Raw genomic sequence first — 208,965 nt, 5'->3', positions numbered from 1 at the left:
GGCTGTGTAGTATTTTGTTGCCACTTGGAGATAAACTATAACACTCTTCTTTGGATTTTCTAGTGCCAAGTAAGCTCCAAGTTCATGCTGCAGTGTTTTCTTTAATGAGAGTCCTACTGACATTCTCAAGAGTCAGAAATAGTTAACAATTTGCCAAGAGAACTACAGAGAATGGGAAGCAGTTATGAAACAGAGTCTTGCCTTATCAGTGAAACAAGACTCATAGTTTCAAAGGGGGGAACCTGAACAAAGGACTACCTGGGTCTTTCTCTTGAGTCATTGGCTCCTGCTGTGTCTCCCTACTCGCTGATGAGCTTCCTAAATGTTTACTGTTAAATAACAAAAGGGGATGTTGGTTACAGTTAAAAGGGATTGGAAACCAAAACAATATTTCTTTGTGTCAGGGCCCTGAAAGCTCCAAGACACTCTGAACCTCTTGCCCCACCTTCACCTGAGGGTTTTGTCTGCACCCAAGTCTAGCTCTTAGACATCCCAGGTGAGTACCTGGGATTCAACTGCTGGGAGTGCTGGAACAAGCCTCTAAACGAGGGTCTTTTATCTCCACTAGTCTGTAGGAATATCTCTGCCTTGCTGACTTGCTCCTCAGACATGCCTCATCTCTATGGACCTGTCTGGTGACTGTCTGGAACACAACTGCCTATGGTTACCATCATGAGCCCTGCTCTGGTCATCTTGCTCAAGTGCTGTGAGACCATATCTTGTTGGGGAGCCCTGCTTGCCTGCCTTGCTGTCTCCCTTGGTTTCTGGCTCCCCTTGCTCTGTGGAGCTACTGTGCTCTGGCTGTGCTCTGACCCTCAGTTCGGACAGCTTGATTGTGACAGGCTTATCCTTGTCAGGATCTGTAATGGGGGAAATATGTGAACCAAGCTCAAGACAGAAAAAAATGTAGGATCTGAGGACAGGAGTCTCATTTTCCACTGCTGCCATCATTTGTAGCAGAGCTTCTGAACAAGGAGGGACATCTACCAGAGGTTAGGTGCCTTCTCTAACTTCAAGTATCTCCAACAATTGAGGAAAACAGATACGTTCTGCAGATATCTGTTGGGCCTATCATAAAATCCCCAGAAAGTGTTGTGTCAGGTGGTGTTCCTCTACCCCTTAACACGACAGCTTTCCTAACTCCTGGTCACCCAGGTGGTCAGTTTTAAACCTCTTTTTGTCACTTGGATCTCTGAAGCATCTGCTCCCAGACTGACTCATCCAGCTCAGGCAGAGACCCACATGTCAGTCGTTCAGACATGGTGCTCTGTATCATGGTCCAGATTCCCAGTGAATAGGCTTGTCATCTCCTGAAGGGACAGGGTTTTCAAGGTACCAATTTCAAATCACCTTTACCTTAAGACAGTTAAAACAAATAGAGGATTTATTTGCAAGATCTAAGAAAAGCAACACAATCACGTCTGAAAATAGCTGTAGCTAAAGAAAGCCATGTTTTATCTGCCTCCACTCAGAAGAAATGTGAAAGGTATCTCTTTTCTTACTTCTAGCCAGCTGATAACACCACTCTCTTACCTAATCTATATGGTCTGTGGTTGAATCCTCTTGTATTTCCCCTCCTCCATTGGCACAACAGGCTATTTTTAGACCCACTGGGTTCAGGGACATTCTTTTCCTCCTCCCAGAGATTACTAAAATACAGTAATGCTTGGGAGGTAATGGTAATGCTTGTAATACTTCTCCCTGACATAATTGACAGCTTTCACCTCTTTGGAAATGCTTGCTTCCCTTTAGAATGGTTAAAAGTGGTTAATAGTGATCTGGGCAGTATATGTAGTCAGTCATCAGTTTTCCTAGAGCTTAGTTAAGCTACAGGCAATCACTAACCCATTGAGAAAATAATGTCCTTTTGTTCTGCATGGGATCCAGTGAAGTTCACAGGAGGAAGCTTATTTATCCCCAGAAACACATACATAACATAAAATCTATAATTTGATAAACACACTTCACATAACCACAAGCAAGGGAGGACAGCCCTATAGCTCTTTTCCCTGAGTGAGACTGTGGCAAGACAATACAGGTAGAGAAGGGTATGATCTGGACCAGTGCCTCCAAGTCTTTCCTACTCACCTCAGTTTTCCTGCTTACTACATCTTGTGTTGGACCACTGCTGTTATTCTGTTATATGCAGAAGCACTCCCACACTTTTAATCCTCTCTGACCCAATAGTCTGCCCTGCATCACTTTCCCCCATACCTGACTCTAGCAGCATGGACTCTGTCCTGTTCCTTACTTCAGGTGTTGATCTGCCTGTGTGTTGGGTAAGAAGAGACCAGAGTTTCTGATCAAAGGTTAATTTCTCATTCTGCCTTTTGCATTCATTCACCAGATGGTATTTCAATCAGCAGTTTCCGTCCATGTCCTCCTGAATATGACACACTTCCGTCTAGAGTGGATTTTCAAACACTGGGCTGACTAGGGTCCCAAAAACCAGGAAAAGAAAAACATAGAAAGAACCAGACTCCTCAAAAGCAGATCCATATGTGATCAGTGTTCATGAGCAGAGGACAGAAGGCTGTTTGCTTGGTAGACAGAATCAGTGCACTTAGTGTGGCTTTGCTTGCACACTCCAAATGTCACAGTATTTCTCAGCCATCTGCACTCTTATCACCACCTTTGTGTCTGATCTTCAACACAAGCCCAGAAATGTGATGTGTGCATTAAACCTACATATGGTTGTAAAAGACATGGTTGCATACAATACAGGGGTCATATAAAACAGCTTTGACCAGGAGTTGAATAATACTCAAGAAATTCTGTCCCATGGTGGGCTAACAAGCTGCTTGGGAGACAGCCAGGTGTTATCTAGTCAGTTATGAGGAAACTCAGGTTTGTGGTATGTTAGGTGCTTCCACAGTGGGACCAGACAATCCTTCAACATTTAGGACAAAGCTCAAAAATCCTTTTCATTCAATGGAAGGATTAAAGAATTCTTCAGAGGATTGCAGAAGATAACAATCTAAATAGCCATAACCATTCCTAGAGAAAAAAATGGAGTGGCAATCCCTAATTCCAGATCATTTCCCATGAAGGGTAATGTAAGAGCACAGAATTGCTGACTGGCTTGTCACTCAGGGAGCCGTGAGCAGCAAGCAGCCCATCACCTTCAAAATGAGAGGAAGCTTAGGTGCCAAAGGAAGAAACAGGAATGGCAAAGCTCTGCTTTCATTTGTTTCAATTGTTTGCATAGATTCTGCATCTCCTATGTTTGTATGAACATTTTTTAAGGATTCTGCTCTTTTCACATATACCTTAACCTTAAATGCGAAAGGTAATTTCTGGGAATGGGTGGGAGATAGAGAGCTCAGTTCTCTTGTGATGCCAATCCTTGTAGCTGTGATACATGACCACTGATATGCTTCCCCCAGGCATTCAGCCAGTGAAAGGGTGTTCTTCCACTTAGTTTCGTGGGGAACTGGAAGGGAAGTGTGCTCTGTGGCAGAACTATCATGGGTACCAGATGTTTCCTGGCTGCAGCGGATCACTGGGGAAAATAAGCAAATTTTGAGGGCCCCTTGTTATTTGTGACAGAGTTACATCATTTGACTAAGTATCAGAAGTCCTTAAAAATGAAGAATGCCAAATCTATGAACAGAAACTCATGTTTTCAGGTGACTTGGGCTTTCCCCACAATTAGTTCAGTATGCAAAATGTCATTATTGATCTAAAATCCTTCTTGTCGACTGGGTCATGAAGCCAGCAGGCTGTCTAGAGCTGGAAACTGTGTTGGTGTTTCATATTTGTCCCCGCTAGCACGAACCAGTTCAGAGTCCAGTGCAAACGTGTGCAATCAGGCACACATTTGGATGGTCTAATCGGCTTTAAGCCTGTACAGAAATAATCACCTCTGCTAGCACCTTTCAGCAATAATAACCAGTTAGGCAACCAGACTGCGTCTTCACTGAGGTCTACTCTTGCCCATAAAAAAAATAAAAGCATACAAGTACTGTGCACCAAGACCGAGAAACTAATTTTTAGATACTTTAATTACTTAGAAGCTGTACTTAAAAATGCCCAGATCTTTCACAGAGAAATAAAGAATGGTTTTATTTTCCATCTTTTTAAGCACTCTTGTAATTTGCCTGTCTCCCTTTCCAATGTCTTTTTCTAAACAAAAATCCCAATGAATCCTGACAGATAATGTTTGCCCACAATTTTCCATGCTGGAATAACTATTCACTGCCTTGTGGAATAGTATTGTTATAGCAGTCAGATAGCTACATAGGAAAGGATGCAGAAAAATAAATTGTTTTCTAGGTAACATAAATGTGTCTATTAATAATGACTTATGAGTACTGATAATCATCTGCTAAACCAAGAGAAGCTTTTATATTTGCCCTGCTAGTCAGATATTTTGTGACTTAGTGTAAATAAATGGTTGAACATTTTTTATCCTGTCTTGAAGTAGATTTTCAGAGTGGTGCTAGTAATCAGTTCTAAAGTGCATACACTCAACATGTACATATATACAACCTTAAAGATCATCTAGTTCCAACCCCCCTACCACTGGCAGGGATACCTTCCACTAGACCAGATTGCTCAAAGCCCCATCCAGCCTGGCCTTGAACACTGCCAGGGATGGGGCATCGACAGCTTCTCTGGACAACTTGTTCCAGTGCCTCACCACCCTCACAGTTAAGAATTTCTTCCTAATGTCTAATTTAAATTTACCATCTAGGATTCTCTCTATCCATTAGACCATCAATGCCCCATCACAAAGGTCACAAAATCTCAACCATCTAAGCTTATTCCCTTAAACCCTCAGTTTAATTCCCTGATTATTATGCAGTTTATTATCCATGGTTTTTTACTACTAATTAGTTTTTCTTGTATTTTGCATATTCTTCAAGCCTTAAGCAACACTTTTTTTCCATGTAAAACCACCATTTGCAGGAAGGGGGCATCCACAACTTCCCTGGGAAACCTGTTCTAGTGCCTCAACACCCTCAGAATAAAGAATTTCTTCCTAATATCTAATCTAAACTTGATCTCTTTCAGTTTGAAGCCATTCCCCCTTGTCCTGTCACTAAATGACCTTGTAAAAAGTCCCTCTCCAGCTCTCTTTGTAGGCCTCCTTCAGGTACTGGAAGGTGCTATAAGGTCTGCCCAGAGCCTTCTTTTCTCCGCGCTGAACAGCCTAAATCCTCTCAGCCTTTCCTCACAGAAGAGGTGCTCCATCCCTCTGATCGTCTTCGTGGTTCACTCCAACAGGTCCATGACTTTCTTGTGCTGAGGACCCCAGAGCTGGATGCAATACTCCAGGTGGAGTCTCATAAGGGCAGAGCAGAGGGGACACACTGTTTTTGATGCAGCCCAGAATACAGTTGGCTTTCATGTATCCACTCCTTTTATTTTATTCCCTTTCAAACAGCAAGGAGTCAGTCTTCTTTTGTTGATGTTATTTTTGTGATTAGTTCCTACTTCAACCACTTTGTATACAGTTAGGCTAAAAGGGGTAGCATGCAAGCAGTAGTAGAATAGGAGAAAGAAAAGCAAGGGATGGATCAGTTTTCTAAACCTGTTGCTATGAAATTCCAGATACATCCACAGAGCACAGCACTGCAGGATTTTCTCGCAGTTAGCAACCACTCATAGATGTACTGAAAAGCTGCAAAGCACTTTTCTAAGGTTTTTGTGTTGTCAGCCGCTAACCTATAGTCACAATGGCAGATCTCAGGGATATGCTAGGGGTAAGGGGAGCAAATTCATGTAGATAATGTGTTCATTTTCTGTGTAGTGCTGCCACTCTTTCCACCCCATACCTTGCATAGATGGAAAAACAGCATAAATGAGATAATCACAAAACAGTGCAAGGCCCTATGGTATTTAAAGTTATTTGTGTTTTTATGAAAGATTTAAGGAGGGCTGTAGGGATGGTCATTTGAGAACAGAAATAATTCGTGCAAAGTTGTGTAGAACCTTTCTAAACACATGACTGGCACAAACCTAGCTGTCACTAGTGTTCCTGAGAAGAAACAACTGGTGGAATATCTTTACTGGATTATCACCTATCTAAAAAAAAACAAACAAAATAAAATAAAAGTAGTTAGGAGAGGACAATCCATAGGTTCTCCTGAATTTATGTTACTTGTATTCACAATCCTCCAAGTCATCCCAGAATGTTAGCTCAGCACACCTCAACTACGTATTTATTGCTCTGCTTTACAACTACTAAACTGAGTTCAGTGGAGAGCACTAACAGTATTATATGTAGCTCATCAGACAGAACTGACACTTCCAGTAAAAAAAGATATCAAGAGGCAGATGTAGCAATAAAAGTAATTAATTTTAAGAGTAGGACACTTAACATTGATTCTGCAGATTACTGCAATTCTCACTTCTAGCTGGCCAGCCACCATATTCAGAGTATAACTATCAGGAGCAGGCTAATGGTCACCGTGTCGAATTTTTTTCTAAATGGAAGCTTATCCCCATAGACAGCAGTGCCACAAACTGCATCACATTGACCCACCAGTGTTTCATCTCCTGGAGCTTTCTCAGTGACTGACATTTTCTCTAAGGAAACTTCTAAAATGGAAATTCAGTTAATTCCAGCTGTAGTTATTTCCTTTTCTAGGAGGGGACATCCAATTCCTTCATGTTGGAAGCCCACTCACACCGTTGCTCACCCAGCTGGCAGAGGGCTGGATCTGCTGGTTGTGACAGCATGGAACTGGACTCCAGTGGGCTACCGATGGGTGGAAGCCTCATTAACACATCTCTTGGACTTCACCTTTCAGGCTTTGTTGCCATCAAATATATGAATGAATGAAGTTCATGGTCAGGACATTCGAATTTAGATTGCAGAAAACCATTGTTCAAGAAAAGCAGGTTTCCTTGTCCACATCATATTCTGGATTTCATGGCACCCATGAAACAAAAAGAACTGTATCTCATGATCTATTTCTACAGCCCAAATATTCCATACCAGCTGAAGCTCTGACAGAAGAGTTAGACCGTATGATAAGAACTGGTTTGAAGAACTGCACTGTAGAAATAGGTAGAACAACATCAGGTGAAGCGCCATGGGTTTCTGCTCCAGCCTGGAAATATAGGAGTAGGCAAATGTCCCTAGAGGCATGAACAGGTCACAGGGTGTGGAGTTATTACTAGAATTACTGGGGAAAAATTATTGAGACTAAAGTTATATCCACATCCTAGGAGAAGTTGTAATCCTAAGGAAACTTCCAGGGTGGAATGTGGTTAGCATGTAAGGAATCTGTTACCCGAGCAAGATGGCCTGCAACCTTAGTTGTTGGCAGCACTAGGGAAGCTTGATGCGCTGACCTTAGGAGAAATAGAACGGAGGGTGGAGTAGAGTGGAGACACTACAGCCAGGCTCTGTTGTAAATCACTGCAAGTATGCGAAGTTAATGGTACCCTGTAGCTGATAAACTGCATAGCATCTGCCACATAAGAGACATATTGGTTGCTGAACGAGCAATTGCTTAATTTTATGGTAGAGTCGTGTCCTGTGGATGAACTTTGCTCATTATAATACCAAAAAACACCTCCACCCCAAAAGCTACCCATATCCAAGGTACGACCACCCCTCACTGAGCATGCGCTCTATATTTTTCTACTCACCCGTACCACTGTGGACAGTTCTTATTCCCCATGTTCAAGAAGGAGAAATTCTACCTGGGGTGAAGGCAAACAAAGACTAAGCAGTTGAGTAAGGGCATGGAGGGCCTATAGAATAAGAAGATGACTAGCAGGAGCAAGACAAAGGCTGAGAGGGCTGACATCAGTTTCAAGAAAGGTAGCAAAGATGAAGTCCAAAGAAGAAAAAGAGCTACTGAAGTACAAGGAAAATGATGGTCAAGAACACAAAGCAATTCAGTACTTCTTTCCAAAAGGAAGACCTCACCATCAACAGTGTAATAGCAAATGTCTCTTGGTGCATTGGGAAGGAATGGTGAGGAAATCATGCATGCTCTCTACATCTCTGCAGAGTTCATGCAGAAGGAACCAAAACCCTGTCTTTCAGCTCTGGCATCACCACAATCAGATGAACATCTGTGGTAGAAATGCCCTTATTTACATAGTCTGAATGTACGTACTAATTTTGTACCCAACATAGAAAATTGCAAGAATAGTACATTCCTTCATCTTTCAAGACTCAAAATACTAAATTCTAAAGGAATAAGAGATTTGCCAAGCTTTTGGTTAAACTTTGAACATGTCCACATGAACGGAGGTAGACAGCTCTCAGAAAGATTAAAGTCACCAATGATCTCTGAAAGTTTTACCATATGACTGGAGCACATTTTGTATGCCATATCTGAATCTTGTGTTTTAACGTGTTTCCAAGGGAAACAGCTCAGGCATTTCTACTGCTGGGCACAAGGAGAAAAAAAAATCCACAGGAAAATGAACATGTATTGCTCACATCAAATGGTTTGTAACCATTTAGTTCTGGAGCACTTCCTGCTCCAGACTGAGGGCTTGATCTTAAAGCCCAGATCTTTGGTTCCCTAGTGTCAGAGACATGGGGTTTGACATCCTGTGGAGATCCAGCTAAACTGGATAAACACAGAAGACTTTCAGAATACAAAGTTTCCGTGTGCTTTTTGGAAATGTGTTTAAGTGGACAAATCATCTCAAGATGATGCACAGCTCTCACCCCCATCAGAAGGTACATACCTTCTTCCCACAAAGTGACAGAGCCAGTGCCCAGGCTGGGACATGGCAGCCCATTCCATCTCTTCTCCAGTGCAGGGCTGGGAAGAAATGTCATCAAAGATTTCCTTAGCATGTACTGGTAGGGAAAGGAGGAGAGAGCAACAGAGTCAAATCAAATCAAATTGAATCACAGAGCTGAGCTGGAAGGGATGAACACTGAGTCCAACTGCCTGACCACTTCAGGGCTGACCAAATTAAAAAGCATAGTTGCTAAAAGGCAAGGGCATTTTCCAAATGCCTCTTTAACATTGATAGGCTTGGGGTATGGACCACCTCTCTTGGAAGCCTGTTGCAGCAGGGTTTGATCACCTTCTGGGTAAAGAAATGTTTCCTTATGTCAAGTCTGAACTTCCTCTGAGGGACATAGCTCTGAGCTGTTCCCCCATGACCTGGCACTGGGTCCCATGGAAAAGAGGGACCTTGTTCCCCTTCCCCTCCTCAGAAAGCTGTAGAGAGCAGTGAGGTTGCTCCTCATCCTCCTTCTCTCCTAACATGAAAAACTCAGTGTCCTGAGCTGCTCCTCACAGGAGCCCTTTCACCAGCTTTGGTGTCTTCCTCTGGATGCATTCAAGAACCTTCACAACCTTTTGAAATCGGGGGGCCCAGAACCACACACAATACTCAAGGTGAGGCCACACCAACACCAAATACAGCAGGATAATCACCTCTTTTGAGTGGCTGGTGATGCTGTATTTGATATATCCCAGGACATGGTTTGCCCTCTGGGCTGCTCAGGCACACACTGCTGACTGATATTGAGCCTGTTGCCAACCAGCAACCCCAGACGCCTTTCTGCTGGACTGCTCTCCAGCCAATCCTCTCCCAGTTTAGACTTGTGCCTGGTATTACTCCTTCTTCGGTGCTCCAATCTATCTAGATCAGTTTGGTATCATCAGCAAACTCACTAATGGCGCATTCAACTGTTGCATCCAAATCACTGATAAATATACTGAACAGAATTTGACCTAGAACTGACCCCTTATCCCCCACAAGGGACTGGTCACCAGCCAGATATAGCCCCATTCACTGAAACCCTTGAGCTCTGCCCTTCACCCAGTTCTTCACCCAGTACACCATGAACCTGCTCATCCCACAGCTGGACAACTTGTCCCACAATACCAAAAGCCTTGCAAAAACCCAGAAAAACTACATCCACCACTTTCCCTTCATGCCTTAGGTAGGTGACCTTATTATAAAAGGATACTAAATTACTTAAACAGGACTTTTTCTATATGAAACCCACATTGACTGTGACTGATGATTGCAGTGTTCTTTAAAGGTAGTGATAGGACAAGGCATAACAGTTTTAAATGGAAAGATTTAGATCAGATATGAGGAAGGAACTGTGCACTGTCAGGGTGGTGAGACACTGGAAGAGATTGCCCAGAGAAGCTGTGGATGCCCCATGCCTGGAAGTGTTCAAGGCCAGGTTGGATGGGACTCTGGTCTAGTGGAAGGTGTCCTTGCCTGTGGCATGTGGGGTTGGGACTAGAAGATCTTTAAGATCACTTCCAACTCAAACTATTCTGTGATTCTACTAGAGTGTAATCTCCCCTGTGTTGTCTTTCTTTACTAAAGGAATTAAATTTTCTGTATTTCTCATAGAATTCCATTTTACTGCCTTGTTCATTATAATTTCTTTGAAACTTGTGCCCTTCTGAATTCACACAGTCATGCTGTTATTTTTATGTGCTTGAGTCAGAAAGCTTTATTCTCACTTTTTATATAATCTCCTATTCATTTTCAGATCTCAGTTACTGGGGCATTCTTCCCTGCTGTTTTTTCTCAACTTTTTGAGTTGTTAATACATTTTTTAAGTCACAGTCAATGCTTTGCCTGATTTTACCCAAGGGATGAGCAGTTTTCCATTCTCTTCTGGCTGCAGTTTCCCTTGCACAACAGTAATTTTCTAAATTTATTTTCTTTCAGATTTGTAACTTTACTGGCCATAATTCCAATGAGTTTCACCTTGTAGAAAGAGTTCCCTCCATTAGACTGGGTCCTCTAGATAATACCCTGTCTTGGTATTTGTGGGCTGAAGCCTGAACAGCACTGTCATTATTTTGCTTCCTTCTTCCTTCCTGACCTCAGAATGACACTATCACTTTGTGATAATTTTTATCCAAGTCACTCAAAAGAAAAAGGCATTTTCTTGCAATATAGAAACTATAATTTTATTGGAAATAATCAGCACAACTGCAAGAAGTTTTACCTCAGTGCTGCAATTGGTGTATTTTATTATAAAACCGCTCGCTTGTTCAAAGTTCCACAACTGTAGCAGCTTGAAAGGTGCTTAACAGAATGTCACAAATGGCATTTTTGTTTTTCTTACATATGGAAGTGGTAAGCAGGTAAACAACCTTTCAGTATCTATGGCAGTCTTTTTCTTTTGCTTTTGGTATCCTCCATTTTGAAGGGAGTGGCTTTTTCACTTCATTTTAGTTTATCAGCAGGATGACTTAAATGTTTGCCATCATCCATCTCCAATTCCTTTACCTCTTCCTCCAACTCATAGTCTGAGACCGATTCAGTGTTATCATCCCAGTAATCAGCATCATATTTGTCCAGTAAGTATTTCTGTGGTGTAATGTCGTCATCATCAGGATTCTTTGGTTTCCTCTTTTTCATCTTCTTCCGAATCTTAGAAAGCTGCTGCTCCTGCTCTTCTGTCCAGGGAATACTTTCTATATGTCTTGACCCTTTCAGTCTTTTATAGTCCATTATCTGTTTATTCAGCAGTTCATGATCAATACCAAACAGATTAGACCGCATGGGTGGCCCTGAAGATTGAGTTGCTGAAGAGAACAGTTTACTGTGAAAAAGAAAACAAATATTGGGGGGTTTCTCTCTGTGCATATTTCAAGGGGTAATTTTGACAACTTGAGTAATATGGAAATAAACTGGAGTTTTCAGTTTGACTTTATAAATTCCCTGTGTTCAGCACTGTGCTACCCATGTTAAGAAGGAAGAGATACCATTGTATCGTATGTCCAAGGACAGTCTGTGTATAAGCCTGTCAACAGACTTAATGGGGGAAAGCCAATAAAAAAATGACATTCCAGATGAAACTGCTTGTCTCTTGAAAGAGGTGTACACAGGTAACAGAGTGAACACTGGACCTGGGAGCCCCAAGGAATTTAAGACTTCTCCCGAGCTCTTCCAAGAAGTGAGAAGCAGCAGCCTGTGCCCAAAAGACATCAGACCCACGTATATATGGCACCTTATGCTGGACTTCAGTATTTCCACAAGACACAGAGGAAGATGTTAGGTGCCATGTGGGAAATCTGTCAGCAATGACTTCCCACAGGAAGCTATTTCTGATTTGCCTCTCATGAACCATCCTGTGAGATGCCGGGGCACAGAAGGCATTTCTACCAACAGACTGCAGCACCCAAGTACAAAGGCTGTTGGCTTTGAGAGCATCCAGTCCACAAAATCACTATTCCAATAGACTGCTTAGCCCTATCTCTCAATAGCCAAAAATCCCTCACAGAAGAATGCTGAATTAACTTTGGGAGATTTGTCAGTAAACTTGTAACTCACGTATAACACACCAAACTTATATCAGAAAAAAATGGCCAAGTAGAGGAGCACTGGTATTCTTATGAGAAAATTACCAGCAAGCAACAAATATTATTGCTGCAAAGCATTTTTTTAAAATATGATTATCATAAACAACATCAAGTCTTGGAATCTTAGAAATTCTACATTTATTTCCCTCACAAAAATCAAGATATTAATACCAGAACAAGTATTGGGTCTGCAAGTAACAAATCTGATGACTATGTCACTCAAGGTATAGACATGAAACACAGCTGATTTCTAAGACTGTGTTCTGATACCACGTTATGGGTGCCTCTGAAAGAATACACACTGTGCTGTTACAAGTGACAATTCAGTCATTCTCCACAGTTTTACAGAGGTTCACTTATATGTAACAAAATAGACCTTCCTTTTCCTTATTTTGCAAAGCTGTGGTCAGATCTGTGTACAAGAATCAATGACAAAATAGCCTATGAAAATGTGTCTACACTAAAATATGGAAGTAAATCAGAGCACACATAATACAAAATATTTTCCCTTAATTTTAATAAATGGGTGTAACTTTGGTAAAGAAACTTAAGTCACAAAATAAAATGTCGTCCTCTACATTTAAGTTCTGGGATGATTACATACTAGTTTTGTCCTTGGTTATTCTGTAGTCTCTTACATAAAAAAAAAAAATCAATTAAAAAAATCTTATCTCTTCAAAAGATGAGATACTTTTCTGGTAAGGTCTTCCAAACAGACTCTCTCTTCTACTTTTTATTTCTTCATAACATCATTTGCTGAAGTCTGAGATAATAAAAATGTACAAATCTAATTAAAATATACTTTCTGTCATGTCAAATGATACCCAATTTAAGTCAGCCAACAAAGATGAAAATGGGCACTTGTACAATTCTGATTCAAAAAGACCCACCTTGAATCATTTTCAAATATTTCTTCTTCTTCTTCAGGAGGTCCAAAATCAGCAATTGCCAATAAGTCCTCGACCTGTAAACAAATGAAGGCAACACATTTTAAAGATCCTATATTAAATCTACTTTATGCACACTTGAAAGAAACAGACAAGCACGTAGCAGCAAATATTTGATTTTCTACATGTTTGAAATATTTAGCAAAACCATTTTAAAATAGCCTCTTCCATCATTCCAATAAGCATGGAACAGCTTCCACTCTTTCCCTGGGAAGTTTGTGTCAAATAGTGTAATGTATCCAGGGATTCCTATGAAGTTTTTTGCCTTGTACATTATAAACAATTGGCTAGGGATTGTGTGACATGTAATTTTTGGTTTATTTGTTCTCTTACTTCAGTCTTGTGAATCCTTTTTCATAACATCCTTACACTGAGATTTTTTTTCATCTCTTCCCACTTTCTGCAAGTTTGCATTTCTATTACACATAATTATGGAGTTTCCAACTCCCTTTTAACATGGCACCTATCCAGTAAATGCCACAAATCTAGTATATTCAGTGCTTACAGACTGTACATAATTGTGAAAATTTGGTCTCATCTGAAATTTTTATTGCAACTTTTCTTTACATTAATTCCCTTCTAATTCAGTGTATTATTCTAGGAGTTTAATTGGTCTTTCCTTGACTTCCAAAACTTAAAAATCAGGTTCAATTACATTATTTCAAGCCCTGTTATTTGAATCTGTGGTTGATATAAATCTGATGAATTGCAAAGTAGGAGAAGATGATCCATCTAAGTGCTTTCCAGTGTCATTCCCTGACAGAAGCAATATAAGGAGAGTTTATACTTGTCTTGTGTGAAACCCAGAATTTTTCTGACCACAGAAAGTTCAAGCAGTTCACTACATTTCTAGAGAGTCTAAAGCTCTTGCTATTCTTTCCAGCCCTGCTCACACACACTGCAGGAGCCCATAAGTCACTAACAGTAATTAATTGGTTGTAATAGTAACACATGTAAGAATAGGGCACCTCAGGGCACAGAAATGTGAACACATTCTTTTCAACTTCTGTTCACATCAACAGCTTGAAGAGACTTTTTCATTAAATTCTACTCATTGATGTCATTCTTCTCTTCTGGAAATCTCACTATTTAAGAGATCTCGCTTCACAGTTCTAAGGACAGCAAATTTCTAGGAAACATCATTGTTCTAGTAATATTTCAAGTAGTTAAAACTATTAACACCTTGATAGAAAATGTGAAATAGTAAAGATAATTTTAAAAGCGAAGGAAAAAATGTAGTATGAGTAAGCTTACATCCCCCATGTAAAGATCTGCACTTCCCTAAAAACATTTTAACAATTCATAGACAGAAAAAGATTGGGGAAAAAAAATAAAAATAAACAAGTCACTGGTTAGATTCACTGGAATTTTAAATCACGTAACATTTAAAATGTGGAAGAAAGTTCTTCCAACCTCATTTCTATTATCATGTACATCAGGCAACTATTCCTTAAAATGGTAATTAATTTTTTTAGAATTTCTTTATTGACCTAATGATAGAACCTACAATTCTTTTACATTGTATAGAAGCCTCAGCCTTACTAAAGATTGTTTGTTAAAGTGCTTTGGAACTTGAAGAAGAAAGGGTACAGATAAAGAGTGATTTTGAATATAGATTGGTAGAGGAACTGAATGATCAGCTCTCTCATAAGTCATCATATTTGTACACTGAGTCAAAGAATAGAATTACCTCTTTCACAGCTGCAGCTTCTTTGTCCTTTATAAATATTATTGGGGGTACATTTCCTAGAATTTGCTGACTCTTCAGAAGATACCTGGCAAAAATACAGCATTCACCAGTATGAGTATCAGTAGAGCATCTCCAAGACAAGTAAAATGCGTTAAATTAATTCTAGCAGTACTGCACATTAAAGATATGGTTTGCAAAACTTACAGTCTGATGGGTAGCTATTCAAGTTACTGCTAAGCAATACATCACTGCAGAATCCCAACTTTGAATGCATAACATACAAAAACTACCAGCTGCAGATCCCACTGAGTATTGATGACATTAGTATTGATGATAGTAGATTGTCTCTATCTATATGCACAAGTCTTTTCCCCACTTCATTTGGCATCCTTATCCCCACTGTATGGGTGAGAGCAGTGGGGGATAAAGTCCTCAGAGCAGAGCAAGACAACTAGTTCTACATGCTAGCTGCAGAAAGGACTGACAGGGCTCCTCTTGTCTTCTTCCCGGCCACTTCAAAAAGTGGAAGCTGTTGGGAGTAGAAGAGAGCATTGTGCTGGAGCAGGAATTACATAGCCTAGGGAAACAGGTGGAAAGTAAAAGACTTTACAAGTATGCTCCTATATCACCTTCCACATGGAGTTAAATCCTGAATTTCCAACCCACTGGCTTGATAGCAGAGGGGAAGCAAGAAAGAAGGAGAGAAAAAAATCTCAATAATACCCTGAAAACTTCCTGGATGCTGGACTCTGTACTGAAAAAAATGGGTAAAAGTATCACAATACATGGTAGCATCCTGAAATTTTTTTTAATTGGTGCTGTGAAGAATTTCTGTAACATTAGTCACCCCTTCTGGAGGTCTAAATTGTCCCTAGCAATCAGAATTGCTCAATGAATCTGTAAGGAGATACTTGGAATTGCCAGTCTGTTGTGCAGCATGCCATTCTGGCCTTCTGTCACTCAGAGCATGTCCAGCCCACCACCTCTAGTACAACGGAGTGAAACCTCATCCACACTCCTCTTGTTTTCTGCTCAGCCCACTCCAGTCCTGGAAAAGCACAGAAGCCAAATAAGCCAGCTGTGCTCTAGCAAGAGAATACGCGGCTGGTCTGTCGCAGCCACCCTTCCCTGTGAGGCTCATCACAGGAGATGCTCTGACTCTAAGTATCTAGAAACCTAAAGCATCCCAATAGGTCAGATATAGACTGTTAGAAGTCCTTAAGAAATGGCACTAGTCCATGGCTATGAATTTATGCAGCGGCCTGTTTATCCCACAGCAGTACCGTATACGTGGAGCGCTCTTCCGCAGCACACTTTCCACATAGCTTTCTTTCTCCGTAGTAGCAGCAGGATTCCAGTACACACGACATGCTGAAAAGTTTGATGACAGGGACACCTGTAAAAAGGCAAACATATCTTTAAAATTATATATATACACACACACACACTTCATGTACAATGAAGTCTCTGATGGATTGCAGAAAGCCTACTAGAAAATTTCTTCTGATAACAGAAGTAATGATATTGTACCAGAATCAGCTCAGGAGTAAATCAGGACTGACCCACTCCCTGCCATGTCCCAGTGCAGCACAACTAAGCAGTTATAAAATCTGAATTATATTCGGAAGGAGGTTGTTTCTTTCTCCCTCTCATGTTATAAATTGTTTCAGTTCCAGCAGTGCTTCCTGAGAATGCTGTGGCTTGCCCACACCAGCCATTATTTTTATGTGCAGACATGCAATCCAAGTTAGACAAGCAACCCTCAAAGCCCTAAGAGACAGAAATATTATATGAAGGGTACTGCACAAATAGAGCCAAAAGACTCATCTTGCCCATGTAATTTTAATCACTTGCCTGAAGATGGAACAAATTCAGCTGGCAACAACATCTATTTCAGTCACAAATAACAAACCTTTTCTTACAGATGCAGCTATGATGTGCAATTTTTTTCCCATCCTTCTAATAAGTCCATCATGCTTTTAAGCCAAAAGCTAGTATAATTTAGTCTTTACAGAACAGCATATGTGGAAGACAAAAACTACAGACAACAAACAAGAATGCAGAAACTGACTTAGTTCCTGAATCAGAGGTTTAACATCCCTGTCGAACCCACAAATTACAGCATTAGCTACAATTAGGTACAAATCCCAAATCTTTCTCGAATCTTGCTTTACAATGACATTTTCTTATGCTTGCCTTTTTTTTGAACTAAGCTCATCCCTCACTTAGGTCTTCCGCCTGTAATATTGCTGGTGAGTGACACAAGGAGGTAACAACTCTCACACAGCTACGAGAAGAAAAGACTCTTGGAAAGATACTCTGGTAAAACCAGACTTCTTATGAAAAGTCAAGGCAAAGAGTTTATGTCTGAGTAACGGGGAAAAAAAGTCGTACCAGGAGAATAACCATTTAGTTTGCCTAAGTTGTATTTGCACTAGAGTGGCAAAGGTCTACTAAGCCAGGTACAACAGTGACGAAGCTCTCCCAGTGTGTACGCCAGAGCCTGATCTGGCTGCATTCTGCCACATTAGAAGCGATGCAGTAAAACTCCCCCTGCACACATCACAACACCCAGGGGAGCTCCTTTGGCACACCATGCTGACCTCATGGCACAGCCAGAGTGGCTCAACACAAGATGTAGCTTTGGCACTTGCCTTGCAGATTTCCAGCTTGAGATCATAAAATTCTTGACTGACTTCACAGGTAGTCACCATCTGTGACATAGCTTTATGAATAAGACCATTCAAGACTCTGCAGCGTATGTTATCTTCTCTTCTAGTTTTTGTCTGCTCATTTTTCATTAGGGCGTCCAACTTGGTTGGTTTATACATCTTAAAAAAACAAACAACACATTAATCAGTAGTTACACACTTGTACTAGGTAACTATATACAGTTCTATGCACTCTACTAAGTATGCTCTTAGAATGTCATTATTGCAGCTGTGATGGTTTTATACAGGTCTTATGTATCAAGTGTTTCAAAAAAGAATATTTCTGTTCATAAAATCTCTGACCTTCGTGTCTTACAGTCTAAGTTTCTTAAGTTTCCTTACTATTTTGTAGCAAGTTATACAGGTTAATAAATCTGTTTTCTAAAATACAGCATGTATTGACTGAAAAGCATTGCTTGTTTGAAAAACAAACATTAAAAATCTTTTTCACTAAACTAAGCTTGTAGAAGTTTTAACATAGATCAGTTCTCTGCAATGTACTCAAGAGCATGCAAGAGAGCATTGATGCTGGCACAGATGAAAAATCAATACAGAGGAAGAAACAGCCATGGGGAGCCAAACTGCTTCTCTGGATGGCAATCCTGGCATGTCGCAGTGATACTGGAGCACCAGTGTACATGCACTAAATTCTGCCATTTCTCCCTCAGAAAATGCTTTTCCCAAGGTTGGAATCAATGGCAGAACAAGAAGTTTTTTCCTACTGGAACATAGCATCTTAAGAGCTTGCACTTACCATTTTAGATCCCAGGGTAGGGCTGTCATACCAAAATTTCTTTCTTTTGGAAAAAGGAAAGGAAATCAGCTTTATCTTTCAGCAGTTCAGAGAAACAATGTATTCTCTGTGTAATTAAAATGCCACCTCTCTGAAGGCACACACCACCACCACCTAGGTTTTCATGCCCACAAGTAGTTTTCCCCCCAGCTGGGGTGCAGTAGCAAGGCTTCCCATGCACATAAACAGCAGGGGGAGGAAGGGGAAAGAATAAAGTTTCTTCAGAGTCATAGAACCATTAAGGTTGGAGAGTCATAGAACCATTAAGGTTGGAAAATATCACTAAGATCATTGAGTCCCACCATTGACCCAGCACTGCCAAGTCCACTACCAAATCATGCCTCCAAGTACCACATGTACACGTTCTGAACGCTTCCAGGGACGGTGATTCCACCATTCTCCTGAGGAGCCTATTCCATTGCTTGACCTTTCTTCCCTTTCAGTGAAGAAATTTTTCCTAATATCTAATCTAAACCTCCCTCAGTGCAACTTGAGGCCATTTCCTCTTGTCCTGTTGCTCCTAACCTGGGAGACCAATCCCCACCTGCCTAAAACGTCCTTTCACGTAGTTGTAGAAAGCTATAATGTCCCCCCAGCCTCCTTTTCTCCAGGCTAGACGCCCCCAGCTCCCTCAGCTCATCCTCATCAGGCTTGTGCTCCAGACCGCTCAACAACTTCGTTGCCCTTCTCTGGACACGCTCCAGCACCTCTATGTCTTTCATGTACTGAGGGGCCGAAAAATGAACACAGGATTTGAGGTGCGGCCTCACCCGTGCCACCGGGTACAGGGGGCTGTCACTGCCCGGGTCCTGCTGACCACATACTGCTGACACAGGCCAGGATGCCACTGCCCTTCTCGGCCACCCGGGCACACTGCTGGCTCATGTTCAGCCTCTGCCGACCAAATGAGATCGGGGGTGACTTAGCACAACACCGAAGCACCGATATCAGAAGAGCCCCGCGGCACCGGAGGCGGTGCTCGTAGCACGGCTCGGGGTGGGAGGTTCTCCTTCGTGCTACCGGGGACCCCACAGCCCCTCTTACACCCCTTGTCCCGGCGCCCACAAACCACGCCGCCAAGGCACAGCCCTGCCCGGCCCGGCAGGAGGGCCCCGCCGCCCGCCGGCCCCGCACCTACTTGTTCTTGCGGAGCATTTTGCGCAGCAGCAGGTTCCTGGAGGCGCCCAGGGCGGCGGAGCCGTGTAGGGCCCGGCACCACCGCGGCATCGCCGCCGCCGCCGCCCGGGCACCCCACATTCCGCCGCGGCGCCCGGCCCGGCCCGGCCCGGCCCTACTGAGCTCCCGGCTCCGGCGGCGGCTCCCCCTGTCGGCGCGGCGGCCTGGGCCGGCCCCGGAGGGAGAGAGGGAAGGAGGGGGAGAGGCCGAGCCGCCCTCCCCTGAGGCCCGGGCAGGGGAAGGCTCGCACACATGCAGAGCCGAGCCCCGCGCTGGCGCAGCTGTGCAGAGGCTCGGTGTCTGGAGAGCGAAAATGCACCCAAAGGTCAGGATTGCTGCTGGAGCGGCGGGAGCAGCCGCTCGAACAGGCGGTTCCTCTAACTCGCGGTTTACACGTTCCTTTAATTCGGTGTTGCATCCATGGGCAATTGTAGGGGGATGCGAGCAAAATAAATTACACTGGTGCAAGACTCTGGGGTTTTTCATTGAAGGTCACGACAAAATACTGCAGGTTTTCCAGACAGAATTGCTGTCTGTTATTTAAACAAATTAAACATTATAGATTTTATCTGTATAATATTCATGGAATAATTACATGAAAAGTGATCGAATTACTATTTTGTCACGCCGGGATAACCACTAATGGCATTAATGCTAAGTGCAAGCCACGTTATGGCAACACTTCATGAGGGATAGGAAGACCTGCAAGGCCCGCCTGTATGCTTTCTGTCATTTCCTCCATCATAATGCGGCGTGTCTTCTTGGTGGCACTTCCGATGTGTGGAGTTATTATGACATTCTTCAGCTTTAACAAAGGGTGATCCCTGGGAAAGGAAAAGAAATGCCAAGCTAGGCACTCACAGCATATTCATTATCTATTTCATCACCTCCAGGTAAGTCAGGGAAATATTTAAAATAATTATTAAAAAAAAAGCCAAACAAAAACAATTGCATGACCCAAGCATACTCAGCGCAGTTCAAAGTGCTGCCTAGGTTGGTGGGATTTTATGCAACATATCCTCCAAATGAGTCAATGTGATTTTTGTTTGGCTGGGACAGAAGGACTGGGGACCTGGTTTCAGCAGTCCTAGTGCACATACATCATATACTCATACTAACAAAATTATGCAACTTCTCATGTGCTCACAAAATTTTACTCAGTTTGAAACTCACACATACACTCATTTTATTTAAGTACATGTCCTACCTTGGCAAAGGTTCAGGATATGTCACATCCAGAGCAGCTGCCTTAATAACTTTGTTTTGAAGGGCTTCCACCAAAGCATCCTGATCCACTACCAGACCTGGGTTACAGTAAGAAGGTTATGTTTATTTTCATATTCTGTACTGTTCTCTTACCATCCTTTTAGTGGTCAGGCAAACAGCAGGGCTAGCCATGATCACAATGCAGAAGCAGCAGCAGAGTGTGATGGAGTAGGAGGAGGAAGCTTGAGTATGTGCATCAGTGTTGAACAGTCGGGAATTAGCAGCATGAAATAAAGTATAGTGCCAGGCTTTATATCAGGCTGTGCCACCATATTATTATTCCATATTATTATTATTATTATTCCATATTATTATTATTATTTATTAATGTGCAACAACACTGCATTTAATAAATAAAAAGCTTAAGTAGGAGGTTATGTAAGTATATGTGAGCTTCTAACACTCCAAGCTCACTAACATTTCAGAGACTTGCTTGCTTGTCTTTATAGGAACACTCAAATGTTTTACTGCAATACAACCACAGGCATCTAAATAATCTAGTAATCAGAGAATTTGTGGAAAATTTTAGAGTGATGGACTCCATATTAGAGTTGGGTTTTCCCAGGACTTGTCATGTCAGCAAACCTCAATGCAGTTTTGTTTATGTTGCACCTCACCTCTGCTAATATTAATGAGAGTAGCAGTGGGTTTCATCAGCTCCAGTTCCCTCTTCCCAATCAGTTTGTGTGTCTGTGGAGTTAGGTTCACAGCCAGCAACACAAAATCTGACTGCTGGAGCAAATCATCTATCTTTTTACAGTAAGCAGCTCCAACGGCACTTTCTTCTTCTTTTTTTCTGTGGGGAAAAAGCCAAAATTTAACTTCAGTACGCAAGAAACAAGAAAAAGATCAAATCACCCTTAGAGAAAAAGTTTCTTAATTGTTTTCTTCGCTCCACAGTGCAAAGCAGTTAGCTGGTTATCTGACTGAAATTCAGTAAAGACAAATGTTAAGCTGTTTCCCATAATACCAAGTGAACTGTACACAAACGTGCAGTTCTATATCTGTGGGGATGGAAAGTAAGAAATGAGTATCATGTAAATGCACTGAATAAATGATAAAGTAAATTAATTTGTAGCACAGCTTCTGGTTGTAACAGGGATTTTTTTCCAATCCAAAAGCAAGACTGATGTATTACAAGAATTGCCTTCTCTGGGAAAAGTAACTCATGTAAAAATTGCTGAGGAAACCCACAAGACAGAGCAGAGGTCAAATCTTCAGAAATTTGTGTCAGCAGCAGCCTAATTGCTCTGTGCATCAGTGCTGATCCACTGAAACCACAAGCACAGCAGGACCTGCTAGTGCATTTGATCTCTATCAGAACAAGTCTGGGGCATATAACTGCTTGGCTCTCCTCATATTCCCACAAAAGAATAGGATGGGATGGGCCTGATGGGAGCAGAGGGGCAGAGAGCACAGCTAGAAGACAGTAAACAGACTGGCAAGTCTGGCTTTTTATTATCAGCTGGCTCTGGAAGGGTGTCTCTGCCTGAATCCCTGCTTCACCTAAGTTGCAGGACTTATGTCCTCCCAGACAGTTTTCTCCTTTCCTTAGTCTACTGTAGTGTCACCACCATGATAGGAAGGATCAGGGAGCCCCAACTCACAGGGAGACCAGTGAGATATATCTCTCCCATTCCTTGCTGACTTTCTTTCTGTATAAATTGGGAAATTAATGACCATCCTGAAACAAGTGTATGTATTTTGGCACTTAAAATAAAGAGCTCAGTGAAAAGTGAAAGCACAGTGAAAGGTACAAATAACGTTAAAAAGCAGTGACAAAATAGAGTTGCCATGGAGCTGCAACTAGCTTTACCTCTGACTCCTGTTGTGATACAAAATCTTCATTTCAAAGGCTTTGGCTCTTTCAGCCACTTTGTAACCAATGGTGCCCATTCCCACAATCCCCAGGGTTGCTCCAGAAACCTCAGCCCCCAGCCAGTCAGCAGGGAAATATTCTGTGTCAGGGGAGACTGCCATCTCATAGCCTGGGAAGAGGAAAAGAAGGAATTATGTCATTTAAAGGATGTTCTGGCATCTGGTTATTTTTTTTTTCCACTTTTTGTTGTAGGACAAGCAGAAGCACAGAAGCAGCAACAAAATGTCATCATGTTTCTGGACAAAAAGCAAATAATGCTGCACTGTACATGACTGCTGACACTGATTTCTTGCTTAGGATAGAAACAGATCCAGCCTCTCTTTGGCAGACAAGGGAGGTAAGGCCAAAGCAGCAACCTCCCTTGGATGTACATCACACACCTTGCCCATCATCTCTCTCTGCCTGCAGTACAGATTATTGCACAACTGAAATGCACCTCAGCTTCTTATTCATCAGCAGGGGTAATGAAAGTGGCAGTGCCATAGATGTCACTGACATTGTAAATACTGAATGGTGGAACTGATGGATCAGTTGTGGGATCATCAAGACTTTTAGGAAGGCCATCCGATGCCCAGCAACCTTGAAGATACACCAAGGTTGGCAAGGAAAAGAAACACAGAGCATGGTGGACAGATTGCTGAATAGCTTGTTTGTGATAACTCACATACACACACGGCAGCAAACCTGGCAAAGACAGGTTTCAAGCCTCCTTGAAAATATCTCCTTTTAATCCCCTTTTATTCTAACTTGAAAAGCAAAGTTGAAGTGAACAAATTCAATGAATACGTGGCTGTGGGCTGAGAGAGAAGAGGCCTGAATTTAGGGCTGTCTGAAGAAAGAACATATCTACCTTGCTGATATACCTTTTTGGAAATGCAAGTTATTGTTAACAAGACAGATAAATTTTTCCCTGTCCTGCATTTTCCACATTTCTACTTTTAAGCTTACCTTTGCATCAGCACACACTTTCTGCAGGTTTCAAAGTCACTTTTTCTATAAAAACACTAAAAACATTTCAGTTATTACCTTCCACAAGTCTCCTGGAAGATGCCAGCATCAGAGCCATTCCCAGGTCTGCAGTGTCAGTGGAAACAATAAATGGAGTGTTGGACACTTTCACACCAAAGCTAGAGAGGAGGTTCAGGTCCAAGTGATCTATTCCCACTCCAGAACTTGCAACTATCCTCAAGTTCGACAAGCTCTGGAGCAGCTCTTTGTTAACAACTGGTTTGTGATACCACATATAAATAGCTCTGATCTTTTTGCTGAGAAGTGTCTTATTTTCAAGATATTCTTTCATGGTGATGAGATGAAAATGTTTCTGCAGAAATCCAACATGGTCTTCATATACTCCATGCTTCCCTCCTATACAGTCAATTAGCACATAAGGCAGTTCCTGACCCTCCATGCCCTACAAAAGCAACGAGAACCAAAAGGACATGGTCTTAAGCAATCCATTATAGCTTTTTTTAATTAAAGAACAGGAATTGATTGGCTTCATTACATGCTGTTTTCCCACTATGGAAGAGTTGGCTAAAGATAATCACTCCCACGTGCAGGAATTTTTCAGTTCTTACTGTGTTATTCAGAAGGATGTTCAATTTCTACATAATCTTGTTAATAATACAAGAAAACATTGCTTCTGGCATGCCCACTATGCTGACACTTAGACAAATGAGTTATCAGGTGTTACTCCTGTTTAGTATTCAATATTTAAAGGCCAAAGTCTTGATAACTTGAGAATGTGGCCATGTGAGTGGAAGGATATCCTTTAACCCCCAAATTCTGCCTTTGATTGCCACTTCTGCAACTATATCCAGTAATTAGCACTGATAAGATTATCTCAGGAAAAAAATCTCAATTAATGTTAACAGAGCTATAATTTGTCAACTATGAACTCTGGAATTATCGACTTACTTCCTGAACATAAATTTACCTTTTCTTTTTTCAGTCTCCTTCAGTGTCCTGACAACTCTTCACTCTGCCGACTCCGGAAAGAACCAAGTCTGTGATCACAGGTTAAAGACGAGAGACCCGCAGCTGCCCTTCAGCCCAAGGCAAGGCGCTCCCGCACCGCTCCCACATCGCCGGGCCAGCGCCTCCCGCTCCTCCCCCGACCTCACGGAGAGTATTCCCCGTCCAGAGCCGGTCGAGCCCTGGCTCGAGGTGTTTGCAGCTGTCCCGGCCGGCCTGCCCGTGAGACTAAAGATACGAAGGAGCTGGAGCGGGAAGGGAAGGGCTCCGTCCGGCCCTTAACGACGGGGGGTCGCAGAGGACCGCGGGAGCCCCCCGTGCCCCACGCGCTCGGTGCTACCGACGGTGCCACCGACCCCCCCCCCGTGGGGCCGCGGCCACCAGAGCCGAGGGACCTCGGCGGCCACCTGGCAGAGGCGCTCCCAGTACCCCGTTCGGGGTCCCGCAGTCCCGCCGCAGCTCTCACTCACCCTGCTGGCCCCGCTGGCCGCCGCCGCGTCCAAGCCGCACCCCCAAAGGGCAAGGGCGGAGAGGGACTCGCCGCGCCCAGCCGGGCCTGCCTGGCTGCCTGCACCCCCGCCCGGGCCCAGCGGGGAGGAGAGGCGGTGCACTCCAATCCCTCGGGAAGCCGAGAGACAGCAACGGGAGTTTGCAAATGGTTGTGTGGTTTTTAAAAAGCGTGTCGTGTTTCTGCGCTATTTGTGATTTCAAAATAAAAGGGATTTTGCATTAATGCCCAGCACACTTTTTTCCCCCCACAGTGTCTTCAAAGGCCAGCTGTGGTCTGGTGTCTCCGTTGGTCATTACACATAGTCATTGCACAGGAGTTAATGTGGGACAAAGAGTTGTCTCTGACCGACAAACACCAGTGACAGCTCTCATTGCACACACGAATGTTTTTTCCAACCGAAATGATTCCCAGAATATCCTCAAAACCTCTCTTTGAGAGTAAAGCAACTGGGCCAGGCTTAGGTCCTTAAGCACTACAGCTCTTACCCCAGCCACAGGCAGTCCTGTGTGTATCCCAGCTAACAAATGCATGAAAATTTTCCGGACAAGGTTACTTGCACTGTAGATCATAGAATGGTTTGGGTTGGAAGAGACCTTAAAGATCATCTAATTCCAACCCTCCAGCTGTGGACAGGAATGCCTTTCACTAGACCAGGTTGCTTGAAGTCTCATCCAACCTGGCCTTGAACACTTTGAGGGATGTCCCTCAACCTCTCTGGGCAACCTGTTCCAATGCTTCGCTACCCTCTGAGTAAAGAATTTCTTCCTAATATTGAAACTAAACTTAACATCCTTCAGCTTAAAGCCATTCCCCCTTGTTCTATCAGTACATGCCCTTGTAAAAAGTCCCTCCCCAGCTCTCTTGTGGGCCCCTTTTAGATACTGGAAGGCTGCTATAACGTTATCCTGGAGCCTTCTCTTCTCCAGGCTGAACAACCCCAACTCTCTCTGCCTTTCCTCATAGGAGAGGTGCTCCATCCCTCTGATCATCTTCATGGCCCTTCTCTGGACTCACTCCAATAGGTCCATGTCTTTCCTGTGCTAGGGACCCCAGATCTGCACACAGCACTCCAGGCGGGTCTTACAAGAGCAGAGTAGAAGGGCAGAATCACCTTCCTCAACTTCCATCCCTGGAGATGGAGGCTGGGAAGTACAGCTTCGGTACTGGGTTCACTAAGGTTGCGTTGAAGTGATCCCCCTTGCTGGTCAGCAGCCACTGGAGAGGAGGCCTAGCTTCTGTGATGACAGCAGCTCAGGAGCCGGGACACATCACTGCTATGGGCACCAGGAATCCCTGTCCTTCCTTCCACACTAAGAAATAACCAGCCATGGGGTGCTGCTGTGTCTCTCCTGACTGCTGTAGTGCTTTTAAAAGAATGGATTACAAAATCCTATCATCTTGAATTCTACATTTTAATATGCTGAACATTAAGGCAGTCAAGATTAATACTAAATCCTCTATAAAATTACAAATAAAAAGATAAACCCTAATAACATTTCATAGTAATGATATAAAACCATATATTGTTCTTGTTATCCTGGTAATGACTTCTTAGTATGATTTGCTTACATGAATTTCAAGTTCAGACATTTAAAGCAAAAATTCATTAACTAGCAAGATGGAGTTACAGCATATTAACTAGATTCTTAGTTAAGTCTACTTGAATTTTCTTCCTTAAAAAAACCCAAACAAACTATAAAATGCTTACACATTACCTGTTTCATATCCAAAACTTCCAAACTGCTTTGCTGATAAGATGTAATGGGTGATCTTTTAACTTACTGCTCACTGTTACCTGAGATCAAAGGACCACTGTAAAGTCTCTCTCAAAGTTATTCTCCCTATGAATTGAGAATGGAGGCCTATCTACACATTTTAGTTTTGAAGGAAAAAAAAACCACTGAAAGCACGACATGGGAGTTTTTTTCCTTTGTATATCAAATCAACAAATTTGAATGAACAAAATGAAGGAACAATTTGTTAGAGGAGCCAAAAAATAATAATTAAAGGAATGTTACTCTTTTTTAAGCAAAAATCCAGGACATACCTATCAAATGTGAAGAAAATGGGTGTGTTATGTGGTTAGATGTGGAGAGAATCAGATGGCTTCAAAGTTTTTTTTGTGCAACTTGAATATCTAATTTTAAAGCTATAGTTCAGGAGCTGATACATCTCTATTGGAGATATATCTGTATAGCAACATATGTGACAGAAGAAGACAATTGTACCAGAGCAGTACCATGTTCTAAGTAGATTTAATTTATAGAGTACCTTATAGACCTCCACATAGTCTGTTAAGCTAAATCACATTATGTTGCTGTGCGCTATTAGTTTTCTAAAATAGAAAGGGATCTGTTATACCAGCATTGTACAGAGCACTCCGAAATGGGTTTGTGGTTATGTGGAGAGAAGTATTGCGTAGTCTGTGAACTTCATCCCATCATTAAATATTACCACTGGTGTCCATGTAATCCTGCAGAGTGAGCTGATGCTGCACTGTTAATAAGGTGCTTGCACAATAACTGTTTCTTAAGTTTAGGCTTTCGAAGTATTGCGTTACCCTAAAAGACTTTCATGCAACACAATGTATGCATTTCCCAGCTGGGTTGTATAGACTAGCTTAAGCATGAAACTGGACAAGGACATACATTTCATCTGTCTACACTATGTGTAGGCAAAAAAAGCTGAGGCAGGAAATCTGTATTCATAAGCTTGAAATAGGTTTGTCTTAAGGGAAAAAACATAAGAATAAAATCCTTTAGAGCTGATAGGGGGAAAGAAAATAATAAAAAGAGACGTGTTATCCTTTTGCACATCAACTAGGGAGCACTTCACTGGGCATGGGGAGACCATTTAGAGCTGCCAGTATGTTTTCAACTGCTTCCTCTGTTATCATGTAAGTGGTCTTGTCTGTTTTAATGCCGAGGTGAGGCGTTATAATGAAATTCTTTAATTTTAACAAAGGATGATCTCTGGAAAAAAAGAAAAAAGAGTTGTTATCTACTGTTGTTCATCCAAATAGAGGACTCCTACTTTAGCTTTTGCACTTTATTTGAAGTTAATTTGATATAACAAGTCCCACTTAGAACCACAGAACCTGATCACCTGTGCTGAAGTAATTTTGGACTGTAAGAGGACACGTTAAGAGTTTATATTGTGCTCTTTTCTCCAGAAACAGATTTTTGCCATTAGGCAGCAATTCAAACTATGTCAGAAGAGAGGATTAAGTCCTCCTCACATATTCACACTACACAATGGTCTGAGCTTTAGTTATTCATTCCCACACAGGCATAACAGGACCAAACTCCTCCCAAACCCAAAATGCAGCCAGCACAATTAACTCTGAGAGGCACCATCCTGGTAGAGGCATCTTTTTACAGAAGCCAAGCAGCCTCTGGGCCCAAGAGGGCTACAAGTACTTCAGCCTCAAATTGTGGAAGGAAGCCTGTGGGGAAGGACATCTGGGGGCAATGCAGCAGGTCTCAGACGACATGGCTGAAGCAGCTTTCACCCATTCATGGCAAGTTGCACCTTCTAATAAAGCAATTTGCAAGTGAAGCACTGCTGCAGCTTCACAGGGTGATTCTATAGAGGTGGTCTAATGCTCTCCCTGCCTCCTGCTGTTTTCTGGCACCCAGGCTTCCCCTTGGCCTGTTATCAGCCCCAACATCTGGTCAGCATTCCATTCATATTCATGGCACTGTTATCCAAACCCCCATCCCAGGGAGCTCGGTGGCTGCCTCAACCACATCCCTGCCTGCTGCAGGGATATTTTCAGCCTCGGCAAGGTTCACCCATCCTTTCCAAGAAATAAGCAGAGATGACAACCTGGGCAGTGGTTCTGGGTAGGTTACATCCACAGCCGCGGCCCAAATAACACCAGTCTGCAGAGCCATCACCAGCGCCTCTTGGTCAACTACTGCACCTGGTTTGGAATAAGAGTGTCTCTGAGTGCAACTTGTGTTGCAGGTAATGAGCTCAGAGTGAAAGGAGAACGAAAGAGAAGAGAGAGGAATTTTTGCCATGCCCAATCTGTCCTCACTATGTGCACCACCTGCGCAGTGGCTGCAGCACAGCGCTGTGTGTAACACAACGGGAGCTGGCCCATGCTTTCTGGCCAGTCAACTGTTCTGGACGGTACCTCGGCTGATGTTAACCAGAGTAGCTGTGGGTTTCATTAGCTCCAGCTCTCTTTTCCCAATCAGGTTGCGTGTCTGAGGTGTCAGGCTCACCGCCACCATCACAAAATCTGCCTGCTGGAGTAAGCTGTCTATCTTTTCGCAGTAAGTGGCACCAACAGCTTGCTCCTCTTGCGCTTTCCTAGTGGGAGGAAAAGTATTTCAGGGCATCAGTCACGAAAATATTCTCTTCGTTGATGTCACCACTATAAAAACTAAAGGATCTGATTATCACATCCATGTAGCAAATAGGTGGCAAATTTAGGCTCAGCTGGATGTTTAGACCCTTCTGGAAGGCTTCAAGCCCTACAACAGGGGATGGATTGCATGCCTGCCTCTCAGCCACTGCAGTGCAGAGTCCAGGGGCTTCTATAAAGTCTGCAAATGGACTAAGGCTAAGCACTGGAGCAGATGGCAGCACATGGTCCATTCTCCAGGATTCCCAGTGGGGAAGGTGCTCAAACCAGAGCAGTGTTATTCACCAGAACTCATCCATGTAAGCTCTGAGCATGCTGGTGGTCCTCAGCCTGTTGGCACCCTCAGTAAGCCTGTCATTTTTTCATAAGTGAAATCAGCGAGGCAGCTCTTAGCCAGGCTTCTGGCTGCCCCAGGACTTCTACAGAGTTAAGTGTTCAGCAGAAAAGTTATCAAAGTAGAGAGAGATTTTTAGTTTTAATTTTTCACAATAAAAAGGAATACTTGCTATTTCTCCCATTCTTTGTAAATTTAGCTTCCTGAACTTTGGGACCTAAAGAAGCAATGACAGGAGATCCTGTGTACAATTTTCTGCTCCTGATTGCAAGAGAAGGGCTTTGAGTTATTTCCTCCTAATCTAGAAATAAAGAGGTCACACTAAGAAAATAACTTCAGAACTTTGGATCATGTGTCTCCTAACACATGCACTTCATTAGTTTCTTTCAGTGTACAGGTCAATAACCAGAGAATATGTAGGAACAGAACAGACTGGAACTACAGCCAATTTTGCAGCATGCAGAATGCATCTTGATTCAACACATAAGCTTGAAGTGTAAATGTACTTTAAAATAAAAAGGTTTTTAATTTCTGTTGCACTGTGCATTGATCATTCATCACAGCACTCTTAGATAAATATTACTTTAAAGACTGAAAAATATTAAACAGAGGGAGTTAGTGATGATCCACAGGGAAAAAAAAAGAGTTGTGCCTTTTGTTATATTTGTTTTGAGTGGTTTATGAAGAAATTCTGAAAGATCTTAAGGAGGGTGTTCACTAGTACTTTTTTTAATGTGAGTTTGCTCAGCTGTTTTTCTGAGTAACAGAAATGCCAAGCAAGGCTAAAAATTTCTGGCCTCATTCACCCTTCTGATTTGACTAGGGTTAGCTAGAGCAGTGACCCTCCTTCTGCAGTCTGCATATGGAGAGAATCACTGAAAGCCACATGGCCTAGCATTGCAGCTTCTCCCTTCAGTCAGAGGGAGTAAAGTTCTCTCAGGGTAGGTCATGGTTTGTTCTGCTTGTTGTCTGCACCTTGTCTGATTGGAAGGGCCTCAAGTTATATATGGGGATCTTGCTTGCTTTTACAGTGAAGAGTCCTTGTGCTGAATGTCTAACAAGGATCAGATTCCCAGACTCACAAGTTAGGAGGGGCTAAAAATAAAAGGTGAAATAAGGTTAAATAGTTGCTAAAATGGCTTGAGGAGAAAGAGGGTTTACTCAAGAATAGCTCTCAAGTTAATCATATTGTGCCAAGTATATGTTTCTTAGTTTTCCAGACACTGAGTTTCAACAAGATCCCTCAAAATATGCAGTAAAAATAAACAAAAGGTAGAGTTATGTGTCACTATAGTATGATATGAAAAGAATTAAAAAAAAAAAGTATAAGCTTGATTTCCATTTTTCTGCTCATATCTGCAGGAAACCTTGAAATTTCTAATATAAAATCTCAATTAAGTTTCCAAGTGTTTAATCACCAAGTAACTCTTTACAGGACTGATTTAAGACAACCATTCTTTTTTTTTTTCCCTTTTGTTTCAATCTTGGCCCTATTCCCTCAGTTTTTGCTACACTTCTGACATAATTTCTTGAAAAGAAAATACTGGCTACCTAGAAGAGAGTTTCTGCTGCACTTAAGGTCAGGACATACATTTACCTCTGTGTCCTGTTGTGGTACAAAATCTTCATATCAAATGCTTTGGCTCTCAGAGCAATCTTATATCCAATGCGGCCCATGCCAATGATCCCCAGAGTAGCTCCAGAAACTTTAACTCCCAGAATATCAGCTTCACAGTAATCCATACTTGAAGAAATTGCAATGTGATGGACTGCAAGAAAAATACTCAAATATGAGAAGTGAATGGAGTCCAATACAGAGGTACAAGGCAAAAGAATCTGAACTTGTTGTGATACTACAGCACACTTCTAATGATTACAAACACATGATTTTGTAATGTCCTAGGTAACTCCCTAATATATCATCTTTCCCTCCTACCTGTATATGTGACATTATCATTTATTCTTACTATACTACAAAAAGCCTTTTGATGTAATTTCTCCCAAAAATCCTTTTACTGTTTTAGACTCATGAAAATATTGCCCTGTTCTTCATCAACAATCAAAATGATTATTGACAATAAGAATGCAGAGTTTGGAAATGTCACGTGGAGAATACCACCAGATATTTGGTTTGCTTATTTAGAATAAGAAGAGGTTTCCTGTTCATATCTGTCACTCTGCTTTGAAAGAAAAGTGCAACTGCTTCAAAAATCACTGTGGTAATTTCCATAATTACCTGTTAAGCCTGTACAATTTTGGATAGTTCTACAACACATAAAATACAGTTATATACACAAAGTCAGCACTTATTAATCTGCTAGGAAGATGACAAGCTTCTGATACTTCAGTCTTCTGATATTGCCAGCTTATCTAGAACATAAGCAGAATGTTGTTAAAGTATGAAAAAAAAAGACTCAGGGGAAAAAAACTCAATCATGTGAGGGCAGAGCTGTCAGAAATGCCACCAGGGATAGTTTACGTAGATAGGAACAAGAAATTAATCTCCCCTTTAATCTGTCTCCTCCTTGCGATGTAGAAACAGATTTAGAGTGAGATAACCCTCCTTTGAGTTTCTATGAATGCTGTGGTGCAGGATTTGGCAAGTCAAAGTCAGGTAAATTCAATAGGATAAACCTGGGGGATCTTTTCCTGAAGCAGGAGGCATTCTAACAAAGGCAAGAGTAGGTCTATTTGGGGAAATAGCAAGAAAAAATTGTTGAACAAACTAGAAAGGATGTTATAAGCAGAAAAGGGAGCAGGCTGCTTTATTACTCTCTACTGCCCCTTAAATGCCCCAATTCTGCACCAATCCATTTCAGTCCCCAAGAATATGCCCATGCCTCTATCAGCATTGTGGATCCCTTCCAACTTCTTCTATGATTCTATATACCCTTGTTCTGCTTCACTGTTGTCTCAAACACTAATTTATTCTGCCAGCCTGTGGCTCCAGTGATTGTCTGATCTTTGGCATCTCCCTCTTTTGGTTATAGCATTGTAACACTGTCACATTGAAAAGCACATCTTATGTCGGTCAAATGTCATAGTCACTGAAAATGCACTGCTGCAGGAGGTAATGGAATTTAAAGTTTATGTATGTAGAAAGCACACATCAGTGTGTTGTTCACCTGAAACTGTTAAATTAATTCTACAGCCATACTTATTTTAAAAACTAAATTCCAGTTTCTAGGAACACTTGGTCCATAAAGCAAGAAGTTGTATTTAAATTAATGTTATTAGATTCTGGTCAAGTATTTACAATCCTGTGAAAACTAAATTCATACGATTTTATTTATATGTGGTTGAAATATAGGTTATGTATGTCTATGTATAATGTAACAATTTAAGTACATTTATCATACTTAATTCACATTTTATGTGAAACTATGTGCACCACACATAACTCTGTAAGAAAATTCAAGTTAATGGTAGGTAAATCTTGTATGACTTTTAGAAGTCACAAAAGAATTGAGATGTTACCTTCCACTAGTCTTCTAGCAGATGCTAGCAGCAAAGCCATCCCAGCATCTGCTGTGCTGCTGCAAACAGCACGTGGAGCATTAGCCATCTTCACACCAAAGCTAGCTATAAGTTTCAGATCCAGGTGATCCATCCCCACTCCTGAATTCGCAATGACTTTCAAGTTTGGCAGGCTCTGGAGGAGCTCTTGGTCAATGACTGGTTTGTGCCACCACAGATAGATTGCTTGGACCTTTCTGCTTAAATGCTTCCTGTTTTCAAGCAATTCCTTCATGGTGATGAGGTAGAAATGTTTCCTCAGGAATGCCACATGGCTGTGCAGTATCCCACATATGCCACCGATTTCATTTACCAAAAGCCCAGGTAGTTCTCCTCCTTCCATGATCTGCACAAAACAGAAAGACACAAATCATCAGAAGACAGACGTAATTATTTCCAGACATTTTAAAGAATAATCACTGTCATGTCCTGTTTCATGACATCTATAGCAAGAGATCCTATAAACCATGTATTTAGGTAGGAAAGTAAGCAAAGCAAGACAAGAAAGCAGCTCTTTTCAATATACTACCTGTTATATACACATACATGTGTACACACACACACACACACGATATTCACACGATCAGGCCTGAACAAGTTCTGCCCTCCGTGATTTCCAAGATTTCATATTACTGCTACCATGCTCAAAACACAACAATTACTTCTCACCAATTACTTAGCTTCAGACCATCAACAGTCTGGTGCAATAAATCTCCTTTTGCAATTAACTTGTCTAGGCAGTTTAGAAAAATGTCAGACCAAATCTAGTTCATGAAAATAAACTGCACAGTTTCATCATGAACTTTGAATTACCAGGTTAATTTTTAAATGCATCATTGCAGAGATTTTTGCAGTCTCCTGTCCTGGAGAGATCCCAGTGACTGCAGTGCCTTCTCCTGAGCCTATCATAAATTAATAAAATAATAGATGCTTAGGCAAGTGTTTTCTGAGAAGGACTTATGCACTCAAAACTAGTTGATATTTTTGGTTTTTTAGGAATCACTGACCATCTGGTCTTGGTTCCCAGAGGGTCTGTGAATTGACAGTTGCTTTTTTCGTTTTTTGGGGTTTTTTGGTTTGGTTTTGTTTTTGTTTGGTTGGTTGGGGGTTTTTTTGTTGTTGTTGTTGTTTTAAATAGACTATTTATAGCTGCTTTGATTTTCTACATCAATCTTGGGAAGAGTGAGGGGTAGAGTGTTCAAGGGCTGAAGACCTTGGAAACCCCTATAGCAATACTTTCTGTTGCCTTGTTAGTAGTATTTCAGTATTTGCATTTGAATGTCTAATTCTTGGGTCTGTCTACACTTCCTGTGCTAAAACTTCATTTTACCATTCCTTCAAGAAGCCTGACCATATTGCAAAACAACAGAAAGGCTTCCTGACTTTAGGGGGGTGACAAACACTTTACTGAATTTTCTGGCTTTGTTGCTTGCTCCTAGGAAAGAGAATGTAATAAAAAGCTTGGCCCTGGGCTGCAAATTAGGACTGACCACTTATTTTGCTTTAGGCTGTGCTCTCACCCATGTGATTTCAATGCTAGTTCACCATTGCTTCATGGCCAGTCAAGATAAAAGCATCAATTTTTGTCTTCATGGAGGAACAAAATCTCCTGGAATTTACTTTGTTTTTCAAACGATCACCTCAGGAAAATCAAAGACACTTTTTGAACGATTGTCATTGCTGTAACATGTAGATGAAGCAGAATTCTTCTTACATTAGGAAAAATGTAGGCCTACAATTACTTCAAAGGACATTTCTTCAGTGTTTTGGTATGAAAATAGAATATTGCAATATTGGCTGAAGAATGTGTCAGGATACAGTCAAATTTCCGCAGAGAACTAAAGTTCATTCATCTTTAATAGATTTCAGTGTTATACAAACTGCTTGGTGTACTTGCTCATCATTCTGTAGCAGCAGCAGAACAAGGGTATGCAACACCCCAATTTTGAAGCCTCAGGTTCAACTGGGAATATTACTTCTATTTAAGGCTTCAAAAGAACCAAACTTTTAAAAAGGCTTTAGTTCGTTATTACCTCGAATTCATGTCCAGAGGAAACAGTGCCATGCTTTCTCTAAGGGAATTTCTTTCAACTTAGTGAGAAAACAAACATTTTGGTGAAAGGTTTTACAGGGATAGTGTATAAACAAGGCAGAAGTATTTCACCAAAACACCCAGCACAAAGGTCCAGTCCACAAAAGCACCCCTACAAAGTAACCAGTACACCAGCTTAGTAAACACGAGTCATTGGTTCTAAGTTACTCAAGGAAAATCAGAGTAAAGGAAAAAGTTAAAGAAGAGTAAAGGAAAGAGTAAAGGAAGAATAGAGATTAATAAGAATAGAGAAAGAGAAGAGAAGAAAGAATAAGAGAAAAATAGTTACAGCCGAGGATCCGATGGCTCACACAATGCCAGCCAGAAGAGAAACACCCGCACAGAGTGAGCCCCGTGGTCCCCCATTTATAAGGTTCGGCCAGCATGGTCAAGCCTTGCAGGCGGGACATGCAGGTCACTGACCACTCAGTACCCCCCTGGCCAGAGTGAGGTGTGCTGGAGGCAATCACAGGCTCCAGGGGGCGTGGTGCGGGCTACCCCTGTGTCCTTTTCGGTGGACAGCTGCCCCACGCAGGCGTCTGGTGCTGCCAAGTGCTTTCCAAGGGCGGGCCTGTGTCGCGACGAGGAAAGTGAGGGACCCTCAATGTAAGAATCAGCAAACTTCGTTTATTGACAAGTGTTAGCAACTTAATATAGGCCTTGCAATTAGCTCATGCATATTGCAAAAGCCGAGCTCACCATTGGTTCTGGCTCAGATGTTGCTCCCACCCCTTACTCCCCTCTCATATTTACACAGGTGGCTCTTAGTTGCTGTTGCTCCGTTCCTGTTTGCCATCCAACTAGCAGGCACAAAAACACCGTGGCCTTGGCATGGCCTTGCTGTCTCAGATCTTCCCTCGGGCCTAGACAGGCCGTGTTCTATACTCTGACAGCTCGTCCATAGCCTTAGCCATGTCCATATGCCCTCGCCCTGCTAGCCAGTCCTCTACAATACCCCTGTTTTTATTTGAGGCCAACAATACTTTCTCTGTCATAGCACTTAGACGTTTAACAATACAAGAAAAGGCAACACAAACTATTACTAAGATTATAACAATTGTCAATAACCATCGTAGGCTTTCTTTAACAAAACTTAGAACCCATTAAGACATAGAACCAAAAATAGATTGAAGCCACGAGTCTATAGGACTGGTTGCCACCATTACTTTCTTTGTGTGTTCTGTTAACCATTGTAGTTGTCTATGTATGGAGTTTGCATGGTCTGAAAGATTAAAACAACACATACCATCAAAGTCCTTACAGCCATGGCCTTCTGCTAATAACAGAAAGTCAGTAGCAGCTCGATTTTGTAATACAGCATGACGTAAACTATTAACGTCTTGTGCAAGCTCTGCTATTATTCGGGTGGTTATATTTTATTGTTTCACAGCCCAGCATGCAAGTTTGCGAACAGATGTTAGTGCTTGTGCCGTGCCTATCCCTGGATAATAGATCTAAAAATAGCAGCTGTTTTACCCCATAGTTCGACCTTGTCATCACAGTCCGAGGAAAGTTGGTGTAAGCTCCTCTTTTGCCTGTGTGATGAAGTCAGATTAACAAGTTGTAAAAAAGACAGGGACAACAGTGTAAGTGACCCTATATAGCAGGGCCCCCCGAAGGCACGCACAGGTATGCCAGGCCAAGCTCTATCACTACAAAGAAGAAACACACCTGGTGGAAAAGCGCGTGCAGTGTTGTTAACCCAAATGCCCGGAAAGGAAGGCCTTACTTCAGCTCCATATGCTCCAAGGCCGTGGTTGTTACTACTATTAGTACCACAATAGTCTCCTGCATTTTTATAATTAAACCCTGGAGTACGTGAAGTGACATTAGTCCAGCTGGACAAGTCGTGGCTTTGATAAACACTTAACCCAGATTGAAATAATCTCAACATAAAACAGGTTTGAGTCCTATTATCACTTGTGTTACGTACAGACAGTGATCTCATTAAATCTAACTCTTGGGGATCCCAAGGCAAAGAGGTGTTGAGGGCCTTTATAAGGCAGGCAGATGCATTAGAAATAACTGTTTCGGTCTTAAACCACGATGAAACCCAACCAGTAAACACTAAGTTCAACCTATACACTGAACTAAAAGGCATGACAAATAAACAAGTGTGAAAACGATCTGAGGCAGATGCTAAAGACAAATAAAAGGACGATTGACTTGTTATAGTTATTGGAGGGGATCTTCTTGCCAGAGTAAGACCACCCACTCTTGCAACTGTTGCTCCTGAAAATTGTCAGAATGTTTGAGCAGGTCAAATAGAGGTGCCAGCTGGGTGTTGGCAATTGCAAGTACGATGCAATCTAATTCAAAGACTTTAATAGCTACTGTATGTCAGTAAGAGTTTTAGCATTAATACCCAATTGAACTGGTTGAGGAAAGACTGCTTTCTGTGTACGTGAACCCTAAATATTTCCAGGGTATTTTTCACTGCACTGTGTCAGGAGCAACTACTAGGCCAAAGAATTGTAGACTCTTTTTGGTTTCAGCATCTAACACACCCAGCTGATCCTCAGTGGCTACAGCCAGCAGAAATATCATCTATATAATGACAACAAAAGACAGTCAGAAAATTGCATTAGTACAGGGAATAATGTTGGAAACATAAACCACTGACAAATTATAGAAAAGCCTTTCATTCTATGGGAGAGGGTTTTCTATAGATAACACTCATAAGGTTCTGCACGAATAATAGATGGAATTGAAAATGCAAATTTTTTCTCTATCACTGGGATCTAACTGGATTGTGAAAAGATAACCTGTCAAATCAATAATAACAATGGGTTATTCAGCAGAAGGCACAGAAGGGGTCAGTAAGCCAATGCTTACTAACCATGACTGCACCAACCCGTCTGAGATCATGCAACAGTTTTCATCTCACATATTTTTTCTTTATCACAAACACATGGGTAATTAAAGGATTCTGAGATGGTTCAATGTAATCAGCATCAAGCTGCTTTTTGACAAGCTGTTGCAGGGCCAACAGCTGCTCTGTAGGTAGGAGCCATTGCTTAAGTCATACAGGATCTGTATGTTCTAAAAGAAAACTCTGAGCAGTACCTCCTAGTATCACAACTCTAACCTTTAGAATGACTACAGAAGTTTGTTTGTTTGTTTGTTTGGACAATTAACAGCAAGCTTTGAGCATCACAAAGAGTACAGGTTGCCTTCTACAACCCTAAACATTCACTAGTCAAATTATGCAAGCAATACGTCTGGTATGAAACAAGTAGTAGTCACAAGTAGTGAGGCTATTTTGCTGAGAACACAGCTGTAATGGGTAGGGTATGTTTTAAGGAGAAGAGACTAGCCGTTTTACAATGAATATTGCTACCAGCTGTTGCACGGGAGGGGTTTTGAAGACAATATATAAGGACTCTTTAAAACAACACTTCAGCTCTGGTCACACTGATCAACGTAACTGGTCTGCTCTGGCCTCCAGCCAGGAGGCCTGAAGACACACTATGCACAACGCTGCAGATGTTTTGAGAAGGCACACAGCCTTGACAGTCTGCAAGGGCCCCTCTGCAACGAGCTGAACAAGCAAGGCAGCAACATCGACAGCACCTGATTTAAATCCTGGAAAACACAGAAAAGCTCAAAACGACCCTCACTACTGCCATAGCAGATGCAACTGCAATTATTTGATGGTCTAAGGACCCCACCCCGGCACAAGCCTGCATTATCTCTAGCTAGTTATGTAACTAGCAGCTTCTATAACTGTCACAAAACTTGTTTCTCTACAGCGACTTGCAGCTTCTGCACGAATTATAAGAATGGTTCCCGGGCACCTGGATGCATAGTGGTGCACCTTGCTCCAGGCTCTGCTAACCTTGCAGTCTGCACTAATGTTTGCTGGCTTATGGTTTTTACTCGCTCTAAGACTAGTGGTCTCCTGCACAGCTTGCACAGCTAAGGAACAACAGCAGTGAAAAAACTCTACCTGAGACTTAACTTGCATAAATTTCATACAAGGCTGTAATAGAATACCAAATTTTTGTAAGAATCTCTTATTTAACTTCAGTCTTAACACCTTGTTAAAATCTCGACACTGACAGAAAGTATTTTTAAGTTTACACAGTTACACATTCATGTAGCTTTTCTCTTTCGCACAATCTTTTTCCATACACTCTTAGGTGGCCACCTCAGACATCCATCATTCACACACACATTTTCAAGTAGTCATTGGCTGTGCGCTTCTTATCAGTTTCATAATTCAAAGGAAATTTATGGCATAGTTGCCAACAGCAATCTGCAAATCCTGCATAACTCTCCATGTAAAAGACAAATGCAGCAAGAAAGAACAGAATATTATCTTGGAAATTTTCAACCCTTCTTATAGAGCAATGATATTCTGTCATAAAGGCAATAAAACTACTTCTGCAGGGGGTAGAACTATATCCCCTTTTGTCTCATCGTTCCGTCTGCAAACCTTCTACCTGCTCCCGGGGGAAACAGCCAAATTTCATGTAAGAGAAGCAAAATGGCAAACTATAGGAAATTCCTAACAGCTTTCTGCAATATATAAAAAGCTAAGCACGGATGTTGCGTTATTTCTAATCTTACTTCAAGGGATTTTTCGTCAGTCTCCCTTTCTGTCTTTGGAGAAAGCGTTTGAGAATGCTATGAACACGCTGCATGCGTAACACCTATTGCTGTAAAAACAGTGCAATCTTATTTGATTTATAAGTTGGGGTATTGTTAATCTTAAATTGTTTTTTCCCTTTTCCCTTTTTTCCGTGTTTTACCGTCTTTGCCCCCCCACGCCCCTCATTGCTGAAGGACGAAGGAGGAGGAGGAGGGGCCGGGCTCACTCAGAGAAAATCAGCAGAAGGAACTTAACTTAATCACAGGGTCTGCTTAAGAAAAGACAAAAACATAGGAGAGAGAGAAAACAGCTGCAAACAGGCACGTTTCAGAGAGGGGGTGATTGGTGTAACGAGGAAAAAAGAGAAACAGCTTCCCCCCTCCCCCGACTGCACTTCCAAAGCCGTTGCTACCGTTATCAACTCGCCGCTCTAGGAAGAGGAGCGGCACTAGGGAAAAAACATTCGCTGTAAAGAAGGGGAGGGGAACCTACACCTCTTGGGACCATGGCTGTCAGCAGTGCGGGGGAAACAGAGCCCCCCCGCCGCCCGCCGCGCCCGGGGCCGCCGGCGTGCACGCGCGCGGGCGCACCGCTCCGAGCCGGGGCCGCGCACGGCGCCGCGACCACCGCCAATGCCGCCCGGCACCGCCCCGGGTTCGCTCAGCACGGCGGCGCAGGCACCCAGCGCCGTGAACACAGCCACAAATGCGCGGCGCAGTCCCGCAGCACAGTTCAGATGAAAAGCTGGAAATGTCTTAAGGTGGAACTCAGTCATAGTGCTCGTAAAGTTCATCCCCGGTCCATCAGCAGTACTTTCACGCCGCAGCCGTCGTCTCCGATCGTCCTGGATATGCACTGCCGAGACGCCAGCACCGCGTTCATTTTGCCGGGGCCGCTCGGTCGTCCCCGGCCCCGCTCCGTGATCTCTGGTCCCGCTCCGGCTCCCTTTAACTCCGCTCGACTCCCTTTTTGCACGATTTCTCCGTATGATGGTATCTAGTAGCATTCTAATGTCCTCAAACTGTGCTTTAATGTCTTCTACTGTTCCAGATAACAATCGCCAAGTTGTAAGGAGGGAAGCAGCAACTTTTTCTCCCTTAGAGTCAGCAGTAAAGAGCTTATCACTAAGTTCTTTCCAAGTAGAGATAGTAAAGGCAGTTACAGCGTTCGCTTCAAATCCCTGGCCCCTACACGAAAGCAGCATCTGTCGCAAAGCCAGTTCGTCTAATTTTTGTCTTTTTTAAGCATCAAAAACTACATTAGGGTCCACAAAACAACCTTTAGCAACCCCCGTCGCAAGCAATCTTGGTAATTCTTTTTTCAAATCTAAACCCTTAACTCCCCGCTTTTCTAAAAAGCACTGGAGTAATGAACGCGCCGCTTGTCTTTCCATACCTATTCAGCGCGCTGTTGCAGCCCTTTGAAGACTTCGGCGGCGTTGTCGGCCAGGACCCTCCTGTAAGGTCGCCTGGGGCACAGAGTCCAGCTCTTTTGCCTCTTGTGTTGCTTCAAGACCGACCGGTTACTACGTCAGACCACGGCTTCTACTACGTCGGACCAGGGCTTCGGGGAGCGCAGATTTAACTTAGCTCCTGTTCAGGTTTCGGGGAGCGCAGATTTAACTTAGCTCCTGTTCAGGTTTCGGGGAGCGCAGATTTAACTTAGCTCCTGTTCAGGTTTCGGGGAGCGCAGATTTAACTTAGCTCCTGTTCAGGTTTCGGGGAGCGCAGATTTAACTTAGCCCCTGTTCAGACGCCATCTGTCGTGACGAGGGAAGAATGAGACGCTCAATATGAGAATCAGCAAACTTCGTTTATTGATCACTACTAACAGCTTAATATACACTCTATAATTAGCTCATACATATTGCAAAAGCTAAGCTTATCATTGGTTCCGCTTAAATGTTGACCTCATTCCTTACTCCCTAACATTGTTGACACTTAGATGTTAATTCTGTCTCTTACTCCTTTCCTTTGTTGACACAGGTGGCTTTCAGTTGCTTTTTGTTTTGCTAATCACAGTGTCCTGTTTACCAGCCAACTAACACGTACAAGGGCACTGTAACCTCGTTGTCTCAGATCTTCTCACGGGCCTAGACAGGCCCTGTTCTATACTCTAACAGCTCATCCATAGCTTTAGCTATATCCATATGTCCCTGTCTTGCTAGCCAGCCCTCTACAGGATAGTGTATAAACAAGGCAGAAGTATTTCACCAAAACACCCAGCACAAAGGTCCAGTCCACAAAAGCACCCCTACAAAGTAACCAGTACACCAGCTTAGTAAACACGAGTCATTGGTTCTAAGTTACTCAAGGAAAATCAGAGTAAAGGAAAAAGTTAAAGAAGAGTAAAGGAAAGAGTAAAGGAAGAATAGAGATTAATAAGAATAGAGAAAGAGAAGAGAAGAAAGAATAAGAGAAAAACAGTTACAGCCGAGGATCCGATGGCTCACACAATGCCAGCCAGAAGAGAAACACCCGCACAGAGTGAGCCCCGTGGTCCCGCATTTATAAGGTTTGGCCAGCATGGTCAAGCCTCGCAGGCGGGACATGCAGGTCACTGACCACTCAGTACCCCCCTGGCCAGAGTGAGGTGTGCTGGAGGCAATCACAGGCTCCAGGGGGCGTGGTGCGGGCTACCCCTGTGTCCTTTTCGGTGGACAGCTGCCCCACGCAGGCGTCTGGTGCTGCCAAGTGCTTTCCGAGGGCGGGCCTGACCTTGTCCCCCAAGGCCCGCCCACTCCCTCACAGGGAGTTGCCTCCGACCCACATAAAAATGTTACATATTCCAGTGAGATTTGAATCCAGTACGTCACAGAGTATTCACTAACAGACTGAAGATATCAAAGTGCATCTGCTCAGTTAAAATCTTCAAACAAATCTCTTTTATTGGTTCTATTTTATTTTTCAGAATTGGAAATAACAGTACAGATCAAGTCTAGTGAGATGACAGTTTTGCAGTATCATGACAAGCAGTGCAGGAACAGGTTGCTTTTTTTTTTTAGTTTAAAAGTGGTACTGTAAGAAATAGTGCCTTCCTATACACAGGAGATTTAGTGATATCATCTGGTACACATCATTTGGGAAACACTTCACTTGGAATGGGTTGGCCATTGAGAACAGCCAGTATATTTGCTATTGCTTCTTCTGCCATCATATGGATAGCTTGGACTGTTGCAGTTCCAATGTGAGGGGTTATGATGATGTTATTTAATTTTAATAGAGGGTGATCTCTGTAAGAAACAGAAAAAACAGAATGTGTTACACAGAGAACTTACTCTGCTGCTATCCTATGCTAGCTGTGAGAAAGGGAACCTTGGGAAACAGCAGCGGCATGTTGAGATAAAAGGGCCACAAGCACAGAACTAGCAGAAAGCTGTGAGAAGCTTGCTTACCCATTTCTTTTTTCTCTGTTGGTCTTGTTGCCTTGCCTGTCAGTTAGGCTGGCAAAGAACTGACAGATGTGGGAAAGGTGAATACTTTGTCATTTATTTATGATTGTGTGAGATAGGCTGAGGTTTTGCCCTTATGCAGTGAGAGAGGCTCCCTATGGAGATCAAGATTATGACAGCACTTTGCACGCAGTTTGAAACATTTCACATTAAAAGAATGGGAAACAGGTTTCTTTACCTTGGCAGAGGCTCAGGGTATGTCACATCCAGAGCTGCAGCCCTAATAACCTTACTCTGGAGAGCTTCTACCAACGCATCTTGATCAATAACTGCACCTGTATTGAAATGAAATCTTGGTATCACAATGAGTTAATGAACATATTTTTATGGGGAGTAAGGAAATGTCTCAAGGGTCTAGTGAGAAAAATTAGAGGATCTGCATCTTGTTCAAAAGCAGAATGCCTTTCTAACAACCATTAACCAAACAAACCAGTGATTTGATTTATTAATCTTTAATTACAGAATGATTATGGTCCACTGCATGAGGTGCTTCTTGAGATGAGACTAGTTTCAGTCTTTTCCTCATTTTGACACTTCCTGTATTACTACAGACAAATCACGTAATCTCTTCATGCTTTCCACTCTTTTATCTCTGCTTTGTTTACTGAAACTATAATCTTTCTCATATGCTTGTTCAGTGCCAACAGATCTGTCATCCCTTTTGAGGCTTCCTTTCTACAAGCTATTCCAAATGTTACATAATGTTTTCCCTTGTACCCCGTTCATCCTCGCTTAAGATAAACCTTTCAGTTACTTCCACTAAAAACCCTGTCTTTAGGATAAGGCTAAAGAGAACTGAACATCTGCTGAGCATCCCTAATTTCCACAGGACCTTTGAACACATAGCATATGGTCCACGATAAGTCACTCATTTGTAGACTGTCAGCTACTTCATGACTCACATGGGTATCACAGACTGAGGTTGGAGAGGGGAATGTCAACATAATCAAACAAAACACAACTTTAAGTGTGGAGCCACAAACAGTTACTTCAGATCATCCTACCTCGGCTGATGTTTATAAGAGTAGCTGTGGGTTTCATCAGACCCAGCTCCTTTTTCCCAATCAGTCTGTGAGTCTCAGGAGTCAGGTTCACAATCAACATAACAAAGTCAGATTGTTGCAGCAAGTCTTCCATTTTCTCACAGTAGTGGGCACCAACAGCCTCTTCCTCTTCCTTTCTTCTGAAATAAAAATGCACACATCCCCAAACTGAGCAACTATTTCTAACTGGCTTCAACAATCAATTACCCCAGGAGAGATCCAGAACAGCACAGAGACTGAGAGGTTTAAGGACAAGTTTAAAGAAAAAGACATTGATAGGTGCAGATAGTGGAAGGGAGGCAGGAAGGATATGGGCTAGAGGAAGCAAGAGGCTAGACAAGTGGTGGGACACTGAAGGAGTGATGCATGCAAAGCACATGGGTGATATTAGGTATAGGAGGTTGGGGATGTAGTCAGATCCCACTCTTCTCTTCTGTGTCCATGCCAATCCCTGTGGAGTGTTTCCTTACCTGACATGTGAGTTAGGACTTGTGGTTGAAAAGAAATGAAGAGAAAGTGAAGGGTGAAAGAAAGGAAACTACAAATCTGTGAGAAATTAAGACCTTTGTCATTGGTGCTGGTGTGATGAGTGATCAGGCTAGGCTGAGGAGACTGGCTGGCTGGGTGGAACACGGATGCTGCCAGAAGCCTGAAGAGGAGTCTGAAAGGACAAGGGACACCACAAGGGCACAAGGCCTGGTTTGCTTGGACAACATCTTCAGAAAGGGTACACGGCCCTTGTTCCAAACTGCTAGTGTCTTAACCAGGGCAGAGTGAGTGCAGGAGGCATGGCGGGAACCAAAGTGAGGAAGTGGCAGCATGCTGGTGCTTCTCATGCTGCTTACAGCTGTCACAAGTGCATAGGAAGACCAGGGACACAAGTAGAGCTGTGGCTTCCATCATTGCCCCTGAATTACATGCAGAAACCAGATGTTTTTACCTCCGGTTTCTGTTATGGTAGAGGATCCTCATGTTGAAGGCTCTGGCTCTCTGAGCCACTTTGTACCCAATGCTGCCCATCCCGATGATCCCAAGCGTCGCTCTGGTTACTTCCACTCCCAGCCAGTCAACAGCAAAATGCTTCGTGTCTGGAGAAACCGCAATCTGGCAGCCTGAATGTAAGTACATGCTGAATGGGTACAAATCAGCAATAAAAGCAGGTCTGGGGGACAGAAAAAGTTTATCACCATCACAGCAGTGAGGCTCTGGAGCACCCCTACAAAACAGCCTTGCTAATTTTGACCAGTTCATAGAAGGGCCTGGATGGTGCCAATCTTTGCAGCCAGGGCTGGAGTCAGTAATACAGCAGGGTCCTGACTGGGTATTGTGCTAGGAGGAATGGCTCCTCAGGGAAGTACCTCTTCCATGGCTGGTGCATTTTCTTGGAAATCCAAAAATAGCTTCTTTAACACTTACCACCCTGCAAGCATTGATTTCACTTTTTTTTATTTGGGGTAAATCTCAGCATTTCTCTCCTGGATCACAACCCAAAGCAGACTCACTGCTTGAGTGAGGGTGAAGGTTGCAAATTCCAGCTCAGCCAAGGATCTCTGTGAGCTTTTGTACACAGAACTTGAAGTTCAACAAGATACAATAGTGAGAAAACATCACCAGGAAAGATGCTATTTCATGCTCAGGGGTGGAGCAGCAGTGACAATAAGACTGAGTCCCTGAAGACAGAGGCAGCTTCTTGTGATAGTCTCTACTGACACCTTCCTTCCTCAAAAAGGCATTGTGTAGCAAGGACATGTGGAGAAAAAACCCTTGTGGGGAAAGGAGACTAATGGTGCTGGTACAGTGTAAAATAACTTTGTCAAAAGGATTATCAGCTATTTTAATCATAATGCTGACGCTCTTCAGCAAATACAACCCACTGGTTTAGATAAACTCATCACAGAAGCAGGAAAAAAAAGGAGTTATACTAATTACCAGTCTAGAGATGGGGATATGGCCATTTATGTTTTGTATCTTACTATAGCTCCTAACACTTCTTTCAAGGGGAAATGGAAAGTGGTGACACTCCATTTGGATGCACTCTGTATTCATTTTTTACAGCTATAAACAACCCACCCAGTGAACAGCCAGAGGAGAATTAATCTCCAGGCATTATTCCAAACAGGATATCACAAGTGACTTCAAAGTGCATAATTTAGACAAAGGCCTTTCTCTAGTCACAGTTGCCTTAAAAAGAAGATGGACACATGAAAAGCAGATGCCTCTGAAAACTGAGGCCTCCAAAAATTTATCCCTGTAAAAGCATCCCAAATTGATTTAGACAGATCATCTGAATCATAGCAAAAGTGAGATATGCCAAAGAAGTAGCTAGATCTAGGAAAATTGAAAACATTACCTTCTACTAGTCTTCTGGCAGAGGCCAGCATCAAGGCCATTCCTATGTCTGCTGTTGGGTCCGCCACGGCGTGGGGGGTGTTGGTCACTTTTACTCCAAAGCTAGAGATCATTTTCAAGTCTAAGTGATCAACTCCAACTCCAGAATTTCCAATTACCTTTAAATTAGGCAGGCTTTCTAGAAGCTCCCGGTCAATAGTTGGCCTGCACTCAAACACGAAAACAGATTGGATTTTTTTGCTCATTTCTTCTTTGTTTTCAAGAAATTCCTTCATGGTGATAAGGTGAAAGTGTTTCTTCAAAAGTGCTGCAAGGTTTTCTAGCACACCTTGAGTTCCTCCTATATCCAGAATCAAAACGCCTGGCAACTCTTCTTTTGCCATGACCTGCAACAGTGGAATAGAAGAGATACTCCCTTGTTCAGGAAAACACCCTTAAAGGAGCAATAAGATAGTGATCATTTAAATTCACATCTGTAAAACAGGAACTGATGGAACTCAATACTGCTTTTAATCCACAGTCACTTGGTAATAATGTGGTGCATTAGACAATTTCCCAGCACTCTTCCCGAATGCTGATTTAGACTGCAACACCAAGGAACACCCACACTCTTAGATCAAAATCCAGTCCTACAAAATGTTATTTGCAAATAGTTTCATTTTAGTCCTGAATCAATACTGATTTCATACAAATCTGGCAGCTTTTCAACCTTACTTACCAATGCACTTCTACAAACAGTGGTATGAAACAGAGGCTGCTCACAGTTTCTTGCCTATTGGTTAATGGTTGGTGAAGCTGCAGGTATCGTAGGGTGGCACTGAGCCCCAGATGGGTCTGACAAACATCTGTCAGGAATGGTTTAGCTCTAACAAATCTGCATGATGAAGGGCCATCCTTAGACAGCTGCTAGACTGCTTGCCTTCAGTGTTTTAAACATCCAGATCTGTACCTGAACTTGTGCAAAATTTAGGACACCCACACCTATATGCTGAACCAGTGGGGAAGAGCACTAGAGGTGATAATGTAATTCCCACCAACAACACAGTCCTTCATACTAGAACTTTCTCCTGCCTGGACATTTCTGAGCCCAGTTCTCTCTACCACACTCCTGCAAATGTACTGTATTCTGCAATAAGATGATACCAGCTCTACAGATAACCGTCTAATTAGAGGCAGCCCTTATTGATAAAAATGGTAGTTGAAGATTTGCTGCATATCTTAACAATAGTTGTGCCTAATTTCCTACAATTCTGCTTGCTGTGGTCCACTGATGTTCAGTCTCCATCTCATACTATGTCCTATGCTTGGGTGCAGAAAACCTGATGTTGTGCTAACTGAATCAGAACAATTTTCCCCGGCAGTATGCTGATTTATTCTGGGCACACAGTACTGGGCAGAGATGTCCTGCTGCTTCAATCTTCTCACAAAAACCTTCTGCAAGTAACCAGAATGCAAACCTGTGACAAAAAAGTGTCAGCATAGATTGGAAGTTTTTGTCAACCATATTTACCCTTGTCCTGAGCAAACTCAGACTTATCCCAACCACAACTATTAAATGCTTACAATCTCAACACCAATAATGCTGCTTTATCCTGGCCTTGACTTGCATTTCTTCCTCAGTTCCAGTCTGCTGCTGTACATGGGCTTGAAGGCGTCTCCGTGTTAGGACAGGTCTGTAATTCATCATAAACAATGTCTCTGATAATACTACCTGGTTCTGAACAGCAGCAAACAAGGCAATGAGATGAACAGTGCAACCAAATTGCAAAGGAAAACCATGTTCTGAAATATATCTCATCTATTTTTTGCAAACTTAGGTTGTTAGCCCCATGTGGTTGTGAAAATTCAAATTTTCCCAGAGGTAGTCTATATTTCTGAGAGTATCACACAACATGACCTTAGAAGGATAAACTGGATTCATCCTCCAGAATGAATGACACATAGAATAAAATACAATAAAATCACAATATGATGTCATATTGTGACAGCATTGTCCGGCTTTTTGATCAAAACCTGATGCTCCTGCAGTCATTTACTCAGACCAGATGGCAATTAGCCTCTATGCTGTTAACAGTGGTGGAAAACTGGGCACCAGATATCATCAACTGACTGGCAGATGCCAGTAAGACAGTGCTGTTTTACACCATTTGCTTTCATCACCACTTCCTCCTCCATGAAGGGTAGAGTCAGAACTGCATTCATTTTAGAAGCACTTCCTACACTGCACAAGCAGAAGGGTGATCCACGAGGAAACCACTAGCTTTAAACAGCTGGTGCACTAGAAACAGTGCTGAACTAGAAACAGGCTGGCTGCATGTAATGAATCTTTTCATTACTGTGGGCATGCTCAGTTCGCCACCATTTCAGCTGTGTTTGATGTGCACGTGAACCATTAATAGGCTGCAGCACTGTTTCAAGAACTGATGTTCTGCTAATACTGGGTACAATCTTAAAAAATTATACTGATAGCAGTAAACTAAAAACACTTCTTGCAGAAGAAAGGGAGCTCTCCAGATACCAACCTTAGTCTCAGCACTTATTGTTCGTCTTCCAGCACTATATGGGCATGTCCTGTACCTCTGTTTGTAAATCACACTTCTGTGACAGCGACGTCCATGAAAAGCAACAAGTTGATGAATAAATTTGTAAGCCAAATTTGACTGGCCAGACATCAGTGGAATCGGTTTCAACAGACTGAATGCCTTGCTCATGAACATAGTTATTCAGTTATCAGATGTCTTGTCCAGTGTGCTAACTATAACACCTGTCAAGGATATGACAATTTTGGTTTTGCACTAGTATCATTTGCAGTACCACTAACACCCTTTTTTTTTTTTTTTTAAACTGTCTCTCCTCATATTTTGTATTTACGCAAGATTATATGCTTCTATATGTGTAAGCAATCCTAATCATATGTACCACTGTGATATAATGTAAATGAACTAAGTTCTGGTCCTGGCATTGCAGAGAAAATTTTGAAAATATTACTGAGTTTGAGACAACTGGGCAAACAAAAAGTACAGCATTAAAGTATTCATTTTATTGCTAATTGAAGCAGGCCTTACTTCATCTGTGGACCTTGAGTCACTCTTTACTTGCAGATTTCTTGGCTAGCACTGCTCTATGACTTTGGACTTCGCCAAATCACAGCAAAACAAACCTACATGATTTTTCCTAACTCTGTTTTCAGTTAAAGTTAACAGCATGCGTTATCCAGGATAAATTCCTCCCGCTAACTTCTCTAAAGAAGGTGCCTAATTACCTGAACAACAACCAAAGCACTAACCAGGGATGGTTTCTTTTTTACGACGTGCCTTTTCACAGCTCGATCCTGCGGTAGCTAGAAGAGCGGAGAGCTCACAGCTCCTGCTCCCGGCCGGGCACACCCGCTCCTGCCCACCCTCGCTCGCTTAACCCTGCCCTGCCCGGCCCGACCACCGCCGATCCGGGAGCTGGCGGCTTCCAAGGAAGTTCCGGCACGCGGAGCACCGCCCGCCGGTGCCTCTGCTTGCCTGCAATCAGACCAGGCTGCCTTTCATCTCCTCTCCCGCCCCCGGCGCTGGCCTTCCTAGAAATGAGATAAAGCCGAAGAAGGACCTTGATAGTTTTTTGAGAGCTCTGCAATTATGGGGCAAAGTTATTTGGTACAAATTCACATTGTTCCCCACAGCCCAAGCTCAAGCTCGTACTGGTTTTTTTTATAGTGGAAACTGTGGTTTTCACCCTGTCTGCTGCAAGCTAAGCTTTTAAAGAAGTGTGAAGTGTAGAATAAGATCAAACGCCTCTCAGGAAGCAAACAGAGTGGCCTGGGATGCCCTATCTCAATGGCCAGCTCGATTCTGAAAGCTAATGCTGAAACATGCTGGTTTCACAGCTGATCACTTCCACTGGAACACTTATCCAGTGTGCTCATGTACTGGCATTTTGATTGCAAGACAGATGAGAGAGCAGTAAAGGCATGCAAGGGTGAATCTGCCAGGGGCTGGGCAGTGTAGCTGCCACTGCTGGGGGCGGTTCTGTGTGTAGTGTGTGTGCATCAAAGGTGAGTGCATGAAAATTTTCATTCCTGTGGGTTAACACACTGAGAGAAGTCTTCCATAACCAGGAGATGCATGCAGCTGCTCTCTCTGTTGCAGTATAATAGAATCATAGAATGGTTTCGGTTGGAAGGGACCTTAAAGATCATCTAGTCCCAAAGCCCCTGCTTTGGACACCTGCCACTAGACCAGATTGCTCAGAGCCCCGTCTAACTTGACCTTGAACAGTTCCAGGGCTGGGGCATCCACAGCTTCTCTGGGCATATCTCCTTGATCGAATCCCATGGAGACACAGGGAGTTTATTAACATCGTAGAGTGGCCAGCAGCAGAGAGACGGAGGTTTGGGCTCTGATGATCCCCATTCCATCCTCCCCGTGCCACCCAGCAGCACTGCTCGGGCCGGCCGCACCGATCCCCATGGCCCGGCTCCACATCGCACCTGCGAGGGGCGATACCCTGGCCAGCAGACAGGCAGCACCACGTCCCCAGCCGGTTGGATGCCGGGCTCCTCGGGCAGGCGGGCCCTCTGCCAGTTCGGGAAGGGGGGAGTCCCGCCCTGCGGCGGGGCGGAAGCGCGTATGTGCCTGCGCCCTGCCCATCCCTCATTTCCGCTTCCCGTCCCGACCGCCCCGGCCCTTCCCGCCACCCGTATCTCCGAGGAAAGGTCGCCCGTGGGGTGCGCTGGGGACGGGGCGCGGCGGGATGGATGGAGAGATGGATGGGGCGGGGCGGGGGGACTCCTTGCTGCCGCGGGGCCCGGCGAGGTGGCGCCATGGGGCGTGTGGGGGTGGTCGGTCCGGGGGCTGTGGGTGCCGCGGGAACCAGGACGGGCTGTCAGCAGCCGGGGCATTCCTGTCGTTCCGCAGGCTCGCCATCCGCCCGCCAGGATGTCGTACATGCTGCCGCACTTGCACAACGGGTGGCAGGTGGACCAGGCCATCCTGTCGGAGGAGGACCGGGTCGTGGTCATCCGCTTCGGGCACGACTGGGACCCGACGTGCATGAAGATGGACGAGGTCCTGTACAGCATCGCCGAGAAGGTAAATCGGAGCTTTCTGCGCCTTCTGCGTTCAAGTGTTCCCCATGGCTTGCTCGAAGCCCGGGGCAGATTGTATATAACTCGGGTTTTGGAAAGGTATACCAGCTTTAGGAGGCAGTGGGAAAGCTGTTTGTTTTGCTTTCGTGAGTGTCTCCTAGAGTCCCTGACTGACCTGATGTTTGCAGTATTTAATGGGGTGACAAGATTTCTGAAATCAAGATTGCTGCCTTTTAATAACCCATCATTGAATGAACGACAGCATTCAAGCAAGAACAGGTGCTCGATGGTAGGGCTGTGGCTCTAGGTAAGGCAGCGCTCTCACTTGCAATGAAAATATATAGCAGCTTCAAGTTTCCATCTGAATAACTTGGAAAGTTACTTTCAGTTTGGCTCTTAAAAATGGTGAGGTGCTAAACTGTACAGGGTAGTGTTGATTAATTTGTCAGTGTTATTATTCTGATTAATCTGTCAGTGATATTTGTGGAGACAGATAGCATTCCTCTTGAGTTGCATGGAGTGAATTAAATTTTAGGAGCCCAACTCTAAAGCTGTTTTCAGATGGAAACTGAATGCTTGCTGACAGCTGGTTGCTTACTTAAGAAAGATACTGAAGAAAAATTAGACTGTTAAAATACACAATCAGCTAGAAGTTACCTTTTCATATATTTGGTAAAGGTTTTGCATAGCGATAGATGTAGCAAATTAATAACTCTATAACTGAACCACATGAAAAAAAAGCAGCAAAAAAATCTGAGCCATAAATGGTAACTTGGGTAGGAAAAGATGTCAGCTATCATAGGAATCATGGAATGGTTTGAGTTGGAAGGGACCTTAAAGATCTTGTTCCAACCTCCCTGCCCTGGGCAGGGACACCTTCCACTAGACCAGGTTGCTCAGGCCTCCATCCAGCCTGGCCTTGAACACTTGTCGGCATGGGGCATCCACAGCTTTGCTGCCTTCATGTAAAATTCTAGGCATGCTGTATAGCTTGATATGGTATTCTTTTTGTGGTGTACTCCACTGTCTTCTGATGTTATTTTTAAATAAACTAACTTGTGTCTTGAAAATCCCCACAATGAAAGATCTATACCTCCAGCCATGTGTTAAGACATAATAGAATACACTAAGGAGTTGTGACATGTTTTGCTTTAGTTGTTTTGTGTTCAGTGTGGTGGGAGTGTCTTACGGTCAGATACTGTTAGTATGGACTTGTGGCAGGATGCTTGGCAATTTGGCAGACATGCTGGCAGTAAGGGGTGACTGGGGGAAGAAAGAACAATGTAACTTCTTATTTAAAAATCTCCCTCTGCAGAAATGGCAAATTAAAGGGGGAGATCCTTCCTCATCCTCTTGCTTACAAGCCATGTTTGGATCTCTGCTGTTTTAAAGAGTGAGTAAAAGTTCCAATTGTACAGGTGTTTATACTGGAGAATAATTCAGAATGTTAACGTGCTGTAATTGCAGTAGACGTTCAAAGACAATGTAGTCATATTTTACATTTGTTACCATGGTGCAATATTTTTTTAGAGTGCAGCATATTTTTGGGTAGCAGTAATATTTATCTGTACTTTATGATAGGAAAACGGGAGTCCTTTTGGGGAGGAGGAAACTAGAATGCTGTATGAAAATACAAAGTAGATTATATTCACTGAAATGTACTCTACTTGCAGTTGACTGTTTTTTCCCCCCAGTGTTACATGAAAAAGAAGCAAGATTTCACTGAATGTCAAAACAAACAGTAATTGTAAGATGTTAGATTTTTTGCCTTGTCAGGGTTTTAACCAGACATGTATGAATTGAGTTCCACAAGTTTCCTCTTGAACACCTTTTTTCAAAATATACTTTTTTTTTCTTTAAAGGAAACTCACAATTATAAAAACCCATCCCCTGAAATACAGGGGTTTGTTCGCTAAATTAATACCCCTTGTTTAAGTGATAAGCCATGATTTATCTATGACTGAATACTGTAAATCAGATAACTGTTTTATTGGGTCAGTGTGGGTTTAGGGAGGATTGTTCAAATGTTGAGCATTTATTTAACCATAATCAGAAGTGTGAGAAGCTGTGGCTTTTCCTCAGACATTAATTGTGCCTCTGCATTTCTGCTAAGGTTACATGGAAAGTGAGAGAGGAAAACAATGTGGGGCAGGGAAAGAGGGAGCTATAAAAAAAGTGTATTGGTATTGTAGTTACTGGTGATTTTGTAATTAAAGTTGAGCAAGGCTAATAATTTACTGATGTCTGTAGTTTTCAAAATTATTAGCTGTAAGTGTTGCTCTTGGTATAACGTCTTTCTCTTTTCCCGTAGCAATTTATCACCTAAACTTACAGCATAATTAGCAAGAAAAAAAAATTCAATACAGACTTTTAAGTTTGTACTTACTCTGTTGAGTTCAGCAATGCTAGTCTGCTTGTTGCCTTCAACTTGAATGATACGTTGCAAAAACTAGTCTCAGTTCCTGTATTTTTTTCCTGTAAGTTCCTTGTCCATAAAATATGTAAACAGAAAAACACATTGTCTGGAAACTGGTTAGGAAGATGAAAAGATGGAATGTTGTCTCAGTTTTTCTGAGATATTTGCTGTATGTGGTTTGGGATGTAAGGTTTGCTTCACAAGGGCAGCTTAAATCTGAACAAAAAAAAAAAGAAGAGTATTACTTACCTCTGACAGAAATTTCAGAAAACTTCACGATTTTTGCCATTCATCCCAGTCATTAATCCATTAATCCCATGTCAATCTCATCTTGTAGGAATGCATAAATTTTTTTTTAGAATGATATAATTATTGAAGAAAGTCAGGAGGGAGAACTTCAGAGGACAGATAATACTGGCATATGATTTTTCCTACATCAGTGTTTCCTGTGTACCAGCAAAGTGTGTGGTCTTCAACAAGATAGGATACAGAATCTGTACCTGATGTTAAAGGTCCTATAGATTCCTCTGCCGTATAGTCTTGAGCCATTCAGTTTAAATATTTAATAGTAGTCCCCAAGCAGATACAGTTCTGTGAAGTATTAAAATAGCCTGTAGCTGTGGCTAGGCAGTAATGTACTTTTGGTTTTTCTATATGTGTGTTGAGCAATGTCCCCAAGTTCCTCAAAATGATCATTGTGCTTCATGAGGATCAGCACGGCCAAGTCAGATATGGCAATGCACTTTCTGAGCCCTTTCTAATAACCAATGATGTGAAACAAGGTTACGTTCTTGCACCAGCTCTATTCACAATCTTCTTCAGTATGATGCTGCAAATGGCCACAGCAGACCTCGATGAAGAAAACGGTATCTACATTCGATACCGTACTGATGGAAGCCTATTCAACCTAAGGCGACTGAAGGCCCACACCAAGACCTTAAACCATCTTGTCCGGGAGCTGCTTTATGCTGATGACGCCGCCCTTGTTGCCCACACAGAAGGAGCTCTGCAGCGTTTAACATCCTGCTTTGCAGATGCTGCTGAGCTCTTTGGGCTGGAAGTCAGCTTGAAGAAGACTGAAGTTTTCTCCCAACCTGCACCTCAGGAAGTTTTCTCCCAACCTGCACCTCAGGAAGTTTTCCATCATCCCCATATCATCACTGGCAAATCAGAGCTCAAGTCAGTCCAGCAGTTTAATTATCTGGGAAGCATCATCTCCTCGGATGGTAAGACTGACAAAGAGATAGACAACAGTTTAGCAAAGGCATATAGAGCTTTCGGAAAACTCCATAAAAGAGTTTGGTGTAATAAACATCTGAAGAAAAGTACAAAGATCAGTGTTTACAGAGCCATAGTGCTGTCTACTCTTTTATATGGGTCCGAATCATGGGTCATTTACTGCCACCACCTGCATCTCCTAGAACGCTTCCATCAACGCTGTCCCTGTGCAATCCTAAACATCCACTAGTCAGATTACGTGACTAATGCGTCTGTTCTTGAACAGGCAGCAGTTACGAGTGTTGAGGCCATGTTACTGAGAACACAGCTGCACTGGGCAGGGCACATCTCAAGGATGAAGGACCACTGCCTCCCTAACATTGTGCTCTATGGTGAACTTGCCACTGGCTGCTGCAAGAGAGGAGCCCTGAAGAGGAGACACAAGGACTCCCTGAAACAACATCTCAGCCTTGGCCATATTGATCAACATAACTGGTCTACTCTGGCCTCCAATTGGGAGACATGGAGACATTATACGTAACGCTGCTGCTTCTTTTGAGAACACATGCAGAATCATTCTTGAGGAGAAAGGACAATGCAGAAAGAATCGTGTCTTGCCAATACCGCCTAAGGAGACTTTCTGCTGTGCCTTTTGCAGCCAGACTTGCCTATCTCGTATTGGCCTTTTTAGCCACCAGCGCATTTGCAGCAAGCGTGGCTAGAGTCCTTCTTAAGTCTTCATTCGCGAAGCCCAGCCATGATGATGAGTAATGTAGACTGATCTATGAAGCTACTGTAACTAGGGGAAGAAAAAACCCCAACCAGCAAAATTGAACCCCAGCCCTTGAAAGGAAGTAATAAAATTTTGAATCTGTATTGCTCTTTGATTTAGTTTCCCACTCTGACTTAATTTCCTACTCTATCCTGTCCCCATGAACAGCAGCTACAATGGCCTGGAAAGACAAAGTTTTGAATTGAAAAACAGGTAAAGGAGGTCAGAGTATCAGACATAGTTAGTACCTGTCTCTTTTTTACTCTTCAGGTGGTGGTTGTGGTGTCCAAAAGGAGGTCTCTCACTAGAGTTCTGGTTTTGTTTGTTTCAGAATGTAGCAGACTTAACTGTAAAAAATTTACTATATTTTGTGTATGTTATGAGGTTAAGTACTTTCAGAATAAAATTGTGTTATTACATGTTCAACTTCTAAAATACCGTAAGGTTTTTTGCATATTGTCTGTACAGTAAAATTTTGGTTTACATTAACAACCTTAGTGTAGTCTTCATTCTTACAACTACAACTGCTTTTATTTATTGTGGTTTGCTTGCTCAGAGTTGTATTTAATTCTTGTTCTAAGGTCTCCATACCATATCCTCAGTCACAATATAAGTCAGAAAGAAAACTTGTTAGCAACCACTGCCTTGACAGGACAGCAAAGCTTGTTCTGTATAGGAATGTAGTTTTTGAACTGACAACTCTGTCTGAGCAATGGATTCAAGTCCCAACAGGGAGTGGTTAACCTTGTTTGTCTCCACATGCTTAGTAGCTCAAGTATGGATCAACTCCTGCATCCATACCAACCTGAATCCATAAATACTTCAATATCTTTTGCTTAAATTGAAGCCTAAACTAAAGCTTTGTGAATTAGAGCTGGCTGTGTGTGAAGCCAGCTCAGATGTTGCTGTGTACTGCTCCTATCTTGTCTCCAGTATTGTGTCTGAGACAGTAAGTGCTGCTTCAGGCTGTAAAACTTGTCAAAACTGTGCAGAGAGACATTTGAGTAATTCTGCAGGGCTTGTCTCATGTTGAAATAAATGCCTCTTGGTGACAAGCTTGCCTAGCCTGGCATGGCCTCCAAATGGTAGATGCGGCCACTGCAGCGCTTCTGCATCACCTTCTCCGTATTTAGCTTCTTGCCTGTGTTTTTATCTACTTCCTTCTTAGGCCTGAATCCCAACCTCCTGCTGCTACATGCACGGGAGTACAAGGCCCATGTCATGAGCAACCCTGGCAGCCAGTGTCCAAACTCAACAAAACACACCCTTACTCAATGGGCTTGCAAGTTAAGTCATTTTGGAGTGGTAATCTTGTCAGATTTGAAATTAAGAAAGCGAGGGGTAAAGAATGGAGCCACTTCTAAAGTTCAGAGTCCAGCTTTAAGGTCTGCTTTGGACTTCATACGAGCTTTCCAGCAGGCGACTGTCATCAGTTTCACTTCTGTAAAAGTAGGTAGGAGAGAAGGAAGATTCAATTAATGTCTTGGATATTTGGATTATGGTGATAACTTGGACATAGTCTGTGCAAAGGTGATTTGAGTGATCCAGTCCTTTTCAGTAAGGTTTATATAATAACTTATTTAAGACTTGGACAGTCTGTTTCTCTTTTATGAAATCTTAGGCTGTTGATGTTCACTGCTATAGACAAGCATTTCTGGTTCTCCAACAGCTCAACTAAATTAAATGTATATAATATAAAACTAACTTTAAAGGTTCTTTGTTGCAGTACTATCTGGTGTACACAGTTCTTTGAAGTAAAGTTTTGGTTTAACAGTGCTTTTGTAGTGGTAGTCTGGTGCAACATGTAAATCTCCTTGGACTAATCTTTCAGTGAACAAAACAGGTCTTAAGAATGTTTTGTTAATGCTAGATTTACCTAAAAAATATTTTCTAATTGCCAAATTAAATAATTTTTCAAAGATTGTTTGCTTTGTCAAAATTGCTGAATATGTTGTAGAAATGTCCAGAAGTGTGGAAGAAGAAATGATAGGATAAAATGAAAACAGCTCTTCAAGTGTTTTATTTTTTAAAAAAGTACCAAAAACCCCACAACTGTCTTTTGCCTGCTAAGGTGAACCAGGGAGTAACTTCAGTCACTTCTCTGAACATCCCATTAAGCTTCTTAGAAGCCTTTAATATAAAATTGAAACGGGCTTGAAGGATCCCTTCAGAAGGTTTGATATTATGACTAACTTGAGGTTATAAGGCTTTACCTCTTGCCTTAGATTTAGAATGTGGCTTAAATGGATGTTTTCATTAGATTACTGACTGAACCTAGGACTACAACTGGCTCCATAAAAGCACAGTAAAAACTATTTAAACGCTGTTTCACTTCAGGAGAGATTTTACTTTCTTTGCTGGCAATACTTACTTACATCTTTGAAGTGTGATTATTGTTTATAATTTTGAAACTGTCTTGAAGCGGAAGCCCATAAAAATTTATTTACTATGTGCTTCTGCGTTTTTTTGCAAACAAACATCCCCATACTTCCTCAGGTAAAGTGCCTGCTAAGATGTCTAAGTACAGTATGATACAATATATCATATTTTTCTCATGCAATCTAATCCTGTTTTGTGAACTAAAACACTGTTATATCAAGGAGATATTGTACTCATCAGTGCATTTCCAGATTGCATTTTCCTTTTGATAGGAAAATGAACTAGTGGGAAGTACTGTCACAAACAGTAAGTTTGTCATAGATCTTAGACCATGTGTGTTTAACCCCAGCTTGGTAATTCTGTGTAGTCAAATGGGAAGGACCAAAATTGTGTTAGCATGTAATTAAGGATGGGGAGGCACAGTTGTGCAGTCAGGGTATAATGCACAAGCTTTTGATAATATACCTTACAGTTAAAGGTTTGTGTAATTTAGCAGACTGCTGACTTAATGAGTACGAGTGTATTAATTTCTGCTGTACACATATGAGCTAAGCTTAGAAACCAAAACTTCCCCTAATTCCACTTAAGGTTAAATATGCTACACCTAGGAAACAAAAATGTGATGTGGTTTTCTTGCAGGAGTGAAGGCATTAACTATGGCATTAAAGGGGAGGGATTCTTGTGCATTTCACTGAGTAACTGCAAAATGAAAGCTGGTTTTGCCAGAATTGCCCAGAGAATAGCTTCTCATCAAGGTCTTTTTTTCATTAGCAATTACACTTTTAAGCTCCTGTTTTAGCTTTGCACCTCTCAAAAAAAGCTACCAGGTTTTTTATTAAATTATCAGTTTTATTTTAATTTAATGAGTGTTGTTATATTTAACGAGTCTTGATGTTATAGAGGGGGAAAAATGCTTGGAGGCAGGCACTAGGGCTTTGTACATCATTAATTTTCTGAAGTCTATAAGCAGCTGATGACAGAGGCAAAATGTGTCAGCTTGGCTTGCACAAAGCAGTTATTCTATGTGTTTACAGCTGTGCATGTCACTGTGAGGTCTCAGCTCTATATAAAGGGCATTTGTTTCTCTGGATGTTGATTTAGCATAGTATCTTTCCACTTGATACTGGATATGAAATGAGCATCCTGTCTATATTTAAAAATATTTCCCATGTTAATGGGTTGTAGTGGTTAAAAATAAAAGCAAGGCTGTTTATTGTCATTTTATGACTTAATAATTTAGAAAATTAATGTTACAATAACAAAAGCTTATGTGTTTAAATCGGTACTACCAATAATGAAAGGTTTGGTAATATATATTGCTTTTGTATTTCCTTTTTCTTCTGTTTAGGTTAAAAACTTTGCTGTTATTTACCTTGTGGATATCACTGAAGTACCAGACTTCAACAAGATGTACGAGTTGTACGATCCCTGTACTGTCATGTTTTTCTTCAGGTACATGATGGTTCTAGAATGTAACTCATTTTTGTTTGTCAAATACAGTATCTCAGTAAATAATTTCTAAATGTATATTAGCATACTGATGCTTATATTTTCATTGCTTTACAAAAGAGTCAACTGATTAAATAGGAAAATGGCTTGTTTTTCAATTAACCTAGTAACAGTGGTTGATAAGAGTACAAATTAGTGATAAGTGATTAGTGAAAGCTGGTTTTATTATCCATTGTTTTTAGTTTTAAATCTCAGAACATGTACAGAATGTTGTAGTAGTACGGCAGTCAAGCTTGTCAAATTTGCTTTAAAGATAAATCCAAAGTATGAAGGTTTTTTTGAGCTAAGACTTCTACGGTGATGAGATAAAACGTCCTACTGACAAGCGTGGAAGTCTCTCTGGAGATAGACAGTAGTGGGAAAGAAATGTACAAACAATGAGGAATATGCTGAAGGATAATTGCACTGAGTAGCCATTTTTGCTGGCATGATTGCCATCCTTATTCTTGCTTTAGAAATTGGCAGTAAAATGTGAGCTTGACTGACAGGAGTGGATACTCTCTCTTAGATCCTTATTTTGAAAGCCTGTTTATGTTATAAAGGCTTCTTTTGAATCCTACAAAGCATTTTAGAGGCATATAAAGTTTATTTCTGAAATATAATGCCATATTAACTTTGAGGTTTTTTTCTTTCTCTTTAAAGGAACAAACACATCATGATTGATTTAGGTACAGGTAATAACAACAAGATCAACTGGGCAATGGAAGATAAGCAAGAGATGATTGACATTATAGAAACTGTTTACAGAGGAGCCCGCAAAGGTCGAGGTTTGGTGGTATCGCCAAAAGATTATTCCACTAAATACAGATACTGACGTTTCTTTGGGCTGCCTTTTCTCTCAGCTCTACGTCCACTTGAATTTATTATTGCGTGTGTACATATATGTATATTAAAAGAAAAAACCCTACAAATCCTTGAACTTTGAGCATAATTTGAATTATTTAAAAGGTTTAAAATCTGTTTGAAAAGTAGAAGACTCAAAGCCTGTGACTGTCTTGACTGCAGTACTATTGTAGCTGAATTTTGGGGTTTTATTTTTTAAAGACTTTACTCTTTGTTGTCCTTTTGGTATTATGTATTTTTGTACACGGAAAGCCTGTTTGGAGAAAAACATTTTGACTGGTTTTGTCTGCTTTTGTTACAAAAATATCTGGGAAAACGATAGCTTTTTTTAAAAGAATAAAGTGAGAGTTCCACATATTCACTTTAATTTTTTTCAGCTAATTAAATTTGTGAATGAACACAGGTGTAATTGGATGTAAATCCATTATGTTGGAAGATGAAGGCTTATCACTTTTCTCAGGATTTACTTGTGTAGAATATGTTTCCACTAAAAATGGGAATAAAACTCTAAGGTGCGTTGATTAATATTTAGCAAAGATCAGATAATTAATATTTGACAAAACTCAGAGAAAACATCTTCCATGACTTTGCACACAACCCTCTCCCCATCAGCTTAACTGACTTGTGGTGACGGACTCCTTTTACATGGTGGTTGTGCACAGAGGAGGCAGTTTAAAGTACTCAGTAGATTCTACAGAGCCAAAGCATAATTGCTGTTCTGGAGCTGGCTGCACAGCCACCAGCTGAAGAAACCACGAGCCATGCTTTCTGTCACTTGATCTCCAGTTTGTCTAATGGTATACTAAAATGCATATATACTCGGGAGACTTGGACTGGATTCCACTGTGGCATGACTCTTGAAATTTCTATCTGCATTTCTGCCAACTTCTGGAGTTGGCGTTCTGTGGGAGTTTGTTTTTTAACATGATACATGCACATATACAGGATTAATTAAAAAACAAACCAGCCTACGCAGAAATGAGATACCTGTACTTTTTGGTCCAGTTTGTCACAAGATAAAGCAGAATATGCTTTTTTGCCGTCAAGCGTTATTTTAGAGGATTTAGAATGAGTCACAGAAGTAAAACACAAGGGTCCCAATTCCTGCTGGAGTTTACAGTTTACTGGTTTACAGTTGTGGAGGGTTGCCCTTGGCTGGATGCCAGGTGTCCACTGAGCCACTCTATTGCTCCCCTTCTCCGCTGGACCGGGGAGAAAAAACAAGATGGAAAACAATTCGTAAGTTGAGATAAGGCAGTTTAGTAAAGCAAAGGTGAAAGTTTGTGAGCCAAGAGGGAAAAAAAAAAAAAAAAGTATTCTCTACTTCCCATTAGCAAGTATTCAGCCACTTTCTGGGAAGCAGGGCTTCAGCATGCGGAGCGGTTGCTCTGGAAGGCATTATTTGTAAAATAATGGATGCCCTCCCTTCTTTTCCTTAGCCTTTATAACTGAGCTGATGTCATATGGTATAGAATATCCCTTTGGTTAGTGTGGGTCAGCTGGCCTACTTATGTCCCCTGCCAGGCTCTTGTTCTCAACTGGGGAAGGAATGTTACAGTGCTGAGGCTGTAACACCCACTGGTGTGTTACCAACACCTTTCTGGCTACCATTGCAAAGCACAGCACTGCGAGGGCTGCTATGGGGAAATGAACTCTATCTCAGCTAGACCCAGTACAACAATGGTAATTCTGCAATCATTTATGTTGGCAGGGACCACCAAACACGAGTCATAGTAGGTCCCACTTGCTTAGGTTGCCCAGGACTGTGTCCAGTGTTAAGTATCTTGTTTGAACTAAATGGTCTTGAAGGTCTCTTCCAACCCTGATGATTCTGTGATCTTTTAAGGATGGAGATTCCTCAGCCTTTCCGGAAGGCCTGTTCTGCTGCCTTCCTAGTAGAAAAACATTCCTTGTATCTAGCTGGAATTTTCTGTGTTTCAGCTTGTCTCAAATTACTCTCTGGTGTAAAACACCTCCACGAATCCTCTTAAGTTTTCCCCATGCTTTATCAGGGGGTAGTTGTTAGCAGCAGGAAACTGTAGTTTTTTCTAAAGGCTGAACTAACAGAATTCCAGAATTCTCTCAAACCCTTGTATGCTTTGTACTCCACCATATCTTGGTGGCTTTCTTTTGTAACTCCCTCACAATAGATTTCTTGACCTGGTGAGCCCCCAAATAGACACAATGCTCTAGGTGTGGTCTCATGGCAACTGAATGAGGGAAGGACCTGCTGGTTCAGCTTATGCTAATGCTGACCAGCAAGTGGCTGCAGCCTTTGCTGCCAGGGCACCCTGCTGACTCACAGTCACCCCCCAGACCCCACTCCTTTCCTGCAAAGCAGTGTGCCAGCCAGCCCCTCACAACTGCTGTGTCCCAGAGCCCAGCTTAGCACGTCCCTTTGAACTTCATGAGGTTCCTGATGGCTTCTTTCTCCAGCCTGTCCTCCAGCACATCAGCCCCAGTGTGACAGTACTTGAAAGTCTACACTGACTAAAGCATTGATTGGAATGATTTCTTGATATTAATGAAGACTCTAATAGATGCATTTATTTCTCATTAGATATTCACCTGGCAATGCTTCAGTTTCTGCATTTATGGTAAAAGGTTCCCACTACCTTTCAAGCTAAATCTTTCCTGCAGAGTGCCAATGTTTTGGTGTACAACAACCTTAAAATTAATGCAGATGTCCTATTTTCTCTGATTCTACCACGTTTTGTTCAGGAATTATCTGACAACTAGAATTCCTCATTACCTCAAAGTTTATAAAACAAACTCTTTCATTAAAACAGCTGACATTAAAACACTGAAACTGGCACAATCTGCATACCTGGGTGATGTTATCTGCATTGGTGTGTGGCTTTGGGTGGGCTTGTGAAAGAGTAACAACTGAGCATCTGTACTCTGTGCAAATACTGCCATTTCTTTTAGTGCAGAATGGTTTATATTCATTTCACCTCTGAGGGACCTTTGTAGTAACATCAAATAAGGTGCATTTTGTGATGTAAAACATTTAAAGAAGCAAGAAGATGGCACATGCAAATAAAAATTTTTGTCCTAGAAGGATCTTGTTATTCTGGAACATTAAAGGTAAAAAGGCAACAAAGAAATCTTATTATTTTAATATTATTAAAATAAATGAAATACATTTTCATAGATTACAAAAATTTGTGATTGGATAAGTTCACTATATAGGATTTAGTTCTCTATCCAAAATAGTGGGTTTGCCTTCTCTGAAACTAACAGTTCTTTTTCAGCTTCAGGAAATACAGTGCCACATTTAGATAAGTAAATCCATCATTCTACTTTTTTTTTTCTGGGGCAATAGTTTAAAAAAAAAATTGAGATTCTGTCATGACATGATGCAAACGTTTGTTTTCTCTTTACATTTTTTGTCAATGTGACACTGTAAACTCCTGGAGTCAATGCAGTGCTGTTCTGCCTTTGTGTTTCTTGAACACATCCTCCTTTCAATGCTGCAAAGAAACAGTGAGTAAGTAGGTTATTTAATTATTCATGAATGTGATTCAGCATGAAAATATGGAGATCTCTGTACAGTTAAATACAACTTCGTAGATTGTCTTTCTGTGTTTCTGAAAATTATTTCATAGCTTATCACAAAAAAGGCATCACAATGAATAGAGGCCGAAATTACTTCAGCATATTTACAGACGTTTCTGTCTTTCACTGGGTAAGCAGTCTCAATCACAAGAATAATTGATGTATCTCAGTTTGAATCAGGAAAGTGTGCAACAACAGGAAGACAACATCACCTGCATCCACAGAACAGGGAAGCAAGGCTGTCTCATAAATACTAAGAGTGCATGTAAGAGGTGTGCTCTGAGCCATGCTGGGAAGCTGAAGCAGGTTTAAAAGCACATGTACGTAAATTTATACCAGTGGGAATCCTCAGTCAGCTAGGTTAGCATACCTGAGGGACAGGAATGGTGGGCAGGAGCACTTTAAGCCACATACATTTCATTACAAATGTACAGCCTCAATTTACATACTTGGGATTAGTTTGCACTACCCCCCCTCATACATGGCACTCAGCTGAAAGAGACGCAGCAAGATGCAGTTTTTCTTTTGTAAAACTAGTAGCATTCTTGAGCTCTTGGCAAACAGAAATCCAAGATAATTTTAAATATGTTTTTAAAAAGTACACTTTTGAATATGTAAATATGTAAACGTTATTTTCATGCTAATTCTTGCCCATCATTCAAAATTAAATGGAAATATATAAAATACAGAAACATTTAATTAAGTTCCTTTACTCTCAAGTCTTCATCAGTGTTCTCTTCTATCCCAGCCTCTGTCATCAGGTCAGCAACACGCTTCTCGAGGTCATTGATGCGCTCACCCATTTCTTCCAGTAAAAAGTTAAAGATAACTTATTTATAAATAAGAATTCTATAATTTTACAGGTTTTTTTTCTGTAAGAAAAACAAGCACCTTTTTTTCAGATGTCTCAGCATCTTACTTATCCACGTTTAATGCCCGATGAAGTATGCTCAAGATTAGATTGTTACAAGACAATCCCACTTTCTTGCAACAGACAAGCACTCAAGTTCTTAATACGAAAAGCCTTTGTGTATATCCAGGAGTGGAGTATTTTCTGTCTAAAAGATTGGGTTTTTTTCTGAGGAACTATTTTAGGTGATACCATACCGTCAACCTACACACAGAGTGCTGCTAAAACATTATTCTTCTCTTACACTAAAGCAGCTGCTTCCTGAAATGCCGAGTTTCAGAAAAAAATGTAATAAATGTGCAGTTTCAGAAAGCAGAGGTAGTTTCTGTAAGTATATCAAATGAAAAAGCGCAGAGCCCCTTCACATCTTAATTTCTCTTTTTGAGGGCTCACCTTGCCACACTCAGGAGACCAACAGCTGTTTCCAAACCAACAACACATGGCTAATTGGAGTTGCATTTTTGAAGATGGTTGTGGTTTTTTTTCATGTACCTTCAGAATCTTTACATATAATTTGATGCTTATTTGAAACAACTGCCGCACAGAGACTACTTCGCTACTTGTAGTAAAACCTTTTTTTGGGATTTCTTTCTTTAGAAAAGAGGTAAATAAATGGCCTTGGGGGGGCAATTCAGCTGTTTTTATATCATAGGTGTTTAGCAACGTCAATCATTACACGTTAATTTGATGTTTAGGAAAGAAGCCCATCCCGATGTTAAAAGCAAAGCTCGCCCCATACGGGACCCCAGCCGCAGGAGCCGCAGTCTTTCCGGCGGTGCAACTACCCCGCGTTCCAAAGAGGATATTTCTCAGCGTTAACTTTTCCGTCAGAGTCTGAAAATTCTCCTGCAGCCGACACAGCAGATTTTCCGCCTGCAGGGGGGTGGGTGTGTGGAAATAAAGACAGCGAAGGGAGAAGGGGGGGGCCTGCCCGGCTTCCCGCCCCTCCCTCCTGGCCGTACGAGCAGACCCATGGCCAGGCCCCGACCCCCAGCCAGGGCAGCCCCAGCTCGGCCCCGCTCCCCACCAGAGCCAGAGCCGGCCCCGCTCACCAGCTGCGGCAGCTCTCCGGCTCTCCGCGGGTCGGCGGCCTCCGCCGCCATCGCCTCCCCCCCGGCTCCGGGCCGCGACCCTCGGCCCGCCTCCCCGGAGCGGTGGGACAGGACGGGGCGGGCAGCGAGCGCTCGGTCCCGCCCGACGCCGCCTCACGGGAGAGGCGGGCGGGGAAAGCCCCGCGGCGCTCCGGGGAGAGCTGGGGAATCCTTAAATAACCGTTCCTGTATTTGCCGAGGAGATCGGAATTCCGCACGGCAATAATCAAGTAAGGATGCCGAGGTTTAATCTGCAGAGGCCTTATGGTTTCATAGGTCTAGTGGGGGGTTTTTTGTTTGTTTGTTTGTTTTTTTCTAATAAGGTTTGTTTCCTTTTCCCCGTGTAACTAGTCTTGTAATACGGAGTAAATACGGTAAAAATACCGTGGTGGTTGAAGTTTTTTGAAGTTCCTCCAATGTTGAAGGAGTCAACACCGAAGGCATCGGCCAGAATCACCTCTTACAGCGTGTAGGTCATGCCTGCACTTTTGGGCTGCACAGCATAAAAATCTCCTGGTGCATCTATTGCAGAGGTGTATTGTTGTTTATGCAGATGACCTGAGTGCTGGAACTGTTTGCCTGATATAAATTAAGAGGTTTTCAATTTACTGTGCCTATATGGTTAGGAGCATATCACTGTTGGGCAATAGATTTCCTTAGTCGATTACTTTATAGGTATGCCAAACATGCGCCTTCATCCACAAAAATCTTCTGAGTTAGGAGTGACCTCAGTTGCTGGAAAGATTATCTCTTGTAAGCCTACCACTTACAATCTTTCTTCATAAACTTAATTATTTTCCTTCTTGAACTTCCCCACCTCATCTGGGAGAGTGTGTTAAATTCTGGCATCAAAGCCAACCTCCGCGTTGCTGTGTGCTTCCCATAATTGTGGCTTCTCCTCTCTACACCTTTACCTTTCCACTCATGCAGGTTCTCCTCTTTGCCTTGTTGTAGAAAGAAAAATCACGCAAGTTTTGCAGAGCTTGAGTGCTCTAGCAGCATTACTGCTCTAGCAAACTTCTAGATAAAACAATTTGAACAATATTATGCATATAGATATGCTTTGCTTTTGTATGTAGCCACTAGCTGAAACCAGATAGCTTTTTTGTTCTGTTGCATAAGTAATGAGAAACAGTTGTTTCTTACCTGTTTATTCGTTGCTAATCTTCTTTCCCTTAGGGTTAGGTAGTAGCTGTACTATTTTTGCATTTCTGTTTCTGATAACAGCCATAGTCTTCCTGGTTTTCCCTACTTCCAGAACAGCTACAAAAAATTCCCTCTTAGGTAGCAGTATATTCCCCCACAGGCAGTCGAGGAGGCTCTATCTGCTTGTGTCCAGTTATCTTGAACAAAGCCATAGAGTCCCATTTGCAGTGAAGAGCTTGCCGGGATAAAGAGCCAGCTGGAAATGCAAAGGAGCAAGCGTTATACATCCAACCAATTTGCAGGAATTCCACTAAATCTTTGTAGGGCCACATTTTAGCAATGGCCAGGTTATAGTTCAACTGAAAACAAACATGATTTTATAAAGGCTTTCAGTAACTAGCTTTTTGTTTTTGTGAGGCAGGTCAGTGGGGTCAGAACAAAAAAAAATATAGTATCCAGGTGGCACAGCAATGGAGGATAGGTAATTAAAAGTGTTAAAAGACACTGAAGGAAATATTTCACCATGCATTTCCTTTTCCAAAGGTCTGGTTCGTTTACTTTGTGGGCTCGGTGGCTGATTTGAATATCCCTCCTACTTCAGATCTTGAGCTGCATTAGGCCAGTAGTGCACAGCTGGGTTTATGAAATAAAAATGAAAGTGTCTGTAAAGCTAAAAATGGTTGTGGAAATGTTCTAAAGTTCAGAAAGCCTAAGAACAGAGGAGACAAATTTCAGGGCCAAACAGACTGCTTAACAATGAATTTACTTAGAACTAGCCTGCTTGGTTTTGATCTGCTGTACTCTTGTCTCTCCCTCCTCAGAGGGCTTGGTAGTTCAGAGTTGGGCTGTTGCATACATTTCCAGGGTTTGAAATCTGGAAAAAAACTTTTTGTTTCAAAAGCAAAGGGTTAGCTGAGAACCAGTCAGCTACTAGTGCTCACAAGAGTATGTACTGCAATTAGTAAAGAATACCTAATTTACTAAAAGGATAACAAGTTCATTTTGTCAATGAATACAAAAACAGATATTGAGGGGGTTTGAGAAAGGAGCAAAAGAGATTTGACAACAGAAATTCTTTTTCCATGCCTAAATATGCTCTGTGCTACTTTCTTTCAGTAAAAACCTTAGACTTTAGTCGCTTTCAGTTTAAATATGTCTTCTTGGTATGAAGCACATGAAGTAAAATAAAAAATAAGGTGACCTAGAGGCTGTGGTGCCATCTGCTTCCATCCTATTTCAGAATTGCACGCCTGTGTTGTGAACTCTTTACAGTGTGCACTGAAATGGTATCCAAAGTATGTTTCTCGTGCTCTTTCCTAGGGAAATTCCAGTCCCTCCACTGCTGGAACCAGAAGTCAGGGTAGCAGGATAGGAAATAAAAGCATGTGTAAACATTTATAGTCCTAAGCTCCAAGTTCAATGCCACTACTATATGATGCCAGCTGTAAAAGCCTGTGGTGTGGAGCGATAAAGGAATTGTTTCGTATAAATGCATTACTCTTGTTCTTTGGATGTTACATAAAATCCCTCCCCCTCCTCTTTGCTTACAAATTAGTTTTTATACACCGGGGTCGGGAATCCTCTGGTCATATACTCCAAGCGTGTCTGGCTAAGGATTGCTTTGAAATGGAGGTGAGGACAGAGAGAGGATGTCTTAAAGAGAAGCCTAATTTTACATGTGTGTTAAGAAAGAAAACAGGAAATTTAGTCCTGCAAGGAGACAAGAAGGGAAGTGTTCATGGATCATGATGGTAGCTTGTTTAGCTATAGATCAGAAGGCACTGCAAATTTTGGGAGTTTACTTTTTTTGATTCCTGGCAGAGGCGTGGTCAGCTGTAAAAGTTTCCTCTGCAGAGAAAAGGGCTAGGTACAAGCTAGTTCTTGCACCACAGTCACGGTGTTTCTGCTAGCAAATTGTAGGGCTGGGTCTTTGAGTCATCACTCTCGGCTAGCTTCTCTTGTGTCACTTCACAGTTGTGATTCAGAGGGACACAACGTGCAACAAAAACCGTCTGGCTTTGCTAGGTCATCAGCTTTTATATTCTGAAATCCTAAATGGTGCTGATAGTTCTTGCAGCAAACTACTAACATTTACCTGATCTCTTGAGTCAGTATGATGAACTTCACTGGAAGCTTGTTCCACTGGAATACTTCCTGGTGAAGACACCACTTTTCTTTCATATGGTAACATCAGTAGAAGCAACAAGTTGTTGTTATTTAAAAGCGTGTAAAGATGTGATGAGTGAAGTGCAAATGCCTCAGGCAGAGGAAAAGGCATTCGGGTCACTGGTGTCAGACAGCTCTGGTGCTCCTTTGAAAGACAAGACATTTGGGATGAATATTAAAAGCTTGGATGTTTGCTCAGGGTTCAAATTTCAGGTTCTGTATCTTTGAAGAGAAAAGGGCAATTCCAGCAGTTGAGAAACCTGATCCCTTATGGAGGTGTTCTGCTCTTAACAAAAATGTTCAGTTTTTGGACTGCCCCCACAAATCCCCTTACTGTGAAATTTTTCAGTCAGCCCTTTTCTACAAGTTTCTCCCGAAAACTGGCAAGGTTAAGGATAATCTTTATCAGAAGTCCAGTGTGTAGTATGGGCATCATGTAGCTGTAATAGAAAACAGGGTAGAGTTTTCCCTATTAAGTGAGGAGAGGAGCAGCAGAAAGGTGACTACAGAGACTGGTTTTGTGTAATTCTTGGCTGTGTGAAACCACTCGCCTACGTGCTGTTGTTGTTGACTGAATTATTAGGTGGTTGTGATAAATAAATAATTGTGATTCGTGAAACAAATGGGTGACTACATCAAAATAAAACAAACGGATTGTAAAACTTAATTACACCCCATAAAGAAATAAAACAGACCCTTACAAGGTCAAGGGGCCCTAAAACCTCCCTACTATCCTAAGAATAAAATATGGTAGAACTTTAAATCTTTTAGGTACCTATTGGTCCAAGAATGCATGAATTATGACTGGTTGTAGAGATAACCATTTAGCTTTAGCTGTAAGAAAACCCATATATTAAATGCTTAGCAAAAAACTGTAAAATGTATATGTACATGATATAATTAATATGCATGAAGTAGCTAAGATAAATGCCAAATGTACACTGTAGTGTGTATGCAGATTTGGGAAACTTGTCCCCGTTTCTGTCACCCAGCCGGCTGCTTGCTTTTACCATATAACAAACTCCTATTTAAAAACTTATAGAAACAAGACTTTGTTTATCACAGTGGTGATACAGAAATCTCCAGCTATGTTTCCCAGATGTGGCTGGTAAGAGATGACGCTTCTCATGCTGCTTTCTGCTCCAGCCTTGTTCCGTTGTCTTTGGACAGTGAGGGAGGAGGAGCATTCACCAAGCAGTTCATCTCCTGAAAGGCTGCAGGGGGGAGCTGGGGGTGTTTGTCCCTGGTGGAAAAGAGAGCAGGGGTCTGTTTCTCTGGCCTAGTGGCCCACTGCTGGCATTGTGCATGCTGCATCTGGAGCCTGTGTTCAAATCAGCCTGCGGCCTTGCTCCTTACATGTGCACAAGGGAGCCTTTTTGAAGAAAATGCAGTGTGTTACAGGCAGGGCTCCGCCGTGAGGGCAAAACGAGGCAGTCTCAGCAACACAAGGACAGTGAGCTGACCTCAGGTGTTCAGATCCCACAGCCTGGTGTGGCTCTCTTCAGGTACAGAATGTGTGTTTTGTACACAGAGATTAAACATGGCACGTGGTGGAGTATGTGATGGAAAGAGTGTTTTTCAAAAATATTTTGTAAAAAGAGCCTCTGTTGAAGAGACTGGAAGGTGGGCAAAGGAGGGAGTGTCGATCAGGTGGAAGGCAGGAGGGCTCTGCAGAGGGACCTGGATGGGTTGGAGAGTTGGGCTGATTCCAACAGGATGAGGTTCAACAAGGCCAAGTGCCGGGTCCTGCACTTTGGCCACAACAACCCCAAGCAGCACTACAGGCTGGGCACAGAGTGGCTGGAGAGCAGCCAGGCAGAAAGGGACCTGGGAGTTTGGATTGACAGGAAGCTGAACATGAGCCAGCAGTGTGCCCAGGTGGCCAAGAAGGCCAATGGCATCCTGGCCTGGATCAGGAACAGTGTGGCCAGCAGGACCAGGGCAGTGATTCTTTCCCTGTACTCAGCGCTGGTGAGGCCACACCTGGAGTACTGTGTCCAGTTCTGGGCCCCTCAGTTCAGGAAGGACATTGAGGTGCTGGAACAGGTCCAGAGGAGGGCAACTAGGCTGGGGAAGGGACTCAAGCACAAGTCCTATGAGGAGAGGCTGAGGGAGCTGGGGCTGTTCAGCCTGGAGAAGAGGAGGCTCAGGGGAGACCTCATCACTCTCTACAGCTCCCTGAAAGGAGACTGTAGCCAGGTGGGGGTTGGTCTCTTTTCCCAGGCAACTATCAGCAAGACAAGAGGGCACGGTCTCAAGTTGTGCCAGGGGAGATTTAGGTTAGATATTAGAAAAAATTTCTTTACAGAGAGAGTGATCAGACATTGGAGTGGGCTGCCCAGGGAAGTGGTGGATTCTCCGTCCCTGGAGATTTTTAAAAAGAGACTGGATGTAGTACTTAGTGCCATGGTCTAGTAACCACAGCGGTAGTGGATCAAGGGTTGGACTTGATGATCTCAGAGGTCTTTTCCAACCCAGCTGATTCTATGATTTGAAGATGCACATTTTGCTTTTCCAGAAGCTGTGAAGTACCATGGGTAAAATTCCCTGTGAGCAAACTGCAGCTATGGTCATGTTTCCTTGCAGCTTCAGAGAGAACTTTTCCCAGAGAAGATAACTGGTACAGGCAGTTTAAATTAGCCTCAAATTGCTGGAAAGCACTTCATATGGTTGCATAAAACATGGGTGGATTTGGAAAAATATGGAGAAAAAAACTGGGGAACATCAGGTGTAGGACATGTGCTCTAACAGCAAGGTTTGGGTCATAAAAAACCAAAAGGTGTAGAAATCTGATTATTTGGCTTTTTCTTTTTTTTGGGGGGGGAGAAAGGTTTGCCCCTCCTCATCTGAAACAAAGAACTGTTGCAAATGTGCTCTTAGGATTGAAACCTTGACTGACAGTGGCCTGGCTGCTTCTTCTGCGAGACATTTGTGGCAGAGGGGAGGCTGCTAGGAGTATGACAGGTATTTTATGGAGCTTTGGTGCTATAGGAGCCCTCCCACCCCTGCTCCATTTAGTGCTCCACAGGGCTGTTTGCCAGCAGGAGACTTGTGGGTGCGTATTTCAAGCGTGCCTGGCAAAAGGCGTCTGAAATTACAAGGACACAGAGGGACTGGAGGGTGCCAAGGGACACTGTCAGCACAGGCTAGCACAAGTGTCAGCTGAGCAGAAGAGTGTTGGAGACTTGGCCCTGCAGAGCTAGGGGAAGGGGTGCAGTGGCATGGGCCCCCAAGCCTGTCCCCACTTTTGAGGCTAGCCAGAGGGGCTCAGAGGACATGTGAGGATGTTAATTTTCTTTCTGGGATAAATGCTACATTAGTCAAAAAGGACCTGTAGCTGCATCTCCTTGGTGTTTCAGAAACTGCATTGTTTGTGTCTGTCTCATCTAGATTATTGTCTTGGACTCAAGTGTTATTCATGCAATAATGTTGGTCTTTAGGTTTTTTTTCCTCCCTTCTGCACTCTTTGCTCCTGATAAGGGCAGCATAAGTTTCGTTTTGTTCTGTTCTTATGTGTACCAGAGATGCTGAGCTTATCTCAGCAGAAACAAACTATGACTGTGTTAAAAGTGTGTAAATGCCACCAGAAACACTTTTGTCCTTGTCCTAGAACAGAGAAAGAAAGAATAGCTTGGGTGCTGTAATGCTACTGACTCCAGGTCATATGGTGGTATTTTGAATCCTGATGAAGCTATAGTTTCTCTGTCATTTTTCTATATCTCTCTGTATCCAAGCTACTCCACAGCTTCATCAAAAGGGAGAGAAAATGAGTCAGAGCGGGCTAGGGATAGTTCTTGTGAAACTTTAGACACTGTATTTGCACCCTCACTTGTTCTTCAGAGATATAGCCAGATTAAGGATTTCCCAAATTGCGTTTCACGCCCTGTGCTGGCTCTGGCTGGGATGAAGTTAACTTTCTCCACACTGTTTTTGTGACCAAAACAGTGTTGGCAGCATGCCAGTGGTTTAGCTGTCACTGAACAGTGCTTGCACAGCATCAGGGCCTTCTCTGTTTCTCACTTTGCCCCCACTCCAGCAAATAGGCTGGGGGTGGGTGAGAGGGGAAACAGCCAGGACAGCTGACCCCAACTGACCAAAGGACATGTTGGACCACATAGCATCACACTCAGCAATAAAACCAGGGTGGGGGCGGAAAGTTTCTTCCAAAGTAGCTGTTGCTGGGAGACTCGCTGGGCATCGGTCTGTTAGTGGGAGTTGATGATTGGTTTTCTTTGCATTTTTATTCTTTTTATTCCCTGTTAGACTTTTATGTCAATCCGTGAGTGTTTTTCCCATGGTTTCACCCTCCTGATTGTCTCCTTCATCCTGCCGGGAAGAGCAAGTGAGCAAGGTGGTGGAGGGCCTTCAATGGTGCCTGGGGTCATCCCACCACACTCCCTCTTTCCCATCTCACTCTCCAGTATCAGCCACTTCTTGCTAAACACACTGATCCTGTAATTAGTAAGTATTTTGCCCCAGGGAGGGGTGAAGTGCAAGAGAGAGGGAGATGCTGCAGGGCTCTTTCTGCATTGCGTCAAGAAAGGTCCAACAAGAAATGGCTTAATAAAGTAGGCATTGTAATAAGATAGAGGAATCTAGATCATGAATAGACCTTATGTCCCTTCTGATTCTGAGCACCATGCATTGGTTCAGCAATGAATGGAGCCTGCATGGTATTTTACCCAGGCATACTGTGCAGATCCCATCTGTGGAGATGTTCCTCGCTTCTGGTCCTTTGAGCTATTACATATTTTCTTACGAGAAAACAACTCCACAAAACCTTTAGGAGGTTGTTGAGGTGAGAACTTTTGGCTTCACTTCTGGGAAAGGATGCGCAGGTTGGTTCTGTGGCTGGTGCTGAGCAGGAGCTGCCTGTGGGCTCCTCTGCTGCAACCAGCTGCTGAGGTGACCCTGAGGCCATGGGACATGCCAAAGGCATATGAAGAGCAGGTGAGGAAGAAATGGTTGTCATCAGCTGGACCTGTTTGACAGAAGAGCAGGCTGTGGGTTAAGCAGTAATATGTATTACACAGGTAAGAAGTTGAACTGGGACTGCTGTTTGTTTATTTCTCCACTCACCTGAACTTTGCCCATTGTTTCAAAGCTGTAATGGTTTGAAGAGGGGTTCATGTATTTCTGCCAGCTTTCAGGTTGATTTCTGCTCTGGCATGTTTGCTTTAGGGCTTTTTCTCCATTTGTCTGTGGAGATGGTAGCAGTCCAAGTACAGAGAGGAGTCTAATTATCTCAGCCTGTACAGCCCTGGTTCCTGCTCCCCAGTGCAAAGCGTGTCACTACTGTCCAGAGATGAGCTTGTAGGCTGGACATGTTTGTCAGAGGTCCTCCTTGGAGGTGAAGAGGTTGTTCCTTTGCATACTAGTGGGTGTTCCACATCATGCTTATATTCACTGCTCTGTTTACAAAGACTAGCACAGAAGGGGAAATAAAAAGTGGTGAAGATGTGCAATAAAACAGTATCTCTTATTAATGCTAGCTTGATTCTGTCCATCAGTTACCAAAACAGAGGCTTACCAGTGTTAAAAGGGGTCAGGAGGTAGCTTCTGCCAGCAGTTGCAGTAGGGTTGCTGTAGAAAATAAAAAAATGGAGAGACGAGGGCAGCTGATTTAGTGATAATGCATCATGGTAGGAATGGCCAGTTTCAAGGCACTTAAGATCCATTTACTTGTTTTATGAACAGTACAGTGAATATTTTATGGCTGTAGTTGTAGAATGATATAATGTGATAATTGAAGGAAATTTGGCTACTGCAGGAATTCACATAATCCTTATGAAAACATTTATTGTGCAACGTGGTCAAGTAGTGACTTAGAGCTTATCTGCACTTGAGCTGACATCTTGCAGGGACTTGCTGTGCTTGCTTCAGTGCAACAGCATTCCTGTAATGCAGACTACAAAATAATTTTAATAGTCATCTTTCAGAATTAATTGACAGAACAGACTGGTTAGGAGACTTGCAGCAGTTTGCTATTTTTGCTATTGCAGTAACTACAAGTGAAGCACCAACAGCCGTCCTCCTCCTCCTTCTGTAAAAAACTGCAGAGGTAGCTAAATCTTGTGAAACTGGTCCAACTTGGGTGGTTGATTCCTGAATCCTGTTTGCCTCAGTGTTGTCCTGCTAGGAATATGGCCACCTGGAGCCAACTGTAGAAATGGTGCTTTGCTTAGTCTTTTAAGTCAGTGGACCTATTTGCAAAACTAAACCTTATATAATAATTTTTACCACCTCTACCAATGTTAAAATCCCTTTGTAAACATGCCATGTCTGTTCACCACTTTCGGCTTGCTTAAATTGTATCCAAAGATACATTTTTTTATCAGATTTCTTAATCTGGAATAAATATAAGTTCTTGTTACGTTTGGAGGTTTGGCAATTACGTTGTCACCAAAATGTTAACTGCTACAAGCTATTTCATAGCTAGGTGGCTAGAGCTGCCCACATACTCAATTTCAATTCTCCTACAGCAGTTGTCCTAAAAAGATTAATATTAGTCTTCAAAGACCTAATATGAAACTTTCTGTCTGTTTCTGTTGTCTGAATGGGTAATGTAGTTTTAGCAAATAGAGATTATTTTTTTTTAACGGTGGAATTTTGCCAGTCAGTGTGGAAAAATAAACGCACCTGTTCTTTTTCTCCTCACTTGGAAAGAGAAGATTGCTGTCTGGCAGTGAAGCAGTACTGTTTCTACGATAGGCTCTGCTTTTATACCAAGAAAGTGGTCCTTCTCAGCTCCCTCTCAGTCACTATCTACCAGATAAAGAAATCTAGTTTGATATGAAGCCTCACAAGGCTGAGCATTCTCATGTGACTGCACTCAGACCTGCAGGTTGCTGAACTTTTCCTTGATGAAGCAAGACTCTCTTCAAACACCTGTTATCACGCAAGCTTTAGATAAAGCTCCTCTAAGGCACTCTCCTTCCGGAGGCTTGCTGGGTCTGCTGTGATTGGATGTTCCATGTGCTGGGTAGGAAGGTATACCGGAATCAGCAAGCACCTTGGGATGGCACCATTGCCAAAGAAAATTGCCCCTGGCTGCTTAGAATATCCTGAGACCTGAAGGGTCCCCCCCTGATTCTGGCACAAGCTTTTGTCCAGCTGCTCATCTTGAGGAGTTTGAGCCAACCTGTCATTCCTCCCCTTACCTAGCGTCTGGTGTCACTGATCAGTTTGCCTTACATCCATGGATTAACTACTAAACAACCAGAACATTTTCCAGTGACCAAAACTGAATTAGGTTTACACAGCAACATGCTGTAATTCAGAGTTTTTATCCTTAGAGTTTCAAGTAAGGGTGAACAACTTAAGTTAAAGTGGTTGTCTGTTTCCAGTTGATATTTAGAATCTTAATATTGTATGTGATTTGTTATTACCTAGGCTTAACAGCATCCTGGAATTATTCTGGAAGCTAGCCTGGAGATCTAATGTCAGCCTGGGCAGTTTCTTCTATGTAGGTAACCATTACTTCAGAATACCTATTTTCTCAAGATAATTTCTCAAAATACATGTTGACATGAACAAAAGTTGGCTTCCTAGTCTGGGCTACTCTTATTTACAGGCTTGAGGCTTGTTCAGACCTTTGTGCTTAAGGAAAAATAATGTGGCAAGGGCTTCCAAGAAAAGTGTGGAAAGAAATTGGCATAACTGTCTGATGATAACAGTGCACAAGTGATATGTGGAATGTGAGCCATTAAATAATAAAATATGTTTTAAATAATGCAGTTTACATAATTTTGATTGTTATAGTCTGAGTGAGTCAGATGCTCTGAAGTGAGGAACATCAGGCTTCTCATCCAAAAATTAGAATTCAAAACCTCCACTGTGTATTTTTAACCTTGGCAATCAAACTTTCAGGTCTGTAGAACGGAATACAGCTTTGTTTGAGTAGCAGAGCTACTGCTTCCCTGTAGGAAAGGTGAGTCCTAATGTTATCACTGGTCACTTCATCTGTGTAGGAGGGTGTTTTGGATGGTTTTGTGATGGTACCCCAAGAATGGTCTTTGAAAAATACACTCTGCAGTAATGTGTAGGTTCATGTGCTGCATGTATGCTGCAAGAATGTGCCTGGTGGCAGAAATGGTTGCAGTTGAGCAAGGTGCTGCCTGCAGGAAGTAAACAAAAGGCTTCCAAAAGCCTTGAAACAGACATTCCTATTTTTAATTCGGCTACTTTTTCCCTTCAAGACTCACAACAAACATTTGCAGTTGCTGCTACAGGACACAAAATAATACATCACACATTTGCAGGAAACCCCATCTCATTTCCCACCTATTGGATGAGAAGCAGGGGTACTTAAAAAGTAGGAGGCAGCATGTCTATGAAAGTATTATGGGGAACCCAGGGAACAAGCTTTGAGGACAGCTGTGCAGCCACTTGGATGCACAGTGGATGATACATCCTTTCTAGTGTGGCTGAAGTTTGCCATCACCTCAGTGATGCATCATCCATGCAGTCAATCTCCTTGCAACATCTGTGTGCAGCTGGCCCGCTGCAACCAGCAGTACAGACTCACTGGTCACTTCAGGTAGAAGATGCAACGTTTTCCCTCCACCACCACCTTTTATCCATACCACTGAGGGAAAACCCCCTCTCTGGTACAGAAGATGTGCTGGTTAGTTGAATTGTGTGTAGTTAAGTAGTGACTACGGTTCTGAGAGCCATGGAAATCACAGAATTGTAACAGAATCACAGAATGGTTTGAGTTGGAAGAGACCTTAAAGATCATCTAGTTCCACACCCCCCCACCATCGAGAAGAACACCCTACAGTAGAGCAGGTAGCACAGAGCCCTATCCAACCTGGCCTTGAATACTTCAGGGATGGGTCATCCACAGCTTTTCTGAGCAACCTCTTCCAGTGCCTTACCATCCTCACAGTAAAGAACTTCTTGCTAATATCTAATCTAAATCAATCCTCTTTAATTTTAAAGCCATTGCCCCTTTGTCTATGAGGCGTGACGGAGTTTTCCGTAACTCCTGGGTAGAAGGAAAAAGCCCGAGGCAGGGAGCAGGATCCGGGGCGGCGGCTCAGGGGGGCCCGCGGCGGGGAGGGCGCCCAGGTGTGGCCGGGGGAGCCCGGCACCGCAGCCCTGCCCCGGTCCGTGTCCAGGGCCCCCCCCGGTGCGGAGGCCAGGCAGCGGTGCCCCAGGCAGCGGCGGGGGGCGGCACGGTGCCGGCAGGAGAGGAGGAAAGGCAGCGCGGCAGGGCCGAGCTCGCCGCCGCTCCCCGCCGGAGGAAGGGGCGGCCCCGGCGCTCATTGGCGGCGGCGCGGCCGGTCGCGGTGGCGTCACGGGCCGCCCGGGGACGGCAGTGCCCGCCCGCGGAGCGCTGTGGGGATGGAGGCAGCGGACGGGGCAGGGGGAGCAGGTGCGGGGCGGGCGGACGGGCGGGATGGATGGACGGACGGAGAGCCGGATGGACAGACGGACGCGCATGTTCGCGCGGCTCGGGATGCACGGGGCGGGGAGCGCGCGGGTGGGCTGTGGAGGCGGGGAAGCCCCCTCGGAGAACCGACCGGGCGGCTGGGCGGGGGTGGCGGCGGCGCCGTGTGTCCGTGCCCTCCCCGGCCGCTGGCAGGTCTCCTCGGCGCTGGCTGCCGTGCCAGAGTCGGGTTTCCCCTGTGCAGCGCCGGGCTGGGGCGGTGGGCGGCGGCGGCCCCCACCCGCCCGCGGCAGGGCGGTGGTGCCGGCTCGGCAGCGGCCGGAGCAGCCCCTGGCAGAGCCAGACTGACGCCCCGTTCCTTTCCCCAGGTCCAGGCGCCGCGGGAGAGGGCGCAGCCATGGTGCCGCATCCCGGCCAGGAGCCCGCCCGCGGCTAGAGCCGGCCCCGGCCGGAGAGCTGCGGCGGGGCATCCCTCAGTCTGAGCGCCTCCCCGCGCCCCCCCGGCATGGAGCCGGGCGGCCTGGAGTGGCTGCTGGTGCCCATGCAGCAGCTGGTGTCGTGGGGCGCCGCGGGGGCCATGGTGTTCGGCGGCGTGGTACCCTACATCCCCCAGTACCGGGACATCCGCCGGACACAGAACGCCGAGGGCTTCTCCACCTACGTCTGCCTGGTGCTGCTGGTCGCCAACATTCTGCGGATACTTTTTTGGTAAGCTGATGGTGTGTCTGCTCAGTTCTAAAGATTCTTGCTTTGTTGCTAGCTGTAAAGCTTTGATTAGAAGATTTGAGGAAATAATGTGTTTTACATACTTCTCCTCCTCTGTTGAAGTTCAAAATGCTGTCTTTCCATCAGTTTGTCAGTCTGTTTTAAGTAGAATGAATTGGGCTCGGGAGCATGTTCTGTTCCCCTTGCCAAATCTGATTATCAGTGCACTGATTTCCAAGATGTAACTTTTTAACTTGTTGGTAAAGAGGTTTATGCTAAGTCAGGTCTTTTTTCTTGCTGACTGTGTTGTACATTTCCCCTGCCCCTCTAGCTCCATTCTCAGAGTGAAAGCCTCGGTCCCCGCATGCTTATTCTAGTGTCTAGTTGGCATTAACGTCACTGGAACACTTGCCGTATGTTCTTGCGTTTTCCCGGGATGCCAGGTGGCTTCAGAGGGGGTTCACTTTTAGAGCTCCGATGCAAAACTACAGATGAAAATATTAATTCTTGGATAAGCAGGCAAAGGGCGGGCTGCCTTTCAAAGCAAGTTTCTTTTGTTTTCAACACCAGTTTCAGTATTTAAAAAAGCAGGTTTGTTTCCATATTTAGCTGCTGGACAAAGAAAATGTTATTAGGGTATGATTTCTATGAATTAGTTCTATTAACATTTTCCTTATTACCTCTAATAATAGAGATGATACAACACTGGGAATGTACGTGGAAAACCAAAGATGAAATGGTCTGGGAAGTTACTGCAATTAAGAACAGTTATTCTGTGATTCTGTTTTGACTACAAAATACTGCTTTGTAATCCACGAAGAACTGATAGGTGACAGGCTATCAGTTCGGTTTCCAGTTTCTTTCTAAAGCTCCCTTCCTTCTGTGTAATGGCTTCTTGGGTTCTTCTACAGCCAAATGTGACACGTAAGTGCTGTACTGGAGTGGGAAAACAAGGGACCTTTCTTGGCACCACAAGCTGGCAATCAGACGGAGAAGTCAGGAGAAGTCATCGCTAGATCAGAGCTACTTGTTGCATTGGACCTGTGTTTTCCTGGGGAGAAAAGCAGCTCTTGGAGAAAGCAGAGAGCGGAAGGGAAGTAGAGGAACTGTCAGGGGGAGGAGAAGTGAAAAGTCTGAGTTAACAGTTTGAGAAATAGAAATTGTCTAATTTTTTGTTCCACCAGAGGTAGGCAAAATACGCAAAGTACTTACATCTGAATGGAGATGCTGGTAGTTTCTAGGTAACCCAGGTGAATGCATCTCTTAAGGGAGGCAGACTGTGGAAGACTATGAAAAATCTTCAGTATGAATTGATTTTAAGTACACCTGGTTAGGAGATGTGCGGAAGAATAAATACTGCGAGTAATGAAAAGTTGTAATTTATGTCAATGTTAAAAGATTTGTCAACACTTCAAAAGAGAGAGAGAATGCAGTTATATTGATAGGAGTTTGTGATTTTTTTACTGTGAGTATTTAAGCCACATAATAGTATCACTTCCTGGCATGTATAAGCACTGTGTAGGCTCTGGCCATCTTGGAGCTTGGCAGGGAGTGGTTTCACCCAGCACATGCCCGCTCTGTGGGGAAACGTAGGCATGAGCCTGCAGAAGCCTTGCTGTCTGTACTTGCAGAAACGAAAAGACAAAAGATTATTCACATAATGATAATTAAATGTTCACTGCGAGAGAATATTTTGCTTGTCTACTTAAAAAAATTGGGCATCCCTGGTAGTTAATTATAAACACCACTAAGTCATGAAAGCAGCACTGAGGTTGGATGTTATCCTTGGGCATGTGGATGATTAAAGAAAGATAATAGAGCAAGAGCATCTGATTTCTGTGAACATGGTTAAAATGCATCCATAGAACAGCTTGGCAGTTCAATTTTTGCATTAATTGGTTAATGTCAGCTATGGCCGATGCATTATTTGGTACACAATCTCTCGATCATATGACAAAACAGCAGAATTATATTAGTTATGTATGTAATATTTATTGGAGGGAATGAAAAGGTTTTTGTTTATTTAGTCATTTAAATGTTTATAAAGTCATTTAAATCCATTCTGGTGCCGGAACAGAACCGCTCCTACAAGCAACTCTGTTCTCTGTATAATTTTTTTACCAGTTGGCATTTCCTTCCCTTCAGCAAACCAAGTCTTAACATATATCTCACTTCTGAAAACTTTACTGCCATATAGCTGCTGTTTTCAATTGGTTTTAGTTTCTCTTCATTACCCCTGGTTATTAAGCACATGATTTGAGCCAGTCATGCTTCCTGACTTCCCCTCCACCCTGATCCAAAAATAAATACTTAAAGTGGTAGACCTTAAAAACTTTTTAAGTTTTAATAGAGTTGCTTTTCAGGGCTTAATTATTTCTTCGGATGGCTGATGTTTGAGGTGGGTTTTTTATTTGTTTTATTTTTCACTTCAAAGACACTTCTATAATTCATTTCTGTTGTTACTTTGAGATTTTCCCTGAATTTTGTATATTGAATTTGAGGCTTACAGAACAGACAGTTCCTGCCTTTTATGCCAGGTTGCCTCTGTATTTTCACTCTTGAGTAGTGCTGGTCTCTCTGTGTTTTTGTCACTCAAAAGAGACCCAGTCCCATCCTTGCCCTACGTCCCTACTTGTTCATCTCAGCTATGAGGGCAATTCCCTCACTTTCAAGTTGTGAAATGACATATTCCACATGTTCCTATAACTGCACTTGTTTATCTCAGAGGTTTTTTTTTTCGTTTTTACATCTGGTTTTGCAGTGGGTGAAGTTTGACCTTTTGTGTCCGCTCCAAATAGAGTATTTACTTCCTAATCTTCTGGCGTATTTTACGTGTCAATAGACTTGCATCTGGTGTGTTGCACTGTTACAATAGTCAATGAACAAAGTACTACTAAGATCAAGGATAACAATCCTGCTTTGACTTACCTGTTTTCACAAATTCGGTTCCTCCAATTAGACTGTCTCCAATGGTAAGGCATCTTTTAAAGTCAAGAAGTCTCAGTGAAATGCCTCTCCTCCTTACCTTCCTTCCATCTAATCCCTTAGTTTCAGGGTGTGCTCAAAGAACATTAGTTTGCCAGTGATGACAGTAACACATTACCCATTAAGGAATTTTTCATGCGTCTCTTTTACATGATGTCTCAAAATGTCATCTTTAAAGAGACATTTTTGCCTTCACTTATGTTTGTTTGGCCTTACTGTGTTCCAACAACGAGTTACATGCCAGAACTGTGTGTAACAACATTGGGAAAAGACTGGTCTGCAAGAATAAAATCTGTGTATGTATAGCAATGGGCATGGTTCTACTTCATTTTGTTTATGCATACGTGGCTTTTGTTTAGGAAAAAGAAACTAGAAGTTTGACCTTGGTGAAGTCTTGGGCCCTTTTAAAGAGGATTCCTAAAAAACCAAAATTTAAAAAAAAAATAAAAATTGAAGAGTAGACAGTTTGTTCTCACAGCATCACACAGTGGGGTCTGTTTACCAGTGTGAAAAGTAGATTTTGTGCTGTACTAAACTTGATGCCAAGTTAACTTTATTTTTAGTGGTAATCTTTTGTTACAATTTTATATAACACATCAAAGCAATGTTTATTTTGGGGTGCCAGTATAGCTGCTGGACATGATTTATTATTGCATCAGCTGTTCCTTTGTTCTAGTCCTTCTGCCACTGTCAGTACTGCTCCTTCTGTCTGTCTTCTCTGGCCCCACAGTCAGTGTTTCTCTGGACTGGTCAGCCTGGAGAAGGTCTACGCTCTGGATAGAGAGTGAGAGGCAGTGCAAAACTCAATGCCCTTGTAGTTCTGGTACATGTGAAGGTATATGGCCTGCTCCAAAAAAATCTAATAGCAATTTTTTTCCCTCTGCATTTTTAATTAAACTCTTCATTAACATTTCTGTTAGCATATGTCTTACTGTACTTCCTGAATTAGCTCTGTTTTCTTGCTCAAGGGATAACCTGATGCTTTAGCTTTGAGGTGATTAATTATCTGTTTAAGCTGTCCTAGGCTGTTTTTGAAGTTGTGGGATGGCTTCAGAGTTCCTTTGTGGCACATGAGCTCAGTTGTGACCAAGATGGACATACTTTCTGGGTTCCTGTGGCCTGCAGTCTACCAGCTGAGTAGCTTTGCATTGTCATGATCGAGAACAGGAACAAGAAGGCGGGTGAGAGTTGTATAATCAGTTGGGGGTGGAGGATGCAGGAAAACTTACTTGTGAGCTCTCTGTCTCTTCCCCCTCTCTTCACCCTTTCTTTTTTAAAACGGAGCTTATGATAAGATAAATTATGATTTCTTTTAATATTAAAATCAGAGTAAATAGCTAGAGGAAAAGGAACTGCAGATTTCTTAAAAATCAGCAGTAGGCATTTTTTATTTGTCTCTTGAGTGAGTGCAGCCATAAGTACTTATGCTCCCTGCTATTCTCAGAAGTTTTTGGACTTTTTTTTCAGTTTTGCATTTCATAAAATGGATGTCATAGTATAATACGGTTTGTATATTTTCCAAGAAGACAATATTCTTTCCAAAGGTTTTGAGATGCAATTCTGCAGGCCACTGTCCTAACCCTCATACGGCAATGCCACAGAAATCCAAACAACAGAAAATAAAACCGTCCAACTTTGCAGTTTTTCTCACAAACAGTTGCCTTAAGACAAACTGTGGGAAGAAGTTCTGACAGTCAGGGAAAAGATGAGAACTGTGGAATTGCTGTAACACCTACAGTGCCACGTGTGGATCAGGTCTCTGCTGTCTGGTGTTGCTTTGGCTTCAGAAGGTATAGCAGTGATGTCTGTTTGTAGGACTTTCTGTGAAAAAGAGAAACTTTTGCTTTTAAGGCTTCTGTTGCTAAAATGGATCTTGCCAGCTTTTACCATGTGGGGAATGTGGGATGATGGTATAAATCAAGCTTACAGTGTGACTAGAACTTTGAAAGATTGCCTTATATATGGCCTGCTGGTGGAATCTTGCTCAGATATTGAGGGCAAAAGTGTTATTCAATTACTCTTCCTTTTTTATAAGTGCTGGAGAGCAGGGATAAAATGCATTGCTCGTCCGTGCAGAAAGTAAAATGGAATTTTGTATGTCCAAGTGAAGAGCTTGGGATGTTTACCATAAAGTCTTGGAAGTTTACATATCAAGAAGAAACTCATAGGAAAAGATCCTGTTGCAAAACTAGTTTGTTTCTTGTTTTTCCTGCTGATTGAATTCTGTAATTCCATTGGACGTCTTTCAGGACAGCTGCCATGCTGCTACCGTGGGCTGTCTGTCATGGTCCTGGTGGTGTGTGGAATATCCTGTGTGCTTTCCATGTTGCCTAGAATCTGTAACTTCCCAAAGACCAATGGGTGGAAGTTGAAACAGCATCCAGGAGTGTAGGAGGAATGTGTGATCTGTTTGCACCAACAACAGTCAGTTTCTTTTCAGAGATGTCTTAGGAAAAGAGATAAGCAAATCTTTTGTGTTTGGTCTAGTTTAGGCTTCTTTTACACAATTGGCATTTGCTGTTTTGAGTAGGCCCAGGACTGGAATAGCAGGATTATTGCAACAGGATTGAATTGTACCAATGGAATTAAGTAGTTTTCTAAATGACTAGTTAGTCTCTGCTCTGGCTTGAATGTTCACTTCTCTTGTCTTCATCACCCTGAATATGCATTAGTCATTTTAAGGCTGTGGAAATACTGATAAAATGTAAGCCCCTCCCTCCCTTTATTTGTGCATTTGACTAGTGTGGGAAATAAAGAGTTCTTTTGTTTTTACAAACAAAGTAAACAGTGTAGTCTGACATATGAAGTCTTGAGTTCCCTGTATACTCCAAGTGTCACTGTTCACTTTATGACACAACATTGTAGTTATGGGGTGAAAATGCAGAATAATAGTGGTGACCCCCTCACCCCAGGACTTCAAAGCTTCAAAATTCTGCAAGCCTGTTATAGTATCCTAAGGCTCATCATCTCTCTCTGGTAACATACTTTAATTACTTTGATGTTCCTCCTGTCCCAGCTCTTGCTTAGGCAAAGACAGGAATAATGTCTGCAAGGCAGAAAGTAAGCAGAACACGGAATAGCACGCTCTCCCTGCAGGGCTTACATCTCACAGTGCTCCTGGCTCAGGCTGGCCTGAGGAGTCTTAAACTGGATTAGTATTGCTTCGGCAGGCCCTAATATCAATGCAAAGTAGGGTAAGCAGCTTGGAGTGGTGTTTGTCTCCATGACCCAGAGCAAAATGAGTGTTCTGGCTTTGCTTTTACAGCTTCAAGAACCCAACAGTGGTCCTTGACGCTGGTATTCCCTCTAGTCTTGTTATCCAGGTGGTGTGGTGAAGGCCATGTCGTGTTTGCTCTGCAGCTGGCAGCTGTTTGTTTTCCTGTATATGTGACCTAGTTTAAAGGGTTGTGTTGCCTGCAAGACTTGTTTTGGGGCTTGGTGTTTGGGAAGATGTATTTCATATGTTTTGTTGATATGTAAAGAAGAGGGCAATAGTTGCCATGCCTGTGAGGCTTAGGACTCAGTTAGCATGATGTGGTCAGAAAGTGACCATAGTAACTGTGCTGTTAGGAAATTTAGAAAGCCTGCATGCCTCACGGTGCCGGCTGAAGGAGCCTAGCAATGTGTTTTCACTGAATCACTTCTTCAGCACCTCTGTCTTCAAGGCATAATACCTGGCAGAAATAAGCACAGAGAAGCAGCTCACTGTGATGTGTGTGCAGCTTTCCTGTTGTAATGCACTGTACTTTGAGGGCTGCATATGAAAAGCTTCCACCCTTTACCTGTAGTGCACTTACTGAGTGTGTGGTGGGAATTGCTGAGCTTTCATCAGGTAATGTAGAAAGAGGAGCTTGGAGCATCACTGATCTTCAGTGAAGGGTTCTCATTTTCCTGTTGCAGGATCTTGTGCAATCACATAAGAGTAAGCTCCTCAGTCAAGACTGACCACAATACAAGTTTACCTCTCAGTTTTGTACAGGAAGTGCTCAGAAGCCCCCCTCAAACATCATTTGTACTTCCTTACTTCCGCCAGTCTTGGTCCAAATAAGACAAAAATTGATGAAATAATTCGTGTGTTCTACAGACCTGGTCTTTCCACTCAGATGACTAGAGGCAGACAGGGCTGTAGGTATTTATTTCTTTATAAGGAGAGTGCTATTGTCTTTATACCTTCACATTAAAAACTGAAAAATTGAGGAAGGTAAGTTTTGCACAGAAGTCCATGTGGAATCTACCAAGTGTGTACGTGGAGAGCACACATAATTGGTTTTAATGTGGCATAACCCTCTGGTCTCTCTGTACTGACTTGACTCCTTCATGAATGTGGTTCTCCTTTCAAAATAATAGACTTGCTGCTGGCTTTGGAAACAAAGTCTTAAGCTTCTGGCTTCAGAATCTCTAGGGTCAGTTGAAATAAGATTCTCAGATACTCCTGCTCTGAGCTACTATATGTTCATCTAGGTTTGGCTGGTGACTTCAGCTTCCTCAGCCTTTCATACCTGTTGCTGTTAGCATTTCCCTTTCCACATGCTTAAATGTTTTATGTATTTTCTTTTCTTTTTTTCTTAGGTTTGGAAGGCGTTTTGAATCCCCTCTTTTGTGGCAAAGCATTATCATGATCATTACAATGTTACTGATGCTGAAGCTGTGCACTGAAGTACGAGTGTCCAATGAGCTAAACATAAAACGCCGCTCTTTTGCAGGTCAGTGACGGGAGCTGGCTTTTGCGGGATAAATGTTTTCGAAAGTATAGCGCGCTTTATTTTGTACAAAAAGTTCTGTCTGAATTGCAATCCAGTCTCTTTTCTTGATAATTCAGTGTAGTGCTTTCTAAACTTCCTTTTTGAAACAGCTTTTTTTCCAAGTAAATATGTACAGATGGGTCCCAGTTCAGTCTAGAAATTGGAGTTTTCCTTAATATTTCACATCATGCTCTGAATATAGAGCTGGTTGTTATGCCATTGTGCTAACCTGGGTTATTTTTTAGCTATAGTTTGTACTAAGTTCGTAGTTATGATTATACTTTATCATCTGAAATTTTATTTTATTGCAATTTATTGCAAACATTTGCTTTTGAAACTAATTTTCTACTTACTTGAGTTATTGACTGTCAAAAGAGGAGGTGCTGTCATATAGTTGCAAAACTATGTCTTTTTGTGTACCCTGAGGCTTTAGTGTGAGATTAGTTGGGATTTATGGGAATTTTCACATATTTTTTATTTCGGTTATTTGTTAATTTTTAGGCATTGATAATTTCAGTCAGGCCACAGTATTATTCTTTATTTAATAAAATGTTCAGGCTTTGTAGAAAGTACCTGTTTTTTAACCCCCAGATAAGAAACGTGAGAGGGGTAGGTTTTTGTTTCTCTGTGTTGACTTTGACTTACAACATTTTATGTAACAGCTTATTACCAACAAGAACAGAATCAACACTGTCAGCTTTTTGTCAGTTGTTTTGCCATTATGGATGTATAATTTATGCTCTCCATCTGTTCTCTTCCACACTCCCTAATAATTGAGGGTCTAATCCAATTCCAGATATCCATAGCCATCATTAGAAGGCAGCAGCTACTTGCTGTGCAGTAGGGTAATTTATCTGATAGTTAAGGAAGCTACTTCCATTCCTGCTCATTGTGGAGTGTAGCGTGAAACTATTCAGGTAAGTGAATTCATATAGGAGAGGAGCTGTACTCCAGCTTCCAAACACAAGCTGCTGTGTTCACAGGGGTTGTCAGTCTGGCAGGATGAATGACTTAAAATCTGCTTTCAGCCAGATTTAGCAGCAGTTAAAATCTGGGAAACATTTAGGAGGGGCATGTATGCTTTCTTCCTCCTTTGCTGTCTGTGCTAGTGGAGTGACAGAGAGGTTTCTCCATTTGCCTTTTCTAAGAGGAAATTATCCTTGTGCACATTTACACACGCACACTGTAGCAGGCTGCTTCGGTAACCTTTGGACAAAAAGGGAGGCTTTTCAGTTTAGTTTATAGCACTGTTTAAACAACTCTCCCTGAAAGACATACAGTCTTCTAAAGGATAATCAGTCTTTCCCTTGCCAGATGATAGAAACTCCTTAAGGTTGCATTGTGTCATTTGGTCCTTTTTCCAGAAACTCAGATTGTCACGTGGAATTTGCTAGAGAGACGGATTTTACCTATTTGTGGACCTTCATTATTTGTTTTCATCGAAAGGCTTGCATCCTCCCACAAACTTTGAGAACAGTTAAATTATTTTTCTTACCTGGGATTGATTTTTAGTAAGGACAACTATATGATGGCTCACAATAAAAATATAGATGTGTACAAAGCTCCTTTCAAGCTAGACAGAATGATATGTTTCAAGCACAGTATGAGTAGGAGTGAGATCTGTGTTTCTAGTCCTACACCTATCTTATCTCTTAAATTTTATGGTGTTTCAGGCAAGCTGATAAATCTGTATACTTACTTTCTTTCCTCATAGCTTACTGGGGCAGTGAAAAGCTGTGTTTGAAGTCAGCGTTTTTGTTTAACCTTGCAGAATCCTGAGGGGAAGGTACACCATTTCTGTATGATAATGTAATGTATTATTTCTCACATGGCTGGCCTTAATTTTAAACATTTATCTTCTTTAACTTCTATCTTCCCTTTGAATGTTTCTGCAAAATAATCTAAAATATTTAGAAAGAATATTTCAGTGGAAGGGAGTTTGTTGTTTTCTTAAATTACTGTTAAATGTGATACTTCCTCCAAGTCACAGAAGTATATGTTTACGAGTGTGTTTTGAATGATCTGGGAGTTGCCTTTTTTTTTCTTTTGTTTTATTATTCTCACAAATAAGGTCCCTTAAGTAATAACTAGTTCAGAGGGAATCTACTTCCTATCTTGAAGCATTCTGAAGCAGTCTCTTCAAATCCTGGCAAGCTTGTTCTGTATTCTCTAACCTGTTTTGTGGTGTAACTGGGTTAAAATACATACCAATAGCAATTCAAATATAGGCATAAAGACATTCAGTCAAAATGCTTGTGCTTTCATTTGTAGGGTAACTATCATAGCATGAACAATGCAGTCTTCTTAGATGCTTTCTAGTAATGTTTGATTATTTTTGTAGACTCTATATAGAGAACTTAAAAAGATTATCCAAGTTTTCTTAATTTTTTTCCTTTTCTCAGTTATTTCTCAGTTATGGGATTTCTCCTCTGCACTTTTAGTATTACAAAGTAAAAGTAAGTTGAAAATGGTGGAGCCCATCTTGTGCTGCTGCTGCCTTCTCTGATTTTTTGTTTTGGATACATAAACTTTATCCTTCTAGTACAAGTACTGATCGAAAATAGAATAAGTCCTGTTTATATATCTAGCTATTTTATTATTTTTTTAAAACTTGGACTGCGTAACCTGTTTTTAACAGTTCGGATTGGGGAAAAAAACAACACCCTAAACAAGCAAAATATGAAAACAACAAATACCCCCAACTTGATTTTAAACCCTGGAGTGATAGGATTGTTCTCTCTCCTGCATATGAATGCTTTGAAAGCTACAAGAAGGAGTCTTCAGATAAAATCAGCAGGCATGAACAATACCTCTCATCTTTTGTCCTGTATTTAACATTACTTTAATTGCATTTTAACTGCTTTAATGGAGATCTTCTGGTACCATTGTTGTGGTAACAATAGCTTTCCTTATTTGTTCTCAACTTTTAAATTGGTGTCTGTGCATCTGTATGTATGCTGCGTTGTTCAGTGCAGAAAAATTCAGGGTTCAGTGGTAGGTTTTTTTGTTGTTTTTATTCAAAGTGTTTTATTTCTGGGGCATGCAGAGCCCCAAAATATTGAAAATTGAACTGAATATTGAAAAGCAAAATGTGTATGTGCTATGTTTTGACTTGAGAATCAAGAGGTGGCTGAAGCAAGATGGTCATAGATACAGACAGCTGCAAACATCTGGTCAGTTTTGAGAATGTTGGCAGGCCAGAACAGTCTCTCTGTATTGATGAAGACAGACACTCTATGAAGAACCTTTTCTCTCTTTCCATGAATGGTCCTTCCATGTCTCTTCAACAAAGATTTCAGTCATACCCAAGACATTGTGTCAGATTTTGAATCCCCTGAGTGTATGAACTATACTGAAAACTAGTGGACAGCATTTGTTAAAAACAGACTCTCCTTACTGTACTGCAGCCCAGGCTCTGTAAGCAGAACATGGGCTCTTGTGTTTTTACATGAAGATGATTTCCTCTGATTGTTCTTCCAGTTTTGTCTTCCTTCCAACTGCTAGTTGTCCTAATCTGCTTTATAACTTGTATCTTATTATAGCACTCTGATCCCTTGAAGAGCTCTGTTTTTGGCACTGGAAAACACTCTTGTGTAATACACGGTTTTCAACTGGCAGAGGAGGGTTAGAGTGAAAGTTTAGCATGCAGCACGGGAGCAGATGAGGTCTGTTCTATTCTTAATGATGGGCTTGTGAAAGTATTTTAGAATAGCATTTTCCACTGGAGACAGGGCAACTGTATTGTCTCAGCTGTTTATACATGCATACCTACACACTCAGTGTTGCTGAGATAACAGCTTGTTTTCTCTGATCATGAAAAGTAAGAGTTTATATGGTCTAAAGTAAGAATTAAGCTATCTGTTCCATTGTTTTTTAAGCCTTTATTTGCCCCTCCTAGGTACATTGTTGTAGGTTTGTGCATTGAGACTCTTCTGGGACTTCCTACTGCTTGACCCTATCTTAACATCATGGGGTGGGAACCTTCTAGAAAGCATGGGGACTAAAATTTCTAACATGGTTTGGTTTGGCTATTATTTTAATAAGTAAAGTGTACTAACTGACTAAACTAAAATAACCTCTGTTGCATTTAATTATAAAAGTCTGTTTGTCTTTCCTTTCTTTTTTCCCCCTCAATTATTTTTTATGTAGCTGCAGATAGTAAGGATGAAGAAATCAAAGCACCTCCCAAGAGATCCTATCTGGGTATGTACTGTACAAACCCATTCTGCATGAAGTTGTCCTCTTAACTACATAGTTCATGATTTGCTACTTTTTGTGACCAGTTTTGGAAATGGTTGCATGATCATTTCTTTAGAGAATGTTTGCATTACCTTTTCTTGACATACTAAAACCTGGTGTCTGATTTTTTTTTTTAATTTTCCCTTGCCCACTTTTAATATTCATAGAGGAAAAGATGCTTTCAGCTCTATTTCAGAAACCAAGTCTTTGAAGACAGTTGAATTGACCACATTGTGTGTCTCAGTGGTATCTTCCTTATTCCTTCCCAAGCTGGACAAACAAAATATTACATGATGCAGAGATCCACCTCTTCAGACTCAGTTGTCTTCCTTCAGTTCTAACTCTGGAGGAAATTATGAAAAATACAGAAATATCTTTCACCATTGTTCAGAATGCGAGACAAGAAATTTCACACAACACTTATGTTCAAGCAAAATGCCTGAATCCTTGTGAAATTTGCCTGTTCCTCTCTTTCATTAGAGCAGACTCAAAATTGTTATTTGGGAACTAGTAACACTTAAGATGAGAGCTTTGATTTCAGAGTTGGAATCTATGCTGTTTGATTTCCCTAAGGAAGAGGAAATATTAGGTGCAAACCAGCTTTGCAGTATTTTTCAACTCTTAGTCAAGTCATGGTAATTTTGTTCTAAATAAGTTGGGGTGTTGCATCGAAGAAGTTATACTGACTAGAGACACAGAAGTTCCCCAAAGTTGATTTTAATTCAATTGATTCAGAATCTCACATTGGTACCAGTTGTGCTCTGTTGGAATTCTTGAATTAGTAAGTAGTGAACTGAAAATGTACAGGGCAAAGAAGAACATTACTGCTGCAAAAGGAGAAGCTCTACTTCCATATTTCTCAACATACAGTTAATTAAACTGGAGTTAGCTCTGAGAAACACTACTGAGGAGCGATATTAACCTGAAAGCTTTCTCGAAGCCGTAAGACCATACCTGTTAAGGTTCCATAGACTCTCTTTTAATGATTCATCTTTTGGATCCTCCCTTTGAGATTTAGGGGCAAAATGCATGCTTTGGAAAATTTATCTTTTTTTTTGGTCTGATACCAGTATTTTGCAAAGCACCTTTTCCTTTTGTTTTTTCAAAACATTTTTTTCTGGGTTTGGTATCAAGCTATTTGGTTTTTCTGTTTGTCTTTAATTGTAGTTTGTAGTCATTCTTGCAGGCTTGCAACACTAACCAATGGAATGTAACGTTTAAGCAGTCCTGTTTAAGCAGTCTTGTCTTCCTTGTGCCTGCATTCCTTTTGTCTTTTACTAGTATTCAGCAGTGCTTTATTTACAGTGTCAGCTAGAAACAGCTGTCTGCTTCAAGTAGTTAAAATTAAACAGAAATAAGTAACTTAATATGACCTTCTGTTTGTTTCAGATTATTTTTTCTTGTCTTTTGGGTTAAAAATTTGGTGGTTTGATAGCTTAAAAAGATGAGGGTTGTAGAGTAAAGCAGCATACCTCTTAATCCATCTGATTTAAGTCTGAAACATTTGGTTAGTAGGTGTTACTTGAAGTTCATTTTGAAATTGCTTAGCAAAATGGGATGAATGGAATTATCGCTAAGGAACAAAACAGTCTTATGCTACTGCTCTCAGAAGTTTAAAGAGTGGGGTGGGCAAGTCTGAAATGTGATAATTCTTACTGGTGTAAATAAACTAGAAATGTTTTGAGGTGTTTGTGTATAATGTACATATAAAAGTATGCGCTGGTGGTTTAAAAAGTGGGATGCATGATGCTTTATGTCAGACTTCAGTTTACAGAGGGCTTAACTGAGCTATGTCCTGCAGTGCTGTGTTTTGCTACAGCTCTAGGGAAGCTCACTTAGAGATTAGGTAAGGGGAATATTTGCCATACTTTCATATGCTAGTGCATTCTCACTGTGTCCTTTAGTCAGTTTTAATTAAAACTTTTGTTCTAGAAAAACAGATTTTTTTTTTTAATTTCCCTTGTTTATTTCAGTGGTGTAAAAAATGTTATTCAGTATATTTTTAGTCTTCAGAAATTATTATATTACTTTCTTTTTCTGGTTATGTAGTAAACGCTCTGCATATTGTGTTTCTAGTTGAAGATTATCTATGAACACTTTTCGTTACAGAGCTGTTGAATGATTAATCTGAAAATGTACTGGTCTACCAGAGAATTTCAGGTGAACTTGTTAGATAAGTGCCAAGGTGTTTGTTTGATGCCTCCCTTTGAATAGCAACTGAACTCCTGCTGTGCTCTCCGGGACTGCTTTTAGGTTAGTTTTATTGTCAGTAATCCAACAAACCACTTAATGCCACTGTTTTTCCACACGCTATCTGAAAAAGCCTTTATCTCTGGCACATGACTCTGAAAAGTGACTTTCTAGCAGTCTGTACTGAGGAGAGTTAAGGATGTAGGAGAGGGTTGATGCAGTTTGAATGACCTAAGGAAAATAAATAAAGCTTACAGGATGGCCCCAGAGTGTAGGGTTTCCTGGTTTCATACAGAAATAAAATTCTTCCCCCTTTTTTCCTGGACAAAGGACGGATTAAGAAGAAACTTGTAGCTCTAGTTCTGAAGGAATAATGCTTTATTCCCTATGTTTTCTGATGCAGGTATCTAGTTCTACCTAACGCCTGTTAGCGAAGCAACTGCTGAGGCTGAGCAAAGCTGCAGTTGAGTGGTTTGATTTTTTTGTTTTATTTACTTGATGAGTTGTCTTAAAACAAATGTGAATAATTGAGCCCTGTGAGTATTGGAGATAGTTGGGGTAACAGAAACACTAAATAAGTAACAAAACATTAAACATTGCTCTAAACAGGCTGTGCCTTAGAAGTTGATGTGAGTGGTCTCATTGGTGTGGCAGGGGAGACACAAAGTGGATGTGACTTGTTTGACTTTTTTTTTTTTCCAGAGGTAGATGATTAAACATTTTGGAAGACACTTCTAAAGGGTTCTCCTTCTTTCTCTGAAGGTGGTTTTAAAACTTTACATTTACTGAACCCTGAACCTGGCTTTTAACCCAAACAAAAACTCATCAAGTAACATTAAATTTTAAAACAGTAGTAATAAAATGACAAAAACTTAGATTCACCAAATATCTGTTGCAAAATATTTTCAACTATTTTTTTTTAGAACTGGAAAAATGTAAAGTGCCTGTGTAGTTGACTTCACAGACTTAGTATCTACATAATAATGAGGAGGAAACTGTAATGTGAATTTAGCAGATGCAGGCATCTGCTACTTAGTTTCCACTGGCAGTGTGACAGCCTGGTGAATAACTCATGCTTTCACCTCTCCTTTTGTCCACACTCTTTAGTTAACACAGGGCATCAGTTAGCATGTGATAAAATAAGTGTTGACATATTCTAGAACAGCACTAATATAGTACATGTGCCATGAAAGATGTAAACTTTATTTAATCAGCTCTCTGGGTTCTTCTGTTCAGAGTGTTTGTTCTGCTTGGATTCAGCAGGGGCACTGGGCTTGGAGGTGATATTCCATGGGTGCTCTGTAAGTAACATGCACGATGTGCTTCTCTGTCCAGGCCCCAACAACCTGAGCAGAGCTGAGGATAGAGCAGAGACACAGTTTTCCTCCAGTGGTTGTGGGCAGCACTTTGGTTTCATTAAAAGTATATGACTTTGATACCATGCTGCCCGGTAGTTGAATTCCCTGTACAGTGGACATTTAAATACGTAACAAAAAGCATAGTTGTTGCTGGGCTGCAGCTGTCACACCTCTGTCACAATTGAACATGGAAGTGATCATGGAAGGGTTTAGATCCCTTCTACCCAGGATTATATGTTTATCTAATTAAATCCTGTATTCCAGTGAGACACTTTCCTTTCAGAAAAGACAGCTGTAAAGGGAGAAATCCAAAGAATATTTGATGATTGCTGAGGCCTCTGAGCAGCTATGACTCTGGCATTTTGCAGTTTCCTTAAGGTGAGACCCAGAAATACACACCCCTCAGCGAGGTGGTGGCATAAGGCCAGTCTGTTTCCTGCATGCTTGTTACCCGGTGGAACATAGAGCTCTGTGTAAAAGCACATTCCTGCCCATGGTGGTCAAGGAATGGATTTGCTTTTATTCTCCCATTTCCATGTGATGGAGGCAACTGGGCCGCATGGCTATGGAGGGAGGAGCTGGAGGGGAGAGGGAGACTTGCAGTAAATATGTCCACAGGCTTAGAGATACTGTGGTAAGGGATCCAGGTGGGCAGGTCACTCTGGGAATGCATGGCATCTAGGAGATTTATACCTGAGAGGTAAGTGGTGACTTGCATGAGAATAAAGGTGGCCACTTTAAGAAAGGCTAAAGGTGTTTTCTGTTCGCGGGAGACATGGATGACCTTGGCAATAGAAGTGGAAGACATTACCTGCCTGAGTGATACATAAAGTATGAGGTAATAGCTTCCAAGTCTTAAGCTGATTTCAGATATAGTGTTCCATTTATGAACTACAGACATAACATCAGTAGTTGTGGTAAAGCCACCAAGAATCATGCTTCTGTCCCTGTGTTATGGGCTTGCCCCAGTAGGCAGCTCAGCACAACACAGCTGCTCACTCACTCCCTTGCAGTGGGTTGGAGGGGAGAATCAGAAGGGTAAAAGTCAGAAAACTCCTGGGTTGAGATAAAGACACTTTCATAGGTAAAGCAGAAGCTGTGCATGTAGGCAAATCAAAATAAGGATTTAATTCACTACTTCCCATCGGCAGGCAAATATTCAGACATTTGCAGGAAAGTAGGGCTTCATCATGGCTAGATGAACTCTGTAATTCCAGGCATCCCCGCTTCCTCCTCTTGAGCCTGCTGCTTACACTTTCTGTGATCACTTGATGAATGTGTGAGCCAGCACAGACAGGATCTACTGTGTTTTGATCTACTCCAGAGCAGGGCAGGCATGTTTGATAGGGTGCCTCATACCACAGGCCTATGCTATCTAAACACAGATGTTTGAGTTTCCTCTTGGAGAAAGGTAAGGTGATGAAATGTGGTTTATATCCAAAAATAAGGTAGTATTTTTTCAGAGTCCAAGAAACACCAAGGGCTTATGTCTTAATTCTGCTTGCTGGTTTATTAGTATGTGAGATCTGTGGAGTGCCTGTTATGTCTTGTTAGTGTATGGGTCCTTTTTTTCAAGTTGCAGTCTTATATTCTTAGTATACTTCCTGCTGAATTCTTACTGGGTCTGACTCATCTGAAAGTGGAGTGACCTGTATCTGCCAGGTAAATAGCTTTTTTGACTGTTGACCTGCCGTTTTCTTTGTGTAGGTAGTGTAACTCAGAGAGGACAGGGGTCTTGTTTGGATGGTAACACTTAATCGTTTTTCCAGGATTTTAGTTAGCACAGTGATGGTTGAACAGGCTCCTGCTGATTTCAGGCTTTGGATTGGAACTTAATACCTTCATTTAGGTTGAAACTTGAATTGGTAGGCAGAGAGGTGATGGCCTTTGACAGACAACTTGGGGACAAAGTGTGCATTGTGCAGGTCTGAAATAGAAGCAGTGAGCTTCAAGCTCTGTTCAGTTGGGAAGCTATGTTTTCCCCAAGTTTAGCCTGTTTACTAGACCAGTTAAGTGAGAAGAATCGTCAGGTCGTTGTTCCCTGTGGGGCTGAGAATGGAATAAACACCTACCGTGAATGTGGATGGGTGAGTTGCATTTCAGGTTATATTTTTAGCATGCAGTGAAGCCATCAGTTCTAGAGTGTCTATAATTTTTAATAACCATTGAATGAATTTTAGTTTCCAGACTTCTTGTTTGGCAACTTGACAAAAAAAGTTCTTTGAGACTTTACTCAGAGATGGCATCTTTGACAACAAAAACCTTATCTGGCCAGTAATGTTTCTTTCTTTGAGTTTGCATGTGGGAATTGGTGACTGCTGGTTGTTTCATACACACACGTTTTTCACCAGCCCAGTTGATACACTAAATGAAATATTTTACATTCAGTGAGAAGTACAGATAGCATCTTTGTGCTTTGAGGGCTGTATTGTAGAAAGTATTCTTTCAAAAGACTTGAGAAATTGGAGCTACTACCCACAACTTCTTTTGGTTCTTAAACTGAAAACTCCAGAGCCTTAAGGTGTTATTCTGATCTTATGTGTAATGTGGACAATAACATTTTGCTTATATTTTATTGTAGTGCACACAGTAACTTGTAGTCAAACTGGTTCTTCATGATAGTTTAAAAATTTACTGATTCTTAATCTGAAAGGTTCAAAGTACCACTTTGTAAAGTGAAATGTCCTCTGTTTTTAAATTTTTAACAGGTTACTTTTGAACTGACAGGACTAGATATCCTGCAGAAGGCTCTTCCAATCCAAAGTACTGTGGGATTTTAAATAAAATATTTGTAGTTTCCTTTGTCAGCCATATGAGCATTATAATGTTTTGTATCACATGTTAATTCATTTGGCTCTGGTCATTGGTGGTAAAAAATGTGCATCTTCTCTATCCCTAAAACAGGGAGTTGAGAAGATGATGTTACATGTGTTTACTTGTGATCAGAGTAGAGAACCTGGAGGATGGTGTTCTGTTTTTGCTGCTACCACATTTTGAAAGTGTTATTTAACTCCCTTTAAGTTTTGAGCTGACAGGCAGTAGGGAAAACAGCCAACCACAGACTCGTAAAATCTCTTCAGAGTCAGAATGGTTTCAGTAAGATGTTTTTTTGTGGTAGAGCAGTATGTTCAGACTTGAGCTTTTTGACCCCTTCTCTTACACCAACCTTGCTACTGCTCTTGAATGGCTTCAGTGTGAAATTGGAAGCAGGCTGTTCTTTTAGTTACTTCTAATGCAGTTTACAGTGCTTGTGTTTATAGTATAAGAAGGTCTGCCAGGTTCAATGTAACATGTGAAGGGCTTGTGTCTATTCCAAAAGCCTACCTGCTACAAAGAGAAAGGGAATGGACAGGCAGGGCACAGATTAGATGGAGTGAGGGAGGCTCGTGCAGTGGCAGCACCTTTCCTTTGCTGTGCAGTATAAAGGAAAGTGGCTGGGAGAGCTGGAAAGGAGGAGTACAGCTGTTGTTCTCCCAGCCTGTGTTTATTAAAAAAAAAAAAGGTGAGCGGGGGAAAGAAAAAAATCATTATCTGCTACAATTTCAGTGTTGCCTTAAATTGAAGGAAATCTGTCCTTTAACATGGGGAGAAAAGGGAGAGGTGGTGAAGGTTGCTCTCCATCTGGGAGTGAGCAGTAATACATAGAGGTATCACAGGAGGTTCAACGCTGTGTTTCTGGAGTGTGGTGCCCGGGACTTTCACTCTGGCTGCTGGTACCCCTGCCTGGCCCTCCAGCAGTCCCTGTGAGGCCTGTCATGCAGCTGTAGTGTGGTGGGAAGGAGACTGAAACAAGGTCTGTTGCAAGAGCTGTGCGGCGGCAGAAATACTACTTCTGGCACAAGCAGCACTTCCAGTTGGTGGTGTGGTGGGGAGAGTTTATGTGTTTATTTATTCTATTTACTGCGAATAAAATGTGAGTTTTGCTTGTGTTGCTTCTAGCTTCTAGCAACATCTAGCCACATGAGGGTGCTCTGGGGTTTCCAAAACTTGCATGCTGCGCCACTCAACTGGAGAGAGGAGTCTGATATTGCTTTCAGGGCTGTGTTAGTAACTGTAGAAATAGTTTATAAACAGAGATTTTGCAAAAATCTGTTCCTTCATGGTGGGACCCAGAATAATTATGTACCTTAATGACAACAGCAATGATACATCTAAATGTTCAAATTTATTTGCTTTGTCTGCTTGTCCTGCAGATCAGGGAACATGTATACAATACAGCAAAGATGCTGCTTCAGTTTGACAGATGTGAGAAGTTTTTGCAGTTACCTACTTGTTGAGCTTGTCACATGCCATTGTCACGTCTAGATCCGAATGGTGAGATTTATTCTTTAAGCAAGATCATGGAGTAATGCTTCTTGAGCTCTGTCAGGCTTAGTGCTGTGATCACTTCCCTGGGGAGCCTGTTCCAGTACCCAGCCACGCTCTGGGTGAAAAACCTTTTCCTAATATCCAACCTAAACTTCCCCTTTGGTCCTGTCACTGGTCAGCAGAGAGAAGAGATCAGTGCCTACCCCTTCACTTCCCCTTGTGAGGAAGTTGTTTATTGCACACTCTCCCTGATTTGGTATTCATGAACTCATCATCATCCAGGTTGTTAATAAAATATATTGAAGAGTGTAGGCCTTAGTATTGATCACTGTGGGCTGCTTTGTAACTGGTCATAAATTATATGTTTTTCCTTTGAGAGGGAAAATTCTTTGAGCCTGATGATCCAGCCAATTTTCTACCTTTCTTATTGTCCACTTACCAATCAATATTTTGTTAATAAAGATACTGTAGAGGACTGTCAGCAGCCTTGTTAAAGGCACTGTAAACAACACCCACTACTCTCCTCTTGCCCTTAAAGCCAGTCATCTCAGAAGTCAGTCCGGTTGGTCAGATGCAGTTTGCCCTTGGTAAAGCACCACAGGCTGCCCTAGTCACCTTCTTGTGCTTCATGTGCTTTGAAATTACTTCCATGAGGACTTCTTCCATAACTGTGCCAGGGATGAGGTTATCCTGACTGGCCTGTGATTCCTTGGACCTCCTCCTTGAAGATAGATGTGATTTTTTTAAAACTTTTTTCCCAGTCATAGAAAAATCTCTCCCAGTACCATGACCTATCAGAGACGGTAGACTAGCCTTGCAAAGACACTGACCTGCACCCTAAACACCCTCACATGCATCCCATCTGTGTCAGATGGCTTGCATAAATTTAGGTACTCCCAAATTTGTGCTTTCCTGTTCTGTGGGTACTGCTTCACTCCCTCAGCTTTGCTAGCAGGGCTGAGGAGCTGTAGGGGGCAGACCTCCCTCACCAGTGAAAGCACATTAAAGCATTATTAATGCAAGAAGACAAGAGGCAAGTTTAGAGCCATGGTGACAGTTATCTAGCTTTCACTGTGATAGCCTGCTTTGCTGCTTGTCTGATCTCTTCTGTAAGCAAAAAAGTGAGAGGAGAAACAATGATTTTCTAGATGATTGCCAAGTTGCCAGTTCAGTGCAAAAGATATAAGTCAAGAAATATTTAAAGGGTAACTCAACTTCCCACAGAGTTCAGAATAAATGTTCAAGTTGAGGGGGTTTTAGTTGTTAGTACAGATGCATGGATAGCTCACTTTTTTATTTTCCTAAGTGGTTTGTAGGTGTGTGATTAAAGAAGCACTGTTGCCCAGTGCTGGCTGCCCAGACATAATGGATTGTCTAGACAGCTTGCTAGGGAAAAAAAATTCTGGTTGCAGCACGTTTTTAAGATCTTGTTGTGGATTCTGGTACATCTACATTTTGTAGATTTCATGTATTTTTAAAGAACCTTATCTTTGCATTTATGTAAGTGGTATAAAATCAACAGTTCAACACATGAACTCATCATCAGAGTCAACATCTGTTAACATCAAACTTATGTCCTGTACAGGAGATGGTGGCATAGCTTGCATTCAGTTTCTGCTGCTGACCCTCGAACATGGACTCCATATGAAAGGCAGACATGTCACTCTGAAAAGCTGCTCAGTTGATACATGTGGCCTTGAGGGCATCATTTGCTCAGGACTTTTGCTTCTGTTTCCAGTTTGTCTTAATCTATTGGAAATGAGCCTACTGAGATAACCATACCCACTGCAGTGTATGGAGTGGGAGGAATGGACTGTGAGGTGACCCAAAGTGCTGAGCTGGGTGGCAGCACTCACTTGGTCCCAATTAAAATGGTGCTACAAGGAGCTGGTGTGACAGTAGGATGTCTAAGCTAACATAATATGCTCCATGAACTGTATGTGGAGGTAATGCTCAAGGTACAACCTGATTATTGTACGCAGCCTGATTTATTTTTTCCCTACCTTTTATGTCTTGTGTGTTTTACTAGCTTTCTTTAATTATTTAAAGTACACTGGGAGTATGAAGTTACTAGTTTCTACTAAAAAATAGGAAATATATTTAATAAATAAATGTTTCTGCTGGATATTGAAAGGCACTTAACACTGAAACATCAGTGCCTTGCCACCTTCATTGCTGTATCAAGGGAAAACAAAATAAACCTTTTCTATTTAGACACAAATGTCATGCTTTAATCTGTAATGTAGTATACTGACCATCCTGGAACAAAAACAATTGGGAATAGCTTTATTTTACTGAAAGATTTCCATTCCCCCCCCCTTCCATGTTCCCACTTTGTAAGCAGTGATGCACCAAAGATTATTTATTGGAAATGGGTTTTCAAACCCGAGGAGGATATTTCAAGTGAGAAAGAAGAGAGATCTTAGCCAGTCTCCCTTGGCTCTTTGTTTTTGAGAGATGACATAGGAAATTCCAGTTTGTGTCCCAACTCTGAAGCAGTAAAATTAAGCAGTGGAAACTAGGTGCTCTATATCTATATCTCATGGGAATGCTAAGCAAGGATGAGTTAAGGCAGAGGGTTTAGATGCTCCTGCTGTCCTATATGTTCTTGATCCCCTGTTACCACCACAAAATGATGCCTGCAGTCAGCTGTGTTTAACCCTCACTGCCCACTTAGTTTGTGTCTGCCTCTGCCCCTGAATGACTTTAGCCCTGTAAAGGCTGGAGCTGAACAGTCGAGTCATACAGGCTGTAAGCCAGTTTCATGGCACTCACCTGGGATGTGACAGACTGAAGTGGAGGCTCCTGCTTGCACAAATTACCAGAGTGTATCAGTGTGAGCAAAGTGGCTCTGACAGTTCCCCGGTAAGCCAGGCTGCAGGCAGGAAAGAGAGCCCTCAGTGGGAGCGTGAAGCCAGCATCCTGGCCCTTAGGCTGTTCAGGTACCGCTGGTCTGCTATCTTTTAATGTGTGTATCTGACAGTGTGATTTGCTCCTGACTTGGGATGGAGAAACATCTGGAATCTCAGTGTTTCCTGTAAAAGAAGGTGGCATCCTGTCTGGTTCTACCCTTGACTCTCCCAGTGGCCTGCAGAAGCTGAAGGCAAGTCAGTCTTTCTCCATGAATTGCAAAGGGCCTGAATCCCTAGCTCAGGGTGGTGGGGTGGACTCCAATATGTCAAGTCTGGTGAGATAAATACTGCGTTCTGTGGTGCTGAGATCAGCACCGCGTCAGGGAAAACTGCCTGCTGCCATATTAAGTTTTTCTTATTGATTTTCTTTGGCAATAGTAAGTTCACAGTCACATTTATCGATGTTTTATTTTTTTGTATCATTTTTTATGAACCTGCAGGCCCAAGGCATGCTGAAGAACAGAAAGCAAACCAAATGCCCTTCTGGTATGGATACCAAGTTGTCACTTCTGATGTTTGGCCGGTTAACAGGTGCCCAAAGAGGTGACTTATAAATGCTAAAAAGAAGAAATTTGTGTATGAATTATCTGTTGGTTCTGTTCCTGTGTGTTGGGGAGATGGGCATTGTTGTGGAAAATGGCACAGACCTTGGCATTAAGTGTGAAGGTTATTTGAGGGGAATGCTGCAGTAGCGCAGACTTGGCCTACTTATAGAAGTTAATAACACCACTATTGACTCTGCCCTAACTCATCTTCACTGAGACGTGGCAGTCAACTTTCAAAGCCAGGCAGTACATCATCTTCTCCCCTGCCCTCCCGCTTGGTACTCCTTACTCTTGCGTGCGCTCAGAAGGGGTTATTGTGTTAGATTTTGGGACAAATTATGTAGCCATTTACTGGTGTGACAGCGCAGAGTGTCTGTAAGCAGTGCTGGTTTACAGCTACAATCCAGATTGCAACCTGGACTGCTGGAGGGTCATACAGGACAGTGTCAAGGAAGAGAGAAAATTCAGGTGGAAGAATTTTTTTCTAAGTCGTATCAGTTTCTCAGTTCACTTCAGAGACTTGTCCCACAAACACTTCTTCCTGCTTTAAGGCCCAAATCCTCTCCCTTTGACTTCCACAGACTCTACTTCATTGAAGCTGTGACGAGGAAATCTTATATTTGGTGTTGGAGCTGTCTATGCAAATAATGATTTAAATTACCAAGCAAGAAATATGAGAATAAAATAAATTATTTTGAGTCTTGACTAAAGAAAGCTTGGTTCATATGGTTCATGTTGGTGGTGAATATGTATAAATGTAATATCTCTGTATTTTAGTAATGATCCATTCAAATTACATTTTTTATCATGTTAAAAATGCATTAAATGGTCACATATTGCATTACTTTTACTTGTAACTTATAACAAGCCATTTGGGTTGAAAATTGATTGAAAATAAATATGAAATAATTTAAATTTAAAAAATGTTAATGAACCCCAGTGTTTGTTCTGAAGGTTTATTTTGTGGAAATGCTTTAAAAAAAAACCCCAAACAAATGAAATGGATATTATTTTTAGATAGGTTTTTAGTAAAATTAATTTACTCTTTTTTCCTCATCCTTTTTTTCCTCTCATTTACTATTCAAAAACATGGAACAAAGCAGGTGTTATTCAGCTCCTATCAGTTTCTTGTTGTTAGAATAAATGAGATATTTTTTTAGGCTAAACTGAAAAAGTAAAAAATTGTTCTTGCAGAAGCAGACAAAGCTTGCTAAGCTCTGGTTCCAGTGCACCAGCCATTAATTCTTTAGGTGTAGCATTTGACTTGTTAAAACTGTGCAGTAATGAGTTAAATGATAATAATAGGTTGGCAAGCATAGGCTTCATTAGAAGTGTGCATAATCACATTTCAAAATTTTATTTTGTTTTATGCTTCAGAGCAAATGTTTTTATCTTCAGAATGTTACTTTGTCTTGTAACTGAGAGCATGGTGTGCAGTCTCTGTAGGAGGAGGTAGCATAATACTGAGTGAGGCTGAGGAAGAAAGGATGTAACTTAGCTCCTCATGAGAAGCTGCTTCCTGTATCCTCTTGAATCAACAGCAGAAAAGGTGCTATTTTTTTTGTGAAATTTATGGTGAGAGTCAGGGTGTACACAGTCTCCCTCCAAACACTTAGGCTACTAGTAATCAGGATGTTTCCCTCCTTGTGGGGGGAACAGCTATACCACCATTATTCCTGAAGTTATGAAGGTCTCCTTTCAGATGCATTTAATATGTGCCCTACTTTCTGTTTGCTCTGCTCCATGATCAGTATGCATTACATCTACTGCATCAGAATCCTATGTCCCCTCCCATGGGTAGGGGGAAAAAAATCCAAATCCCAGAATTCCTTTCTGACAGATTTATTTTTACTTGCATTGTACATTTAAAAAAAATGGTCTCGTTCGTCATGTCTGATTCCAGTGAGACATAGAAACCAGTGAAAGGAAGACAGATCCTGAGTTTTCAGAGAAATGTTTTTTTATTTGTAATAGCTGCTTAAAGCTGTCTTTTTTACTATAACCCATTGCAACTAAAAAGTCTGAAGAGAATTTGGGAGATGCAACATTTTAAATATTCAGAACATCTCGATTTCTTTGCTTAAGGTATATGAGTGTCAGAATTTTTTCCCATCAAAATAAGGACCAGTGCTGCTGTTTCTAAAATACATAGACTGCTTTGGTTTTACACACACTTCAGTAGCCTTTGCAAGCTTGCTGCGTTTTTTGTGTGTGCCTCTGTGTGTAATTAATCTTTAAAACTTGACGTTTATATTCATGATAATAAAAATTATGCCATCCCCTCCTTACTTAAAGTGACTTTTTAGCAGGTTGCTTTTTCAATGTCACAAACTGCAGTTGTTGCTAGGTAAAAATTTTTTCCCCTCTTTGTCTCCGGTTTGTATAGTCTTGGAAAAAAACAGCTGCTGGTCTTGAAATTCTCTGCTTCCCATCACCCTCATTTTTTTGGCCATGTATACAAACCACAAAAAACTTGCAGTGACTCCTTGCTTATGTTGAGGTTTTCCACTGCTGCCCTTTCTTGTCTTTGCATGTGAAAATCGGGAGCAGTTATTTTAAGAAAATGTCTTTTGCCTTAGAATTTTTACCGTCTTCAGAGACACTCTTTACTCCCTAATGCCTTTCTTCACCCCCTGTTGAGAGTAGGTTGTAGTAGAACAAGTAACTGCACTTAGGGAATAGAGCAAACTTAATATTGAAATGGCTTAAAATAGTCTTATCCACAAGTTCCTCATTAAATTTCTGTGTACAGTAGATGTCAAAGAACTGCTCACTCTTTGAAGAGATTCACTATTTCTTCACAGCAGAACTCAGAAATTTAATGAGGGATTTGTGGATAGGGCTGTTGTTTGACAACTCATTGTTTATGGTTCACTACATTGTCATCATTCTCTGCATCCCCTGCACTCCTGAGTACACAGTGTGTAAGGGACACAGCATGGAGAGCAAATCCCTGTACCTGATGCCCTGTGATGGCAAAGTCATCTCACTGATCAACACTGCCAGTTCACTGTCTTCTGCCTGTTTTGGTGTGAAGATTTTTTATTGTCCTTTTTAAAAGTAAAAATATTTATAAAAGGGCATAACAGCCAAAGTCTTTTGCCTCCAGCAATGGCTGGGTGCCAGGATGCTTAGCAGCAATGCCGAAGATATTCTTGATCCTCTTTTTTCTTTCCCCCCCCCACTCATTCTTGCCCCCTCAGTTGTACTGACAGAACAGTTTGTGGAATTATGTTTTGAACTAAATAAGTGAACAGATCTGGTTTAAAATACAGGCTTGTTCTTTTTTTGGTGTGTAAAATCTTAAAAGAGAAAAGCCCACTTTTTGTGACTTCAGTGAGAAATGCTTCAAGGAGCTAAACATTTGTCCTGTTACAGCTTGAGGGGGATGAAAAGAGCTTAAAATTCTACTGCGAAATGTGAACAATTTGTGAATGCACACCTGTGTCATCACCAAACTCTTCATGACAGAGCCACTTACTTAAATCTACTACTATTGCCTTTCTAATAAGATCTTGAAGATTTGTTAACTATGGAGTATTAAACCACAGGCACAAGGTGTTCAGAAACTGTGGTATTCAGAAGTGTCATCTTGCGTAACAACCACTGCTCTGTGGTCAGACTGAATAGCTGGGAAGTTGAAAGGGAAATTCTGTTTCAGGGTAGCTGTCTCAGCTCTTCAGTTACAAGTGCTGTAATCAATAAGGCAGTTTGCAAGCACTGAAGTGAAACTCTACTGGTCTCCCTTCCTATAAATTCTTTCTGCTAACGCAATGAAGTAATTTGGGTAGAAATTCCTACTGTTTGGGGTCAGTATACAGTAACTTAGATATGTGCAGACTTGCTACTGTAAAATAGAGTGAGTTTTGGTTTAAAGGTCGTGAGGGAAGACTGCAGGTATGTAGGTTCTGGAAAACGTGCTACAAGAAGTCCTTTTTTATTCCCCTTTCCCTAGAAAGTCACATGGAGTTCAAAATTATTGCCAGCTTTATCTACCTACATTTTTTAAAAAAACACAGTAGGTGAATTTCCGTAGTCAACCTTACAAATTTCAGTATACTTAAATTATGTTTATGGTAGCAAATGAGAAGTTATAAGTTGAGATTTTTCTGCTACTGCTGGCCTGAAATTTGTGAATTGATTGTTGGTTGTCACTGGTGAATTGTCATGTCTTCACAAACACATGCACATAAATTATTTCAATGAATTTGTTTGGTCAAAATTGGTCAGAATTTTTGCTGACAGGAGGTGCTTCCAGACCTGAATGGGCATTAGGCTCATGACCAGGTGCTCCCTCAGGACATGGAAAAACCCTAGGTGGAAGGTCTTTAATTCAAATCAGAGATGTTAAAAATTTCAACTTATTTCCTAAATCCCATCTGTATGTTTGCCTCTCTCTTCATCCTCCCCCAGATTTCCCAAAGTCTTTCTTTTTATTCCAGCATAGAACAAAAATCCAGAAATACAAAATTTTTTTGTGAAACGGGATTCTTTTTCACCAGCCTACCCTACTATTATTAACTACAATAGATATTTGAAAGAAAGCCCTATGAAATGGAGTAGATTGTGCTGCCTTTTTGGGATATAAGCATCTTTGTAATGCAGTTCAGGTAATTGAAGAAAACATGTCTGACATTTTTGTGTATGTAGCAGGGACTGGGCAGAGGAGAGAGGCGAGGGAAAAAAAGAGCCAAAAGCTTCCTACAATTTCCTACATGCCTGTAGTAATTTTGAAGCGTTAAACTATTGATACTAAAATGAGTTATTCTGAGGTTAACTGAGGCAGTTGCCAAGAGATGTTTAGCAGGTCATGTCACATTATTTTAGCAAAGGAGTCAGCTGCACAAGGCATTATTCTGTTTGGATGCTAAATTAGTAGGGCCAGTTTTGGGGCTAGAATTTGTCTTGGCTGGTAGTGGGTTACCTAGGAAACTAGATTTAAACTTTCCCCCAAAAGTCCTAAATGAGGAGACAATTTTATATTTTTAGGAAGAGTGTTTAGCGTTGTGTTGTAGACATACTTACACATGGACAAAAGAGTACCCGACTTCAGTATCTGAAAAAAACCCCACATAAATATCTTCTTTTTGTGGTGTCTTTACAATAGAGGAGATAGGGTCTCAGGCAAGTCAAGGTCAGACAAGGCTGAAAAAGAGAGGGTTCATTTATCTTTAGGCACGTTACTGGCTACTCGGCGTTCTCCCCAGAGTTCTGCAGTTCAAAAGGTGGAGAAGTATTACTTGACAGTTACTTCCAGAGTTGCTGTGTTGTACATGCAACCTGGCATTGTAATCCCTGGCATGGTGGTATCTGAGGCAACCTACATCTGGCCTCACGCACAGCTTGGCTTTGTAATTCTTAAATCTCTCTAAATACTCATCTCTTTAATTACAGTCTTTGAATGAGAGGGGGTATGATAAGTGCATATTGTTTCTAATATTATAGTAGTCTTGATATCTTCTGAGACTTTAACTGCAAAGAATCAGTTTCAGTACTATTCAAAAGAAATTAAACTGTTTTCATAGAGAGTTTATAACTCCCGACTACTAGAATTTTAGAGCAAAGGGTGCCTGCTCTGCAGTGCTTAACTTACTCCATTTTAGTCTTTTTTAGAGACCTTTGTGTACTGCCTGGTAGCGCTGTGGGTGATAGCTGAGATAAACCATGCTGAGGATAGTGTAAAATATTGTTAAAATTATTGTAAAAATAGTAACCTGGTACTACACGTTCTTCTTGCTGTGACGTTCGCATTATCCCTGCTTATCTTGCTGTCAGAAAAAGAAGTCTCTTTCTATAGTTAGCATAGGAAGGCGTATCTGACCAAAAGAAGAGTGAGCTTAGCTCTTATCTGCCGCCTCCACCATCAGCACAGTTGGGAGCAAAGGCCTTACTTCACAGCTGTACTTGCAGATGAAGGATTGGGGAACTTACTGCTTTAGTTTATCTGGCAGTGGGATTTTTGATGCTCTTGGTATAGGAGGTGAGCAGAATCAGGAGTGTTGAAAACATTTGCTGCGCAGAATCATCAAAACTGTGCTTCCGATTTTGTGGCTTCCCATTTCACTGCCATGCTGCACCTTTAGAGGAGGATTTCCTCCTGAGGTTCATCATCTCTCTGAGTTGCATGGTTTCTGAAGCTGTTTTTGCTGCTTTTACTCCACCTTTCAAATACATGGCTTATTTTCCATAGCACTAATTCCTTTGGGCCACAGTTATCTCATGCCGGTGGCTTTCCAAGCCCCATAATCTGCCTAGTTATTAGGCTGCTTTCCTTTGTCAGTCAGCTTGTACGTCAGCTAATTGCTGCTTTTGCCAGCTGTTGACACAATCTCCTGGACACAGTGACTAAGAATGTCAATACGTTAGAACAGAAAGAGGAGAGAGTTCTCTACTGAACAGGCAAAAGTAGCAGTAATACAGTAGGTAATTTCAGTAGTGATGCTACTGGGGAAGCCAGTCTCCACAGAGGAAGTACAGTCCTATAACTACCTTGATTTAGATATATCTAGGCTGAAGTGCCTTGCCCTAGTAGCAATATTGGCATGTATCTGTGCTGATGGTTCTCTGTGATTTTTCTTCTCCTAATCTTACTGGCATGGTCTACTAATACTCCAGGAGTACAGACCTGGTGCTTTCTCTCTCTGAACTTGGGAATCAGACAGAGTTTGGTTAGCATATGTTGCACGAGGTGGATTGGTAGGGGATTGCAAGTGTACCTGCTACAAGATTGCCTCGAAAGGATCTTCCATTTGGAGAACTCCAAGAAATGTCCTTGCTTTGGAAGAGACTAGACCAGTACTTTTCTGCAGGCTTTTTGTTGGAGGAACTGGGGTAGGAGTTTGCTTCTGGCTTCCCCAAAATTGGTTACAGACAGTGATGTGCAGAGATGGCTGTGCTGTGCTGTGCTGTGCCGCTCCATGTGGATTTCCCAGCTTAGCTGTCATTCACCACCAGTTTCTGAGCCCAACAGCTGCAGCCTTGTTCACAGATACCATACTTGCTAAACCTTCCTCTGTATTAGAACAAAAACTCTTTTGTTCTTCCCTGGTTGCTTTTATAATTTTGCTTTATTTTCAGTGCTTGTAAGATTAGCAGTTGTAATGTGAGGAAGAGGTATGTATTTGTATGCAGGCATATTTAGGTATATATATAGACAAACAAATTAAAATTTTGACAGGGCTGATAACAGTGCAGCACAAGTGATGTAAACAATTTCACATCCTCTTGTAAGACAGTGGAAAATCTCAAAGATGAGTTAAAGGTGAACCTAATTTTGTGGCTTTATATAACTGCATTTTTCTCTAAATTCTTATTTTTTGTCTTCACCGTGAGACTTCTATAAACTGAAGCTGTGTACGAAGTAAATTACGCTGCAGATAGCACAGCAAAAGCTGCACAGGATGTGCCCAGGGTATGAATATTTTCATTTAGCTTTTAATTCTTACTTCTCCTGTGTGTTGTTAGCAGCAGGGTTAAAACTTTCAGACTAAAGTGTAACTTTTAAATTGCTGTTCTTTAAGGGTCACAAAATGGTCAATATAGATGTCACTGCTAATTATCTCTGGTGAAGACCACTGTACTAAGTGGTATTCAGAGGCTTCCCTTAAACCAAAGGCTGTAAAATCAGTAATGGGAAAGGCGCGGTGTTATGAAATAGAATGTGGATTGTTTGACTTTTTCATATGTACCAGTGCATTAGTGTGGTATTTATAATTCCCTTTGGTGAGGAGGTAGAGTGGATCTCATAGCTTCCGAAGGGGAAAGGCAGAGCAGTTGCTAGTGCTTGTAGGTATGTTGTGCTGGGAGACAGTATGAAAAACGAATGTAAAGCCCTGAATGGGGGAGACAGTGCTGAAAAAAATGTCAGGCCACTTATGTGTAATTTTTTTTTGAGAAGGAGGAAGAAGAGCGGGTAATAAACCTGATGGGAGGGAAAAAGCATGAACCTGATGTGACAAAACAGAGACCCAGCATAAAAGATTTTAGGAGATGATGACAACACATAAAATGAAGCAAAGAAAATCAAGTCAAGTGTTTGCCTTCAGACTAGAGGAGATGACTGAGGGGAGATAGAGGTAATGTTGATATAGAGGAGGTTTCATCAGACTTGAACTTCTACTATCAGGTGTTCTGTCCTCCCATCAAGTACTGAAACCTCCAGTGAGCTTTTAAAAACAAAAGGTTTTTTTTGGGATCTTCAAGTTTTATGTGGGTGAGGCTTTCAGACTTTTTCTCTGTAATTAAGATGTGACATTGTCCCCCTCTCACATGAAAACCTGCTGGTTACTTTTTGTTAACTAAAGGACTTGTGTGGGGCCTTTAAGGAGAGTGAAATCCTAAGAGGACTGGCTTTAAGGAAATTGACATTAGTCTATGTGTGGCCAAGGCAAGGCACTCTAGGGGCCAAGGGATGTCAAAAATGAGTTCCATTGAGTGGGAGTAATTTGTTTAGTATAGGTTGGGGTGATATTTTCAGAAAGGGTTCAAGACCCTCTGGAATATTTTACTCCCATCTTAGATGTGCTAGAAGGGAAAAAGGGGCAGTGTTTGCCTACAAGCCAGTGTGAAGGCCAGATGACAGCAGCCTGTGGAAGAGAAGGTTTGAGAGATGCTGAAGTACTGTGGTGACAGGGCTGAGCAGACACTTAGAAGTACACAGAGATACAGAAATTCCTAGCTCATGGGCCTGAAGGAATGGAGATGGAGAACACTGTCTCCTGATAGAGATGATGCAAGATGGTGGATTCCTGAACTTTTTTTCAAAGGGCGATGGTTTGAATCAGAGCTAGAAGTTTTTGGTGCTAAGCTCTCACTTCTTCTCTTTTGTACCATGAGTGAAAGATAACAAGTCCCTTTTCAGTCCCAGTGAGTGTAAAAGAAATGCTGGCTTCAGACAGCATTTGCAGGTTTCTATCACTTCTTAAAAAAGGAAGAAAGAAAATCTAAATCTATCAATTCTCACCGTCTAATGCTGCTTCCTTCCTTCTTTCTGGAAGAAAAGAGGAAAGTGCCTAGCTGGATATGTAGATAATGAGAGAGAGAGAAGTTACGGATCACCTGGTAACAGTCCTGCAGAGCCTTGCTGCTCTTGTCACCCCAGTTATTTCCTGGGTGCTCTGTCAGGTATGCAGGAATTTCAGAACAGAGGATCAGAGAAACCCACCTTCTGACTGGGAGCTGTTCAGAATGAGCAAGATGAGAAGTGCTAGCCAGTGTCCTTCTCTGTAATCCTGCTGCTGTTTTAAGATGAGACAGCTGAAATCGGGATTGCCAGGGAGACAGCTAATGCCTGAGGCAAATGTCTGAGGATTTGCTGCAGCTGGAGGACTCAAAGTGTAAAAGTCTCCTTTTCAGAATCCACTGCCTGGGCCCTACCTTCTGTGGCAGGTGCCTCCCAGGTCCTCTTCAGAGAACACGGCAAAATTTATTTATTTTAAGATGCCACTGCTGAGTGCAGGAACTGTGACTAGCTTAGAGCACTCATTTGAGGTGTGAGAGGTCTGAGTTATTTTGTCAGCCTGGGGATACAAGTCTGCATCTTCCAACTGTCCGAAGAGTTGTCCTTGTTGCCAGGCTGGGATGAGGAGTGGCATTCATATCTGCTGCTCAGAACTGAACCTCTTTTACAGCAGAGATCACAAGTTCTTGACACAAGCAAAAAAGCAAGTGAGGAGGAGGCTCTTGCACCATAGCCCAGTAGCTAAGACCCACAGGGAGAGCGGAGAGTCACAGGTTCCAGCTCCTGCATATTTAAAGCGTGTACATTTTACAGTAAACAGACCATGGATAATAACCTGAAATAATTCTCATCCATGACTGCATTTTGTAACTGTTCCAGGTTGGCTAAATTACCATTTTCAGGCTCCTTCACAGCATCTAAGCCCTGAGGTTTTGGATTCTAGTGTTTTTAAGGGAGGAGCTGGACATCTGACTGCTTAGGCTAGACTCCTTTGATCATGTGATGAGAACAGACAGGTCAGGTGGGCAGGCACTGCGGTCCACAGTTAGATGATAGAAATTAGACATTCTTTGGACAGCACTACAGTCTCCCAAAACATAAGAATTATTAGTTGTATACTGGGGGGAGGAGGTAAACAGTCATCTGTTTAGAAAGGCACTCGGGGGTAGTGAGTGTCCAGTGTGCTCCAGAATGAGTTAGTGAGCAGTGTTTTTCATACGGGAGGTCAAGAGTTTAATTATGGGAGGCAGTTTGGGTGAATGACTGTAAATTAATGCTATAATAAGGAGCGGGAGAAAGCAAAGTAAAACCAGTAGCCTTCATAACAAAGAAAGAGTTTATTTCCTAGGTGAAGCTATACAAAGGGCTCAAATGCAAGCTCTCCCACCTTGCGAAGACAGGCAATGTAAAATTGTGAGCTTTTCATTGACCTCAAACCCAGGAAGGAAACAACCAAAAAGTGAGAGCTGGGTCAAATATCTAAGGATGAGTGTAAGTGTAGCACAAGGATGTAGGTACAGAATTAGAAAGGTCAAGGCACAAAATAAGATGCAACTAGGAAGAGAAATTGAGAGCTACAGTAAATAATTTTTAGGATGTCAAAGTCTTTGCTTCACTTTCCCAAAGGGAACTAGCATGGTAGCTGGCTTGGTATAAAATGTGTCTTGACTAAAAATAATGTAACTGTTTGGACCCCTGTGTCATCCTCAAGTGAAAGTTGATACTGTGAGAACTCTTCTTTGTGTTGCTTGGCATTTATCCCACACCAGAATCTTGAATTTACTACTTGCATTTTGCCCCAACTAGTCCTAACCATGATTATTTACAATGCTGTCTCTGCCTGCTTTAAGTTTTTCATATCTGACATGCAATGTGCCTCCCAGAGGAGGTCTTTTAATCTCATCCCTCTTCACCCTCAAGCTGTGTAGTTTTCCCCAGTCAGTGCACAAAGAACCTACTGAGCTGCTACTTCCCCCAGCATCCGTAGGATTTTCCAACATAAATCTCTCATCTATCAATGGATTAACATACTTAAAATGCAGCTCACTGAGTGGATTAAAGAGCTCAGGCATGGGTAATAAGATACAGTACCTTTCACAGCAGTAATGCCAATTCCGATCCATGCAGGATGGTAGTGACTGGGAGTTACTGCTTGGACTGCATCGGCTGAGTATGGTCACAAACTCACATCATGGATTTCTCTGTGGGCAGGATGGGGAGCTAGTGAATGCAGTGAGCTATGCAAGCAGTGCCTTCCTGTTTCAGGGAGTAGAAAGATGTGCATCCAGATTTAACTTGGGCAGTTTTTAAGATGTTTGCCAGAAAAAAAATGTGGTGCAGTGGGACTTCTTGTTTTGTCTTTTTAAAGAAAAGGGATGATGGGGGGGGGGGGGCAAAAATCCCAATATCATATTTATTATTAATAATTTTTTTCAGATATGAGTAATGTTTGTAGTAGTATTTATAACTTCATTCAGTTCTGGAGCCCTGATTGGTGTCTTCTGATTATCTTCTTGGGACAGGACTAGTCTGCACACACATATAGATTTTGTTCTGTTCTTAAAACTAACTCCTTCTCTTTTTTTTAGCATTTAAAAGCCTTTTTTGTATGTACCTGTCACAGTACTCAGCACTACCAACATTTTTTTTCTTTGAAAGTGTATCGCTCCCATTAGTCCCATGATGTGTTTGGACCCCCTTGAGAAGGGAGCAACTTGGAAAAATGAGTCATAGTTTATTTCCAGAGCTTGAAGTGATGGGTATGTGATTATTTTCCCTTTGAATTTTTGAAACCATTTGTCAAAGAAAATAAGTTTTAACCTCGATTAAAAAAGAAGCAGTCATGTGGCAAAACACTTTAACAGTTCAAGTAAGGGCCAGAGAAACCCATATGAAAGGTCAGGCTTTTTGGTAATGCAGAGTGTGGTGATGTGTAGCGTCCTAAAATAGACTTCTGCATCTGGAATATACGTCTGTTAAGTAGAGCAATTAGTGATTATATATTGGGTTGTTTTTAAAATAACTCAGATGTTTTTCTGCAAGGCTGTTACCAAGGTTATTGGTTGTGATGGTTCTTACGTCTTTTTGTCTTCCCTTCTTCCCTGTAAACATAACCAAGGGAAATTTATAGCAGAAATTAGAACTTACTCAATAAACTAGTGCAGTGCAACAGAGACTGTCTAGCATCATGACAGTTTTGAGCAAAAGAGAATCTCTTTCCTGTGCTAGTTATTAGCTCTCCTGCTTCAGCTGAAGTCCTGTTTCACACGATAGTTTTCTCATCTGTTCAAGTGTTTGCATGGATCCATGGATTTTGTAGCTGGCCTCATGGTAGCTATGTGAATGTTGACGTTTTTTGTTTCATGAGCTTCCTAAACTTCTGGTCCCCCCCATGTAGTTTTAGTTCTTTGATTTTTGTTATGAAAATGAACTTGGGGAAAAAAGGATTTGTTGTCTAGGGATTGGTATTTTAAAAAGGAGCCTTGAGCATGTAGAGAATGCAGGAGGAAAAACACAGTGTATGCAGGGCAGACCTGACAGCTGGTAGGAAGGTTTAGTGAGTGAGGGACCAAGGGTCCTGCATGCCTATGGCAGCACAGCAACCAGATCCAAACTAATTCTGTTGAACCCAGGATTTAAGGTGTAGTGACTGCATAGCCATCTCGAGAGTCAACGTGGTCTCTTCTAGGGCTGGAACTGTCTGAAAGGATGTGCCCTCAGCACAGTAAGGACATTGACCTGGTGGAGCAAGTCCAGAAGAGGGCCAACAAGATGGTTAGAGGGATGGAGCACATCCGCTATGAGGAAAGGCTGAGAGAATTGGGATTGTTCAGCCTGGAAAAGAGGAGGCTTTGGGGTGACCTAATTGTGGCCTTCCAGTACCTGAAGGGAGCCTACAGGAAAGATGGAGAGGGACTTTTTACAAGGGCATGTAGTGATAGGACAGATGGGGAGTGGATTCAAATTGAAAGAGAGTAGGTTTAGATTGGATATTAGGAAAAAATCTTTACTGTGAGAGTGGTGAAGCACTGGAACAGGTTGCCCAGAGAAGTTGTGGATGCCCCATCCCTAGAAGTGTTCAAGGCCAGGTTGGGTGGGCCTCTGAGTAACCTGGTCTAGTGGAAGGTGTTGCTACCCATAGCAGGGGGCTGGAACTAGAAGGTCTTTGAGGACCCTTCCAACCCAAACCACTCTGTGATTCTGTGATTCTATGCGTTCTTGCCTATGGCTGCCACTGGTTGCTGGTTGCTGGTTTTAAGATGTTGGTCTGAGACAGGACCTGTTGAACATTGTGTCAATGTTGAATGACTCTTGCTGGAAAGTAAAAGCAGAGTTTCCACTCAGCATGTTTGACATTCAGCATGTTTGAATGCGAGAGCTCTGAAGTAAAATGAAACACATGTCTTCTTGAGGATTGAAAGCCAGTGCTTTAGCTGTCTGTGAAGAAACTAAAGGCTATGTGAGCACATCTCAAAAGGTTTGAAGAAATAATCTGGTAAAAGCAGTTATGTCTTAAAAGACATCAGTAGCTCTCCTTTTCTACATTGGATGTTACTTTTTTAAATGGCCTGAGACCTCCCCAACTTTTCTTTCTCTTAATCCTGTTTTCTTCTGCTGTTCACTGTTCTGACCCCATTGTATGCCCAAAGGCCTCTGTCCCCGACAGCATCTCTTGCAAATGTAATGGTTGCATAGTGTCAGATTTGTTGTGTAGTGTCAGGCCCTTTGCTTGCTATTGCTGGTGAAGCTGGCAAAAGTAGTGTAAATTTACTCTGTTATGCCCCTTGCTACTTTATGTTGTGCAGGTATAGCTCAGGCACAGTGAAAGCAATGGGAGTTTTGAATGTTTCTTATTCCTTCTGCTTTGTCAGAGGTTCTCCTTGACTTTCCTTGTCTCCAGAAAGTGCAATAGAGATAAATTGAGTAATGATTTTCCCACCTTTATGGTTGTGGTTCCTTTTTCTGTTTCATTCTGTTTTGTTCTTCCTTCATCTCCAAAAAGGAAAACCTTCACAAAGCTCCAGAAACGCATGATGCTCATGTGCTATGTGTCTTGTGTCCCTGAATTCTTGAGGCCGAGGAACCACTACCATAAAATACTGGAAGTCAACATTTACATTTACAGTGGGTTTGCCACAGTTTTTTTCATTCAGTCTGGGTGGTGGCTGACAATTCTACAAGTTGGGTATGGCTCCTGGCCAGTTTTGCCTTCCTCTTTGTGTGGCAAAGTAAAATGATTCAGCTGGGTGCAGACAGTAGGTGTCCTCAGGAGTGAGTTTGCCAGGTATTAAAAAGAGTTAATAAGGAGTGTCTGAGGGCTAGACTGATAATGATATGAAGGTGTGAAAAGATGCAGAGAATGAAACTATTATTTGGCATGTATATGTATCCTTAGGCAGCTAAGTGCCTGTATTCCCATTTGCACTGAATTTGCTGTTAGTCCGTGGAGGTCAGTGTCTTCATTGCCTGAATTAGAAATAGGACTTTTTTTTGTAGCTTTCTTACTACTTCTGAGGTGGCAGCTACAAAAATCTTCTAGTGATGTGTGTTGCACATATTTGGGCTGGTTGTACTAACCCTGGTAGGACGGTGGTTCATCATCTTGGTAGTTAACAGTAGGTTGAAGTAGGTATTTTTAACTTAAAGTACTTTTAAGAAAGGAAGGCAGGAATAGCACCTACAGTTATTGTTGCATTCTTATTATTAAAAATGATGTTATTATTTTGTGATACAGTCAATGGTTATGGGGGTTTATATTTTATTAGTCATCAGTAAGATAGCTGCATATCTTCCAGTGGTATGCTGTTAATGTGCCAAGCAAATGCCATGGTTGGTTCATTCTTTCTCTCCTGCTCTCAAGAGAGGAAGTCGTGTGGTACAGCATTTTGTTCTGATGAATGTAGAAATGAGTGTGCACCCTGCAGTCGTTGGTAATGGCAAAGGTGAGAGCAAAGCACATTTTGCCTTTGGAGTGGAAACCGGTGATGTCTGTGGGAGGCCTTTTCCAGAGGGGAATCTTGCCTCAGTCTTGTACCTGTCTCATTAAAACTGTACCAGCTGCACATGGCAGCTTGCCCTTCACCACAGGCAGCTGCACAGCACTGGGGAACAGAACTGTGAACTTCTCAGGTCACTTCTAAGTGACCTTCTAAGGAGCTTGGATTGAGGCAGTTTAAAGGTAATGACCTAAGAGAGAGAACACTTACATTGCTGTGCTTGGGGCCTGTTCTTGGTATTGTGAAGTTTCTTGTGAAACATTTCTTATGCCAAAGTCCAGTATCCAGTTATGGATGCCCCATCCCTTAATATCCAGATCTGGATCTTAGTATCCAGAGTCCTTCATGTTTTATACATGAAGGTATTTTCAAAATGCTTCCTTTTAAAAAGTCTTTTTTATAAATATTTTGTTGGTTTGCAAGACTTTGTTTTATTGTTTCCTTATTGACACTCCCCCAAAAATGTTTTTGAAATCAAGACTCTTTATTTTTCATGTTGGTTTTGTGTTTGATTTTTTTTTTGGTGAGCGTGTTTGGTTGGTTTGGTTTTATTTTTTTAATTATTTCTCTCATTTTCTACCATGCTCTATGGCCAAAGACTGACTATGGCTCCCTCATGCTTCCCTGTTTTTAATTACACCTGATTAACTTTGAGTTGGTTGAGAAAACATGTTTGATTCTTCTTCCATTCCTATTCTGTTGCAGATTTTGACTTGAACTATTTTTGGCATTGGAGCAAGTTTACAGACTATCTGCAGTGTGTCCTCACCTTCACTGCTGTGACTGGTTACATCACTTACCTCTGGCTGGACTCATTTCTCTTTGTGGAGACGCTGGGCTTCCTTGCAGTGTTCACCGAGGCCATGCTGGGTGTTCCCCAGCTCTACCGCAACTACCAGAACAGATCTACAGAAGGAATGAGGTATGGTGTTTGTCTTACATAAAACAAGTAAGTGTGTGTGTGTGTGTGTGTGTGTGTGTTCATGTAGGTTACCTGTGTAGTGTTGGAATACTTCTCCAGGAAGGCCAATGTCACGTCTCTTATTTTTACTTGAAAGTATGGCAACTATCAGAGTAGACACTCTGTCATTAGGAGCTGGTGCAGCACTGCTGAAGGCAATGGGAGCTCCCTTTCAGCTCTGAGGTCTGACCCATTATCCAAGTCCAGCTGGACAGTTCCAAGGTGAAACAGGTTTTAGTGAAATAAACATGTGAAACTACCACTGTTGCCATTAGCAACATATTGCAGTTCAAGCTGTGCTACACTGGCAATTAGAAATGGACTAAAGAGATCATGCATATCAAAAGTAATAAAGAAGGTGAGAATATTTTGAGCCTGCAGCGAATAACCGTCAGTGTAACTCATATATTAGCTCGTCACTTTTTGTCACGTATCTACTCATCACGTTTTCATAATCCATTATTACATTTGTAGCAAATAACATGAGTATTTATTTTTGTGTCAGAGCCTTAAACTGACATTTAAGAAAGCTCTAATAAGACGTTTACAGTCATTACTAGGAAACCCTCTATAAAAAATTGTGGGACAGAAAACTTCAAACTTGTGCCCACTCTTGGAGTGTTAAATTAGATTATCTTTTCATACTGTTTACTGGATAACTCAGTGATAACACTAAGATTTCCAAATTGCAAAGGCAACTTGTAAAGCTTTTTGAGAGAGAAAACCTTCGCTGTGGTATGTACATAAGTGCACTGGTCTGTAGAAAAAGTACAACAGCAAGTTCACACCCAAACCAAAGCAATTTTGTCCTCTGTTCACATCGTTCCCTTTACTTGTTTGGCTTGAGCATGTTTTACTAACTGTTCAAAGTTTTTTTCTAGCTTGAAATGTTGTTGAGGGAATGTTTAGAAATTTACTTTGATGCTTAAAGCATTTTCTGAGTGGGAGCCCCTTTGGTACAGAATGAGTCAGGATTTACTTCCAGAATATTGGAATATATTTCATACATATACTGCCTTGGTAAATTTTGTTCCTGTGATATCCAGAAGGCAACTTACCTACTAGACCTTCTTTATGCTCTCGTTTGGCTTTTCCTTTTCTGTTTTTTATCAGTGAATCATAATACCATATTATGATAACCACTGCCAGGTAGTGTTTTGCTTTTCCTTAACTGCTTTCTGGGGACCTGAGTTTCAGTTTTCCAATTTCCTGTATATGCTACTTAGCAAAAGGAGAAAAAAAAGCCCTTGTTCTTCAGGACAACAGTTTCTTTGTAAAGCATTAAGCATAGAATTGCAAAATTCTCATCTAAAACTGCTTGGCAGGAGTGCTTTGTTTACTCAAGATAAAATAGCATAAAACCTTATGTTCCCTTGCTGTTGAATGGAACCAGGTCAAGGATAGCCACCCTCCTTATCGGTTGTGCCCAGAGGTTTTCCTGAGTGCATTCCCCTCTCCGATTCTACTCTTGACCCAGTACTTCCTGTGGCATTGGACACCAATGAGTCTGGGGACTGATGGGACAATACACAGGTCTATGCTGATGTACTGCAGTAGGAGTATGTTCATGCAAATGCAGATGCAAATGTTAGTGCTATTCCTTTTTTTCAGGCTAAATTGCAGTTTTATATATGTTGCAGGTACCACATACAGTTTCTAGTCCCGTGCAAATGTAAATTGACTAGATTGTCTTTAAGCATTACTGGGCTATTCCTGCTGTGAGAGTGAGTGATTTCCGCTGGTGTATCGCCTTCTGTTGAAGGAGCTGTTGGAAAAACTTCCTCTGAACTTCCCTTCCTGTGTCTGCTTCTCTGTGTAAAAGCACATCAGAGAAGACACCCCAGTCACGGAAGCACTGAGGGAGCATGTAACAGTCCAGCCAGGCTACTCTTAGGACTAAGTTTGTGAACTTGCATGGCTGTTTACCAGATGGGGACTAGCTGATGACCACTGCTCTGTGCAGTTATTTACTGCTCAGTGCACAAATAAGATGTATGTGGATGGTTACACTGTCAGAAGCAATCACACTGGGGATCCTCTGCCCATCAGCTGGGCCAAAATGGCTGGCTGCCAGCCATGCTCTTAGCAAGCCTCAGTGGCAACGTAAAAGAGATGAGTTTCAAGTGTCTGTGTGACTTTAAACTTAATGGGGAGAGCAATGAGAATTAAGCTGCTGTATTTAATGACCTTTTGGACAAACATCACATCCTGGTTGGAGGTGGTAACTTCTTAAACCACAGTGATTATGTCACTTGTGGTGCGTGAGTGGGGTCCGTGTCCCTGATAAAGATCACAGCCTTTATTACTGCCAGAGAAGGGGCTGTTTGAAGGTCCTCATGGCTTGGCTGAGGAAAGCAGTAACGTGCACCTGTCTCTGAACTGGGACAGAATGGGACAAAGCAGCTGATATGTTAAGTCTATTTAGCAAATAATTCCTTTAATAAATTTAAACTTACAGAAATGGAGAATAAGGTTACAGTAGATGGCCACATATGATCAGAGCTCCTCATATCTTATTTTTATTTATTTCTTCATTTCTCCCTTCTCTCATTTTCCCTCTTTTTGTAGCAATATGGGTACTAGGTCCTGTAGCATCTTCCCCTGTTCTGAGAGAGTGGAGGCCAAAGGAGAAGTTGGAAAGAGATGGAAACAATAAAATCAGAAAGGGGATGCACGCTGAGTAACAGCTTTTGTAGAGGGAAGATCGTGTACTGGCGGGCTGATGATAGATAGGCGGAAATTTTCCTATGATTAAGTAAACAACTAAGCTAGTCAAAGGAACAGAAATTTTCATTATGTTCTCTTTGACAATTCACCTGATTACCTTTGGAATTAGTACTTTATGGAAACTTAGAGCTCTGTTCAAGTGTTTAAGTACTTTTTAAAAGTTGCAACCTAAATAGTATAGTCACAGTTCTATAAATTATGGTACTAACCTTGACAGAAGGGCTTTTGTAATGAATTGTGTTAATATTTATCAAAGAAACAATCACTTAATCTTCATTCTGTTCAAGAAGTAAACTAGTTCTGTCAAGTCACCTAGTAAAAGAGTAATTTAATGACTTTAATTATTGGGGTGGATTAGAATTATGATTATGTTGGAAAAAAGACAAAAGCAGCCTCAGAGTTTAAGAGCTTTAGAATATAGGAGGCATCCTGTTATATGAGAAAAAAAGGCATTATGAGGTTAAACAATTGCTCGTTACTTGTAAATTTTCGTGATATTATGTACTAAAATATTTCAAAATTTGACGCATCCCCTCTCCCATCTTTCAGGAGTCACAGATGCTGACTTTGCTACAGCTGGGATCTGATGCTCCTCGTATTACAAACTGCTTTTGCTTTGTGACAAAAAACTTACAAGAATTTATTCTGTCATTTTAGCTTTGTGTCCTCACTCCTTCTAAGATACTTGACTCCCAGTCACTTTCTAATAAACTGCAGTCATGAGAAAAGGTAGTGTTTAACATGAGGCAGTGGAGAGGGTAAGAAGGTTGGCTCTGAATCTGGCAGCAGCATTGCTGCACACAGAGGTCAGTGCACACCTGCCGGTCAGTGCATTGGGAAAGTCATATCCTTGTGGGGACAACAGCTTTTGTGGAGCTCCTGTAGTGGGGGAGTGTGTGCTTTTTATGCAGGGGTGGGAGAGCCTCTGAGGGAGGCTTGGACTCATGCAGACCATGTTATGATGTACTCATCATAAGCCCAACAGGCCTCCTTCCACCACAGGAGGAGGATGTAAGTTGTTCTTCTGTAAGTCTGTGACCAAGCTGTAGGTGTGTGGTCCTACACAAAGATGAGTTAACCCTGGGACTGCACAAGGGTTCATTTGCTCCAGGACAGTTTGTTGTATTGCATTCCTGTCTGCTGCCCTGCCCTGCTCCAGAAAAAAATAACTTCATTGGAAATTTTTTGCAAAAGCTTGTCAGAGTCACCTGGCAGTAACCTTTTGGACTACTAGCTGCTGCTCCAACCCAATAGAGAAGTGGTTTCTTTTCAGTCAGTGCCTGGAGTTCAGAGCTGCTGCATGGCAGAATCTCCTCAGGTCTAAGAAGGAGGTCTGGCAGTAGACCTGAGCTGGGCTGCATATCTTGAAGTTTCAGAAGCCACAGTCCATTGGATGTGCTCATCAATTGATAGTTTGGAAACGTGGGTTCAATAAAGTGAGGTCCTTTTACAACAGTTGTTGAGGTCCTGATGTCTACTATTGTCTCTTCTCTGACTGCACTCTGGGCACGAGATGGGCACTTGCAGTGCTTGACTCAGGGCTGCATGTGCAGCTGCAGGGTCGTAAGGATGCAACCAGGGAAGGGCTGTGTCGTTCCTCTGCAAGCTGTTTTCTGGGTCTCTCTTCTAGCTCATGGACAGTTTTCAGTCTGCTTGAAAGGAACCTCCTGTCTGCACAACTTTCACTGTCATGTTTGTTTGATGTTGGGTCAGAGGCTCAAAATTTCACTGCCTGGAGACAGTCAGCACAATCAGTGACTCTGCTTGTGTGTTGATAGGAGCCTGTCTTGAGAAATCCAGCCTGAAAAGGCTGAATGAGGATAATCAGTATTTAATTCAATCAGGTTATTGTGCTATGAAATAAAGAAAATATTAATTTAGTTCCTCCTATGGCAGTACTGGGTCAGTCACACTGATTATTCTGTTTTAAAAAGCACAAATCACTAAAGGAGAAACAATCAGCATTTTTTGCCTCAGAAGCTGCTGGAGTCCAGAGTTGCAAATTTTAAGAATGCTTTTCCATTCAGAAATGTTTTACAAAGTACACTGCTGCTGTGAGCTAGTTCCAAGAAAGTGTTAATCTGAAATGCCTCCAGTGAAATGAGTGTGGCGTAAAGAAGTTTGAAATAAATAAATCATATTAAATGTATTATATTATACATCTATATTTAATATAGTATTTCCTCTTTCCCTCTATAGATAATATTAAAAATACTAGAAGACAGTATTTCTTAGGGAGACAAAATTTTGTTGTGGGGGTCTTTTATTTAAGTACTGCTCTGCAGCTTTTTCCTTTATGACACATGCAGCTCTTTATATCATTTTTTAAGAGAAACTTTTGACTTCTGAGAACAGTGTTTGTTCCAGAGAAAAATCCTGGCTTTATTCAGACACTGTGAAGATTAATGAAAGCTGCTAGGTTTTTCTGCCTCTATTGAATTAGCCAGGTGCTGTGGTGAACAGATGTAAAAGGCTTTAGTCAGGACTGGCTAACCAATGTCTGGCCACCTCCTTTAGTGAGATTTGAGGTTTAAGGAGATTGGGCAAGTGCTCTAAAAATGCCACTGCTGTGGTTTCTTGGGATTTTTTAGCCTCAGGGAATTTTTTATTTGTGAATAAGTAAAACAGCTCCAGTGAGTTACTTCTTTGGAGTAATGCTATTTAAAAGAAAACAAACCCCTTAGCTAGAGAGAAGTAGCTAGAGTTGTGGATGTTTCTGCTCAGGCACCAACTATGCATTAGCTTCTTAAGAATAAATTTAGTTCCACTGAAAAGAGATGTTAAGAAACAATCCACATCAGTTGTGACAACTTTGTTACCTATACGTGCTGCTTTGGGGAGGCTCAGTAAAGGACTGAGAGAAAATAACTGGAAGAGGACTTTAAAAATGTTAAAAAGAAGGAAAGTTAAAAGAGGATGATGCAGATAATGGCAGTATTGAATGGTATGGGGTTTTTCTCAGAAATTGCATGGATCAGACCAAAAGAAATAGGAGTAGGGATAATGGACGCTTATATGATAGATTTCTTTTTCTGAGTATGCCACATACACAAAACAGACACAGTAGAGTGGTGATCTGAGTTAGTGGTACATTGTGTCCAGTCTGGACATCAAGGAAGATGCTGAATCGAGAGAGTCTGTTTCTCTCAGACTTTGGAGTTGTAGCCTCCAGGTGCTGATTAAACAGTGTCTACTGTTAAAATAGCAGCTGTTTTATATATTAAACACACAAAACAAAGAAGGTGGAAGAGGGGTATTGGACTTGAGAGCCATTTTAGTTAAAAACAAAAAACCAAACAAAAACCTGCCAGAATAGCTTTGTGAATTCAAATCATCTGACCCAATAAGAAGCAGATTTTCACTGCAGAAAGCATTGTGTAGACAGTCATAAGGGACTAATTTATAAAAGCGAAAGTAGTTCTCAAGGGACTAATTAGGAACTAAAAGGTAGACCTGGAACCCTGGCAAATAGAAAAATCAAGGTCTTAAGCTGAGCCAGAATGTAATGGGTAAATGTAAAGTTATTAGCACTACTTAAAAGGGTTTTGTACTTTACATTGTATGGCCCATTACTTCCTTTCACTGCTATTCCTATTGCACTAAGTTAATGAAAACTATCTGTCACTGTGCTTACAAATTGCCTGTTTTAAAATATACTTATCATTTACATTCCTGTCTGCTGTGATAGTCTTCTTTTGTCTTCCTAAATAATCTTTCTTTCTGCTCAGATCCTCAGTTTTATCTGTGGGTCTACAAAAATTGTTGTCATTGCTTCTAAGGCTCCAGGCAGCATTCATACAATTTTTTGTGGAAGTTATACTTATTTCATTGTTTTGCTTTGATGACATTTCCTTTTTCCACTACTGTGGCACTAATTAGCTGCTTGATATTGTCCTGTATTGTAACCTTTATATAAGATATTCTGAGGTTTCTCATTTCTGGACTTTGCATACACATGCAAGTTTGCAAGAGTTTGGGGAGTAGTTAGTAAGCAATTTTCATGACTGGATGGACCAGGTTTTTGTACAACTGTAAGGCTTACTGCTAACAGTTTCTCTTCTCTCTTGACCTTTTAATTAGTGGTTCTAATAGACACCAGGAAGATCAGATTCCATTCCTGAATCTGCCTGTTTCAAAGTTAAGAGACTGAAGAAAGTAGTCTGTAGTCCTCAGAAGATTTCTAGTTTCTTCTCCCTTGGAGGTGTTACTACATCAGGAAAGTAAACAAACGGTGTCAGTGCACTCGGGATGAGGACAGTCTGTTAGTATGTGAACAGATAGACTGAAACAATCTTGTTCTGATCCCAAGAAGCAAATGGATTGTCCCCTCTTTTCACTTACAGCAGCCCTGTGACTGATGCCCCAGGTTCAAGGACCTGTGCTTTCTGCTTTACTTTCTGCTGATATGTGGCCTCTGGGTTACTCTGCTGGGGTCAGCACTTCATTCACCTCTCTGCTCACCTCCTGTGTCTCCCCAGAGCTGTTCTCTCAAGACCTGGAGCAGCACAGCATGAAGCTCCAAAGACAGTTCTTTGTGCCCTGTGCACTCAACACATCTGAGAATTTCAGGAACTGAAGGAAGAGGCAAGTGGAAAAATCCAGGAGGGAGACCTTCCTTCCCTCACCCTCACAGCACTTCTGACAATGTGAGCAGCAGTATCCACTTCCCTTAAGCATCCCTAAGATTGTAGCACAGTGTGGACTGCTAAAGCTCTTGCACATCTTTGAAACTCTTTCTCATTTCTCTTCCCCCGGCACCTCATCTCATCAGTTCAAAAAATAAATTCAAAGCCAATGACTTCAAACTAAAAGCATTCATCTTTTACAAATAGTTCAAGGGTTCTGTACAGTAATGGGAATAAAGCTCTGCTGGCATGTTTAATGAGTGCTCTCTTCAGCCGGTGCTTTTCTCTGTGCCCTAAAAATCTGAATTAGAAGAGAAAATTTGTTGTACTTTTGTTGCAAAACCATTCCATTAAGTTTGGGCACTCTGTTTTCTGCTGGCAATTAAGTGTCATGCCAGGTATTTTGCATGGTTAAGGTCAGATCAAGGCACAAAAGGTCAGAGATGAGCTTGTCTTGAAGGCACCTGAGAGATGAAAGTTTTCTAAAAATGTCTTTTTCCTCTTTTACCTAATAAATTTGGGAATAAAAGTGCCTCAGTTCTTGAAATTCCAGTACCTGTTTTGTTTCGCCAGAATTCATGACAACCAGTTGTGTAAGTGGGATAAGGTACCTGCTTATGTGGTTGCAGAGTTGTCTCCCTCAGTGCAGTAGGACTGAGTGGGATTAGAAATTTGCAATGGAAGTAAACTGAGGTTTGAGTTTGAAGAAATGTAGGTTGAGATGCAAGGATGCAAATATCCATAATGGTAATACTGACTGTGATGAAGATCTGAAAATTAGCAGAGTCGTGAGTAATTTAAGTAATTAATAGATGAACCAGAACAGCAGGAGAAAGAGATTGAAGGACCTTAGGCCAGAAAGTGACTTTGCAGTTTGGTCCAGAAAGACTAGTAGGAAGAATCGGATAGAAAATGGGAGTGTTGGGCAGATACGGGTGGGTCAACTACAGAGATTGCCTGTTTCAGGTGTGACCTGTAATGGTGCATGTGGTCCCCTGCTCCTCAGACATAGAGGAACAAGGAAAAAGAAGAATAGGAAGTGCAGAGACTTGACATACTGAGTATCTGCCCAGAAACTGAGACAGGGAGGAAGTGAAGTGCTTGTAGCATTCTTGAGTGGAATGTAGAAAGAAATAAAACTTGATGTCAGAAAAAGCTGTTTCAACAAGGCTCAAAGGTAGGGTTTTAATTTGTTCTGGGGAAGACAGCTGGGAATGATATATGTCCACATCACATAAGGGAATGGAATTATATGCCAAGCCAGATGTCCTGGCATTGTCAGGCAAGCTTTCAGGGTAGTTGCAGAAGCCTTTTCCCTTCAGATACCAAGTCTTGTATTAGAGAATTTCCTAGAACAGGTTTCATAGTGTGCAAAGGGGTAGATTGCAAGAGTTTGGCAATGAAGATAGGCTAGGGGATGTCTATCCTTGTCGAACTGCAAAGACCCTGGTTGGGCTGAAGTTTTAAGATTTGTTTCATGCCACTGTGTGTGGGATGTGATTGTGATGCTTTTATTTCCTCCCTACAGTGTTCAGTTCTGTCTACAGCATGGCTTTAAAGCACTTTAAAGTTCTGCAACCACTGTGGGTCAGCGGTAATACTGCTTGTGGGAAGTGGCTCAGAAGGGGTTGGTTTATGGTGGCACCTGCTGATAAAGCACAGCCTTCCAGCTGGGCCTTACTTTGAGAAACAGCACACAGGTATGTGCTGTGTCACTGTCACCATTAACTTAACTCTGTACCTCTGTGTGCACATGTGCATGTGGAAGGAAAAGAGGAAACCTGGAATTTCATATGAAGAATTAGCTGCTAACATTCTGTCGTATAGGACTTGCAAGGGGTTATTTCATAGAATCGGTAAGGGTGGAAAAGACCTCTAAGTTAGACCAAGTCTAACTGTTAACCTGACACTGCCATGCCCACCATTATTTCCTTATAGTGCTAAGGTGTTTTGTAGAAAAATACAAGCTTTGTTTCTTGCAAAAATCTTAACCTTATTTCCAGGCAGTAAACTGACTGGGAGGCAGGACCTTGTTCCTGAGTGATCGCTCTTATTTTACGCACTAGTGTGTTTGGGGTTTTCATTTCTCCAGAATGTAAGAAGCATTTTACTAACTGATGGATGTGATTTTTCATGAAAAGTGATGACTGCAATATCATTAGGTTTTGTCCTTGGGGGTACTGTCTTTGAAGACAACTGAACACTAGTCCTCTAGAACAAGGTAAATGCTAGAGCTGGGGCTGCTATCTTGTGTGTGTTGACCAAAGTGATAATTGCAGTTATTGAATTGGAATACTAGAAGTGTGCTCAGGCTATGTACTGGTTACCATATGAAGGGAAAATGCACTCAAATTACCTCACGTTAAGTTGGATGAAGAGCCTGATGATTTCCTTGTTGTTTAGGGCAGAAAGGAAGATTTAAAAGAGTTTGATTTGAGCCTTGGCATACAGAGCTGTGCTGAAGCAAAGCTCTATTCTATCACATCTTTTTATTACCTTTCAAATTGAATGTGTCCCAAGTTATTTAGAACTAGAGAAGGAAATACACTGAATAGTGTTACATGAGGGCATTATGTTGCCATCTCTTGGCATTGGCCCTGCAGGACATAGCAGTGATGTCCCTCCTGGCAGCAGGCAGGCTGCAACAGCTGGGATGTGGAGGGCCAATTCACCCAGCAGGGAAGCAAGCCATGGTAAGGAGTGCTGCTTCCTGGGATTTGCTACCAGCCAGCTGCATGGTAGCAAGGGCATGGGGATGGTCCTTTTACCACCCACTTTTCAGTGCATGGGTTGTGCCAAGTGGCTGGAGAGAAGATGGGCAGCATGAGAGCATCTAGAGCAGCATGAGCCAACAGCTGTGCCTACAGCTCCGCTGATGGTAGTGCTTTGAGTGGGAGGTGAGAGACAGGGAAGGGGGGACAGATCCTCAAGAACAACTTCACGAGTGAGATTGAAGGGTGGTGTAGTGTAGGTGTGGTCTGCACATTTTCATTAAATTGACACTACCAAGTGCATTGGCAGCTGACTGTATTACTGTGAGCAGTGCAGGGCATGATTTGCTGCCCTGGCACTTGAGGAAAGCCCCTCCCTGCCATGGCAGCAGGTCTCTAAGCTTCCCAGTCCACCAGCAGCAGAAGCAGAGCCTGACTTGATCCATGTTTGTACCACATGTCTGAGCAGACCTGAGCTTAACAGTCTGGCCAGCATCCATGTCTCCTGGTAGGAAGGGCACTGGTGTGATTTGTGGTTCAAGTCTTTCCGCTGATCTGCAAAAGAGATTTATTTTCACACCTGCTTCATGGAACTTGGGGTGTTTAAGAACTTTGTGTGTTTTGAGCTGCTGCCCTTCTTTCAGCAGCACAAGTTGTCGAGTACTAGAAATACTTTGTAGCTGTTAAGGTGTACCAGTTTTTGGACCTGTACAAACTAAATTTTAGGTATAGGTGCTTGAAATAGCCAGAGGCCATACCAGTGATCCTGGACTATCCACCAGCCCCTGTGTGGCATGTTTTGTAGTTTCCCCTTGACTATCCTTTCACAGACATGTTTTCACAAATACTGGGGTTTGGATGGGTATGCTACATGGGGTCAAAATGTGTGACATGCTGCCACTCTTGGGAGTTAAGAAGACAGATATTCATGAGAAGAAATAATTGACAAATACCTGCATACCCTATTTTTCCATGACACTTTGTTGTTTAAGTGCATCTTTTTGGGTTTGTTTGCCTCATGATGTTGCAGAGTGAAATCCTCCATTTCATCTTTCCTCAGTGATGTGTACAGTCCCTGAAAATGATAGAACCTTTCAGATAGTTTGCTCTTGGATTGCAGCCCACTGTGGTATCCATTCTTCATGGATAACAACTGTTTTAGCTTGGTTACAGAGGTCCAAAATAAATGCTGGATCTCTCTTCCTGCATACTCTTCTTAACTCCTGCTAGTATCATGGGGCCGGACAAATGTCTTTCTCTTGAGGTGGTTGGTGCTGCTCCAGCCTCAGAGGAATTGTTGAGAAGTGAGGTAAGGCACCCACACTGAGCAGAGCACGTAGGACTTGTGAACAGTTTCATGCTTGGATTCCCAGCTGGCTGTGCAGTATTTAAAACAAGATCTATGCTTGTGCACACAGAAGGACTTGCCTTCGGGTATGAACACTTAGTTTCCAGATTTTTAAGCTTCAGACAATTTGGATATCTGATCCCAATGTTTTCTTATTAATCTTTTTTTTTCTTTTTTTGGCAGATTAAAACAATTTGGTTAGCATCAGGAGAACCCCTTTTTTTGTTAAGCCATATGGCATTTTGTTAGGAACAAATGCTCTATTTATTAATTTTTGTTTGGTTTGTGCGGTGTTAAAAATAACACGGCGTTTCTGTTTTGTGTTTTCTGGTCTGTGTTTCACTGCTGTAGGCAGGCTAGCCTCTGATTGAAGTGCAGTGTTACGGATTCTTGTTTTCTTTTCTAAGCAGACTATTTTGGAGCTGCAAATGGGAGCTGAAAGTTTTCCAAAGTCAGGATGTTATAACCAAATCTGCTTTTTCTTCCAGACGTTCCCATGCAAATGGCTTGTGGGAGGTAATGGCTTAAAAGGTTGCAGGAGAGATACCTTCTGTACCCTCTTCCCCTCTTCCCAAGCCCAAATACTCATTGACAGGCTGTTTCAATGTGGACTTTATTCCTGAGGGAAATACTATCTTGTGAGCTCTTAAATGATTTTATTCTGCTTTTATATCCCCAATCATTTAAAGAACTGTCGTTATTTTTAACATATATGAAAGTCAAGTGCTAATATATGAAGAAATGTCTCTGAAACTGTGTCAATCTAATCAGATTTTTTGATTCAGAAAACCTGTGTTATGGTCTATTACTCAGCCATGATGAGGGGAAGTTGTGGTGAATTTCCACTGATTCTTGAACAAAAAGAGACCAGGTTAATTCTCCTCTTTTTAGTTCCCTTCTCTTTTTAGTTCCTGTTGACTGACATAAAAAAAAAAAAAGAAGAAAAAAGAAGCAACTTTCAAAGTAGATAACAGTCAATAAGTTTTACTAGTTTTTCTGTTGTTAAAAATAACTTAGGAGTTTTGAGTTCATTGACTATCTGAGCACAATTAGCCCTATGTTTGTGAGTGTAGCAGGATGTAATTACATCAGGGCACCACGTACCTCCTGTTGCTATTTGTGCTGAAATGTCTGGTTCAACCACTACAGAATTTCTCAACGGAAGTCACCGTCTAATGTCTGATTCTCTCTGTGTCTTCTAGTTTGCAGGGTATTTTTGGGTTTGTGTGTTATGCTGCAAACATGCAGAGTCATAACACTGATGTGAGAAAATCTACAGTGCAAACGGGAAGTGAATACTGCTGTGTCTTTCTTCTTGCATAGGTTTTGTGCTGAGTACCAGCCCATGTTCTTCAGACTGCTGCTCTGCAGCCCTGCCAGTGTGCTACTCTTTGTAAGCTGTTCTGATGGATGGTTGCAACTAGTCTTAAAACAGACTGGTTTACCTGGGAGGAGGAAGAGGGGCTTCACATATCATACTTTTTTTACAAGATCCTTCTTTTTGGTCAGTTTTGTTCTTTCAGGTGAAGGAAGAAGAAAGGCGTAATGACCAAGAAGTGGCTAATGTTGTGTGCAAAGACTCTGATAGAAAATCAGAGACTTGAGGCTGTTGCAGCCAGGTTTTGAGCAGAGGGAATGAAGATGCTGAAAAGCTTTGATTAGAGTAGCGTTAGTCCTGGATGAGATGGATCGAGCCTAAATATCTGGCTGATATCACTGTTCCACAAAGAGAAGCAATGGAAAATGTTTTAGATTTTTTTTCTCTTTCGAGTGCACTTTACAAGCTCTTTCTACATCTAAATAATTCCAGAGGTATTTTGTAAAAATTATGGTTTGTTGGCTGACTGCAGGCACGATGTACTGATAGGTGGTTTTACCTGTAGTTGCTGTCAACTTCCAAGTCAATACAAAACATACAAGGAAGGGGAATGAATCAGATCGTTTCATGAGAGAAGTGAATGCTTTTTTCCAGCATGTAATTTATTTATTTAGCAAATGAAGATGGGTATACAGCATGTTTATGAAATCTGCTACCGGTAGTAGACAACAGCAGTGCCGTAGGGCATTTAGCAATCTGCCCTTAGTCTAGTGTCTGATCAGCAGTGCTGGTGTCTCTGAGAATTTAGTTCCAACAGCAGAATAAATAACTGCTCTTTCAGGTTTTAAGGGCAGTTGAAAAATACCAGCTTTTCCTCTTTGTGGTCAGTTGCAATTTGTGAAGACTTGACACTGCGACTACATGAGCAGCTACTTATATTGAGCTCAGCTGTAAGGAAAGTGGTTGCTTTTTAGGAGGTTTGTTGTCATTGGATACTGCAGTACTGATTTACATTACTGGGAAGTGCTATTTTTACTGCAAATCTGCCTCTGCCTCTGGCAATACCAGCTATTTGAGCACAGTTCCTGCCTCATGCTTCTCAAGTTGGCATATCTGTTGTCACCCAGCCAAATGCTGCCATTTGTTTATTTCTGCATCCCCAGGTTGCTCTATGGTGCTGCTCACCTCTAACCTGCTCGCTTACTTGCAGTAAGAGCAGTTGTGCTGTCCTAATAGACCATATCCTCCATATGAACAAGGTGAGCATATCCTGCCTTCCACACCTCCCCAGCTTAGCTTTGGGCTATTTCAGGAAAGATCCTGTGTATTTACTCCTAAATTCCGCTTTGCTGTGTAGCCAGTGCTGCACAGAACAGCTTCACTTGCGTGACTTTGCAGATGTCAGGAAGAGAGAGCGTGAAGTTGGTCTTTGTGAGTTAGGTTGGGACATTTTTGCTGCATGCAGCCTCTTTGTGCTGGACTATCCAGTCTCAGGTGGTCTTGGTGGTGGGCCCTGACTGCCTCATCTGTGTTGACAACACAGCATTTTCTCTCGCATTGTGAGGCCAAGGGCCAGACGTGCACCAGTGGCCTGTGACCTGCCAGCTCCCAGCACCTGGCACACAGCACTGCAAAGGTCGATGGGCTGAGGCCAGTTGTACAAGGCTCAACAAGACCAAATGCCAAGTCCTGCACTTAGGTCACAACAACCCCATGCAGCGCTATAGGCTGGGGGAAGAGTGGCTGGAAAGCTGTCTAGTGGAAAATGAGAATAAGACAAGAACTGCCTCTCTTCCCCAAGTGACTGGGTGAAGTTGAGAAGCTGTGGACAAAAACTGGCTTCTCTGTGCCATGTGGCATCCTGAAGTACCGTGATGGCTGTAAGTATAGAACAGTGATGGTGTATCCATGCGATCCATCATGCGTAGTCATGCATGCACCATTGCGTTATTGTGAGTGACATTGCGTATGCAGCAAGGACAAAGCAATTGCAAAGCCCAGATTAGGGGAGGGGACCATTACTGTACTGAGCATCTGGAAATGAGGACCTGACAGAAGCCGTGTTGATGGTGTAAACTTTGTTCACCCTGTCTCCCAACCTCCTGAAGCATGGACCTGTGATGTGGTAGTGGGGCAGGGGCAGCTCTATTCCCCATGAGATGCCACGTGGACACTTGATGGGTTTCTCAGTGAGCTGAAACTTTCAGGCTGTGTGTGCCAATGGGTTCTGGTTGAGAAGGGAGAGAGCCAACAACAGTAGCTTTTCCCCTCCCTGGGGTGGGCAGTGGAGGAGTGAGACACATACTTAATTAGAGAGGGTGCTTTGTAGCCCCTCCTCCCCCACCCACTACCAAAACCTCACCACACAAACCCAATACAACCCTGAACACCCTTGTCTCTGGTTATATTCCTCTGTCTGTCCATCCCAAAGTCAGATTGCTTCCAAGGACTTGTGTACCATTTCTCTTTCCGTTCCTGTCATTCCCTGTCCTGCTCTAGTCTCTTTTTTCTATCTGTTCTCATCTGACCAACCTTTTGGCTTCTCTGATGTCTCCTTGGCTTTTCCCTGTGGATCTTCATTGCCTTGTCTCACATCTTGCGTGTCTGTCCCCATTTCCTTACCAAGTGGTTTGTGGTTACCCCACACCCCTTTCGATCTGTGCTGGACATGTTCCTTTTGTTCAGTCCCACTCTCTCTGGAGAGCAGCTGGCACTCCCACGGTCACTGATTTGCATCAGCTCTGTGCTCTGAGAACCTCAGTGCAGCTGCAGTACGAAGTTTTGTGGGACATCAAGTGTTTTCAGTTTGTTTTTTGTCTTTTTTTTTTTAATTTTATAGTACCTTGGTGATTGGCAGGTTTTCTCTGCTGTTTTATCTAAGCTGCTGGACAGAGGAGGATGTATATTTTTTGGCTCAGTGGCAGGCCAGTGATGTTAGCTCTTTAAACTATCTGTTGCATATTTTAAAATCAGCTTTGCCAAGGTCAAGTTGAGTTTTTCCTGTGTGTAGAGCATTGTCATGTCCTATAGAGAACTCCAGGCATGATGATTCCTTGAGTGTCAGGTGTACGACCTGAAGAGTGGGGCTCTGAAACATCAAAGGCTGTTGGAGCATGCACCAAGTTACCCAGCCAGTACTGCAGAATGTTGAGTTCACAGGTGGCTTCCTAGCGAAACCCAGAATTGCTTTGGCAAACTTGGCACAGCATGTGACACGGCTAGAGGTGTGCTTGGCTCCTGTGATGCTGCTGAACTGCAGGTGTCCGTAAGGTTTCCCTCAGTGATTGATTATTCTTTCTTTGTGGGGGTTAACTCTTTTGTGGGCTGTACATTTTCTGACAGTGTGTATCTTGTTCTCCACATCTGCACTGCGCTGTAGGATGACTTAAAAAACCCAGCTAGCTTTCTCCATTGGGAATATGTGACAAATATCCTTTGCATGTTAAATTCCCATTCAGCTGTTCCATGGCATCCCTGAATTGCCTGTCTGTCAACAGTGAGCAGTTGGTTTGATTGGCCAGGTTGGGCATGTGCTTTTAGTGAGGGTCCCCAGCCATGCCAGGACAGATTCACGATTAAATTGTGACCAGTTGCCCAGGAAACACTGAGGAGCTTAAAATTAGAGGAGGAAGAAAGTTTGCTGCCAGCAAGCAAGGTGCCAGTTTTATTACTCTCAGAGCTTATTGCCCTTCCTGATTAAAATCTCAGTCCCAACCACTGCCTGCATCTATAAAACTCCCCTAAGTGTGAAGTAAGGTGACTTGGAGTGACTGGGAATGTGCACAGGGCAGGTGGTGCATGCTGTTTGCACCAAGCACAAATGATATTGTGGGTTCAGCAGTTGTTTTCCTTTTCTGATTATTTATTTACATTTTTAGAATGACCTTGGGTGGGGAATGGCTGCTCACTTAACCCTATGTCCTTGCTTGCACTTCCAGACAGACAGAGACTCTTTGGAAAGTCCCAGTTGTGGACTTGTTTTATGCTCTCAGCTGCATGACCTGAGTTACAAAAAAGCTCTTGTTTCCGTAGTGCAATGGGGCTGTATAAACTGATGCTCTTGGCCACCCTTCCCATATGGGGATAGAGTGGACTGCAGCATTTGGCTTGCAATAGCATTGTGCGCTTCTGTCCAAAATACGAATTGTGCTAGCTCCTGCCTGAATGCTTGAAAAATGAACATGAAGTCCTACCTGCTGCATGGACCTGACGGTGTTTGATGAATTGGAGTCTGTGCTGGCAAAATGTAATTGCTTGTAATTATGACGAATCATGCGCAGTGCTCGTACTGTGAACTACAAAGCTTTTGTCCACTGCCGCTTATTCAGCTGCTTAAAAAGCTCTCCTGATAAAGTGCATGAAGCTCAGAAACAGCCTTCAAGGTTTGGTTATTCGCATTTCGTTGAGGACACTGAAAAAAATTCGGTCTATTTGAACTCACTTCTATTCCCCAGAGTTTCTCCTGATGTGGGGGAGCAGAAGCTGGACTGCAGGACAGGGGATGGCTCAGCAGTATAGCAAAATGAAAGCAAGGAAGGCTATTAAGAGCATTGCTCTTGATCTGTGTCCTTGATAAAAATCCCTAGTGATGTTCATCCTTCCAGTAACAGCTGCAGGCGTGTTGTTTCTCCTCTTTCTGTATTACTGGACAATCTGTCTTTCTGCTTGTTTTGGGATTGCATTTTCTGCAATAGGGAGTGGTTTCTTCTATCTACCAGAAGTGTTTGTTTCAGCAGATTGTAAAAAGGTGTGCATGCATGAGGGAGCGGGTCTGTGTGTTACCTCACCTTGCTTGAGCACAAAATGGCACGCACAAGAAATAACTGCTGGGATGAATTGCTGTTGTTTTCCATGTGCTGTATTACTTTGGTTTATGGTCCATGCTGTCAGCATGTGGCAGTCATGTTTACAGAGCACCACTGAGTCAAATGTCCTAGCTGGCTATTTTAAAATGTTGGGTACCTTCACAGCTACAAGTCTTTGGAGCTGTAATTGCTGAGATAAGAGTGCTGCAGTTTGTGGAGTAGAGAATTGGATGCTCCCTTCTGGGTACAGTGCTGCACATCTTGACTGGGCATGCTGTCTGCCCATGTTGAGGGGAGTCCCAACCCACTGTTGAGTATAAAGCCTTGCTGAAAAAGGGGGATCCTCTGGCACAGCAGGTCTAATTTGAAGCAAAATTCTTCTCAGTAAATACTCTTCCCTTCTTTTCTGTCTTTTAGCATCAAGATGGTGCTGATGTGGACCAGTGGGGACACATTCAAGACTGTTTACTTCATCCTGAATCAGGCCCCTTTCCAGTTCTCCATCTGTGGACTCCTGCAGGTTTTTGTGGACATCGCTATCCTGTTGCAGGTTTACTTGTACAGCTACTACCCTCAGAAGCCTGTGTCCCACACTACACACCCAGCCAGCACCAAGGCCCTGTGAGGAACTTAGCTGGACAGGTTGCAGGTCAACAGCGCTGTGGAGTCAGCCATGGCAGCTCCTCTTCCACTTGTAAATACTCTGGGGTTGCTGAGTTGAAAGCAGAAAAGAGAACAAGGGTTGAAAACCTGGCTGCACTTCCAGCTCAGGAAGTTTTATTTTAAATAACTTGCTCGCTCTGTTTTCAGACTTAGCTGTACAGAACTGTTCTTGGTGGGGGGAGGGGCACTTTATTTTTGCATACCTACCTATGAGCCTTATTAACTCACAAATGTTTGTGTATTTAATCACAAGGGCTGGATGGTTTGTGTTTTTAATGCTATTTAAAAATGTTACACCACAGAAATGATAGGATATTTTGTCTGAAACTTTTACCTATTTATATAATATAAAGTCTGTATATTGGCAGGAAGTTTGTGGCATATACTAGCATCCACGATGGAGGAAGAAGAGCAAATCTAGGAGCTTTCTCTTTTCTCTGTAAGGGTGGCAGAGAAGGTGAGGGCAGGAGGCCCTGCAAAGAGGTGAGCAACCAGAAATGAGCTGGTCATCAACATGTTAAAAAGTGAGCAGGTGTTTAACCCCACTGCAGGATCAGTGTGGCAGGAGGACACATTAAGGAGGTGATGAAGGGGGCCTGAGTATGGATGATGCTGTAGCCATGATGGTGCTGGCACAGCTAGTCAAGTGGTCAGCCAAAAGGAGGAGCCAGCAGGAGACTGCAGGTAACTTAGGTAGTCATGCTTTGAAATGATGGGGTTTGGGAATAGCCCATCCTGCACTCGGGGGGCAGCACTGCCCCTGTGGCTGTACACGGGACAGAGCTGGGCTATATAGGATGACTTTCACAGACCAAGGGGCCAGCAGATGTGTGTTGCCAGTATTGCCAAGCCAGTATTTCTAGATGGCAATTGAGCCACAAAGGTAGAAGCAGGTCCACTTCCATTGGCTCAGATATTGAAAAGTTTGAGACAGAGAAAAAGCTGTATCCTGTGGAGTAGGACTAGCACCTGACAGCTTGATTTGTTGAGGCTGAGATTCATGTTCATGTTGTTTAATGCTAAACAAGAACCAGTTTATATTTTGGGGTGTTTCCTGCATTGACCCAGCAAGGAAGGAGTCCACATTTTCATTTTACTCTTGCGAACTTTTAGGCTCTTGGAAGAATCAGCAGGCTGTACTTAGACAGAGGGACTGAAAAAGCTGAAAGAGCAGAGTTTATGTAGATGATGTCTCTAATGACTGTTTGCCATTAGGTCACTGTGCTCTTTCTGAGAGCTGCATGTCACCAGCAGCTGCAGGTGGTGTGGGCCCACAGGAGACTGTGACTGAGCTCTGGGCTTCTGCCAGCTGAAGTCATGAAACCGCCCCAGGTGGTATGAGGTGGCACAGTGAGACCCTTAGTCCCAGGAACAGCTATGCCTCTGCTGCTTCCTTCTTCATGAGGCTTCCTCCCTCTGCCCAGTGAGTCCTGTCTGACCACAGGAGAGGTGTTAGAGCTGGCATAGATTTTTCAGAATCACATTTTTTTCCGAGAATAGCCCAAAAGTTTATGTTTTCTTACTGATGACAGCAAGTCTGAGGTTTGATAACTTCAGTGTATAAATCAGATACTTCCCCTACTGTGCTTTATTTGGGAACCTCACAATTTGAGTCTGGACTGTCTTCATCTCTGGCAAACTGTCCAGTGGAGGGGAATCACCCTCTGCCCAGGCACTGACTCCACGCTCTTTGTTCAATACCATACTCTTAGGCCTGAAGTGACCTTACAATGTACTCGGCATGGCAGACTATGAATGTTTTGTTCCTCTTTCTTCTCCAATGTTCTGGTTGTGTTACAGGAACATCTGGGCTTTTGTCTTTTTTAATTGAAAACTTACTTAACAACTGGCTTCTTCAGTATGCTGCTTTAATGAGGATTGTATTTCTACTGTTTGCAAACAAACATTTTCTTGTGTGTTTTAATGGTCTGAAGGGTTTTTTTAATAACTTGTAATGGTAAGATTTTTGTACATGGTGGTCCTTTTCTAATATTCTGTGAAACAGGGATGTAAGAAATTAATGGTTTGTAAGAAACATACTTCTGTATGTTATAGCTTCACCTGGGAATGCACACTTTTGGCCACCCCTTTGGCTTTGAACTACAGATATTACTGAGGATATAACAACTTCTGTTTTTTCCTTCTGGGACTCTTCCTTGGGCAGATTCTTGAGTCTGTCATCAATACCCAAGCCAGCAAGCTCTGCAGACCAGACTCATTCACACCAGAGCTGCAAATGCTGGAAGAGAAGCCAGTGAAACCATGTCTGAGTCATCTTCTGTATGTGGCATTTAGCAAGGTAGGACTCTTGGCCAGGAACTCTTTAACTTCATCTTGCAAGGTACTTTAGGGACAAAGTGTTGCAGAACTTTGGTTTTGTTCTCTAATTGTCAGGAAGTATCTGTATCCATGATCACCTCAGAGAATAAGAAATCAATTACTTTAAATACATCTCTTTGAATGTATGGCACATTTCATGGAGTTTATTTTTTCTGTCAGTTGCAATGTTTTTTTAAAATAAAAATTACCTATTATATATAAATTGCAGTGTTGCTTTGTTTTGTTCAGGTACAAAATGTGTGCTGCTTACCTCTTACTATAATTCATCTTGTCTACAGCACTGTCAGTAGGAATAATTTGTTTGCTTTTCCCCTCTGATGAGTGGGTGAGCACAAGGCATAAATTGTCCTGAGGCCATGATGCACAACAGGGATTCTGGATTTCTGTCCCCTGCTCTTCCATAGGTAAACTTAACCCTTGTGACCACATAACTCATTTGTTCTTGTGATGCTCATAGTAAAAACAGATTTACTAAGAGATTATTAGGTAGCTTTAAAAAACCCCCATTTCATGAAAATATGCGAGATTGAAGATGGGACACAGATGGGGGACATGCTCTTTGCAGCCTCTGCACAGAAGATGAGGAGGAAGATGAGTGTTCATCTCATGGCCAACTACTGTCCCAAGAGGAGTCTTGGCCACCCTCCCTGTTGATTCAGAATGGAAAAATGAGCCAAAACTGTCAGGACCAGCCTGTACCAGTGGCCACTGTGTACCTTCTGGATCTTGCCAGGCTGCTGTTGCAGGCTGTTCAGCTGCTCTGGCCTGGGGAGGTGGTTTTGCTGTTGCTATGTGCAATGGCTGTGGAAGCTGGAGAAGAAGACTTGAGGAGGAAAGATGGCTGGAGGCACAGGAGAGAGGGTCAGGAAGGGCAGAAGGAGAGAGGTGGGAGAGAGACTGCAGCAGCCCGGCCCATGTCCTGCTGGCTGGTGCAGTGCTGGGCCTGGCCACCCTCAGGCAAATCTCTCCCTTGGCTGTGCACAGCAGATAGTGCTCTGCACTGCAGTTCCATACAGGAAGAGATTTCATGGTTAGATGTTTGGGATGCATGGAGTTAGGTGCAATTTAAAAACATTTTAAGACAAAAAATAAAGCTCACATTTGGCACTGGGTAATAAAAGTTGGCCCACATGTTCTGTTTGTTAAATATAGTTGTGATCAGACTCACTCTTGAGAGCCAAGCAGGGTTCAAGGACCTGACTGACAACTGTAGCTTTGTGGGAGGCTTTCTGTGACAAAGCAGGCATTAATGTGTAAGTCAACAATATGCCAATAAATAAACAGACTGCCCGGATGCCTGTGCCAACAGCAGTAAATAAGAGACAGGGACTAGAACAAAATGTGTCCTGGAGCAGGGGCAGGTTTCCCTGTAAACAGCCTTGTACAGCAGCCAGTCCCCCAGTGGATGTCAGCATTTGGAAATGCCCTGATAGCAAACACAGATTTAGGACTTCAGATCTCTGTCCCTGCCCCTTCTGTGTCCCAGCTTATGTGGATTTGGCTCTTGTAGGTACTGGCTTAGCTGTGCTATGAAACTGAGGGGCTTTACTCAGCCTCAGATGGGCTAGCAGAATCATGCTGGATTTCTCTACCCATCAGCCCTTCCATGAGCCTCTGTCATTTTCCAGCCCAAGGCTTCATAGTCTTCTAAGGTTGTGGCTCGTAGGTGCCAGGGAGAGCCAAGGATGCTTTGCCTCCCTGAAGCATCTGCTGTGAGGCTGCCTGTGCCCATTCTGGCCTCATCACTGTCACACAGCAACTTCTGTCTGGTTTGCAGCGGAGGGGATGATACCGGTGTCAATGGCTTTTTATGATTAGTGTTTAATTGAGGTTGCTGTGAGGTAGGAGATGGCTGTGCACATGTGCTGTATGAGCAAAGTTGTGTTTGACTTTGTGCCCTTCCCTTTAACTCTGTCCCTTTTCCGGTTAATGCATCCTTAACTCTCACAGTCATGGTTTTCAGGTGATTATTGTTGCCAGCTGCCAGAATTTGTAGGTCCAGGTCCATGCATGTTGTCACCAAGGTGGACATGTAGAAGAGGCAGCTTTGCTCACATGTGTTGTGAATCTCTGTCCCATATGAGAGGCAGGAATATTTTTTTTCCTTTTTTTCTTTTTCCTTGGGGCAAAACTAGTGTTCTACAATCATGAAGCACTAGGTTGTTCAGTGAAACAAGTATAACTACCCGCTGGCATTGGTATATATGCAGACATGTGTGGCATTTATTATAGTTATTATAGCTAGATAAATGGCCATAATCATCTGCGTGCTGTGTGAAAGAAAAACAACCACCATACACAACAAAACCAACACTCTCCAGCAACTGATCAAAAGTAATAAGCATCACCCATAACAACAGCTGCCCTGGGTGAAACTCACTCTCCTCTGAGTATCTTTTACATCTGGCAATGTGTGCATCACAACTTTATACAGCTTCCAAAAATAATTTGTTTAAAAGGTTCCTGGTTTATATTGTTTCCTCATCTGTCATCTCAATAGATGAAATGAAACTTTATTAAAAGCCAGGCTTTGACTAATGGACATAATGAGTGGGTTTTGTCACTTTAGTAAAACTCTGTGCATGCTGGAATTAATTATGTGCCTTTTGAAAAATACAAAGAACTTGCTATTGTAGGACAATAGCAACTTGATGGAGCACAGCAATAATATGATGTGTGTCATCCGTCTGTTTTTCTATACAGCTGCTGAGCTGCAGTTTGCTGTCCCAGTGCTGGTTTTTTCATGCTGCAGGGCCAAAAGTAGCATTCATTCGTGGTTATTTGCTAGCACTGCAGGCATGAAACTCTTCATTCTGCAAGGATGTCTACTCCAACATGGCTTTTCTAAGATTAAGCTAATGCTGCTGAGAATTCGTGGGCTTCACCACCTTGAAGAGATGTATTCTGCACTGTCCATGCACACTAGCCATGGCCCCTTCTTTCACACCAGAGCATGAACTAGCACCTTAGTGTGCATGAACCAAAGTACCAGAAAAGGTGAACTTGTGGGTGTGAATCTGCTGGGTCCCATGTGAAGACTGAGCACCCAAATGCCACCAGAAAATGCAGTGCTGCCCCTTATCACCATGCCACACTTTACCCCCTCACACTGCTCACTTTGCTGGTTTGCAAGCAGCCGGCTGCAAAGCTGTATCTCTGATGCCAAATCTTAATAAGCCTTAATCCAAGAAGTGCCTGCATCAAGATTAAAAAACCAATAAAATCTTTCATGAGTCACAGCAACCCAGTGCTGGTATTGCTTTGCCAGTACTCTGAGTCAGCCCAAGCACCATCCACCAGCCCTTGACCCTCCGCGGTGGCACAAGGAGTGGATGTGTTCCCGGTGGTGGTGGGCTGTGAAGGATGGGCAGAGCCCTGGTGCATGAGGCTGTGTTTGGTTTGCTTGTAGTTCAACACATCTGGGGGCTTGGAGACCCAATGCAGCCTGTAGGGTCTTGCTGTCTCCATCTCTTCCAGCGCTCAGCAGTGTGCTGTGTAACACACCTGCTGCTCCGAGCTCTGTAACCTGGCCCAGTGACCCTGCCATGCTGCCCAGGGCTCTCTGGCCTGACCATGACTGCAAAGGAGCAGTGTCAGCACTGCTGTGGGCCAGACAGAGTCAGCAGCATGGGACCCTGGCTGGAGGACTGGTGGGCATGGCTTCACATCAGCATGGCAAAACACCACCTCCCCCCACACCCAAATCATCAAACACATGCATTCAGCAACAAAGCTTTTTATTTTTATTAAAATAAAGTGTAACCTTTTAATTTCCCTTGCTTCGTTCCTATAAGGAATGGCTTAATATGAGAGTTTGCTAATGTAGGATTGGTGTGTTACAATGTACACTGAGGCAAAAAGAAACCCCAAACCAGATAAATCCCATCTTCAATGCATCAGCTTTTGTTCCTTTCCTGGCAGGAGGAGAATATGGAAGCTGACACTGCATGGCTTTAGTATGAATGGGGTCATAGGTACCAGAGGCTGTTATGTTCCATCTCCCTCTGTTCCCTGATCATATCCTGCCTGTAGGAGCACTGAAAGACCCACACAGTATCCTGACTTGGACCACCTACACAGCTCCTCCAGGTTGGGGGCTGGAGAGCTCATAGCATCAGTAAGCAAACATGCAGATGCCATCATATGATTAATTTTCCCTTTAAATTGACTTAAATCTTTCAAGAATAATGAAAAAGCCAAAATGCTAATTCTAGTGACAGGATTGTCTTTTTCTTAGTAGGAGGGGAAAAAAAAGGCTACTGCTAACTAGAGCACAGCTGCTACATTGCAGCTCGGGCCAGAGCCCACTGAAGGTGTCTCATTGACTTCACTGGGTTTGGACTACTCCTGTTTGCACATGACTGCAGTCAGTGCAGTCACCACTGCTGAGGAAGACTGCAGAGCTGGGAGTCACTGCTGGCTTAACATCACCCTCCCTTTCTTGGGTTGCATATAGTTCAGCTTGGTTCAGTCATCTGCTAAACATATTGTTTTATACACGAGAGACTGAAATACTTAACAGAAAGTGGGGAAATGGCATGATTTGTAATGATATTTGTTATGTTCAACTGTTAGCAAAGGAAAAAAAAAAACAACATTCAGTACCACAGTCAGAAAGATTGTTTGTATGTATATTTCAGTCATGGGGCTAAGATACAACGCTTAGGATGGTAAATACACGTCTCTACTAAATAATGCAAACTGTTCTAGCACACGAGTCAGTGCTGGCAGCCCTGGCTGCGCTGCCTCATCTGTAGAAGACAAAACCAAGCCCCTGGCAAAGCTGAAGGGATGCTTCTGCCCTTCTCTTGCCCTCATCGCCCCTTGGCTTGTCTGAGGTTTGTGTTCCTTGGTGAAGCTGCCAAAACAAACATGCTGTGGGGCATCGCAGCGTGGGGAGCCCCCTCACTCAGCCCCTCATACGTGAGTGCCACCGAGCAGGGCAGGGAGGAGGTGGCACGCTGGTTACTCTGCCAAATGGCACCCTGGTACAGGCTGTGCTTCATGTTACATTCTCCTAGCTGGCTACGTTCAACAGCTGCTCCTTGGGGATACCCAAAAATACCTGTTCAATAGAAAAAAAAAGCCCTAAGAAAAGCAATGGAGCAGAGCTGTACTTGGCAGAGTTTCTAGGGGTACTTTTCAGAGGGCTCTTAAGATCAAAAGTTGGTCTTTAGAGACAACTTTGTGTGTGTCTGCCCCTCGTTTATGCAGTTCAGGAGGTTCTTCTTTCAGAACTGACCTCCCTTCTCCACTGCTTCTTGTGCTGCCAGCGTATGTTCGCATCTGTTCAGGGTCAAGAGCTTCTCGTCTTACTGGTCCACCATGGGTGGACTGTCCTGTCCAGTAACACTTGGTGGGAATGTGGCACTGAGTCCCCTTGTACTGTCATCACCTGGGAGTTCAGCGTTCTCTGGTAGCTTGCGCACTTGCCTGCTGGCTGCTCGTTGCTGCTGCTCCTTCAGCTCACTGTAGGAACGGGAAAAGGTATGAAAGATGGATGTGACTGGGAAAGCCATCAGCAAAATCCCACTTAAGATACTGCTCAGGGCTACCACCTGTCCAGGGATGCTACGAGGCACCATGTCCCCGTAGCCAACAGTTGTCATGGAGATCACAGCCCACCAGTAACTGGTGGGGACGCTGGTGAATTCCTGCTTGGCTCCCAGTTCACTTTCAGCCAAGTACACCAGCGGTGAGAAGAGGGCCATGGCGACACAAAGGAAGAGCAGGAGGAGGCCGAACTCCCTGGTGCAGCGGCGCACGGTGAGCCCCAGCGTCTGCAGCCCCAGCGAGTGCCGCGCCAGCCTCATCACGTACAGGATGCGCAGAGCCCGCAGGAAGCGCAGCACCAGGCCCACTCTCTCCAGGTACTTGTTCCCAGATCCCCCGCCAGGCTTGCTGCTGTTTTTTGTGGAGACCGTATCCACAATGAGAGAAATATAGAAAGGCAGAATGGCCAGGATGTCGATGATGTTGAGCGGAGTTTTCAGGAAAGCACACTTGTTCTCTGCCTGAATGGATCGCAGCAGGAACTCAAATGAAAACCATGCCACACACACCGTCTCCAGCACAAAGATGTCATAGCACTTCTGTGAGCATTCACCCTGGGGAGAAGAGGAGCGGGGAACACATAAAAGGGGGGAGAAAGAGATTTAGCCAGGGAATGAACCAAAGAAACAGAGTGGCAGTTCTTAAAGAAAAGTACCATGTGAAATTGATAGGAATTGTGACGTAAAATCATGGCTACTGAGAGCAGTTGGAAGCAATAACTAAAACCAGAGGTACTAGCTACATGTTTGGCTGCAGGACAGGTCAACAATGTTCTGGAGTATCCCAAGGCTGCCAAGAATCTGGTGTGATGTTATCAGCTGTGAGCCAGACAGCCCACTGCTAAAAGGCCAGTGGCTCATGCTTCATTTCTAACCGAACGTTTAACACCCTTTAGAAAGGATTAGTACAGGATTCATGGATTGTAATAAATGTGCAATTCTTCCTTCCCTTCCTGATCAATAATGCTTATAAATGGCTCATAAGCACCTACAGCATTTTAAGTTATATGCTTGGAGTTATCTATATTATTCACTGAATATAGAACATATTTTATATTCCAGTGAGCATTTGTTAACAGACTAGCCCTAAAGTCAAAAGCTTATATAAAGTACTGATAATGTAGGTATTTCTAGAAGAAAAAAATACCACAAAATAGAGGGGGGGTCCAGAGAGATAAGTATTTTTAGTTACCTAACCTGTAACAACTAGTGACCACAATGCCTTCCTCAAGCTTTCTGAGGCACTGGAAGTGGTGCTCTTCCCTGCAGGCTTGCTTAGTGGCAAATAAAGAGAACTCTAGCTCTTTAGTTATGATGCCTGTAAACAAGCCAGCCTTGGTGCATTGGAACAGCAATAAACAACAATGCTGGTGATGGCTGCTCTTCAGTTATTAATTCAACAACACAAATACTATGACAATTCTCTGCTACATCGCTGTTGGTAACTCCAGCTAAATAATAATCAGCTTCTCTCAATAAACAGATTTTGATGTGGACAGTTATAGGTCTAGTGCTGTTTCCTCTGTTAAATGCTCATATAAACATGTGAATGCTCTGGGTGCTTTGTGTGGAAGGCAAGTGTATATTTATTTAAGGGAAGTGTATATTTATTCAGTGTGCTAGTCTGACTCTGAACAGTTAGTGAAAACTCCTGTAAGCATGTAGGAGTCCATCCATGCTAGTGGGGTGTGTGACTCCCGCTGGATGCACAGGTATTAGGTCCCAATGTCCAACCTCGTTTTACTTGCCTATGCTAAATTATAGCAATAAAACATCATTCAAGAGTGGTGAGGCTGTGTCAAGCTGGTCCCCGTTTCACCACTGGAGAAGCTGGGAACCTGGCACATCTATTAACAGTTCTGCCCACATGCTCACCACAGGTGTCTTTTGCTACACAAAGCCAAGAAAATTTTTACTGCACAGCCCCACATCCTAACTTCATCCCTCTCTCAGTGTGTATGCACAGGTTTTTCCCTTTTGGGAAAGAAAACATCAAAAGAGTGCTAAGACATTTGCCCTCTTTGCTAACTGCAGCATTCCCCAAAATGTTGTGGAGTGACTGGATACGTTTCAAGGGCTGCTGCACTGCCAGCAGCAAGACCAGTGTCATCACACTGAATATAAAGCTGTGTGTTACCTCAATATGATAACCCAAATGCCAGGGCTCCCTGCACATTCTACACTTGAGACTGAGACAGCAACTAAAGAGATGTCAAAAGGAAAAACAGATGTGGAAAGGAATCCTCAGAGCCAGCATTTATGGTTCTTGTATTAACCATGATAAAAGGTTGTTGTGCCTTGTGTTTATAGATTTTTTTTTTATTTCACTTTCAATTGGCATATGATGTACCTCCCACTGTTACCCAGGAGGTCATGCAGATATGAAGAGAAAAATTGCTTGTCCTATTGAAATTGCTGTCAAGATTATTTCAGGGAGGAAGGATAATCTTGGTTTACTAGTGTAGTAGCTCAGATAGCCTGTCTTTAACTTCCTAAATTTGATATGTGTGAAGACTAGAAGGAGCTTAATTTATGTCTGCCTCACCAAACTAATTTGGTTGTAAGTAAGTATTTTTGTCACAAACATAACACATAGGACATCAGATTTTGTTTCTAGGAGCTTTGTTCCTCTCACAGCATAATTAAGCTGTCAGGCTCTCCCATCAGATGAAGAACCAAGATGCTTTCACACCATTGCACAAATCTGGCTCTATGGGCCAGAGCCAAAGCTCACAAAGTCAGTGGAAGGACTCTGCCTGTGCCACTGTAACTTCACAGAATCACAGAATATGCTGTATGCAAAGATCATCAAATCCAACTCCTGGCCCTGCACAGGACTATCCCCGAGAGTCACCCCATGTGCCTGAGAGCATTGTCCAGGCTTGGTGCTGTGACCACTTCTCTGGGAAGCCTGTTCCAGTGCCCAACTGCCCTCTGGGTAAAGAACCTTTTTCTAATATCCAACCTAAACCTCACCTGACACAGCTTCAGGTCATTTCTAGTCACCACAAAGAGATCAGTCCCTGACCCTCCTCTTCCTCACACAAGGAAGTTGTAGACTGCAGTGAGGTCTCCCCTTAGTCTCATCTTCTCCAGACTGAGGAGGCCAAGTGACCTCAGCCAATCCTTATACGGCTTCCCCTCAAGGCCCTTCACCATCTTCATTGCCCTCCTTTGGTCACTCTCTAATGGCTTAATATCTTTCTTATATTGTGGTGCTCAAAACTGCACACAATATTCAAGGTGAGACCACACCAGTGCAGAGCAGAGCGGGACAATCCCATCCCTTGACAGGCTGGTGATGCTTTGCCTGATGCCCCCAGGACAGGGCTGGCCCTCCTGGCTGCCAGGGCACTGCTGACTCATATTCAACTGGCTGTCAACCAGGACCCCCAGCTCCCTTCCCATGGCACTGCTTTCCAGCATCTCATTCCCCAATCTGTACAAACATCCAGGTTGCTCATCCCAAGTTCAGCATCCATCAATTTCTCTTGTTGAACTTCACATGGTTGGTGATTGCCCAGTACTCTAATTTGTCATGGTCTCTCTACAGGGCCTCCATGCCTTCAGGGATGTCAACTTCTCTCCTTATGACTCAGAAACCAGCCATCAGGCCAGTATTGTCCCAGAGCCCTGCTTCCTAGGAATCTCTCATTGGGATATGCTTGCTCTCACACCTAAAGGCAATGGTTGCAGGTGAATTGCAGCACTTGATACTACCCTTGCAGGTGCATAGAAGGATCAGGCTGAGATGTTAGGATAACAACCCAGAGAAGAATAACTCTGGCTTGAGCAAAGCAGCTAGCAATGACAAGAAGATAAATAACCCAATGTGCAAATTTGCTTTCTCTGACAGGTATGCCACTACTTGGACCACCATGTATGGACACTAATATAGAGTTTGCTTTAAGATACCTATCTGACAGGAAGCATTCTGGATGCTGATGTGCAAATGTAGAATTTTTGTGCCACTAACAGTTTTAGGAAAGTCACTGAAGCCTATGGAGGATTTAGCCTTGGAAGAGACCTACAAAGTCACTAAGGTGTCTCATAGCTAATTTGGCACCTAATTCCCCCAGCACTTTTTATTAGCTGCATGTGGAAAAGAGACTGTCCAAAGTGTTTCTTTCTGTATATGAGTTTTGATGTGGGAACAAACAGGAATGAAAATTGTTCCTCATTAAAAGACTACTAGTGGAGATGACCTTTGGAAGACTCTGTCTGCCTTCCCACGCTCTGACACGTTTATCCTGTGTAGGTTCACAAACCTACACCTTTGCTATTTATGTCTCCAATCTTCCCGCAGAAATTACATCCCAAATGCAAGTGCAGGAGCAGCCTGGCAACCTTTGTTCAGCTGAGCTCAAGAGGCTTGGTGGTATCTGAAGCTCAGGTCACCCAATGCAGCAGAACCAAGCTGGTATATTTGCCCATCAAGGTAATGAAGAGCTGAAATGTGCTCTACCTAGAGCCGATGTTGGGCCCTGGCTTTTTTCCGCTCTTCCCACTATCCACAGCTGACAGCTAACGTGAATGCCAAAATGTTTATATCCAGCAGAGTGGAGTGATAATGCTCTGCTACACAGAGTTCATTTCAACAGGATGCAACAATCCCCACTTTCAGCTAAGGCATAATTATCTCCAGCAAAGTGTTGATCTTTCTCAGTATCGTTATTAACCTACTGTAATCTGAACAAGCCAGGATGTGTCCAGAGGCTGTCCTGAGAATACGAGGGTCTGAATAGGCTTTTAGAAAACAGATCTCTGCATCAATCAACCTGCTAGAGGTCTTTTTTTCCACTAATTAAATGTCTTCCTGTCCCTTGGACCATGTTTCAATATTATCTGGTTATGACCTATTATAATCCTCACATGAAATCAAAAACAGCAACAGCAAAAATGCTCTTTGCGCTTCATTTCTTTCAGCTGCAGCTGCTTTTCTTTGCAGTTTTTCCCCCCCTTGACTACAGCATTGGTTAGAAAACCCACGATTTTTCTTTCTAAAACCTTTAACTCTGTATTCGAGTCCACCGGATGCTGTAACTCTGTGTAGGGTTTTGAGGTTTTTTTCTGTTTATGAAATAAAACAAAAATTATCAGAAAGACACATGCACAGACAGAAAAAAAAAAACCCACCCAAGACTTAATCAGCCATTGGAACACAAGAAAAACAAGTCCTAACAAAATAGAATAGCATCCTGCCCGAAATAGGTCTGCATCAAATCTGTATGTTCTCAAAAAAGATCGAGCTATACTAGCTTGTGGCCATAAACATGTACATTAACAACTACATACTGCTTTTTACTTTTTATAAGCCAAATAGCTGGCTCTCATACCAATGAACCAGACTTCTTCACCTTGTAATCTGATGGATACATTTTTATCATTACATTTCCATATCTGGATTTCTGAAAATGGACCACAGGGAAAACAGTTGTTCTTTACAAAATGTAAGTTTATTTATGTGTGTACATTTATTTCTTTCAAACAGCAAGCAGGTTTTTTTTCCCTGTGCAGAAATTACTTGAGTATGGGGAAATATCGGCAGTTGCAGAGGATTTGGGGAGGCCATATACTAATGTCAACTCAGGGCACAAGAAAACAAATGAAGGAAGCTTTCAGTGAGTAATTCTGTGCAGTCAAATTAAAGTAAATCACCTTCATTAGGATCTATAGAAATTTGCTGTCAAAAAGCCAAATGCAGTATCTTTCTTCCGGAGAAACATTTCATTTGCCAAAGGCTCCTTTGGCAAAAGAAAAATTACAAAAAGAAAAACTGCTCTCACTGGAGTTCAAATCCAGCTGTACTCTGTATGGTCTGTCTAAAAGTTGCAGACATCTTTCAGAAACATTTTGGTTTGGCTTGCAGGGTTCCTTTCACTGGTACTTCCCCTTACTGAGCCTCCGAAAAATTCTCCGCTGTCTGTTGTGTGACTTTTAGATCCTGCCTTTGTCCTCTTGTCTCCTGAGAAGAAATTCTGACTCTCCTCTAGATTCTTGCAGGCTTTGACACCATCTTCTAATCCCTCCAGCATTAGAAGATGTCAAAAGCCAGTTCACCTCTAACCGCCCCAGATCTTGTGTTGCTTTGCATGCACATTTTTCTATGGTCAGCAGTTCCACAGTATTTTCAAGGAAGAAGTTTAATGCTGCCCACTTGGACCTCGTAGTGAAGATTCCCTCCCTGTCAAACGTATATGTTAAAAAAAAAAGAAAGCTAAACATGAGAGGCATTGCATACAAAAGTACTTACATAAGCTTTAAAATCATGACATTTGTAAAATACTTCTTTTGTTCTCTTCCACTTGCCCCTTGCTACTTTAGTCTTTTGGATCATGCATTTTAAGTGTTTCTCTGTGCACATGAGATCAAACTCTTTTTTAATAACAATGTAGAACTTGAAATTCTGATGTAACTGAGATCTTGGCATCAGAGATCTGCGTTAAGGGACCTGCAGACAAAGTCCCTGAGGCTGCTGCACAAGGTCTGCCCCAGTGCTGTGAGACAGTCCCCAGCCCAGAGGCTTAGGGTGTTCCCCTCAGATCTGAGTGAGGCTGAGCTGCCTGTTTAACTGAACATATGCAGGGTGATTCAGAGGACAGACACTCCTCCACTACCACTTATTCAGTAGGCCAACTCTTGGAGCATTTGCTGGGTTTGGGAGAGACTCAGCTTCTGCTCCCATGCCAGCAAGATGGCAGCCTGCAGCTGGCTCTGTCCCAGTGTGTGGGAGAGCCTGGAGCACGGGGTGCTGGGTCATTTTCCCTCCCTTGTCCCACCTGTCACTGTAAAATGACAAAGCCTTCCCTAAGAAAAATTCCAGCAAAACAGCAACATTCCCAGAAACATGCCTCACCAACAAACCCCCAAGATTTTGCTCATGCTGGCACTTTCTGATGAAAGGCAATTTTCTGATGAAAAGTGATTTTCCGGTGAAAAGCATCCAGATAATTTTCACAGCAGCAATGAGTGCATGACTCCTGTGATGTGACCCACTGTTGGAAGAGCAGCATCCCACCCTGCCCTGGGGTGCAGGCACAATCCCTTTGCCACTGACCACCCACAGACTTGGTGATTGTAACTCAGTACATCTGCCATTAAAGCTGGGGTCAGGCTGAACTTGCAGTCAGCCCGCTCTGAGTATTTCTTGTGCTCCTGAACAAAGATGATTCAGATATTGCGCAGCCTGTCCTCAAAGCTGGCTGGCTGTGAAGTCAAAGGAGCAGTTTCTGTTTTTAAAGTCACCAAGGGGCCATGAAAGGGCCCTCTGCTTCTTGCTATACACACTTTGATCAGTAACTATAGCTTAGTTCATGCTTCATCTTCAGCCCAGCTGCTAGCAAAGGTAACCAGAGCCTTGCCTTCAGTGGGAAGGGTTCTCTCTCATGGTATGTAACCATGTTATGGACACAAGACAGCTCTTGTACAATTGTCCCTGTGCAACTTGTCTTTGTTGAGGAGAAAGGGCAAGGATGTGGGTAGGAGCTACACCTGCTTACCTCTCTGAATTTCCTTTGATCCTGAGGCAGCACAGTCCCAAATCACCACTTTTCAAAACCTCTCGGCCTGCCATTTTTATCCTGCCAGTGAAGCTGCAAATAAATAAACATGGAACACCAACAGGAAAAAAGGAGATCACATAAGACTACAGCAACTGCTAGAAGGTAACTGCAGGGTGTGCTAAAATACCCAGCCAGAGTTTAATTAATTTGTGAAATTACATTATGTGCTACTCAGTTGCAGTTGTGCAGTCAAGGGGCTACTGAGATACAGCTACCTGCATGTGCCTTTCATTTCTGCCTCCAATTGCAACTATGAAGCCAAATGGCTGTGTTTTTGGAAAGCTTGGAGAAGGGAGTCAATGGAAGTGAATACAAAACCACGTGCATGAGGACTTTACCCATGCACTGTGGTTGGCTATGACTAACCTGGCAGACTTAAGAGACAGGAGACATGGATGGCACTCCTCATCTAGGAGGCTGCAGAGGGAACCAGCTGTGTTTCCTTGAGTAACCCTGTCCAAACCAGAAGCAGCAGCCTGCTGCTTTGGGCCATCTCAGCCTCAAACTGCACAACCAAAATTAGACACCTTGGGTTTCTAAGCCATAAATACTGAGCCTTGAAACCTGTTCAACTGACATTTTTTCCCTGAACATGCTGCAGATGTCTTAACAGCTGACTGCATGGACTTGGCATATACATCTGAATTGAGGAGAAATACACAGACACACCTACCTACTGGGCAAGACTGTTACTCTGATCTTAAGGCTTTCTTCCGTTTCCCTGCCTCCTTCACTTATTGTCCCTGCAACACACAGATACATTCTTCAGTCCACTGTCCTGCTTCTTTTTGCCCTAGCAGAGTTGCTGGGAAGAATGGAAAGCAGGTAAGTAGTACTACAGATGCAAAAAATGCCCTTTCATTAGTACCTTTTTCTGAACCAACTCTTCTCATGCCTGCACCCACTTTCAGCACACATTTCTCCAAAAGCAACAGTAATTGTTAGAAGGAAACAAATGTTATCTGGCTCTACTTTATGGAGAGCAACCAAAACCTAAAATCAGCAAGAAGAAAGAAACACATAAAGAATAAAACAGATCATAAAATACTGATGAAACAGAACACCATCAACTTGCCTGATTTTCACATTCCTATCAGGAACAGCACAGTACCTCACCCGGAGAGGCTGGGGGGTCAAATGTCAAGACATCCAATGTCTTAAAACTCCTTGGACTCTGTAACCATGGCTGGGAGCAGCTTGAGGGAACAGTATGTGCTCCAGCAGCCAGCTGCTACTACCTACCACTCTAATCACACCACACACCAGTGGAGAGGGGCTATACTATAACTTAAGGAGGAGCGATATACCCTGGGTAACATTTCCTTTGAGGATACTACTTGAGACTCTGCTACATTCTCACTTCCTGGTGACCTCCTCCTGGGCTAGTATTCCCTTCACTTCGTGTTTCTTTGGTTTTCTTGTATTTATAATCTGCTTCACCACAATGCATACACAAAGCTTCTCAGTCTGTGGTTTTCACCCTCAAAACAAGCACTGATACCAATTCCTTCTTGCTTACCAAACACACCCCTGTAAAACAACCAACACTTGTATCTGGAGCTTGCTGACAGGTCCCATAATACATGTGAAGGATTTGATCTGTTCAAGAACCACCCATATTCAACAAGGTAGATTCAAACTGGAGTGAGTTGGGACAGTAACCCAAAGTTGCTTGGATGTCTAATGGAATGGAAAACCTGTCTTAAAGCCAGACAATTAAATGCATTTGGCTTGCTTACCATCATCAAATGAAGGCAGACATGTTTTCTGTCTATGAACATACCAAGGAGATGAAGAGAAGTGTTGTTCAATGGCTGTCAAATGTTCTCATTCTGGTCTATCTGGACCTGCCAAAAGTACTGCTATATCCATCTACTTACTACCTGTCTGTTAACAATCCACAGCTCAGCCCACAGAATGGGAAATATGATCATTCCCTAATCCTCTTCAGTGCAAAGTCAAACAGGATAACACACTGGCTCGTTGTAATACAACTGCTGACTTGGTTTAGGAGTGGCTGGGAAGGATAACACCATCAGCTAAGTAACTCTCATCAGCAGGGGAGGTAGGAAGAGGAAGGAAAGGGACCTTCCACGCTCAGGTTTTACTAGCTATGTACAAAGAGAACCCACCTGTAATTGAAAGAACAGGGTTGGCTGGAGAAGAAGAAATAGCTACTCCAGCTTTCAGAATCTGCACTCTAGAAGACACATGAGGTTCCAAAAAAGACCCCCTGCAAGAACAGGGAAGACCAGAGATCTTTTAAGATGAAGCTTCTCAGTTTCTGGGAATGGTGGTATTGTAGTTCTCATGACAACAGGGGTCTGCACTCACCTTGAAGGACCCCTCCAAGTCCTACTTGCCCATAATGTTCAACTGGCAAAGGAAATGATGCACTTGGTGCTGCTGGAGCTGCCCCTTGGGGTCTGAGATTCCGGCCTGGCTGGCCCACAGCTTTTGTCTGTGCATGTAAAGATATAGGCAGGCTAATAATAATATTTAGAGAATTACAACCTATATGGACAAGAATAGGTTCACTGCCATTTGCTTGAACAAATATTCTAAGTCAAAACACTACTTTTGTACCTGGGGTCTGCTTTGGCAATTTTACCTCTCAGTGCCATTCGGAAATTGCCTGAAGACAAATAGTTACACAGGAAGACACAGGTCCATGAGAACAAGGTATTATATTTGAAATTCATCAAGTTTTGTGGCATTCAAGGCAGGATTTCACATACCACAGCCCCTAGGGCTTGCTTGTCTTTGCACTGCAGCAAACAGTGAAACGGGGAAACACCCACTGGTGACACAACTGTCCAGGTGCACTCACAATTCCTACACAGCCTGCTGTGCTTTGGACCAGGCATGACCTACCCAGCCTGGTCTCAGAGGGCTGTTCAGCACAGAGGATTTGTTTATCAGAGTCACTGCCACGGAGAGAGGCAGTAAGGCAAGAAAAAAAATGATGACTTCACCAAGCCACAGTGTCCTGCAAAGAACAGCTTCAATTTAGAAACGTTGATGTTCTTAGTATTTCTGACTAAGTTACCCTGGAATTTTCTATTTCCAGATTTCCAGAATGTTTTTCTTTGGTTTGGCCTATTTTTTCAATGAAATTGAAAGCAAAAAAAACCTCAAGAGAACAATGAAGCACCAGGAGCCTCCTTGCTGGCAAGCATCCCCATCTTCCCCTGATTTTACACAAACTAGAAATCTTCCTGCTCAGTGCCCTCTCTTTTCTAGCTCTGATAGAGTCATCAGAGCCTTGGAAGCTACAATGTTGGTTTTTTTTTTAAATCCAGTATCTGTAAATTTAAGAAAATGCTTCATCCTGGGATTTCATGTGAAGAAGCCCAGTTACACTGCAACTTAGCAAATCTGATTTCTGAAGAATTGTATTTTCTATCCTAGTGCTCTGAAAACAAGACAGACTCAGTTCTCACTTGGAAAAGCTTGAACAATGGCACTTGGCACTTACAGCACACCTGCTCCTCAGAGATAAGGCAGATTGCAAAAATAAAGATGAGGGTTATCTCCTGTAAGTGGCAGCATAAATCAAACCACTGCAGAACCAGAGCAGGGCCAGAGTTCTTGCCAAGGGCACTTAGGTGCAGTTGGAACAGTTTCCCCAAGGAATGAGAATTCCTACACCCCACATTCCTCTGAAAGGACTAGCCCAAGAGAGACAGGGCTCTGTGACAAAGCAGTGGCATTCCCAGTGCTTTCACACCTACCAAGCACCTGGGAAAAGATGATGTTGTGGTGGCACCTGGCTGTGCTCACAGATACTCGCAGATGTACAGCGCCTAGAACTGTGGTCTTCCTAAACCCAGCATCCTCTTTCCTTTTTCTTCTCCTTAAGCTTGTCTCATACTAAAAAAGAATCTCAGTCTTGTTCTCTCCCTCTCTCTCTCTCACTTACTAATCATATTAAAGAATAACTGATTCTTAACAGCATTTTAAAGTACATCTTCCCTCTCATTTCTCCCAGTTTCTCCATTCTTTCAGTCCCTGTTTTTCAAGCTCTTATCCTCCTGCCTCCCACTCACTGCTAGTCCCATTTTACTGACCCATATTAATTTTTCTGGTTTCTGCAACTCTGTAACCTGATATAAGAGTTGGGGGTGTCTGGTTTTTGTTCTTGGAGGAAAGGAGGACAGAGCCAAGCTTACTGGTTGCCTTTTATGTTTTTTCCCAAACCCATACTCCCCCCGCTCACTTTCCCTTTATACTCTTATCTGAAAGCAAGTGAAGGATTTGCCTATGTTGCCTGTGGGTAGATTTGCTTTCCTGCTGGTAGCAGCTCAGGCGCAGCTGGCAGTCAGCTCCCACATTGCCCTTGCACTGAAAGGCTGGAAGTTGTGCTGCTGCACTTGCAAAGAGGATGGATGTTTACAAGGTGGATCTGACCACAGCAAAACCACACACCCTCTTATATTCTTTCTTTCTGCTCAAGGCAACAGTAAAAACAGTGCTTTCTGTGACAGTAGTGCAGAATATAAGAACTTACCTTAAAATACCCAATATTTCTACTGTATATGAAGGCAACTAGCTGCAGACTGGGAGAAAATATCTGCAGCATCTGCTCACAGGCAGGCAGCGCAGAGACCTTTTGGGAGGGTGCTGCAATTTCTCTTCTCTACCCAGTGTAGCGTGTGCCAATTTTCCAACACAGCTCAGGACGCATTGGATGGCTGGGACCTTCACACTATTCTCTGTATTTCCTATTTGAATCCAGGCTCAGAAAATGAGTTGGAGTGGAGGCAAAGGGAGTGTTTGTGTGTGTGTATGTGTGTGACTGTAGGGAAAGGTAAGGGTAGAGTGAGTGAATCATCAGAGGGGTGGGCTGGCACATATCCTGGTGAACAGCCTGTTTCTGGCTGGGGTTAAGCCCCACCAGTAGCATGTCTCAGCCCCTGCAGCACCCCCTACAAATGTAGTCAGTGCTGGACAAGATACCTTGGTTAGGATGCTGCTTTCACTTGACCAGACTCATGCCATGTCATCCTCTTCAGACAACTTCCAGGCTTCTGAGTTTTTTCTGGCTGCCCTCACCTTTAATCACAATTATGAACTGTCACTGCTTATTTCATCTTCTAAATGCCTTCAGGTCTGAATATGCATGAGGGCCAAGAAAGTCCCAGACATACAGCATCATCCTCACTGGCACCTCCTGCACCAGCAAGTCAGGGACAGGAGGGTAATTGCTCATCGACCTGTAAGGTCAGAAGAGGCTCTTGAGCTGATCCCCTGTGGAGCAGAGGATCTTGCCAAGTGGCTCATGAATCATATGCATGGCTTCAACCGAGCTAAGTTGTAATGTTTAGAAAGACTGACAGAATGTATTTAAAAATTCTATGAGATGTATGCAAGCATGTCTAGATAAATGGTTTCCATTGTTAATTACCCACACAGTAACATACTATAATTTAGAGCATGAGTTTCTCTAGCCGCAGGTTTCAGTTATTGTTCACTGTTGCCCACAGACATTCTCTTATTCTGATTCTCAGTACATTAAAACCTCTTCTAGTGTCTCATTATAAAGTAGAACTTTCAGATTTTAAATAATTTTTCAACTTTTTTTTCAACTTGCCTGCTTAATGGATACCAATCTGAAGCCTCACACTTTGTCTCTTAACTAGCATGTCAGATGGGAAATCGTGTACAGCCAGAAGTTTTACCAGGGTCTCCAAATCCTTAGAGTCCCCACTTTCCAAAGGACTCTTTTGTCCCAGGACCTTTAGGCTTTCTATGCTTAGGGGTTGCACTCTCCTGATGGCCATGCAGTTCCCTTCCCATGTTCAAATAAGTTCAGCTAACCATGCCAGATACTTCTAATGTGTCATTTCCTGTACATTTCATTCGAAATTGCTTTATCTTTTCTCCCAGATCACCAGTAAAACACTCAAGTAGCTATGGGCCAACACCAGAGACACTTGAATGTGTTTCTGCATGCACTGTCACTGGATGATGACGTCTTATGTTGGTTTTCTGCTACTATAAGATCTAAGAGAAATTCTATAAACATTTAATATGGAAGATAAGTTTTTGAAACATGCCTTTTTCTTAAGGAAGAATGTCATGTGGCGCCAATTCAAATGTTTTACAGAAGTACTTACATCAGAAGTTATTTTCTTCTGAAAACTTTTTAAACTTAAAAAAATTATACTAAGTTTGATTAATGTTCTACATAGACTAGAATTAACTATGCTACCGTCCTAAAAAATGTGGCTGATTGTACTCAGTACCATCTTTTTGATGTTTTTACTTGGAGCTAATATCATGCTTGCCTATAGAAAATCCAACAGCCTTAAAGTTTTCTCCTGGTACTTTCTCAAGCCTTTATTTAAAAGCTATTGCAACAAATTGTATAAATTTCTTTTTTTTTCCCATTTGAATGCCACTCTTCTAACTCAATTTGCCTTGAATCTAAATGTCTCCATGGACACTGCAACAAGCCCCCAGTTTCAAAAACGTTCATATTTCATCTCAATTGCCACATTTTAAGCAACAAAAATGTAAGCATTTATAAAGTTGAATGATTTAGTGCAATTTTTCTAAGTGCCACACAGATGAATCAGCTCATTACCTCAGCCTAGCTATATGAGGTCTAGCCAAATGTAAATCTGTTTGCTTTCTTTCATTCCAAACCTCTAGAATTGAAATCAACATATCCTGGAGCTCTGAGATGAAATTTCCAGATGATATTTTTATTACAAATAAATGAACAATTTCTCTCTTTCAGAACACTGGGACTGTGCTCAATAAGCCCACAGTGCACAAGTTCTCTTGCAAAAGTCAGTGGAGCAATCTACAGAGTACAAGAAGCTGTGCTGTATCCCCAGGATATTTCACAGCAGGCTATGATGAGTAGCTATAGTAATTTTACAAACATGTCAGAAGGCCAAGTGACTATTATCATGAGATTGCTTCAGAGACCCCCTGGACGATTTCCCTGTACATTTGGAGAATAAACCTATTGGTAGGTATAGATATCTATTATTATTTGGAGAATAAACCTATTGGTAGGTATCTGTGGTGGAACCACAGATATTAAAAAAACTTAAACATGCAGCATATTTTGCTGGGTGAGCCACATTGCACCAAACATAAACCAGTTAACAATGTGATGAAGTTACCAATGTTCCTATGAAAGAGTTTTAACTGTTTAATTATTTACCAGTAATGTTATATTGCAGCATACTTATACAATATTTAAAAGAAGACCTTAGCCTGCTATTTATTCATGAGAAAATATTCCATAGACTGAAAGAGTTCACTGGCACAGAATAAAGTTATTAACAAGTCAACAGGAATTTTATCTTAGTCAACTCTTGCATCATCTCCAAGTAATACAGAGGAACACTCTCCTTTTTTTTTACTTCTAAGCCTAAAACACTGCAGAGACTCTCAGGTGGCTCCCAAAGTCTATATTGTTACCTACTGTCCTCTAAATCTTCCAGGGAAGCTCCTTGACCCATAAGGATGTCTCTCTTTTCTTGGGAAAAGCAACCCAATAGAAGATGCTGCAGTGACACACAAGTTGTTAAGAGCCAGGCATGAACAGCTTAGGCAGTGACTTTGCTGAAAGAGGGAATTTTGAGCAGAAGGTCTGCAGGCTCACTAAGGGACTCTGTGTAAACATAATCCACAGTGCTGTTTCCCCCACCCACAATCCCAAAGCAACTATTAGTGAAAGAAAACACAGCATTCCTCTTAACCTTCCTGATAAAACAGAGAAAGATTTTCTTACTGGGACCATGTTTCCTTTATCTTCTCTTGAAGAAGCTACCACGATGGAACAACTAAGTGTGTCCGCTAAAGTTCAGAGAGCTTCAGTGAAGCAGGAAGGGTGGATTTTTTTTTTGTTTTTTTTTTTTTTTTTTCAGTAGGGGAAGGACTGCAGAAAGTAATTTCTTTTCTTCCCAAGAGGCGCCAGGTAGGAACTCTCCAAATATAATAAAACTAAATACAACCTGTTGTTATCCAGCACTCTGTCCACACAACCAATAACAAGAATAATCAATCATTCCTTCAAACGTTTTCTATTAATTACCAGCTTAAGGCAGCCCTGCAAAGAGGAAGGCCTATCTCTGAAAAGAGTTGGCAAAGCTGGCATATTGTGTGCTATTTGGCCAGGGGGTTTCCAGGCAGCTGGGGTCCTGGGCAGCGGCAGTCAGAGCTGGTGCAGTGGTCAGTGTGCTGTGCAACAGCGATGCTGGGAACTGATAACAGCAAATGTGTCTTCCTAGTGTGTGAAGAGAGCAATGCTGCACTTGGTAAAATACAGATACTGAGATAAAACAGCTGGATGTGGACAGCCAGTAAAGGACAGATTTAGAGTCAGATCCACAAAGGATAGACTAATACATGTATTCTTTTACCTTAAGGGCTGTATCATTCAGATAGCTCACAGACAAGCACAGTTACCAGTTGTCATAGTTTGAGATTGGCCCCCCCGAGAGTCTGAGGGGCTCAGAGGTGATTTGGTGCCAGGGCAGTGTTCCCTGGAGAGCCAGTCACCATTCATGTTGTTCGCTTCTGCTAAAAATCATATATACAGCCACCTGAAGCTGTTGGCAGTTCTTCTGTTGGTGTCTGCTGTGTGTAGGTGTAGAAGGCCAGGGGGTGGCTGGGCTCCTTCTTTCCCCCCTCTGGGGGGTAAGGGGAGCCCTGCAGCCCCCAACTTTGCCTAGGCCAGAGTTAGAGGCAGCATTTGGAGTGTGTGCTGTGAAGGAAGAGATTCACAGCACCTGAGGTAAGAGGGATGAGGCCAGGCCCTCTTTCCCCCTCCCTGCATCTGCAGGACACTTGGGACAGCGTATAACTGGATTGAGCTGCCTGTGGCCAAGGCTAGGGGGCTTTTATTCCCCTCCACTGCATTGAGGCTGGTGGGGGGTGGATTTTAAGGCTGAGTATTGAAGCAGAGCCAAGTGGACAGGCTGCTGACGAAACAGCTCGGAGCCAGGGAAAGGAATCCCAGGTGAAATTGGAGACGGACCGAAGAGAGAAGCCCGGAGGATGTCTCTGCTGTGATTTAAACGCAGGACAGACGAAAACCCAGAGGAGGAATCAACATTCCAGGATGCATACATTGATAAGCTACACTACAGCAGCCTACGAACCGAGGTATGAGACTGAGAGAGAGAATGACACAGCAGAGACTGACATGGGACCGAGGAGAAAGGACTCAAAGCTACTTTCTTGGACTTTGTGAGGAGAAAAAACTTCCACAAACAGCTGGAGCTTGGTGAGGGGGGAGCGTTCGGGTCCCCAAACACTCCCACAAGGGAGAGACTGGTTTGCAACCTTGAAAGGCTCTTCCTGGACTAAAGTAAAAAGGAGGGGCTTAAAGGACTGACAGAAATGTAATATATATATATAGTTGCCTTTAGTTTGTATAGTATTTATTTGTGTAAATAAATGTATATACTTCCCCTTCCCCCTATAGAAGCCTCTGGCCTGAAAGTTTCTCTCTGGTGTTGGGATAAATTCTGGGAAGGGGTGGGGGGAAGCCTGGAAATTGGATTTTGGATTTCTAAAGTGGCTCAAACTGCCACAGCAGTAAAATGATCAAAGGACATGATCACCACTTCTTGTTATTTGCAAAGAACTTTCTGCGATTGGTCTTATAAATTCCATAGGAGTCAGATAAAAGATGCACACCACTCCAAAATCCCCCACAGAACTTGACATTTAAGTTTTAGATTGAGCAGTACAGAGGTTCTTGACTCCTTGACTTTAAAGCTGTCTGTGTGGCACATGGAAGCAACATTACTTTATCAAACCCCATCACTTTCAACTGCTTTCGGACAAACCAGAGCTGTCTGAAAGACAGCTTGCACAGCAAATTTCTCTGACCATTAGAGAGGAGCTGGGAGACCATATTATGATGACTCAGACTTGCAAACTTTGTAGTTACTCCTCAGTTTTGGACTCTAAGGATATCGTACAGTAATTGCATCTTGCATGAGTCACAAGTTGGTCTCCCTTGTGAAAAGGGTTTTCTTGCTTAGAAATGTAGCTCACAGACTGAAGCACAAAGAGTGTACCCATGTACCTGAACACCAGGTAGATGTAGTTCTATTTCTGTTATTATGATGGTCATAGACATTGTGATTAAGATGCTTGTGTTCTGTCACAAAGCATTCACAATCTAAGGGCAGGATTAAACAAAACAGGTGATGGAACTACATAAGGCCAATTGAGAACCTAAACAAGAAAGCAAACTTCTTCATATTGCCAATGACTGGAGCTGTGGGTAAAAGACGTTCTCAGGGCTTGTAATTTGTTATGTGTTATCATTTTGATTTAAGTACTATCTGAGGAGAAAACCTAATTTAAGCTTGTGAAATTAAAAAAAAAAAAGAAACACCATACTTCTAGTTAAAATACAGTTCTGCAGTGTTCTGAGTGCTACGTCCCTTAAGCAAGGACATGTGAATGTGAAACTGAATATGAATCTCATGTGTCTACACACACTGTGCACAATGTAGAAAAGGCAGGTGACAATTGCTAGTGAGTCATTTGGTCTTTCCCTAGCCTCCAGCCAGATGTGGCCTGAAGTGTCTGGAGCAAACACAAAATGCAAACAAGCAATATAGGGGACAAGTACAGTAGATCAGTTCAGATGCCAAAACTGGTGATGCTGTTACAGCTCATAATTTTTGGCATTTAAACTGCAGAGCTGAGAAAATGGTATAACGAATTCTCAGATGATCCCCAGGGAAATTAGTTAGTCCAATTCCCCAAGACTCTTTTTATAAAAAGTCACCCTCAGTGCCTATACACTATAAATAGTTATCTGTAATACCAGCGGGGAGATTTTTTTTAATGCATGGGTTTTTTTGACTGTGCTGTAATTTCTAGAACAGTTTATTTCACAAAGAAAGGAAAAACACAAGCTGCAATTTATTAAGACTTTCATTCATGAAAACAAACCATCTCTGCATCACATGAGGCCCTAAGTTAAAATCAAGGTCTTGTTATCACATGCAGAATGACAACTGAACAGTCAGAAGAGAGAGAAAGTGGTAAAAATGAGCTCTCCAGCAATGAAAAGCTTAATTCCAGAGTTTCAAGTAGAGTGGCATTTTAGGCACTGCCAACAATTGTTTTACTCCCTTACATTACTTTTCACCAAAATAAGCAAATGATTTAATGTAAAAATGTGTTATCCCCAGCTAGAAGGACCCCAAACTGCAAGAGTTTTGAGACAAGATAGTATTCAATAAAATGACATTTCTGACACACTGAGGCTGTGAATCTTGTATGTGTTCCTATTGAGCTACCTATTTAGACTACAAACCTAATAAAATCAATAGTTATAACTGCAGAATCACAGAATGGCTGAGGTTGCATGGGATGTCTGGAGATCACCTGGTCCAGCCCCTTCTACCTGCTCAAACAGGGCCACATAGCTGTCCAGGACTGTGTCTAGGTAGCTTTTGAATATCTCCAAGGATGAATATGCTACAACCTCCCTGGGCAACCTGCACCAGTCCTTGGCCACCCTCACAATGAAAAGGTATTTCAGAGGTAAATGCTTGTGTTTTATGTCACCTCTGGTCCTGTCACTAGGCACCACTGCAAAGAGCCTGGTTCTGTCCTCTGTGACCCCTCCCTGCAGATATTTCTACACATTGATGAGATGCCCCTGAACCTTCTCTTCTCCAGTCTAAACAGTCCCAGCTCTCACAGCCTTTCCTATAGGGGAGATGCTCCAGCCCCTCCATCATCTTCATGGCTCTACATTGGTCTTTGTCCAGTATGCCTATATCTCTCTTGTACTGGGGACCCAGAACTTGACACAGCGCTCCAGGTGTGGCCTCACCAGCACTGAGCAGAGAGGAAAAACACCTCCCTCGACCTACCGGCAATGCCTAACACAGCCCAGGATACCAGTAGCCTTCTTTGTTGCAAGGGCACATTGCTGGCTCATGGTAAACTTGGTGTCCAGCAGGACCCCCAGGTCCTATTCTGCTGAGCTCCTTTGCATCTCGGTGGCCTCCAGCATGTACTGGTGTGAGGGACTGTTCCTTGCCGGGTGCAGGACTCTTCATTTCTCCTTGCTGAGCTTGCTGAGGTTCCACAGGCTTCCTGAGCCCATTTCTCCAGCCTGGCAAGGTAATTCAGGGCAGCAGAACAACTGTCTGACCTATCAGTCACTCACCTGAAGTTCCTGTCATCAGCAAACTTGCTGCAGGTACACTCTGCTTCATCCTCCAGGCCACTAATAAAGATGTCTAACAAGACTGGACCCAGTACAGAGCCCTGGGGTACGCCGTTTAGCTAGTGGCCTCCAACTAGACTTCATGTCGCTGATCACCATGCTCGGGCACAGCCATTCAGCCAGTTTTCAATCCACCTCACTGTCTGCTCATGCACCCCTTACAGCAACAGCTTGTCTAAGAAAAGCTATTGAGAATCATTATACAAGACTCTTTTAACCTTGTCTGAGATTACTTTTGTGTGTACCTTTGTGAAATGAAATCTTTAGTCACGATTGTTTAAAACACACATTCACCATTTATCTATTATCAACATTATGAAAGTTGAAGAACAGTGTGTAAATTAAGCTTAGAAGGTTAAATGGTTTTGGCTTCTTTATGAGCTATTATTAACTTCATTATTTATAAACCTCTCTCTTTGTTGTAATGTTCTTTAGCTGAAGGTTATTGAACTGTAACTTCCTATCACAGCATCTTTAATTAGGCCAGCTTTTCCCAACACGTTAGGAAGCATGGTGAAGAAGGAAGTATCACACAATCACAGAATATGCTGAATTGGAAGGGACTCACAAGAATCATTGAGTCCAACTCCTGCCCCTGCACAGGACTATTCCCAAGGGGTCACACAATGTGCCTGAGAGTATCATCCAAATGCTTCTTGAACTCTGTCAGGCTTGGTACTGTGACCACTTCCCTGGGGAGCCTGTTCCAGCACCCAGCCACTGATCTGCTTCTGTTTTACACTGTGGTATTACAAATGATTGAGCTCAGGAGTACTCAGGCCTATAAATGCTTTTGTGAATCAGAACAAAATGTTTGATGTTAATGTCTGAGTTCACTACCCTTTCTTCTGTGATGAGGAAGGTTGTCTAACAAAAGAAAGAAGACTTCTTCAGATAGAAATGGTCAACATTTCTGTTTTCAACAAGAAAAAAAATGAAGAGTTCAGTATGATGACCATCTGGCTTCAAGTTGAATCTCTCAATGTCTTTTGCTTGTTCAGCTCCTACTGTGTTTAAAGTTTTTGCTGTAATGTATCCCCATCTGGTTTAAGACTGATGTATTAGCTGCTTTCCTTAAGTCACTCAATGCCTGGCCATTTGTTTACAGAGTTGAGAAGCCCACTTAAAGGTATCATACGCCTAAAATGCCTTAAGGATATTTTTATGCCTCTGTATATTTTTACGTCTTGGAGACGACTTTTGTGGTGGTCTTGAAAGAACTCAGTGACTGAGGGTTCCTGCTATGATTCTGTCTCAGCAGATTTTACCTTTAGAGAAGACTTTTCACCATTAAATCTAAATCTTACATAGAAATCTCCTTTCTGAAAATTTTGAAATTAAAAAATTAGCATTGTCTTGTTACTTTACACAGAAGAATGTGACTGTCTTCACAGGTTTGTTTTCTTTATACATTTGAAGTATCCCTTTCCTGAAATTTCCAGAAGCAGCTATTATACATATTACTGGACCAGTGGATTTTATTTAATTTAATCAGGAAATAAAAGCTAAATGAGAAAAAATTGACAAAATATATGTCCTAGTTCAGTAAGTAAAACATAATTTAGTATCTGATTCTGTTAACTTTACTGATAATTGTGCAGCATCTGAAACACATGCTACTACTTCCCAAAAAGAGTAACACAAGGTGAATCAAGGTGACCATTAGTAAGAACAAGACAAATACAGTACAGGGGAACACCATCCTTCCCATTCTTGTTAAACCACTGGGGATTGCAACTGTCATCCAGAACATCTGGACCATTTGATAAAGTTAACAAAATATATGATTGAGTCTTCTGCTGTATTCTAAAAGAGATAGGCAGGCACCTTAAATAATTTCCTCACCCACTTGGTCATTACTTCTAACTTTCAAGGTCCCACACTTGCATCTTGTGTGAGGTCATTTACACCTCTGCAGGACATCACTGGGTGTAACAGCTCATCCATTCAGATGGCATTAAAGGATCGGGGTATGGAAAATTGCTTCCCCCAGAAAAACCACAGCATGGGTTTTTTCATGATTGGTTCCTCTGTCTTTCCCTGAAGCAATAAAAGGAGAGAGAGATGGCACATAGAGCTTTTGTTTTCTGTAAAAACACCAGCTCTGACACAGAACCATAACAACAGTAATGCCAGCCAGAAAACCTGGAAAATCCATTTTCTGCTTGTTAGGAGACTGCAAAAGCAGACCAAACAACTATCGCTGGGCAGAAATTTTAATCTAGATACTGGGGACACAGCTCAGAATTATTAACGTGAATTTGAACTCACATGATCTCTCTTCTCTCCAAATCTGTTATGTGAAGAGCTGCATTGGCTTGCTAAGCCACATAGAGAGTACACACAAAGAGTTTGCAGCCTAGGTTTCTGACCTTACAAGTGATTCCATGTGGGCAGATGCCTGATTTCCTGCCCAGCCAGAAGTGATCCTTCACCTGTCCCCTGTGCAAGAGAGCCACCTTTGTCTCAAACAAAATACTCCTTTCCAATCTGTCCACAGACCTTCCCTGTGCAAAAAGCAGAACAAAGATTATTGCAGGAGCTCTGTGCTTTTAGAATTTAAGGACACAGAAAAATGTAGGAGAATTTATTCTGATCTTCTCTGCATTGCAAGCATTTTGCTTTTGTAACTTGATCTGTGATTGGTAATTTACTTTTGATTGAAGTAGAGTGTGTTTAGCTGAAGGCTACCTACCAGGAGGGCACTGAGCTTTGAACTGAAAAAGTCTAAAAATACAAAATCCACTAATTCTCTTCCTAGTCTGTCCCAGTAATTAATCACTGTGGTATTAAAAATTGGCATATAGTTTCCCATATGAATTTCCCAGGATTCAGCTTTTATCCATGCATCATCTCCTTGCTTAATTTAAAGGTCTTTTAGATGATACAGTTCTCCTCCCCTCATAAAAAACCACTTATGTGCTTAAATCACTTATGTGCTTCCTTCCAATAATGTAAATTAACTGAAACGTTCAAGTTTCTTACTGTATGGCATTTTCTACAGGTGTCTAAGATTTACAGTTTTTTTCACCCTCTTCCACTTTTTCAAAACACCATTAAAAATAGTAATGTGAGAGTCGACTGCAGCATTCTAATGTCAGTCTCACCAATACAGGCACAAGGAATCTTCCAGCTTCTAATCACTGCTCCTCAGCTTAGATACTCAAGGGTGACATTAACCCTTCTGACTTTATGCTGCAATAGGAACTTACAGTAGTTGTACCCTAAATCCTATTTAGAATCTCATTTTGGGAGTCAGACTCTGTTTTTACAAGAGCAAGTCTGCATTCATCTTTATTGCACAATTTTGCATTTGATTATGAAAATGTGCTACTTCTAATGGTCCCAACTTACCAAGAAATCCAGGCTTCTTTCATACTCTTGCTTTATCCTCACTATTACCCTGCTCCACCCAACAAAACATTATTAGCCAATTATTATGAGTCCCTATTTGTGTTTATACCATTAATAACAATATAAGGTGCCTAACCTCTGGGAATTCTAGAAGTAATTGCTCAGCTCTCACTTAAACCCAGGAACATTTGAACACTAAATACACCTCAGTTTTCAACAGTAAAATATCCCTTGTGCTTAGAATTCCAAGATACTGAAGAATTGATGGTTAATTACAGTAAAAGGCATGTGTTTTGGAAATGATATTTCTTTTAAAATTATTAGGACAATATAGTGTTAATTAGTACCCAGTATCCTCAACTTTTAAACCATAAAAAGCCTTTAAAATAGAGATCTTATAATAAATCATATATCAATTAACATACCAAATGTTTCATCTTTTTTTTTTTGGCTGCTACTGAGTGAGTCTGATTCCTTATCAAAATACTGAGTTGATATGTAATCTCAACAGACCTGGCAAGCAAAGGGTGGATTTAACGGTACGTGAGGTAATCAGTCAAACGCAGAGGTCTCTCTGCAGTGGCTGGACCCGTCTTCCATCAGCATACATTTTATTTCCAATGCAACAAAACAGTAAATGACCACCCTCTTTCCAGCTAGTGGCACTGGGGGACGAGCCATCTAGCCCCTGGGTGATGACACACAGGGAGATTGCTGCTTCCAGGAGCGCTTAGCCTTCAGCTGAGAGGCAGAACTTCATGGGGTGAAGTAGTCAGTAGCTGAAGTTCACAACCACACTTAATGACCATGGGGCTGGGAAATAAGCCCACACATTTAGTATCAAGCTTGGACTTGGGTAAAACCAGAGAGGCCATGAACTCTTCAAAACATTCCCACCTCCCAGATCCCTTAGACTGCATTTCAGCCTATATGTAAATAAAACATGATGTTCTCCTCTATCATTTTTCAGAAAAGCTCTCACTGGCATACATAGAATTAATCCTAGGAAAGTGAACTGCTTGGGACTAAACCCTTAGGGAATTTGGTGAACTGAAGAATAAACAAAATATATGTAAGACTTGATTTTCAAGGGCATAAATCATCCACAGCTTATGCCTGAGAATACTAAACACATCTGAAAATTGGGACAATTGCTCTGTTTCTGCTGTTAAGTTGCTGCCTCAGCTTCCTTGGCCTTTATCTCACTCTATAACATCAAAATACTTTAGATATGGTTTTTACACTGGGGTACTGAGAGTTCATTCAAAGTGTTAAAGTACCCTTAGGGAAAACTGCTCTGTTAACTCTAAACCTAATCTCAAAACATTAAGCCACAAGCAAGGCTGATTTTTTATCCCCACAATAGCTAGTTTGTCATCTGGTTAGAGATGTCAGAAAACAAACCTGTTGGGCAAAACTATCTGCTGGTGTGAACTGGCAAAGCTGTTCTGGCAAGGCAGTGTTTGGCCCAGTCTTCCCTCAGTCTGAAGTGACGTAATGCTTTGTGTGCTCTACCCCAGACAGCCCTCCACTCCTTATGTACTGAATGCAATACCTTCATATTTGCTGGAATGATTTTGCCTGTCACCTTCCCCGAGGAGACAAAATGCAAAACACGCTTTACTCCAAAAAAAGCTGCACTCACCCGATCTTCTTCTTCTCTTACATCTGGCATGGTGCTGATGCAGAGGCTGACTGCAGTGATGGCAACAAAAGAGATTGAAATACAAGCAAAGATCTTCCCTGGGATCCCTGAGTGGGGGTTCTCTACCATATCCCTAAGCTTTCTCATGCACAGACTCAATCGGCTGGTGTCCTGGAAGGCACATTGCGCAGCTTCACTAAATACCATCTCCCTTTCAAACAGCCTGGCCTCAGCTGCCTCTTCCTCTTTCTGTCGCAATCTCTTTTTACAGCACCACTCCAGGTGGTCCTCTTCTATCCCCCAGTACACAAGCTCCTCCTGGAAAGAAAGAGCGCACATCTCCCTGAGAAGCCTCAGCTTCCCAGCTGTCAGGAAAGTCATGATTGTCCTGAAGGCACTAGGATTACGGTCAAAAAAAAATTCATTGCAGCTAACATCATAATCATCGCAGATGTTCATGATCTCATCATAGTTGTTGCAAGACTTTAGCTTCCCAAGCCTGGTCAAGGGGCAGTTCTCCAAGGTGGTCCATGGAATTTTGTATTTAATACCGCCTACATTGATGATCACAAACCTGGACCGGTCATCGATGTGGGCTAAGTAGCACAAGTCTTCTCCAGGATGCAAAAGTTTGGCCTTTTGGTAGAAGAATCCTTTTTTGGTTTGCACTTCACACAGGTTTTCCAAGTTGTTGAAGGAGTAAGTGCTGAACTCAGGATCTGCATTCCCAGTGAGCAATGCCATTTCATGATACATCTGTAGAGTCCATAGGGAGGTTGTGGCTACTCAAACAAAAGCATCTGAAGCTTGACCAGAAAGTCTATCTGTAAAAAAAGGATTTTAAAATTACAATAAAAGTAGGACATTGTTAGATGATAAATAATCCTATCCTCTCATCCCCAAGAAACTTTTCCCTGTGGCATTATTTTTCCCCCTATTATTTTAGGAGTATCTTTGCTTGATAGTTGCTTGGGGAAAGAACTTAAACTACAATCAGGTCAGAAGCCATGTTGATACTTCAAGAGAGTTTAGTCAGTGAATGAATTTACATTTTAGCAACTTAATAAAGAAACTTATTGTAAATTTTTTTTATTATTTTGGCCCATCTACATAATGTTCCTATTACAAAATGCCCATAGTGTGAGGATAAAACAAACACCTACAGTACAGTCAGAAATGTAAATGCAGAAATGTGGGTAATTCCCAATTTAAATTCACTATGCCTAGGTAGCAATAGCAATGAATATCTGGGAGCTGAGAATCCAGCCTGCAGCCAGCACCCAGGTTTGGGTGCTTGAATCTCCATAGCACTATGGAGACTCATTTGCCACTGGTACCCCAGCTAATTGGATTAAAGCTACATTGGGAGTATCTACCAGAATAGCCCCACTTTAAGGGTAGAAAAGCTTTTGTTCTATGCTGGAGTACCTGCCTTCCTGACTACTGACATCTCTAGTAGGAAGGTGGGCATGCTGTGTCTGAGCCGAAACCAGAGCTTGCCTGGGATGCTGGAGCTGCTGAAGGCTCTTCTGTGGGTTTGGCTGTAGGAGATGGAGAGGGTGCCAACAAGCCTGGCAGCAGCTCTGAAACGGGATATCAAACCTAAGAATGAAGCCGAGCTGGAAGTGAACTGGTTGCTGCTCTTACTTCTGGATAGCGCAGAACCCAACTGGTCATATTTAGCAGGAATTATGCATATTATGTATAATTCCAGGATTTAGTTTGTGCCTTCTGCTTACCCCTCCTTTACCAAACCACAATCCACATAGTTTCCTTACTTTCTCTAAAGCTCGTCACCCACATTCTTCAAAGCAGTCTCTCCGAATCAGTACTGGGGATGACTTGAAATGCTACTATGTAATTGCACTTGTGAATCACCCAAAACTTCCTGAATTGCTCAAATATGAAGTAGGAAACAAGAAATCAGTGTCGGACTATTGAGATTCCACACAAAAGACCTGGACTGAGAATGGATGCAGTGATGGCGAACAGTCTTAACCAGGGGAGGTAAAAACCTTACAAGTTGACAAAAGATAGGAGAAAAAGCTGAGTAGTGAAGGATAGACTGACATAATTGATGACAGGATGAGGCAGTGACTCCATAATTTATAAGCAACATTCTCCAATTCCCTCTGAATCTCATGCCTCAGCTGGGAGAGAACAACAAACAAGTGGGTACCAGGAAAAATCAGAGAGCACACACATTGAAACACATTCCCAGAGGACCATCTTCCTTTATCTTTAATCAGCACACTAACTCTTAACTCATTAGACTTAGTCAAAACGATCTCTGACAGAGAGTGGTGAATATTTGCTACCATAGCACTGAATCACCGTCTAAATATTCTTACCAACTGCACTCAAACAACAACACAGCAATAACAGTGGTACTCCTGCTTCAACATTTCTATAAGGACTCAGTCACTGAATTTTAGAATGGCATTTACATTGGATATTTGCAAAAGGTCAGGAAGGTTGGTTTATATACAAAAAGCTACAGTCATCTAGAGATACTTTTCAGCACTGTGAAAATTTCAGAAGAGCTAATGATGCTAAAGTCTCTCCAATTTCACTTCAGGGAAAGAAATAATTGTTTGAACATCTGTTTATACAGGGCAGCATGAGCAACAGAGAAAAGCTCCTTCACCTGGGTAAGGGCCAGTAAAGGGCAATAGGAGCAACACACTGTTACGGTGCTTCTACGGCACAGGCTCGAATGCAGCTGGGGTTGCAAATGCCACAATGAGTGAGCACTGTCAGCACAGCATATGCTTTAAAGATTTAGTCTCTTGTTGCTTTCTGTTGGTAAGATAAAATATTCACTGCCACTACTGAGAGCTTTGTGCTTTTGTTTTCATGCCTCGCTTGTTCTACAAGTCAACATACTAAAAGTGGTTTACATTGTTTTGAGATCAAGGCCAGGATTTGCTTTTCTCCTCTCCCTCGTGTAGCAGGTTGCTGCATAAAGGGGCCAGATACATTTCACAGAATTATTTTGAATCTAATCTTATATGCACTTCTTCCTCCTTCTAAGTAGCAGCTAGCTCAATGTGAAAATCTGTAAGCATGTTGTTTGCTACAAAATCTCTGAATCTTGGTTAAATATAAAGCTTAACGAAGGAGCTTTTTTTTTTTTCTTTTTTTGTATCGTCAGTGGATAAACAGAAAGAGAACAGAAGTAGTTATGGATAGTATTGCCTCTGGTTTAACAGGTTGATTCTGGACAGTACTGGTAGCACCAGGTGCTGGAGTTTATCTACTATGGTGAATTTTCTGACATGATACTTCAAGATCCCAGAATCCATACTAGCATACCTTATTAGATGGCAGCATTTGTTTTGGAAATCTCAGATTAAAAGATAAGCATGTGAAGACAGTTGTATTTATTATTCTCCTTGCCATCTCTGTGAAATGGCTGACCAAGACCAGGGCTCGGATGTCAATGGAACAACATGGAAAAGCTTCTTCTGCCACATTAACTGTCTAGAGAAAAACAACATACATCACTGTGCATTCCCAATTTGGCATCTATCCTGAGAAGTAAAACAAGCCTGGAAGGTCTGTCTCTGATCTTATGTGCATGGAATGTATCATGACTCTCACTAAATATTAAAGGGTATTTGAAAATTATGTGGGTCTTAAAATACTCTCTGCATGCCAAGGTTATCTGATGTATGCACATGCCTGCAGTAAAGCATCCTATTGAAGATTAACTTTAAAAGCCAATACTTCCAGAAATGATACTACTTTATCATCCAGTTGGCATTTCTACCATTTAATCTGACACATGGGTGCAGGAAAGACTATTAAAGCACAGTCTGGAATAAGCTGTCCATCACAGGGATGAAGGACAGAATTTGATTCTATATTTGTAGTTCATAATTTTACAGTGCTGTGGGAGAAATGCTGCATGAATGTTTCAGTTTGATGATCATATACAGGGTGGGTCATACATATTGTGGATTCTTTTCTTTTTTAAGTAGAGTCAAACAATTTTTATTCACTAAGAAGTATTTTCTTTGGCCATCTATGTATGTATATGTATTCATGCACACACGAATTCAGCCAAATTGTGTCAACAACAGACAGTTGAGATCTTCAAAACACAAGTATTTTCCATCAAAGATTTTAAAGATTAAATAAATGTCATAAGCACACAACTGCTTCTCCTTTTTGTTGAATTATTTTCTCAATTGAGAGAGGGCTATTTCCTGACTTACTGCCTTCTCACTTTTTCCACTTCCATCACTGCTCTTCACACAAACATTCCTCATTGTCCTATTCTATCAGTACTGTTGCATCTAAGTCACATGTGGCTCCACTGGTCTCAAGCTGCCATGAATAAGAATGAAAAATAGGGCAAAACATCCCTGCTGACAGGTCGATCAGCCTGGCGAGGAGAGCTTTAAAACAGGGATGATGGGGAGGCAGTGGTGGAGCAAAGACTGCAGGGTACTATGGTCAAGAGAGATCTTGTGCTGAGGGTGACCACATGAAGTGTGTGCACATAAATGAGGGTATACCTATAGGAAAGCGTCATGGGCAAAGCACTTACAACTTTTCTGAGAAATCAACTGGACTAGGAGGCTCTGAAGTGCCTGTACAGCAATGCATGCAGACAGGGAGAAAACAGGAAAAATTCAGAGGTCTTTGTGCAGTTGCACAGAAGAATCTGGTATGGTGAGGGTGGTCAAACACTGGAACAGAATGCCAAGAGTGGTGGTGGAGTCTCCATCCTTGGAGATATTCAAAACCCATCTGGACACAGTCCCGGGTAACTTGTTCTAGCTGATGCCACTTTGAGCAGTGGAAACTAAATCAGATGAAATTCAGGGTCCCTTCCTACCTCAACTACTCCATGATTTTGTAAACAGTCTCTTTTTAACTGCTGCTGTAAGTTACAAAGGTTTACACTCATACTACAATAGCAAAAGGAAACCATGAGGCCTTTTAGTAATTAATGTTTCAAGATTTCTTTTGTGAAATGAAACACATTTTGACAGAGTACAGGTTATTGTGTCATAATTTAAAGCCACAGACAGGAAACATAGATTAGGGTGACCACAAGATGTTTTCTCTCAATTCCAATGGGAGTTGAGTCAGTGAATCTGTTCTGCAGTGCTCAGCCATTTCCAGTCAGAGATGTGCTGAAACCTGACATTGCTGCCTGGGACCAAAGTAATTCCTACTTCTGCCTGTGACATGATTTACAAATCACAACACACACAATCACTTTAATAGTAAACTTTACACATGCAATTGATCATCCAATTGGTGATATTACAGCTAACACTTTGGGTGAGGAGGTTCAGGAGATCTGGGTTACTCTTCTACTCACTATAATTCAGTAGAACGTGGACTTCCAGTTACGAGTCCCTGCCAGGCGCTGTTGAAACATGGAGAGGAAAGCATCTGCCCACAAGTCTTACAACATACAGAACAGATGGGGTGCAAGAAATACACAGATTTAAAAAACAAAACAAACCCCAGTGAAACAAAACAGAATAGATACCTCTTGAACACTTCCAGGGATGGTGATTCTATCGCTTCCCTGGACAGCCTGTTCCAATGTGTGACCACCCTACCAGTGAAGGAATTTTTCCTAATACCAAATCTAAACCTCCCCTGGTGCAACTTGAGGTCGTTTCATCTTGTCACTTGCTACTTGGGAAAAGGGGCTGGACCCCACCTAGCTACAACATCCTTTCAGGGGACTACAACTTGGACACAAAATAGGGAACACATCGACCACAGCTATACAGATCCAAGACTTTCTACCTCGATCTCTAGACTTTTGTTAAAGCACCATTATACAAAAATATGGACAGTATTTCTCTCACACACTACTTTGAATTTTTATTTCAAGTTTCCTCAATATATTTGTACCCCAATGAGCACCTCGGGAGTCTGAACTCTGCCTTGCTACTTTGCTACTCTGCTTTGCTACTTCTATGTCATGAAAGTGTAGTTTCACAGGGAACTAAAGTGAGACTAAGTAACATTGGTTAAACCAGAAGCATCCAAGCATTTTTCTGCAAGCTTTCTGAAGTGAAGGAATCAGTGCTGGAATGAATTTTGAAAAGAGTCTATAATAAGAAAAAATAAATCAAAATAACGTAAATATAACTTATTTGCTATATATATTGCCAGCTTTACTCCCAAAATGTTCAAGAAAAAAAAGCAATAAATGGAAATTAGAACAGAGTAAACCCACTATAATCTATAAAAGGACACACTCCAAAGGACAAAGGGGAGTTGGGTTGATTTCACAGTGAGTATTTTCTATGTAACCCAAAAAAGTTGAATTTTACGTATTTCTATATTTATTATCAGCAAACTTTAATATCCCTGACCTCTTAAGCCACTGCTTAGGGAAGGCAGTAGACCAAGAAGTTGGAAGGTACTAGAATTTGAACAGTCCTTCACTTTGTCCACTTCATCAGGGTTACAGGAAGCAGTGACATCACTTACACACCTAGCTGAGATGTCTCCATCTAACAGAGACGGGGTTTCTTGTGTAGGCGTGGAGCAGAATAGCTAAGAGAGTCTTTTTCAGAGAGTATTTTGGGGACCTTGAGGAGGATGCTGCATCAGTCAGTTCAGAAGCCCAGGAGACTCATGCTGTAATGGAGGCTGAAAAATTCAGCATGTGAAGCTGGACGTTGTTGCATACTCTGAGTGTACATTTCCCTCAAAATTTTCATTAATTTAGTGGAGGAAAAAAGGAATACTTTTCTTCTGTGAACATCCCTAATCACATTTATGCCACACTATGTAATTAGCTGAAACAATTCAATTTGTTAAATGAACAAATCAAATTAACTTGACACCAATTATTCTGACATGTGTCCATAGCTATTTGTCTCCATTAGATAGAATATGAGTTATCTAGTGTCACTGCACTACAGTTCTACAGAGTTCTATAGTGAGAGTATTAACACTGTGACATCTTTGAGAAATCAGAGATCTGATCCAACTACCTGAAGAATGGGATCTTTGCTTGTATCTTCATAGCAAAACTCAATATTATTCTGCACTTCCACAAGCTTTCAGTGCTCATTTATCTTTGTACCCTAAATAGAATGGAACTATTATTTCTATGAAGCTATTTGCACACTTCAGTTGCACAGCAGACAAAGGCAGGCATGCTAGATAAAAGGCAGACAGAGGAAACACCGCTTGTTTTTGCATTCTCCCCAGAATTAGAATTCTGTTCAGTTAAGGGAACTTCAAGATTTCACAAAAGTCCTAAACACAGAGTGCTTTCCCAGCGTATTTCGCTACACAGAACTATAAATAATGAACAAGAAGAGACTGCAAGGTTTAGGCAGATCCTACAAGGATTAGGCAGGTAAGTTTTTTTCCCCATAGGATTATTACTACTTATAACAAAACAGAGCATCATATTCAAAGTATGCTTTATTTGTTTAAGTGTATTAACCCTCAGTTGGCTACAAGAAAAATACTTTCATAAAATATGCTTTCATCCTCAGTTCATATTTCCTGAATATGTGAACAGACACCAGATATGCACCAAGTGGCTGATGTGCTAAAGTGAAGAGACTTCAGACCACAACCTCTACGCCTCAAAGTCTGAGAAGATTAGATTGCACATAGAGAGTTGTTTGATCCAGTTCCTGTTAACTGCAACCAAGTATACAGTGTCAAGAGCCTAAAATACAAACGTGTTCTGTCTGCACTTTCTTGATCAGTGATTGAGCCCTGTGAACAGGGTAACTTTGACCCTGACTGGCAGCCACTAGATGGTGAAATTTCTATTCTTCCATGAAGCAAATACAAGTTTATTTTAAGGGCTTTAATGATTAATCCTTTTAGCATTCTGTTTAATCAACCAGTCTAAGAGACTCAGATAAGGTACTAAACTCAGTGTGAATTGCCAATCTGAAGTATTTCTTTCCCTGTCCTTAGATTGCTGTATTTCAGAATAACCAATCGTCAAAATCCAGTTTTTAAAATGTTTACTCCAGTCATGATTACATGCCCACAGCTGGCCTAAGGTACAATGTGAATGGCACTGTTAAATGCAAAAGCGACAGACTGTGTAGTATGTTAAAACAGCATTGTTTATCCTTCTCACCCAGGAAATTAAACAGATTGTCTCATTTCTGTTGCCAAAATTCTGGAAGCATGAAAAACCAAAGGAGTTTTGGTGTCTTTGCGAATCACAGAATTAACAGTCAGGTGTTCTGGTGGATCTGTAGATCACTGCAGGGGGAAAAAGCAGTTTTTAGCTTGAGCTCTGCTCCTCCTCTAACACTGATCATTTATTTCTGATCTATCCTACTGGATTTTGCAATACTATATTTAACAGCTTCCCACCCAGATGATTAGTATGCTTGATTTAGTACAGAATACAGCAACTAGATTTCTGACTGGAAATAAGAAGTTTTGACTATGTGATGCCACCCTTGGCCCAGTTGCACATTCAGAAATTCACACTGATTTGCTGGAGCACTTTTGCTAAAAACTTGTACCTGTCCTTATGTCTCTTTCAGGGCCATTCACAAGTTTGTATGAATAGCTGTTGGACACATATGTTCGAATATAATAGGATTAGAGGAAATGGCCTCAAATTGTGCCAGGAGAAGTTTAGATTGGATATGAGAAAAAAATTTTTCACTGAAAGACTTCTCAAGCATTAGAACAGGCTGCTCAGGGAAGTGTTTGAGTCAACATTCCTGGAGATAGTGTAGACATGGCGCTTTGGAACATGGTTCAGTGGTGAACTTGGCAGTGCTGGTTTAATGGTTGAACTCAATCATCTTAAGGGTCTTTTCCAGCCTAAATGATTCTATGAATAAATGCTCTTATTAACTGCTCACAGATTTTAGATGTAGATCTAGCCTTTTTAACTTCCACATGAAATCATTTGCAGAAAAGATAAATTGTATACAGATGCATCTTGCTTCTTTTGTTAGCTTTAATTAGTGAACACTAGATTTTATGCATTTTCATTGTTTTTTTGCAGATGACGTTCTTGTTCTCATGTGTGTTTCATAAGTCAATTATGCATTGACCTAAAAAATATTTCCATCTCTATTTAAACACAATTCTACCTTTGAATTCAACAAGATTTTAGTTAAATATTAAAATAATTGCATAAAATACCTTTTAATTTTAGTCTCTTCAAGACTGTATACTTAATCCATGGTTGCAGTAAACAGGAACTGGATCAAACAAAATTTCACATGGAATTGCATAGCCTCAGACTCTGGTAAAAGTATAGCTCCCAGTCTAAAGTCTGTCCAGTTTAGCCCGTCACTCTCTTTGTGCACATCTGGTGTCTCTGTTCAGACATTCAGGAAATACGAACTGAGGATGAAAGCACATTTTACAAACAGATGAGGGTTAATGCAGCTAAATAAAACATGGTTTGAACGTGGTGCTCTGTTTTTGTTTTTTTTTTTTTATTGCAAGTAATACTAATTCTGTGGGGAAAAACTTTTCTGCCTGGTCTTTGCATTGCAGGCTCCGATGGTTTTTTATTGCTTAGAATATAGTCAGTTCCCTTCACTGAAATAGACTCCAAAAGAACTCCAAATTTTCAGACATTATGAACTCTTTAAATTTAGCCATTTGAGCAGGGTGTCAAATCAGCACAGAGGCAGAATGGGTGACATAGGGTTGATACACAGTTATTTCAAACTAAACCCACCCGTGATAATCCATTTCACAGTCTATCATTTGTATTAAGCCCCCCTCCAGTGAAGAAAAGAGGGAAAAGAAGTGGAGATTCATGCAATCCTGCTGTTCTCATTTCTCTGAACACAGAGGAGCAGAGAACAGAGGATACAGAAAAGACAGTGAAAACAGTGGGATGGAAGAGAAATATCGCAGACAATTCAAGCAGAGGTGAGATGGAAAAGAAACAGAGGACATGAAACAAAACACAAGGTGATTATCGTAGGTCTTCATTTTCATGTGAAAACATAATATACAATTCTACTGTCACATGGAGTATATATACTTTATTTCAGTAATCTAGTACTGCAGTGATCAGTTCATCTGTGGTCCTTGAGAAGCAAACTCTCAGCTTATGTGTTCAGAAACTTCATTTTGGGCAAGTCACTGCCTCTATGACTCAGCCTGAATTCCTAATTCTGACTCCTAAATTAAATGTTTACAGCTGTACAGCATAAGGATCCCACTGAGAACTCATCTTGTTAGCCTCAGCTTTTCATTTAAGCCCGTGTACAGACAACTTATATTATGGACACCACAAAGAGGATCATGAGATCTAGCCCTGCAGCAGAAATCATTCAGCCTCAGGGGACCAAAAGCTACCAGCAAAATAGTTTTCATTCTGGCACCTATAATTGGTAGGTGCAAAAAGAAGAGATAGGTTCTGTTCAGGAGGTGTTTAAGACTTCACTACAGCATCCAGGCCTCATTCAGGTTTGCCAGTGAAATGGTTTTTTTGGCTTGGTTCAAATTTCCCACTGCAATGTTTGTACTGTATAGCTCTGTAGAGAGAGGCTAATTATGGGTTACAATGCAGACACACAAACAAGTTTTACATCATCAACAGAAGTAGTATAACCACATTTACCCTCCATCTAGGTTATACTAGACATCTGTGCAGAACCATCACTTCAAGTGCCTGTCCAGGTGGCTTTACTCAGAGCTAGGGAATGGAATTGCTAGGGCAACAGGAATGGAAAGAGGAAGGTGACGAAGACGGTGACTTGGGCCAGTAGAGTTGAGAAAATTGCTTCTTCATTCCACCTTTAACTGACCAGCCATTTCATTATGCAGCTAAGAGGATATACACGATTATTTCACTTTGAGCAATGGAAAGCTGCTTGCAATTTCTTCTGTTGCCAGAAGATCCTACAGGCTCTCGAAGAAGCTGGAGACTGCCAAGTGTAGGAATAATTTTGCATCTCCTTTTCTTTCCGACTGTGCTTTCTGACTGCCAAAGAAGGCTTCCTGGAAGATGCTCTGCAGTTTAATAAGCTGGTCTAACTCATCAGGTCATGTTTGCTGGGGCACTGTGGTACTGGCATAGTCAGAGAAGAAAAGTCTGATGTTTGGCTAAATGAGAAAGATGGTGGAGTTTCATAGGTACTAACAAAAAGCTAGGCTCCAGCTCTGTTTCAAGCCTGTACTTTGGTCAATATTTGGTATGTCTACCACACTGAAGAACCTGGAGCATGGTCTTCTACAAAGACCCTTTCATCTCCCTCCACAGTAACAGCACTGAATAGAAGTGTTTCTAAGGCACAAGGCTTATGTGCTCAGCAGCTCTGCATATTTGCATCACATAACATAACACCCCAGATTTATCTACCTCAATTTTACTTAACCTAAGCCATTACTTCCAAATAATAAGGTCTCTATTCTATTATTGTTTTTTTGCTAACAACCAACCTTTACTGTTAACACAAAAGACACACTGAAGAAATAAGCAAAGAAATAACTTTCATTCTCTCTCCTCCTGAAAATTTTCAATTAAAAAACACCTCAGAAAATATTAATTCATATCTACTTTGCTTGCTCATCAAGTAAAAACTAAACATGGATATCAGCATCTAAAAATCTGAATAAAGATCAGTAAATAAGCAGCTATCAGCTACTTAATAAAGATGTTTGAAAGAAAAGCATGTAATCTGATTTGTACTGCATAATTCTTTCTGTATTATTTATTTTACACTTTAAAGTACCTTATTTTATTTAATGCATTCAGTCTCAATAGCTCACTAACACAGAATCATTTAGCTTAAGCTCTGATTAAGCAGTTGCTCTCCAGTTCAATCAGTCCCTTTCCCAACAGTAAAATTATATTTGCCTGCTGAATACTTCTATATCCTGACAGGAACTTGCAGTCCCATTCGGTCTCAGAAATCCTGTGCTGAAGTGTATCATCATACTCCACAAGCCCAAGACTCAACTGAATCAACAGGAATTGAAGGGGCTATGGAAGTTGACTTCTAGAGAGGTCAGTCCTCAGGCTTTTGAGGGTGTGGAGTGAGGGGTGTCCCTGGGAAGACTTGTCAGACAGAATGGGAAAGATCCTACCAATGCTATACGGTAAATCCAGTTCATGAGATGAATTTCCGTGTCTCTGTCATCATTATAGGGATGTTTTTGTGGCTGTAAAGGATAATTTCATGATCTAGAAGGGAAACAAAGTGTGAAACAAATATGAGATATGAGCAAACACAGATGGTTTCCAGAAAGAGAGTGGGGAGAGAAAGCACTTAGCTAAACCTCTTGTGGTCAGTTAAGAAATGAAAATTGTACTGTTTTGAGATAAAATATGATAATGAACTAAAATCACTTGGTGGTTTTATGCTTACAAAAAATACTAAATCAAAAAGAAATATGTAATTTACACTGTGAAGGAAGAGAAGAAGGATAAAAGGATAGAGATCAATATGGTATAAAGAAGATATTTCATTATTTTAGAGCCTAAGTCAAGCATTATTTTAGAGCCTAATTCAAGCATATGCTGAATCCCTGCACTTTTCTTGTAAGTTAGCAAGTGCCAAGCAGCTTGTAAGAAGCTCTCTGCCTCTCTCAGAATCAGGACCTTAGTCTGCTATATCACCTAAGAAAATCACTACTAAGTAAATGCATAATTGGTACTAAGCCCACGCTTATATTTATATGAATATATGTGAACATTCCCCTATATATTTTTTTATTTTTCCCTTAAGTATATGGAAGTGTATGCACATAAATATATATTCCCCTGAACAGACAGGCAAACGACAGACATGAGATCTGCGACATGAAATGCTTGTGGTCTCCAGGTACAGCCTTCAGGAACACAGGGCCAGGGAGCACCAAGAGTCAAATCAATCATCATCTCTCACTGGCTTGAATCTCACCAGAGCTTGAATCTGGTGTTTGCACAGAGGCACCCAGCACAATTTGAGACACCTTGGGACATCTGAGGATGGCAGAAGTGCCATAACAGCTGGATGCCAAGCACGATGCGCTAGTACATCTAAAACAGCACTGGATACCCATCTTTGGGCAAACAAAACTGTCCTAGGTAAATAGGTCCTTTGAAAATCTTTGCACACAGAACCTTTGGGGATTTATTTTTAATTTCTTGGCAGTGAAAAAAAATCCTCCATATTCATAACTTTTTGAAGTATGGCACTCTTGCATCAAAAGTCAGTGCTGTGTATCAACTGATTTCTCCATGGAGATAAGATATTCACTGAAATAGCAGAGGTGCTGTTAAAAAAATTAGTGGATTTCTACCATGTTGTGGCACATGTAAACCTGAAAATTTTTGTAATTAAAGTTAACTGCTATTCTGGAAGAAGCTTTCCATAAGATTCCCATTAGGCAGCTATATTTAATACTAAATGCTTCCTGTTTTACCCAAGCTGAACACATTCAACAATTTGCATTATGGAGCACAAGTCCTTAACTCTTAAGTCAAATATGAGCCCTGCAGAAACTGGTTCTGCATGTATCCAGCCTGTGTGTGCAAATTTCCCATGTCCGTAGCTTGGTCAGGAAAAAAGGCGCTTGTGATGGGAACCAGCTGGAAATAATGTATGTGCATAGTTACAATGTGTATATGGATGTGTGTATGAGTTGAAAAAGAGAGCACACTGTTCCCTGGTTTTGGAGGGGAGACACCTTAGAGGCACAGCTGTAATTACGGAAAAACTAATGGTCCTTGCATAACAAAAGGACTATGCTTTTCCTTTCAAAGTACTCACCATCTCTTCCAAGGCACATACACACACCTGAGAGCCAAACCAGCAAAAGAGAAGCCAGTTAAAGGATCGATGTCAGTAAGTGTCTTCTGCTGCTGGATGAACACTGTTTTCTAAAAACAGTGAATAGCCTTCCTGATCCAGAACTGATAAAGCAGAAGAATTTTAAACTAAAATGCACTCTCCATGAGTCACAATAAAAAAGTCCCAGTTTCCTTCAAACTCTAGAAATCCTACTACTCATTGTATTTACAAAACACCAAAGTCCAGCTATAAAAAAATAAGTAAAGCTAACCACCTAGATATCCTTTTCTGTAATACATGTGCTAGAATCCCATGCTTTTGGCCTCTTGCCTTTGTTTTATGTATACTCTGCATTCCCACTGACTTAAGACAACTGGGAATTTATTACAGTGACAGAAAAATCAGAGTTATTGAATTTGCCAGTCTATGAGAGTAAAGCAAGATACTTTTCTTAATGTCTGTACAGGCATCATATGAGCATTAGTTTTTAGTTATTTCAGAATGCCTGAATGTTGTGTGTTTGTCAGACTGTCATAAAACATCATAAATACACAGCTACAAACTGTAGGTAGAGTCTTGCAATATGGACAGGCTACTTGATCTAAATTATGAAAGCTTATTTTAATTTTGGATACAGAAGGATGTAGAATATCCTCACTTCTTTTGCATATAAACTCGTTAAAATTTTCCAACTGATGGTGATTTTGCACAAATGCTTCCTCAGCTTCAGCAAGACCTATTGGATCCTGTGTTGTTCCACCAAATGAGAGAAAGAAGAGAAAGCAAAGAATTAGAAACCACTACAGAGGAGCCTTCCTGAGTACTGAGTCCAAAATTATAGGGACAAGATGGGGACAAGGTGAGAGGAAAGACAACATGTTGCCTCATTTCCATCCCGTTTCACACTCCTAAAGACCTTTATTTCCAACCCAGAAAGAAAGGAGCAGTCAAGAATCCACAAAACCAGCCAAGCCACTCTAGACAGACAGTGGGGAGGAATTTTATAGATGTTAGAGACATTTTCATTCCAAATTCTCCTGAAAGTGTCACAGCACATCCAAGTGTTTAATGAGCAATCCCCTCAATGAAATCTTGAGCTCCATTTTTTTTCCTAAAGCATGATTAAAACACCTCTATCTATTAGCCTAATTTCTGCTATTTTCCTCATAAAAAAAGGCAAAGGAGTCGCTTGTGGAATCTTTTCTTACTTCTCATAATCTCTCAAATCTCTTCTCCTTTTAAGTAATTTCTTTACTTTCTCCCCAAGCTATTCTTTCCTAGAGCAACATACTTTTCCTTTTTTTACGGACTCTTTCACCCCAGATAAGTGTTTCACAGTATCAACCCATCATGCATCTGTTCCACCTCCTAATTACCAGATTCCTTCTGCAGACAGCTGCATAATTACATTATGTGATATAGCATATATAAATCAGCTATGGTCATATGTTCTAAAAGATTGACCTGCAATTGTTATCTGCTGCAGAACTTCATCCCAATTACTTTCAGCCATCAAATCTAAGCCACAAAGTTGAAACTTGACTGAATAGACATTATTGAAGTTGGGCTTTGGAAATGGTGATTTGTCATTTATTTACCTAAGTCCTACTTTCAAAGCTATTGTGATCTCATCCCCATAGACCCTGAAATTGATTTCTGAAACAATACCTAAATTACCTTTTCATCTGGTAAACCTTTCTTTGGTACTTGGTTCAGAAGCAGAGGTTCACCCTGCCTTTTCATGTCTGGGTGTGTGCACTGATGTCACCTGCTCTTCATCCTCGCTCCCTGCTGAACATGCAGGTGCAACAGGGCTGGTGAGTTACTATTACCACACAGGGAATGCGTGGGCAACTAATGAAGTTTTCCTGGCACTTTCTAAAGGCAATGACTGACAGCTCTTTAAATTATCAAAAAAGTGGCAAAAATAAATTATATTTAAGGTTACATTTTCACCTCCTCCTTATTTGTATATGCAAAATAAGTCCACATAATTGCATCAGCTAATTAGTTATGCAGCTATTCAAATGCCTTTTCAAGTGCAGCTATACATGGTCAAATGCAGATTTTTCATACTTGAATGACTGTAAACAAACAAACCAGAAGCCAAATGAAATTTAGCTATTAAACCTTGGGGATATTGCACACTAAGAAACACGTTCTAAGTTTCAATACTGTAAATTATTGCTATATCTTCATAATATTTTCAGTTTCTACATGAAAAGAATCACACTTGAGTCATTGAAAACAAATATGGTCAAAGACTACTATGAAATTCAGAATGTGCTCTCACAAACAGAAAAAATAAACCTGTATAATAGGTACATTCATAATTTATTTCAGAGTCATTCTGTTTTGCTGACTTATATTCCTATTGTTCTTAAGAGCTTTTCCAATTATTTATTTTATGCTTCAGTAAGTGTTACTTTAAATTGTTCCATTTCTTTCTGTTTAATTCTGGATATTTCATTGCTTGAAACTTCCAGTGAGCATTTGCAAGAGTTACATTTAACCTTCCATATGCCCCTCTTTCTCACATAATCATTCCCCTTCTAGGACAAGGACCGGTATCAAACTGTCCTTCTTTTGATTAGGCTTCTCTCTTACTGCTAGATAGCACATGTAACCTTTAGACTTAAAGTTTAGTAAGTTTAACTGACTGTCAGCACTTTTTATGATTTCTCAACTTCGTTTCCCTCCACAGATTTATCTCAATTCATTATCCTTGCCAGTTCTAAAACCTTTCAAAATTTGGTCTGCTTAAATTCAATACCAGTGCAAGAGGACATAAGGATAGTCTTTCACCCTGACAAGAGATAACTACAAATTTTGACCACACCTCTCTAGTTAGCCTCAACCAGTCTTAATTCACCTGCCATTCAATGCCTAGAAGTAGAACTTGGGCATACTATACAAACCATAAAACCAAAAGTGCAATCTTTTCCTAGAATATACATTTCTTTCCCTTTCATGAACATTTCTAAGTTTTGCTTCTCGTCATCACTTACAGCTTTTTTGAGTGAAATCACACCACCTGACTGCTTTCCCTAAGGCAGATGGATACAGATTATTTCACCATCTCTTTATTTTCTTTTTTTCTCCTAGAGGGCGAGGCCAGCAAATTTTGTACTAGATTAGCAACATGCTGGGAAGTCAAAATTGAAATGAGTATTCTGCATGCCTCCTGTTCTAATTTTTGCTTTGAAGATTAGTATTTCTTATGTTGTATTGAAACATGGAAAATAACTGTGTGTGGCCAAAACAGTGTATAGGAAAACATAATTTGTCAATTACACTGAGTTATTTTTGTCATACCTGACCTTCTGGGTCTACTCCAACCTTATGACTCTAGTTATGCCAGTGACTTACTATCAGTTGCTTGCCAGCTCCTGGCAGTACTCCATGACTTCTAGGTGATCAGAGAGCATGAGATCGAGCCTAAGGGAGCTTCAGATGACAATAAATTTGCAACCTGCGAGACCAAAGACAATTTGTCTTTCTTCTAAGCCCCAGTCTCATTCTACCTGTGCCTCCCCTTCCAGCCTGCAGACCTTTCAGAGCAGGAGGAAGGAGGTTATTTGAAGCATCATCCTGCAGATGTTTCCAAGATGTGTCCACGATTAAGCAAAGATTTCGCTTTGATTTTGCCCAGCTAAAGAGTGGATGAAAGTAAATAGACTTTTTTTCCCCCCATGATTCTATCTTGCATTTACTTACTTATGAAATGCTTTCCAAATGTTTTCTCAAGGCCTAAAATCTTGATATGCTGCCTCCTAAAATTCTCCTCCAACATATGTTATTTGCCTTGAAGTTGATAGTGTCTTTCCACTTTGGAAAAATCTTCAGTCAGAGGAACCATGAGATTCTCTATTTCCAGACCAAATCCACTCAGTTATCAAGGAAAGAATTAGGTCTTCTACAAAATCAAGTTGGGGCACCCACAGAGGAAGCTGATCTGCTAAATAAGGAGGTGCTATTTTACACAGCGCCTTTTCAGAGCTGAACTGCCATATGCTGCTGCCTATCCCTCCTTCACTCACATCCTCTCTGGAGGAAATCAGCTCTATGTACTTCAGTCCATTAGCTCAGTCTCCCCCAAAATGGCAAGCACTTTACCTAGCTGCAGGTTAATGTCTTTTCACCCCACCCCAAAGTGCTGAAATACGTTTTTGGCATTTTAGGCACCCTTCAAAGTAGCAGATGCTTCTTTTCCACACGTTGCACCAAGTGATACAACAGGGACACGTGTTTCTCTGAGGGTCCATGGCAGGCTGAGTCGCAGACATGAAGTGGTTGATGGGGGAAGTGACAGACTCTCGCTCTGCATGTGACACTGTCTTTTTGTCTCAGATTTCTTGTGAGTAGCACATGGGGTTGAGAAGGTGGATGGAAGCCACAGTGTTGTTCTGATTCCTTTGCACTGTATCATGGGAGCGGCAGAGATAGGCAGCGGGAGAAGAACTCTGCTAGGCCCAGTCTAAGTCTCTCTCTGTAACACCTTATAAAAACAACAGCTTCACTAGGTGTCATTAGGGCTGAGCAGTACCTTCTATATGAAGACAGACTTTAAAGACATAAGGAGTCAGGACTGCCTAGTGCAACAATAGAGCTCTTATAGCTTAGTTCCTATCTTCTCTAGCCATGCATGTACATAACCATTAACTTCCCAGTCCTTCCTGGGTGCAATAAACCCACTGACCTAAAAAAACTTTGAAATGAAGCTCCAGCCAAAACCTCCCTCTTGCAGCCTCACCTAAGCCTTCTTCTTGCTGTGTCCTGCATGCCAGCTCACAGAAGGCATTCCCAACATCACCTCCCTGGCTGAGGGACTTTGGTACCACTTTTTGCACATCTTGCCTCTGCAAAGCTTCAAGGGACTTGACTCTCTCTCACATCCATGCCTGCCAATCCACTAAAAAAAAATAACAAAAAAGAAAGGATGCAAATCAGGAGTCAGGTCTCATACTTCCCTCTCTTCCCCCGAGAAGCAGAGCAGCTGTCACCCTGGGGAAAGGCAGGCACTGGCAGCAGCTAGAACTGTATCAGAGTCACTAAGTTCAGCTGCAAGGAAGAAAGCACCCATCTAACACATAAACACACATCATAAATGGGCTTTGTCTTATTTTCTGTTAAAAATGTTTAGTTTCCTTTAGGACTATGGATTTAACAACCTCTACTGCTACTGTGTTTCAGAGACACTTGGTGGCATCTCAGAATGCACAGTAAAAAATATGGATGGGAAATAAAAACTGATAAATGAGACTCCTTTTACATAGTTATGAAATCCTAACCATAAGTGTACTAATATACTTATTGCTGTGCTGTTGAGAACCCACTGGTGTAGAAGAAATGTAACATGGGCGAATAAGCAACATACAAATGTTTTAAAATCCATCCTTGGATCCTTAGAAACCAACACGTTGTTTTGTGGCACTCCAACACTTACCAGTTGGCTTGGCTGAAATCAGGGAAGAGGCAGAGGGACACTCTTTTCCTTATCACAGTCATTCATTGTCTTTCATCCTCACTCTCACTGTATGAGACACAAGCTACATACCACTCCCAATGCAGGCACAGTATTGTGCTCCCTCTCATCTTTGTCTTTCATCCAGGGGGCTTAGGAGTTCATTCAGAAACCTGAGGTAAGGCATTGTTGATCATAGCTTGTAAGGATCCACACCTTTTTTCAGAGACAGTCCAACAAATATGTAGCTGGTGCCCGTGAAACCACTTAAGGAGACAGCTGTTATCCCTGTGAACAGGTAAGTGAATGTACAAAATGAATGGAGCAAAACTCATGCTTGTGACTAGAGAGGACAGAAAATAATGCCAAGTGCATGGATAAACAGCCTGAACACCGTTGTTCTACTTTACCTAGTACAACTTGAAGTCGAAATACCAGTCTGTGGTAATTTTACACTAACTAATTTTAAGTGAAAGTGGATAATTCTACTTACATTATGACTATTTGAATACATTTAATGGCCAGCTGAAATTCCAACAACGACTCAGTCAGACCATGTCTTAGCTTTCATAAGTGGAAATAGGCTGAAAAAATCAGAATTTAATACAACACTCTTCACTGGAAAGTTCAAAGAACTTCATGATGCATATCCATGACATATCCTGCTCTTAGGAGTAGTTTGACCCTAAACCTCCACACTGCATTTTCATTTACATTCTGAAAACAAAGGGCCTGATTTCTTTTACACCTTTCTTATGCTATTTAATTTAACTGCAGCTGTGTGTCTCTTGCGTCATGATTTTGCACTGAAATCTCCAGTGATGCATAGAATAACTTAAAAATTGTAGAGTAGGAACTTTCTGTGGTACAAATACCTTTTCTTTTTAATAATGGTCCACTTTTGAGAATTCCAAGAGTGGTATAAACTGACATACTCAAGATTATCAAGAATTCATGGAGAAAGATAAGTAAGAAAATATTGCTCTCTGACAGGATTGCAAATTATTTCTGTGGATTTCTCAGAGATCTGAACCCTGTCTTCTCAACAGTTCTTCCTGTAATTGAGGTTGGTTGAGCTAAGGAAGGTAATACACAGCAATAACTAAGTTATTGAGAAAGAAAGCATTAGCAAAATTCCGTCAAGTAGGTCATTATGGGCCCCATATAGCTCTTGTGACAAAGTTCAATGCAAAGATTGCAGTGTGTGAAGCCAGGATCCTGGAGAGACCGCTGAAGTGATGGTGGTGAAGTTTACGTTAAAGAAGGATGAAATCTATCCTGTCTAAGCTGCTGCTAACACCATGAAGGCCAGGATGGTGGTAACTGGATTCTTTCCTTCTTCCAGGGAGATGCAATCCAAGTTTAAACACGTCTTAATCTGCACAGGTCACCAAGGGCACATGCTATCACTGCACCTACTGTTTATCCCACTCCTGGTGCTTGTCAGCCTTCTACAATAAACAGTACCCTTAGCTTATAGTTATAATTAGTTAATTTACCCATATCTCCAGGGATAAGCAAGAACAAATGGACACTGTCCTTTTTTGCAAGGATACTCAGACATGAATAATCAGAATAAAGGATGCCAAGGAAGCAAACACAGGGGGGAAAGGAAACATATCACCAACCCTCTTTGATCTTTCAAATGTGCTTGAAAAATCTTCTCAAACAAGGAGGCAAGAAGAGCCCAGGGAAATGCTGACTCCAGAGGCTTCAGAAAAGAATCGGCCTGCTGTCATTATACATGACAAATCCTCATCTGACTTTGGTTTTTCACACTCATACATGCATATAGCAATGTGCCCCCTTATAACACTTTTTTAGAAGAATCTCAATTAATCCAGTTCATTAAAAGATATCAAAGTACAAGTCTTAGATCATACACCAGTCTTCTCTCAACTAAACTAAAGGTAGATCCCTTCATTTGAGGAATAAATCAATTCTAGACAATCTTAAAAAATAAAAAAGGAAAAAAATTCCAGTATTTAGAATTGGAGTAGGTTGTTTAACAAGGGGCCATGTTTGATATGAAACAAAAAAGTATGCACATACACATATACAGCATTGGAACAGGTATTATTTGTCAGTTTACCACAGACACTGTCAGAGCTTACAGAGAAAGACAACGGTTATGAAAAGTGATTCACCGCACTTATTAACATGACAAAGCATAAGAACTCTGAACTAGTAATTAGAGCATATGAGATTTGATAAATAAAAGGTTTTTAAATGTTCTATAAGGACCTATTGTCAAAACCCTGTACTTAAATGAGCCCATCACCTTCAGGATACCGATGTATGCAGTAGGTTTGTTTCTGTGAATAAGAATTACTGATGAAGGCTCCCTTCCAACTCATACTGTTCTATGATTTTATGCCACTGGGACAGTGCAGAGAAGCAGCCAGTCTTTGATTGCAACTGCTCAGTTAAGATTTTCACCTACAGAAAACATAGTTTTGCTGTGCCAAGTCCAAGTAAGTGCATGCTTTGAAGGTATTTATGCCGATTCCCTTCCTGCAGGACAAAAACAGATCTTGCTAAAATGACTTCCAGGTGAAGCGTGCCTCCCTGATCATGCATGTCTAGAAACAGACAAAGTCAGGTAGTCCTGAGACTGTTCTTGCTTGACCCAAGTGAGGAACCACCAACTCGGAACTCAAAGTGGAGGGAAAAAAGCTAAGTGAGGATCACCTACTTTAATTGAAAAGTAATTAGGCAAGAGCACTAGGAGACTGTGGTAGAAATTAAGCTATATAACAAATTGTTGCCATGATTGTTGATGATCCTTGTGGGTTCCTTCCAGCTCAGGAGATTCTATGATTCTGTGATTCTAAGGGTAAAGTCTGGCAGGATTAGACACTGAGTGTAAGCCCCTTCCTCAATTTTTTTTATTTTAAAATTAGAAAAGAAATAAAATCAAGAGTTTTACTCTTGCTTAGCCCAAGGGCAATATATTATTAATCCTTAACTCTGAGAGCTTTAACTCTAGACCACTGTACAAGTACAAAGAAATACAAGTAAAAACATCTAGGACAAGGTGCGCTCTCATTTACACAAAGGTAGGTCTGGACAGGCTCCTCTAATTTACTGCAGCATAGCCAAGAAGAACAGAAGAACATTTCCCTGTCATGCAGCCAGAAATTGCTCCCATTGAAGAGCCCTTAACAGGGCTCTGCAGGCCTGCAGAACAAATTCAAGTTCTTCCATAGCCAGAGGAAGCCTTCACGGCGTGAAGCCTCATAAAACCACCAGGAGAGGCTGAAAGCAAAATAAGGCTTTTAGAGAAACACTAAATTTAATACTAAACCGAGAAATATTTTAGTGACATTTACATTGAAGAATATACATACAAAAGGGGATATCCATTTGCAATCTACAATCACCAAATGCTGGGACTCTCAAAAGTGTGGAGAATATGCTGCTTCTACTCCTGGTGGATAAAGAAAAGGTTGTGCATGCTGTGCATTTCAAAGCCTCACAGGACTCAACCTTTTGTTTCTAAATCAGTAGGTATAAAATACCTGCTTCAAGACTATTTAAACTTGTCATGAAAACACTTTTCAAAATTTCTCTTTTTTCTCTCTTGCATATGTAACCCTGATCAGCTTCCTTATTCCATATATATTTGCAAAGGTTTTTGCAGGTTTTAGAGTCATACTCAGAAAAGTCCTTCCTGAAACCTTTGATGACTTTGCAGACATGTAATAACATTAAAAACTACAGCTCAAAGTCAAATGTGAATAAATGACCTTGAAAAACATGACAGACGAGAACACAGTAACAAAATTATTCTAGGTACAGAACTTGTAGCAAATCAGCTTTATCTGAACTAGAACTGGTGCAATTAGAGTTGTTCCTGCCTTCCTGTAGGTTGAAAAAGAAGCATTTGGATGATACTCTCAAGCACGTGGTGTGAGTCTTGGGGATGGTCCTGTGCAGGGTTGTCTAAGGGTTGGACTTGATGATCCTTGTGGGTCCCTTCCAACTAAGCATATTCTGTGATTCTGTGGTTCTTTAACAGTGGAGACATCCCTAAGGCACTGATATGACTTTCCTTTAAACAGTGAACATAATTTCAGTGAATGCAAGCTGGGAAAGAGACATAAAACTTGGCTGGAAACTAAGAGATTGAATATATTAATTTGAGTACTGCCACAGGAACTGTTTCCCTAATTAAACATAACAGGGTCAAGATTTTACTGTATGCTTCTGTATATTGAAAGCCATTCTATAAATAATACCATTCAAAGTAAGCATACTCATACACATCAATAAAAAGCACAGACAAGCCTCTTGTGACTTCGCTCATTGCTTAGGCCAGACAGGTAAGGTCAGTCTTTATTTTGAGAGTGGAGGTAGGTTCAGAACAATGTCAACATACATTATTGTAATCATCATGCATTATTGTACATCAACATGCATTATTGTAATCAATTTTAACAGCTTAACTGAACGACAAAGTCTTGCAGACTGAAAAGATGGCAAAAGGTCCAGTAATGATAGCAAAATGGTACTAGCCTGTCCACAGAGACACATAGCAAGTCTGCCATCAAAGTATAACTGCAAAATTCACAAGAGTCAGTCTTGATGGTCTACCATAATCTTCATTAACTAGAAGCACTTTATAGTGATCTCCAAAAGCAATAATTTCTGATGTCAGAAATAGAAACTAAATTTTCTGAGATATGCTCCATGTCCGAGGAAATATTTGCTTTTTCAAGTCTTTCCTCCCTGACTTCTTAACATTATCACAGGCAGTTTGTGAGGGAAGAAATTCATTTGCGAGAACCAAGTAAAAATTTCATCCTGGCAGGTCAGGATAAAGTATAATTCCAACCCATACAAACTCTTGGAATAATAGCCTTGGAATAATATTTGAAAAGCTCTAAAGAAGCTTGCATTTCACTCAGAGTTTTGTTGAATGAATTTATACTGTGATTGCAGGGTCTCCATAGAGGCTCTGTCTTCCTGGCTTTACCAGATGAAAAAATTGCACTGATAATCTGAAAGAAAACAACTGTTTCTTCCGCTGTCCATCACAATCTGTTCAGCATGGAGTACCTAGGATTCTTACACTTCACTCTGAGAAGTTCAAAAACTCCTCATCTTCCCTCAAGCTCAGTCTATCCTTTATCTGACTGGTTTGACTGTTCAATGATTTACAGTGTTGACATTGCACTTTCTCTAGAAGTTGTTTCCATCTCATTTCTAAAGCAGGATGTTCCTATTTTGAAAAATATATTAAAAATACTCCAATAACAAAGAACAACCCAGAGTTTTTTCCTATACACTGAAAAAAATCTGTCCATCATCATGATAACCACCTTCAGACAGTGGGACAGGTTCCTCTCTGACGTTGCTTTACATCACTCATGCAAACAACATGACCTCGACTCATTAGTGCAAATCACATATCATTTCCTTCATTAAACTGTATCACTTGTGTGGTTAAACCATCACATTCCCACTGTTGTTGATTCTGAATATGGTGTTCTTATACTATTGCTCATGCAATTCAGTGTTGCTTCAGCTGTAAACACATATGCAGTTTATCTGTGAATGAACTCCTTCTGCCTTAGGCCAGTAACAGCCCAGTAATGCCAAACAAGTCTCAGAAACGTGCTAGACTTGAAGTTAGGCCTAATTTTTAAGGGTAAAAGGCTTGGCACAAGAAAATTATTCTCACAGCTGTGCCAAACTCCTAGGGGATTGTTTATCCTAAATCTGACTGGTTTACTTCTCCACCTTTTTCCTTAATCTGACCAGTTTCTCCTTAAACTTCTTAAGATCACAGATGTCTTGTAATTCAGGCAGTGGGGCAAATATGCATAAAATGATGACGTGAGGAATCTGCTTCACAGCTAACACACTATGTCTGCTTTACAGTACATCTGAGAAACCTCATTTTTAGTCCATCCCAATAATGCGTCTGACTAAAAACACTTTTAAAAAAAATTACAGGGTGGCAAGAGATATATACATGTTCAGCAACTAAACATGCTTATAAATCCTCTCTAGAGGCCCATGATTGAACCCCAAGTGTACCAAGCAAAGCCAGCATAGTGGTGGAGTTGGTAGTGTTAACAGTTAGACTTCATGATTTTAAGGGTCTTTTCCAACTTAAATGATTTTATGATTCTATTATGTGTAAGGATCCTTTTTCTCCCTGAGGAACAGTGGAGTTCAGACAGCAAAGGGTATCACCAGTACGGTCCCAGCTATTCCCATGGAGTTCCCATTCACTGAAGGGTGAGCAGTGGACATCCTGGCACAACTCCGCACACAGACAAAGATGGATCTCACCCATTATTCCCTGACCAGTCAATTTATTCTGCTCATAGAACCATTTAGAGAAGGCTGAGATAAACGGTTCTAAGTCAATTGCCAAAAACCCCTACATCATTAGTGTTTACAAAGTGCTTCTCCTGGGTACCATCTCAACCTAAATACTATTTGTTTCTTCAAGAAACACAAAGCTCTGAAAAAGAAAGTGAGAATAATCTCCATAAATACCACCACGTGTAATTCTTCTTCACCTTTTGAAACAACACTGAAAGGATACATTTTTAATGCTTTATTTTTATTTTATCTCTATTGCTTTAATATTCCTAGAATCTTGGGTACAAATTTCTCCCTTTAAATGCTCATGTTTTTTCCCATTTGTCAAATATTGATTTACTTCCTGCAACCTGTGCAGAGTTCTAATTTAACACACTTCAGTTTTGATCCCTTGTTTTCAACGAACTTCACAAATTCTACTGAGAAGTCAGAAAGACACTGGTTAACCAAGTAGCACAGAGCATGGAGAACCATTATTTGTGCAGATATCCTGTAAACAAAGTGATTTTACATTTATTTTGACCAATAGCTGGCATCACAGGTAACAGTCTTAATTATCCTTATTTTTAAAGTAGTTATTTAGAATACTGAAAGACAACAAAAAAGAAATCATTTGGGACCTTTTCTACTCGGGGATAGGAACTTAGAACGGCTTGATTCAATTACAGTAATTGAAACTCCTCCTTTATTTTTCTGTCATTTGGAAAAAAATACTACAAATCTCTGACTTGCTTTAAAGCTTTAGATTTTATCCCCAAATGGTTGTGAAACAGCAAATTTTTTCGTATAACTTGAATGATTATCAGAGATGCCAGTTCATGTTAAGAAGCTGGGAGGCTGTATACTCCTCATCATTGTTCCAGGGTGAAAAAACATCAGGATTTTGAATATTTAATAAGAAAAATTCTCCAGAAACTGCTCTTCAGTGGAATGCATGCACCCAAGGATAGTGAAAGCACTGAAAGTTTGAAGATGTAAAGCACTCATCTTAAAGCACATCAACATTTAGTAAACCATGATGATTTTTGAGTTGGCAAGGGCAAAAGGACAACATCAAGAAAGCAGAGTGACTCTGGCCCCTCTCTCATCCTAAATAACATAGGGAGTGTCTGCCCATTCTCCTGGGAAGTCAGGGAAAAGCCACTTGTCCTTCATCAGCCAATATGACCAGCACTACAACCTTTACAAATGTTATTTTTTCCATTCTGCTCACCGTTTAACCACGCTGCACAGAATCTTAATCTGCTTTGGCATCTTAGCCCATTGCAAAAGAAAAAAAAGTGAGGAGCAAGGAAAAGGTCTTCCACAGGCACGTCACTGCACAAGAGGAACAGAAGCAACAGAGTCTGACTTTCCATAGGGCTAAACTGCCTCTTGAAATTGGACGTAGCTGCGTGGTGCAGAAGCATATACCAGGAAAGCAGTACCAAGTAACTCACCAGGTTTAATTAATAGGTATTTAAAAATGCTTGATTCAAACAAAGCAGTAAGGTGGATCGATTATAAAGAGTGTCATAGCCAATTTGATGAAGATATTAATCTGAATAGGGAAATACGCAATAACAGATAATGCAAAACTAATGTCTTAACTGAGCAACTAAATTACTCAATGCAATTCAAGGCCCACTGAGTATTTAAAGAGGTACCTCACCAGAGTTGACAGGGCTTCTTCATTTTTTTAGTAGAGCTGCAAAACATTTGAAAAGGAACAATCTCAATCCTTATCATCTACATGCATCTGAAAGTTTTTTGAACCCCCTGCTGAGACCCATATCTGCTGAGACCCATCTGTATCACAAATTTAACACTCTGGTCCTTGACTGCCTTTGTCATTTTTAAAATAAGAGAAAGGTTCCTCAATAACTTAGACCTTTAGAAAACTAGGTAGCCAGTTAGCTGTTCCTTCTCTTAATACCATTCAAATCAAACATTTATTTGTATCATCCATTCGGTCTTAAAATGCTGCCTCTTTTTCCACCTTGCAAACAATCTGAGGACCCAGGGATCACATCCAGCTCAGTTTTTCCCCCCCGATTGCTCAAAACAAGAAATCAAATAGCTGTGTACATGCAAGTTCACATGCTAAAAGCTATGTTGAGCTTTTAGAAGACAGTACTCTGAAATAATTCCCCACCTCAGTACTCATCCTGTACCAAGAGTACCAGTGTGTGATATTAGCACAGTTTAGCTATAGCATCGTCAGTTCCTGTTGGCTTTTCTGGCTCTAGCCTCTCCAATTAGACAAGTCTTCTGCTAGAGAAGCCCAAGGGTTTCCACAGTGTCTAAAAATCCATCCAACGCTGTCTTGATTACTGATCCTGTCTGATTGCAGACAGTTATGGGTTCAGTGCAAGACACAATCTAATTACTTTGGAGCAATTTCTTAGACTGTCCTGAAATCAGCATCAGGCATTCAAAAGGATTTCTCCCAGAATCAAACACAATGACAAAGGAAAGGGAAATATGAGAAGCATTCGAAGGTGATCACAATCCTGTCTAAGTATCCTGTTCAGCAAAGAAATGAAATTCTAATGAAACTCTTCCCTCTTCTGTTTTATCAACACAGAGCTGCTAAAGGGAAAATAAAGAAATGAACTCATACATTTTAGGGCTTCAAAAACCAAAGCCAGGTAAACAAAGCAGGGCTATATTAATGGAGACACTGACAACAGATATAGGCACCACGAGAGTTAGGGCTGTATCACATTTAAAAGCTGAGCTGAAACTTTTCCTCATCTGCTGTTCTGAAGCCATTCTGTAATTAAGCCCAAAGAGATGACAGACATTTATTGACAGTTAATGCAGTGCTCCTGCGATGTATTATTAGGCACAAGCCCAGAGGCACAAGGCCAAGTGCTGTTAATCTTGTAGTGAGTGCCGTAGTGTCTCAGATATGAACTGCCTGAAAATATCTGGTGATACTGCTAATGTTTTTTAAAAGGCAGAAGTCTTGAGTTTTCACAGAAACTGATACACTGATTAACCCACCAAAATAAAAGTGTAGTGGAAAAAGCCCTACAACAATTCACCCAGTTTTTAACCCCATTTCCCCACATAAGGAGAGATGTAAAAAAACCCCCCGAAACTACCCTCCTTTGCCTTACCTCATGCTTTACTTCGGCAGTGTCAAATCAGATCTTTCTTGCTTGGCTAAAAACCTTTCCAAAACAAGTGGAAACATCTATCAGCTTTTACCCAGGAGAAAGGAATTGCTGAATATTCAATCATAGGTTTCCTTCCAAATGCTCTGCTTGTTTGTTTTAGGGAAGTCTTAAGAAGAGCAAATAGAAGAGGTTTGAAATCCTCTGAGCAAAGCTGACTTCTCTCTCTGAAGGTCACCCTCAAGTCATTTCAGAACCGTGGAAATAGCCAGGAGGGGATAAGCAGACTCAAAAGACACCTTTTCTTCTGAAGTAACCTTGGTGACTCAGGCTGAACTAAAAACATGCCCTCAGGTGGAAGTTTGGCACTTTTCATGGACCCAGCCAATATTCCCCTGGGCATAAAGATGCGGTAATAAGTTTTTCTTGCAAAAGTAACTCCAGCACAAGGACTTCAAAGAAAGGAGATGTCTCTCCCGAAAGACTCCATTAGAAGTGATCAGGGTCGCCAAAGGTCTAACAGACAAATATCTTCTTCCTTGGGACAAACCTCAAGCCCTGTTTTCAGGACCAGTGCCGAAGCTGGAATACTAAAACCATACAGTGTAGATCTGAATCAAGACAGTCCCTTCACATTCCTTCACAATTTATGGTCTGATCACACTAATAATATGCACTCAAATTGATAGTAATGCATTTAGCAAACACTTAACTATGACTGCTATGCTTATTCAGAGCAAATTTTGCTTAGTATTTGAACTGAAATTCATAATCATGCTAGCTAAACATATTTTTAGCAGATGTTGCCACCTGACCTGAGACTTAATTTTGTGTAAACCTTGAAAAAGACTCGGCAAGCCAGTGGGAGCTCTGCCTGAGCAAAAACTACAGGATTTGGGGCTCCCGTGCAGTTCCATGCCCGGGCACACCACCGTCACTCCAGTGACAGCTCCGCACACCTTGCTTCTGTAACTAAACGGAATCGACACCCCAAAACCCGAAGAAAGCAAGCGCACAAAGAAACGCTCCCGGGCAGCCCGGGCAGGGGCAGAGGCCGCGCCCCCGCTACAGCTCCCGGCGACCCCCGCCCCCAGCGCAGCCCCGTTACCTTCGCCGCCGCCCACGGGGTGCAGTGCCCGGGCAGGGCCGGCCGGCGCTCGGCACCGCTCGCAGCCCAGGGCTGACACCAGCGCTGATTCCAGGGCTGACACCCGGGACCGACACCCGGGCTGACTCCAGCTCCCCCGGGACCGGGGCAGGCGGGGGTCCGGCGGGAGGGAAGGGGCGGGGCGGCCGCGCTTCGTCTCGGCTGTGGCAGCGCCCTCGCCCCACGCACGACCTGGAGCACGGAGCGGAGACCCGGCAACTTGGCGGGCGGTGCCGCCGGCCAGCGGCGAAGTTGCCGCCACCCAGCACCAGTCCCTCGCCCACCGGGTGGCCTCGCCCGCCCGCAGCCCCTCTCACCTCAGGCACTGCCTCCTCCCCGCCGGGACCGGGGACGCTGCCGGCTGCTCCCCGCTCCATCCCCGCTCCCGGCTCCCCAGGGCGCTCTGTCTCGGCGCGGCCCCGCTCTCCGCCGCCGCAGCCCCAGCGCCGGCCGCGGAGCGCCGCCTGCCGCCGGGGGCACGGCCCCCTCCCTCCCGCGCCCCGCCAGCCCCGGGCCGGGGGAGCGCCGGGGGCAGCCTGGCCTCGGCCCGCCCCGCGGGGCACCGCCCTCGCCGGGCAGCGGCGTTAATATTGTCACTGATGTACTTCACCAGCACCCCTTCCCTCCCCTCCTCGGGGCAACGCGGACCCCGCCGCCCGGGCAGCGGGCGCGAGTTGCCCCAAAACTCAGGGCGAGCCCGAACGCGACGCGCTTTCAGGAGGCGAACGCGCTCTCCCGGGCGCCGGACCTGTGCTGGCCGTGCCGCGGGCCCCGTGTGAGTGTCCCCGCTCCCAGCCCGCGGGTGGGCTCTGTGCCCCCGGCAGGTGAGTGCTGCCAGCGAGCCCGCGGTGCGTGCGAGGCGCTTCCCGAGGTGGGGAGAGCCGATTCCCCGAGTTTCTGTCCAATTCCGGCGCAGCCGCTGCCCGTCGGGGAGGCGGGGGCGGGAGCGGTGCCGGCAGCCCGCGCCGCGCAGGGTTGGTGCCCAGGGAAGAGTAGGATTTGGCACCGACCCTGTCCCGAGTGCCGATGGAGTCCGCGTGTGCCGGAGCCTGCCGGGACCCCTCGGTGGGCAAAGTGGGGAGCGACGTTCACAGACGTTTGGGCACAGACATTTCCCTGCTTCACATGTTCGACCTGCGGGCAGGCGCCTGCGGAAATGTTAAGCCTTTGGATGCTGGTGTGTGTGCGGGTTCTGCCCGCCTGTACTCCGCTTGTACACCGCCGCAGGATGCCGCTCCACCAGGCAAACAGAAAAACATACCACACTTGTAACTTTTACTGTTTCAGTAAGGAGGATGCTCTCCCCCGTCCTCCCTGCACCCATCGGTACCAAGTTATAACCTATTTGTAAGGACTGAATTACATTTCCTGAGGTACCTCCTTTATCTCCTGCCAGTTTCTACCTCTGTATCTAGTACCTGCCTCCGGATTTTTGTCAGTTTTTACACATTTTATTTTATTTAGTGTGGATTCTGGCGTTCATTCTTTTTTTTTTTTTTTTTTTTTTTTTTTTTTTTTTTAACATTTCCTCCCCCTTCGGGAAAATTCTGGCTGGTTCTGGCATCTATCAGGATTTTTGCCTCTTAATACCAAAGATTATGTGTGTATTAATTAGTTTCTTTTCTCAGTTAGTGAGTCGACTACAAGAATTTGCCAGGTCAAACTTGATAAAAACTGCCAGTCCCAGGCAGCCCCTTGTCTCTGCAAGGAGCCAGTTCTCAGAGAAAGCAGGACGTAGTTGTGTTGACTATCTACAGATAGTATCTGCTATTAAGGAGGTTCTCTTTGTACATATATACGCATTTCAGGGGTTTTACTGATTGTAGCTTACGTGCACTACAAAATCTATCAAGTTTCAAGGGAACAATTCATTGCTCCTGAGCTATTTGGTTTTCAAGTTAGCAGTGAAGAAGTAATTGCCAATTTAAATATATTGCCTTCTAATTTAATTTCATATTTTGTTCTTCTTGCATTATGAAAAGACAAAAAACCAGGACCACCCATTCAACCTTGCTCATGTCCTTCTCAGCTCCATCTTGGCTCTGCTTCTTGCATACTCTCTATGAATCAATCCTCTCTGCTCTCCCACTAAAGTCTGGGAGTCAGACAGGCATCACAATATCTGACCTTGTTTGTATCAATATTAAAAACTATTTGAAACAACTTGCCTTTCTCATACGGCAACATTTTTTTATTTTAATTTGTTTGCTGCTTGATAGCACACATAGGCTGTAACATATTTTCACTGGTATGAGATTTTCATACATTTACTTTTCAGCACCTGTTCTATTTATCCATTTAGCTTCACCTCCATAATGCTTGTATTTCCTCAAAATAATCTATGATAAAATATACTGATATATTTATATATATTTTTAGTTCCTCCCCTCCTGCCCCCCCCAGTTCCTAATAAGTAATTTGACAAGGCTAAGGACATTAGGAACCCACTTCTATTCACAAACTGATGTGGTATTATTATCTGCAGTAGTTACCTTTCAGTTTGCACTGGAGGTTGGTTGTACATCCCCAGAAGTGAATAGTGAGCATGACTGCACAGGTGTAATTCCAAAGTGTTAAACAGTATTCCCCCTGCCCCTGGTTCCACCGAGTTGCAAATTCTTTACTACATGCAATAATTCTGTGTCTACTTAAGAGTAATATTGAAGATCAATAGCAGAATGTCATTTATGGGGTCTGTGCCACTTACCATTAAAAATAATACAATTCCAGTTTTCTAAACAGATGGAGAAAAGGTTTCATGGACCAGTTAACTGGTTTGGACAGGATCAAAGTGGTACAGTCTTGGCAGAACTGATGTTGAAAGCTGGGTCTCTGAGTCCGGCCTTCTTGACACAGTGCTGTTGCTTTTGTGCTGCTTTGTGCTCCTGTTCCTTGAAGGCCATCTCATGTGTACCATTCCCTGCCTCATGCAGCACACACAGCTGCAGCAGGTGAAGCTACAGGCACCTCTCCAATTACTTCTGAAGACTCCAGCAGCAGAACTGGGCTACAAAAGGTAAATTGGCAGCTTTGTTTCATGCCCATGCCTGTAGAAGAGTGCAATGGCCACCATTCTTTCTTACTCTTGTTCTTCGGCTTGCCTGGACTAAATGCTATTGAGTTTGGTTTACAATCAAGCCTTCCTACTGCTATTAAAAATACATTGATATGGTTTTCTGCCAGGAGCTCGCTTTATACGGAGTGTGGGTGCAGCCTCATCAGTCTTCCAGTTAAAAAATTTCATTTTCTAGTTGGACCTGGTCCTGCTCCAAATGAAGTCACCATCTCAAGTCCCAGCTATTTAAAAGGAGTACAATTAAATGTTTTGCAGGTGTGTTTACCCATTTCTTTCTGATCCATCCCACTGGTGTTGCAATTGCTTCTGCTCCGCAGATGGCAGCTTCAGTGGTGCTGACATGACAAACACAGAAGACATGGCACAGCTCAGTTTAACTTGTTCAATTAGTTTAAAATTTCTTAAATGTGTTTAGATGTTTTTAAAAACTGCAGCATAATAGCATAATACCACTCACACTGCTCACAAAGAGCTACTTTCATAAAGCAAAAAAAAGCAGCTTTAAGTGCAATACTTGTAGGGTTTTTTTAAATCTGAAATCTGAGAAAAGCTGGAATATTGTCCCAGAGCTGTGAAGAGGGAAAGGATACCTTTTCCTTTACATGCAAAATAGAATAACTTGCCTTTTTTTTATTTATTTGTTTGGATTATTTTAGCATCTCAGTTGTTATCACTGCCATGATGATTTTGGTGTCAGAACTCTTTTGGGATAAGTAGTATTAGGGATAAGAGTTTATGCATGTATTAGTACATGTGTTTTACGGATGGAGAAACTGAGCCATCATGGTTAAATTAGTTCACCAATGACCAAAGAAACAGGTCATTACTGCTGGAGGCAGTAAGAACCTGTACTAAAGCTGTAATTTTACAGTTTCACCCTGGTGTCCCAGTCAGCCAAGTTGTTTTAGTCGCAAACTGGTATAAAAAATTGTCTCCGTCTGCCTGGAGAGACTAAGTGGAGAATTGGAAGCCTTTGCAGAAGATATGCCTAGAAACACTGGCATCAGGCAGGGGACGAGCTTTATGTGTTACTCCTATTTAAAAAGTTAGAGAAAGGTGATAGTGACCACGAACGTTGGGCGCCTGGGGTGTGCGTTATAGAAACTCACTCCTTGGATACAGTGGCAGGGACAAAAGTAAGCTCCTGGAAGCCTAACTCCCACTCTTCAGCTCTCACAGCAGACAGAAATTCCTGAGATGGTTAAATGAATGTGTCTGTGAAGACTGTGTTGAACGCTATTATTGTAATATTTTTGATCGATTGTCACAAAGTACTGCTGAGTGTGCTTTTGAAGGGAGAGGGAGGGAGATAGCAAAATTTTGGTACCTGTCATGGAGATAATTATTTTTCTAGCTGAAGGGAGGGAAAAGGATGGGGGAAAAACAAGAAAGGGAAATGAACTATCGCTTGCTTCAGGTAAAAGTGATTTTTCAAGCAGGAAAATAATTAAGCTGAACTTCTATTTACATGACTGCAACCAATTCCGTTCAGGGCAGCTGATGCAAAAAAATTTCTCAGAGCTAAGAAATTATGTTGCAGATATCAATGCGGTAGGGAAGGATAATATAATTGTAACAAATGACAGAAGTCCACAAAAGACAGTAGTTTTCCCCTCAAGTTCCTTGTGAGTAAAGTGGCCATGTGCATGTGCAAAATATTAATGATCTATTGTAACAGTGTCAATGTGTATATATTACATAAACATAATATTTTCTGTGTATCTCCTTTTGTATAAGAAAGAGAATTTAGAATTTTCTGCAAACTATATATAGAAATTATAAAGCCTGTTGCAAGCAGGATGTACATTTATATTAAAGCAAATTTTTCAAATTATTTCGGGGAAATTATTCAAGTTGAAAAATCACAAGAGTTAAATAAAAAAAAAAAGGAGATCAAGAAAGTCACTGAAGACATCACAGAGCTACTGTGGTGATGGCTTATGAACACTCCATATCCTTTTTGTGTGGAAATAATATTGCTATGAGTTACAGCTCTGTTACTTCCTCTTTTATTAGACATCAGGTTATATTTTTGCATCTTTGCTGAAGGTCACAACAATGAATTTGTGTCTCTATAATCTCTTGCATGCAGTTGAAGAGCACAGTGGTAATATACAGCATATAAGTCACTTTCCAATTAAAGCTAAACTCAATTTTAAGATAGTATATGCAAATCTACCCTGAAACAGAAACCTCACTAAGCTTGTTATGTACAAAAGTGTTTATTTTCTTCTTGGTCTGTTTATTGCCAAAGTCATAGGGTTCGTGGATGGGAGACTAACTCTGCCAAGCAAGAAACTCCTAGCTACTTGGCTCTGTGATTTGAAATGAGACCCAGATGTACGTATTAACACTTATTAAAGCAGGAACCTTATGGCAACAATGTGTGTAGCTAGATTTCAGTTACTATTTCCAGAGCAGATGCAAACATGCTGTAAACTGTCCCTGTGTATAGATCTGTCCAAGCTGCCAAACCCAGGTGGCTGGCAGTGATGCAGGCCATACCACGTGTTCAGAAATTTCTTGTCTACAATGGGTTTGGAGTTAAAACGCCTCCATGTTGGTGTAACAAATCCCAGAAGCCATACTCAGGCTGAAAAGACATTTTTCTAGAGTGTAGACGTTTTTGCCCACTCAAAACACCAAGACAGAAAACATTCTATAAATGGGAAGAAATACAGAGCATAAACTGCAAGCAATTGGGAAATGAGGTTTTGTCTCTCAAACTGACCATAAGCACACAAGGCTCTGAGATGAAACCATACTTACTGAATAAAGACATGGTCAGGCAGCCAAACAAGTAGAAGACAAATGCAATAGTGTTAAGCTTGATCCTGCCCTGCCATGGGCAAAATTGCTTCTTAAATAAAATTCATTGTGTAAATTCAACATCTCACCTCAAAGTATTATATTTGCTGCATTACAGGCTTTGTGATCTGAAGAGTTCTCCTAAGCCATTTGGCTGAAGATCAAGGACTATGAGAGAAGAATAATATCAGAATGATCTCTGTAGGGTTTATCTGCTCTGTGGTTCTCGGAAAAAAATTAAGCCAAATTCACTAGTTTCAGAATCTTGAAATGAATCATTAAGCCAAGCTAAACTCTTGTACTGGCTCTCTTATTCAGAACTATAGCTTTCACAATAAACTGCAGTTTATTTGGGGGAAAAAAAAAAAAAAGAAGTACATCCCCTTTAATTCTGAGTGTCAATACATAGAATTTTAAAATAGTTTAAAAAAATCACTCTGAAAGTTAATTCAGATTAATGTTTAATCATCCAGCATTCCTGTTGTCTGGATACTTATGAGCATGGAAATCTTAATGTGCAATAAAGCAGTATTTAAATTTTTCTTGAAGGAGAATATGTCTTTTTCAGGGAAGAGTGAATTATCACTAGGAGTGGTATACAGGAAGAGTCGGTGTACAGTAAGTTTGCAGTGCCACTCACTAACTGCACAGTAACTTCCTCTATAGACATGCATCTAGGTAGATAAAATTTATGTATTACTCATCTTGCTTTGCACATATTGCAGCACTTTGGGTACAAAACGGATCAGAGCACAAACAGTGAATGATGACCATGTCAATGTTAGGAGCAAAATGGTGCTGAGGTTCCAACATCTGTGTGTTTCAGGAGTTTTTCCTTCAGAGTAGCTGCAGTCTGTTCCCAGGGTCTCAAAGCCCATCAGTGGCTGAAGTATATCTTTCAGTTTAGCTCCTGCAGAAAGACCCTGGGTTGGGCAGTGTGAAGCAAGGCACAGTAAATGGGGAGAATCAAGAAACTATTTTCAAAAGCACAGTCCTAATCTGAACTTCAACACTAGCACAGATATACTGAAATAGAGTATGGCTTCACAGAAGGGCTAGTCTGATGCTAACTTATCAGGGGTATGCTGTGAGTCAGGAGTGACCAGTGTCCCGGAGACCTGCTAGAGGATGGCTGGGGGACTCCCTGAGTTAGCAGAGAGGTTGGTATTTTTTATTTTATGGAAAAAAGGATGCAGAAAAGCACTCATCATATTGATGCCTATGGCACCATTCAGTCTGTCACAGCACTTAATGCAGAAGTAAATATGTAGCAAAGACCACACTATAAAGACGGCATTGAAAACTGGTCCTGAAGCTTTTCTTGCCTCAATCTGTTTGCCACGAGAAACAATAAATTAAATAGCATCAGAAATGCCAGATTCCTATATGTAATGAGCATGCAGCCCACAGGATTCATTAAGCAAGAGGTCAGTGGGCTTAATGAATTTGACCAGTTCTTTTTAAAGACTATATTATTAATAACATTTCCTGCTTCTTAGTGCAAGCTGAAGTTACTGCAGAGCTTTGAAAGAAATTTCAGGGGTCAGGAAAGGATGTGCTATTTTTGATTTCAGTGCTGTATTTCTTATCTCTGTACAGTACTGTGAGCATCATCTTCTGGCCTTGAATCCATTTACCGCACAACATACAGGAATCAGGTAAAAGATTTGCTCGTGTTGCTATTAGTGTCATGTTGCTGGTATGTGTGGCATCTTTTTCATAAGAAAACAACAGACCTACTGCTCCAGCAGCTTGCAACACAGAGTAGAGAATACTGTGAGGCTTGCCAATGTGCTTTTGCTCTTTACATAGCAATTAAGCTTGAGAGAAAAACAGATGGCCACAGGTGGGTCTCAGGCAGCTGTACACAAACCTCAAATATCCACCTAAGGCACAGTCACCTTTTGGGATTCAGGTAGCTGTTTGTAAATTGTTCACGTGGATACTCACCTATTCCTGCCTATGACAATAGCACATGAAATAGGTGGGAACAGCTGATGGGAAAGGGAGGTTAGGGCAGCAATATGTACAGTGTCATCTGTGAACTCTGTCAGATACGGATTTTTTAAAACAGGGAGAGTTAGAATTTGCAGATGACGGTGTGGATGCTGACATCCAGAGGAGGGTGGTTTTGAGGAGATGGGGGAACGTGGTTACTCCATTAATTCCATCATGGCTCACGTTAGCAGTGTGTCTTTAAAAACAAAATAGGATGCTGCTAAGACTTGTAAAGGAAGGTCTGGTGTATGTTACATGAGTTGTTAAATTATTATCTTTTTCAAATGCCAGTGGCTGAACTATAGCACAAAGCTGAACAAAGCCACTGCAGTGAAGAACATGAGTAATTTCAGCCATGGGACCTGCAGAATTATTTAAGCAGATTTGTGTGATAACTTGAGCTTTTCTCACAGTGTTTAGTCTTGATAAGAGCAAGACTATGTCCTATCTACACTGCTTATTATGTTTACTGCTTGATAGCAATGGAGCTGCTGAAAACAAGCAAACAAAAATTGTCAGGGAAGTCAAGTGATTGAATTACCATGTAATGAATGTTCAGAGTCACCAGGGGCATTTTTAGCAAAAAAAAAACCAACAAAAAAAAAGATTTTCAGAATTTGCAAAACTGAGGTGATCCCTCAAAAGCACTGGGGGGAGCTGTGTCAGTGGGAGGTGTCACAAAAGAGCTGTTTGCTTTCAGCTCCTTCTCCTTTGTTGTGATGAAGGAACTTTCTCACTTCCACAGTGGGGGAACTGTCTCAGAGCAGAAGGACAGACAAGCAAGGAGAAGGAGGGAGGCAGTTTGTCAAGGAGCAGCAGCCACATGGGATGCCTTCAGCTCATTTTCTGAAGTGCAGCCAGTTTCAGAGGAAAGTAGCTCAGGAAAAAGTAGGTGCTAAGCTGCTTGGGAGTTGGCAGGCTGTCCCTCCTCGACCAGTAATTAACCTGATGTAGGAGATGAGGCCACTTCTTGGTAAAATGCTTTCTGTCTTATAATGGTCATGATGGAGATGAAAATGCTTGGGAGGGCAAAATTGACTCACTTATCTGTGTTATAACCTGACCAACAGC

At 42.0% G+C, this 208,965-nt stretch overlaps 9 protein-coding genes across 28 annotated transcripts; 2 read left to right on the top strand and 7 right to left on the bottom strand.

The window, feature by feature from the left end:
* Window positions 1-10,863: 10,863 nt before the first annotated feature.
* RBFA (ribosome binding factor A) lies at window positions 10,864-25,207 on the bottom strand. Its single transcript, XM_032699613.1, has 12 exons — window positions 24,674-25,207; window positions 23,764-24,148; window positions 22,675-22,846; window positions 21,476-21,654; window positions 20,800-20,896; window positions 19,555-20,416; window positions 18,378-18,420; window positions 17,567-17,743; window positions 16,196-16,308; window positions 14,913-14,997; window positions 13,166-13,239; window positions 10,864-11,515 (listed from the first exon to the last, which is right to left on the bottom strand). Exons 6-12 carry the CDS (start codon window positions 20,076-20,078, stop codon window positions 11,137-11,139), a joined length of 1,395 nt encoding a protein of 464 aa, XP_032555504.1. The 5' UTR covers window positions 20,079-20,416; window positions 20,800-20,896; window positions 21,476-21,654; window positions 22,675-22,846; window positions 23,764-24,148; window positions 24,674-25,207; the 3' UTR covers window positions 10,864-11,136.
* On the bottom strand, window positions 20,263-24,145 carry LOC116785515 (probable 2-ketogluconate reductase). The gene is made up of 5 exons (XM_032685193.1): window positions 23,764-24,145; window positions 22,675-22,846; window positions 21,476-21,654; window positions 20,800-20,896; window positions 20,263-20,416 (listed from the first exon to the last, which is right to left on the bottom strand). The coding sequence occupies exons 1-5, from the start codon at window positions 24,143-24,145 to the stop codon at window positions 20,263-20,265; spliced, it is 984 nt and encodes a 327-aa protein (XP_032541084.1).
* Window positions 25,208-26,620: 1,413 nt separating the features above from the next.
* Window positions 26,621-35,930, bottom strand: LOC116795470 (probable 2-ketogluconate reductase). Of its 4 annotated transcripts, none has more exons than XM_032705245.1 (6): window positions 35,829-35,930; window positions 33,409-33,793; window positions 31,529-31,700; window positions 29,364-29,542; window positions 29,017-29,147; window positions 26,621-28,194 (listed from the first exon to the last, which is right to left on the bottom strand). In XM_032705245.1, the coding sequence occupies exons 2-6, from the start codon at window positions 33,788-33,790 to the stop codon at window positions 28,138-28,140; spliced, it is 921 nt and encodes a 306-aa protein (XP_032561136.1). In that variant the 5' UTR covers window positions 33,791-33,793; window positions 35,829-35,930; the 3' UTR covers window positions 26,621-28,137. The 4 variants fall into 4 exon arrangements, with proteins under 4 accessions (XP_032561136.1, XP_032561109.1, XP_032561117.1 ...); XM_032705218.1 differs by having other exon boundaries at window positions 29,051-29,147; XM_032705226.1 differs by lacking the exon at window positions 35,829-35,930 and adding an exon at window positions 34,176-34,280 and having other exon boundaries at window positions 29,051-29,147.
* Window positions 35,931-40,274: 4,344 nt separating this feature from the next.
* LOC116795520 lies at window positions 40,275-41,505 on the bottom strand. The gene is made up of 3 exons (XM_032705288.1): window positions 41,467-41,505; window positions 40,788-41,357; window positions 40,275-40,721 (listed from the first exon to the last, which is right to left on the bottom strand). Exons 2-3 carry the CDS (start codon window positions 41,335-41,337, stop codon window positions 40,582-40,584), a joined length of 690 nt encoding a protein of 229 aa, XP_032561179.1. The 5' UTR covers window positions 41,338-41,357; window positions 41,467-41,505; the 3' UTR covers window positions 40,275-40,581.
* A 1,489-nt stretch (window positions 41,506-42,994) lies between these two features.
* On the bottom strand, window positions 42,995-53,148 carry LOC116795435 (probable 2-ketogluconate reductase). 8 transcript variants are annotated; one of them, XM_032705158.1, is made up of 8 exons: window positions 51,454-51,560; window positions 50,239-50,544; window positions 49,499-49,740; window positions 46,978-47,362; window positions 45,568-45,739; window positions 44,589-44,767; window positions 43,763-43,859; window positions 42,995-43,365 (listed from the first exon to the last, which is right to left on the bottom strand). In XM_032705158.1, the coding sequence occupies exons 3-8, from the start codon at window positions 49,691-49,693 to the stop codon at window positions 43,209-43,211; spliced, it is 1,185 nt and encodes a 394-aa protein (XP_032561049.1). In that variant the 5' UTR covers window positions 49,694-49,740; window positions 50,239-50,544; window positions 51,454-51,560; the 3' UTR covers window positions 42,995-43,208. The 8 variants fall into 8 exon arrangements, with proteins under 8 accessions (XP_032561049.1, XP_032561056.1, XP_032561039.1 ...); XM_032705165.1 differs by having other exon boundaries at window positions 49,499-49,742; window positions 50,294-50,544; XM_032705148.1 differs by having other exon boundaries at window positions 50,263-50,544; window positions 51,454-51,559.
* Window positions 51,579-64,766, top strand: TXNL4A (thioredoxin like 4A). 3 transcript variants are annotated; one of them, XM_032705300.1, is made up of 4 exons: window positions 51,579-51,678; window positions 51,881-52,054; window positions 60,184-60,287; window positions 60,987-64,766. In XM_032705300.1, exons 2-4 carry the CDS (start codon window positions 51,902-51,904, stop codon window positions 61,156-61,158), a joined length of 429 nt encoding a protein of 142 aa, XP_032561191.1. In that variant the 5' UTR covers window positions 51,579-51,678; window positions 51,881-51,901; the 3' UTR covers window positions 61,159-64,766. The 3 variants fall into 3 exon arrangements, with proteins under 3 accessions (XP_032561191.1, XP_032561197.1, XP_032561205.1); XM_032705306.1 differs by having other exon boundaries at window positions 51,582-51,690; XM_032705314.1 differs by lacking the exon at window positions 51,579-51,678 and adding an exon at window positions 53,366-53,443 and having other exon boundaries at window positions 51,940-52,054.
* Window positions 56,393-66,823, bottom strand: HSBP1L1 (heat shock factor binding protein 1 like 1). Of its 3 annotated transcripts, none has more exons than XM_032705323.1 (4): window positions 66,708-66,823; window positions 66,462-66,528; window positions 65,459-65,556; window positions 56,393-56,803 (listed from the first exon to the last, which is right to left on the bottom strand). In XM_032705323.1, the coding sequence occupies exons 1-4, from the start codon at window positions 66,756-66,758 to the stop codon at window positions 56,723-56,725; spliced, it is 297 nt and encodes a 98-aa protein (XP_032561214.1). In that variant the 5' UTR covers window positions 66,759-66,823; the 3' UTR covers window positions 56,393-56,722. The 3 variants fall into 3 exon arrangements, with proteins under 3 accessions (XP_032561214.1, XP_032561222.1, XP_032561226.1); XM_032705331.1 differs by lacking the exon at window positions 56,393-56,803 and adding an exon at window positions 61,228-62,394; XM_032705335.1 differs by lacking the exon at window positions 56,393-56,803 and adding an exon at window positions 64,634-64,660 and having other exon boundaries at window positions 66,708-66,822.
* A 15-nt stretch (window positions 66,824-66,838) lies between these two features.
* SLC66A2 (solute carrier family 66 member 2) lies at window positions 66,839-140,091 on the top strand. 4 transcript variants are annotated; one of them, XM_032705253.1, is made up of 6 exons: window positions 66,839-66,976; window positions 79,821-80,160; window positions 87,712-87,845; window positions 92,034-92,087; window positions 119,097-119,313; window positions 137,304-140,091. In XM_032705253.1, exons 2-6 carry the CDS (start codon window positions 79,958-79,960, stop codon window positions 137,509-137,511), a joined length of 816 nt encoding a protein of 271 aa, XP_032561144.1. In that variant the 5' UTR covers window positions 66,839-66,976; window positions 79,821-79,957; the 3' UTR covers window positions 137,512-140,091. The 4 variants fall into 4 exon arrangements, with proteins under 4 accessions (XP_032561144.1, XP_032561159.1, XP_032561152.1 ...); XM_032705261.1 differs by lacking the exon at window positions 66,839-66,976 and adding an exon at window positions 79,370-79,437; XM_032705268.1 differs by lacking the exon at window positions 92,034-92,087 and having other exon boundaries at window positions 66,841-66,976.
* Window positions 140,092-143,668: 3,577 nt separating this feature from the next.
* Window positions 143,669-200,839, bottom strand: KCNG2 (potassium voltage-gated channel modifier subfamily G member 2). 3 transcript variants are annotated; one of them, XM_032713321.1, is made up of 3 exons: window positions 200,761-200,839; window positions 170,235-171,058; window positions 143,669-145,996 (listed from the first exon to the last, which is right to left on the bottom strand). In XM_032713321.1, exons 2-3 carry the CDS (start codon window positions 170,988-170,990, stop codon window positions 145,202-145,204), a joined length of 1,551 nt encoding a protein of 516 aa, XP_032569212.1. In that variant the 5' UTR covers window positions 170,991-171,058; window positions 200,761-200,839; the 3' UTR covers window positions 143,669-145,201. The 3 variants fall into 3 exon arrangements, with proteins under 3 accessions (XP_032569212.1, XP_032569202.1, XP_032569222.1); XM_032713311.1 differs by lacking the exon at window positions 200,761-200,839 and adding an exon at window positions 200,330-200,418; XM_032713331.1 differs by lacking the exon at window positions 200,761-200,839 and adding an exon at window positions 197,899-198,000.
* Between the last annotated feature and the right edge of the window lie 8,126 nt (window positions 200,840-208,965).

The sequence above is a fragment of the Chiroxiphia lanceolata genome, chromosome 1 (genome assembly GCF_009829145.1).
Source record: "Chiroxiphia lanceolata isolate bChiLan1 chromosome 1, bChiLan1.pri, whole genome shotgun sequence".
NCBI classification, from domain to species: Eukaryota; Metazoa; Chordata; class Aves; order Passeriformes; family Pipridae; genus Chiroxiphia; species Chiroxiphia lanceolata.
Note: the sequence above shows the minus strand (reverse complement) of the source record. Positions and strands in the feature narration are given on the sequence as shown.

Excerpts from the sequence above, each read along its gene's own strand:
- RBFA (XM_032699613.1), bottom strand. The coding sequence starts at position 20,078 with ATGAAAAACCCCAGAGTCTTGCACCAGTGTAATTTATTTTGCTCGCAT. Across the intron at positions 18,421-19,554 it reads AAAATGCTCCGCAAGAACAA|AAAGAAATTTTGGTATGACA; the intron begins GTAGGTGCGGGG and ends TTTTTCCAAAAG. Across the intron at positions 16,309-17,566 it reads TCAAGCTGGAAATCTGCAAG|GTGTCCCTGTCATCAAACTT; the intron begins GCAAGTGCCAAA and ends GCCTTTTTACAG.
- LOC116785515 (XM_032685193.1), bottom strand. The coding sequence starts at position 24,145 with ATGGAGGGTCAGGAACTGCCTTATGTGCTAATTGACTGTATAGGAGGG. Across the intron at positions 21,655-22,674 it reads TATCACAACAGGAGTCAGAG|AAAAAAAGAAGAAGAAAGTG; the intron begins GTAAAGCTAGTT and ends TTTTCCCCACAG. Across the intron at positions 20,897-21,475 it reads TCTCATTAATATTAGCAGAG|GTCTGGTAGTGGATCAGGAT; the intron begins GTGAGGTGCAAC and ends ACTGTAACCCAG.
- LOC116795470 (XM_032705218.1), bottom strand. The coding sequence starts at position 33,790 with ATGGAAGGAGGAGAACTACCTGGGCTTTTGGTAAATGAAATCGGTGGC. Across the intron at positions 31,701-33,408 it reads TGCTAGAAGACTAGTGGAAG|TCCATCACATTGCAATTTCT; the intron begins GTAACATCTCAA and ends TTTTTCTTGCAG. Across the intron at positions 29,543-31,528 it reads TACCACAACAGGACACAGAG|GAAAGCGCAAGAGGAGCAAG; the intron begins GTAAATGTATGT and ends TCCTCCCACTAG.
- LOC116795520 (XM_032705288.1), bottom strand. The coding sequence starts at position 41,337 with ATGCTGCTTTCGTGTAGGGGCCAGGGATTTGAAGCGAACGCTGTAACT. Across the intron at positions 40,722-40,787 it reads CGCCGCCGTGCTGAGCGAAC|GCGCCCGCGCGCGTGCACGC; the intron begins CCGGGGCGGTGC and ends GCTCGGAGCGGT.
- LOC116795435 (XM_032705158.1), bottom strand. The coding sequence starts at position 49,693 with ATGTTCATGAGCAAGGCATTCAGTCTGTTGAAACCGATTCCACTGATG. Across the intron at positions 45,740-46,977 it reads TGCCAGAAGACTAGTAGAAG|GCTGCCAGATTGCGGTTTCT; the intron begins GTAATGTTTTCA and ends ACTTACATTCAG. Across the intron at positions 43,366-43,762 it reads TACCCTGAGCCTCTGCCAAG|AGATCACCCTCTATTAAAAT; the intron begins GTAAAGAAACCT and ends TGTTTCTTACAG.
- TXNL4A (XM_032705300.1), top strand. The coding sequence starts at position 51,902 with ATGTCGTACATGCTGCCGCACTTGCACAACGGGTGGCAGGTGGACCAG. Across the intron at positions 52,055-60,183 it reads TGTACAGCATCGCCGAGAAG|GTTAAAAACTTTGCTGTTAT; the intron begins GTAAATCGGAGC and ends TCTTCTGTTTAG. Across the intron at positions 60,288-60,986 it reads ACTGTCATGTTTTTCTTCAG|GAACAAACACATCATGATTG; the intron begins GTACATGATGGT and ends TTCTCTTTAAAG.
- HSBP1L1 (XM_032705323.1), bottom strand. The coding sequence starts at position 66,758 with ATGGCGGCGGAGGCCGCCGACCCGCGGAGAGCCGGAGAGCTGCCGCAG. Across the intron at positions 66,529-66,707 it reads CCGGAGAGCTGCCGCAGCTG|GCGGAAAATCTGCTGTGTCG; the intron begins GTGAGCGGGGCC and ends ACCCCCCTGCAG. Across the intron at positions 56,804-65,458 it reads ACACTGATGAAGACTTGAGA|TTAAGTCTGCTACATTCTGA; the intron begins GTAAAGGAACTT and ends AATTTTTTACAG.
- SLC66A2 (XM_032705253.1), top strand. The coding sequence starts at position 79,958 with ATGGAGCCGGGCGGCCTGGAGTGGCTGCTGGTGCCCATGCAGCAGCTG. Across the intron at positions 80,161-87,711 it reads ATTCTGCGGATACTTTTTTG|GTTTGGAAGGCGTTTTGAAT; the intron begins GTAAGCTGATGG and ends TTTTTTTCTTAG. Across the intron at positions 119,314-137,303 it reads AGATCTACAGAAGGAATGAG|CATCAAGATGGTGCTGATGT; the intron begins GTATGGTGTTTG and ends TCTGTCTTTTAG.
- KCNG2 (XM_032713321.1), bottom strand. The coding sequence starts at position 170,990 with ATGTATCATGAAATGGCATTGCTCACTGGGAATGCAGATCCTGAGTTC. Across the intron at positions 145,997-170,234 it reads TAAGAGAAGAAGAAGATCGG|GGTGAATGCTCACAGAAGTG; the intron begins GTGAGTGCAGCT and ends TCTTCTCCCCAG.